Below are 243,793 nucleotides of genomic sequence, written 5' to 3' on the forward strand. Positions count from 1 at the left end.
ACCTGATGTGACGTTAGGTATGTGCGTAACTTAAAATAACTCAACATTGACTTTTGGGACACAAGCCCCGTCTCTTTGGTCATACGACAGCCTGCAGCATGTGGGTCACGTGATCACTGTCTCGTTATACACAATTACGTGGGTTGTAGTTGAATTATAGTATATTCCTTTTTGTAGATAAAAGTACAAACAGTGAATGAGAACAGCCTATTTAGATCAAGATATACGTGCAACACATTAAATGCATAAGAATCTCATACTCTCTACATTGTGGTGTTAGAACTTTTACTTTAATAGAGGATCTGTGATTCCTCCACCACTGGTTATATAAACACAAAGAGAGGCAGAAAATAACACTTCCTCTAGATTACATGTTGTGTGTTGCGTGCCAGGTTGACAGTTTATTGTTTGACAGCATGTCTTACAGTGCTGTGCTAATAAGTATATACAGTACCTCAGCAACTAGACAATTAGATTAGCAGAGTAGAGGGAACGTCTAATTTGTATACTTAATTAAGCGCTGAAAAAAATACATAAAACTGAATATTGGTTGTGAGAGGAGGACTTTTTTATTTCTAGTTTTTTATAAAGGACTTAGTGTAACACTAGACAAACCTGGCTTTTCTTATTAAATCACATGCATATCCCCTTTAAAATGTACATGAAACAGTGCTAAATATTATGGTGGGTTTAATGAGAATGACAGGCTGACTGACAGATTGATTGACTGGGAGACTGAAAGGGACTGAAGTGGCTGAGTTAGAAGTCCCTGACTCTACACAGTAACTGCTCACACAGGCAGACACATGCACGCAGCAGCACAATTGCATCTGGCCTCTGATAGATGTGTCAGTACTCTGGTGGGGTGCACCAGCAGCACTGTCTACACTCTTAATAAGCTACAAGCGGGGTCAAGCGCGGAATGCAGAGCTCTGTGCGGTGACATGCGCTCTCCCTCCATTACTGTGGCCCTGGTCTCCTGCCTTTTCCTATGGAGCTTTACGCCAAATGCCAGACGAGCCTTTAATCAACGGCATTTAAGAGAGGCAGTTGTCCCAGAGCGAGTTAAGTGTGGGAGGCAGGAAACAACAACGGGGTTACCGATCGCGCAGGTCACAGCCTCTGTCATCAAGTGGCACTTGGCAGGGCCCTCCCTCCGCGGAGCCGTGGCAGGCAGCTCGATGGCGACTTCAAGGGCCCCACCGATTGTGGTCCTGAATTAGAATCGCCATAAACAGCCTCCTTGAGAAACACCAGCACGTCTTTAAGGAGGCAATAGAAATAACATGTGCAGGAGGGCTGAATCCAATTAGCGAGTTTGCTCTTGAGAGCAAAGCACTGATGGTCTGAAACTTCCCAGGTCGAATTGGTGAGTGGTATGAATTGGCTGATAGGGCTCTTCCTTGCACAAACAAAATGAAAGCGTCCCTGGTTGATGCAGTATAAAGCTCGGCCTCTGTGATGGACATTTCTGACACTATTCAGTGTTTTGATTTGCAGTGGCCAAATGCACTCTCTTTCATTAAGCCATCACTTTGAATGGATAGTTCTGCCAGCTTTAATTAATGTCTAATAATGTTGGAGTGATTTGTTTGGGCTTCTTAAACTAAATTGGCACTCAGAGAAGGTGAGCGCCATCCATACCTAGAGTTTTTTAGCCGTCTATTAAAAAAAAATCCAATATTACTTCTTGTTATGTTGCCTTTAACAAAAGAACCATCTGACAGCTTAAAAGCTGGAGTAATGTGAATACACATGCACCCAGGATCACATGAACATTGATGTTTTTTTTATTCCCTTCGTCTCTTCATTATGCCTCGCATGGCCTCTAAATGCTGTCTCTCCCATGTGTGCTCATTGCTCATTGGACAGCTTGGCTGGGTCAAACACAGGGACACAGCTCTCATGTCTTTTGTGTTGTATTACTCATTGCCTCCTCGTTCCTGTCTGTGTCCTTTTTCCTGTTCACCAGACCATTGTTGACAACAAACTTCTCTGCCAGCAGCGAGAGCAGGGGTTTTTTCTTTGTCTGTGTGTGTGTGTGTCTGTTGTTGAAGGCTGTTGTCAGAGCTCAAACTCCATTACATATTCAGAAAGGCTCCCTGACGTGTCATTTTGGAGCCCTGCACGCTGGGTTGGTGTCGCTTGTCACAGGGCTCTGGTTTCTCCACAGTGGCTGACCACCTTGAGCCGCAGGCTGCCGACAGATCGCTGTTGGCTGACAAATCAGCAGCTCAGCACCACTAATCTGTGCTGTAGGCCCTCTCGCCTAACTGCGTTTTGTGTCACAGTCATTGAGCTCAACAGATGATAGGGGACAGCGTGGAACTGGCCAGGCTGTTTTGTTGTAACCATGGGTTCTTAGATAGGTGTTGTTGCCACTGCAAGTGTGTGTCTCATGTCTGTGCATGCGTGTCATATTAAACTCTGATTCTCTTATTTTCTTCCTTCCTTTTTCCCGCTTTAATTTATCTTTTTGTACAGGAGACCAAAATCGACTGTGTCCGAGTAGCCACCAAAGGTAAGAACGGATCAGACTGTGTGAATGAGGATGTTTGCATCACTTGCGGCTAACAAAATTAACATGAAGGTGATACAAACACACATCTTGACACATTTACTTGTCATTAAAGAGGATCTGTTATGCTTTTTATTATATTCTGTCATAAATATAATGTTACAATGGTGGATGCTCATATTAAACATGGCCAGAGTCTCAAATAATGAGGTAAATGTATGTAAAAGCAATCCCTATGAGCAAAAACCTTAGACTTGGTGCTCAAGGCACGCTACTGTCAGTGTTTACATTACGTAGCTTACACTGCTACATGAAGCTACATGCTAAGGTCAGGGAAATGCAATCTTGGTTGCTGATGTTGTTATGGTTTAGAAGCTTTTGTTGGTCATTTTTAATGCAAGAAAGTGCCTCTTTACAGTCATTCCTCCACTGAAAATACACTGCTACATGTAGTTACATACTATCGTCAGGGAAACATGTACTCTTTTTTGCAGATGTTGTTAAATTCTCCCTCATGTTGGATCATATTCCTCCTGGATCATGTCCTGTTCTGTTTAGAAGCTTTTATTGGTGATTTTTAACACGAGAAGGCCGCTTTACATAGTCATTCCTCCGCTGCAAGTACACTGCTACATGTAGCAACATGCTAACGTCAGGGAAACATGTACTCTTGTGTGCAGATGTTGTTAATTTCTCCCCCATTTTTGATTATATTCTTCATGGAGCATGTCTTGTTGTGTTTAGAAGCTTTAATTGGTGATTTGTAACATTGGGAAGTATCGCTTTACACAGTCATTCCTCTGCTGCAGATACACTGCTCCATGTAGCTACATGCTAACGTCAGGGAAACATGTACTCTTGTGTGCAGATGTTGTTAATTTCTCCCCCATTTTTGATTATATTCTTCATGGAGCATGTCTTGTTATGTTTAGAAGCTTTAATTGGTGATTTGTAACATTGGGAAGTATCGCTTTACACAGTCATTCCTCTGCTGCAGATACACTGCTACATGTAGCTACATGCTAACGTCAGGGAAACATGTACTCTTGTGTGCAGAAGTTGTTAATTTCTTCTGATTATATTCTTCATGGAGCATGTCTTGTTGTGTTTAGAAGCTTTAATTGGTGATTTTTCACTGTAGAAAGCGCCACTATTCACTGTTACAGTTGTTCTTTGGCCTTAATGATGTTACAGAGAGGCTGCTGACCAATCAGAGTTGACTAGGCCTTATTAGGTGGAGGGCTTAAGGGACAAGAGCTAAATACAGGTTTTCCAGCACAGACAGTATGAGAAAGATAAAGTGTTTTTTATGATGTGAACTAGAACAAGTATGAACCTAAAAATGAGCAGAACAGATTCTCTTTAAGTTAGATTTAATGTGTTTCCCTTTGTGTTTTAAAAAGACAAAAATGTGCGATATGCTCCTCACATCAATACATTGATCAAGAACATGTGTTTTTCCATGAGTTGGAGGCAGCCTGTGTGCCCATTGAGGTCTGTAGGTACTTAGCTATGCTGCCCGTACGTCCTGCTCCCCACATTAAAGGTGATGAAGTCTAAGCACCATTGATCTGGGAGCAGAATTGATAAGGCCGGAGGGAGCCTTAGTCACACTCCGCTCTGGGCCATGGGAGGTCCTGTCACATGCCCCGACAATCTTGTATATTTTGTAGCACCACTATGGATTCCATGTGGAGTTTCAGATATCTCCATCTACATAGCTCAATGGGCTGAAGTAAAACAGCGCGTATTAGAAGTAGAGGGATCATATAAGCAATTTCTCACCTGAAGGGACACATTTAAATGTTTGGCTCGCAAAGATATGAACTTGTGTGAAATGATTGCTGTTGCTAACTTTGCAAAACAAACTGTGAAATGCTCTCTAATACTGTACTGGGTGTCTTTCTCTGCTGCGGTGTTGCATGATGATGGGAACTGTTGATGTGGCTGTTTTCAGCTTCAGTGTGGCCTGTCTCTCTCTCTGTCTCTCTCGACTGCATGCAATCCTGGATCCACTGACTCTACTCAGCCGCCATACTCGTGACTCAGCTCACAACCCCCTACATCCGCATCGCCCCAGCGGCCGGTGACAACCAACTAACAGGTCAGACTTGTAGCTCTCTGCTCATTCTCTGACCGCAACTTTTTACCTACCAGGGGTTTAATGTACTGATGCAATGCTGATGATTTCACTCAACAGGAAAACAAACAAGTGGCATATTGCACGTGTGTGGTTTTGTTTATTGTCCTGCTATTTGCATAGAGTCAGTGTGATTAAATCAAAGACTTGCGGACATTGTCTCTTACCTTCATCTTCTCAGCATTACTGGACATGAAAGACCTGTTTGAGGTGCAATCGTCATTAGATGTGTGAGTGTTGGAGATTTTTGACAGGAGTTAATCCCCTTTCATGAATATTTCTCATTATTTTGGGGGGAGATTAAGTGTTGGTAGGTGTTGCTTGCTGAATTCGAGACAACTGTAAACACACAAAAGGAGGCTGAGGTGCTCATCGTAAAGATCTGGCAAGTTTTCAAAAGTGTTGCGTCTAACTATTAAAATTCTGCTCAGTTCCTACCAGTTGTGTGTGTGAATCTCAGATTCTCTCAGGCTAGAATGGAGGAATATGGACTTGTAGCAGCGATCATAAAGCACTCACTGCTCAAATGGGGATTTGTCACTGACAGCATTTCTGTAAGATTAGCCTGTAACATTATATTGGGACAAAATCTGCACCACCCATCCAGACGTGATTGTTAATATGTCACCAGTCTTGAAATCCTCCACAGCTCCGCTTTAAAAAGTTATATCTAAATAAATGCCTGGCTGTTGATAACAACACACTGGAGCAAGAACAATATGTCACAAGCAGCGCAGGATAGATATTTACCTTTTTGATAGGGAGGGAAAATGGCAACGCAGAAGAGAGTAGGAAGCCCGCTCTAACAGATTGGCCTGACATAACAATTTATCATTCTAAATTTACCCCTGGTGACAAGGAGTAATGGTGTTGTTCAGGTGGACAGTTGTCATTCCAGGAGTGTTGCTTTCCTCAGAGTGCTTCTTATCACTTCCCAGGGAGCAGATGCTGTTAAAACAAGATGCACCCCCCCCCCCGCCTCTCTTTGTGTCTCTCGTTGTTGGCTATCTCCTCTCTGAGCTGATATTTAATGTTTTGGTTCTTTCAGGCTTTTTTATCTTCTTGGGTATTATCTTTCCCGCCCTGCATCCTACATTTTTTACAGCCCAGCAACCATTTGCCCCAAACATGATTAACCAAGGGTAAAGATGGTGCGCACTTATCTCTCCCCATGCAGCTTGATACACAGAGCGCTGATGTCCACTAAGGACGGAGCTAAAGGTGGAGTCTCCAGGACAATAGGGAGTCACTTACTTTCAGCACAAACATTACTCTGAGCCAATAAATGTGTATTGATATTTACGGTCCGCAGAATGCCACAGAATATCAGCGTATTGATTAATCAACCCTCAGTCCTCCACACAGTCAAATCAATGAAAGGAAATACTAAAAGTATGGATGTGCACTCTGCTGTGGTTCATGTAGAACAATAGCAAACAGTCATTAGATTTGTTTCACACTGCCAGATTAATTGCTCTTTCTTTGTTTGATCTCCATGCATTGTGTTGTCTTTCAGGAGCAGCCACTCACAAACCTGACGCAGTGGAGCCAGAGAAGCAAACGGACCACACAGTGAAGATTGCCGGGGTCATCGCCGGCATCCTCCTCTTCGTCATCATCTTCTTAGGAGTGGTACTCCTCATGAAGAAAAGGTAAGCTTTTTTTTCTTACTCGTTGAAATACTACTTGAGATTTGTGGAAGAGGTTGAACTCACTTGCCGAAGTGCTCACAAATAAGTAGTTTCTGTTTCATCATTTTGTATATTTCTCCCTCAAACGGTGGTATTGTCAGCGTTGTTGTAAATAATTAATTTGATTATGTTGATACGCCCCATTAAGGCTGTTTACAGCCATGAGATACAGTGTGCCATGAAAAATTAATCCGTTTCCACGGTACCCTCAAACAAATGCGCAGCGCTTCAGTGACATTGGAATGGGAATAGGAAAAAAATGTTTTTGAGGCCTGTGGTATGGAGAGAGGCGGGGAGGAGATAAGAAAGAAAATATGATGAAAGGCTCAAAAGGAAAGAGGATGGCCACATAGCTGAAGGCTAAGTTTACATTAGCCCCGGACCCCATACTGGAGAGAGGTCTTCTGTACATATCCCAGCTATCAGGGGAGCTAAAGCTCAACAAATATCAACCCCCTTTTGTCCACAGCGAGGCTTGAAATAACACAATGTCAGAGATTTCTTTGGCGGACACAAGTTGTTTTCCTTTAATAGCGTGATTGTAAAAAGAATACACTCCCCAGTAAAACTTAAAATATCTTAGCTGTACTTCATCGTACATTCTCCCTGAGAGGGTCAGTACACCCCAAAATCAAAAATACATATTTCTCTTCTTACCTGTAGTGCTGCTTATCCATCTAGATTGTTTTGGTGTGCAGTGCCAAGTGTCACCCATAGAGCTGCCTTCTTTCTAATATAATGGAACTAGATGCCATGCAGGTTGTGTGTTGAAAGCACCAAAAAAATACCATTGATAAACTTCACAATGTCTCTGTCCAGATATCATGACCAGGGGTCTCATTTCTAAACGTTGTGTGCGCACAAAAACGAGGCCTGCAAGAGGCATACACCACCTCCCACGGAAAAGTTGTGATCTAGAAAAATAGCCTTGATGGGAGAAATTTTGACCCATGCTTACACATACTTTGGAACTGGTAAACTGGCAATTCAGATGGTTCAATTCAATTCAATTTTATTTATAAAGCCCAGTATCACAAATCACAGTTTGCCTCAGAGGGCTTTGCAGCACATGCCATCCCTCTGTCCTTGGACCCTCACAGCGGATAAGGAAAAACTCAAAATTTTGGTAGCATATGTGTTATACGTAAATATTAGTATATGATAGTATATGTATTTAACAATAATAATCATATGTGTATGATAATAGTAGAAGTATGGCAATAATAATGGAAGTAGTAGTTGGCATCAGGCAGCAATGGCAGTGTAACCGCGACCCATGATCCAGGCGTAGCCACAATTCGAGGGAACCTGCGACACAGTGGAGCAGAAGGCTCAGGAGACAAAGCCAAGTTAGGGACAAGGTGGTGGAAGCCTGATTGTAGATATTGTCTGATATTTTTTGTTGCACGCCATGTTTGGCTTTTGTCCATACGTACATTTGTAGTATGAACCCTACGCACCGTTCTATAAATGAGATCCCTAGTTACTACAAACCAAACTACACCCACCAACTGTATCACCAAGCAGAAGGAAATGTGTATCTACTGCTAGCTCACCTAGCACCACTGAGCGAGCTAATGTCACAGCTCAGCGGAGGAGGACGCCATTAATGTTTACATCTCATGCCGTCATGAGCACGAGCCTCTTGTCCATGAGTAGATGAACGCTTCCTTCTGCTTGGTGATATGGTTGGGGGTGGAGTCTGTGGATTATCTTGGGTAACTGGTTCATGATTTCTGGAAAGAGACATTGCCGTTGACTTTTTGAAAAAAAAAAAAAAAGGCGCTTTGAGCACCACAAACCGAGTGCCATCTAGTTCCATTATATTGGAGAGAAGGCAGACATCTCTACAGCCGATATCTTTAACATACTGCAACTCACGCCAAAACTATCTAGATTGATAAATAGCACTACAGGTGAGAGGGAAAATATATATTTATAATTTGCAGATATACTGTTCCTTTAATGTTAGATATCTCATATTAAATTAAAGAGTAAAGTTCAGTACAGTAGATGAAGCTGAGTGGGGAGGCGTAGTTGTGTACTAATATAATCACTGTGTTCCATGTTTATTTTTCACAGTAATATAAGATTTTTCATTTTCTACAGCAGGCCCTGTCTGTGTAGCACAGCGATCAGTGGATGTGAAAATCAGCACTCAGTAATGGAATTGTTTTCAATTAGCCTTAATCAAACCAGAGATGGAGATGACTTCATTGGTTGAATTCTGTGTAATTTACTATTGCCAACAGGGAATCTGAGTTGTGTTTAGACATTCAAAGCACTCATTACGTTCCAACCTTGGAGGTCAGATATGGTAATTTTTATAGGTGTATAAAATTATGTGTTCATCAAAGGGGGGTTTTAGTGACAGCGCGGTTGCCTCTGCTTTGCCGTTGAAGCCACCGACCATATAAATATCTATATAATTAGAGAGTTTCTACAGTACTGTACTGAGCCCCCCCCCCTTCCCCCTTTGCAAAGCATGACATGACTCCAAGCGATCACCTTTGCCCTCATGATCACTAGTTTACCTCCACGTATGCCACCATATCTGATTTTGTTCATTTCTACTCTTTTTTCAAACATTAATATATTTTTACTTTTTCTTTCCTTTTCATTCCATCCCTCCCCTCCTCCACTGCTTAAATCCTACCACCACCCCACTCGGCAGAAGAACCTATCACTCCTACACTTACTACCTGTAAGTAACCACTTTGTGTAATGTTAGTGCCATGCTTTCTCACCCACACATGTTTCCCATGCATGCAAAAAGCCATGTCATCCTCCTCCTGCTCAGAGCCATTACAGAGGCCCAACTGTAATCTCTGCTGGAGGAACGGAGGACGCCACTCCAGTGCATCTCCACGTGACGAGCACATCACACTGTATGTCACATTGGCACGACTTCTGACGAAAGCACGCAGACGCAGCTGCAACCCCCATGACATAAACCTGCCGCTGAAATGTTTTTGCAAATATAATTTCTCCCAGACCTTTAAGGAGTTTGTTTATCAAATGATAAACTAAACTGCCTTAATGATTGTACGGCTGCCAAACTCATCATGTGAGAGAAAAAGAAATCAATGCAGGAGCTATCCTGCATTTTTACTGAGTGTGAATTTTTCATTTGCCTCCGATGATTTCACCTCTGTTGACTTGTCAAAGTTGGATTTATTGAAGTGCCTATCACAGTGCTTTAGTTGTGCCCAGAACCTCAATGAGCTAGTCCGACTATTTCACATTTTGTACACTTGTGTATACGCTCTGCAAACACCAAAAATGCAGCCAATTACTCTATGTTGGATTGAGCATATTTGTAGGTATTACTGAAAATGTAAGCATGAGCTAACATGTTGATCTTAACGATTTGGCTCCATATGCATGTGATAATTTCTTTTTCTTTTTTTTTTCTTTTTTTTTTTTTTTACCCCTACTCCATCCTCTCATCAAACCATCTCATGCTTTTTCCTCCCTTTTTTTCCTCAAGCATGTATTTTGGGTTATTGCAAGTCCATCCCATTGATTCTATGGTGATGGTGGAGTTGTGTCTTTAGCTGACAAGATGTTTGCATCACGACTGAGCGAGCTGATGTGATCACAGAATAACCTCCTTTCTATTTAGATGTCTCCCGAATCATAAAACAATAGCCGTAGCGCTGCTTTATTCGCTCTTAATAGAACAGATGATTCCACATCGCACCTCTGAATGGTAAAGAAGCTTATTCTGCAGCTCTGCCTTCACTGCTGTAGCTCATAGGCTCCCTCTGTATGCTCTTTGTGATGGATGCCGACTAATCTGTCTTGAGATGGCTGTGATCAGAGGAGAGAATGGAGGCTGCCTCACATCAAAGAACATCTCAGAATACACCTGGAGATAATACTACTCTGAATACTCTGCGTGTCACTCATATTAGATCACAGCTGTCTTGGCTGGAAAGCCCCAGTGACTTTGGAGGAGTGGTGTCATCAAAGCTGAGCACACACATTGACCGAGCTGAGCAGGAAGAGATGAGGCTGTCAGTGAAACAATCACAATATCAGTTGTGTGTTTTTGTTATGTTAAGTGGTACATGCAAAAAGTGTTTTCTCTGATAGTTGCCTTTGGCATAAAGAGGAGTTGATAGTGTCTGCAATTACAAATCAATACATTATTTTCCACAAGAATTTAATTTAATTTTTTTTTTATTATTTTTTTTTACTTCTTTTCAGATGTGTGGTTTGGTGGTGATTTTTAAATGTATTCTGCCATTTGAAGGACAGCAGGGCCAGGGCTGTACTTAATAGTTCGGAGCTTTGACGCTTCATAATGTTGACATTGGAATTCGAAATCACATTATTATTATGCAGGGTATATATTTTTTTGAATGCCTTTCCAATGATGACAGCCATGGCCAGAGGCAGTAAGGTTTTCAGGCTGTTCATCCGTCCCACTCTCAGGAACGCACTTGAGGGAATTTCTTCAAATTTCGCACAAACGTCCACTTGGACTCAACAATGAACTAATTAGTTTTTTGTGATCAAAGTCACTGTGACCTCACATGTTAACTTAAGACAGAATTTCACATACATGTCTGATAACATGATGCAGTGATGACATTTTATATCCAAAAGGTCAAAGGTCAGCTTCACTGTGACATCATAATGTTCTGCAAAAACACTTGTTCTAGCCATTACTCATTGCTATAAATCAGGAACAGAAAGGGAGACATTTGTTCAGGTACTGAATTGGTGACACTAATCTTGGGTGTCTCTCTTAAAAACTGCGCTGATTGTACAGATCGCCTGTGTTGCCGGGTTGTATCTGTGAAGCATGCATGTTTTAGAACAGGGGTCAGCAACCTTTAGGAGCCATTTTCGGTCCAAAAAAATTAGTTAAATCTGTCTAGAGCCACAAAATATATTTGAGCCTTATAGTAAAGGTAACACAGCCATATTATGTTTGATTTAGCTTATTAACGTTACTAATAGGTCTAATACCATTAATATGTTTTACCATAGGGTGGCTACTCTGCAGTATTTATAAGTATTTGGTACCCTACAGCAAAAGTAAACAAATATGTCTTTAAATTCAGTGTTTTCCTCCAAAATCTTTCCTTTCTGGATTTTGATTCCACAGCTAGCATTGCTAAGGAGACTCAAGACAAGACACCGCTCTCGATGTTCGGCAAAATGTAGAGAAAAGGTGCCAGGCTGTAGACATAGCTAATACTTAGATTTAGTTGACAAAACTAAACTTTGCAGAGACATCCATATTTGAAACATTGTCGACTGTCATGGCTACATATGAGTCTTTACAGACATGGATGTAAACTGTAACTGCAACTTTAGTGGTTCACGGAGAAAAACAACTGCAAGGCGATACTTCTATTTTTTTTTTTTTTTTTTTTTTTTTTTTTGCGTGTCTACTCAATTGGATGGCGATGACCATCTGCACAATTGCAGATAGACATTAGGCTACATTGATTTTATTAGTACTATAACCTACTGTTTGTAGAATTAGATTCCACTGGTGACTGCATAGGATCGTTTCCAATGCATGTGATCCAAACATTTTCACTCCAGAGCGTTGTAAAGTACAAAAGTCCAAATTTATTGAAACAAAAAGATAGATGTAATCATTTCCAAAATTGACAACATCTTTTTTACATAACCAAATTATATAATATATAATATTCTACTTCAGTCCACATTTGTTGGCATTTAGGGTTTTAGGAACATTTCTACTGCAGTGAGGTCAAAAAACAGTTTGCTCTCCCACTTGCTGCACACAAAGGGACGCATGCTCCTGTGTTAACATGATGGTCTAGTAGTAATCAAACAACACCATAAATTACACTTAGTTATGAAAGACCATTGATTCAGTAAAAAATAGACACATTTAAGTTGATATAACTCTTTGCTTTACTAATTGAGGATTTAAATTTTTGTATTTTGAGGGGGTGGTGACGTCAAATATGACGACATGCATCTTAAGCTTTATTCAAAAACCCCATTTGAAGCTTTGTATGTTTAAAAAAAAAAAGGGGGTTGGTTCAGAGGCCTGTTTGCTTTGATTAACAGGTTTTAGGTTAGACAAAATAGATATTATGGTGCTGAACACTCAACAGGATGTGTTTGGGCAGTTAAGTCAAATCATGTTTCTTTAAAAATGAATGTATGTGTGATGTCAGTAACACCATGTCCACCTTTTTCTGCAGTCTTCTGTCAAAATCTATTGGTGGGTTTTACTGTTAAGATTTAAAAGAAGGGAAAGAGTGGGCTGCGAATGTTGTGACTCCTCTTTAAAGCTTACAAGATAACAGCATAATATACAGTTAGATAAGCTGAAGGAGTAATGATCCCCATTGGGGAATGTGCCAAGACAGCAGCAAATACTAATAGATGATAAAACACACTGCGAGAATGTGTAAATAAATAAATAAGCAGAGCACCTCAGATTTCAGAAATCTAAACTGCAACACCTTTACATGCAAGATGCCTATTTAAACAATTTATTTATGAATTGCTAGAAGGTGTAATACATTATTTCAAAGGGTGGAATTCACTTGACAACAAATTCAGTGAAGATTTGATTGAATTTTATTCACCTACTCTACTGTTGCTGTTCATTGTACATGTGCGGATCCATGGCGCACTAACTTTTTCAGTTAAGCACATCAGGATGTTTAAGACCAGCCCTGCATCACCAAATAAAACAAAAAGATTTCTCCATGAGGCCTTTAACAGGTGATACATTCAAAATTAGGCTGGAGTGAGGAAAGATGGCCCATTCAACACTACAGCCCCCCCCCATCCTCTCCTTATATTTGTCTCTTGTGTCACTCATTGGTAGGCACAGGGAAGCAATGCGAGTGAGAGGAATGCAGAAACATGTTAGCTAATTGGATAGACGATTTGCACCTTGAGGTGTTAAGGCAGGAGCTGGAAATATTGCACCTCACCACAGAGTTGCTCTGTAGGATAGGTGTTTAGCCCCTTTACCCCTGCTGGTATTACTCTCGGGGTGTCTGAGCTCAGTTCATAAACAAATCTAACTAATATGTTGCATAAACCCAAAGTTAAGTCTATTAATAAATCAATTATAGACTGCTTTCTTAAGATGCTCTCCTGTGGAGCGTTCTCTGAAGCGCTCATCTGCAGTTCTGATGACAGCCTTGTTGCCAGCCATGAGATTACAACACCTCTATGATTGATGAACCCCATTAATGCTCTCATGTATTCATCAAAGTCTTTAAAGGCATGCGAACATCCTGCAGTCGCCAAAATATGCACTTTGGGTACACTGCCAGAGGTGGCTGTGGGGGCTAGCTCGCAACACAACATCAGTCAGAGCGCTCATTAGGGATGCAGTTACATATGTGATCAAATATATGACCGTTCTTTAATCAGGTGGCCATACCGGCCGCTGCGCCTGCTGCCGCTGCTGGGGACAAGAACAAGATCAATGGCATAGGGCAAGGGTTGCGATTGGGTCTGGATTCCCGTGAGAGTTAGATTCCCATCAAGCGGCAGGAATGTTAAATACAAGCACGCTTACTGTATCACTTTGTGACTGATTTGTCAGTTGTGACTAGTGCGCCTCAAAGCTCAGGTATGTGATCTGACTGTGTAGATGTCTCATATATAGTTAACCAATATATGTTCTTCATCTTGTAAGATGAATTGAATCTAGACACGTATCTGAATTCATGTAGTATCAAATAAACGTTGACCTTTTACTACAGGCCATCAGCCGGTAATAAAACATATAAGATGCTGAGGTTTCCTTTAAAGCAACAGCTCCATAAAAGCTGCACAACTTGCACTTCAGTTTTATTTGCTCTGCAGTTCTTCTCGTTTGCACCGAGGACTTGAGAGTCTTTCAAGTCATTGTTTTGGTTTTCCATTCACAACTTCAGTGTTTTGGTTCCCTCTCAGCATATTATCAAGTAACAGCAGGCAACTGTTTTCAGCATAAAAACTTTAAACCTACAATAATAGATTTTGTTGGCCACTTGGGGGCAGCATAAACAAGTTATGCACTGAACATACCATCATTGCATAGGCCAGTGCAAGCGTTCCTCGTTGTCACTGCATGGCATGTAAACACATTTATTTCTGCTATAAAGTTGAGCATTTTAACATGGAGATCTATAGAAATTGTCAGCCTCAAGTGGCCATCCAAGGAACTGCAGTTTTTGGCACTTCCGCACTGGCCTCAGTTTTCAGCCCCACAGATTGCCGCTTGGTTGTGCCTTTATCTTCTGCAGGTTATTATTCGCATAACAGTGGTGGATTGATAAGCAGATAAATTTTGCAGTTACTTTTGCCAATTGTCTGAAAATAAGGTTAACGTTGTGCCACATTTGGAAGGAAGCCTGACAATGAGCATATCATTGCCTTTTTAGTTGATACAGCGAACTTAAATATTTTCTTATTCAGACATCCAGCAGTTACAGAGCAACATTATCATTTATTTGTAGTTGTGTTTCAGTCAGGACCACTTTAGTCAAAGAAAACTTTATTTCCATTTGCAGTATTGTATTTGGCAGTATGGCTCTGTTCTGGGGCCTCTCTGCCTTTCTTAGGCCTATGCAAAAGGCCTAAGTGCCTACATGGAAAGCTTAAAGCAGAGAGAGCACACCTCCCCACCCTTCAATGTGCCTACATGGAAAGCCATATGGCAGAATGAGCAAATCTCCCTGCCGTTCCACGCGGAAATGAGGAAAGCCTGAGGCAGATAGAGCAAACCTCCCTGCCCTTCCATGCGCCCACTTGGAAAACCTGAGGCAGGGAGAGCAGCATCAATAACAAACAGAAATGACATTGATAAGTCAGACACAACATGAAAAGGAGGAGCTGAGGTGGAGGCAGGTTGCAAAGCAGCTTGCAGAGGAAGCAGTAACAGTAGGCAGGCCAGAGCAGTTTAAATAGAAACTGGCATAGAAAGGAATTATGTGATCAGCTGCTCCATCAGTTTATTGGGTTGTTTGAGATCAGCTGATGTAGCCAGGATGTGAGCTGAGCTTGAAAACACTATGCTCAATTTTTGGCAACCTGGTGACTTTAACTCCAATATTCATTCTCTTTTAGCTCTGTTTTTGGTCTCTACCAACTCCTGAGAGCAGTGTCTGGCTTTTACGCTGCTAAATGCTCCACTATGTTCACCAGCTAGTTGCTGATTTTGTCGGCCTGCTGTTTGTATCTAAAAAGGTAGTTTACAGTAGGGTTTTAAAGCATATTTCCGAAAAATATTTGTCCACTTTGAGAGCGGTGAGAGTGAATCAGTAAAGAGCAACAATGAGCTGAAACTAAATAAAGCTCCGTAAAGCCGAAGAGACACATATTAGAATACCATTTATCAAGTTACCAGAAACATACCCCCCAGAAGAATAATAATGTTTCACTAAATCTGCAGGATGTGAAAACAGGCAAGTGTGTACTAACATTTTTTTTGTTTTCAATTTTTTCCACTGACCCCAATCAACCAAAAAACACCTCTTTAAATATATTTGTTTATTTTGTAATCATTAAGTGAGAGATCATAATGTTTCTAAAAGTTACCTGTTATATTTAATAGGTCCTGATGTTAATATTCCGCGATGGCCTGTTTGACAGTTTATTTAACCCTGATAAATCTGATTATTATGAAATTAAATAATAAACATTTGAAGACATGTTTCCACAAAATATCTCCTCATGAATCTAGTCTATAAATATTTGTGTTATGCTTGATGTTTCTGCCTGATGTTTTATTATATCAGCTCATAAAAAAACAATTTCATTCAGGAGAGCCCACTTCCATTTCCATCTGGCAGGTGGTCACTTATATCATAAATCCCCGATGATATGATGAGTGCTTAAGTTTTATTGAGTGGCCCTGATGGTAAACAAACCTGTATGCCACTTTCCGTACCGTAATTGACCAAACTCTTGCGTGTGCTGTATCAAGAAAAGAAACAGAAAATTTTGAATCAGAGTATTTGTAATTTACTTTTAATATGTCAGTAGCTTCCCTTTACTGAAAACACACACACAGGCATATAAAGCTTCATTCTTTATAAATCCTACTTTCCATTATAATCTCCATTGCACTCAGTGTCAAAATGGGAGGCCTACTAAATGTACCATGTATAACACAATGTGCTCCGGGCAAACACCTTCATTAAACCTTACAAGCCGAACATGCAGCAAGAATCACATTAATTGGTACAAGCCTTGCAGATTTTTGCACCTATGAGCTCTGAATGCTGATGAGGAAGGGGAAAGAGGAAGAGCAGCTCCAGTCAGGCGATGCATGGAATGATGAAGTTTCAGCGCATAAATTTTAAAATGATGTGTCATTTACAAAACATCTGTCGTTCACACTTTGGCACTTTACATAGTTGCTCTCAACGGCTTCTTATTTAACTACATATAACATATATTGGCATAATACAGACAGTGTCATTGCAATAGCTGAAAAAATCATAAATGCAAATATATACTGTGCAAATATGTGGTTTTACAAGCAAAGTTTTGAAATAGAGCACATTTTCTTACTTGATTCAAACCTTAATAGAGTAGTTACTGGTCACAGTGATAAAAAAAACAAATACAATAGACTTTTATTAAAGGGCCAGTGTGTAAAATGGGTTGAAAACAGTGACATCAGTGGTCAAATTCTAGATTGCAGGGCTCACTTGCTCACCCCTCCCGTCGGGTAAATGACGGTGGCCTCGTAGGGACAAAAAGCCTTGCGCACGAGTTTTTCAGGAGTAGGTCTATCTAGCGACGAGGTGAATGTATATTTAGAAATCTAAACCATGTTACGATATTGTAATGAATCCCTCACGAGCAGGAGACCAGAGGAGCGTTCGGGAAAAAGGCCAGTTTATTTGAGCACTCCAGAAACTCCGGTAACACTCCAGGGGGTAAAAGACTCCGTCCCAAACTCTGACTTTTCTAGCGTAACAGACACACTTCATACACACATACTCGTTTACCATACCGAGTGGGGACCCCCTCCCCTCTCTGCTCCGCCAATCTCCAGCCCGCACACTGACTGACAGCGTAGCCGGTAAACAGAGCTCAGCTGTTTATTTAGCCTAGCAATATCTCCGGACTATAGTAGCTGCAATGGACGGCTTTGAACGCGATTTTGAAGAGTTTCTTGTAGCGGACACAGACCCAGAGCCATACCTGTTTGAGCCGGAGCACACAGATGAGGAACTCCATGTGTTTGATGTTGAGCGGGTGAGAAGAGAGGCTGAATGCACAGAATGGGATTCGGTGCTACTGCTACCATCGTTGGGGAGATACATCATCAGGAGGAAAAGCGCCACAGAGAGTGCATCACAAGGAGTGAAGGTGCGTCTTCTTTTCCTCGCAGATGACGGTTCGGGTTCATTCTCTCCTGTTGCGTGGTAAGTGTGGTCCATTCGCAAACTTTATAACTAAAAAAACTTTTCACTACTCTCTATCGACGAACTACTAACACTCTCTGCTGTTTCCTCCTCCTTCTTCCTTCCTTCCGCTGTCTTCGTTGGTTTATTTATACACGCGAAATGCGTTCTCTGGCTGGCTGGATTGTCCGCTCGGTCTCCCGTACATACATGGCGGCGCAAGATGGCGACCTCTCTAAAGCAAGGCCCTTGCTATATATATATATATAAAAGCATAATTATAAGGCTACGAAAACCAAACGAATTTTATTTTATAGCGATCATACACTTATATAAACATATTAATGGGTAGAATATTCAGATTCAGATTCAGATTGACAATAAACCATGCCAAATATTACACACTGGCCCTTTAACCAAGTCACAGTGAGATTCATGTAAGTACTTCTAACACTGTCAAAATATTCATTTTAAATGTATAACAACCAACAAACATATTAAATGAAACAAACATGTTTTAGCATAACAATAATACTTAATGTTATTTACAGTATTACTGGTCTAGGCTTTATATTTAACAACATACCACATTTTTTAAAATGAAATGACTATCACTTGATCCTAAGTAATTTAAACCTCCTACACTGTGCCACCTCATGTATTTCATACTTCACAGCTTCAAACGTGTACATGTATTAGATGCTGATGAGGCAATCAAGTGAGCAGATAAACAGTGTTGTGCTTCAACATTGTTAAAATCCATTGGCTATTGATCTAGTGATGTTTATTTTGGGTGATCCAGTTGGTCTAATCTCTGTTAACCATGCTCCCAGGAACTGTGCTGGGCTCTGAAGCTAAATCTTTGTAGTGGTGAACATCCATCACCTGATGCCATGTGGCCAAAAAGACTTTTTACTATAGACTTACATTGCAAAAGAGATATCTACAAGTCAGTGGATCCATTGCTAAGCAACCTTAACAAGCATCGTATTAGAGCCTATTTACCTAAAATCCTGAGTGTAGAGCTGATCTTCTTCCAGGCGCTGTTTTTAAGTGTGTGGGCCTATCGTCCATGGGACAGATGTAAAGCTCTGGGCAGCCCTGCACCATAATGATAAACTTTTCCATATTTATCATAGACTGATATTTATGGAAGAAGGGAAAGATATCATCAATTATACGGCTACATGGCCGTATAATTGATGACGTCTACACTTTGGCTATGGTTAGACGTCTACCAGATTTTCACTGACAGCCCAAATTCAGCTGTGATTTAGCCTAGACGTCAGGTCTTCATGTAGACGGCTATTAGATGTTTTTTAAACCAAAAAATGCTTGCTGGGTTGTGACTGCTGCCGTCCCACCCTGAAAAATGGACACTTGGGAACATGTGAGCGATACTCTGGCGCACCTGCTGTACGTTTACATTAAAACAATGAATTTATAGAGCAGTTGAACATTTTTGGCTTCATGCAGCATTGAGTAACTTTCATAGGAATGAACAGGGCTGCGCCTCCAACACTTTATCCTATGATCTTTATACATCCGTGCTTGTAATAAATACCTGCATATGAATACAGATAAATATTTCTTAAATAAAAAAAAGCTAATATAAATCAGCATACAAAGCTAAATCATCTTTAGAAGATAGCCAGGAGGTTTCCAGATTGCATTTCAGCCAATGCGTCCCGCCTCTCTGCATGGACTGCTGCTCAGACTTGATTGGTCAGAAACAAGAACAAAAATCTTGTCCCGTTACAAGACCCTGCGTACATCTGCAGATATATGTAGAGAGATGAGTTTTCACTGAATACAGTCTGCACACAGGAATATTTTCTATCTGTGTCTCAGCTGTTTCTGCTACCAAGGTAAATGAATAGACAGATGAATGGACAACCTCATGTAAGCATGTATCAAAGATAGAGAGAAGTTTAAAATGAGACACAGCGCAAACAACTACTGAAATGGCCCCACTGTGCGAATCAAAGCCGCTTCTGTTGCCCCTCCCAGCTGCGTGTCAGTCATCTAACACGTACACTCCCACACACACACCCATGCGCTGCGGATGTGTGTGGATCGTCTAATGAAGCCCTCTTTGTCCCAGTGTCACAAGGTTTAGGCTGCTCCAGCGCCGAAATGAGGCCCACCATGCTGAGCTTGAGGTTTTGAAGCTCTTGTTTTAGAAGTCGCAGCAGCATCACCTCCCACAGAACAGAGATTCTGGCAAAACACACACAGACATACAATTCATGCGGCTTCCTTTTTGTTGTAGCTGAACTCATGGAGTTAGGAGCTCTGCTCACTTAGATCCTAGATACGCCACGCCTGTCATGTACAGAACTGCAGACAATCCCTCTAATGAGACTTGCCTAATATAGTCACCTGGAGTGTTTGCTCAGTCTTTACTTCTACAAACACCTCTGCCATCTGTCTGTCTCTTCTCCCTCATATTCACATTCACTGCTGTTCAAAGAAATTTGTGATTTTATTGTCGGGCATGCCTGCAGGCAATCAGTCCTATAAATTTATTTTTTTTTGTTGTCGAGATCATTCCACATGCAGCTTTATGCTAACTATCAGGGGATATGATAAATGGTCACATTCATCAAGATGCACAAACACTCTACTGTACACTTCCTCATACTCTCTCTGTCAGCACATCAGACTCTGTAATATAGTCATCTATCATTAAATTTTCCCCTCTTACAAATGAGGAGAGAATAGCATGCCAATTAATCTTCATCTAACACCCACGGTGCCTTGCAAACATCCCAGTATTGCTGGTGCTTTCCTCATTTTGGCACTGGTGTCTGTGCAGCCTCGTTTATCTCCAACGCTCGTTCTTCAGCTGTTACACAGGCCAAGAAAGCGGAAATCCAAGTCCTAGCAGACACAGAAATAAGAACAGTGATACAGTATTAAAACCTGGATTATGGTGGTTCTTAATAGTCTTCTCCATGAGTGCACACAGTGCCGAATCAGTCTTAATATTGCCTGGGGTACACGCAGCTCCCCCTCCCCACTCCTCCCCATTACAATATAAAGCCATAATGTTAAAAAAAAAAAGACAAGATTGCCATTTTGTTCCCGACTCTAATTGCAGATTAAAGACAAAAACTGAGTCCGGCAGATGAAAATGTCACTACTTTGTCACTTTGCTTTCTGAAGAACGGATCCACTATTAGTCTCACGTCGCGGCCTTCAGAGCAAATGACTGTTTGAAGGCAGCGGGGGCCTGTTGCCATATGGCACCAGACAGCGACAAAATTGAATAAACAGAGGAGATTTGCGAAAACAAAGCAGCAGGAGTGCATCATTAGACCGCAGTTGTCCGTGAGAGAGACTGCAATTCAAATAGGCAGAGGGGTCACACAGAGAGTAACAAAGTGCGAGGATCAGTGTGAGGGCTGCCATAGTTAATTCTTACACTGCTCGCTCCCCTCCAGCTACAGAGCAGCGGCAGGCATCGGATATGGCTATAGTTTACAGTACGCTCCGGCTCAAGCTGTTTGCCTTTTGTCTTTTGTGAAACTTCTGTGGAAATATAGTAGGGTTAACTCCTCAGAGTGGTAATGTGATGCATTATTTATCGCCATGGGGAAATATTCTTATGCAAGTGGCTCCTATCTCTGGGAGGTCAGAGATCAGGGTCAGCCTCAGAGTGGCAGCCCTCCAGGGATTCAGATTCTTACTTAGGACACTTGAGCTGGGTCAGAGGTTGGTATAATTGAGGGAAACTGTTTTGAAATCAAAAGTCATAAAAACTTTACAAATCTTTGAGGGTTCTCATTTGTAGGAAATATATTCAGTAAGAATACAGAAGTTGAACAAACCATTGTTCTAGCTAATGCTCTCTGCAGTAGTTTTTACTGTGAGGCGTTTTTCAAAATAATATAATCGGGGGAAATAATTAAAACTTTTTCGAAACTGTCGTGGAAATGTTGCACATAGAGCAGATTTTAAAGGAAAATAGACTTATGTGTATCACAGTGTTACCTGTCAATAACAATAATAGTATCACAAATGAAAATAAAATAAATTTCATGGCTTGGTTCTGGGCGATCTACATCAGTAAAGTTGTTTCTTAGTATAGACACATGCCTACAATTAAAGCAGGATTTATATGTGCGTGTGTCAGCTCTCTGTAAAGCTGTTCTGGACATTTATACTTGTGCATTGGTGTGTCTGTGTCACTCTGCAGTTATACCTCCAAAACACTAGTTCGCGGCAGGGTTTCTGTGAAGTGCTGTAATTAGTTGATTGTAAATGCACCCAAAACACACATTCATTAATTGAGACAATTTCAAACACAAGTACACAAATCAGCGTCACTGTAACTCGCAGCATTCACAGACAAAACACTTCTCTTTTGCTGTACACATTTTCCCACAAATACAACATGCTAATGTTATTAGCGTGGGCCTATGGCATTTTACATTGTATAAATTAGCCTTGCAGCTAGCAGACTTTTCCTCCACACTTAGGAAACCAGGGACAACAGTGACATTTAACAAAGGTAACATTACAAAATTCTGCTCTATTACAACTCACAGGTTTACCAACAAAACAGCTGTCTCATACTAAATATGTTTTCCAAAAAAATACAACATGCTAACGTTTTTAGCAAAAGCCTATGGCATTTTACACTGTATAAATTAGCCTAGCAATTAGCGGAGATTTCCTCTGTTCATATGAAGCCAGGATAAATCACATACAAGACTAAAAATGATATTTTGTGAAGGCTTTATTGTCTCCACAATGTATTGTTTATTATCTGTGAAATAAAAGTAAATAAAAGGTTTGTTTCCAACAAGGGAAATGGCTTTAGCTTACAAAAAAGACAGGAGGTCTGCCCTGCCACGACGTGTAGTTACATTTTTAGGGAGTTACATTTCTGCATGTCAGGCTACAGCATAGGGTATGGCGTTGATACAACAATCCTAGAATAAATCCTACCTATAGGAATGTTTAGATTAGTTAAAACTATTGATTCAACTTAATGGTCATTTTGGCTTCGGCTTTTAGGCTGCAGCTTGTGGTGCTGTTGACCTGTTTCAAGTTATACTGTATACTTAGCCCCTGCCCCCCCATTTACATCAATGAGAGGGGACTAAACAGTATATACTAGGAACATACATACAGGAGACATACACACACACATGGTCAATTGAAATATTTGATGTATATGATTTTTTTTTTTTTTTTTTTTTCTCAAACATTGACTGAAGCAGTTCACAGTGTGTGCTGCAGAGTCTAGGGCCACAACAACAGAAGCTCATGACCCTTGGATGGGTGTTTTCACCAGGGACAAACATAAGCCCTATTTTTCAACCTGGACCCCTAATGGGAGCAACAATTTTTGAAATTGGTCCAGTATTGACTGAGAGGGCTGCAGCTGGCAACCACAAAACAGGCTGCTATGTAATCACATGGGAGATGTGTGCACCGTCAATTTACGTCCACTGAAAGTGCTTGTTTTTGCCACTGACAGGCTCAAGTGTCTGACAACATGATGCAAAGAATTCCTACATCCTAACCAGAGACAGCTCTGAAACTGCCATCTCCACCCCCACCAGACTCCATTTAAATTAACAGTAATTCTAGCGTGTATGCAGCATATTTATTGTCACGTCTAACTGTGTGAATTAAGGGTTTATTCAATCCAGAGGAGTTGGTGATTGTTGGAACTGTGGGAAAACTAATGAAGATAGCTTTTGGGGGCTGTATTTTGTTTCTGTTGGCGTTGAAAGAAGTGTGTTTCATGATGATAAAATTACTGTTTATTTAAATGGAGTCTGGTGGGTTTGGCAATAGTAATTTCAGGGCTGTTTCTGGTTAAACAAAAAGGGTCTTGCTCTTCAACAAAAAAAGGTCTATCACTGTAGGAATCTTCTCTAAAACCACTAGAGAATGCAACTCACAAAAGCCACCTCTGTTCCAACAGTCACCAACTCATCCAGTTAGACGTGAAGACAAATCCGCTATATACACGCTAAAATTACTGTTAATTTAAATGGAGTCTGGTGGGTGTGGCGGTGGCAATTTGAAGAGCTGTTTCTGGTTGAACAAAGAGGCTCTATCTCTTTAACAAAATTTCTATCTGTGTTGGGATTCTTTGCATCATGTTGTCAGACACTTAGAGTAACAATCTGAGCCTGTCAGTAGCAACAACAAACACTTTTAGTGGACATAAGTCCAAGTGGTACATTGCAGCCTTTTTTACGGCTGCCGGCTGCAGCTCTCTCACTCAACACTGGATCACCTTTAAAAGTTGTTGTTCCCATTAGCAACTTATACACAAAAACATACGGAAAATAGAGGCTAGATTGAAGTTACCCTTTAAAGTCTCACCTGAGGTATAAAGAGTTCATGAATATGTATATACATCGGCCAGATTGTGGATAGCTTTATTGGTGATGGGTAAAATCTGGAATCAGTCAGCAAAGTGAAGCCAAGACAGGTGACATGTGAGCTCAGCAGCTGCTTTTACATAAGGAGCATCAGTCTGTAATGCGCGTGTGCATACATGTGGATTAGTGCATGTGTATGTGTGTGTTCCTCTCCGTGTTCACTGCGTACACAGGGCCTTAATGGTGTTTGATCAGGAACAGATTGCTTGTAGGCTCCAGCACATCAACGCAAAGTAGGTCAATAAAAGCAGGTTGACTGTTTCAGTTCACCGTTCACAACTCTAATCCTTCCAGCCCCCCCAAATACTATAGCTAATTTTAAATCATCAGGGCCCCTGATGTATTTGGGTTAGGGTGTCACACCTTTCCACGTTCTCAAGGATTTATATTGCACTGCTTGAAAAAGCATCTGGAGCCTAATAAAACCTAATGTGACCACAACCCAGGGCACATTAGCTCAGCCATCTCATTACATCTATGAGTCATCGCTTACCAGCATCATATCAGATTCATTCGAGCGCATAGTTATTGTTGCTTTTGTCTGATAGTTTGTTTTTATTTCTCCCCCCTCCTGTAAAGGAAATTGGCCAAGAAGCGTAAGGAGACACTGAACAGCACCCGCCAGGAGATGACAGTGATGGTCAACTCCATGGACAAGAGCTACACGGAGCAGGGTACCAACTGTGACGAGGCGCTATCCTTCATGGACACACACAACCACACGCTGAACACCCGCAGCGAGTGTGCGCTCACACTCAACGGCCGCAGCGAGTGCGCGCTCACACTCAACGGCCGCAGCGAGTGTGCGCTCACTCTCAACGGCCGCAGCGAGTGCGCCCTCACTCTCAACGGCAGAGGTAAGATGGCCTTGAATCAGCCTACCTGCCTTTTGCAGTCTCACACACACACACACACGCACACACACACACACCGAACATGGGGGAAGTAATTTATTTGGTTTGGTCAGGTGAGAAAGAAATCAGAGTTGGCTGCACAGGAAATATTCACACTGGGACAACCTTAAGAAATGTGAGTCTTGGTCGTCTTCCAAGTGAACTCTGGGACATTCAGGAGAAAAAAACTAAATCTGGGTATTAAATCCTCATTTTTAGTGTGAAATATCTGTCATTGCTTTTAAGTGAAGACTGGAATCATATTTGTTTTGACTCCACATACAAAAGAATCTCTGAATTTGTGGAACAATGGCTATCAAAACTCAGTGTGAGACCATATGGCTTTCTCTTATTACCATGATAAAGGTATTTTCTTTCTCCGTTATGTCATTTACCACATCCAGTGTCATAAATTAACGTTGAAAATGGATTTTTAATGAAGAACTGTCTCAATGTCTCTTTGTTTTTCTACTTTTGCCTTGTTCAAACTGAGACTTTATTCAGCCAGTGCAAATTATTTGACAGTAAATCTGTAGCGTTTGAAAAGCTACCCGTCGTTACCGATGTCTGTGGTAGCCAATGGGGAACCGGCTTCTTCAGAAACAGTTTAACAGAATTTTACTTTCATTTGATGGAAAAAGACTTTGATATGATTTGGGGAAAGATTTTGATCTTGTTTGATTTTTTTTTCGTCAACGGGAGATTCATTCTTCTTTACAGGCCCTCAAGGGTTTGTTGTACCCTTTTTACATATTCCCTTTTTAAATTTCTTTGGTTTCTCTAATTAATCTTTGTTAAATTAACTAAAAGTAAACTTAAGTCAGCAGTATTAATAATTCACTATTAGGATGCTGCTGATGCCAGCACTATAGATATACGATAGCTGTGTTAATAGTTGCACTTGTTAATAACTTTAGGGAGTCTTGTACTGTGATCAATAATCAAGAGGGCTTGAAATCTAAACCTGACCTCAAATCTTACCGGTAAACACGAACACTCTGAGAAGTCTGTTGTGAGGCCCTAAACTCAGCAGCCTTCTGTCTTCAATCCAAGGGGGAAACACGCAACACATACTAGATGCGCTCTGGTGCGATAACCTATTAATGTTCTCCGTCCCAGGTTAAAGTTAATACCTTTGTTGATGGACAGCTCAGCTAAATCTGCACCCAGGGCTTGACCTGGTATAATCCCAGTCAAAACCATCAGATTAAAACTCCACAGCAGCTTCTGTCTCCACACCCCTGCAGGGGATGAGCCCCAAAGATGCTCTGACCTTGATTAACTGTCTGTTAGTGTGGATGTTCAAATCTGGCCCTCTGTCTGCCAGCGCAAATGATTTAAATGCATTACTTTTTTACTCTGCCTATCAGTGTAATTCCTTCAATACTGTACCTAAGCCCTCTCATGCTCTCCGTGACCTTACATGACTGTCAATAGTGTCATTTGGGCTCAAACATCATGGCTGACGGATTATAGTCCTGAACATACTGCACTCAACTCAAAACCTGTTAGCATGGCAGGCTCTGGTGATGTTGCGTGAGTCCTTATTCTGTTAAAGGGAATACTTCACTGCCAAAATTATAGTTTGTACAGTAAAACTTCAGTTAATAGCCCTATTATTTGCTTAAAGCACTGAACTCAACGGGCCTATATTTAGGACAGGCCTTTAATTCCTTTCACACAAAACTGTTGCTCAGTAAACATGGGGAAATACAATCAAATTGTTTATTTAAACCAGTATGAATATTAGTGCATTTGAGAGATTGTGCTACAGTTCTCGTGGATTATGGCACCCAGCATACCGACACAACACCACTAACTTGGATTAATTTTTTATGAAAAACCCTTTTGATTCTTTTGATCTTAGGACCCTTATGGACTAACGGAATATGAATAACTTACAGGGTAATTGAGAAATGGACATATAATTTGACTTTATGACCGCTTCTACCGTCTCTCTTGTTTTTCCATGCCGATAAATCTGAGTGCATTATTCTTTGGTGCTTATGGTTGTAGTAAAATGAACGTAACGATTGAATTATAGAGAATCTAACCGAGCTAACAATACATAGTACCTCCATGCTGACCAAAGTTAAAACATTTATGCACAGACTAAACAGCTAGCTAATGTTAGCTCAAGTGGGTAGCCAGCAACCTGGTATTATACATCCAAACAACTTCTATGCTTGGCAGCCAGACCAGGCTTCTAATTGAGACAGGCCTTTATTTGTCAGAATGTAGTAAAATGGACTGGGCGTATGATTGGGACTAAGCTTTAATTGAAGTTTTACAGCATATCAATTACTTAACCCATGTTGAATTGAATATGTGAGGAAATTTTTTTTTTTTTTTTAATTCCTCTACGGTGAACGAGGAATCAAAAAACTGAGAAAATTCTTAATGTATTGAAGTTATAGTGGTCCGCATTAAACAACAGCAAAACAATATCAAAATTTTGGTTTACAAATGCTTACACAACTATTGTAGTATAATCCAAATCTCATTTATCCAGTCATATGCAGTACTTCCAAATCAGACAGCCCTTCCTGACGGGAAACAGAACGGAAAGTGAAACTTATCTATGCGTTCTTCAAAGCCTACCTCACTAAGCACTGTCTGCTTGGAAAGTACTGAATACAGCTGGATAAATTAGATTTGGATTGTACTACAGGAGTTGTGTAAACGTTTGTAAACAGACCTTTTGATATAGTTTTGCTGTTGTTAAACGTGGACCTCTACGACTTCAATTCATCAAGAATTTTCTCAGTTTTTGGATTCTTCGTTCACTATAAGCATGCAAGAAAAGTCACGTTTTACTTTTTTCACAAATGTAACGATGGCCAAGTTATTGATATACAAATGATCATTTTAGGGGTGAAGTATTCCTTTAAGAGACGAATGTGACTCTACTCTGCTACAATCATTAATGACAGGTTACTTTGTACATTTACTGAAGTATTTAGTCTTGATATACTTCATCTGTATTTGAGCATTTACATTCTGTGCAACTTTATACTACTTTAGGGGCCGCAGTAGCTCAGTCTGTAGGGACTTGGGTTGGGAACTGGACCAAATACGGAGCATGGACTGGTAGCTGGAGAGGTGCCAATTCACCTCCTGGGCACTGCCAATGTGCCCTTGAGCAAATCACCAAACCCCCAACTGCTCGGGGCGCCGACGTCTCTCCATTTAATGCATGTTTAGGTCCTGTTTGTGCATGTGTGAATTTAGGGCCTCTGTGTGTGTGTGTATGACAACAGAGTGAGAGAATGTAGTTTCCCCTCTGTGATATACAGTACAGGCCAAAAGTTTGGACACACCTTCTCATTCAATGCGTTTTCTTTATTTTCATGACTATTTACATTGTAGATTCTCACTGAAGGCATCAAAACTATGAATGAACACATGTGGAGTTATGTACTTAACAAAAAAAGGTGAAATAACTGAAAACATGTTTTATATTCTAGTTTCTTCAAAATAGCCACCCTTTGCTCTGATTACTGCTTTGCACACTCTTGGCATTCTCTCCATGAGCTTCAAGAGGTAGTCACCTGAAATGGTTTTCCAACAGTCTTGAAGGAGTTCCCAGAGGTGTTTAGCACTTGTTGGCCCCTTTGCCTTCACTCTGCGGTCCAGCTCACCCCAAACCATCTGGATTGGGTTCAGGTCCGGTGACTGTGGAGGCCAGGTCATCTGCCGCAGCACTCCATCACTCTCCTTCTTGGTCAAATAGCCCTTACACAGCCTGGAGGTGTGTTTGGGGTCATTGTCCTGTTGAAAAATAAATGATCGTCCAACTAAACGCAAACCGGATGGGATGGCATGTCGCTGCAGGATGCTGTGGTAGCCATGCTGGTTCAGTGTGCCTTCAATTTTGAATAAATCCCCAACAGTGTCACCAGCAAAACACCCCCACACCATCACACCTCCTCCTCCATGCTTCACAGTGGGAACCAGGCATGTGGAATCCATCCGTTCACCTTTTCTGCGTCTCACAAAGACACGGCGGTTGGAACCAAAGATCTCAAATTTGGACTCATCAGACCAAAGCACAGATTTCCACTGGTCTAATGTCCATTCCTTGTGTTTCTTGGCCCAAACAAATCTCTTCTGCTTGTTGCCTCTCCTTAGCAGTGGTTTCCTAGCAGCTATTTGACCATGAAGGCCTGATTGGCGCAGTCTCCTCTTAACAGTTGTTCTAGAGATGGGTCTGCTGCTAGAACTCTGTGTGGCATTCATCTGGTCTCTGATCTGAGCTGCTGTTGACTTGCGATTTCTGAGGCTGGTGACTCGGATGAACTTATCCTCAGAAGCAGAGGTGACTCTTGGTCTTCCTTTCCTGGGTCGGTCCTCATGTGTGCCAGTTTCGTTGTAGCGCTTGATGGTTTTTGCGACTCCACTTGGGGACACATTTAAAGTTTTTGCAATTTTCCGGACTGACTGACCTTCATTTCTTAAAGTAATGATGGCCACTCGTTTTTCTTTAGTTAGCTGATTGGTTCTTGCCATAATATGAATTTTAACAGTTGTCCAATAGGGCTGTCGGCTGTGTATTAACCTGACTTCTGCACAACACAACTGATGGTCCCAACCCCATTGATAAAGCAAGAAATTCCACTAATTAACCCTGATAAGGCACACCTGTGAAGTGGAAACCATTTCAGGTGACTACCTCTTGAAGCTCATGGAGAGAATGCCAAGAGTGTGCAAAGCAGTAATCAGAGCAAAGGGTGGCTATTTTGAAGAAACTAGAATATAAAACATGTTTTCAGTTATTTCACCTTTTTTTGTTAAGTACATAACTCCACATGTGTTCATTCATAGTTTTGATGCCTTCAGTGAGAATCTACAATGTAAGTAGTCATGAAAATAAAGAAAACGCATTGAATGAGAAGGTGTGTCCAAACTTTTGGCCTGTACTGTATATAGTATATAGGATATAATATAGTATGTCTTCCTCTTCTTCGTCTTCTCCTTCTTCTATATTTACATTACACTTCCAAAGTAGATACTTTTCTTCTTTTGCTCCACTGCATTCGTGTTAGCTAAAGTTGCTTGTTACTTTGCATATAAAGAGTGCACATACAAAACATATAATCATCTTGTAAATATGTTGCATATATGTTCCTACTGTGTATCCAGTTGTGCACACGGTACCGTATTAGTTTAGTTTGCTCAGGTCTCTGAGATTTCTGCAGCCAGTACCGCACAGTGAGGGTCAGTGGAACTTTGTGATGTATCTTGGCATTGCTACTTTTCCTTAAGTAAAACTTTTGAATGCTATCTCCACCACCAAACAATGCCAGACTATTACTGATCGCCTGGTGTTGTGTTCTTTTTCTCCATCTCTAGCTGGATCATCACCCTCTTCCTTCACGCTGCCTAAAGCCAACACACTCAGCTCTTCCATCCCCACCAACTCCTACTACCCAGGTAAACATACACTGTATCTCCTCATGCTAATCCTGTGTGTCAACAGACAAGTGTTTACTATGGAAGCAGTGATGTTGAGTGAAAGCAGAAGGTGTGAAATTCAGTCATCAGGAAACCTGCAGAAGTGTCAGGATAAATTAATAAGAGACAGCATTTCCAAACAAGTGTTAATTAGTTTTATGTTCTTGGTAGGGGCTCCTTTTATGTAAATGACATACTAATAAAGTAAAGTGTGGTATGAGTGAATGTAAGTGCTTTAAAAATTAGAAAACGATTTCACAAATGAGATGGTGGATAAATTGACTTTAGATGGGTTTACACCCTGCTACATCTCTGGTTATAGCAGAAAAGAGTTTTATGTCACTTTGCCAAGATGGAATTTAGCTGTTCAATCATGACTTCAATTTCTCCATATAATATGCATAATTGTGTGTCTTATGTAATCAGATCACAGCTCATTGATTAGATGGAGTAAAGGGCAGCTCGACTGATAATCAACTAAACTTATTGTGTAATTAGCTTTTCTGGAAAATATGATAAGTTTCTTGTTATGCTGCTTGGCAAGAGACCAACAAACTGCCCATTATTTTTTTGTTATTGTTGTTTTTCTGTGGATTTATCTTGGCTTCTTTTATTTACTGCAACTCTCTTTCCTCCTCCAACTTCTGCACTTGTTATGGGGGTATGAGCAGATCCCTTTGTGCCAACTGCTATCTTAGGTGAGACACATTTTCTTTTCCCATTGCTGTTGATTATTTCTTCTTATTTCTCCGCTGAAGAAAATTACATTCATAAGATGGCTGTTTGAAGACTTAACTGTGAGGACAAACAAAAAAAAAAAAGCACAGATTTTGTTTTTTCCCATTTTTGGTTTGGTTGGCTCTTTGACTAAAGATGGCTTCCTCACCTTCATACCTGCCTGCTGCTTCTCCCCCTCCTCCTCCTCCTCCTCCTCTTCCCTCCCCTCCTCCTTCTCCTTCCTCCCCTCTTCCTCTCCCCTTCCCCGTCAAACGAGGGGCTCTCCTGGGCTGAGGCTGGCTTCACTCCATCCCATCCGCATTGCGTGTCGTGCGTGTGATGTCACATACGTGTTTGACCTCTCATATGCATGGACAGACATGTGGACTGGATGTGGGGGAGTGTCTAAGGGGGGCAACGGGGGGGCAGTTCGCCCCAGCGCCACGGCTACAGCGTGCTGAAGCCATAGCAGCTGCACTGAGACACAAACAGAAATTAAACAGTGTGAGAGGGAGACACAAAATCGCTCTCTCTTAGCCCCCCTCAACAAAAAAAAATAATCCAAAAAACGGGATGCGTTCGGTCTGAACATCTAAAGTCTTGCATTAGCAGTGCTGCCCTCCCTTCCCTCCCCTCTCTCCTCACTACGCATTTAACTCCCCTCCCTCCCTCCAAAACAACAACCTTTTCTATTATTCTTTTTAATGTCGCTCCCCCTGCCTTTGGCTAACTGCTAGTGACCTACTTGTTTTTGTTTTGGTTTTGCCAGTGTTTATTCATCCTGTTCAGTGATAAAATAGAATTATAAAAAAGCATTTTGTTCGCCTGTTAATTATTACTGGCCTTTGTTGAATATGCACAGCAGCCCAAAGTGCAGCGTCTTAAACAAGCAGATGCTTTTTATACCAGCAGAGCACATAATGTAGCTACTAAGTGGGGCACTACAACTGCAATAATTTAATACTCAAGGCCAAGAAGGAAGATGCAATAAGCAACTCTACTCCAGCTTCACCACAAGCACCATAACTGCGTTTATGAGTACACAACCTACAGTTAGGGCTGATGATGTTGTTTTGTTTTTTCCCTCCTCCCCTACAAAAGTGCAACTTTAGGCAGCGTCTTTCATCATCACTGTTGTGACAGCTGCTTATGTTAGTTCCACGTTTAATGAAGCATGAAACAATTAACATGAAATTGCGGCAGCCAGAAAAGGTTACATGCTTTCAGTTGTGACACATTCAGTCACAGCATTGTCTCATCAGTTGAGGTTAATGATCAAAACTGATTAGATCATAGTGGATTGGTAATGTTTTTAAATTCAATCGCACATTCTATTTTAACTTTTTAAAAATTGGTATAAATACAGGTGTCGCCACTAGCACATGCAAATATAATTATAGCAATTACAGCAAGAAATCTGAAATGTCAGAGTACTCCAAAAAAAAAAAAAAAAAAAAAAAAAAAATCATTAAAATTTGCAAGTCACAGATTTGAAACAATTACAGCTAGTTCCAAAGCAGGGTGTCTGCAGGTCCTTAAAAAGTCTTAAAATGTAATAATAAAAAAATAATAATAATAATAATAATTAAAGTAATAATAGTCATTAAATAGTATTAAACAAGAACATTGGAACATTTTATCTAATACAATATATCCATATTTTAATTTCTTTTCATCAAAATGAGTCAAGCTCTTTTGCATGAAAGTCCACATTTCGGATGTTCTTTAAACCCTACCACTAAACCACTTACCTGCTGGCAAAATGCACATTAACCTAACTCACTCTAATCTTCCTACATTAAACCTACCTCTGCACAGGACCACATACTTTCCTTTATACTTATCTGCAATGCTTGAATAATAAAAAAAGATGATATGTCCAAACATTAGTCTTAAACTTGTTAAAAATAATCTTAAAAAGGTTTTATAAAAAGCTTTAAATTTAAGTGTCTAATTCCTGTAGACACCCTGCAAAGACGACCAGTATTTCACCATTATTTTCTCCCTTGAGATTCATGACTTCCTTGTTTTGTTCTTTTACTTTTGTCTTGCACTGTTGAAATTGCCCCATCCATCCACTCAACATCCCCCCTTGACTAGGCTTTCTACCTATAGGCAGTTTGGACTGAGGAGGCATGTGATCTTGCCCTATAGCGTAGCTCTAAAACACTCTACTGTGACAGGTTCTCATGCTGTATTGTTGCTTATCCCCTCTCTCCTCTCTCTTCTCCTCTTTCTCTTTACATACGTAACCTCTTATGTATCTGCTATCTAAAAAGTGCCCATTAATGGTAAGTTTTCCCAAGTGGGCCCTGGGTTGGGGGAAGGAGGTGGTGTTTACTCAGAAAGCAAGCCGAAAGTGAGAGGCTGCTTCTGACATGGACATTACGACATTTATTGCATGACCAGTGGACATGTTAGCATCTCACCACCCTCTGCCGTACCGTGCCACCAAGCCACCATTAGCCTAGCATGGTCAAAGTACGTACAACGCCCCATGGCAGCATCACCCCATGCATTCTCCTCCCATCTCCGCTTCCCTCCTGTTTATTTATTTATTTACTTTTCTTTTTAGGTTTGGTTTTTTCTTTTTTCATTTTTCGGGGAAAAGAACGGGTGGCAGGGGTTGAATCCACGCTGTGTCTGTGTGATGCTTCTGACGGTGCCTGCTGCAACATGCTCACTGTGGCCCACCGCACCCCCTCACATCCTCCTCCTCCATGTTTCTGGACACCCTCCATCGTCCGCTGGCTCCCCACAGCATCTGTGCCTCATGTCTGCCACTGACTGGATTACAGTATGAAAGAGCTGGAATGGACTCTGACTCTCAATATGAGCTGCAGCCCAAGCCAGCATACTGCACTGCCAGTTGTAAAAAAAACAAAACAAAAAACAAAAAGTAAACTTGTTGTTTTACAGCATCTTCATGTGGATTTTTATGACCTCTCTATACTGTTTCTTGCATTCGAGGGCCGCTGACTCCTTTTATTCTGACAGTAGCCATATTAAATGCTAATAGTGTAAGTGTTATACTTTAAGGGCCTCGTATTTGAATGGCTTTCGGCTGTCCTACAGTACAGTGGGCCTGTAATATTAAATATCTTCCAGCCACACACTGAGACAGATGGACCTGAACCTTCCCACCACATGACTCATCCTATTACTCAATGATGTTGTGTTGTTGTGACCATCCATAACAAACAGATTACTAGTTGAGAGTTGTTTGTCAATCTGGAGGGTGGTGACATAATGCTTAACAGTAAATGAGATAATGTGCCATCTGTTAATGGGAACAGTTGTAACTGAGATATGTGCTGGGAGAAGAGGGACCACACCTAGGCAACCAAATTCCACTTTAATATGACAGTTAACTCTTAAAACACGCCCGCCATTTACTGCTTCGAGCATTATGTCACCTGTATGTATCTGATAACCACAGACTGATAACTCATGCGGCTCTGTAGCTCCTACCTCTCGGTCCTCACCTGCTCTGGCCTGTCCCTGTTTTTATGTCCCCCAGATGAGAGCCAGAACATGGGCAGCGACACCAGCAGCCTGGTGCAGTCGCACACTCACTCCCTGAGGAAGCGGGAGACGGTTGATGTGCCGTACCAGACGGGTCAGCTGCACCCCGCGATCCGCGTGGCAGACCTCCTCCAGCACATCACTCAGATGAAGTGCGCTGAGGGCTACGGCTTCAAGGAGGAGTACGAGGTAGGACGCAACCCAGCCGTCTTCCTCCCTCCCCACCCTCCGCTGTAAACACAAATAAAGCCTGGTGATGGGCTTGTAACATCTCCACGGAGATTCTTAAGTGGAGATGTTTATCAGTCTAATATGAGGCTTCATCTGTGTCGTGGTGTACAGTCCCGTGTATCTGTCTCCCTCTTCTTCTATCTGTCTCTCTCACTGTTTTGCACCGCACAGCAGAACTGTTTTGTTTCTCCCCAGATGCACTTTTATGATAAATTGTTAATGTACCCCGTCTCAGTGTGTTTACGGTGTGATTCGTTTTGTTGTTCATCTGTTCCTTGTTGTTTGCAGCGACTGTGCACTGCGCGTGTGTGTGTGTGTGTCAAATGCTGCTGTCCCAGTTCCCCTCAGAGACTCAGCTGTAGACCACCTTGAAATGCAACCCCCTCCCCAAACAATGCACACACACACACACACACACACACACACACACACACACACAAAGAGTGAGGAACAGCCACCTGTGTGTTAGCCACATCCCCTCCTTTACCTGAATCAGGTCCGATTAGGCTCCCGCAGCCTGCCGCTCTCTTAAGACTGTTGTCACACAACAGCATTGGTAATCTGACACCGTGCCTCTCGCTGACACCAAAACAAAAGATTTTGCCCCAGAAGATCATCACTCTCATTTCCTCTCATTAGTGCGGGAGGCTGGCAGGGTTTGGCGGCACTCCAGCCTTCCTCGCCGTCCCTCAGCACCACACCAGCCAGCCTCATCTCACCCTGATGCCATGTTGTAACAGACTGGCTTCAAGCTATACTTTCTAAATCCTCCTTTTGAAATATCTCATCTCTATCACTCTGCTCTCTCCACCTGACATCACATTGGCCCTCTTCGCTGATAGTATTTCCACTTTTTTTCTTACATCTTGTGTTTTTCTTTATCACTCCCCCCCCCTCCCCCCATGCTCACTTCCTCTTCTTTAACTCACGTCACATCTTTTTTTCCACCCTCTGAACATACTCCCTTCATCTCTTTTCCTGTACTTATCTACACCTCCTGCGTTCTTTCCATGCTTCCCTCTTCCTCTCCTTCCTCATCTCCCTTCCCTGCTTAGTTCTTCTATGTGTGGGCCAGATTTATCAGTAATTAACTCCCCACTTCCCCCTCATGACTGCGGAATTAAATAATGCAGCCTCCCGTTGCTACCTGCAGCATCAGATCATTGAGGGGCTGAAGTGCTTTGAGCTGCCCTCCGGGCCTAATCCATTATGGATAAAGGTGTTTTGGGTTCACGCAGCCGGCATTGCATGGACGCGTAACAGTCAATCAAAAGGAAGCATCGCCACAACAAGCGAACGGACCCCCATCCCCCTTACCCAGTTGTCATCTACCTGTCCCCAGCCTGCTTGCAAACAAAAAAAAAGGGCCTGTGGGATGCTTAACTTGTGTAACGGAGCTCATTCTCACTTGGCTAGAGCGATTCATTTGTATGTTGTGTTCCGCTGCTGTCTTCTCTATATCAATCTGTCTTAAGGTCAATGCCCTTTTTAACCGTTTATTATTGATGATGAGATTGGAGCCCAGTGCACCTCTAAACCTGTTGACTTACACTGTACTATATCTCTCTCTGACCCATGCTTCTTGTTATTCTGTACGTTAACTTTGGATCAGATAAACGAGGTAAGCTAATACTTTTGGTTATTTGTGAGTTTTCTTTTAAACTTGTAGATGATATCACGAACCTGACAGATTGACGGTGCTTGTTGGCTATTTTTTTTTTTAAAAAAAAGGCCCTGTGGGATGACATCATCTCACATGTATGATCTAGTCTGAAAAGGGCATTTACCAACAGAAGCTATGCAAAGTTACCAAAGCAGTCAGATGATGTGTGATATAGTGACATTTTTGAAAAGCTTTTGTCATGTAAAGTCTTAATAATGTCACTGTGATTTTTTTTTTTTTTCCTGTAATCAGAAACTGTGAGATTCATAAATACTCCACAACTTAAGTCTGATGTTTCTTTATAAAGCTTTTCAAAATCATACGTACGACCACACCGGTACAACAAAAAGAGCCAGAATATTTTTAAAAATAAATTAATTGTAAAAAATTAATTTGCTGACTCATACCAGCAATTTCTGACACTGGACTAGACTAAAAATAAATAATAATAAATAAAATAAATGTAAGTCTGTTTCATTTTCTCATAGCCAAACACCAAATCCCACATTTACAATTTGGACACCACACGTCACACTCTGCAGACTATTGTATTGTATTGTATACTTTGCAAAAGCTTTATAAAGCCATGTTTGATAGAAAGAAAGTACTTGCATGTCCAAATTCTTCTGCACGTTGACGCACAATTTGAGTAAACGAAACCAGTAGCAGAAAACAAGTTTCAAGTGCTCTGTAAATGTTATGTTGTCATTGTATTTCACCTGCTTTCAGCTTGTTTCATGTGAAGGGAGATGTGTTGCATCTAGCCTTCTGTGAGAATCTCGACTTTCTATAGGCTCCAACCACAAATGAACACTCGTCAGTCTGAATGAGTCTCCTCTTCTCACACAGTAAATGATTTATTCAGAAGCAACTCACTGAACAATTCTGCTTCTTTATGTTGCCATCCTTTATTTTATTTCATTTTTTTTTATTTTGCTACGGTGTGCATTGTATGTCAAGTGCTCTGTTGTCGCTTTACTGTATGTACAGTAGGTTTTCCCATGTATGATTGTATGTAGAGAACAAACTGCGCTTTTCCACTTTTACTTTTAAGTGGTTGCGGACAGGAAAACATAACTGTGCTGGGACCGGAGTACAGCAGGTAGCCTGTAATTAAAAACATACCAAGTTGGATGTGGGCCAATGTGAATAATTTGAGGATGGTGAAAAAACTACCTGCAGATGCACTGGAGTAAAGTACAGCACCGACCTTTACTACAAAACAATTTTTACAGATGGAGCCAGCCGTTGTTTTTCCATCACTGTCTAATGAATGTTAGGCAGCCAATTATTCCCAGTGTGGGTATATAGCCTTTAAATTGAAAGCCTTCATATAATCTCTACCTCTTGGGACACTAACTACTTTATCGCCATAATTTATTTTTCTGGATTCAGGCTCTAAACAGCCTGAGGAATGAGACCATCGCATCGGAGACAGGCAGGGTCACTCGGTTTAAGAGAGAACTATTATAAAGTTGCCAGGTAACGCCTTTCGGCTTGAAGATGATTTGTCTTCGGATACTTGATATTAGACTTGTATCCTTCAGAGTGACAGGGGGAGCGACATTGGCCCGTGCACTTACTCAAGACATACTGCCGCAGGAGAAGAGGCCTGTATAATCCATCTCTGAGACATGCTTCCATCTTCACTGGAAGGATGGGACATATTTTTAGCATATTAAAGCTGTTTCTCAGTGAAATCACTAATCCTCGGGACTTAATACAGGAATATGTCCTTGTGTGGTGTCTGAAAACGCCTTTATTTGCTAGACAAACGGCTCGCTGCCTGCCACAGCACTGAGATGAATGAAACCATCAAGTCCTAGACCACAGATGATTGAAGACAATGCGCTCCCAGACTGGCTAACCACACTTAAAGGAGCTCTCCAAACAATCTGTCTAACGTCCGATAAATGCTCCCGGATCTTTACTTGCAGATGCTCTGCATTCTAATGTATTAGCTGAGTTTTTTAAATGTGCATTAGCCAGACTATCAAAAAGCCAGAACAATAACATGTTCTTGTCTGGGCTAGTCTGCTCGGAGCCGAACCCCACCCGCCCCTGCTGAACAGCGGTGGACTGGCAGTGGAGATGTATTTTCATAATTTGGCTTAATTGTGCCTGGTGTGCCATCAGAATGGAAATCTCCCCAGCGAGAGATGATAAATATTTCATGAGGGTAATCTGAGCAGAGCAGTTTTGATCTGCAGACGATGAGCTGGCTTTATTTTTCCCCGCGACGAGCTGATTGAGTCCTTCAGATGAGGCAGACAGACAGCCGCTGCGGTGGCTCCGCCCGGCAGAGCGGCGCAGGGGGAGAGGTTTGAGCGTGACACCCGCCGCTTCTGCCCTAATGGCACTTGCTGTTTGACACAGCTCCCCAGGATCCACCACCCTCTCTGTGTTTCATGTCTAATAATGATGTGAATATATCTCTCCCCGTGTCTTCCTTTCTATTGCCAATGTTCCCTTCCTTTTTTTGTGGAACTGAAAGAGGAAGACTGTGTTCTTTAGCCTGGTTATCATTTAGAGTGCTCACACATGACACCATATTTCATCTCCCCCCTCTCTGTTCTCTGTTTTCTGTCTTTTTCAGAGCTTTTTTGAAGGACAGTCTGCGCCATGGGACTCTGCCAAGAAGGATGAGAACCGCATGAAGAACCGATATGGGAATATTATTGCATGTGTGTACAAAGCACCTCCTGAGCGCTCATGAATTTTTGTGTGTGCCGTTCCCATTCTTCTGGCTGATTTATTGGCCAGGCTTGTGACTCTGGATAACTATAAGCTGCTCAAACAGAGTTTTATTATCAGCCAACGAGAGCAGCTTTGACCTTTCCAATCTACTTTTATATTCATCTTCCTGCAGTGTCTTTTCAGTTATGAGAAATAAGCCACGCGGCATATGGCACATAACATGTAGCCTTGGTAATGTTTATAAAATCTTCAGTTTGATTTCACAATTAATTCATATTGCCTATCCAAACTTGAGCTGAACTGTGATGCAAAGTGGCTGATTGATGCTGATTGGACAGTTCATTTTAACCCTCTTTCATCACAGATGTCACGGCAACACCTTGAAGATATAAAGAAATAAAATGCACCGCAAATTACGACAAATTCAACTTTTATGAATATGAGCATAATCCAGAGTCAAGGCTGCATTATTTTCATTTCACAGATGTATCTGATCATAAATGCATGTCCTTATTTAAAGTATTACATAGTGTCTCCATTCTGTGCTCACCCCATTCTCACTGCTGACCTTATTAACCATTAACTGAAAGGTTTATAAGGTCTTCTGTCAAACAAGTCTTATGCAACTCAGGTCAATGAGTTCTGAAAATATGACTTTAATCATAAGTTTTTGCTCTTAATGTCATATTATCAAGGTTTTTAACCAAGGCCACCGCTGGCCATTGGAGTGCCCTCAGCATAATTGCTTTGTGGTTGTAATAAAACCTTCGGCCCTGATTCTACAGAGAGACAGAGAGAGCTGCACAGCAAGACATCTGCATACACACATATATATATATATATATATATATATATATATATATGTGTGTGTGTGTGTGTGTGTAAAATTCAATTTATTACTTGGTGCCATTATTAGTATCATTGCCAGTAATGGTCTAATGGTGCCTGTTGTAGTTGTGCTTCATCTTAAATGTAAAAAGTTCATCGTTATGATTATGATCAGCGATCATTAGCTGTTTTGGTGCCACCTCCACCACTTGACGCCCTACACACAGTGGGTCTCATCCACGAGATGTTAGTAAATCTGTGCGTAGATCTGCACATACTAAAAACCTACTTGGGATTTGATCGTGGGCACGTGTGTATGTTCACGAATGCCAATCAATCGTAAATTGGCAGTGCACTCCCTCATGTCAGCAATGAGCATACATCCTCGCCCATGTATAGCCAGTGACCACCATATATGGAGGTGGTAATTACTATGGATAGATGCATCCTGACCACTGAGCAAACAAACAGAGAAAGAAGAAAAGAAAAACTTTTCTGACACTGAGACTGAGGGTATTTTAGGTGAAATGGGGGTTGAGAAAAACATTTTATTTTCTTCTGTTAATTGTAATGTGACAGGGACAGGTAAATTGAAGGCCTGGAAGGAGGTAACAGGTGCCGTTAACTCTGTGTCCTCTGTTGTAAGAGCCATTCAAAAAGTTACATGAAAATGGTTAGACATGAAACTTGCTGCAAAAAACACACAGTACACACAGAAAAAACAACTACTAAAACATGTTAATACAGGCAATCTAATGTTGGCAATGACCCACCGTTAAGTTTAACAACAAGTATGATAGTTTAGCGTAAAATCACATCTCCAACTTTCTGGCAGATTCGGGTTCACCAACTGCCAGGTGTGAGCGGAGACAGAAGACAAATTGCTTTCCCACATCCGCAAGTCTTTTTAAACCAAAACTCAATTTGAAATAATATTTACATGTCCCACGTTGCGTCTCTGATCATTAAATTAAACAAAAATGACATGCAGTTTTGGGCTGCAGTGCGTAAAGAGGGTAGAGGAGGAGTGCATTGGTTTTATTTATTCAGAGAACAGTGTTTTCCAGTTTTGTATTAAGTCATGGGGTCCAGATTTCTTCTTAGTCATTAGTTCAAGGGCCACAAAGTTTATTATACTCAGCATCATACTTGCATTTGGCCATGTCATCAAGCTAGTCTGCGGTCTCTGTTAAGTAGCTGTCTGTAATTCACTCACTTTACAACAGGAAATGGCACTTCAAAATAGAAGCTTGTGCCGGAAATTCACAGAACTTCAAAAATAAAGTGTGTTTTTAACAACCTTGACACTTTCGCAAGTCCTTTGCAGTCCATTCAGAATAGCCCGTGACCCACTTTTGGACTGCTATCCACTAGTTGGAAACCACTGTATTAAATAACTATGACAATGAAAACACCTCATCAATTATAGTCATGTTTAAAGTTAGTATTAGTTGAAATATTCAGCTATAAAAACTGAGTGTCTCAGTCTTAGCTTATAATAAAGTATATGAGATGTCCATATTTAAATATCACAGATTTTGTTTTCATTGTTTGTTATTGACTTGGCCTGTAATGATCAGCTACTCCCACTCAGCTTCAGCGCCATGAAACTGGCCTATATAAAGGGTATATGAAGGATTCTGATTTACCTCCAAGCAGGTGTTAAGATATCTAACCTTGCAGGAAGATAAGATACTGCAGCCCACGCCTTCAGGAGAGAGTGTATCTTTAGAGAGTCATATAACATGTTTGAAGAGAGTGACAAATGACTTATCAGCTGTTTCCAACTGCTAAGACATTCACCAATGTGTGCCTTGAAACAGCTTCACCACTGTCTCCATGATACACCTCGAGGCAAATGTATAAATGTATTTCCTTATCCAGCCTCCTGAGACCCTGCGTCCTCATATGAAGACATCACATTCTGGGTTTGCTGCACCTTAAACGTCAATCTGTTTAGCTTAGACCTGTTGTCCTCATTCGTGGACACTTTTTTGTGCCATCTAGTGGCAGTGAGAGCACAATACACTAATTTGTGTAAAAACAAGGTGGCCGCCATCTCTGCTAAGTCAGTCTGCAGCCGATCCCCACACAAATGTGGACAAGGTTCAAAACCTGATCACATTTTATGGTTGAAACTTGTTTATTTATGATAAATAGAGTTTGTAGTTTGCTATGGCAACAAATTTGACCAATTTAGCAACAATATCAAACAAAGACGCTGTTAATTAGGAAGTACTTGTTTGAGGACGTTGGGACTTTATTATCGTCTCTTCGCATGAATAGTTTTATACTTAATTACACACTTGTGAATATTAAAAGTAAACCTGTCGTCCCCATATGAGTACATCATTAAAAAAAAACTACTTCCTGTTTGAGGACAACGTGCAGTTTCTATACTCATCAGGTCCAACTGACATCAAATAGTTTGTAGAAATAAAAGCCGGGGTCTCAGGAGGATGTAGAAATAGAGGCGTGGCAAAATGCTGAATGATAGCGGTCTTTCACTCGAAAATTTAGAATGACTGATTCACCAACATGCACACGGTAGTGAGAGCAAATTTGGCTGGTGAATCCGACGGTAATTTTGCATACCCATTCCTTTTCTGCACCAACTACAAACATTTCTACGCACAATGTCAGTGAATGAAGCCCATTGTGTTTGTCATCTTGGTTTAGTCACATGACAACAGCCATTAATCAGCCATGTTGCATTTCTACAACTCTAATTTTATTTGTGCCACAGCATGATGCCAGTCTGATCACTCCTCCATCACCACTCTCTGTTCTTCTGTTGTACTGTCTGTCCCTCTGTCCCACTCGCACTTTTCTTCTCCTGATGCCCTCGTTAATATGATTAATTCAACACTGGTTTCTTCCTCTCCGCCTCTCTTCCAGATGATCACTCCCGTGTCAGGCTGCAGGCCCTGGAGGGGGAACAGAGCTCCGATTACATTAATGCAAATTACGTTGATGTAAGTACACACACCAGCCAGCGCCACCAACGCAAAGGTCACTGCGCTTCCTCTCGGGAAGAGAGAGGGCGCTGGTCCCGCCGTTGCAGGGGGGCCTGAGGGACAAAGCAGCCCCTACTGCCTGCCCATCACATGCACACAGACACATACAGACGGAAACAGTCACACACACACATACACACACATTGCCTTTATATTCAACTTTAGAGGGCTGCTGTATCACTCCATTCATTGGATATATTAAGAGGAATGAAGATCAGAGGCTGACAGCACTGGGAGAGAAAAAAGGCAAACTGGCACACAGGGGAAACTGAGGTTATAGTTTTGGACTTGCTTTGAACAACAGCACGAACACGTTGTGAAAACCAAAAATGAGAAGAAAAAGGCGAGGAGTTTCATGGATGATTAGTTAGCCAAGTTAAAACAATGGATCAAACTGGAGAAAAGAATACAAGTTACACAAAGAGAGAGCACAATGTGGTGCCTTGAACATCACAAATAGAAGCAGATATACAGAAATGAGCATTAAATACGTCAGAATTATAAGTATGGCTGCTGTAACTCTTCTGTTCCTTTATTTACAAAGTGATAATCATACATTCAATAATTTTTTTATACCTAAATGACAAGTAGGTCATTTGTCTTTGTTTTCTATAACAGGCAATAATGCTGTCACAAGACATTTTCTAGATTTGCTCCCACTATATAGTCAAAGTTTGGTTAAGTAGAGGCAACCATCCACATCGATGTACTACCCAAAGCCCCAGATACACCAAACCAGCATCACAGAACTAGCAGCGACTGTTGCACCACCTCATGTCGCTTGTGTTTAAGCCAAAAAATTGTACTTGAACACACCGCAAAGACTGCAACGGACGGCAAACTAGCATGTACATTCAGCACCCGCATGAGAGGAAATGACTCCCCATACCAGCAGGTGGCGGTAGTATGTATTTGTCACTGAAATAAGGAAACTGGAATACGTAGGACTGCAGATATACGAACCATTGTTATGAAACATACATGAAACACAGCAGCGTTTGCTTACCATTTTCACACCACTCTCGCTCATCTCTCGGTCTTCAGTTGCTTCATTCTAGATTCCTACATCATAAAATTATTAATGTGTTGGGATGATGAAATGAAAAACAAGGACAAGGTGTCTGCTGTTCCTAAAAGACGTCATAAATTTAGTTCTGTTAGACCTTAAAAGTCATTAAATAGTCTTAAATTTAAGGTCTTAGTTGATGCAAACATTTCATCCAATCTTTTTTATCCCTCTTTAAAGTTCTTTTTTTTCAAATAAGTTAAGTTTTTCTGAGTGTTAGTCCACATTTCTGATCTCTTTCTCTTTCTCTTTCTGATATGCTGATCATTACACCTTTCACTGAACCCAGTACTTTCCTTAATACTTGCCCTTACCTGTTGGTAAAATGTAGATTAACCTAACTCTTACTAATATCCCTGTTACTACATAAGTCCTACCTCTGCATGGACCCTATACATACATATGTATATACCGCTTACCTTTATACTTACCTGCAGTTCTTAAATATTAATAATGATAATGATCTCTCTGAAAAAACGGTCTTAAATTTAACTAAAAACATCTTCAAATGGTCTTTAAAAGTATTAAAAGTGAAGGGTCTGATACCTGTAGACACCCTGAAGATGAGTCTTATATGTAAATGGTATATGGACTGCATTTGTATAGCGCTTTTACACTACATGTCAGATTCACCCATTCACACACACAGTCAAACACTGGTGGCCGAGGCTGCCATATAAGTTGCCACCTGCTACTCAGTAACCATTCACACGCTCTCACACACTGATGGAACAGCCATCAAGAGTAATATCTTGCCCAAGGATATTTCGACATTCGGACTGAAGTAGCCCAGGTTTGAACCGCCAATCTCCTGATTGGTGGACGACACGCTCTACCTCTGAGCCACAACCTCACCAAAATATGAATATATAAATACTAGTCCATACCCATTGAGTGCACAGTTGCCCATGCACAGTTTCACATGGTGTGTGTTTTGGATACAGGTCATAGGAAATTGCAGATTAAATAGTCAGCTGAACCCATTAAGAAGAGCAGTGTATTCAGACAGAGTTTATGTGAATTTGATAGTATGATTGCTTTATTGAAAGTACAGTAGTACCATTGCCAATAGTGGGATAGTTAGTGGGCTAAAACTGTACATTAGTAGTTGAGGTAAAAACATTGAAAAGCAGAAAGTGTTTGTATGTTGTATTGACTTAAAAGTGGGGCGCACTGGTAGTTCACATGGGAAAGGTGCGGGTAGCCCTTGTTGCAGCAGCATACCATACCATGAGTTAGTCATACCAAAAATTTGAAAAAAAAACCCCAACACTGGGCCACAGGGGGAGCCACAGTGATCGGTCGCATTTTAGCCATTTTTAAGCATTTTTCTGTTGTTATAGCGCCACCCAGTTGCCAATTAGAGTTAAATTTCTCCAGTCACCTTGAGGCGTCTTGTTCTACATATCTACCAAGTTTTGTAAAAATCCATATGGCGGTTAGGCCTAGATAAGAAATTAGCTCTCTAGCGCCCCCATTTTGTTTGATGGGGTCAATAATGGAGGGGTCCCCTCAGATTATGTGTGGTCATATGCCTACAAAGTTGCGTGGTGATCGGTGAAACCCTTGAGATGTTATACACCTTTATGTGATGAGCCACGCCCTCCGCAATATTCATTGCCTTATAGAAGCTCAGTTTTAGTAAGTTTTCCAACTTTTACCAAGAGGGAACTTTAGATATTGGTCCCTAGATTATGTTCACCGAGTTTCATGCAGATCGGTCAAACTTCCTAGGAAGAGGTTGATTTTAAGTGTTTTTCAAAAAAATCAAAAAGGCGGAAAATCTTTATCACCGGAAGTTATGGGTCCGTGAGGCAAATTTGTTCTTCATGAGGAGAGGCATCTCTGTGCAAAGTTTCATGTCTCTTTGTCATACGGGGCATGAGATATGTCCATTCAAAGTTTGCAATTTCAGTCAGTTGCTATAGCGCCCCCCTTTGGCCAATTGATGTAATATTGCTTCATTCACATCCTCCCATGACCCTCTACCACTGTGCCAAATTTCACATGGATTGACCAAGTCAGTGAGGAGAAAAACGTGGAACAGACATGCAGACAGAGTTTTCGTCATTATGTAGTAAGATAAGATTAAATGCAAACCGTAAAGCCATATGTGTACCCTTTTGACTTAAGTCGTTTGCTTGCTTTCCTCACTTGCGTTTGTCTTCCCGTGCACTGATTCACATAAACTGAACAGCCAATCAGAGCGATTTCTCTCAGCAGTGGGCTCAGCGGCCAAGAAGCTGCGGATAAAGGCCAACTGGTGCTAAACTAGGGCCACAGATTCTCACCAACGGCCCAGCACTGTCCTTTGATGTCAGCGCCTTCAGATGTTTTGTGGCATAATAACAAAGTCACACAACAGCGAGGGGGCAATCATTATTTGCACAATCATGTCATTGTCACGTCATTTTAAGCAATCGAACAAGCAACTGATGTCATTTTCTGGTGAGGCCAGTTTTGAGAAATTGCAGAGCTGTTTTTAACCTTCTCTTCTGCTCGACACTGAAAAACCCTCGCACACAGACTAGTGAATCAAAGTAGACACGGCAGTTATCTACAGAGGTTTTCTTATACATCTTACCACAGGAGAGCACTTGCAGCACTGCACTTACATGCACTTGGGTGACTAAGCATACCTTTACAGTGAGTAAAAGTCATTAAAAAGTGGCGTGAGACATGCCTGCCGTTGGAAACAGATCTAACCCACTTAGCGCACACAGTATAGAACCTGATCCGATCTGACCTGATTTGCTGTTGATGGCCGTGTTAGTATCAGGATGTGTCCAATCACAGCAGCTCATCGGCTTTTTTTCTGAGCAGGTGCTTCCGCTCCATGTGTAATGGCCTGGTGATGTACCTGACTCTCTAAGTGCTTCTCGGCTCAGGAGAGAACTCTCACTCCGTCTCCCATCCCATCTTCCCCTGCCCCCCCTAATGTGGTAATTTGTAATCTCTTGTTACGCCTTCAAACATAAATTCATAATGCAAGGTGTGCCACGGCAAATGCAGGGGGCTTAAATTATTTACCTTTCCCACTATTCAGTTTATGGCCCATTATGCTGCAAAAAGGGGCGCTGCGGAGAAGACTCTCACAATAGAGAGGGCCCCATTATAAGATAAGAATACACGCATATTAAAGAGGGCTCTGAATGAAAAGGATTTCCACTGCTCTGCCAGCTTCATTGAAAAAGTACTTAGTAGAAATGTAGGCAGATGGGTAATGATGTTTTTGCTCTTCAGAAAGCTTTTTAACCCATCTAGAAGCCTGTCCTGCCCAATAAACTCTTATGTGTAGAACATTTCCCACAGTGTTTGTTATTGTACTCTATTATACTGCCGATTATTTCCAGTCATGTACGAGTAAGCAGAGCCAGTGGGGTATGTTTCTTTTCTCTGCAGCTGATTGAGTATTTTCATAAGCATTTAGGAGGCAAGGAAACATAGTGTAATGGTCTTTTGTCTGCAGAGTTGAGTTTGTGTGCACACAGGGAGCAGAGATGTTGAGCACTGTGTATTAAAATAAAGCAGTGATGTACTACGGAGCTGATCATGTACACAGAGATCAGGTCACTCAGGTGCCCCCAGCCTCCTCTGCTAATGATTGCATTAATATATACAACTAATGTGTATTAGCAAGACTCCAATTTCATCAACAAAGTGTTACCTCTCAGTGAGTTTACCCGCTCTGAACTGTAGTTGGGTACATGCTGGTAACTAGCTTCAGGCAGTGTGGACCACTCTGCAGAAGGACGGCGAGGTGTTCAGGTGCCTTTAACTAACAATGGCTTTATTGCAGTCTTTATCACAAGACAGCAAACAAGGCCTTCTCATGAGGTTTAGCAGTAGCCCTGAGCTCATCTAGACACTTATTTCTGCTGACTATCATCACTCTTTGCTGCCTGCCGTCTCACACCATGACACCGAGAGAGCTGCTTCCCTCCATGTACACAATAAGGTACATGTCACACCCTCACAGGTTACCCACAAGGCCACCGCCCTTAAAGGGGAAAAAGGGTGAGCTGGTATCAATAGGAAAATCATTTACCTACCCCAACACAATTTTACTTAAAAAACCCAACTTTTTTTGGTTTCTGCCTCTTTAAACAAATCACTTTCTACTTGCACCCAAGTGTTGCCATGAGCTGTGAGGATTTATTTTTTTACTCAGGTTGTTTAAATTGAGCCCGGACAGGTTAAAGTTAAAACAAAAGTAGAAAGAAAAGTAGAAGAAGTACATTGTGAATACATTCATCCATAGCTTGAGATGTCTTAAGAAAAATAAGTGCATTAATAAGAGGTCAGAGTTTTTCCACATTCAGTCTATTACTCACTGTTACTACTACCTGGTCTTTGTACGCCCGCCATCCTTCCCTACCACCTCTTTACGAAGCCTATGCTGTATATCAATGTAATGTAATGTACTCACTGTTTAAAGGGGAACTACTTCCATTGTCAAAATTCATACATGTTATTCCTACGGTCTACGACAGTCCAAAATCATTAGTAAACATAAACAACTCTCCCCATGATCCAAAAAGTAGAGTGTTAAAACTCAAATTTGTGATGTCATCAAGTAGTCCTTGTTCACAAATGTTGAGTGAAGTTTCCGAGGCCATGGAAATAACATATTAGGATATTTAATTTAGGTGTGCCCCTTTAACTGGCTTCTGAAACCTGGCACCTCTTAACCTCTTAACTACTGCAAGGTCATACAAGGACCCTTGAGCCCCAGGGATGGACCCTTAACAATTACACTGGAAAGGGAATAAGATAAAAATGTTTAATAAATAAATTATAGATAAAAATAAATACGAATACAAACACTATTACTACTTATAATAATAATAATAATAATAATAATAATAATATCATTATTAATAATATTAATATTTTTGTCATAATTTTCTGAAGAGGAAATAATAACTATACAGATTCTAAAACAAAAGATAAAAATGTATAATAAAAAATAAAAAAAATAAATTAAAATACTACTACTACTACTTATGATAATAATAATAATAATAATAATAATATATTTTTGTCATTAATTGTATTATTTTTTAAAGGGGAAATAATACTACTACTTGTAGTAATAATAATAATAATAATAATATTTTTGTCATAATTTTCTGAAGAGGAAACAATAACTATACTGATTCTAAAACAAAAGATAAAAAGGTATAATAAATAAATAAATAAATAAAAATAAAAAAAATAAATAGATAAAAATAAATTAAAATACTACTTCTACTTATGATAATAATAACAATAATAATACATTTTTGTCATTAATTGTATTATTTTTTAAAGAGGAAATAATACTACTACTTGTAATAATAATAATATTTTTGTCATAATTTTCTGAAGAGGAAATAATAACTATACTGATTCTAAAACAAAAGATAAAAAGTTATAATATAAATAAAAATAAAAAATAAATAATAATAAATTCAAATACTACTACTATTTATAATAATAATAATAATAATAATAATATATTTTTTGTTATTCATTTTATTATTTTTTATAAAGAGGAAATAATAGTAACTATACTGATTGTAAACCAAAAGTTTTACCACACACTTTCAACCCAACTACATGTAAATCTAAAAGGAGACACTCTTGTAGCACACTGTAGTCCATGTGATAGAGAAGTCCAGAGAGTAGGACCATAATGACTCATATGGTCCATTATTGGTGCATAATCACAAACCATTGCAATAAATTACCAAAACACTACTCACACCCAAAAAATCTGGGTCTTTCGGGGGCCCCTCAGGGTCTGGGGCCTCAGGGCATATTCTCTCTTTGCCCTTTCAGTTATCCCGCCTTGCTCTTCCCTATGACATAGGGATGTTATTCTTTGCTAGTGAACATAACAGAAGCAGCATTTATTCTTCATGTTTATCTAAATTGTATATGGCAAAGTAAGTAAGTCATATATGGATGTATTTTGTACCCTAGGTGATAGCGCTGGTACCCCAGATTTGCAAAAGTGGGCTATCTAATGATATTCACCCTGAAAATACAAATTCATGCCCCCAGGCAAAAACATCTTATGCTGCATATTTTAGACATTGCACAGCCCATTGTTACTGGAAAGAATGAATGTAAATGATCATTGTAATATAAGCAATGCAGTAAGACACAAAGAGCATAACACATATTTAATTCCCCTTTAGTAATTTACACATCCCTGGAAACAAAAGGCTGTTCAATTAATAATTTCAACATGGACATTTCTTGCATTCATCTCTTTGTTTAGATCGGGAAGAAACACTCTCATGTAGCTAATGTAACATGTGTCTGAAAAGCTGTGAGTCCATTTATAGTAAGCTCTACTCACCTGACAGTCACTGTCAGGGCCCTCCTTTCTTCCTGTCTCTCCCCCTCTAATCCGACAGCGTACTGGGCCTCCACTTTACTTGACAGAACTTACATGAAAGCACAAACAAATCTCCTCCTCAGTCCAGAGATAAAGAAGTCATTAAAAATGGAGGACAGTTGAATGAGCTGAAAGAGCCCTGTGGATGAGAGAGAGTGAGGAAAATATCCTTTGTGTCTTTCTCCCTTCATTGGAGGAGCGTTAATCACAGTCCAAGTTAAATTGAATATGAGTGAGATAAGCAGAGCAGCAGGGGTGGGTGGAGGAGGGGGGGGGTGGAAGGGGGGGGGGACAATCAAGAGGAGGCAGGGCCGGGGAAGAGCCTTTAAGTCCTAATGTTTTGTTTCCTGCCTCATATCTCCAGAGAGGAGACAAGGAATTGGACAAATAAAACTTGAAGGGATTAGAGTAATCCGTGAGACTAGGGGCCTATTGTGAAGATCAGTGCTGTTAGTTGTATCTTGGGGATTATCAACACTTTGGCTGCTTACTCCAGAGGTGTGCTGCATATTGAGTGTGTGATGGAGAGTGTTTATGCATCTTGTATCCGGCAGCATTCATCACTGGCATTGAGGCGCGCATTTGCCTCACTCAGTCAGATGTTGAGACAAAGAGCTGAATGGGTGTACAGTGGCAAACAGCTGGCAGACCGACTATGCGCCGTGTTTTCATGAGAGCAACATTTCTCAAACGAATCCTCTTAAGGTGGAGCAGTGCTGGGGTGAATATTTGCTGCGTCTGAAACAGCAGCAGCAGCTGGTAACCGGGACAGTTTCTGTTAAGTAATGTATGAAAAGTGTATTGCTTGTAAGTTTGTGACGTAGAAATAAACAGAGTTTGCACCTAAAGGTCAAAGACAACACTAAGTATCCAAGACAGTGTGTATTCTGAGAGAGATGGCCTCACAACAGCTGCTCATGTACGAGTAGGAAGAAAGTAAAGTGACTCCCACTTTTTTCTGTTTCAGGGCTACCACAGGCCAAATCACTACATCGCCACTCAAGGTAAGAATAAAACTTTCTAAAAAGAAATAAAAAATGGCGAGGCACTCTGGGTTAGAATGAGTGGGCGGTGAGAATTTAAGGATGTCTGTTTGTTTTGGGGGTGGATGGATGTGTGCAGGTGTTTCTCAAATATCTCTGCGAACATCCCAATCGTTGTTTACATACGCTCTTGTAAACTCCTCTTTGATGCTCAGTCAAGTGTGTGTTCGGGGAATCTGGTACTGCTCAGTGCACACACACACACACACACACACATACACACACACACTTACGGACCTCTGAGCGAGCAGAACAGCACGCTCTCTCTCTCTCTCTTTCTTTCTCTCTGTCTCATCCCTCTTTCCTTCCATTGGTGGTGTGGGAGCGATTAATCAGGCAGTCTGGGAGAAAGCTGAATAAATAAATGGATTAGCCGACATGTACAGGCACATTTTGTCACTGTGTTAATCTGGCCGGCAGATTCGCAGGGCGAGGAGCACTTACCGTGACCCCAGAGGTTAAGTCTGATTGATGGTTAATTGTTATGAATTTTGCGTCAAGAGCCTCACTCCCACACAACGGGACTGCGTGCATGGGGATTTTGCGCACCACTTTAGAGGAGGAGAAAAAAAAAATCAGTGGAGGGAGAGAAAAAAAAGGAAGAGGCGTTTTTGCGAAGAGGCCTTAATGGATTCACAATCTGCTTTGGCGGAGCTGGGAGTTGCATAATTACCTGTTTATTAGTGCATTGCCTCGCTTCCTCAGTGTCTCAATTAAAACAACCCTCTGTTTGCTCTTACTTCAGAAAGAGGTGGCATACCAATCAGGCGGGCGGCCGCTTGGTTTGTCTGTCCGCTTGTATGCTCAGCACCTGCCATACGCTGACCACCGAGTCAAATGCTCAAAACGAAGCCTTCTGCCAAGTGCCAACTCTCTGTTGCGGGGCTCCAGTTCACAAAAACAAGCCACTTTACCAGGCGCATTCACCTCTGAAAGGATTTCAACTGGATTATTATGACTTCTATAATTGTCCTATAGTCATTAAGAGCATTCCGTGTTTCATTTAAAAAAAAAAATATGCATATGGAGATCAGCAGTCAGTGAAGCCTTCTCTAAGATGAAAAGCTCAAGAAGCCAAACGTGTTTCCATTCAAATTAATTAGCCCCTGTTTTCTCATTGAGCTTGCATAATAAGTCCTCATTTTCCATCGACAGCATCGCAAGCACAATGTAGAGCCATCCCATATGGAAGAGGGGAGGTGTGTGTGTGTGTGTGTGTGTGTGTGTGTGTGTGTGTGTGTGCATGGAAACATCTGTATTCTCTGGGAGAGCAGGCCCTTTTATAATTCATCATCAGCTCCGGCAGACTGACAGGAAGGAAGGCTCAGTCAGCTGACACTGAGGCAAAGAGCAGCCCGAGATGATAGGGAAGCCAGACACAGACGTGTCTCTCTCAGACAGACAAACTGCATACTGTAGCACCTGAAAAGAGCACCTGGGCATTGGCACAGTTGCTGAAAATGAGGAAGTAGTCTCTTCTCTCCCCCAGTAAAGTTTTTCAGTGAGTGACACTTCCACTTGAGTCCACTGGGACCAGCGGTGGCTCAGAAAATGATGATACCCGCAATAGTGCTGGATAAGCTAAAAAATCTTTGTCATAAATTGGTTGTGGGGGTGGTTGAGGATGTGCTTAATATGGCAAACGTGTGGGATAAGGTTGTCCCCATTCTCTTATGCTATAAACTACAATGACACTCATTAGTTTGGGCTTTATTGATGAGTCCCTTTGCTCTGTCAAGGTGACAACGGCAGGTAGAACAGCTGTCACTCCATAAAAGCCTCATCACCCGAGCTCTGCTCCTCATTATGTAGGTCATTCTCTCATCCAGGGGCTTTTTTTTTTTTTTTTGCTGCAGCAATACAACAACTGACTCTCAGTAACGCCAACTGCAGCTCACCTACTTAGCAGAATGAGCGCGTGCATGCGGCTCAGCCCTCCCAGTTCGCCACCGCCTCGTCTCTGTCCATTTTTATGTCCTGCGGATCGTTTAAATACCGATCAGACATGAGCTTCCTCCTGGTGGAAACTGAATTACACCGAAGCCGGGGTGCAAACAGCTCTGATAAGTCCCTGCATCCTCGTGGTGATGTGGAAAATATTCATGACGCGGGAAAGGGTTCAATTTCATCAAGCTTTCCCCCCTCTGGTTGTCTCTGCTCTCCCCTCCCCTCCTTCACGAGCACCAAATGTCACCAGCAGCGCAAAAGTTTTATTATTTACAGGTTAACATCTCAAAGCCCAACGGGAGGTGCGGGGGTGGGAGATAGAAAGAGAGAGAGAGCAAATCAATGATAAGTGAGTGTACATTATGCCAAAATCTGCCGCATGTAATATTAATGGGCAAGAGGGGAACGCAGCATGCGTGTTTGTCTGCGAGTGTCTATGCGCACACGTTCTAACAGGAGTTTTGCGGCGTACCTGGCTGGGGGATTTCTACAGCTGTCACACTCCTCGCTTCTGAGGAGGAACAGGCCTATAGTCCCAAAACACAGCGTCGGCTGCAGCAGTATTAGCTCTCTGACAGCTGGAAGTGAGGCTTCTGCTGGTGTTCTTCCTCTGTGAAGTGCCTCTTCCAAACTTTTCCAACTAGGCACTGCATACGCCGTACTAGAAACACTGCTCTCACCTTGTAGTTCCTCAAGTGAGCTCTCAAACCAATTTCTCTCCTAACCTGTGGCTAAAACCTTTAAGAGCGAGGTGGGGGAAAAAAAATTTGCAAGCTGTTTCATCTTATCTTCACTTACCAGCGATTACCCTGACAATCACACAGAGGCGCACATGAGAAGCCTACAGTTTGGGGAGATACATGATCACCAATTTTGTGGAGTGTAACGGAAAAGTAAAGCACATTTCAAAACAAAGATACAAAGTGCTAGTGCAAACACATGATTGATCCGGAATTTAAAACAATGCAGAGTTCTAGCAAATAAAATGAGGCAATTTTAAGAAATTACAAAGTGACTGACTGATTCAGCGAGCCTCAGATCCTCAGGCAGGGAGCTCCACAGCTGAGGGGACTTGACTGCAAAAGCCCGGTCACCTTCAGTTTTGAGTCGGGACTGAGGAACAGCCAACAGAGCCCTGCCCGAGGATCTGAGGCTGCGACCTGTATATGCATATAAATTCCTAAATGTGCTCTAGTGATGATGATGAAGCTACCTTTGACGTGGAATTCAATTAAATTCAATTCAGTTTAATTCAGTACAGCTCCATCTCGTTTAGTTTGATTCGTTTCAATGCAATACATCCATCCATCCATCCATTTTCATAACTGCTTATCCTCTTGAGGGTCACAGGGGGGCTGGAGTAGAGCTTGGATCGGGCCCAAAAAATCCAACCCGACCCCACCCGAGCCCGGGCATGTTCTGTCCCCGTCCCTTTAACTGTAATTATGAGCCCGAGCCTGGTTTAAACCTGATATTTTTTTAAGGATACGAACGTGGACACTGAAGGCTGACTCTCGTCTTTCTTTCCATGGCAAGCCTTTGTCATGTGCCTCTTAAGTGTCGAGGTCCCCCTCTTTTTTCTGTCATATACCAGCAACGTACTGCACTTGGTACACTAGACGAAGCCGACACACACGTTGTCACTGTCAGCAACTTCACATGTGTGCGGCCAGTGGCGCTGTCAAGGGGGCCCCCCTCCAGGTGTGATACGTAGTTGGTTCCATAGCCTAGGTCTATTATGAGGAGCCCAACCCGTCTGAGCCCGAGGATAGTGGCGGGAAATTACGGGTCCGGGTCAGGCTCGGGCAGAGAATCTACGCTCTAGGCTGGAGCCTATCCCAGCTGACACTGGGTGAGAGGCGGGGTACACACTGGACAGGTCACCAGACTATCACAGGGCTGAGACATAGAGACAGACAACCATTCACACTCACATTCACACCTACAGGTAATTTAGAGTCAACAATTAACCTGCATGTCTTTGGACTGTGGGAGGAAGCTGGAGTACCCGGAGAAAACCCACGCCGACACGGGGAGAACATGCAAACTGCACACAGAAGGGCTCCCTCCTGGGATCAAACTAGGAACCCTCTTGCTGTGAGGCGACGGTGCTAACCACCACACCACCGTGCCGTGCTCAATGCAATACAGTTCGATTCAATTCAATTAAACACTCCAATATCACAATTTACAATTTGCCTCAGAGGGCTTTACAACATAAGACGTCCCTCTGTCCTTGGACCCTCAGAGCAAATGAGGAAAAACTCCACCCAAAAAAACCCCTGACAGACAGCAGTCATTATTCATATGACCACAAGAGGTTGATTGTCAGTGTTGGAACCAGCAACCAGTGTGGTTTTCGGTACTTGTTAACCGCAGTGACTGATCACTTGCAGCAGAAAATACTACAACTTTTGGAAACTGATTTAAAATCAAGCTATTTTTCAGTGACGCCTGGAAGAAACACAATGAGCCTTGGAAACTTTCTTCTGTCTCATCAAAATTCTCGAATCTTTCCACCACTTTGACGCGAAAGCTGTCAGATTGTTGTGTGTGAGATCTGTTTGTTCGTTTACACCTATTCATCAAGAGTCGTACCCACTTCCTTATGACTGTCATCAAGTTCAGCATCCTTTCCTCACCTATCCTTCGTCTCTTCATGTATATGGAAACATAAATTGGCTTGCTGAAGCTTGGCAGGAGCCTCCCATCGGATGATTTACCATATAATGCCAAGTGTTATTGTGTTACTGAAGTCCTACACACCAGCTGTCCTGCTTCTCAGTCTCCCTCTCCGAAACTTCTCAGCAGTGTGTATCCTCCCTCGGGGACGAGTGTAGGAGGTAGAAGAGTGGGTGGTTCAATCAGGTTGGGTAGTTATTGGAGAGACTGGAAGTGACTGGAATTGGAGATTGAGGTCCTACAGTTACAATTGAGACCGACCATCTCATGCATAGCAGAGGAAATGTGGGAAAAAAAATGGAAGCAACTGAGGAGCTTTGTTCCAAATTTCTAGAAATCCAATTGGGATGGAAATAAGTCAGCAGAAGTTCAATTCTCAATTTTTCAAAAAATATGACTATTATACTCCTCAAAATGTTCTTGTTTTCCAAAAAGAGACACATGAACAGGCTGGCAGCAGAGGCATGATCATGGAGACAATGGTTCATTTTGAATCATTTATCTTTTTTCAGCAAAAAGTCTCCTGAATTTTATTGCAGTTTGTGAAAAATTGAAGTGATTTAAACTATGCCACACGAAGCTGTGCTTGAGTACAGTTGATGGGTAGGCAGTCAGGAACTGTTTAGGCACCACGGAAAGCAAATCAAACATGGCTTGATCAATCAAGTGATTAAAATGGTGATGGCACTTTGCTGATGCCCTGAGGGAAATTAGGTTGTTGCAGAAGAAGGTGTAAGCCGATAAGGAACACAAACACTACAATAATGGAAAATGATGCTGGAGCTGCTGCAACTGGTGTCTAATAGCTTCTCCTGTTCGTTTTTAAGCATGCAGTTTATATGCAATAAAACTTTTATTTATTTTTGGGGGCATTTTTTGTAATTTGATAGTTTGATCTGTTACAGATACAGACAGGAAATGAAGCGGGGGAGACAAGCAACCAAAGTCCCCAGTAGTGTTGGACTCGTTACTCTAAAAAAGTAATATATGACTCATTACTCGTTACTCTTTTCAAAAGTAATAACAGTACTTTACTTATTCCTCCCTGCCAACAGTAATTCATTTCACTACTCATTATATTGCTTTTCCGTTACACCCCACAAAATTGGTAATTGTGTATCTCCTCAAAACGTAGGCTTCTCATGTGTGCCTCTATGTGAATGTCAGGGTGATCACCGATAAGTGTAACCAAGACAGCTTGGAAAGGTTATTTTTATCTATTTATTCATTTATTTATTTAGTTTACTTAGTGTCTGGTATTTTCCAAAAGATCTTTCTGAAAGACAGAGAGTCACTCAAAGAGCAACATTTCATCCACCGCATACCCAGCCACAAGTTTTGTTGGTTCTTCGTAGCTTGCAGCTGTCCACAATTAAAATCCAGTTTTGGTTGTTTAGCCAGTGCAGGGCTACATTTAACCTCTGCAGCCAAGGAGGGATCGCCTTTGGTGGGGTGTATTTACTGGAGCTTCATGTTGCTGTCGGTCATAGTAACCGAGGTGTTTCAGACCGGATGTTCGAGGGTGTGTTTTTTGCGGTGGAAAGAGTTTTAGTATCGTTACCTGCAGCACAAGTATTCTTATCTTCTTTCCCTCTGACAAATTAAAATAATGGGAATATGTCCAGCTGCTAAAGCTATGTGTTTTCATCTTCCACACTAGCTTGCTGCTTTGTGATGTGCGTGCGCAGTGCAACCCTTTTGAAAATGAATCCAGTGATTTAATTGTTGTATTTCAAGTCAGTAGTGGGGCGATAAGAAAAGTGACGTAATTTGTTTTTTGGGGGTAGTTGTAATATTATTACTGAAAATGTGTAAGTAATTAGTTACACTACTCGCTGGGTGACATTACATATATTAAGTGCAATAACAACATCTACCTCTTATTATTCATTTATTTTCTGTTACTGCTTATACTGTTAGGGGTCGCGGGGAGCTGGAGCCTATCCCAGCTGACATTGGGCTAGAGGCAGGGTACACCCTGGACAGGTCGCCAGACTATCACAGGGCTGACACATAGAGACAGACAACCACTCACACTCAAAATTACACGCACGGGCAAGTTAGAGTCACCAGTTAACTTAACCTTAACCGTCTTTGGAATGCGGGAGGAAGCTGGAGAACCTGCAGAAAACCCACACTGACACAGTGGGGAACATGCAGACTCCACACAGAAGGGGTCCCCCACCCTGGGGTTTGAGCCCCCTACCCTGGGTTGGAACCAGGAACGCTCTTGCTGTGAGGCAACAATGCTAACCACTGCACCACCATGCATGCCATTCATATTAATCGGTGATGTGATTAAGATATTTTTTCAGCTTAACTTGCACTGTGTACAGTGGTAGTTTTTAAAATATCATTGTACTGGTACAATGACAATAAAGGGCTAATGTTCATTACTGGAAAAAGTAATATTATTACTGTAACGCATTAGTAGTTACTAGTAACGCACTACTGCCCAGCACTGTTCCCCAGCCTGCATGTGTTTTAACCACTCTGCTACCAGACGCCCCTAAAACCTTTAAGAGGACCTATTATACTCATTTTCAGGTTCATACCTGTATAATGGGTTTCTACTACATGTTTAAACACTTTAATGTTCAAAAAAACCCACTTGATTCTCCTCATACTGTCTGTGCTGGAACACCTGTATTCACTCTCTGTCTGAGACATTCTGTTTAAGGGCCTGTCTCTTTAAGCCCCCTTCCCGAGAAAGCCCAGTCTGCTCTGATTGGTCAGGGTTTTCAGGTCTTCCATATCTCAGCATCCCTACAGTAGCATTACAGCCATGGAATGGCTGTAATGGAGAATACTGGCACTTTCTATCGTGAAAAATCACCAATAAAAGCTTCTACACACAAATCTTAACAACTGGACATGTTCCAGTAGGAATATGACTCGAAATTTGGGAAATTAACAACATCAGCAACCAAAAACACTTGCAGTAGCGTGCCTGGAGCAATTGACCTTGTCAAGACATCCATCTAGTAAATAATATAAACAAAATATTCAGAACAGGAAGCTTTTGCTCACAGGGATTACTTTGACATACTTTGACATTGTAACATTATATTACATAATTATAAATAAGGGGTCACCTTTAATTTGAAGAACAAACGCAAATATGTTTCTTCAGCCATGCAAGCAGTGTAATTCTGTCAGTGTGTGAACAGGTGAAGACACTGAGACATGCTTTGTCCTGCTCCAGTAGTAAAGCGGTCCATAATATTCCACAGTGAGGTTTTGGTTACCACGGGTGCATCCTTGTGACTTGGTAGTTAAGATGCTGCAACGATCCTGGTGCAAGTCTGTCCACACAGAAGCAGAAAGGCTAAAAAAAATACTTGGAAAAAAAAGTGTAAATATGTAAATCTTTTGTCACTGACAAATCTTTTAACAAGCTCAGTGTTGAATTTCACATCAAAACTTGGAGACTGACCAAATGTTGTCAGCCAAAAACCAACAAAATTAACTCAGCTGTTTTACGTGACTTGTTTTCTAACAGCTTTCAGGGGCCTAAAGGTTATTTAATTTATTTTCCACATAAATGACAAGGAAGAAAACCCCCTAATAGTTTGTGTCTGTGCCATGTCTTAGCCTGTGTCTCTCTCTGTGTGTCTGCATAATTTGTCATGTCTCCAGGTAATTTAGGCCAGCACAGGAGAATGCACAACTGCAGAGATTTGCATTCACTAATTAATTTGTCAGAAGTAATTTTTTTTTCCACTTGGTGCTTGATTAAAACTAATATTAATAATTTTAATTAACCAGAATAATAATTAAAATCCTATCAATCCACAATTATTGCTCAGTGAAGTTTTAAATATTGGAGGCAGTCAATGGCTCGCTGCTCATTTATTTTGATGTTCACCAGATGCGTTAGGGTCCGGTTCGGGCGAAAGGTTGGTGTTGAACAGATGAGGTGTAGTGGTAATTACTTGAGCTTCACGCACACAAGCACACACACACACACACACACACAGACACAGACAGACAGACACACAGACACACAGACACACTCACAGGCTGTAGCCTCGTCTTTAAATTTGTGATTTATTTGTACTCTCTTGTTTTCATCTGTATTTAAGCCCTCTGCTGTGGAGTAAGCACTTTGCTATGAATCCGTTGTTGGAAGCACTATAAATAAATCTGGTTTGACATGTTTTTCAATGCTCGATCCAAGCAGTGAAAATGGAGGGAAAATGCTCCATAAACTGCATTGTTGCTGTAGCACTGTAATACCTCCAAATCCCCTGTGTGTATATTGTGTGTAAGTTGATCTGCTTCTCTGTCTGCCGCTGAAGACAGAGGCAGCAGCGTTATTGGGGTGAGGTTGGGATAAAAAAAAAGTCACCTCAGCATATACATAAATAAAGTAAATAATGCAAACAATTTTTAAAAGAAGTGAAGAATAGTGCATTGAATTATACAAGAGGGTACTAATAATAATGAATATAGGAAGGGATTATTGATATTTTACCACTCACTGTTCTGCCTGACACTGTGTAGAACTTTTACAGACTGATGGTACTATGAGGTTGCATGAATATGAGCAGAAGATGAGAAAAGTATGTGTATATCCCATCCTGGATTATTGAAATCTTAATACTCCATCATACTGCGATATTTTAAATGAAAGTTTGCTTCTAACTGTGTCGTTTTCACACGGAGATGGAGCTATAGGGCCACTATGAAGTCCCATCTTTATGCTACCTTTGTATTTTTACACAGAACTAAATAATGGCAACCTAATGCCTCTATCGTGACATATAACATGTATCGACACTGTTTTCTAATCAATAACAATGACTATAACATGTTATATGGCAGCTGATCTCGTCCTCTGTACGGAGGGTAAGGAGCGCCTAGATCTCATTATCTCTTGTTAAAGAGTTAATGATTATTGACATTTACACCCACTGTTCTTCCTCTTTGAGTTAGCTGCTAACTGTTACAAGGCTATTAAATCTCCTGCTCATGAGTCACACGCATAACACGTCGCCACATATCATACCCGTGCCGCCCATTATCCTGTGTGACATGGATCTAATAAACTTGGGTATGACATCAAGATTGATGTATGCAGACTGTACAATGATAGCGCCTACTGAATCGCAGGCTATGATGTATGATGCAATGGCTTCCCATACCGTGCGCAAGGATGCTGGATGCCTCTCCAACTGTGAAGCACAACATAGAGGGTCACCTTACCTAAAGTTTTGTGGGCACTCTATTCTGCAGTGTGTCTCTGTTTGTGTTAGCTAGCTGCTAGGTTGCTCACCTGGCAGCAGCAACTGCACTGCTACTTCCTTCATGCTTCGTCCTTCTTTACGCAATCACAGTAAGAGCTGGAGGACACATCATCCAGGCAAGGCTTCTGCTGTCAGAACTTGACAAGGTTTTCCTCTTTGCTGGAATCCCAAACATTTCTTTTAGCGCGTTTTGCCTCCATGGCGAGCTGCTATACATCTGTTTGTTTGGGTTTAGCGCCAGTGGATCATTTCATGCTACATTTCTATTGGTTGGTTAGTAGACGAAGGTGATAACAGCAGTCACACATTGAGACGGTCAACCTAAATTTCTGACACTGTCTGAATTCATTCCAGGCTGTCTTTGATCACAAGACCATGACAATGACCATCCTAGAACCTCTCTCATTGTGCGACATGGGACCACCATTTTAGAGCCACGACCAAAGTTATCGGCATGTTTCTTCCACGCTGATCATCTTTTGTCTGGGGCAGCCCAAAATTGCACAGTGTGTAGTAGGCTTTAAACAGAAGTTGTATCAGTGCTGCAACTACCTCAGTAAAGGCGCGACAACTCTGTCCCCCCATTCTGCGATTGTACCTCTTATACAGTAGGTGGAATGACAGCATGAAATTACTGCTTTGAAGAGGCAGTGTAAAAGGGGCTTTTGTGACAAAGCAATGGTCAGCAAAATCACTGTTGGCCTCAAGGGGCTTTTACAGTCTGTGCAGCATACACACCCTCTGTCCTTAGACCCTTCCTTAGATAAGGAAAAACTCCTCCCTGGAAGAAACCCCAGGAAGAGCAACCTAGGAGGGATCCCTCTCCCAGGATGAACAGACATGCAGTAGATGCCGTGTGTACAAAATAGACCAATGTACAAACAAATCCAAATGATTCACATCATTCACACAGACAGGAGAATGAAACAAACGTGAAAGGATGGAATAAAGCTCCACAGAGATGTGGTTTTCTCGAATTGTTGCGGAGAAACTTAACTGCTCTGCGCAGAGCCCTGACCTCAACCCCATCCAATACTTCTGGGATGAACTGAAACACCAACGGTGAGCCAGGCTTAATCATCCAACATCAGTGGTGACCTCATTAATGCTTTTATGGCTGAATGGGAGCAAATCCTTGCAGCCAGGTTTCAAATTGTGGCGGAGAGTCGTTCTAGTAGAATAGAGGCTGCTATATTGTTTTGGAATTGACCTTTTGCTAAGCCCCGCCTTTTTGTGAGGGCCTGACAAGCTGTCCGAGTAATCATGGAGCCCACACTGTAACTAACTGCACTCCCTGAAGAAATATTATCATATTTTTGGGGAAATGAAAGAGTGATTCCAGAGAGAGGCAGACAGAGGGGTCTACAGTCTGTGTTTGAAGGATATATGCGGGATGTCAAACTGACTCAGCAGCAACAACAGGTTAAAAAGTTAGTTTAACTAACTAAAAAGTTAGTAAAGAGGACAGAAAATGAAAATAGCTTCTGTTGCAATGAGCAGTATAAAATGGGACCAGAATGAATTGGTCGTGTAATAAAGTGACCGTACGTGTAGTTCACTAATTCTGAAATTATACAATAAACTCCAAAAACTAATTTCCTCCCTTTTTCTCTCTAAGGGCCCATGCAGGAGACGGTCTTCGACTTCTGGAGGATGGTCTGGCAGGAGAACACGGCAGCTATCGTCATGGTGACCAACCTGGTGGAAGTGGGCAGGGTGGGTATTAATTAGATGTTCACTTTAACCGCAGATCTCATATGAGATTACCTTGCCCCCAGTCGACTGACAGCCTGATTGCATCTGAAGGCGAACGGAGCCATCTTTTTTAAGTGCCTTTGTGTGTTTGGACATCGGCGTCCAGATGTTTCTGTGTGTGTGTGTGTGCGTGCGCTGGCTTAGTGAGGCATGGGGTCTCGCGTGCCGCCAGCTCTTTTTCCATCTATCTGATCAGTGAGAAGTGAGAAGAAACTGATTGATGGCCTTCATTACCAGAGAGGCATCCAGGCAACTGAGTACTGTTTCATCTGAGTGGCTCTATAACAGGAGATTATACTCCACTGTAGCCGCCAGCTCCTACCAGGCTCCTTTAAGCATAAACATCTTTCAGTGTTGTCCCTATTGGACAAAAGGGGACTGTTATTGAGTGCTGAGGATGGTTCATAATGTTCAAACTAATGATAGAGCCTTTTTTTTGTTCACTATAGCATGTGGTCTGCCTCGGAAAAAAAAGAAAAAAAAACCCAGAGCCCTACTTCAGTCCTAATTTGTTCCACTTAACTCGCACTGTAGTTCCTCCTGGTTAGGTTATAATCAAGAGAAAATGAAGGTCTTAACGTACAGTGTAATGCTTTGACTGCCAGGGGATTTTCTCCAAGAATTTTAAACACATTCACACTGAAAGCCCCTTAAACACAGGCACACCTTGATTTTGCTGATGTGCATTTTTGGTGGGGCTTAAATGTAGCAGAGCTGATAATGATTCATGGGCCCATCTCTAGGTACCTCATTAGGCCGTTCCTCTACAGTCGCTGAGCCCAGCCCGCCCCGCCCCACACCTTCTCCACACCTGCTTAGCTGCGGTGCCGTCCTCAGCGGGCCCCGGCCCCCAAACCGTCTGTTATATGATCCTTGTCCAATGGCGGGCGGTAGGCACAGTTGGTCACAGTGACGGTGGCTCCACAGAGGGCCCCATAAAACCACTCCGCCATATCACAGTGGGCCATCTGCTCAGCACAGTTGCTGATGAACTCTGGGAAATCCTGGCACACACAGCCTCTGTGTCCCGCTGATTTCACACACAGGGGCGGCGCTCAGCGCACTTTGATGTATTTGCTTTGGAAGGTGGTGTGCTGAAGTGTGTGATGAGGTGATGCTATGTGAGCTTCTTTTCCATACACTTTATCCATAAGAGCGAATGAGTGGGGTACACACTAAGTCGCACACTCATAAGCGTACCCAGGCAACAGAACATCTGTGTGTATGCTGGCATAATTTAGCCCAAAGGCTAATTCCCCCCAAACCAGGCGCCTGATTCAGAGTGATCTAATAAGGTAATGGCTTTTGCCTAATTCAATCTGGCTGGAAGCGGACGGCAGATTTGTGATTGTCATCGGGGATTAGTCATTAGGGGTGTCAGAGAGAGGGACCTGAAAGTCCCCCCTCTGTCTATGTCACTCCACAAACCAAAATCTCATTTCATTCCTAATCAGCGCATAGACTCCAGAAATGAAAATTGAATCTAGTTGTGGCTGATGTCGCATTTATCCCTCATCAAAAATTATCATTCTCTGATATACCTCCATGATCTCAATCTCTATTACCAGCCGCACTCCCTCTGTATCAACAGTTTAATTGAACAGGGGGGGGAGAAGGGGGGTTGGAGGGGGTGGGGTAATTTTGCACTCTTATGATACCTAATACAAGTAATATTTCCAGTGGGGTGTTTTAGGTTTCTATTGGGAAATCTGTTTTAAACAGCTGAGGGTTTATTATTTCATAGCATTATTGGATTGTCATTATATCTCCCTTATCCAATTGTAATACAGTTTTTTTTAATGTTTTGTCCTATTTCTCTCCACTGGTAGTCAAAAACTTAAGGTGGACAAATCTCACACCCCCTCGGTGTCGATTACGCTCTGTTCCAGGGTGTGCACGGTCTACCTTTAGACTCATTTTCACATTATCGATGTGAGAATGAAAAAAGCAATAATGAGAGAATGAGCTCTCCATCGATACGTAAGATTCCCATTTACAGCAGATCCTTGACCAGGGGTTGAAACTAATAAGAAGCAAATCTCATTTTGACTTCAAAGAAATGCTCCTGACACTGAAATATAAGGTGGCAAATGTGGGGTGACAATTATCTTTATGGCCTGCACACTCGCAGAGATTCGGATAATTTGTGAGTGTGTGTGAAGTAAAAGAAAGCATTGTGTGTGTGTGTGTGTGTGTGTGTGTGTGTGTGCAGATGTAAAAGCATTGCAGTTGGCTTACAGTATTGTGTGCATGTGCTTATGAAACACTTGCTTTTGTCACTCTCAGGTGAAGTGCTGTAAGTACTGGCCTGATGACACTGAGATCTACAGAGACATCAAGGTGACGCTGATAGAAACTGAGCTGCTGTCAGAGTACGTCATCAGGACCTTTGCTGTAGAGAAGGTACGCTTTTTAACCTCCATTGTCTGCTGAGAAATTTGAAACAGTGTTCATACTTGTGCTCAGCACTCGACTTGAACCTTTGGCTGAAGACGTTATGGGTTTTGTGCATAGCATCAGAAGCACCACTCGAAAGTTTCTTTGCTACTGTGACTTAATTGTAACTGACTTAGTTGTGTTTAAAAAGTATCTGTCATGAAAACCACTCACCAAGGCCATAGCAATATGACTTGTGCTTACCAAAGTTTTTATTGGGCAGCAATGCATGCATCTCCCAACTCCCCATACCACAGATCACACTGACATGAACAGGCTAAAAGTAACACATTAATTTTACCAATATTCACTGGGATTGTTCAAACAAAAAAAGCATACTACCAGAATACTATGAAAGATGATATAATCAATTAAAATTCCACACAAACAGTGGTAACTTTGAACAGTAAGTAACTGTAAGAAGACATGAACAAAGAGAGACCATGTAATCAGAGTAATCTAGTGCAGTGGTTCCCAACTGGTCCAGCCACGTGGGTCAGATTTCCCCTTAGTCATTTGCTCAAGGTCCACAAAGTTTAATTTATTCAGCATCATACTTATGTTTGGACATGTCGGCAAGCTAGTTTGCTGTCTCTGTTAAAGGGATAGTGCACCCAAAAATGAAAATTCAGCCATTATCTACTCACCCATATGCCGATGGAGGCTCAGGTCAAGTTTTAGAGTCCTCACAACACTTGCGGAGATCCCAGGGGAGAGTGGGTAGCAACACAACTCCACCTAATGGAGGCTTACGGCGCCCCAGATTCAGACGTCCAAAAACACATAATTGAAACCACAAAATATCTCCATACTGCTCGTCTGTAGTGATCCAAGTGTCCTGAAGCCCCAACATAAAAACGTTCATGTGTGTTCACGTGCTTTCGCTGGTGAAAGCATGCACTTTATCTATTTAAAGTCTTCCCAGTGGGGCCCTTAGAGACCAGTAGATTCTTTCTGTTTAACTTTAAATACTAATTAATTAACGTTGAAGAACAAACAGGACTTGAGGTTACAGCCACATTATAATTGTTGAAGTGTGACAATGAGTCCACCTATGAAGTAAACTTTAAGGCGCAGTGTGTAAGATTTAGTGAGATTTAGTTTTATCAAGTTGTTAGGACCGCAGATTTCAACCAGGTGAAATTTCTCCCAGTCTTCATTCCAACATTGTTCAGAGGGTTTTTACCAGGAGCCGAAGTATCCACAGAAGTCTCTTCCTCTCTAAATTAAACAGACCCACTGGTTTAAACTGGTAAAATCACTGAATAAAGCAGTTTTACATTTAAAAAGATGGTGTTTTTTTGATGCTGTTCATCACGGAGGTGCTGCTAACTACATTAGACGTATGGTTTTATCTAGAGCCAGTGTTTGGTTTGTCCGCTCTAGGCTACTGTAGGAACATGGTGGTGCAACATGGTGATATCTGTAGCAGAGGATCTGCTCTTTATATAGATATAAATGGCTCATTCTAAGGTGACAAAAACACAATGATTCCTATTTCCATGTGATTATACACTAAAGAAATCATGAGCTTACTTATATTATATTCCAATTCTACCAATATATCATCCTTAATCCTACAAACTGGACCTTTAAATTCAATCCAAACTGAAAAAACTGTTCTTAATACGTTAAACCAACTGATTGAGAAGTTCTTTAGTATGTAAAGAAATACATCTACAATGGCCTTGAACATCCTGTTTGCTGTTAAATAATGGAAACTTTGCTCAGCCCCTCCTCGACTTTGCCCATGAAGTGTGTGTTTGTATTCAATCCCACTCTGTATTTGCTTTAGAAGGACCTCTCACATCGTCTGTACACTGTATGCTCTTTCTTCTCGCCACATCCCCGCCGTCTTCTGCTGCGCTTTGTGTGTTTAACACGATGGCTCTGTTCCTCAGAGAGGGGCTCACGAGATCCGGGAGATCCGACAGTTTCACTTCACGGGCTGGCCGGACCACGGGGTGCCCTATCACGCCACGGGCCTGCTGGGGTTTATTAGGAGAGTCAAGTCCAAGACTCTGACCAATGCTGGGCCCATGGTGGTTCACTGCAGGTCGGTGCGCACCGGAGCTGACCGCTCTGTTTTATGTTTTTGATTCTACTGTCAGACCAGTCAGGATATTCTTCTGTATACAAGCTTCCTGTCCTACCAGGTAGCTGATGAAACTTTCCAAAAAATGTTGTTGTCAGAGTTGTGGGAAATGGATATGTGTACAGCTGTAGATTATAGCCAATATTTTGGAGACACACTGGAATGTAAAAAGATTTAAAGAATATAAAGAACAACACTATTTTCTCCGATGCAAGTGACATTTATTTGTCAGTGTTATTTTGTCTGTCAAACTCCCTTTGCGCTTGCAGGGATTTAAAGGGTGTTTAAGGCATGCAGATCCGTGTCTGAGAACAGTTTTCATTAGAAAGTTTTACAAATAGAGTACTGACTGCAAAGATATGCACATTATTCCAAGTACAAGGACACCGTTTTTGAAAAGACATGTTTGATTTCTTTTCATATAATTTGTCAGTGTTATTAACACCAAGACAAAATCCCATTCACCTTTTACTGTATTTAGGCAGAGGCAGAAAAACTACAGACAAATAACTTAAAGTGAGATACTTGTGCTGAATAGCAGCCACAAGTAACTACAGGATAAGGGTGAATGCCAGAACATACAGAAGTAGCTGTACCACAAGTAGAATAGAATTTTGAACTTTAGTGATGTTAATTGTATATTACATTAGCCACCATATGCTAGTGGTCACACCAGACCAAACCACGCTGCAGCTGTGAAAGCACTGCGTGAATAGGAATGCTCATGAGCTCAGCTATTCCTTTATAAGAGGAATAGTATGTTAATTCCTCTTTCAAATATGACACTTTGAATTCTGGGCCATGAAAAAAAAACTATCATCACAGTCAGATATCAGTGGAGATAAATTAGGAATTGTTTTTGTGAACCAATTTTTTCAGATATTGCTATTAAAAGCAAACAAAAGGAAAAAAGCCAAACTTATCACAACCATCTGAATAACCCTGTGGAAAACCTAACCATTGCATTCATATTTTAATTACGCTGTGCTTTGAATGTCAAACTCTTATCCACTGCTTTCTATTGCACATCTGAGGTTTCCAATCTGTTTTCCCGCAGTGCCGGGGCGGGACGCACGGGCTGCTTCATCGTCATTGACATCATGCTGGACATGGCGGAGAGAGAGGGCGTGGTGGACATTTACAACTGTGTGCGGGAGCTGCGCTCACGGAGGGTCAACATGGTCCAGACTGAGGTACGGTAAATCTGGTCCCACGGTGTCCCCCTTGGCAGAGCTTGGCCTGCCCGCAGAGACTCATGAGTGATAGGAAGTGTGAGGATGCAGCTCGACAGGCTGTTGCCATCAAATGTGGATTATCTGGTATCTGCAAGTAATTCTTAGCATAAGCCACACTTCTCTGGCGCTTCAGAACAAATGCTTCGAATTAGCAGCAAAGAAAGGAGCTTTTTTTTTTTTAAATGAAAAACATGTATTATTTCAGGAAAAATTCATCATCATACCTGACATTTATTAGTCAATATTTCTGCAGCATAAGCGATCCAGTCTGTAAAGATTTCCAGCCATTTGCCAATGACTGATGATGCCCATTATCTTTTAAAATGCAGCATAATTAGTTTTAATTTCTAGCTGTCAGTCATTTTCAAGTGCCAGTTCAAGTGTCGCATTTTTCAAACAGTAGGAATATATTTCACTGTGTAACTAACCTGTCTAAATTGACCTCTGTGTGACGGCTGTAGGGCGAGGGCTCTTCTGTGATTCAGAAATGTCAAATGAATAGTGTTTATATTTACAGCTTTACATGTTTATGATCACTTCTCAAAAAAAAAAAACATTTATTGGAGTGCACACTAACTATTTCCCTGGATGCTAAGCATGAGTGCTTGGCAATGCATGTTATAATAAAAGGGTTTAGAGGCTTGTAACTGAGAGCATTTAGCTCATATTGATGGCTGAAAACATCCCTGGCTCATCCTCCAGTTTTATGCCAGTGTGGGGCTACCGAAGGACTTTGCGCTTTCCTGAACACTGGCCATCTGGAGGTGTCCATAGTCTCGTTGGATGCATCATTTCACCGTAATTCCCTTTAAATCACAGGCGTCATTGGACTTAATGGGCAAATGTTTCATCATTGACGTCCGAATAGGGATTTGAGTAACTGGAGACCAAATGTTGTTCACCCTGAGTCATTCTCCGCAAGTTCAGTGACCTTCAAAGACTGTGTATGTGTGTGTTTTCCCTCGCAGGTGTTCAGGCTCGTTGGCATAGCTCCTGAGCCTGCGGCCAGACACTAACTCTCCAACGAGGTTTAATCTGTCCGCAGAAATGAAAAGCCTTGTTGTTGTTTATAGTTTATAAGCAGAGATAAGATCTGTCAATCTGCCGGTGCTGGTTTGAGCGCCGTGTCGCCGCTGACCCCGGCCCGAGCTAGTCAAACTCTCAGGTCAGCAGTTCACATCCTGCACTAGACTTAACAAATAGCAACACATGTTTCTCTGTAAATCTGTAAATCAGTGACCCCTGTGCACGTGTGCGGATTTTGGTCCGAAGTGACAAGGGAGTGTCAGCTGAAAATGTCACTTCAGAATAGATTTGCATCAAGCCTCAAGCTGTGTCACCATGTCGACTGCTTGACTGACTGATGTGAGGAGGAGGAAATGTGTCGTGATTTCCAGTTTTGCTCTGCATGGAGCAAAGGACAGTGGTGGGCTGTTTATGTTGTTAAGATGTCAGCCTTGTCATTGCCCTGATCATGACAATAATGACAATGAAGTCTCAAGGGACGGCGAAGGCGACCCAGGTTGAACAGGGTCATGATGAACCTGAAAAGGCCATGGAATTCAAGAAAATATCTTCTTCCAGGCCTCTAAATATTTCAAGGTTTTTAAAATGTCACACAGTTCTGAGTTTTATAAGATAATTAAATCATCTATTACAAAAAAAATGCAGAAATATGTAATGTAACCTTTGAACATAGACAATAACAAATATTAGTCATAGAAACTGCCTCAGGGGTAAAGAATAATTATGGTGAGGTCGTGGAAAGGTCATTGAATTCTTATAGCGAAAATACAGAGAAACACAGGCTCATGCATTTCTGCGGCTGCTGCTGGTAAAAATATAATAATATGTTGTCCATTGTCATGAGTCTTAGAAGTCTGATGGATCCGCAATGAGGATGCTGTTTTTTGCAGGAGCAGTATGTCTTCATCCACGATGCCATCTTGGAGGCATGTCTCTGCGGCGACACTACCATTCCTGCCAGTCAGCTCCGCTCAGTGTACTACGACATGAACCGCCTGGACCCGCAGACCAACTCCAGCCCCATTAAAGAGGAGTTTAGGGTGAGTATATTTTAAAGGGGGCCTTTTATGCACATGTTCAGGTTCACACTTGTATTTAAGGTTCCTACTAGAACATGTTTACATGCTTTAATGGTCAGACATCATTATTTTCCAAATATTGTCTGTGCTGAAACACCTGTGTTTACCCTCTGTCTGAGACTCAGTTTTGCACCTGTTTCTTGATGCCCCTCTCCCAATAAAGCACAGTCTGCTTTGACTGGTCAGTGTTTCCAGGTCTTCAGTATCTTGGTGTCTCTGCACTGTCATAGATTGCCACAGGGGTGATGTTTTTCTGTAGGCCGATGCAGAAGTTAGCGTTGCCTGTCCTTGTTAAAAAGCCAGTGGGATTTTTCCATTGGATTTTGGATTATTGCAGAAAATTAGCTCAGTGTTACACAAACATTTATGATACTTACACATTTTGTTCAGCTATTTTGCTGTCTATCTATCTCCACAAATGAAGACCACGTTTATGACTTTTGAAACCTAAATGCAATCACCAGAAGTAAAAAAGCTAACGGCTATAAATCAGGGGCGTCAAACTCATTTTAATTCACGGGCCACATTCAGGCAGATTTGATCGCAGGTAGGCCAGACCAGTAAAACCACTGCATAATGTCCTATAAAGAATAAACACCTCCAAATCTACTTTAGTTTACAATACTCAGTTTTTCAGTCAGTCTACTTCTAATTGTAATTACATGTGCATTTCCACTCCTGTGTAGTGATTCTGACCACACCAAACTTAAGTGAAATACAAGAACTGTATTCTGGTCAGGGTGGAAAAGCCTCTGAGGCAGCATTTTACATGAAGAAAGCTACTCACTGTGTAACTTGCTTCCGAAACCTGGTACCTCTTAGCCTTCACAAGTGCATCACTAGTAGGTGTGCAAGTCATCCAGTGGGCCAACTTGGACCCTTTGGCAGGCTTTTTCAGACCCCCAGGCCGTGTGTTTGACACCCTTGCTATTAACAAACTACACTATGGTTACATGACTTCACTATGACCACCACAACAACGCTGTCAAGCCATGTTTGCGGTGATGACGTTCTGTAGTCTCATTGAGCCACTTGTAAGCAATCGTCTTCTTTAGACACATAAAAGCTTCAAAATTCACAAGTGGGGTATTTACTGGTGTAATTTATGTCGTAGAATTAAAAATGAAAGTCTCTAAAGTTTGTGTTAAACACAGACCTTATTTCAGGCATCTAACCAAAACCCCATTCAAAACACCCATTGACTTCGAGACGAGGAACCAGTAGTGCTAAAATGCTAACTAATTTTCTAGTTTTAGGACTCAATCCTGGAGCACTCTGTTGCAGACTAACTACTTTTTACTGGGAAAAAATCACCAATAAAAGCTTTTAAACACAATCAGACATGTTCCAGCAGGAATCTGATCTGAAATTGGGGAGATATAAACATCAGCAACCTAGATTACATGTATTCCAGACACATTAGCTACATGTACATTAGCAGTGTACATTTAGCCAGGGAATGTAGGGCATGTAGCGTGCCTAGAGCATATGTACATATAAAGAAATCCGTCACACTACGATGTCGCACTGTAGCCAGAGTAGGAAAAAATGGAAATATAAGGGTCTGGTGCCTGAGGTTTTTGCTCACATGGATTTCCTCTACCTATGTCTATCTTATTGTTTAAAATCTTTGTCCACATTTAATATGAACGTCCTTATTAATATTATATATAACTCACAAAATATGGAAATGCATAACAGGTCCCCTTTAACATGATGAAGCAAATAAGGCACTGTATGCAAATACCTAATAAAGCATAATCTGAAGTGCAGGATAAGTTCAAAACAACCGTAAACATGTTGTCCCCTGATGAATGGCGCAGTCCCCCTCTGAGCCAATCAGTGGCAAATATATCACCTTGCTTTAATCTGTAATAGTAGCACCCCTCCTTGGACCAATCAGTGTTACATGAGATGCATTGCCCCCCTTAAGTTTCATCACAGTCGCATCAGGGGAGTAAGAGCTATCGCTAATGTAACTGATTAAAGAATTGCATTGTTAATTACCATATTGGGAGATAATTAGCACGCTCAAGACCCAAGTGCCTACCTTCCAGCGTCAGTATGACAGTGTGTAATTCTGCTTCAACCCTGACAGACTCTGAATATGGTGACTCCCACACTGCGGGTGGAGGACTGCAGCATCGCCCTGCTGCCCAGGAACCATGAGAAGAACCGCTGCATGGACGTCCTCCCTCCAGACCGCTGCCTCCCCTTCCTGATCACCATCGATGGCGAGAGTTCCAATTACATCAACGCTGCGCTCATGGATGTAAGAGTCAAACAAAAGACATATTCATCAGCATTTCTTTACAGGGTCACTTAAAGGAGCATTACTGGAGTTCTTGCTAACTGAACCCCTGTGATTTTAAAGTACTAAACTGACACTGAGTCACAAGGCAGGAAGTTGCAGCTGCCCCTCTCTGTGTGAGCTGAAACATTCCTACATGTTGCTTTTCTAGTCAATCGCTCATCACATGTAATGTCAAAGCAGGTATTTTTCCTTTGACATGTTAAAGAAGACATCCTGATCTATTAAGGCTAATTAGAGTGGTGACATCTGTTTCAGCCTACTATACTATACAAACGACTTCCCTTTGTGTGATTACTTAACCTTGCTAATTGTACACGAAGAATAGATTCCTGTTTTTAAAATCAATCATGGCCATGCCTGAAATATCTTAAGGCAGAACTATAATCTTGATACTTGAACCCTACTTCAAGGATTCAAGGACTTCTAGTTCTCGCACGCACATCACCACACCACAAAATGTAGAGTGAGGTGTAAAGGGACAACTGAATGTGTAATATTAATAGGAATACCACCCACCCATAAAAGAGAAGGCATTAGAAAACAAAGGACTATTATACTGAAAGTGGTCTTATGCAAGATTGGACTTAAAAATAAATATATGGAGAGAACATCTAGAAATGAGCAAGTGGATTCAGATTAATGTCACAAAACCAAAGACTCAAGTCAGATTTTAACCTGGTTTAAGTCATTGCACCTGTACACGAATCAGGGAACTGATTTGTATGTTCCATCATCTTGTGGGGCCACTGTTACAGCAATGGCAAGTTATCGTCTGCAGCTGACAGCGACAGCAGAAAAGGTTTTTGATTTTCTATATTAACGCAGCTAATGGATGACAAACTTTGGCATAAAATGTAGACATTATAGTTAAAAAAACAACAAAAACAATCACTCCTACTAAAAATGAGCTACTGGTGTTCCTGTTTAACAAGAGTTGACTTTTGGACCAGTGCATCCGTAGATACTCGTAGTAACTTATGTAACTGGTTGATGTAGGTAATTAACACAAATAAGTCTGTATTTAAAATGATTAAAGTAAAACTGAAACCTTTCACAAGGACACCCGCAGGTTCTGTTCGTGTTTGTGGTTCTGTTCGTGTCAAAGGTAACGTTACTTAGAAAATATTGGTAAAGGTAGAAAACTGCTGTTCTTATGACAGATTTCATTAAAACACGAGATGTCACTGCACTAATGGCAACTCAAACAGGTATATTACTGAGACTATTAACAGTTGAGTTAAGGGTCCAAAATTTCAAGGCTTGACCTTGGAAACAGTGCTTGACAAAATAGACTTAGGCCCATTTCCTTCGCTGTTTTGGATGTTGTAATCATATCACATGATCTTCATGATGGAGCTTGCTAGTTGTCATAGAATTGTAAACTCTGTTTCCCAACTGAACCGTATCGTACTGCTCAGTGGAAACTGGGCTAAAGCTAGGTTAAAATTTCCATCAATTCAGGGTTCCCGCAGTCATGGAAAACCAGGAAAAGCCATGGAATTTGACAGTCATGTTTTCAAGGCCTGGAAAAGTCATGGAGTTAGTAATCCAAACCATTAAAAGTTTTGGAAAAGTCATGGAATTCTGTTACGTGTTATGAAATTGTTGCCGTAATTCTACGTGGATGATGTCCATGTAACGTTGTGTGTATGATGTTTTCTTTACCGTTACATACATGGCTTCAGTTTCTCCCCACGTTCCATCTCTCCCTTCAGGTAGCACAATCCATGTTTAAATTGAGTTTGAATCTGATGTATTTGAAAAGCGTGGCAAGCGGGGCAAGAAAAAATAATTATCGGAAGTCATGGAAAAGGTTAAAAATTTTGGGCCTAAAAGTTAAGGTTCAACGTAAATTTTTTGACTTTGGAATGATGAATGATGAATTTTGAATGATGTCGATTTCATGACAATAGGCTAACATCGTCTGCATAGGCAAACATCATTGACAAAAATTATGTGGTATGATGAAACCGCTAATAAACAGACCTTGAAATGGGAGCGTTTTGTCATGGCATGGTTTTGAAAGAAAAATATTCAAATGCTTATAAAATGCCATCCCATTTGAATCTAGCGTAGCGTGGATGTGGTCTTAAATGAACAGCTTTGTCATCTGTCACAGTAACTCAAATGCACCACAGGACAACACAAACCTTGAATACAATGTATAGCAATTTTCAAGTGTTAACTGTATCCGGGGCGGACCTAACAAAGAACACCTTGACAAAGCTTGTGTCCAGTGATGGACTTTTTGGCTCTTATCTGGATTGAGCAGGTGACCTCTCAGGTACAGGATCCTCTCAGTCACCACTGGGCTACCTTTGGGAGCCAGAAACCACATTAAAGCAGCGTCCTCATATAATCTCCCCAGACATGGATTCTCCATTAGAAAGCAGCACTCAGTGCGAGGCAGGTCAAAGGATGGAGGTCATTTTAAAATGGTTATAGGTTTATTCTTGTCAGCTTACATACTATGTCATAGGCATAAGTGACAGTTTTTTAAACATTTCTTTTGCTTCTTTTTTCTTTATTTTCCTCCAGAGTTACAAACAGCCTTCTGCTTTCATAGTAACCCAGCATCCATTGCCAAACACAGTGAAGGACTTCTGGAGACTGGTGTTGGATTACCACTGCACATCCATAGTAATGCTCAACGACGTCGACCCAGCCCAGGTAAACCCGACCTGATATGTGTGCATTAACAGACGCACACACAATACAAAATATAATCCTCAGGAGATATTGCAAAAAGCATGCTGACAAACAGATGAAGCAGTTCCTTTCATCAGAAGTCTGTATCTAATAAAGTCACACCAAAGGACAGCGTGGGAACTGGATTCAGAGAGATTGCTTTTTTTGTTTGTTTTCTTCCAGTATGAACCCAGGGAAAAAACAGGGATGTGTCTGTGCTGGCAAACACATATATATGCCTATAACAGTATATGTTTGAAATGAGGTGGATGCTGCGGAGTGGAAGAGGACTTGCCATGAAAGCACGGGTAGATGGAGAGACAGGCCTGTGGAGGAGACTATCCAGATTTCTCAGCCTGAGGCTCTGTCATAACACCCGGGGATCAAAGCCTGAAGCCAGGCTTGCTCTCCCCATCCAAATCCCCTTTCCCTTGGTGACTGACTGACTGGCTGACTGGCTGAATAGAAAAGGCCTTTCATTCAATATTCTCACTGTAGCCAGCCAGTCAGCCAGCCAAGGAAACAGCACAGGTGGGAAGGGAGAAAGGGGGGCCGGGCGTGGATGGAGACGAGGGAGGTGGTGGATTACTATCTTCTCCATCAGCATCTTTGTTTCTGCATCTGTTGAATTTGTCAAATTTTGACAGGCTCTCAAAGGAAGCTAGAAAGTGGTGCTCTCTCTGCCACACAGACTCTAAATGTGTTTGTGTTTTTTGGGTGTTAGAGAAACAATGCGAGCGAATATTTGTATGTCCATTTATATGCGTGTACTCGGGCCTGTTATTTGCATTCGTCTCAGGTAGTCTCTTTTTCCCTTGTTTGTCCCTGACTCTGCATGTAGGCATGTCTGTCTGTGCAGGATCTATCCATCTGTGCGTGTACGCTTCCACTCGTCTGATTTAGTGCTGTGAGGCCGGCGGTTGGCTCTGCAGGTGCATGTTCTTAACTGGGCTTTCTCTCCTGAGGAGTGGAAATAGGGGAGATTTTTCCTCTCTTATGATGCTGTCCCAGGGGTTTATTTCTCCTGTTGCACTTTTCAACAAGACCGTCAGAACAGTCGATAACACTATCAGTGAAGGCTTTTAATGCTTTTTAACTGGGGCTACAACTATGGAATATTTTTTTTCTTTTACATTAAGCTATTGAGTCCTTTTTGAATATACTTTGAAATGTTGATAGAGAAAAAATACCCATGGGTTACCCATAGTCACCTGGGGCTTTACCTAAAGCCCAAAGTGGCATCCTCAAGTAACTTCTTTTATCTGTCAAACACTTTAAAAGCCAAAAGTATTGTATTTACAATGACACCTTTACACCTTAAATTTGAATGTGTTTTAGGTGATTGGTCTGGAATCAGAGAGTGCTTGACCCATTGATCACAAATCGGCTAAAAATGCTAGATAATGTCATCATGTGCACCCTATAAAATTGTAATTCTTTCAAAACAAGAAATCTTTTTTTTTTTTTTTTTCCCATCATGATAGTGGTTGACAGGCAGAGGCAGTGTCCATTTAGACTGCATTCAGTTGTTTGAGCTGGACAGAACAATATGATCTCAATTGGATATCAGTGTGGACACTGATGACATATAAACTCCAGATCATGTAATCAGATTACATGACTCTTTAATGCAAGGTGTAAAGGGGTATCCCAGGATTTTGGTACCTCAGAGGATACTTCTGTAGTTGTCATGGAAAGATGGTAGAGTTGCTCAACAAATTTGAAAACAACCAGAAATGAATTAAAAATTAAGCTTGCATGGAAGGGCCAAAAACTGCAGTTCCTCTAATGGCCTCTTGAGGCTGGCACCAAAGGCCAGTCAGTTGTCACAGGTTTTGGTCTCCAAAATGATTGCCCTGAACTCGGATCAACCCGGGAAATTAATTCCGAGTTACGATTTGAACCAGCTTATTTAAGAATATATGTAAGCTGGCCTGTTTGTGCCTGAGACATAACCCTAATATTGACCTAGGATTGAACTTCAGCCTATTTTATTAACCGGACAGATCTGGAAATTAAAACCACTACCAAACATAAGAAAAAGTGATGACTAGCTACTCTTGGAGCTGTCGTGAGAGGGTTTTTCATAAAATTAATCAAAGTTGTGAACATTGTGGGGCTCACTATTCATCTTGCTCGGCGCTGCCTCCATTTTGCGCCAGTGCGTTTCTCTCTTGATCAGGGCTGATCATTGGTTTTCTTGGCTCCACACTGGTATCACACATAATGATAAATAGACCTGGGATCCAGGCTAATAGAATGGAACCTGACCTGCACCCAACTGACCATGTGGACTCCAACCTGTACCTGTCCTGGATCGGGTCTTGAGTCCTAGGGTTCAGGTAGACCCATGAAGACTTCTCCTCCACAACTCCACCCTCTCATTCAAATAGGGCCACAGGGAGTTGCTTCTGGATCCAAAAATCCAAGATCGCGAACGACAAATTGGCAAACTTGAGCCTTCAGAATGGGAGTCCACAAACAAATCTGAAATGTCATGGTGTCTAAAAGTAATTGGATAATGGGTAAACTGATATCTGCAAAGTCATACGGCTGCTGTGAAACTGCGCCTACTTAGGGCAACAAAAAAGGTTGTCTTCGGTGCATCGGTACAAGAGACAAACAACAAAGGACAGTAGAACAATGAATTGGGCTGGACAGCCACAAAAGGTCCACAAGCTGAGATCAATGCAAGAATGGCCAATTCATTGAAGATTTCTATGCACAAAAGAGGGGTGCTCAAAGTGCCAAAAAGAATAAAGCAGCAAATGTTTGAGTCCTTGACGATCAAAATAGATGTCTAACACTTAAGTAGTTAAAATAGTTATCACTGAAATAATTACCTAAAGTAATGGACAGTGGAAATAGTTAGCAGTTGGATAAAAGGACATTTAGCTAAAAGTGCTCAGTGGTTAAAAAAAAGTCAGATAAATGGTTGAATTAGTTAGCTAAAATGTTTTGGTTAAAACTAATGAATAACCAGTTGCAGTAGATGCAGTTGCAGTTAGCCAAATGAAACAATTCAAATAAGGTGATGGATGAATATTATCTGTTTTTTCAGTTTTCTATTAATCAGCCATCTTTTAATCTTTTGATTACACTTTTTCATTTACCGGGCGGATTCTCAGAATATTTCTCAGCATGAAAAATAAGTAGAAAAACAGCTTTTAAGAAAGAGTGTATTTTTATTTATTTATTTATTTTCGCCGTGGAGATATGAACAATTCTTCAAGGTTTTTCAGGAACTTGTGTTAGATGAGTTGGACAAAGGGTCAGTTGATTAGGAGAGCGCTCTCATACTTAGTGCATCTGTGTTTAGTGTTTAGTCTATCAAAAATATATTTCAGCTTTTGTCTGAATTTTCTCCTGTGAGGAAGAAATTCATCATATATTTAAAAAGAAGGCACTTCACATTAAATTAATTCACCTTCTTCTTTGCCTCTTGTTTGTTATGGTTCGTGTCCTCAAACTTTGTAATCGTGCATAACCCTCTTACATCTGTGTGTAACGAGTTTAAATTAATGTCACTTCAATTAGTATGGTTTGGCTTCTGAAACTAATGAATCATCTTCCATTTTCTTCGTTTTTCTTGTGTGTTTCTCTGTGTTTTGTCTGCGTGTGTGTGTGTGTGTGTGTGTGTGTGTGTGTGTGTGTGTGTGTGCTGGTCTCTGTGTGTGAATGTATATGTGTGTACGTGCCTATTTTGTTTAGTTGTGCCCACAGTACTGGCCAGAAAACGGGGTCCACCGCCACGGACCCATCCAGGTGGAGTTTGTCTCTGCTGACTTGGAGGAGGACATCATCAGCAGAATATTTCGGATCTACAACGCAGCACGGGTACGGTGACACAGGAGGGTCACGCTTCAAAGGAAAAAAATCATTTGTTTAGGGGAAAACAACAACCGATACATTTATCATTTCTGCTCTGCCGCCCATTTTTTGTAACTTTTCTAACTTGTTTGTCTTCTCTGTCGTGATCACAACAGCCAATTTATTCTGTGACTGCACACCTCACACGTCCCACTCATACGCCGGCCTGTCCATTCAAGCTGTGCAGCGGCAGAGTCATTCTGTTCTTTAACTATGCCACTGCACCAGTGTTTGGACCGAGGTGTGATCGCCTCGAGTCACATGTCTCTTAGACAGCTTGAGAAATCTTCACACATAGTAAAAGAGGTAGAAGTTGAACCGACTGTTCCTTCAATCAACACTAATCCAGTGTTGGAAATAGTTTTGGTTTTATTAGAGCAGCGTTTGAGATACTGCCTCCTGAGATTTTCTTCTCCACCACAACACAATGCACAAAAGACAACCTCCCTTTTCAAAAACAATCTATCTATTACCCTAGATCAGTGGTTTTCAGCCTGGGGGTCGGGACCCCAAAGGGTTTCACAAGATGAATCTGACAGTTCACAAGATAATTACTGAGATAGGAGAAATAAAAAATATATTTCCTCTACACAAAATTAGATTTATTTTTATCTGATAATTTCTCTTTCTTGTTAAAGGTATGCTATAAAGGATTGACAGTTACTTTGTTAACATGTTCACCTGCGAAAGTGAAACTAAAGCCCTGTTTCAACCAAACACTTTGGGTATGGTACCTTTGGAACCAGAAGTAACCCTTCAGACATGGTACCTAGACCCTAGTGTTTCCACCACAGACAGTACTCTTAAATGTGGGCCAGGTTGTTGTCACTCACTGCTCCATCCAGCACTCACTGTGTTTCGTCCTCCATCAGTCTGCACCTTGTTTATCGTCCACAGAACGCGGTTACACACCGACACTTTCAGAACAAAATAAAACAGGCTACAGTGAGAGTCTCTCTCTCCACGGGGTATTCAAAAATAGCGAGATTGTGCATTTAGTCCTTCTCAGGCAAGCTCAGGGGTTTAGTGTTGCTGGAGTGACTCTACTCATTACAAGTAAACGTTCCACCTTAAAAGTCACCGGCACTCGGCCCAGTGAATTAAGTTATTTTTTCCTCTGACTCCAGCTGCTGCAAGAGGCAGCAAAACATCCTTTCATTTTATAGTTACAGTTTACTAATAAAACTTTCCACGTATTAACAGTGTTTACATAAGTCTCAAAACCAGCCACAACTCAGCCCTGAGCAGAGTGACTGTCCAATCAACGGATTGCAGTGTTCACAGATCTGTGTGCTAGGTACCCCAACAGAGGGGTGACCAAAAATAGGGACAGTACTGAACAGTTCCATGGGTACCATCCACAACTCTTACAGTTGAAACGGGAAAAAAAGCTGCCAAACTGAACTTTATCATCCCTTTTTTTTCCATCGTCACTTTTTGTTCACGGTGGAGGTATGCAAGAAAAAGTTTCTTTACAAATTCAGCATAACATTGGGTGAGTAACTGATATGCTAATGATCATTTGGGGTTAAAGTATTCCTTTAAACAAGTTTTTAAGTCCCATGTTTCAATTATGTGAGCACCATGAACCAAAGTCAATTAACTCTAATTGGAGATGATGAAGAAATCTCAGAGACAGATACCTCACAAGTTTGCCAAATAAAACCGCAGACAGTCACACTATGTATTTTTTGTTTGAGTGAACTGACCCTTTAATTTTGATCTAGCAGACATCACTGCACAGAAGGGGTCCTGACCTGCGCCTGCGTCACCTGCAGTCACCTGCATAAGCTCCTTACCCCTACAGTCTGCCTGCGGCTGTCACAACAGTCACTCCTCATATGAACGTGTTATAACAGCATCTGTCCGGCAGAGGCATACTACAATCTAATCACACATGATCACTGACAAGTGTTATTGATTGCTATGTCTGAGTGTGATTTAGAATGTCTGCAGCTCAGATCTTAACTATCAGTCTCCAGCTGGAGCTGTGATAATCTATCAGCCCGTCTATCTGCGCATTCATCTCTCCAGTGACTCCTCACGCCCTTATCCATTTCTTGTCCAACTTGTCGCCATCAAATTTAGCTTAGCTGCATCTTTACAGTCTGATTGCATCTTTGCACAGCAGCGATTAACCCTCCTCCCCTACTGTGTGTTAACCCGGGATAACCGTGTGTCCTCCCCCCCAGCCTCAGGATGGCTACCGGATGGTGCAGCAGTTCCAGTTCCTGGGCTGGCCCATGTACAGAGACACGCCCATGTCCAAACGCTCCTTCCTCAAGCTAATTCGACAGGTGGATAAGTGGCAGGAAGAGTACGACGGAGGCGAGGGACGCACTGTGGTCCACTGTCTGTAAGTCATCACCACTCTCAGTGCAGAGGGAAGTTCATTCTGTGCTGCTATTAAAAATGAAACATCTCCACCTACTGACTGAACAGTGTCACTGCATCTCAAAGCTCTGAAACTCCTCACCACTATCAGCTTCATTGTCACTATTAACCGTTCTGTATTAAACTTGTCTTCATTATATTTAATTTTCCTAACACTTGACTGCTTTGTGACAATTTCAGGAACGGGGGCGGCCGAAGCGGAACATTCTGCGCCATCAGCATTGTGTGTGAGATGCTTCAGCACCAGCGCTCTGTGGATGTTTTCCACGCTGTCAAAACACTAAGGAACAATAAACCCAACATGGTGGACCTACTGGTGAGAAGACGTTTTTTAGAGTTTATTATAACCTCACAAAGTACCAGATGGTAATCAAAGAGAGTACTCCAGCAATTTATTGTACTTCGGTGAATTAGGGGGACGATGGGAGAGCATGATAACCTGACTTATAGTCCATGGTATCAATGGGTCAAGCTCCAAAGATGCTAAATCTCGTTCTTTCCTATAATGCAACCAATAGCATCTTTTCATTAGACCCACATCTGTCAAACTCCTCTTCATCAGTTTCTAACAGAAATGTGCCAGAGCCAAGATAACCCTGATGTCTATTTAATTTACTGTTATTTGTAAAATCAGTGGATTGTCTCTTTAAGAGTCACTAAATTCTACTTTCTTGTGTCATACAAGTTCAACGAACTTGCATTTAGATATTGTACATCTAAACTATTGGGTGATAACGGTAGAGAAATCAGTTAATAGAAATATTATTTGAAAGGTTTTTTAAAAAAAAAATAATAATAATTGCATGTTTTATGTGTTTTAGATTATTTAACTTTTTTATAAGGAAAAAAATGTCCACAATTAAAGTGAAAATATCAGTAAAAGCTAATTGCTTGTTTTAAAAATGAACGTAATGTTTATCAGTATTATTATTATTACTATGACTATCTATTACTATTATTTTTATGTCTGTACATCCATTTTTAGATGGTCTAGATTGCATCCCATGGTCCCCAGGGGCCATGAAACCCCCTGCTTTACTCATGTAACAGCTTTACACATACATAGATATACGTAAATATCATAGCACAATTTTATTTACCGTAATATCTCCTATTACTTTAAAAGAGCCCTGTTATGATGAGGGGTTCTTTGTCAAACTGTAGTTTTAAATCTTAATTTTTTAAGATGATTTTGTGTTTACATGGTGCATATTACTAAATTACTCCAGCCAGTTCATATGGATGACTTGTTTGTTTGCTAGTTTCCATAATGCCACCAACAAGTTAAGGAAATACCCATCATCTTTCATAAGTTAGTTAACCATACTGTATATGGACTACACTGTATCAAACATGGCTCCCACTTTGGGGTGTTTATCAGCCAGTGGGCATTTATTTTGCCACTCCCAGCTCTGTAACTTTATCCTACTAGCCTACTGTAGTCTGTAGATGTTACTTTAGCTTTGTATCACACATAGTTAGAGACAAAGTTGAAGTTTCACAGTGCAGTACAAGATAAGTTGACTAGTTTACAGGCTAGTTCATATGGATCTTTTTTGCTGCTCTGATGCAAAGAGGCATGACGGTACACCTCTGCAAGCTTTGAGGATGAAGTATGACCTGCAGCTTCTACTACAGTAATACACCTTCATCCCTTTTTAGCAGCAATTTTCTTCTTTTAACTTTGAGAACAAAATTAAGTAATTTGAGTAAAAAAAAAAAAGGCAAACAACATTGTCAGGAAATGACTCAGACACTGCCAAACTACACTGGAGGGGCTGTCAATAAGTATTCCAGCAATATAAAGTACATTAGTACTCAGGTGGTGGACAGGAGAGAAGGTGGAGGTTAAATCACTCCATCAGAACTGCTTTCCAAACGGTCAAATTGCTTCGGACCCTAATCGGGGCCCAACTGCTCTTTTTTTGGCCCCGGGGCCCCCTAGCAGGTTGATCCGGCTGTGCACATCCCTCTAATGTTTTTGTTTGTTTGCTCTTGTCTCCCAGGACCAGTACAAGTTTTGCTATGAAGTGGCGCTGGAGTACTTGAACTCTGGGTAACTCGGAGTCCCTGAACCCACCAGAGACTTTAAAGTTTGGAACATTACAGAGGACTGCAGCTCACATGTGTGCATTGTGCTCGGAGTGTGTGAGTGTGTGTGTGTGTTACCAACCCGACAGGAGCTAAGGTACACACACACAACCGTACATGCGGCTCCTTTGACCAGCTCTCATTGGTCTAGATGGGGGGAAAGGTAACAGAGATGTACAGTGTTAAATATCGCAGCCTGTTTTTGTCAGCACCGGCTAAGGAAGCCAGCAGGAGCACAATGAGGTTTTTTTTTTTTTTTCCCTCGCTGCAGTGAGTCGCGCCTCCTCTCTGGATCCCTCTTTCTGTCTGCCTCTATCTCTCTCAGCCGCCTGTAGTCCCGTGGTTGTTGCCTTGATCCTCATTGGATGATGAGCGTTAAATACTCTCCAGTTTTCTGTTGGAATGCGATACACTGTACATAATGTTAATGTGTTCATTTATTTCTCTCAGATTTCTGATTTTTTTTTTTTTTTTTTTTTTTTATAAATTTGCTCAGCTCATTATTATAAGTCATTAAACGCAGGAGCTCGAAGCCTAAATGTTACTAAATGTCCTGTAAACTTATGACTTCTAGATGATTTTTGCTTCACGCTGTATGTTGGGGACAGCCGGCTCCGTCTACATCTGCTTACCTTATTTCCTGTACAGGGATCCAAAGCTTTATTTGCACTTCCATTTGAATTCTTGTTGTGCATATTGTACATATTTCTGTAGATTATTTATTCACAGTATGTACTTTTTTTGTGATTCGCAGTAAGTGACAATCATATGTTCTATAGGTTTGGTTTATTGATTGTACTGTGTGCTTTTTTTTGGTCATCTTGTGTGACAGATCAATTCCACTGTAAAGAAAAAAAGATATTATATAAATGTATCTACAATATAAAACATTGGATTATTTATTTCTGCCTCTTTTCTGAGTGGAGCTGCAAAAGATGACATCAGGGGGACATCTGCTGGAGAGATGAGGAATGACAATCACCTCCATGATATCAACTTGTAAAGGTGCCACAGTGTTGATCAGTTTACATGTTATACTACGATTATACTGTTATATTGACTTCCTAAAAACATGAAGGACACAGCAGTGTACACTGTGGCAAGCTCTGTGACCATCCCCATTGCTCTGGATGCACATTTATACTTTAGATGATAACCTGTGCAAGCCTTTGTGAGAACGTAGAACAAAAATCCTGAATTATTTTGGTGGTTAACTTGTCACCTCACAGCAAGAGGGTGATGTTCTCCCTGTGTCAGCGTGGGTTTTCTCCAGGTACTCCGGCTTCCTCCCACAGTCCAAAGACATACAGGTTAATTGGTGACTCTAAATTGTCCGTAGGTGTGAATGTGAGTGTGAATGGTTGTCTGTCTCTATGTGTCAGCCCTGTGATAGTCTGGTGACCTGTCCAGGGTGTACCCTGCCTCTCGCCCAGTGTCAGCTGGGATAGGCTCCAGCCCCCTACGACCCAGTAGTTACAGAAAATGAATACATGAATGAATGCATGAATGAAGGCACACAGAACATATGTTCATGTTTTCCTATAATTTGTATATTTAGTTTCACAGCTGTGTATGTGGAAATGATAATCTGCCTTGTTGGGCATCCCATGTTGTAAGATCCTACATTGATCGGAGCAGATTTCTGTTGTTAGACATAATTAAGTAAACTAACTAAATATTAGGATATTCTTATGATAACATTATGATGGTCATTTTGAGAATTTATCGGATAAAAGCCATTTGAAAATCCGCAGGGAGGTGTAACGTTAGACGTGGTTGCAGCAGTAAAAATAACAAAACTCAAAGTGTATCTTAAAATCATCTCTGTTTGAAGAAACAACTAGGCTTGAAGTCTCCTGCAGGTGTATATTGGGGTTAAGAAGACAAAGATTAGGTTAATATGCAAGTTTTTAGTTTATGATTTTGTTAGCTTATCCCAAAATGGACAAGATGACTCAATGCGAGTTCACACAATGCAGGCATCACATACACTGTGTGACGCAGGATGTAAGGCACCGCTCCTGGGTGAAATACCAAGCTTTTAGGGATCATCATTGCACTCACACTACATGCAGAGGGATTGTATAGTACAGTTACAGCTACACTTTTTAACCATTTACAACAATAAAATTAAACCAAACTTATGATAAAGATATAAATAGAACTCAGTGTCTTCTGTGTAACCTTTGCAGTGACAATGTTAGAGAAATTGAGAAACTGGAGTCCCAGGGCGCCCACTAGTTCACCTGGTAGAGCATGCACCCCATGTACAAAGGCTGCATCCCTGCTGGAGCGGCCGCAGGCTCGATTCCAACCCATGAGCCTTGCACGCCATCCCCACTCTCTCCTCCCTCTCTCCCCCCTTCCACATTGTATCTGTCCTATCAAATAAAGGCAAACAGTCCCTAAATATATCCTAAAAAAAATACACGAGTTCAGCAAAGCAGTACCTGTTAACATTAGTTTAGCTAACTCAAAGGTGACATTGCCGTAAGCTGAAAAGACTTATAAGAAAAAATAAGTGCACATACCTCAGCCACAGCCGTGCCTCTCTCCAGGGTGCCAGCTGGTGCAGGATAAACCACGTGAACCAAAAAGGAAATCAACTTTCTAGCACACAGTGGGGTGCTCAGGTTGACTTATTTTATTGACGGCATACATTAAAAACATAAAGACCTTAAAAACCTTTTTACATTAAACGCTCACATTAAAGACCTTCTTTGTTTTTGATGTAAGCTGCCAATAAAAGAAGTGTCGAAGTGAGAGTCCTGGTGTGTGCTGGAACTTTGATTTCCTTTTTGGTTCATGGACTTCAAAGAAAGAGTTAGGAGTGAAACCCACATTTGACTGCAGCAAAGTTATCATCATCTTTTTTCTCTCTTGAGTGCTTTTGCCACAGAATTGACTCCATACACACAGCAACATAGCAAAGGCTAATGATAGCATCCAACGAGTTAGCTCACAGTAGGGTTAGTCACAGTGGTGTAAGGTGATTGTGACGGGCCCCAGTGCACGCTGTTATGGAGGGCCTGCTCTCTCAATGGGCCCTTCACCTCATGGGCCCCAGTGCAACCGCGCTGCCTTCACTGTCTGTATTTACACCCCTGGTTAGTTGCACACAAACTAGCAAAGTAGCTACTTAGGTCTGCCTCCAAAACTCAGGACATGTTAAGTGTTTGAGTAAACCTTGACTTCTGTTTTATTCATCTGCAAGTAACACATGGTGTATTTTAATGGTAAATACTGTACTTTTTACTCCACTATGCTACATGTATTTTACAGTGTGAATTAAACATATACCTTGCAGATTTAGATTTGCAGGTTTAACATATAATGAGCTCATAATGAACTGTTAAGGATTATGTACGTCAAAGAGGTTGGACCACTGCAGTTTAATCTTTAACATTAGTGTATTTTATAAGCTTGTCATGTGTTGCTTTATGTACATAATATGAAAAGCTGCAAGATAGTGGAGCAAAAGGTGCAATAATATTTCCCTCTAGTGGAGTAGAGGTAGAAGTAGAAAATGTGCTCAAACTCTCGTATTCACTATTCTATCCTACAACTTTATGGTCAAATAATATTTGTTGCCTACTTCACTGTATGACTAAATGTTGAGATTAGTTTTTTCCTTTTTACAAAATCAAATGTTTTACAGGTTTTGTCAGAAAATACTTAGTTTTGTCAGCTTTAACTAAACAAGAGAAAAATGATTCCTCTATTAAAAAAGCTTCTTCTGTGTCTGGATGTTTGTCAGCAGGCCCGTTGTCAGGGGGGTGAAAAGGTACAGATGACCCCAGCACAAGGCAAAGGAAGGCTCATGAGCAGGTCTATGGTTGACACTTAAACGGGGTCATTTACTGAGTGAATACATTCACTGATAATACAAGTTATATATATTTAAAGGGATAGTGCACCCCAAAGTGAAAATTGCAGAAATCCCAGGGGAGAGGGGGTCACAACACAACTTCACCTAATGGCTGACGGCGACCCAGATTCAAACATCCAAGAACACATAATTGAAATCACAAAATATCTCCATAGCTTGTCCGTAGTGATCCAAGTGTCCTGAAGCCCCGACATAAAAAGTTGTTTGGAAAAACATCATTTGAACTCTGTTTTTAGCCTCATTGTAGCCTGTTGTGTTGCTACCCACTCTCCCCTGTGATCTCCGCAAGTGTTGTGAGGACTCTGAAACTTCACCTGAGCCTCCCTCAGCATATGGGTGAGTTGATAATGGCTGAATATTCATTTTTGGGTGCGCTATCCCTTTAAATGATTAATTAATGTCATTTTATTATTAAAACACATTTCAACCTGCCATCTGATGCTCCCACCCCATTTGAATATGTCTGCATACTGTGGTCTCTAAACAGTCTTGTTGTTCACTCCTGATTTGACCCTTTGATTTAATACCTTGCAGTAATTTCTTCAGTTAGTGTTTGATTTCACTTTTCTCTAATCATTCATTGGAGGACATTTTTTCAGCCCAGGACACATGTCACTACTTCTGCCTTTCAAAATAAGAAAACAAGGTCCTAACAGTAGCTACAAGTACAAGTAGATACAAAATACACATGGAGATATGATTAATTGATTTACATTTGCAGGGAGTATAAATATATATGAGGGCCCCTGCCTGTATTTCCTAAAGGCTGGCCTGTTTGTCAGGAATACATTCTAACATGTAACAGCAGATACAGTGTGATAATGGACAGTAAAGAGACAATGCACTCCACATGGACTTTTATTTAAACCAAATTACTTTACATCAAAACACAAAGTGAACTGCTGCTGCTGTTGGTATAAAAAACAAGGCTGTCTGGCTCCATCTTGTGGCTGCATTATGAAGCACTTGGAACATCAGATCATAAGCAGATATTTGTAAGCACAGGGTATCTCTAAAGACCTGAATCTTTTAATTTAGCTGATACATTTATTTAACTGATATGAAGTCTGTGTCACTAGGAAACACTGCATGTTTACAGAAGATTATTTGTTCTGCAAATGTACCTCATCTAACAAAGCAATAGTTACAGGAGAAGATTGACGATTGACACCACCGTCTTCTCTGTGGTAAATAAAAAGCTACAACCAGCAGAGAGTTAGCTTAGGGTGGAAACAGCTATAGCCTCACTCTGTACAAAGGTAAGAAACAAAATCCACCTACGGTACCAACACCTCTGAAGCTCACTAATTAACACAGTGTATCTCGTTTGATCAGTCTGTGTAAACATGCCAATTTGTCATTAAAGCGGAGACTCCACAGTGGTGATGCTCTCAGCCAAACCTCCCCCATGAAACTGTTGCTTTTACACTTTTTAAAATGTATCTACAGATGAAACAAAGGAGATATCAAGTGTTAGGGAGCAGGGCTGGTGACTCAGAGAAGATACCTTAATATTGTAAGTGTATGTGTCATGATCTGCTTATGATTTCGAAACAGGCAACTCATTGAGGTTAGATAAGATCAGCAAGAAGAGAACGAATTACAAGGTTGTGGGGGGAAAAGTAGATTACTATACTTTTACATCCAAAATAGAAAACATACGCAACAATTATGAACCAATAAGCAGATAGTATCATTTTCTGTGATGAGATCTGTTCTTGGGGTGATTTTTAGTTGGTTGTCAAGTGGGAACACGGTGTCGGTGTATTGCTCCAGTATACCATCAAGACACTACTGGTCCTGGAGAGAGAGAGAGAGAGAGACACACACACACACACACACAGTGTAACTTCTGCAATTTACATAAAGGGAAGCTATTGCAAACACCAGCCCCCCTTGAGGTTCATTGTGGTTAATTTCTGCAGACTTTCAATTAAAGTGTGTCTTATTGCATAAAACTCTTTATCCCACATGCATGACACTAACTCAGCTGTAAGTGTCACGTTTTACTTTGTCTATTTGACAAAGAATACAGCTGCCCTAAGACACAAGAGCATTTGGCACATTTTCTTCAGCGATAATCACTGTAGAACGTCCAAGGTTGACGAAAAGTATCATCTCACTTTTTATACACACAGATGCAGCTAAGAAAATGTAGGAAATAAAACTTGTATCCTTTTGTGTCTTTTGTTGAAAGTCTATGTTTGCATGTAAATCACATCTCTCTCAGCTCATCTCTACATGAAGCACAAATAAAGTTATGTTGGAAAGGAAAATACACTCAGAGTCAAACAAGTTTACCGGGAAGCCACATGCCCCTGGTTTCCCGTGACATCCTCCATGTTTGGGCTTTTTCTTCTTTGATTTGTATTTTCTTGTCCAAATCTTCACCTACAGTGAGACAAAATGAGCATTATAGTGACAAAGTGCATTACTTCACACAGAACATCACCTTGACGGTTCCATTATGCATTTTAAATTGTAATCTTTGTGGATAGAAATGATTGCAAATCCAAACAGAGCTACTTTTCATACTGTATCTCTCTTTCTCAGCAACATGTTTGACATTCACACCCAAAAAGTCCAACAAGGAAACACCATGTGAATCAGTCGATACAGTCAGTGACCAGCATTGAATCTTCTTACCCCAACAACAGCCTGTTGCTGAAGATCATTTCTCTCCAGAGTGGTTGGATCAGTAGAATTGAAGGCTGTGATGAGCAGAAGAGCCTGCAGACACAGCAGGACCAGCAGCACACTTTTGTCCATGGCTGATGAACTGAAGCCCAAACAAAGCCCACATTTATGCTTGCTAACTATAACCAATGTGTACAAAGAGGAAGCTGTAAGAGAATGTCAGCCATGTTGCATTACTATCAGCAAGATGCAAGTCATTATCAGTAAGACACTTGCTGATTGTAAGTGTTGATAAGCAGTGATGGGCGGTGTACTTTTTCTTAGCTTCACCAAAAGTGAAGGGGAGAATATGGAAGTAAGTAAGTAAGTAAGTAAATTTATTTATATAGCACTTCTCACAGAGAGGACTCACAAAGTGCTTCACAAGATAAAATACAAAAAATACAATAACAGAAACAATGCAAAATACACAAAAAAAAAAAAAAAGTAAAGTGCAGCGAAATACAGAGATGATACAATGGACAATTAATGGAACGCAAGCCTAAACAGATGTGTTTTTAACTGCTTTTTAAAAATGTCCACGGAAGAGGCCGCTCTCAGCTCATGAGGTAGTGCATTCCACCATTTCGGTGCAACAGCCTTAAAGGCTCTATCACCTTTCGTCTTTAATCTTGTATGAGGGACAGTAAGTAGGTGGCCTTCAGCGGACCGCAGTGACCTGACAGGACAGTGAAAGGACACCAGATCCGTCAAGTATGCAGGTGCTTGACCATGGAGGGCTCTGTAAGTGATGGTTAGAATCTTTTGCTGGATCCTGAAATTAACAGGGAGCCAGTGCAGGGATGCCAGGACTGGAGTGATGTGAGTGAACTTATGAGATCTGGACAGAAGCCTGGCGGCAGCGTTCTGGACCAGCTGGAGGTGGTCTAATGAAGTTTTATTTAGACAGTGAAAAGAGAATTACAGTAATCTAGACGTAAGGAAATAAAAGCATGCATGATCATTTCTAGCTCGAAATAAGTTAACATGGATCTGAGTTCGGAAATGTTTTTGAGGTGGAAAAAGCAGGAGCAAGTGACAGTTTTGTCATCGAAGTGCATGGCCTGATCAAATGTGACCCCAAGGTTTCTCAACTTGGGGCGCACATTTGCACTGAGGGACCCTAAGCAGCTGGCCACTTTAGATGCTGAGGCATCAGGTGCAATAATTAAAATCTCAGTTTTAGCTGCGTTCAACTGAAGGGAGTTAGAAGACATCCAGTCCTTAATTACATTCATACAACCTTACAGTGAGTCAATTCCATCGGTCCTATCAGGGTTAAAAGAAAAATATAACTGGAGGTCATCCGCATACATATGGTATGAGATACCTTCAAAATTGCTGATGACATCTCTGAGAGGGAGCATGTATAGCGTAAAGAGGATAGGCCCAAGCACTGAACCTTGGGGCACCCCGCAAGAAAGGGGGGCAAACTCTGATTTATGAGGGCCAACAGCCACAGAAAAGGATCGATCAGACAGATAGGATTTAAACCAATGAAGAGCGGTCCCTGAGATTCCTACCCTGTCCCTCAGCCTGTCTAAAAGGATGTGGTGATCAACAGTGTCAAAGGCTGCACTGAGATCAAGCAGAACCAGGATAGTGGATTTACCAGCATCGGAGGCCATCATGATGTCACTGGAGACCCTGAGAAGAGCAGTTTCTGTGGAATGTAACTGACGATAACCGGACTGAAATTTATCTAAGATATTGTAACTGTTCAATGCTGTCACTAACTGGTTTGCAACTACTTTTTCTAGAATCTTAGATACAAAGGGCAGCTTGGAAATGGGCCGGTAGTTACTAAGAACATCGGGGTCCAGATTGGGCGTTTTGAGAAGCGGCTGAACAACCGCTTGCTTGAAATGGGACGGGACACGACCAGAAACCAGTGAGCTATTGATTATGGAGAGCAGAGATGGACCAATAGTGCTGAAAACATTTTTCAGCAAAGTTGTGGGCAGGATATCCAGTGGACTAGAAGAGATCTTCATAGTGCACACAAGATCTGTTGTCTTGTAAGGAGACAGGTGAAAAATTGTCAATAATTGACTGTTGTTTGGGAGGATCAGGAAAGGAGGAGGAGGAGGGTGTTATACTGGCCATGACACTGGCAACCTTATTCACAAAATACATTAAAAAATTGCTACAGTCCTCATCAGAGGACACAGGTAGAGCAGGTGGTTGCGCAACAGTAATGCTACTTATAGTGTCAAAAATGACCCTGGGATTTCTCTTGTTGGAGATGATGAGATTTTTAAAGTAAGAGGCTCTGGCTACCCGAACAACAGAATTGAATTCAGCTAACAGTTCTTTAAAATAAAGATGATGTACATGAAGCTTGCTTGATTTCCACAAACGCTCAGCTCTCTGACATTTACGACGAAGGCAGCAGATGTCGTCGTTCAGCCAGGGAGTGGGATTAGCTGTGGGGATAGTTCGAGGCTTTAAAGGAGCAATCTTATCAAGAATAGCAGAGCAGTGTGAGTTAAAAGTTAAAACTTGGGAGTCAACGTCAACATTAATATTAACAGGCTGTGCCACACTGTTAAAAGTGAATGAGAATTTCTCAGCAGAGAGATTATCTAACATACAGGTGAGTTTTGTACGCTTGCTGGTTGAACAATCAGAAATAATAGACAAATTAAACAGGATGCAGTTGTGATCAGTGACGGGCAGCTCCTCAATATGCTCATTTGCTTTCTTGGGAAAAATGCCCACCAACACCTGAAACTCAGTAATTAACACTTTGGTTTATGTACATGTTAAATAAAACAGATATAATGTGCTCATTCAACACATTCTCACTCACAACTCGTCAAACACCTACACTTGGTCGGTGACCCCAGACGATGACACTTCAGGAACCCTCTGTCAGTGTTGGATGGTCAGAGACTGGGTGTCAGTCTCATTCCAAAGTCGTCAAAATCCGGCGCTTGGGCAGTGACCTGCAGCGTCAGACACAGACAAAAAAGCTGTTCTTTAACATCGGCATAATACGTGGCCAGTCGCTGTTATAGTTACAGTGGGAAACATGGCGGGATAAGAACGAAAGTTACCTAACCCTAACCCAGCGCTGCCGATGGGAGAGAGTAACACAAATACAAGGAAGCATCACAGAAATCAAGCAATACAGTTTAAAGAAGGAAATACAAGATATAGAGCTTTATTGCCATTTACTCAAATATGTCACAGCTCAAGTTTTCATATATTCATGTTGTTTGTGTGCTTGTGTGTGTTCACTTCATTACCTCACGGCTGAATCTTCTGTGTGAATGCAGCAGTCACACAAACAGCCCAGCCGCTAAAAATCATTCAAACTCAAAGAATTTTGGACCAATTTTAGTGCAGTTTGGATTGTTACAATTTACAGAAGTGTGTTTACGAAAGAGAACACCTCATTCTCATACCATTTTGTATCTTTTGTAAATGGAAACTGTAATTTAAACAATGAAGCTCCAAGTATATTTTTCCTGCATTTAAAGTCGTTGCCATGATGTGATTTTGTTTATAATCGTTTACATAAATAAAGACTTGATTAAAAAAATGACATAATTAGAGCAAACACAAACACAAAATCAAGTCTCTCTGGTTGTTTGTTTTACACTGACAGCAAAACAAATAAATCTGCTTCTTTGAGAAAATTAAATCCAATTAGGCATATATTATCTTTAATTCAGTAAACAGGTGTTGCCTCTCTCTTGCTACTGTAAATAACCAGCATGGTGTGTGTAGCAGAGATAACATGAGTGACACTTATTGAATGACCACATAAATATGTGATGTTAAGATAAATTCAAACTGAAACTATCTTCGCCATGATTTTCAGTCTTTATAATAAAAAAACGACACCCATATTTGATGTACATTGCCACTTACTAGTCATTCTTGGTAATGCAGGTTGAGCATATCAAAAACCTATATATCGGGGCAACTGTATTGATAAAGGATGCTGTTCTAAATATTACTATCTTACTATATAATGACGAAAACTCTGTCTGTGTGTCTGTTCCACGTTTTTCTCCTCACTGACTTGGTCAATCCATGTGAAATTTGGCACAGTGGTAGAGGGTCATGGGAGGATGTGAATGAAGCAATATTACATCAATTGGCCAAAGGGGGGCGCTATAGCAACTGATTGAAATTGCAAACTTTGAATGGGCATATCTCATGCCCCGTATGACAAAGAGACATGAAACTTTGCACAGAGGTGCCTCTCCTCATGAGGAACAAATTTGCCTCAAGAACCCATAACTTCCAGTTATATAGATTTTCCGCCATTTTGAATTTTTTCAAAAACACTTAAAATCGATCTCTTCCTAGGAAGTTTGACCGATCTGCATCAAACTCGGTGAACATAATCTAGGGACCAATATCTAAAGTTCCCTCTTGGCAAAAGTTGGAAAACTTACTAAAACTGAGCTTCTATAAGGCAATGAATATTGCGGAGGGCGTGGCTCATCACATAAAGGTGTATAACATCTCAAGGGTTTCACCGATCACCACGCAACTTTGTAGGCATATGACCACACATAATCTGAGGGGACCCCTCCATTATTGACCCCATCAAACAAAATGGGGGCGCTAGAGAGCTAATTTCTTATCTAGGCCTAACCGTCATATCGATTTTTACTAAACTTGGTAGATATGTAGAACAGGACGCCTCAAGGTGACTGGAGAAATTTAACTCTAATTGGCAACTGGGTGGCGCTATAACAACAGAAAAATGCTTAAAAATGGCTAAAATGTGACCAATCGCTGTGGCTCCCCCTGTGGCCAAATGTTGTTGGGTTTTTTCTAATTTTTGGTATGACTAAGTCATGGTATGGTATGCTGTACATAATCACGGAAACTGTCAGTGTGTCATTCTGTCAGTCAGTCATTCTGTCTGTCCCACGTTTTTCTTCTCACTGACGTGGTCAGTCTAAGTGAAACTGCACATAGGCACTGAGGATTGGCATAGGTGACAAAGCTACCAATGGGTATGGAGTAGTTACCTTTAATATAATTATTACATACATTTGACCATGCCGGTTTGACTTATGTGTTAAAACAGTAAATTTGACTTCAACTTTGTTGGTCCCCCCCAAAAATTGCTCTTGAGCACAGTCGTCGGCCGCTATTTCCAGTTTGAAAAGGGGTCCCTCCCTTTCCGCTACGTAGCCAAGGGGGTGACCATTGAGTGCGACAAGTGTCCATAGTTCCACACTCAATTTTCTGACCGTTTTGAGTGCACCATCCAGGTACTCATAGTGCACTGCATTTTTGAACGCACTTATGCACTCAAAATAGTAAGTGTAAGTACAGAAGTACGCGATTTGAGACACAGCACTAGTTTCAGATCACTTCACTTCCTGCCTCTGTTTTCCCTCCCTTTTGATGACTTCACCTGTGTCTAATTGTCTGTCCCGCCCTGATTAGCCTCACCTGTGTCTCCTTCCCTTCCCCTCACCTGAGTATTTAGTGTGTGTGTGTGTGTGTGTGTGTGTGTGTCTCTTTGTTTTCTCCCAGTGCCAGTTTGTCTTAGCTTCTTGTGTGTCTAGTGCTCCAGCCTTTCAGTTTCCATGTGTTGTTTTTTTTTTAATTTAGCTTGTTGACTGCCTCTGTCTCATCCCTGTCCCTATTGTTTGCCCCCACTGATAGTCCCTCTGTGAGCCAAACCAACCTTTTCACCAGAGAAGAATGTGATATTTTACCAAAACTGTATCCAGAATTGTGAGTCCACTCTCACCTGGTTTGCCAGTTGTTACAAAATGATGAAACACTGTGATCATCCTCCTTATGCCCATAAATGCCTAAAGTTAGATCTTTAAGTTATATCATTGCAGTTTTATATGTTTAAAGATTTGCCTGAATGTTTGCCATTTGATTTGTCCACTGCTCAGAGACCAGCTGGGAAAAACAAGAGACCAAGAAACACAAAACTTTGTGCTTTTGATTGTTTTTAATCAGGAAGACATTTTATTGTGACTGTGACATGTATAGATCTTGTAGTGGAACACATGCTGTCAAACAATGTGAGCTCTTTATTCAGCACAGCAGTGAGTGATTCTCTGTCACTCACTGTTGACTCTAGTACATGTAGCTGCTGGCAGCAAAACTATGGAGCATAATACCAATACATTTTGTTTGAAGTCATTCACTAACAGTGCTGTTTTCTTAAACACAAGATAAAATCAGAGCAGTGTGTGTGTGTGTGTGTGTGCGTGTGCGTGTGTGTGTGTGTGATGCAGCAGATACATGATCACATGGAAGTAGTTCAGTAAGCTCAATATCGATCACTTATCAATATTATCACATCCACTCCTTGGTCCATGAGGCTGGTCTTTAATCTCTCAGGCATGTGTGTCTGGTCTGGGGACAGAGAGAAACACAAAGAAAAGAAAGAGTTACACAACATGGCTTCTCAACAGTCATTTGTTGAGCCCCAAGACTGACTGTCTTTGTTATTTTAATGTACATTATGTCTGTTAATCAAACATGTGGAATAATCTCTTACTTGGGGGGAGGAGGCCTTGGTATATCTTGGGGCTGTAACAGAAACAGTTGATGACTTTTACAACAGCAGATCAATTAAAATAAATATATTTCTGACTAACAAATAACCAAACATTAAGAACTATTATTGATACAACTTGCTTAATAATGAGCTAATTAAAATATTGAAATCTGACAGTAAGGATCTTTAGCAACTGTTTATTGAGACACATTCTGGAAGATTCTGTTATGTAATTATAATATGGAAAGGAATAAACTCTGCATTAAAGTTTATACTTACCCCCTAACATGCCAGTCCACATCCTCCTGGGTAATAGCCACTGTAGTAATAATCGTCATGTCTGTTTTCATTTCAAACAAAAACACAAATAGAAAAACAGATGCTTACAAACTGTTTATTCACAAAACATTTACTTTTAGAACAAAACCTCATCAGAAAAAAGAGTTTTCATCTTCCTTCTTTACTAATCAAGTTTTATTTTCGTCATCCAAACTATATAAACTAAATACATATACTTTTACTATGGTCATTACTTTCATGTATATTATGTCTTTAAATCCAACATGTTGGACATATTTCTGTTTACATGAGGAATAATCTCTTACCTGGGGGGAGGAGGAGGAGGAGGAAGGCCGGGCAAGCTCTGAGGGCCCTGAAACGGAGACAGTTGACAAACTTTACAACAGCAGATCAGTTCAAATAAATATATTTCTGAGTAACAAATAACCAAACATTAAGAACTATGATTGATACAACTTGCTTAATAATGAGCTAATTAAAATATTGAAATCTGACAGTAAGGATCTTTATCAACTGTTTATTCAGACACATTCTGGAAGATTCTGTTATGTAATTATAATATGGAAAGGAATAAACTCTGCATTGAAAGTTTGGTCTTACCTTCTTTAATGCCCGTCCACTTCCTCTTGCTTTATAGCCATCCTGAGAATATCTTTTACGTCTGTTTCCATTTCTTCTCTCCTATAACAAATTACAGGTGTCAGCTCCCAACAAATTCATGGATCCAAACTGCAAATTAAAACAGAAGAAACTCTTTGAATATCGCTTTAGATTACAGCCAGCACAGTGTGAATATTTAGCTTATACAGGGTATCAAGCAGATAAGCCAGGGGAAAAGTTCTACTTCTACAGCTTTAGCCCCCCAAAAAATGTAAATGTTTAGAATAATAGAAAATAAAATACTGGAAAACAATAATGTGATGATTGATGCATCCGGTGATCAAAACTGATTCTAAACTCCTTAGAAAACAATTTAAATCTGCACGTAGTTCGGTGCCTTTTAATGCAACCCTGAGTCATGAGTCAGAGAGCTTTTAATCCAGGGTTGCCAACTCTCATGCATCTGGTGTCACTGTCACTCTTTCACCATCAATGTCACTCTCTCATGCCCGTTTAAGAAATCTCACTCCACCATTGCCAAGTCCTTTTTTTTGTTTTGACGTCCAGCCCATTGTGTTGCTTGACCGGACCGCATACTATTCTCAGAAAGCAAGATTAGGTCCCGTGGGGCTGCCCTGAACTTCATGCTAGCTTGTCCTTCCCCTAGTAGTCTCCTACAATTTTTCTCGTTGTTTTTTCTATAGACAGCATTCTGTGACCTAAGACAACAGAGCTATGGATTGAATAACACCGGAGTATCGCTTTAAGTTCACTCATTGCCCTCTACAGCCATCTAGTGGACAAACATCGGAACAGCATTTTACATTAATTGGTTAATGCTGAGTTATGGCATGACCTTATAGAATTGCATGCAATGCATACACTGGGTTGTTTCAAATGAAAACTCCAGGTAAGTAACTGCTCATGTATAGTAACATGCCATGATCATTCCTGACCTTAAATTACATTCTTTAGCAGAAGAAATAAATGTCAGTTTACAATGGGTTTTCTTACTTAAACATATCTGTACACCTAAGGCCTACAATTTTCTCCTGGGGCTCACAGATGCTAAACATTTAGTATGTTTTATGACAATGTCTCAAAAGGCCACATAAAACATGATAAATCAACAGGGTTCCCATGGATCCTTGAAATCCTTGAAAGTTTGTGAATTTGAAAAAATCATATCAAGGCCCTGGAAAGTTTTTGAAAATATGCATAAAAGTACACAGGTCATTGAAAGTCCTTGAATGTATCTATTTCTGTATGAAATTGCATGAAAACAGGATTTCGCTGCGTGAATTTTCAAAATTTTCTCAGGGGAGACCCCGACAAACGCCCCTTTAAATCTTTCTTTTTGTCTCACCGGGACATATTACTGGATTTTTTTAAGCAGATGACCTTGATCTGCACCGTAAAACAAATATTGAGCGTCTATGGACGTATGTGGGGTTTAGGCCTATAGATGAATATGTAAACGTACACTCATTTCTTCTGTTTATCACATGTGCATATTAACTCTTTTAAGGTGAAAAACAACGTGCCGCTGTGTCCATGTATGTTCATGACCACGCACGCACAAGCATATTACGTCACAAGGTAAAATCCCAGTCCGGCCCTCTGACCAAAGTTTGCAACCCTGTTAAACACAAAATAAGATTTTGCAAAAGCTGAGTATTTTACAGTGTCAGTATTTGCTAGATTATAAGCTTCAAAAAGAAAAAAAAGTGGTCAGACATTGTTGCAGCCCTGAAAATCCCCTGGGAGTATGCTGTAGATAGCTAACCATTTTTCACCATTTCAAACAAGGGTGCTTGTAAACGTTAGCTACTGGAATATTAGCCCACGAGCTAACCATACATTTCAACTGGCGATTTCTTGCTTCAGTCTTAAAAATAATTATACAGTGTCATCTTTGAAGCTAGCAGGCTTCAGCTGAAACATACAGTTAGCACGCAGGCTACTAGCAAACATTCCAGTAGCTAAGTTTTGCTTGCAAGTAGCCCCTACAGTGGTTAGCTTGCTTGCTATAGCATTCACCATACTTACTGGGGATTTCGGAGGCTGCAGCAATTTCATTCTCCACTCTATCATTTGACATGTCCCACACAGATGTACCATGATAGAGTGAAGAAGAAAAAAGTGGACAAAATTTGCTGCAGCGTATGCTATAACTAGCAAGCTAATCACTGTAGAGGCTGTTTGCAAGCTACCTTTAGCTACTGGAATGTTTGCTATTAGCCTACAAGCAAACCATATTTTTAACTAAAGACTACAAGCTTACAAAAATCACATCATGTAACGTATATGAGTGAAGCTATAAATTTTCAGCTGAAATGTACGGTTTCACTGAAGGCTAATATCAAGCATTCAAATAGCTAACGTTTGCTTACAAGTAGGCTATCACTCCCTGCGCTCCAATACCCATACTACCATACTATTTAGTATGCCAGAAAAAGAATTAGTGTGTCCCAATACATAGTATGTCAGATGCAGTATGCCAAAAGTACCAGGATGTTCTACTACATCCGGTCATATTTCGCAGTATGCATGTCAGCATGCTTCTTTGGCCATTCTGACCCACAATCCTTTGCGCAGCAGAAGTTACACTTACTGAGCTGCGTGTACAACCAACGCCCACACTTCCTTTCATACATGGTTTATTTAATTTGAGATACTAAGACACTACATATTAGGACTGCAATGATCTGATTATATACTGTCACATACCATACAGTTCTGCAAGAACACAGTTACAACATTCAAGTTTATTGTGATTATAGTATAATCAATGTTAGGGTTCAACTATGACTACAATATAGAAGATTCTACCAGTATAGGCAGTGGGGTAAGTGTGGTATAAATAATGAGTGAATATGACTAAATATGAATACACTATGGGCCAGGTATGAGCAGTAAAGACTAGTAAATATATAAATAGTAAAAGTCAAATACATATAAAGTAATGTAGTAAGAATGTGCAAGTATGTTACACTACAAATAAAAGTAATGTGAATGTAAGGCTGCTTCACATGCAGACAGAATATAGTGCCAGCAGCTGCATAGCTGCAAATATATTTAACATCAATCATCTGCCAGCAACAGAGAGCTATGTGTGAAGGGGTTAATATGCCTACTGGTGACTAGTTCAATAGACAGGTCACTAATAATAGGCTTGGGACTGTTTACGTGAACACGTCAGTTTATTAGAAACAACAACATAAACCGGTCTCTGCCATTAGCCACAATGCCGAAGAGTGGCTGTGTGCCCTTTTGCACTGCAAATAAACAAAAAAATCACCAATTAAAGTTTTACATTTTACCAAATAATAAAATGGAACCACAAAGGAGGGCTAACGTTATATTTTATAACGTTAGCCCTCTTTTGATAGCTTGAAATGGCTTCAAGCTATCAGAAGAGAGGACGAATTTGGCAGATTATGGGACCCAACAACAAAACATGCGTATGTCTGCAGTCAGGACTTCATTTCAGGTAAGTTTAATGTAATGTTAACCATTTCCAAACAATCGTAGACTATGTCAGGGGTATCAGGAATATTAGATTAATTGTTTAAACGCTAGTGAACTTTGTACTACATTTGTAACTTGTGTAGATTTCCTCGCAACACGTACAAAAGTACACATTCAGTACCTAAGTAGAAGTACAGATACTTGTGTACAAAAGTCTGGTAAAAGTAGAAGTACTGATTAAAGTTCTTTCCTGAGTACGGTATATGTAAAAACAAAGTGCTGGCTCTGAAATGTACTCCAAGCATAAAATAAAATTTAACGTTAGCCCTCTGAAGGACATTGCTATTGCCTGCATCGTGTTTCTGTGCAAAGCTAAAAGCTCTCTTCAGATAGCTTGAAGCCATTTTGTCCTCCTTTGTGGTTCCGTTTTATTATTTGGCAAAATGTAAAACTTTAATTGGTCACACAGCAACTCTTCGGCATTGTGGCTAATGGCAGAGACCGGTTTGTTTTCCCCCTCGGCTCTAACCGGATGTGACGTTTGTGGGCGATCCCGTCATTGCCGACTGTATCTATGGGAACAGTGGTTAGCTAGTTAGCTAGCTTTATCATATTAGCATACTCCCTGGGGATTATGAGGACTGCAACAATGTCTGTCCACTTTTTTCTTTTTCTTTCTGAGGCTAACAATCTTGCAAATAGTAACTGCAAGATCCTTAGTCTGCAAAATCTTATTCTGTAACTAAAAGCTCTGACTCATTTTCTTGTGAGAGAGTATCAGACTTTAGTCTTTTAAGATAATTTTCAAAGTATTCTAGTGTATGATTCTTTATTCAGATCCCCATTAGCTTCCACAAAGTGGTCGCTAGTCTTCCTCGGGTCCACTCACAAAACAACATTAAAAGTACATCAATTTAAAATCCCACAAAATCAGTGAGACAGTAGAATTCAATATCAACCCAAAGTTAGGACAAAAACAGATTAAGAAAAACAAAATTGTCACAAACTGAATGCACCAAGTAAATGAAATGAAATGAAATAAAATTCACAAAAATGTTCCAGAACTGCCATAACAAAATAATATACATGTGATTAATCAATTTAAGTTTTAGTGACTTCTTGAAGGAATATCTATTATGAATCTGTCTAATGCTGGTAGGGAGCATATTCCAAACTGAGACAGCTCTATAAAGAACAGTTCTCATCATAAAATTTGTTTGTGGACTTGGTGCCACTAGAAGACCAGTTCTCACTTGATGTGTCACATACCCATGACAAAAACCACTAGTTTATCACTAAGGAACTGAGGTGTATTTTTCAAGATGACAGTATGCATGAATAACAAAAGACTAGTTTAGCCTCCACAATCAGCCAAGATAGTCGATGATGCATCTCACACACATTGGCACGGAAAACGAAGAACTAATCTCGCTACACTGTTCTGTACAATTTGAAGCTTTTGAAGGTGTTTTTGAGCAGCACTTGACCAGATGACCGGGCAGTACTCCAGGTGTGACAGAACAAGTGACCAAACAACATCATTCATAACAGAAGGTGGAACCATAACCAGAACAATGCCCTTTCCCATCATGGAGACAATGTGATCGATGTGGTCAGACCAAGACAGTAAGCTGTTTAATTCAACACCCAGTAATGTAGTTTTAGTGACCTGCTCAACTAATATCCCATCTATAGACAGATTGAGAGCAGTAGCATTAGCTTTAACAATCCTACTGCCAAACACAATGCATTTAGTTTTTGCAATGTTCAATATTAATTTATTAATTTTCACCCAGTTGGTAATGGTAGGCAGTTCAAGCTGTAAATTCTCACTCAGTTCTGCTAATGTTATGATAGACATTAATAACTTACGATGCCTCATAGGTTCTTTTAGATACATGAAAATGCATCACACTTTACTTAACACCAACATTAAAGCATTCATTAATGAAGCATGCATTATTATAGATGCATCAGTATGTACTTCACTTTACTTAGCACATAGGCCTACAGTGACAACTTAAAATACTGCATGGACTGTTATACTATGAGTCCTTAATAAGGCTGATTGTAGAACTGTGTATGAGTGACTATAGGTATTCATATCCACAAGACAATTATAATTCACTCTAAGTCACATCTATAATGGTTTGACTGTTGATGTAGTGAATCAGGTAGCATCATGTTTCTGAGTGTAGTCATAGAGCATTATAAATGCATGATAATTCACAATGAATAATGAGGAAATGTTAACTTATCTGGTACATTGCAAAAAATGTTGATACTGAACATGGCAGTGAGATGTCCAGTGACCAAAATATCTGCTCATGTAATACAATAGTGACTACAGGATTATTAAACCTATTATATGTCACTGTGTTGTATGTCATTGGATATGTATAAGATACTTTAATTGTAATTTGCAGGCTAAAATCTGGAAGCATTACCAATCATGGTCTAATACAGGTTTCTCTCAGCAACAACATGTTCAATATTCATGTCTGACAGAAAGAGAACACAATGTTAAACCAGCACACTGTGACAATGCGAGAAGCTTCTTACAGTCAGTGGATGTTTTTACCTGATCAGGAGGCAGCTGATCATCTCTCACCACAGCAGCTGCATCAGTAGAAGTGAAGGCTGTGATGAGCAGGAAAACCTGCAGACACAACAGGACCAGCAGCACACTTTTGTCCATGGCTGATGAACAGAGTTTGACACAGCTGTTAAACACACACGTCTTTATATACCTACTGCCAACCAACCACTGTCATGATGATAAAGGGAAAGAAATTCAGAGGGTGTGTGTAGATGTAAATCACCCATCCACACGCACATGTGCAATTTAAAATTGTTTGTTTAAGCACAGGACCAATTTAACTGTAATCTGGACCTCTGGGGTCTTTAACTGATATATCTGCTTCCTTACCCTGCAGTCTGTCCTCCAACATTTCATGATAAAAGTATCCCAGCAGGTTTACAGATAAATTACATTACATAATAAAATAACTTTTGTGCTTGGCGCCACATAAACTCCATAGTGTTCTACAACCTCTCAATCTGATGATGTTGTATTCAAATATGTAACAAAACCCACCTGTTTTGCACAGATGTGTTCATACAGTCTGTCCAGAACCCTCATGAGATCTCTGCTTTGATTTTCTGATGAATTTGGGGGCTTAAAGAAAGAAATCTGTTTGCAGTTAAACCTGAGGTAGGCAGATTTATTTTGACGCCATTTGCCAAAAATCCCATAAACTTGGAGACTGTGAAAACTAGACTTTTGCTCCTCCTCTTGAGTTTTCTGGCTTTAGAAAATCTAGCACATGACTGAAGACTTCCATGACCAATCACAGGTCATTTCAGAGAGAGAGAGCGTTCCTATTGGCTGTCCTACAAATGCACATGCACATCCTTTCAGTGAAAGCCTGAGTCAACGGCTCAGAATGAAACACAGACTCTGACAATGGTGGGATACACTGTTGAAGTTGTGTGTAAATGTCAAACATTCAACACACTAATACATAGTACAGCATATCCCAGATGTGATGATCAGCATCACCTTCTCTGCCCACCCCAGCTATGACATATAACTCACAGACTGTGACTACATGTGTCAAGTTCTTAGTTGCTGCTTGAGTGACAAAATGGAAGCCAACCCCAGGTTCACGATATTCACCATGCAAAAGTGAATGAGCTGCTCAAATGAAAATGTAAGTCTTCAGTTTAGGAAAACACAGTTGTGATCCTTGTCACTGCTCAGAGACCAGCTGGGAAAAAAACAAGAGACCAAGAAACACAAAACTTTGTGCTTTTGATTGTTTTTAATCAGGAAGACATTTTATTGTGACTGTGACATGTATAGATCTTGTAGTGGAACACATGCTGTCAAACAATGTGAGCTCTTTATTCAGCACAGCAGTGAGTGATTCTCTGTCACTCACTGTTGACTCTAGTACATGTAGCTGCTGGCAGCAAAACTATGGAGCATAATACCAACTAGTCAATACCCATTGAGTGCACAGTTGCCCACGCACAATTTCACATGGTGTGTGTTTGGGATACAGGTCATAGGAAACTATGTCTGAATACATTGCTCTTCTTAATGGGTTCAGTTAGAGTTTATGTGAATTTGATGGTGCGATTGCTTTATTGAAAGTACAGTAGTACCATTGCCAATAGTGGGATAGTTAGTGGGCTGAAACTGTACATTAGTAGTTGAGGTAAAAACATTGGGCCACAGGGGGAGCCACAGCGATCAGTCGCATTTTAGCCATTTTTAAGCTTTTTTTCTGTTGTTATAGCGCCACCCAGTTGCCAACTAGAGTTAAATTTCTCCAGTCACCTTGAGGCGTCCTGTTCTACATATCTACCAAGTTTAGTAAAAATCGATAAGGCGGTTAGGCCTAGATAAGAAATTAGCTCTCTAGCACCCCCATTTTGTTTGATCAGATCAATAATGGAGGGGTCCCCTCAGATTATGTGTGGTCATATGTCTACAAAGTTGCGTGGTGATCGGTGAAACCCTTGAGATGTTATACACCTTTATGTGATGAACCACGCCCTCCACAATATTCATTGCCTTATAGAAGCTCAGTTTTAGTAAGTTTTCCAACTTTTGCCAAGAGGGAACTTTAGTTTTTGGTCCCTAGATTATGTTCACCGAGTTTCATGCAGATCGGTCAAACTTCCTAGGAAGAGATCGATTTTAAGTGTTTTTGAAAAAATTCAAAATGGCGGAAAATCTATATAACTGGAAGTTATGGGTTCTTGGGGCAAATTTGTTCCTCATGAGGAGAGGCATCTCTGTGCAAAGTTTCATGTCTCTACGACATACGGGGCATGAGATATGCCCATTCAAAGTTTGCAATTTCAATCGGTTGCTTTAGCGCCCCCCTTTGGCCAATTGAGCCAATATTGTTTCATTCGCATCCTCCCATGACCCTCTACCACTGTGCCAAATTTCACATGGATTGACCAAGTCAGTGAGGAGAAAAACGTGGAACAGACATGCAGACAGAGTTTTCATTGTAAGATACATTTTGTTTGAAGTCATTCACTAACAGTGCTGTTTTCTTAAATAGAGGATAAAATCAGAACTGTGTGTGTGTGTGTGTGTGTTAGCCTGAGTGTCAGACTGAAGCTCCCAGAACCTTCAGTCTGACATGGCTTCCATTGAAGGTGATTTACAAGGGGGAGGGAATTTGATTTTTCCCTAACCAATCAGTAGAGATCAACGACTCACCCAGAATCTGACGTCATTAGTATCCATGCACCGGGGTTGCCGAAAACAAGCGAGCATTGCCCGTTTAAAATGTCTCCATCGTCGTGCATGCCCAGCTGCATCGCCGTTAAATCCAGTTTAGGAGCTTCCTTAATTTGGTCCTCCATTACCGCGAGTAGTGGCGAAATATCTCGATAGCATCATTAATGTGGTCTGTAGGATCTGTAGCGGTCGCCATTGTTGCTATCTTCACCAGTTACCCACTGGCGTACAGCTTGACATCAGCGTGGCGCTGATTGGCTAATCGCTAGACCCCCGGCGTTCATTGGTCCGTCCAGCGTTTGGACGAGATAAATCGCAAATTCACTGAAGTATGCCAGACCAGAGATGCAAGCCTTCTCAGTTGAGTGGGCGGGGTCTATGGTCTGGAACCAGGCTATGTGTGTGTGTGTGTGTGTGTGTGTGTGTGTGATGCAGCAGATACATGATCACATGGAATTAGCTCAGTAAGCTCAATATCAGTCACTTATCAATATTATCACAGCCACTCCTTGGTCCATGAGGCTGGTCTTTAATCTCTCAGGCCTGTGTGTCTGGTCTGGGGACAGAGAGAAACACAAAGAAAAGAAAGAGTTACACAACATGGCTTCTCAACAGTCATTTGTTGAGCCCTAAGACTGACTGTCTTTGTTATTTCAATGTACATTATGTCTGTTAATCAAACATGTTGGACACATGTGTGTCCACATGAGAGATAATCTCGTACCTGGGATGAGGAGGAGGGGTTGGCTTGCCCTGAAACGGAGACAGTTGACAAACTTTACAACAGCAGATCAGTTAAAATAAATATATGTCTGACTAACAAATAACCAAGCATTAAGAACTATTATTGATACAACTTGCTTAATAATGAGCTAATTAGAATATTGAAATCTGACAGTAAGGATCTTTAGCAACTGTTTATTGAGACACATTCTGGAAGATTCTATTATGTAATTATAATATGGGAAGGAATAAACTCTGCATTGAAAGTTTGGTCTCACCGGTTCACTTGCCAGTTGAGTTCCTCCTGGGTAAGAGCCTCCCAGAAAATATTCTTTACCTCTGTTTTCATTTTTCCTCTCCTCCTATAACAAATTACAGGTGTCAGCTCTCAACAAATGAATGAAAATCAAACTGCAAATTAAAACAGAACAAACTCTGATTCTGTTATGTAATTATAATATGGAAAGGAATAAACTCTGCATTGAAAGTTTGGTCTTACAGTCTTTACCGCCAGTCCAGTTCCTCCTGGGTAATGGCCACCCTGGAAATATCTCTTTCGTCTGTTTCCAATTCTTATCTCCACCTATAACAAATTACAGGTGTCAGCTCTCAAACAATTAATGAAATCCAGACTGCAAATTAAAACAGAACAAACTCTTTGAATAACGCTTTAGATTACAGCCAGCACAGTGTGAATATTTAGTTCATATCTGATGTCAGTAAAATTCTGGAGACATACAGTGGGCCAAAAATGTAAATACTGGGAAGAGTTTAGGGAATAAGAAGGTAACAGGTTGAGTTTAACAGGGACTGAGAAACAGCCTAAATTATGGTGGTTTCATCTGTACTTGTTAAAAAGAAATACTTTGTAAAAATAAGTTCATACATACACAGTACTTATACTTATTTAAAAAAGATGCGTGTTAAACCAGGGAAAATGTTCTTTTATAGGTTTAACCATAGAAAATTAAATGTTTAAAATGATAGAAAATAAAATGCTAGAAAACAATAATATGATGATTGATCCATCTGGTGATCAAAACTGAGTCTAAACTCCTCTTAGAAAACAACTTAATTCTTCATGTACGTAGTTTGGCTCCTTTTAATGCAACCCTGTCTCACAGACATTATGTTTGAACACTTTTTTAGTAACAATAAATAGTTGAGAAGAACAAATAATGTCAGCCAGATGACATTTCCTTTTAACATAACGAGGACATGTTGATACTGAACATAGCAGTGAAACATTCGATGACTTTAAAGGTGAGAGAAAACAATCTTAAACCAGCACACTGTGACAATACAAGAAGCTTCTTGCAGTCAGTGGATGTTTTTACCTGATCAGGAGGCAGCTGATCATCTCTCACCACAGCGGCTGCATCAGTAGAAGTGAAGGCTGTGATGAGCAGGAAAACCTGCAGACACAACAGGACCAGCAGCACACTTTTGTCCATGGCTGATGAACAGAGTTTGACACAGCTGTTAAACACACACGTCTTTATATACCTACTGCCAACCAACCACTGTCATGATGAGAAAGGGAAAGAAATTCAGAGGATGTGTGTAGATGTAAATCACCCATCCACACGCACATGTGCAATTTAAAATTGTTTGTTTAATCACAAAACCAATTTAACCATAATCTTGAATTCTGGTATGTTTAACTGATATATCTGCCTTCTTACCCTGCAGTCCCTTCTTGGGCATTTCCTGGTAAAAGCATCCCAGCAGGTTTACAGACGGGGGGGGGAGTGTTCAGCTGACCATGGGCGAGAGGCAGGGTACACCCTGTCACAGGGCTGACACATTGAGATAGACAACCATTCATGCACACATTCACACCTACAGCCAATTTAGAGTCACCAATTAGCCTGAATGTCTTTGGGCTGTGGGAGCAAACAGGAGTACCTGGAGAAAACCTACACTGACACAGGGAGAACATGCAAACTCCGCACTGCTAAGTTGGACCACTCAATTTATAGTACAATGTTAATCTGCCGTCAGTTTAGGGAAGCGCAGTTGGGATCTCTACTTAACACCTTGGTATGGTACCTTTGGAACCAACAGTAAGCCTGCAGACATGGTACCTAGACCTTAGGGTTTCCACAGCAAACTCTTTAATGTGGGCGGGGTTGTTGTCACTCACTGCTCCGTCCAGCTCTCATTGTATTTCCTCCTTTATATGTCTGCACCTCATTTATAGTCCACAGAACGAGGTTTCACGCTGACATTTTCAAAACAAAACTAGAAAATCACTCAGAGAGTGCAGACCTCCGCCAAGTAGGTGATATTCCCTCCCCCTCTGCATCAGATTTTGCAGCCTGCATCACAATTAGGTTATTTGCATCACTGTCATTATTAGGTTATATATGCCTTCACCCTGGAGACACTGTGGTGTATGTAGCAATTAGCGTTAGCGATTACCCAACGTTAGCCAACGTTAGCTAACGTTAGCGATTAGCTAACGTTTAGGTAACTTTTGCTAACTGCTAACGTTTGTCAATTGATAACGTTATGCTACCTTTTGTAACGGCAGGATGAATAAACACACCTGTAGGAAAGAAATAGGCAACGTTGCCATTCATGGCTGTTTAAAAATGTGCTGGCTCTAGTACCAGCTGAAGATATCTTCAATGTAATCGGTAACTTTAGCCGCTATTTTGTTTAAGCATGTGCATGACCAAAACATCCAGTTGGGAGGCAGTTTTAATCAACAGCAGCATCTTGTACATACCATGTCACTGAGTCAGTAAAACCCCCATTCAGTCAGTTGAGCTTAAAAGTAAAGGCAGTAAAAATACCCCCAAAAATGCCTAGGGCCCATAGGGTTAATAAACCTGCCTAAGTTAAAGATGCGTTGCTGCTAACGACAGCAGTGGGGATGAGGTCTTAAGGTTTTTTTGGAAGGTCTTAAAAAAGTCTTAAAAGGTATTGAAATTAACCTCAGGATTCCTGCATATACCCTGTAAAAACATTTTGTTCTCAATATTGGAAAAGCATATTATTTAGTGTTTTATGTTATTAAACTTTTATTGTTAAGTTTCAATGAATCTCTTGTTTCTTCAAGCTTCAATCAGGATGCTCCCCGAACTGGCAGAATCAGCAAAAACTACATATCCTGATAAAAATCGAGTATGTCGTATATTGTATTCAAACGGATAGCGCACTCTAGTGCCTCACTGTTTCAAATGCATATTGCAACAACGGTAGCCGCTGTGTACCAAAAAGCTATGATAACATTGATGAAACCATGTCATCTGATACTTCATGGAGTATTCATTCAGGCTTCTACACAGACACACGCAGCGTGAGTTGAAAAACCCCCTCCTCACCATGCTGGCTGTGTTTACAATGTAGGACTGTTGGGGCAGGTGTAAATCGAAACAAACCAATCACATCATGTCTTTTGACAACTGACAAGTGGCTCAGCCTCACACACCTCATCCCTCTCCTCGCAACACTGCGTCGCTAACAACTGTTAGCCACCAGCGCCGCTAACAGCACTAACAGCGGCTAACAACTGTTGATCCTTGTTTTTTGAAATCACCGGTCACGTTGCCTTTTTGCCTTTTTTCAGTTGCACCGGCACTTGTGACTAGCCTGCTTGCTGCTGCTTTTCATCACTCTACCTGCAGACTGAAACCGGAAACCGACAAGTGAAAACGCGAAAGGCGATTCCATATTTCTCAAGTATGTCCCTGTACGTACCTGTATTTTCAAGATGGCGCACGTACATGATGAGACACCGGTCGCAATGTATATGTAAATGAGAATTTCGGAGCTTATGGACATACTTAGATACGCTGATGGAGGTAAGTACACATGTGCTAGGACACACTTTTGACTGCAAAATTTGTTCATCTCAAAGAACAACTGAAATTGTTACACATAGTGCCTTTAAATGTGATAAGATTAAAATACCGGACGAAGCCGATCATCACAAATGCTCATATGTGCAGCGCAAACTTCATATCAGGTTAGGGAAAAAGTATTTCCTGTTGTAAGGATGAATAACGTTATGTGTATTAAGGGTTATCATGTCCACCTCATCAGAAATTTGGGAGGTATTAAGAGGAATATTGGATTTCTCCGTAACACTTAACTTTTTAGCGCATTAGCTAACGTTAGCTTTGATAGCAAAAAAAACTGGAGGAAACCATTTAAGTGTTGTTGTTCTTTGTAAGATTGGCATAGTCAACCACAAAGCCGGCCATCCCACCTTCATCATCCATCCACTGAGTGAGAGCATACGGGTCGGCCAGTCTGGTGACGTTGGTCAGTGTACTTGTTCAAGTAACATTCGTGGTCCCGGAAAGTGAGTGACCTGACATGGTGTGGTCGTAAATTCAGTCTGATGCTCTAAACTAAAATAAGAGCCCTGTTGGTTGAAGAAGCTGAGCCATATATTTCTCTATGGATTAATGAGCAGTTATTCACACATTCACTCCACTCAGCGCTCTGCCACTCTGAGAGTGCGGTGCACTGAATAACTGAACAGTTCATTCAGACAATGCTCCGAATTTACGAACAGTCAAGCTTGTACCAGAGTGCACTCCAGCACATGGAATGAGTATTTCTAAACGCACCACTTGCATCTTTCTCTATTGTCTAAAACAAGCTAAAATAACTGAAGAAATACAAAACTTTGTGCTTTTGATTGTTTTTAATCAGGAAGACATTTTATTGTGACTGTGACATGTATAGATCTTGTAGTGGAACACATGCTGTCAAACAATGTGAGCTCTTTATTCAGCACAGCAGTGAGTGATTCTCTGTCACTCACTGTTGACTCTAGTACATGTAGCTGCTGGCAGCAAAACTATGGAGCATAATACCAATACATTTTGTTTGAAGTCATTCACTAACAGTGCTGTTTTCGTAAACACAAGATACAATCAGAGCTGTGTGTGTGTGTGTGTGTGTGTGTGCGTGCGTGTGTGCGTGTGTGTGTGTGTGTGTGTGTGTGTGTGTGTGATGCAGCAGATACATGATCACATGGAAGTAGCTCAGTAAGCTTAATATTAATCACTTATCAATATTATCACATCCACTCCTTGGTCCATGAGGCTGGTCTTTAATCTCTCAGGCCTGTGTGTCTGGTCTGGGGACAGAGAGAAACACAAAGAAAAGAAAGAGTTACACAACATGGCTTCTCAACAGTCATTTGTTGAGCCCCAAGACTGACTGTCTTTGTTATTTTAATGTACATTATGTCTGTTAATCAAACATGTGGAATAATCTCTTACCTGGGGGGAGGAGGAGATGGAGGAAAAGGAGGGCTTGGAGGGCCTGGAGGGCCCTGTAACAGAGACAGTTGATAAATTCTACAACAGCAGATCAGTTAAAATAAATATGGAGCTTTTTTCCTATCTTTATTCAAGAGAGTGGTATGTCAATTTGAGAGCATTATTCATTGATTTCACATTCAGATTTTGTAATATTGTCCCTCAAAACCCTGCCCTCACACTCAAATAGCCTCTGCTTGCGCTTAGATCTACTGTTTCTGCTCAAACTGTGTGCTCGCACTCAGATACCATGTTGCTTGCACAGATTTCCTGCTCCAGCTTCAGCTCTTCTCCTCGCCCTCAAGCTGCTTCTGTGCACAGTTCAAATAAATATATTTCTGAATATCAAATAACCAAACATTAAGAACTATGATTGATACAACTTGCTTAATAATGAGCTAATTAAAATATTGAAATCTGACAGTAAGGATCTTTAGCAACTGTTTATTGAGACACATTCTGGAAGATTATGTTATGTAGTTATAATATGGAAAGGAATAAACTCTGCATTAAGGTTTGGTCTCACCTGTTCACCTGCTGCTCCACATCCTCCTGCGAAATAGCCACACTGGATATTTCTTTTAAGTCTGTTTCCATTTTTCTCCACCTATAACAAATTACAGGTGTCAGCTCTCAACAAATGAATGAAAATCAAACTGCAAATTAAAACAGAACAAACTCTTTGAATAACGCTTTAGATTACAGCCAGCACAGTGTGACTATTTAGTTCATATAGGGTGTCAGTAAAATACTGGAGACATACAGTGGGCCAAAAATGTAAATACAGGGAAGAGTTTAGGGAATAAGAAGGTAACAGGTTGTGTGGTACAAGTATTTAATAATGACGGGGTACAGTGACATTGTTAATGTGGAACAATGCATGGAAATTTAAAAAAAAAAGTTTAATAGTGTCAATATTGAAAACCCAGAATTAGACTGAAACAGTTAACCTGGCCCAAGAGGTTGGGGGGTCTTGATCTGCCAAACTTGAAAGTATAGTTTTGGGCCGCTCAACTTAGAGCAATGGTAGAATGGTGTTTGCAAAATGAAGAAACAAATTGGCTTGAGCTAGAAAAAGGCTCATGTGCAGCAGTGCCTCTTGAGACACTACCCTTCTTGGATAAGAAAACTCAAAATAAACTTAAGATTAAAAATGATTGAATTAAGTGTACCCAAAGATTTTGGAATGTGATTAGGAAAAATATTGGAGCCCCCATGGAGATTTCAAGGGTAATGAAAATTTCTGGGCTGGTGAATTTTGTACCAAACAAACTGGATGTTGGGTTTAAAGAATGGGGGAATAGGGGCTTACGATGATAAACCAGATGTTTGAAGGGGAAGTCTTGCGGTCTTTTAGACAACTGCAAGATAGATTTGGTCTGACACATAAAGACTTTCATAGGTATTTTCAACTGAGAAGTTACTTGATGTCACACAAAGAATGGGGTATACTTAAGAAACAACCCACTCCCATAGAAGACTTGTTTATAAATATTATAAAAGAAAAGAAAGGTACTAAGGGTGTCTCACAAATTTACAAATGTTTAAATTTGCTGATGTCGGGGAGTGTTCTTGATGTAAAAGAGAAATGGGAGTTAGAAATGAATATTATTACTGAAGATACATGCTGGGAAGATGTGTGTGAAGAGGGGCATAAAATAACCAGTAGTCCAATGTGGAAAGAATTCAACTGGAAATTAAAAATTAGGCATTTTAGAACTCCCTCCATAATTTCCAAATTTGATAGTAGTAAAACGAATTTGTGCTGGAGGGAATGTCATCAGATAGGTGACCACACACACATATTTTGGGACTGCCCAAAGTTAAAAAAATATTGGGAGGGGATTTGGAATGAATTATTCTCTATATTGAACATTGATTTACCTCTGACTCCACAATTTTATATTATTGGAGCACTCCCTAAGGGAAGATTGGAAAAAAGGAAGCTGTATCTATTACATGTCCTACTATTAGTAGCCAGGAAGATGATAACTCTATCATGGCTTAAACCACTTCTACTATACTTCAGTGGCATGAGAGGGTGAAGAAGGTATATGTAATGGAGAAGATAACAGCACACCTTCATCTTAAGATGGACATTTTCAGAACTAGATGGGCTCCCATAAGTGCATACTTAAATTTGCCAATGTGAAACACTGTTAAACTGTGCTGTCTTAGGAGAACTGTCCGAGTGTATTTGTGCAGAGGAATATCAGAAACAATCCAACAAGACTGAGTTGTTTGCCGAACTGTTACTGGTTCAACTGTTTAGTTTATACATTTCTTGTATAACTTCGGTTTTTATGTATGTATGTAACAAAGAAGAATCAGATGTAAGCAAAATATGTGTGTAAGTGCATACGAATGCCAATAAATTCTTGGTTCCAAAAAAGAAAATAGTGTCAATATTAAAGTGAAATTTGTGGTGGTTTCATCTGTACTTGTTAAAAAGAAATACTTTGTAAAAATAAGTTCATACATACACAGTACTTATACTTATTTAAAAAGATGCGTGTTAAACCAGGGAAAAATGTTCTTTTATAGCTTTAACCATAGAAAATTAAATGTTTAAAATGATAGAAAATAAAATGCTAGAAAACAATAATATGATGATTGATCCATCTGGTGATCAAAACTGAGTCTAAACTCCTCTTAGAAAACAACTTAATTCTTCATGTACGTAGTCTGGCTCCTTTTAATGCAACCCTGTCTCACAGACATTATGTTTGAACACTTTTTTAGTAACAATAAATAGTTTAGAATAGGGATGCACCGAATATTCGATAACCGAATATATTCGGCCGAATATTGCAAAAAAACACACATTCGGTATTTGGTGGAATAAGTTAAAAGCAAGATAACGCAATCAAATAGCATGCCGTGACGGGCGGAGTAAAATGTCGGCAGTGTAGCGATCCGTCCGTCAAGCACTCGCATTTGCAACTAAAAATAGTTTTGAGCGAGCAAAATAGGCTTAAATCATTCACGCTGTGCGAGCAGCCTACAGATTTCAACCAGCAGCAGAAACAAAAGGCGAATCCCACCGGTTGTGGGTTGAACGGGGGTCACAGACACAGACAGGAATACCTATTCCTGTCAAATACGGCAGCCATCGGCTTACCACGACGGAGAAATCGGCTCCAATAATATCCTCTTCTTGGTGTGTGGACTGCCCAGAAATACCTGAACAGCCGAGCCAGCTGAACACAGGTATGTGATGTGTCAGAGGAGGAACGAACCGTTCACGGTCCACAAACCTCACCCCACTTTAAAGACTGTTCTTTACTTATGAAGGGGAAGAGGGTGGCTGGTTGATTCTTATTTTATTTATTTATTTTATTTTGATCCCCCCTATGTTCATCACTCATTGATGCTGTCTTTGAAGTATGAATAAGTCAATAAGTAATTTATTCCATTGAAATATCATTGATGTATTGTAGAAAAGTGATTTATCTTTTTATAAATGACAAAAGGCACATCTGCCTCATTTTCGCTGTGGTATTGTGATACTACTCAGAACCATGATATTTTAGCAGAACCATTTATTTTAGGTATCGCACAGTGGGTCCCAGTTTTGGTACCGTGACAACACTAATCTGGAGGGAGTTCATCTGCAACAACTAAACAACGATATTCGGTATTCGGCCAAGCCTTTAATATTACTCGGCTTCGGCTTCGGCTTCGGCCACAAATTTTCATTTCGGTGCATCCCTAGTTTAGAAGAACACATAATGTCAGCCAGATGACGTTTCCTTTTAACATAACGAGGACATGTTGATACTGAACATAGCAGTGAAACATTCAATGACTTTAAAGGTGAGAGAAAACAATGTTAAACCAGCACATTGTGACAATAGGAGAAGCTTCTTACAGTCAGTGGATGTTTTTACCTGATCAGGAGGCAGCTGATCATCTCTCACCACAGCAGCTGCATCAGTAGAAGTGAAGGCTGTGATGAGCAGGAAAACCTGCAGACACAACAGGACCAGCAGCACACTTTTGTCCATGGCTGATGAACAGAGTTTGACACAGCTGTTAAACACACACGTCTTTATATACCTACTGCCAACCAACCACTGTCATGATGAGAAAGGGAAAGAAATTCAGAGGGTGTGTGTAGATGTAAATCACCCATCCACACGCACATGTGCAATTTAAAATTGTTTGTTTAAGCACAGGACCAATTTAACTGTAATCTGGACCTCTGGGGTCTTTAACTGATATATCTGCTTCCTTACCCTGCAGTCTGTCCTCCAACATTTCATGATAAAAGTATCCCAGCAGGTTTACAGATAAATTACATTACATAATAAAATAACTTTTGTGCTTGAGGCCACATAAACTCCATAGTGTACTACAACCTCTCAATCTGACGATGTTGTATTAAAATATGTGACAAAACCCACCTGTTTTGCACAGATGTGTTCATACAGTCTGTCCAGAACCCTCGTGAGATCTCTGCTTTGATTTTCTGATGAATTTGGGGGCTTAAAGAAAGAAATCTGTTTGCAGTTAAACCTGAGGTTGTCAGATTTATTTTGACGTCATTTGGCAAAAATCCCATAATAAACTTGGAGACTATGAAAGCTAGACTTTTGCTTTTCCTCTTGAGTTTTCTGGCTTTAGAAAATCTAGCATGTGACTGAAGACTTCCATGACCAATCACAGCTCATTTCAAAGAGAGAGAGCGTTCCTATTGGCTGTCCTACAAATGCACATGCACATCCTTTCAGTGAAAGCCTGAGTCAACGGCTCAGAATGAAACACAGACTCTGACAATGGTGAGATACACTGTTGAAGTTGTGTGTGAATGTCAAACATTGAACACACTAATACATAGTACAGCATATCCCAGATGTGATGATCAGCATCACCTTCTCTGCCCACCCCAGCTATGACATATAACTCACAGACTGTGACTACATGTGTCAAGTTCTTAGTTGCTGCTTGAGTGACAAAATGGAAGCCAACCCCAGGTTCACGATATTCACCATGCAAAAGTGAATGAGCTGCTCAAATGAAAATGTAAATCTTCAGTTTAGGAAAGCACAGTTGTGACTAGCTGGGAAAAAACAAGAGACCAAGAAACACAAAACTTTGTGCTTTTGATTGTTTTTAATCAGGAAGACATTTTATTGTGACTGTGACATGTATAGATCTTGTAGTGGAACACATGCTGTCAAACAATGTGAGCTCTTTATTCAGCACAGCAGTGAGTGATTCTCTGTCACTCACTGTTGACTCTAGTACATGTAGCTGCTGGCAGCAAAACTATGGAGCATAATACCAACTAGTCAATACCCATTGAGTGCACAGTTGCCCAAGCACAGTTTCACATGGTGTGTGTTTGGGATACAGGTCATAGGAAACTATGTCTGAATACATTGCTCTTCTTAATGGGTTCAGTTAGAGTTTTTGTGAATTTGATGGTGCGATTGCTTTATTGAAAGTACAGTAGTACCATTGCCAATAGTGGGATAGTTAGTGGGCTGAAACTGTACATTAGTAGTTGAGGTAAAAACATTTGGCCACAGGGGGAGCCACAGCGATCGGTCGCATTTTAGCCATTTTTAAGCTTTTTTTCTGTTGTTATAGCGCCACCCAGTTACCAATTAGAGTTAAATTTCTCCAGTCACCTTGAGGCGTCCTGTTCTACATATCTACCAAGTTTAGTAAAAATCAATAAGGCAGTTAGGCCTAGATAAGAAATTAGCTCTCTAGCACCCCCATTTTGTTTGATCAGGTCAATAATGGAGGGCTCCCCTCAGATTATGTGTGGTCATATGCCTACAAAGTTGCGTGGTGATCACTGAAACCCTTGAGATGTTATACACCTTTATGTGATGAGCCACGCCCTCCACAATATTCATTGCCTTATAGAAGCTCAGTTTTAGTAAGTTTTCCAACTTTTGCCAAGAGGGCCTAGATTATGTTCACCGAGTTTTATGCAGATCGGTCAAACTTCCTAGGAAGAGATCGATTTTAAGTGTTTTTCAAAAAATTCAAAATGGCGGAAAATCTATATAACCGGAAGTTATGGGTTCTTGAGGCAAATTTGTTCCTCATGAGGAGAGGCACCTCTGTGCAAAGTTTCATGTTTCTATGACATACGGGGCATGAGATATGCCCATTCAAAGTTTGCAATTTCTATCGGTTGCTATAGCGCCCCCCTTTGGCCAATTGATGTAATATTACTTCATTCACATCCTCCCATGACCCTCTACCACTGTGCCAAATTTCACATGGATTGACCAAGTCAGTGAGGAGAAAAACGTGGAACAGACATGCAGACAGAGTTTTCATTGTAAGATGCATTTTGTTGTAAGTCATTCACTAACAGTGCTGTTTTCTTAAACACAAGATACAATCAGAGCAGTGTGTGTGTGTGTGTGTGTGTGTGTGTGATGCAGCAGATACATGATCACATGGAAGTAGCTCAGTAAGCTTAATATCAATCACTTATCAATATTATCACATCCACTCCTTGGTCCATGAGGCTGGTCTTTAATCTCTCAGGCCTGTGTGTCTGGTCTGGGGACAGAGAGAAACACAAAGAAAAGAAAGAGTTACACAACATGGCTTCTCAACAGTCATTTGTTGAGCCCCAAGACTGACTGTCTTTGTTACTTCAGTGTATATTATGTCTGTTAATCAAACATGTTGGACACATTTGTGTCCACATGAGATAATCTCTTACCTGGGAGGGGGAAGAGGGGTTGGCTTGCCCTGTAACAGAGACAGTTGACAAAATTTACAACAGCAGATCAGTTCAAATAAATATATTTCTGAGTAACAAATAACCAAACATTAAGAACTATCATTGATACAACTTGCTTAATAACAATATGGAAAGGAATAAACTCTGCATTGAAAGTTTGGTCTTACCGCCTGACCAATCACACATCCTCCTGCGAAATGGCCACACATGAAATATCCATCATGTCTGTTTTCATTTCAAAAAAAAAAAAAAAAACACAAATATAATTACAGATGCTTACAAACTGTTTATTCACAAAACATTTACTTTTAGAACAAAACCTCACCAGAAAAAAGAGTTTTCATCTTCTTTCTTTCCTAATCGTTATATTTTTATCATCCAAACTATATAAACTAATTATTTTAACAATGGTCATTACTTTCATGTATATTATGTCTTTAAATCAAACATGTTGGACATATTTCCGTTTACATGAGGAATAATCTCTTACGTGAGGGGATGAGGGCCTGGCAAACCCTGAGGGACCTGTAACAGAGACAGTTGACACATTTTACAACAGCAGATCAGTTTAAATAAATATATTTCTGAGTAACAAATAACCAAACATTAAGAAATATGATTGATACAACTTGCTTAATAATTCATTCATTCATTAATCTTCTAACCGCTTCATCCTCTTGAGGGTCGCGGGGGGGCTGGAGCCTATCCCAGCTGACATTGGGCGAGAGGCAGGGTACACCCTGGACAGGTCGCCAGACTATTGCAGGGCTGACACATAGAGACAAACAACCATTCACACCTACGGACAATTTAGAGTTATCAATTAACCTAGTCCCCAATCTGCATGTCTTTGGACTGTGGGAGGAAGCCGGAGTGCCCGGAGAGAACCCACGCTGACACGGGGAGAACATGCAAACTCTGCACAGAAGGGCTCCCACGCCCGGGATCGAACCGGCAACCCTCTTGCTGTGAGGCAAGAGTGCTAACCACGACACCACCGTGCCGCCCTTTGCTTAATAATGAGTTAATTAAAATATTTAAATCTGACAGTAAGGATCTTTAGCAACTGTTTATTGAGACACATTCTGGAAGATTCCTTTATGTAATTAGAATATGGAAAGAAATAAACTGCATTAAAGTTTGGTCTTACAGTCTTTATTGCCAGTCCAGTTCCTCCTGGGTAAGAGCCACCCTGGAAATATCTCTTTCGTCTGTTTACAATTCTTCTCTCCACCTGTAACAAATTACAGGTGTCAGCTCTCAAACAATTAATGAAATCCAAACTGCAAATTAAAACAGAACAAACTCTTTGAATAACGCTTTAGATTACAGCCAGCACAGTGTGAATATTTAGTTCATATAGGGTGTCAGTAAAATACTGGAGACATACAGTGGGCCAAAAATGTAAATAAAGGATGGAAAGAGTTTAGAGAAAAGGAAGGTAACAGGCTGAGTTTATCAGGGAATGAGAAACAGCCTAAATTATACTTGTACTTTAATGGTTACAAGTATTTAATAAATACAGGGTACAGTGACATTGTTAATGTGGAACAATGTATGAAAAAAAAAAAAAAAAGTTTAATAGTGTCAATATTAAAGTGAAATTTGTGGTGGTTTCATCTGTACTTCATCTTTCATCTTACTTTCATCTGTACTTCTGTAAACTTATTTTAAAAAAAAGTGTGTTAAACCAGGGAAAAATGTTCTTTTATAGGTTTAACTATAGAAAATGAAATATTTAAAATGATAGAAAATAAAATGCTAGAAAACAATAATATGATGATTGATCCATCTGGTGATCAAAACTGAGTCTAAACTCCTCTTAGAAAACAACTTAATTCTTCATGTACGTAGTTTGGCTCCTTTTAATGCAACCCTGTCTCACAGACATTATGTTTGAACACTTTTTTAGTAACAATAAATAGTTGAGAAGAACACATAATGTCAGCCAGATGACATTTCCTTTTAACATAACGAGGACATGTTGATACTGAACATAGCAGTGAAACATTCGATGACTTTAAAGGTGAGAGAAAACAATGTTAAACCAGCACATTGTGACAATAGGAGAAGCTTCTTACAGTCAGTGGATGTTTTTACCTGATCAGGAGGCAGCTGATCATCTCTCACCACAGCGGCTGCATCAGTAGAAGTGAAGGCTGTGATGAGCAGGAAAACCTGCAGACACAACAGGACCAGCAGCACACTTTTGTCCATGGCTGATGAACAGAGTTTGACACAGCTGTTAAGCACACACGTCTTTATATACCTACTGCCAACCAGCCACTGTCATGATGAGAAAGGGAAAGAAATTCAGAGGGTGTGTGTAGTTACATGATCACCCATCCACACGCACATGTGCAATTTAACTGTAATCTGGACCTCTGGGGTCTTTAACTGATATATCTGCTTCCTTACCCTGCAGTCTGTCCTCCAACATTTCATGATAAAAGTATCCCAGCAGGTTTACAGATAAATTACATTACATAATAAAATAACTTTTGTGCTTGAGGCCACATAAACTCCATAGTGTTCTACAACCTCTCAATCTGATGTTGTATTAAAATATGTGACAAAACCAACCTGTTTTGCACATATGGGTTTATAGAGAATATAATACCATATTAGATTTTTTTTTTTTTCCAGCGCTGTATCCACAGTTTTTCTAGCTTCCTTTTGGATGCATACAGCTTACAGTCTGTCACCTGGTCGCTACCTTTTTAGAAAGTCCCGACCTCACCTGCACTCTGTGCTCAGGAACGTCACAAACACAGCAACATTAGAAGAAAATAACAAATTACAGGCAGACGGCAGAGTCTCTGCAGATAAAAACACCTCCACACACTTTAAGTGGCCCATAAGTGATGACTGAGAGGGATCACGTTTGTATTATCCTGCATAGTTTACCTTTAAACACAACTACAGTGTTTGTATTATCTGTATATATTATCATGCATCAGAACTTTATTGTCATTAATTCCAGCTTTCTCTGTATGTCCACTGAATGCCTAAATTAAATGCACGTTTAATGCACTTCTGTATCTTTCCTGAGTTTATTCTTATCTTTTATTTGCAGTTTTATATATTTAACAGTTTGCCTGAATGTTTGGCATTTGCTTTGTACACAGGGCGACCATGTAAAAGTGAATGAGCTGCTCACATGAAAATGTAAGTCTTCAGTTTAGGAAAATACAGTTGTGATCCTTGTCACTGCTCAGAGACCAGCTGGGAAAAACAAGAGACCAAGAAACACAAAACTTTGTGCTTTTGATTGTTTTTAATCAGGAAGACATTTTATTGTGACTGTGACATGTATAGATCTTGTAGTGGAACACATGCTGTCAAACAATGTGAGCTCTTTATTCAGCACAGCAGTGAGTGATTCTCTGTCACTCACTGTTGACTCTAGTACATGTAGCTGCTGGCAGCAAAACTATGGAGCATAATACCAATACATTTTGTTTGAAGTCATTCACTAACAGTGCTGTTTTCTTAAACACAAGATACAATCAGAGCAGCGTGTGTGTGTGTGTGTGTGTGTGTGTGTGTGTGTGTGTGTGTGTGATGCAGCAGATACATGTTCACATGGAAGTAGCTCAGTAAGCTTAATATCAATCACTTATCAATATTATCACATCCACTCCTTGGTCCATGAGGCTGGTCTTTAATCTCTCAGGCCTGTGTGTCTGGTCTGGGGACAGAGAGAAACACAAAGAAGAGAGAGAGTTACACAACATGGCTTCTCAGCAGTCATTTGTTGAGCCCCAAGACTGACTGTCTTTGTTATTTTAATGTATATTATGTCTGTTAATCAAACATGTGGAATAATCTCTTACCTGGGGGGAGGAGGAGACGTAGGAAAAGGAGGCCCTGAACGCCCTGTAACAGAGACAGTTGATAAATTCTACAACAGCAGATCAGTTAAAATAAATATGGAGCTTTTTTCCTATCTTTATTCAAGAGAGTGGTTTGTCAATTTGAGAGCATTATTTATTGATTTCACATTCAGATTTTGTAATATTGTCCCTCAAAACCCTGCCCTCACACTCAAATAGCCTCTGCTTGTGCTTAGATCTACTGTTTCTGCTCAAACTGTGTGCTCGCACTCAGATACCATGTTGCTTGCACAGATTTCCTGCTCCAGCTTCAGCTCTTCTCCTCGCCCTCAAGCTGCTTCTGTGCGCTCGTGGAATTTCTGCTCTCAGATTTCTGCCCTGCTCTTGGATTTTTTTGTGTAACAACCCTGTCAAAATCCCCCAACCAATAGAACGCCAGGTTTATTGTTGACCAATGAAATGATCCCTCCCTCCTTGCGGGCGAACTTGCTTTAGTTTTAGAGTGTCCCGCCCGGGCGGGTACTCTTTAACTGCGTTGTGCGTTGGCTGCGGGGGTGGGCGCCACAGCGAGAAGGTTGAACCATAATCGACTTTTGGAGAAACGCAATCTGTAACACTTTCCAGCCCTGCCATGAGGGAAGAAAAAAACATTATTAGGAAGAAAGAGGACATTTCTCTTTCTTTGAGAACGTTAAAAGTAAAGAGAGAGAGAGAGAGAGAGAGAGAGAGAGAGAGAGAGAGAGAGAGAAACGTGAAATCAATGAATAATGCTCTCAAATTGACATACCACTTTCTTGAATAAAGATAGGAAAAAAGCTCCATAAATAAATATATTTGTAAATAACAAATAACCAAGCATTAAAACGCATTTAAGCCAACCGGCAACAATAGTTGCCAAAGTGTATGCCTGTCATTTTCCACTTATAAATACATTTCTAAATACTATACATGTTATATATCAATGATATGTGAGTAGACACCTTAGAAAATCATATTAAGAAAAAAAATTAAGTTTCCACATACTTCATGTCACATGGCGTTGTTGAGTTCCTGACCCATCTCACTGAGGGCATGGCGACGACAAACCCCCACAAGAAAAGGTGATTTTCATATGATAACAATATGTTTTTTGTTGACACATATATATATCTACTTAATCATGAAAGTTTCTAGAATCATCCAAACAACAAAAATATTACATTGGATGTATAGTTTTTTCTGTATGCAATCATTTGTCCAAGCGGCAACTATTGTTGCCGGTGGGCACATACCTTGTCAGTAGATAATAATGTTAGCTAACATTACCAACATTATAAAGGGCTAATATTTGGTAACAATACAGTTTTTGATAGTGTTAGCTTTAACATTTGGTAACCAACATTACTAGTGTAATGCTGGTGTTGAGTTAGCATTAACTGTATAATACTGTATATGGGGTAGCGTGGGTAATAACAGCATGGGGACAATTTCTCCGGAGGAAAAACATGTGGATACTTTAATGTCCGTTTAGAAAAGTAGGACAACTGACTATTCAATGACACATATCAATCCGCCCAATGTAAACGAAACACTACAAAGCAGCTTATGTATATAGTTCCTCATTCCAACAAATGTAAATAATGTTTTATCAAATAATAAGCCATTAGCTAAATCATGAAATATTCAACTAATACCCAAAACAAAACAACATTCAGACCAACACTAAAACAAAATAAATCTCATCTTACATTCCTCCCCCTCTTTGAATGAAATGTCCTCATTTCACAACAAATCTCATCTGCACCCTGAAAGGTAACATCTACCCTGTCACTGCTAGGTAAGTGGGAAACAGAACAAAACACAGCATATAACAGGTGTATTAAAAGGGAATCAAAAGTCACATAAGCTCATATCAAAATACTTTTCCTTGACCCTAGAAAAACAACATCTGGAAACACACGAATGACAACCAACAATGTCCACCTGAAACAAAGTAATACAGCAGCACAAATGTGCATCTTATATCAGCAACAAAAGAGTCTATATCAGTCATTTGAGTGAAAGGGCCTTGTTCACAGCATCAGCCGCTGTGGCCTGCGAACAGCACGGCCCGAACGAGTCGTGGATGAGCCACATGTCCCACTAGGCACTGCGGGAGCCACACCAGTGTGTTCATTTTGTTGTGGCAGGACTTGAGAGATCTGCCCTGATGGTCTCCGTAGCAGGGGAACAGAAGGGCAGGCAGGGGCAACAGTTTTCTCGGACACAAGGGGAGGGAACCAGATAATGCTGTATACATGGGGAGAGTGCCCATATGCTGTGGAATCACAGGCTGGTTCACATGCGCTGAGGATCGATATGGCTTTAAGCGGTCATAGTGAACAACTTTGGGTCCAGCTTGAGGTTGTCTCAAATCCACTAGCTTGTATAGCAGCCTGTTGTTATCCGACTTGACAACTTTGTAAGGTCCAGTCCAGTTAGGTTCAAGTTTCTTTCTCTGTGTAGTGGGATTATCCATCCACACAAGATCTCCACAGTGATAAGGTTTGAACTTCACATGCTCATTGTAGTAGTACTCACGCTTGAGTCTCTGTTCTTCACGATGAGTGCGAACCACTTGGAAAACTGTGTCAAACCGTCTCACCAGTTCAGTGCCATAGTTCTGCGGTGTTAGTGATAACACAGGTGTGGATAGAGGCACAGCAGCAGGCAGACGAGGCTCCCTGCCATGAGCAAGAAAAAAAGGTGAGTAGGGGAGAGTGGGGTAAGTAGTGCCAATTTTTACTTAAAGTGCCTTTTACGCAAGGGGCTTACAGGAATGCCTCCAACTAAAATATGTACATATAGTTTAGGATGTTGTGCATCCCTGGGAGCAATCACTTTGGATCTTAAATAAACTGTTTGAGAAATATAGCTTTAGAAAAAAAAGTGGTTTTGTGGCACAATTTGCCCCCAGTGCGGGGTAAGTTGTGCCATTAGTCAGAATACACTGGGGTAAATTGTGCCGTTGATAACTGAAGTAAAAAAGATCATTTTAATCTCACAAACGATAATGCTATATAAAAGCAAGACAAATTCAATACAAAAGTACTTGTTTAATGTTTATTTAAAGTTTTAACATCATCAAAGGCCAATTTGCTTCAACAAGGCCTAGCGCCACATGAACACATGCTCAGAACAAAATGAAAATTCCAAAATGAGCACCTAACTGCATCTGCATCTGAATATCTTCACAGATTTGGCCTACTACTGGACATTCCACTTGTCAATGCTGCAGGGGAATGTGAACTTGTGCTCCCTTCTGGCTGTACCACCAAGCTTTTGTGGTGTGGGTAGTTTCTTGAGCACATCACCTCTAGGGATGACTCCTTCATCATTCTCTCTAAATGTGAAGATGGGCTTTCCATCAGACCTCTTACAACTTTGCTTCAGAAACTTTGCACTGATCTCGTCACCTTCAACATTCTCCACCAATCCAACATAGTTATAGGATTTGGATTTTTTACCTGCAAACTTCACAATGACATAGTCACCAGCAGACAGATCCTTGTCACCATCACTTCACTTCACTTCAACTTTATTATGTCCCAATATGGGCAAATTAGGTTGCCGCAGGCACAGGCATTATAAACAAATTGCAGAAAGTACATTTGCAAAAAGTACATTTGCATGAGAAACAAAACACACAGATAAATAAAAATAAAAACCTAAGAGCATACGTCAGTCAGACTGAAACGGGTGTGTTTGTGGACCCAAATGCAGTACCAGGCTCGCAGGAACAGTTGGTAATGACTTTTATTAGCACCACAGCAAACAGGGAATGCAGCAGGCAGAATAAACACAGAATAAAGTTCGTTCTTCGGGCAAGTTGCCCTCACACAGTCTCTGAGGCTCAGATGAGGGAAAGAGATCAAGCTTACGGCAGCCAAAGGTGGCAAGGCAGACGCACCGTAGGCTGAAGCGCCGGCTGATCGTGCTGAGAAGCCGACGAGGAGTGAGCTGAGGCGAGGTCGGGAGCCGGTGGGGGGGGTCGTAGCTAGAAGAGCCGTCAGCGAAGGCAGAAGCACCGTTGAGGAGCAGGCAGGAGGGTAGACGAGGCCGGGCGGAGGAGTCGAGACCAGACGAGCAGGCAGAAACCAGAGACGCTGAAGCAAAGCACGAGGTCGGGGACAGAAGGCAGGTGAGTTTACCGGGAGGCAGACGAGGAGAGCAGGTCGGGGACAGGCAGAGTTGGCGCCGGGAGATCAGGCAGGAGAAGAACGCTGGAGAGTCTCGCATAATGCTAAAGAACAATCTGGCAGTGAGTGAAGGTGCTGGAGAGGCTTATATGCAGGGCTGGTTGATGAGCTGCAGCTGTGTAGGCAGGTGAGCAGAGTTGGGCTGATGAGGTGGGCGCGGCTGGCAGGTAGAGTGAAGCAGAGGGAGGGGGAGTGGAAAAACACTGCAGCAGAGTGGCAGGAGAGGACTGAGAGACAGGGATTGTGACACAGACAAGTATTTTTGCATGGGGGTGGGGGTGGGGGACAGAGTTCGTAAAGTGCAATTCAAAGTGCTATGTGCGATTTGCATACCAGTTAGAGAGAACCCATGGATCAGGCTAGGTCTCTCCGAGATCTAACGAGATCAGGCGTGATCAGTATCAGTATCAAATCACATCTGTCAATCCAAAATAGAAAGAAACCTAGGAGCATACGTCAGTCAGACAAGGTTTTTTTTTTTTTTTTTTTTTCTTTTCATGGGGGAGGGGGGATTGGGGTCAGAGTTCATAAGTGCAATTCAAAGTGCTATGTGCGATTTGCATACCAGTTAAAGGGAACCTGTAGATTAGGCTAGGTCTCTCCGAGATCTAACGAGATCAGGCGTGATCAGTATCAGTATCAAATCACATCTGTCAATCAATTTCCCATTCTTTCAGACCAGAATGGATAATCCATTTACCACACAGGTAATTAACTATGAGAGATTTAGACAATATCTGTCCTTTGTAAATAAAGTCTGCATCAAGTCAGTTCCACATTTTGTCAGTCAGAGCCAACACTCCCACCCCACAGAGTAAATATACAATAATACACATACAATATATACAATCATACACACGATCCAAATCCAATTTGTTTGATTAAATTCACAGACACGCCTTTGCAGTTACCTCCTACAGGAGTCGTTTAAGGCTCTGATGGAGACTGGGATGAAGGAATTTTTATATCTGTTTTTTGTGGCAGTTGGAACTTGCAGCCGTTGGCCAGAAGGTAACAGGTTATATTCTGAGCTGAGAGGATGGTCACTATGGGACTGAATGGACACAGCTTTTTTAAGAACCTGCCTGGTAAAAATATGATTCAGACTGGTGAACTGCACTCCTACAATCTTACTTGCCACCTTAACAATCCTGTCAAGGGCATTTTTCTCTCTGGTCCCTAGATTGCCGTACCAACAAATAATAGAAAAGGATAGAACAGATTCAATAAAAGCAGAATAAAACAGCGACATCAGGGATTTATCAATTTGAAATCTGGCGAGTTTCCTTAAACAGAAAAGACGCTGCTGGCCTTTCTTGCACAGCGCTTCGGTATTACAGTTAAATTTCAGATTATTGTCAATCACAGTGCCTAGATATTTGTAGTTAGATACAATCTCCACAGCCTCACCCTTGACAACGCTGTTCCGGGGAGCAGGGGGGGATCGTCTAAAATCTATGCACATATCTTTTGTTTTTGTGACGTTAAGTTGTTGGAATGCATTTTCACACCACAAGATAAAATCATCAACAACAGGACCGTGGCTAGTTTCACTGTCATCAAGGAGGCTGACAATAACTGAATCGTCAGCAAATTTGATGATATATCTGTTTTTGTGGAAGCTGCGACAGTCATTTGTATATAGGATGTATAATAATGGAGATAAAACACATCCTTGGGGGGAGCCGGTAGAAGATATGCGGGCATTTGACAATTTCCCGTTCACCTTTACTCTCTGAGTCCTGTTGATGAGAAAATCAAGAAGCCAGCCAACAATACTTGGATCTAAACTGAAATTGTGAATCAGTTTCTCAACCAACATATGTGGCTGGATAGTATTGAAGGCTGATGAGAAATCAACAAAAAGCAGCCTAGCGTGGTTCCTGTTTCCCTCTAGATGTTTATATAAGAAGTTCATTAAAGTGATGGTAGCGTCTTGAACACCCCTCCCATTTCTATAAGCGAATTGGAGAGGGTCCAGGAGGTGCTCAGTTTTGTCCAGCAGTTCTGCTTTAATCAATTTTTCAAACGATTTCATGACCAAAGAAGTTAAAGCAACAGGCCTGAAATCATTTAAAACTTTGGGGAGACTGCATTTGGCAACAGGAACCACAGTAGACTGCTTCCATAATGCCGGCACTTTCTGCTGTGTGATAGACAAGTTAAAAATGTAGTTAAAAATAGGGCCAAGTTGCTCTGCACAAACTCTCAGCATCTTACTACATATGTGATCAGGTCCTGAGCTTTTCCTAGGTTTGCATGCTTTAAAGCATCTGATTACACTGCGCTCATCAAGGGAGGGAGAGAAAGAGGATGTAGACTGTAAACTGTTCCTGAGTTGAAAATGTTTGTCGCTAAAATCATATGTGTCGAATCTGACAAAAAACTCATTAAAATCCTGTGCCAGTTGAAAATCCAATCTGTAGCCTTGAAGCTCCAAGTTATTTCTACTATTTTCTCCTAAACCTGTAATAGTTTTCATACTTTCCCATACAGAGCCTAAATTATTCATCCTGAGCTGAGTTTCAATTTTGTCCTTGTATCATCATCATCATCGTCACTCTGGACATCTGAACTCTCATATTCAGTGGCATCGCTAAGTGGAATCAGAAAGTCACTCTCTTCTGAGCTACTGGAGAGCACTTTTTTTTGGGGTTTGGTTGGTTTTGACCCTTTCAGAACCCCCTTCTTATTTCCACTCCTTTTCTTCTTTTCAGCCCGTTCCTTTTCTCTGCTGTGTGTCTTCTCCAGGCCATCTTCTGCCTCATCATCGGTGGTGGAGCTTTCTTCTGAGCTACTGTACACAGCCATTTTCTTCTTGGTTTTGGTTTGATTTGCAGGTTTCAGAGCCCTTTTCTTCTCTCTTTCATTCTTTTTATTTTCCTGTTCAGCCTTTTTATCTTCTTTTTCTTTGTGAGCCTTCTCCAACTCCATCTTCTCAGGTGTGTCAGTCACAATACTTGTTTTCACTTTCTTTCTTACAATTCTGTTCTTTCTTTCTGTGGATTTTGGCAAGGGAAGAATGACTTCTGGAGACACATAACCCAAGTGAGCAGAACAACCAGATTCGTCACTTGATGAGTGCTCGGGATTTGGCAGAGTAGCAGGTGGCTCTCCTGGGTCTGGACCTGCTTCAAGGAAAGGAAAGGAACTTTATTGTCATTGAACGCAGGAAACAACAAGATTGCATGGTCAGATGGAGGGTAAGCCTGAGCCGCGCCACTATGCGCACTGCCACTATTGGCCTACAAGACTTTTTTTAAAATACCTGTGACATGTGTTGGCACATGTGATGGTCCAGGCAGGTGAGCAGCTGCACTGGTGGAGGGCTCTTCTCCAGGAAGGTCAGCAATGGCACTGGGTTCATCTTCTGGATTTGCCCTGTCTGTCACCATTGATGGTGCATAGTCTTCTTCCGGGAAGATGTCCCTGTTGAAAGGGTATATGCCCGTTGCTCTGAAACCTGAGGTTATGTTTGTTGGTGACATTGCAGAGAGGAACGCTCGCTTCACAAGTTCTGGGACCTCGTAGATCGATACTGTTCGCCCAGGATGTGATCGCATCCACCCATCCATCGCTCGGTTATAGTAGGTTTTGAGTGGTCCATAGACAGTTTTGTCTAATGGTTGCAAGCGGTGTGAGGTGGCAGGGTGAGCATAATGACCCCATTCTCTTTAGCAATTGTCACTGAATTGAGTGAGATGTGAGACTCATGGTTGTCCAGAATGAGCAGGACTGGGTGATCGGTGGAGCAGTTGGTGTGGCGGATGAAGTGCTCCAGGAAGATGAGGAAGGCGTCTTCATTCATCCATCCAGACTTTGTACAATGACCAATGGAACCTGCTGGTGATCCATTCATGAGGCTTTCCTTGAAGCGGACACGCGGGAAAATGAACATGGGTGGTACTGCATTTCCAGTGGCGTTTACTGCACAGGCCACAGTGACGAGCTCTCCTCTTTCAGCAGATGTTACTGAACCCACTTGTTTCTTCCCTTTTTCTGTGACAACCTGCTTGGGTGTCTGCACTGTCGTCACACCAGTTTCATCCATATTGTACATCATGTGTGGAGGGAAGCTGTACCTGAAATGAAATAAAAGGTAGTGCTGATGATCAGAGAAGTTTAAAGCAGTTTTAACATACTTGGATGTGGTTGTGTGTGTAAATGTCAACTCTGCTGTTGAGGACAGAAGACCCTCTAGAGATGATGTGCCCTCTCTCCTTCCCAGGCTGCCAGGCTACTCAGGCTAGTCAGGGTGTGTGTGTGTGTGTGTGTGTGTGAGAGAGAGAGAGAGAGAGGGCTCGGAGTGTGCAGGTGATCATATCAGCATGTCAAAGCCACGTGATTATTAAGTTACCTGTCCATCACTTTAGAGAGGTTATCAAAGAACTCCCCCACGTTGTGCTTATTAAAGGCAGTAGCTCTTCCAAGAGAGGTTGCTTCAGGAACGCGGCATGCCAAATGGTAGCGTGCTTTAAAGGCGTTGAACCAATCAGGTCCTAGAAAAGGTTAAAAGTTTATCAGCACATTGCAGTTTACATTCAGATTTAGGCTAAGTTGAAGCTATCTGCTCCAAATAACTATCCAATAGCCTATACTTGATCTAACCTGCTTTTTGGTCTCTGGTCCAGCTGGCAGGCATGTCAATGTTATTTCTTTGTGCAAACTCAAAAGCCAGTTCACGGCATTTCATGACACCTAAGCCATGAAACATTGCTGCTAGTGTTTTAATATGGTCAGCTAGCTCTTTCTCCATGTTCTCACTGAAGACTCGTTTGGCGGCTGCTGTTCTTTCATAGCCTGGCTTTGTTACTTCTCCTATTTTTTTCTTATCCATATATCTTTTTATGGTCATCCTGCAGATCTTCATCTCCTTTCCAACCTGACGTATGGTCTTCCCCTGTTGCACCTCTTTCACTGCTCTTTCCAACTCCTCAAGAGGAGTTGAAACCCTGTCTGTCTTCCTTTTGTATCTGCGTGGCATGATGGATTTTGGTCTAAAATTAAGAATGGCACATAGTTTTAGTGATCAAATGTAAGAATACAATGTACAATAACAATAAAATACAATAAAGTAATATATAGTAAATAATCATAAGTTGGGGGAAGTTGTGCCACTGGCACAACTTAACCCAGGTCCTTTGGCACAAATTACCCCAAGCCCACCATTTTGAAAAAAATGCATCCCCCAGCTGTTTTGAGCTAGCATCATGCTAACTGTATAGACTCATGATGTAGCTTACTAAAGCACTAAAACATGTGTGAACTGTTTTCAAAGTTTTCTACAATTGTTCAAACACAGCAATCAAAAAACCTTAATCATAGAAATTTTACTTTGGAGGGCAAAAAAATGTTTTTTGAACTTAAATGTGCTTACCTCTCAAGCCATGTGTCTCCCTTCTTTGCAGGATGAGCGAAATGGATGCCTCTTCAAAAATATGTGGTCACATGACCAACTTCTTCTATGGTTTTCTAAATAACAGGGGTGGCACTACTTGCCCCTTGGCACAAATTACCCCACTCTCCCCTATCCAGTACTAGTGTGTGGGGTTGAGTTATATGAGAGAACTATCGCTGGCAGGTAGTGATCCCATTCACCACCGTTTTGAAAAATGAGTTTAGCCAGCTGTTCTTTAAGAGTCCTGTTAAATCTCTCAACCATCCCATTACCACACGGGTGATATGGTGAGGTTCTCTTCTTTTTGATGTTCAGTCTCTGACATATAGTCTGGATGATTTCAGATTCATACTGTCATCCCTGATCTGAAAACAGTTCCTCCGGGACTCCGTGTTCAGGAATGTAACGGTCACAAAGCAGTTGTGCTACAGTAGATGCCTTCTGATCTGACATAGGGAATGCACTGACGTACTTTGTAAAGTGGTCTTCTACTACAAGTACATACCTATGGCCCTGTGAAGTAACAGGCAGCTCAGTGATATCTGTGCACACAAACTGGAACGGTGTCTCTGCCTGTATGGACTGTAGGGGAGCTCTGTGTTTTGGTACAGGTTTTCTAAAAGCCTCACATGTGTGACACAAATCACAAAATTCATCAAGATCAGACCTCATGCTAGGCCAATAGCACATAGTTAGAGCTTTCTTGAATGCGCGATCCGCACTGTAATGACCAGAGCAGGGATCACCATGTAAAATGTTCATAGTCTCTGTGATCAGTGTTTTGGGAATCAGCACTTGAAACACCACTGGCTGCCCTGGTGCAGTGTGTGCTTTTCGACAGAGCAAGTCATTACACAGTACAAGTTTTGGAAACTGCCACCACAATTTTCTTAGCATTTTCCCTTTAACATGTCTGAGATAAGGTCTTTTGTTTTGCTGTACCCATGTGTACACTTCTGAGAGCACAGGATCAGAAAGTTGTTCAGCCAAAACGTCATTTCCCTGATTAGACAATGTGCATTTCAACATGTCCATATCTGTGTTGGGTGTCTGAACAACAGAATTGTCTTTGTCTAATGCACAAACTTGAGCTGTTGTGCTGGCCACAGAAGAAAGCTGCGCCGGCATGTCCTGCAGCGCTGGAAGTGGAGAAGGAGTTTCCAGGATAACAGGAGAAGCACAGTCGTCCTGTGGAGAGGTTTTTGTGTCCTCTAGGACCACTGGGTCCTGTTGTGAGAGAGGAATACGCGACATAGCATCTGCATTTGTGTGTTTCTTTCCATCTTTGTGTATTATTGTCCACTGATACAGATCTAGCTCCAAAGCCCAACAACCTCGACATCCTGTGGGGTCATGTGTGACATCCAGTTTCCTTAAACTGAGAAGTGGGCGGTGGTCAGTGATGATTGTGAATGGATTACAACTCAGGTAGTGTCTGAAATGCCTGACTGACCAGACAATGGTCCAAAGTTCATTATCATATGTGGACCATTTTCTCTCTGTGCGGGTCAGAACATGACTTGCATACACTATAACTCGTTTTTGTCCATTTTGAACCTGAGAGAGCACAGCGCCAACTGCATAGTTAGATGCATCTGTACCCAGGGTGAATGGTTGCTGAAAGTTGGGAAAAGCCATTATAGGAGGAGAAGTGAGTGCGTCCTTTAATGTCTGAAATGCAGTCGAGCACTTGTCTGTCCATTCAAATGACACATATCACTCCGCCCAATGTAAACGAAACACTACAAAGCAGCTTATGTATATAGTTCCTCATTCCAACAAATGTAAATAATGTTTTATCAAATAATGAGCCATTAGCTAAATCATGAAATATTCAACTAATACCCAAAACAAAACAACATTCAGACCAACACTAAAACAAAATAAATCTCATCTTACACTAGTGTTTGGTAGCTAGCGCTAGCTAACTACCTAGCTAACTAACTAGCTAGCTATTAGCGCTGCCAATGTTCGCGCTGACTGTGTTGCACTGTGTGGTAGATTAGAAGGACTGAATGATGTCAAAAACAGGGAGAACATCTTTACCACTATTGTACATGAACAGGGATATAGAATTGGAATTGTTTGGTAAAAAATATCCATTTCAAATTGCGTTCATTTCACAAAATGGTGGCCCCCAGTGGCCATGGGAGCAAACTCTTTGGTGTTTTCCACAGAGATAAACCATGAGGATTAGAGAGGTATACTTTGGCAGAGGTTTTGGACATCCTTGATGCAGATGATCCCTCTGCAAAAATCACAGGCATTTCAGTTGTGCCAGAGTCTGAGAATAATGCCCACGAAACAGACTGACAGCGATTTTTCTGATGATGATGTGACCTGTGATCCCAAACGCCTACCGTCTAGGCTGCTCAAAAGAGACTGCTTTGTGTCTGATGGTGACATGCAACTACCCATCACTGATGATGGACAAGAACCTGAGTAGCTATGTTTCCATCCAAAAGTGATTCGAATCATTGGGAAATGTGCATTAAAAGAAATACGAATCCTGTGTGTTTCAATTAAATGTACGGACTTTGGTGAAAACTATGAACTTGCGCGAGTTTTCCGCAGAACCGGAAACAAAACAAGTCTCACATTCTTCTCCTTCTATGTTTTCTGCTGGTTGGCAACCAGCTTGTAAATGCATTACCGCCTTATAGAGGCTAGAAATGTTCTTATTTCGTCCTCCGTCCACACAAGTCTTGTGTTGTTGTTTTCCGCCATGTTGTTGCCTTGTGAGTGAACCGGAAACACCGGAAGTGGTTGGGGTAAAAGTGTGCTATGTATGACTTAATTCGAACATAACTTTTTCCATCCCCCGTTTTGTGAATCAACATTTTTTCGAATCAACCAAAACCCGGCTAAAGCGAGCATATTTTGCAAATCGGGATTTTAATTCGAATTTTGGCGTTTCCATCATAATTTTCCGATATGATACTTCTAGATGCGCATCTAAACAGGCTGATGGAAACCAGGCTCACTGTTCTACCTCAGAAAGTTTGTCTGGAGAGACAAGCAACATCAGTGCCAGTAGTGAGAAGGATAACAATGTGGTGAAAAATGTGGTGTTGCACTGCACGTAAAGTGCTTCAAGATGTATCACAAATCATAAAACCCAAAAGAAAAGTAAAGTAAAGTAAAGGTGGGAGAGGAGAAAGGAAAGTAGCAATTTTTGGAGATGTGTTTATGGGTTGTTGGTGGGTTGGTCATTCATGATGTTGAAGTTTGTTAGTTTTTAAAAAATATTTAAGTTTTTTGATGACAAAATTCATGAATTAAATTGTTCTCACACTTGTTTTAAATAATAATTACATGTTGTTTTTTGTGCTCTAATTCACTTTTCACCATTAGAGGGGTAGATACAAGGTATGTGCCCACTGGCAACTATAGCTGCCGAATATTCAAATGGGATTTTCTAGAACAGAGAGCACAAAATGGAGGAAATAACTTCAGAACATGTTCATATGGGACTCAGTTAACATGATTATATGCATAAAAACATTGAGAAAAATTGGGGCACAACTGGGTTAAGAATTATTATTGATACAACTTGCTTAATAATGAGTTATTTAAAATATTGAAATCTGACAGTAAGGATCTTTAGCAACTGTTTATTGAGACACATTCTAGAAGATTCTGTTATGTAATTATAATATGGGAAGGAATAAACTCTACATTGAAAGTTTGGTCCCACCAGTGGATGTACCAGTCCAGTTCCTCCTGGATAAGAGCCTCCCAGAGAATTTTCTTTATGTCTGTATCCATTTTTACTCTCCACCTATAACAAATTACAGGTGTCAGCTCTCAACAAATGAATGAAAATCAAACTGCAAATTAAAACAGAACAAACTCTTTGAATAACGCTTTAGATTACAGCCAGCACAGTGTGAATATTTAGTTCATATAGGGTGTCAGTAAAATACTGGAGACATACAGTGGGCCAAAAATGTAAATACAGGGAAGAGTTTAGGGAATAAGAAGGTAACAAGTTGTGTGGTACAAGTATTTAATAATGACGGGGTACATATTAAAGTGAAATTTGTGGTGGTTTCATCTGTACTTGTTAAAAAGAAATACTTTGTAAAAATAAGTTCATACATACACAGTACTTGTACTTATTTAAAAAGATGTGTGTTAGACCAGGGAAAAATGTTCTTTTATAGGTTTAACCATAGAAAATTAAATATTTGAAATGATAGAAAATAAAATGCTAGAAAACAATAATATGATGATTGATCCATCTGGTGATCAAAACTGAGTCTAAACTCGTCTTAGAAAACAACTTAATTCTTCACGTACATAGTCTGGCTTCTTTTAATGCAACCCTGTCTCACAGACATTATGTTTGAACACTTTTTTTAATAACAATAAATAGTTGAGAAGAACACATAATGTCAGCCAGATGACATTTCCTTTTAACATAACAAGGACATGTTGATACTGAACATAGCAGTGAAACATTCGATGACTTTAAAGGTGAAGAGAACACAATGTTAAACCAGCACATTGTGACAATACGAGAAGCTTCTTACAGTCAGTGGATGTTTTTACCTGATCAGGAGGCAGCTGATCATCTCTCACCACAGCGGCTGCATCAGTAGAAGTGAAGGCTGTGATGAGCAGGAAAACCTGCAGACACAACAGGACCAGCAGCACACTTTTGTCCATGGCTGATGAACAGAGTTTGACACAGCTGTTAAGCACACACGTCTTTATATACCTACTGCCAACCAACCACTGTCATGATGAGAAAGGGAAAGCAGTTCAGAGGGTGTATGCAGATGTAAATCACCCATCCACACGCACATGTGCAATTTAACTGTGATCTGGACCTCTGGGGTCTTTAACTGATATATCTGCTTCCTTACCCTGCAGTCTGTCCTCCAACATTTCATGATAAAAGTTTCCCAGCAGGTTTACAGATAAATTACGTTACATAATAAAATAACTTTTGTGCTTGAGGCCACATAAACTCTGGTGTTCTACAACCTCTCAATCTGATGTTGTATTAAAATATGTGACAAAACCAACCTTTTTTGCACATATGGGTTTATAGAGAATATAATACCATATTAGTACTTTTTTTTTTTTTCCAGCGCTGTATCCACAGTTTTTCTAGCTTCCTTTTGGATGCATACAGCTTACAGTCTGTCACCTGGTCGCTACCTTTTTAGAAAGTCCCGACCTCACCTGCACTCTGTGCTCAGGAACGTCACAAACACAGCAACATTAGAAGAAAATAACAAATTACAGGCAGACGGCAGAGTCTCTGCAGATAAAAACACCTCCACACACTTTAAGTGGCTCATAAGTGATGACTGAGAGGGATCACGTTTGTATTATCCTGCATAGTTTACCTTTAAACACAACTACAGTGTTTGTATTATCTGTATATATTATCATGCATCAGAACTTTATTGTCATTAATTCCAGCTTTCTCCGTATGTCCACTGAATGCCTAAATTAAATGCACGTTTAATGCACTTCTGTATCTTTCCTGAGTTTATTCTTATCTTTTATTTGCAGTTTTATATATTTAACAGTTTGCCTGAATGTTTGGCATTTGCTTTGTACACAGGGCGACCATGTAAAAGTGAATGAGCTGCTCACATGAAAATGTAAGTCTTCAGTTTAGGAAAACACAGTTGTGATCCTTGTCACTGCTCAGAGACCAGCTGGGAAAAAACAAGAGACCAAGAAACACAAAACTTTGTGCTTTTGATTGTTTTTAATCAGGAAGACATTTTATTGTGACTGTGACATGTATAGATCTTGTAGTGGAACACATGCTGTCAAACAATGTGAGCTCTTTATTCAGCACAGCAGTGAGTGATTCTCTGTCACTCACTGTTGACTCTAGTACATGTAGCTGCTGGCAGCAAAACTATGGAGCATAATACCAATACATTTTGTTTGAAGTCATTCACTAACAGTGCTGTTTTCTTAAACACAACATACAATCAGAGCAGCGTGTGTGTGTGTGTGTGTGTGTGTGTGTGTGTGTGTGATGCAGCAGATACATGATCACATGGAAGTAGCTCAGTAAGCTTAATATCAATCACTTATCAATATTATCACATCCACTCCTTGGTCCATGAGGCTGGTCTTTAATCTCTCAGGCCTGTGTGTCTGGTCTGGGGACAGAGAGAAACACAAAGAAAAGAAAGAGTTACACAACATGGCTTCTCAACAGTCATTTGTTGAGCCCCAAGACTGACTGTCTTTGTTATTTTAATGTATATTATGTCTGTTAATCAAACATGTGGAAAAATCTCTTACCTGGGGGGAGGAGGAGACGTAGGAAAAGGAGGGCTTGGAGGGCTTGGAGGGCCTGGAGGGCCTGGAGGGCCTGGAAGTCCTGGAGGGCCTGGAGGGCCTGGAGGGCCTGGAGGGCCTGGAAGGCCTGGAAGGCCTGAACGACTTGGAATGCCCTGTAACAGAGACAGTTGATAAATTCTACAACAACAGATCAGTTAAAATAAATATGGAGCTTTTTTCCTATCTTTATTCAAGAGAGTGGTATGTCAATTTGAGACCATTATTCATTGATTTCACGTTCAGATTTTGTAATATTGTCCCTCAAAACCCTGCCCTCACACTCAAATAGCCTCTGCTTGTGCTTAGATCTACTGTTTCTGCTCAAACTGTGTGCTCGCACTCAGATACCATGTTGCTTGCACAGATTTCCTGCTCCAGCTTCAGCTCTTCTCCTCGCCCTCAAGCTGCTTCTGTGCGCTCGTGGAATTTCTGCTCTCAGATTTCTGCCCTGCTCTTGGATTTTTTTGTGTAACAACTGTGTCAAAATCCTCCAACCAATAGAACGCCAGGTTTGTTGTTGACCAATAAAACAATCCCTGCCTCCTTGCGGGTGCGCTCGCTTTAGTCTTAAAGTGTCCTGTCCGGGCAGGTACTCTTTTACCGCGTTTATCCATTCATCCATTCATTATTAAATGTTCTTCCCTTGCTTTCTTTACGACTTTTGAAATAAAGGGACTGTTAATTTACACATGTGGGCCTGTATTTTTTTTTACCATAATAGCTGCATACAGTATAATAGCAGATTGCTGGCCAACATGGGCCGTCAGAGTCAACGACCTCAAGTAAGTTTTTTTTTTCTTTTAATGGTGCTATTACTTCCTTCAGATTGAACTGATGAAGTCATATTTGTGGCACAAGAATACATCCATGATAATATGATTAGCTTTCAAGAGTTGTACGTTACATGAACACTGTTGCTAAGCAACAACTAACAACAGAATGGACGCTGCCGTGTTTATTTATTTCTGTATTTTAGTGTTTGGGAATGGGAAAATTACCAACAGCAAAAGTAAATAACTTATCCAAAACATTAAGACAGTAGAAAACAGAAGTAAATTCAATGAGCTACTACATTTTAAAAACACAACTAACTTATGCTGTGTGTATATACAGTGGAAACCGCTTATAGTGATCACGGGTGCGGAGGTTCGGTTGTGGACGTGTCTATTTGTAACTGCCGTGAAACAATCAGAAATTTATGTTTTATTCCTCTCATTCACCGGCTTTCTCACTACCACTGCTCGCTTTCCTCATCCATTCTCTGGCTCGCTCAACCACTGCTTCTCTCTCTCTCTCTCTCTCTCTCTCTCTCTCTCTCTATCTATCTCTCTCTCTCTCTCCCTCTTCTCCTTTTTAAAATGAGTCTGGAAGCCGTCAGCAAAGCCTAACTTTACTTTTAACGTTCTCAAAGAAAGAGAAATGTCCTCTTTCTTCCTAGTAATGTTTTTGTCTTCCCTCATGGCAGGGCTGGAAAGTGTTACAGATTGCGTTTCTCGATTCTGGTTCAACGCAGTTAAAGAGTACCCGCCCGGACGGGACGCTCTAAAACTAAAGCAAGTTCGCCTGCAAGGAGGCAGGGATCGTTTCATTGGTCAACAATAAACCTGGCGTTCTATTGGTTGGGGGATTTTTACACGGTTGTTACACAAAAAAATCCAAGAGCAGGGCAGAAATCTGAGAGCAGAAATTCCACGAGCGCACAGAAGCAGCTTGAGGGCGAGGAGAAGAGCTGAAGCTGGAGCAGGAAATCTGTGCAAGCAACATGGTATCTGAGTGCGAGCACACAGTTTGAGCAGAAACAGTAGATCTAAGCACAAGCAGAGGCTATTTGAGTGTGAGGGCAGGGTTTTGAGGGACAATATTACAAAATCTGAACGTGAAATCAATGAATCATGCTTTCAAATTGACATACCACTCTCTTGAATAAAGATAGGAAAAAAGCTCCATAAATAAATATATTTGTAAATAACAAATAACCAAACATTAAGAACTATGATTGATACAACTTGCTTAATAATGAGTTAATTAAAATATTGAAATCTGTCAGTAAGGATCTTTAGCAACTGTTTATTGAGACACATTCTGGAAGATTCTGTTATGTAATTATAATATGGAAAGAAATAAACTGCATTAAGGTTTGGTCTTAACTGCCGCTCCAGTTCCTCCTGGGTAATAGCCAGCATGGAAATATCTCTCTTCTGTGTTTCCATTTCTCCTCTCCACCTATAACAAATTACAGGTGTCAGCTCTCAAACAATTAATGAAATCCAAACTGCAAATTAAAACAGAACAAACTCTTTGAATAATGCTTTAGATTACAGCCAGCACAGTGTGAATATTTAGTTCATATAGGATGTCAGTAAAATACTGGAGACATACAGTGGGCCAAAAATGTAAATACAGGGACAAGTTTAGGGAATAAGAAGGTAACAAGTTGAGTTTAACAGGGACTGAGAAACAGCCTAAATTACACTAGTATTTTAATGGTTACAAGTATTTAATAATTACAGGGTACAGTGACATTGTTAATGTGGAACAATGCATGAAAATTTTAAAAAAAAATTTAATCGTGTCAATATTAAAGTGAAATTTGTGGTGGTTTCATCTGTACTTGTTAAAAAGAAATACTTTGTAAAAATAAGTTCATACATACACAGTACTTGTACTTATTTAAAAAGATGTGTGTTAGACCAGGGAAAAAGTTTTACATTTATAACTTTAACCATAGAAAATTAAATGTTTAAAATGATAGAAAATAAAATGCTAGAAAACAATAATATGATGACTGATCCATCTGGTGATCAAAACTGAGTCTAAACTCCTCTTAGAAAACAACTTAATTCTTCATGTACATAGTCTGGCTCCTTTTAATGCAACCCTGTCTCACAGACATTATGTTTGAACACTTTTTTAGTAACAATAAATAGTTTAGAGGAACACATAATGTCAGCCAGATGACGTTTCCTTTTAACATAACGAGGACATGTTGATACTGAACATAGCAGTGAAACATTCGATGACTTTAAAGGTGAGAGAAAACAATGTTAAACCAGCACATTGTGACAATACGAGAAGCTTCTTACAGTCAGTGGATGTTTTTACCTGATCAGGAGGCAGCTGATCATCTCTCACCACAGCGGCTGCATCAGTAGAAGTGAAGGCTGTGATGAGCAGGAAAACCTGCAGACACAACAGGACCAGCAGCACACTTTTGTCCATGGCTGATGAACAGAATTTGAAACAGCTGTTAAGCACACACGTCTTTATATACCTACTGCCAACCAACCACTGTCATGATGAGAAAGGGAAAGAAATTCAGAGGATGTATGCAGATGCAAATCACCCATCCACACGCACATGTGCAGTTTAAAATGGTTTGTTTAAACACAGGACCAATTTAACTGTAATCTGGACCTCTGGGGTCTTTAACTGATATATCTGCTTCCTTACCCTGCAGTCTGTCCTCCAACATTTCATGATAAAAGTATCCCAGCAGGTTTACAGATAAATTACATTACATAATAAAATAACTTTTGTGCTTGAGGCCACATAAACTCCATAGTGTTCTACAACCTCTCAATCTGATGTTGTATTAAAATATGTGACAAAACCAACCTGTTTTGCACATACAGGTTTATAGAGAATATAATACCATATTAGTATTTTTTTTTTTTTTTTTCCAGCGCTGTATCCACAGTTTTTCTAGCTTCCTTTTGGATGCATACAGCTTACAGTCTGTCACCTGGTCCCTAACTTTTTAGAAAGTCCCGACCTCACCTGCACTCTGTGCTCAGGAACGTCACAAACACAGCAACATTAGAAGAAAATAACAAATTACAGGCAGACGGCAGAGTCTCTGCAGATAAAAACACCTCCACACACTTTAAGTGGCCCATAAGTGATGACTGAGAGGGATCACGTTTGTATTATCCTGCATAGTTTACCTTTAAACACAACTACAGTGTTTGTATTATCTGTATATATTATCATGCATCAGAACTTTATTGTCATTAATTCCAGCTTTCTCCGTATGTCCACTGAATGCCTAAATTAAATGCACGTTTAATGCACTTCTGTATCTTTCCTGAGTTTATTCTTATCTTTTATTTTATTTATATATTTAACAGTTTGCCTGAATGTTTGGCATTTGCTTTGTACACAGGGCGACCATGTAAAAGTGAATGAGCTGCTCAAATGAAAATGTAAGTCTTCAGTTTAGGAAAACACAGTTGTGATCCTTGTCACTGCTCAGAGACCAGCTGGGAAAAAACAAGAGACCAAGAAACACAAAACTTTGTGCTTTTGATTGTTTTTAATCAGGAAGACATTTTATTGTGACTGTGACATGTATAGATCTTGTAGTGGAACACATGCTGTCAAACAATGTGAGCTCTTTATTCAGCACAGCAGTGAGTGATTCTCTGTCACTCACTGTTGACTCTAGTACATGTAGCTGCTGGCAGCAAAACTATGGAGCATAATACCAATACATTTTGTTTGAAGTCATTCACTAACAGTGCTGTTTTCTTAAACACAAGATAAAATCAGAGCACTGTGTGTGTGTGTGTGTGTGTGTGTGTGTGATGCAGCAGATACATGATCACATGGAAGTAGCTCAGTAAGCTTAATATCGATCACTTATCAATATTATCACATCCACTCCTTGGTCCATGAGGCTGGTCTTTAATCTCTCAGGCATGTGTGTCTGGTCTGGGGACAGAGAGAAACACAAAGAAAAGAAAGAGTTACACAACATGGCTTCTCAACAGTCATTTGTTGAGCCCCAAGACTGACTGTCTTTGTTATTTTAATGTATATTATGTCTGTTAATCAAACGTGGAATAATCTCTTACCTGGGGGGAGGAGGAAACGTAGGAAAAGGAGGGCTTGGAGGGCCTGGAGGGCCTGGAGGGCCTGGAGGGCCTGGAAGTCCTGGAGGGCCTGGAGGGCCTGGAGGGCCTGGAAGGCCTGGAAGGCCTGAACGACTTTGAACACCCTGTAACAGAGACAGTTGATAAATTCTACAACAGCAGATCAGTTAAAATAAATATGGAGCTTTTTTCCTATCTTTATTCAAGAGAGTGGTATGTCAATTTGAAAGCATTATTCATTGATTTCACATTCAGATTTTGTAATACTGTCCCTCAAAACCCTGCCCTCACACTCAAATAGCCTCTGCTTGTGCTTAGATCTACTGTTTCTGCTCAAACTGTGTGCTCGCACTCAGATACCATGTTGCTTGCACAGATTTCCTGCTCCAGCTTCAGCTCTTCTCCTCGCCCTCAAGCTGCTTCTGTGCGCTCGTGGAATTTCTGCTCTCAGATTTCTGCCCTGCTCTTGGATTTTTTTGTGTAACAACTGTGTCAAAATCCTCCAACCAATAGAACGCCAGGTTTGTTGTTGACCAATAAAACAATCCCTGCCTCCTTGCGGGCGCGCTCACTTTAGTCTTAGAGTGTCCTGTCCGGGCGGGTACTCTTTTACCGCGTTTATCCATTCATCCATTCATTATTAAATGTTCTTCCCTTGCTTTCTTTACGACTTTTGGAATAAAGGGACTGTTAATTTACACATGTGGGCCTGTATTTTTTTTACTATAATAGCCGCATACAGTATAATAGCAGATTGCTGGCCAACATGGGCCGTCAGAGTCAAGGACCTCAAGTAAGTTTTTTTTTTCTTTTAATGGTGCTATTACTTCCTTCAGATTGAACTGATAAAGTCATATTTGTGGCACAAGAATACATCCATGATAATATGATTACCTTTCAAGAGTTGTATGTTACATGAACACTGTTGCTAAGCAACAACTAACAACAGAATGGACGCTGCCGTGTTTACTCATTTCTGTATTTTAGTGTTTGGGAATAGGAAAAGTACCAACAGCAAAAGTAAATAACTTATCTAAAACATTAAGACAGTAGAAAACAGAAGTAAATTCAATGAGCTACTACATTTTAAAAACACAACTAACTTATGCTGTGTGTATATACAGTGGAAACCGCTTATAGTGATCACGGGTGCGGAGGTTTGGTTGTGGACATGTCTATTTGTAACTGCTGTGAAACAATCAGAAATTTATGTTTTATTCCTCTCATTCACCGGCTTTCTCACTACCACTGCTCGCTTTCCTCATCCATTCTCTGGCTCGCTCAACCACTGCTTCTTTCTCTCTCTCTCTTCTCCTTTTTAAAATGAGTCTGGAAGCCATCAGCGTTCTCAAAGAAAGAGAAATGTCCTCTTTCTTCCTAGTAATGTTTTTGTCTTCCCTCATGGCAGGGCTGGAAAGTGTTACAGATTGCGTTTCTCGATTCTGGTTCAATGCAGTTAAAGAGTACCTGCCCGGACGGGACACTCTAAAACTAAAGTAAGTTCGCCTGCAAGGAGGCAGGGATCATTTCATTGGTCAACAATAAACCTGGCATTCTATTGGTTGGGGGATTTTGACAGGGTTGTTACACAAAAAAATCCAAGAGCAGGGCAGAAATCTGAGAGCAGAAATTCCACGAGTGCACAGAAGCAGCTTGAGGACGAGGAGAAGAGCTGAAGCTGGAGCAGGAAATCTGTGCAAGCAACATGGTATCTGAGTGCGAGCACACAGTTTGAGCAGAAACAGTAGATCTAAGCGCAAGCAGAGGCTATTTGAGTGTAAGGGCAGGGTTTTGAGGGACAATATTACAAAATCTGAATGTGAAATCAATGAATAATGCTTTCAAATTGACATACCACTCTCTTGAATAAAGATAGGAAAAAAGCTCCATAAATAAATATATTTGTAAATAACAAATAACCAAACATTAAGAACTATTACTGATACAACTTGCTTAATAATGAGTTAATTAAAATATTGAAATCTGACAGTAAGGATCTTTAGCAACTGTTTATTGAGACACATTCTGGAAGATTCTGTTATGTAATTATAATATGGAAAGGAATAAACTCTGCATTAAGGTTTGGTCTTAACTGCCGCTCCAGTTCCTCCTGGGTAATAGCCAGCATGGAAATATCTCTCTTCTGTGTTTCCATTTCCCTTCTCCACCTATAACAAATTACAGGTGTCAGCTCTCAAACAATTAATGAAATCCAAACTGCAAATTAAAACAGAACAAACTCTTTGAATAACGCTTTAGATTACAGCCAGCACAGTGTGAATATTTAGTTCATATAGGGTGTCAGTAAAATACTAGAGACATACAGTGGGCCAAAAATGTAAATACAGGGACGAGTTTAGGGAATAAGAAGGTAACAAGTTGTGTTTAACAGGGACTGAGAAACAGCCTAAATTACATTTTGTATTTTAATGGTTACAAGTATTTAATAATTATGGGGTACAGTGACATTGTTAATGTGGAACAATGTATGAAATTTTAAAAAAAAAAGTTTAATAGTGTCAATATTAAAGTGATATTTGTGGTGGTTTCATCTGTACTTGTTAAAAAGAAATACTTTGTAAAAATAAGTTCATACATACACAGTACTTGTACTTATTTAAAAAGATATGTGTTAGACCAGGGAAAAAGTTTTACTTTTATAGCTTTAACCATAGAAAATTAAATGTTTAAAATGATAGAAAATAAAATGCTAGAAAACAATAATATGATGATTGATCCATCTGGTGATCAAAACTGAGTCTAAACTCATCTTAGAAAACAACTTAATTCTTCATGTATGTAGTCTGGCTCCTTTTAATGCAACCCTGTCTCACAGACATTATGTTTGAACACTTTTTTAGTAACAATAAATAGTTGAGAAGAACACATAATGTCAGCCAGATGACATTTCCTTTTAACATAACGAGGACATGTTGATACTGAACATAGCAGTGAAACATTCAATGACTTTAAAGGTGAGAGAACACAATGTTAAACCAGCACATTGTGACAATACGAGAAGCTTCTTACAGTCAGTGGATGTTTTTACCTGATCAGGAGGCAGCTGATCATCTCTCACCACAGCGGCTGCATCAGTAGAAGTGAAGGCTGTGATGAGCAGGAAAACCTGCAGACACAACAGGACCAGCAGCACACTTTTGTCCATGGCTGATGAACAGAGTTTGACACAGCTGTTAAACACACGTCTTTATATACCTACTGCCAACCAACCACTGTCATGATGAGAAAGGGAAAGAAATTCAGAGGATGTGTGTAGATGTAAATCACCCATCCACACGCACATGTGCAATTTAAAATTGTTTGTTTAATCACAAAACCAATTTAACCATAATCTTGGATTCTGGTATGTTTAACTGATATATCTGCCTTCTTACCCTGCAGTCCCTTCTTGGGCATTTCCTGATAAAAGCATCCCAGCAGGTTTACAGAAGGGGCGGGTCGGTGTTCAGCTGACCATGGGCGAGAGGCAGGGTACACCCTGGACAGGTCGTCAGACTATCACAGGGCTGACACATTGAGATAGACAACCATTCATGCACACATTCACACCTACGGCCAATTTAGAGTCACCAATTAGCCTGAATGTCTTTGGGCTGTGGGAGCAAACAGGAGTACCTGGAGAAAACCTACACTGACACAGGGAGAACATGCAAACTCCGCACTGCTAAGTTGGACCACTCAATTTATAGTACAATGTTAATCTGCAGTCAGTTTAGGGAAGCGCAGTTGGGATCTCTACTTAACACCTTGGTATGGTACCTTTGGAACCAACAGTAAGCCTGCAGACATGGTACCTAGACCTTAGGGTTTCCACGGCAAACTCTTCAATGTGGGCGGGGTTGTTGTCACTCACTGCTCCGTCCAGCTCTCATTGTATTTCCTCCTTTATATGTCTGCACCTCATTTATAGTCCACAGAACGAGGTTTCACGCTGACATTTTCAAAACAAAACTAGAAAATCACTCAGAGAGTGCAGACCTCCGCCAAGTAGGTGATATTCCCTCCCCCTCTGCATCAGATTTTGCAGCCTGCATCACAATTAGGTTATTTGCATCACTATCATTATTAGGTTATATATGCCTTCACCCTGGAAACACTGTGGTGTATTTAGCGATTAGCATTAGTGATTACCCAACGTTAGCCAACGTTAGAGATTAGCTAACGTTTAGGTAACTTTTGCTAACTGCTAACGTTTGTCAATTGCTAACGTTATGCTACCTTTTGTAACGGCAGGATGAATAAACACACCTGTAGGAAAGAAATAGGCAACGTTGCCATTCATGGCTGTTTAAAAATGTGCTGGCTCTAATACCAGCTGAAGATATCTTCAACGTAATCGCTAACTTTAGCCGCTATTTTGTTTAAGCATGTGCATGACCAAAACATCAAGTTGGGAGGCAGTTTTAATCAACAGCAGCATCTTGTACATACCATGTCACTGAGTCAGTAAAACCCCCATACAGTCAGACGATAAACTTTATTCCTGACGAGCCCAAGTAGGCCTACTCGCCATTGCCAATCGGTGGCGCACGTCTGGTCATGGAATGAGTCTATTCTAAACTCTGTGAATGCACAGTGCTATTTAGCGCTATTTTATCATTTTATCCACTTTGCTTCAACCGATCACCACCAAAATTTTATCATCTGTTCCTTGTCTCATTATCCACCTTTCCTGAAAATTTAATCAAAATCTGTTTATAACTTTTTGAGTTATTTTGCAGACAAACAAACAGACAACCAAACAAACAGACAAACAGACGGAGGTAATAAAACAGGCTGCAGTGAGAGCCTCTCTCCATTGGATAGTTAAAAATAGTGGGTTTGTGCATTTAGACCTTCTAAGGCAAGCTCAGGGGTTTAATGTTGCCGGAGCCCACAGGAACAACGCTCCATGATATTTTTTTCTCTATGTGAGGATTGGGATATATACAGTTGAAAGTAATATATCATTTTAAACGCTTGAAGATCCACTCATTACTAAGAGTGTATGTGATCCAAGAGAGACAATAAAAACTTAAGTAATGATCAAAATTGTGACACTGAAATTTAAGGTGTACTGACGGATTTGTGTCAGCTAGTAAACATTCCACCTTAAAAGTTGCCGGTAGTCAGCTCAGCGAATTAGGTTATTTTTTCTCAGACTCCAGCTGCTGCAAGAGGCAGCAAAACAATCTTTAATTTTATAGTTACAGTTTACCTGTACGTATATGTTTAACTCTTCATGGTATGAACAGTGGTTACATGAGCCTCAAAACCAGTGTCTACTCGGCCCTGAGCAGAGTGACTGTCTGCTATTGGCCAGTCAATGGACTGCAATGTTCACAGCTCCACCTTTTGAACCTTATCTGTGTGCTAGGTACCCCAACAGAGGGGGGACCAAAATTGGGGATGACCATTCACAGCTTTTCACAGTGGAAACAGAAAAAAAGTGTACCGAACCGAACTGAACTGTACTGTGTTGCTTGATGGAAACAGGGCTTCAGAGCTGGGAAAACAAGACCAAGTAACACAAAACTTTCTGCTTTTTACACATTTTATTGTGATTTGTATAAAACTTATGGTGGAACACATATTGTCAAACAACGTGAGCACTGTCTTCAGCACAGCAGTGAGTCCCTTACTGACACTCACCGTTGACTCTAGCACATGTAGCTGTTGGCAGCAATAGCATTTGAGAGTAAACACCGATTAACTTTGCTTTCACAAGCAGTTCACTGACAGTGCTATTTGCTTTAATAAAGTCAGTGCAGTGTGTATTTATGTGATGTAGCAGTTACGTGATCACCAGCATTAATTCCCTTGGAAATAGCTCAATCAGTATTATAGCATCCAAGCTTCTGTCCACGTATGTGTCTGGTCATTCATCCATCAGAACCGTGCCTCTGGTCTGGGGACAGAGAGAGTGAGACACACAAAAAAGAAAGAGATAAGCTGCACAAAATGGCTTCTCAACAGACATTTGTTCACCTGTTTATCAGAAATACATATTTAGAAGTTTTTTTCTCATGAAGAAATATTTCATGTCTTAAAATGGCTGAAATGTAACTCCCTTCCTTTGCCTCATTTACCATGCAAAGGTCTATGAACATGCAAGTTGGTTCCAGCCTCTATCTTCACCCACCCCTCACCCTATCACCAAAAGAAATGTTGGTATCATATGTTTGCACTGTACGTGGACTGGCTTCCACAAAGTGTGGAAATACTGCAGTGGGCTACTCTTACTTTACATGTAATGTAGTTAGTTAATGAAATGTTCCTTGGCCTCGAAGGTGATGATGGTTTATGATATGACAGTAAACTGTAAGCTGGATGCTAAAGTTCGCAGCTTATGTGCTCTAACATAAGCCACAGGGGTCCAGATTTCTCCTTAGTCATTAGTTCAAGGTCCACAGAGTTAAGTAAATTCAGCGTCATGCTTGCATTTGTCCATGTCGTTGAGCTAGTTTGCTGTCTCTGTTAAGTAGCTGTCTTGTTCATGACTCACTCTACAGCAGGAAACGGCACTTAAAAATAAAAGCTGTGCCGGAAATTGACTCTACTTCAAAATAAGGTGTGTTTTTTGCAAACTTGACACATTTGTGAGTCACTTGAGGTTCAGAATGGACTACAAGTGACTCATTTTTGGAAACAGGAAAAGAATCCAGGCACTCCAAACAAAAATGAGAATGAGGAAGGAAAGATTAGATTAAAAAGCCTTTAATATAATGGCCAACTCATTAAAAAGCCAACATGTTTCGACCACTGTTGGTCTTCATCAGGGCTGGAGAAACAGATGCACCAGGGTGTGGTTTCATCTATAAAGCAGCAGCAGCCAATGAGAAACTGTCACATGACACAGTTAATGACATGACAGGTGAAGCCAATGAACCATGATAATAAATCACAGAGAATGAGAAAACAAGAAAAACACACAAAACATAACCAAAAGAAACATCAATCAAACTTAATAGAATACCCATGAACCAGTATTCAACATATGTTCAAGATATGATAAACATATTAAACATAACAGAAACATTAAAGGACACATGTAAGGTCTATATCTTCATTAAGACCAGGATATTTTAATGCATCCAACTGATGAATCCAAAAAGCTTCCCTTTGGTTAAGTCTCTGTATTCTGTCACCACCCCTAACCATAGGTTTAATGTGCTCAATGCCCTCAATGTGCAGTAAGGAGTCACTGGCATTGTGATATTCACTAAAATGCCTGGCGATGGGGTAGTCATGATTTTTAATTCTAATGGCATATTTATGCTCAGCTAGACGATCTCTCAGGTGTCTTTTGGTGCGGCTTATGTAGAAAAAACCTTCCTCACATGGACAGGACAGGCGGTATATAACAAAAGTAGTGTTACAGTTAATGAAATTACTTTGTTTATAAATCCTGTTTGTATTTACATCAACAAAACTTTTAGTTTGCAGGACATTATCACAGTGAGGGTACCGCATACATTTAAAAGTACCCACCGGCTTGGTCAACCAGGTGCTTTTTTTTATCTGCTGGAAGATATGAATGCATGAGCTTATCCCTGAGAGTGGGGGCATGTCTAAAAGAAATGACAGGTGGTTGAGGAAACACTTGACTCAACAGATTGTCACTCTCAATAATGGCCCAGTTAATTTTAATAATCCGTTTAATTTGTTCAGCATGTGTACTATATGTAGTAACAAAAAAAGAACGAGACTGATGTACAGGTTTGTGTCTATTTTTATGAAGAAGAGTATCCCGCTCAAGTGACTGAGCTCTGTCAAATGCCTGTTTGATCACCCGAGGTTTGTAAGCTCTATCTAAAAACCTACTGGACATGGCCTCTGCTTGTTCACCAAAATCATCCTCTCGATCACAAATGCGCCGTAGGCGTTGGAATTGACCATATGGAATATTTTCTATGAGGTGGTGAGGATGAAAAGAATCTGCTCTAAGAATAGTGTTGACTCACTTTTGGACCATGACCCCCCAATTGGGAAACATTGTGTTAGAGTACACAAACACACAGTTAAATTCTTTCCTTCCATTTGTGCTCTTGTTTTTCAGTTTTGTAAAGGCTACACATATTACATGCTCTTTGAATGCTGAGTGTTGCAAATGATTGGACAATTATTGTCTGGGGGAGGGGTTTATCAGACAATCTGTTTCACATTCAGAAACAGAATAAACACAAATATAATTACAGATTCATATTAACAGTTTATTTACAAAACAGTCACTTTTAGAAGAGAACTGTTTTTCAGTCAGGACCATTTTAGTCAAAACTAACTTTATTTCCATTTGCAGTATTATATTTGGTGGTATGGCTCTGTTCTGGGGCCTCTCTGTCTTTCCTCGGGCCTACGCAGAAAGTGTTTTCCATGCACCTACGTGAAAAGCCTAAGGTGGAGAGAGCACACCTCACTGCCCTTCCATGTGTCTACATGGAAAGCCTAAGGCAGCACAGACCCCCCCAGGAACAGAACAGAGCAGCACCAATGACAAACAGAAATGACATTGATAAGTCAGACACATGCATGAGCATGCTTCCTCTGCAAACAAGCAACAGTAGGCAGGCCAGAGCAGTTTAAATAGGGCACCCTGAATGAGATTTGCCAACTGGTTGCATAGGAAGGAATCATGTGATCTGTCAGCTGACTCCCTTCCATCAATCAGCTGCTCCATCAGTTGATTGGCTGTTTGAGATCAACTGATGTAGCTGGGATGTGAGCTGAGCTTGACATTGTGTTCTGCCCGAACTAACACTATGCTGAATTTATCTTCCTCCTTCCCTAATCAAGTAATATTTTCAATGCGTCCGATTGATAGCACAAATTATTTTCCGACTAGCTTCTGTCTATTTGCTATTTTCCCGTGTATCTCCATTATTTTATGCCTTTTAATCAAACATGTTGGACATATTTATGTTCATATGTGGAATATTCTCTTACCTGCGGGGGGGGGGAGGAGGAGGAGGAGGAGGATAGGGATGGCCTGGAGGGCCTGGGGGGCCTGGAGGTCCTGGGGGGCCCTGTAACAGAGTTGATCAATTTTATAACAGCAGATCAGTTCAAATAAATATTTTTCTGAGTAACAAATAACCAAGCATTAAGAACTATTATTGATACAACTTGCTTAATAATGAGCTAATTAAACCATTGAAATCTGATAGTAAGGATCTTTAGCAACTTCTTTTGGGACACAGATTCCGAAAGTGTAATGTAATGTATGTAATTTTAATATGAAAAGGGATCAACTCTGCATTAAAGTTTGGTCTTACCAGAAGACCATCCCGTCTACATGATGTTGCGTAACAGCCACATTTGTAATATTCACTATTTCTGCGTCCATTTCTCCTCTCCACCTGTAACAAATTACAGGTGTCAGCTCTTAACAAAGTAATGAAATCCAGACTGCAAATTAAACAGAACAAACTCTTTGAATAACACTTTAGATTACAGCCAGCACAGTGTGAATATTTAGTTCATATAGGGTGTCAGTAAAATGCTGGAGACATACAGTGGGCCAAAAATGTAAATACAGAAAAGAGTTTATGGAATAAGAAGGTAACAGGGACTAAGAAACAACCTAAATTACACTAAATACTTCAAAAATTACCTCTAATTAATATTTATTGGGTATAGTAACATTGTTACTGAATAACAAGACAAGAAAATGGGAAAAACATGGTAATTGCTTCAGTATTAAAATTAAATTTGTTGTGGTTTCATTTCATTTGAAATGATGATATACTTGTAAGGGGGTAAAAAAAGGTCAGCAGGCTTGTATTTTATTGGACATGTATAAGATACTTAAACTGTAATTTGCTGGCTGTAATCTGGAAGCATTACCAATTTAGATTTATCTCAGCAACAAGATGTTTGATATTTACATCTGACATTGAGAGAACACAATGTTAAACCAGCACATTGTGACAATACAAGAAGCTTCTTACAGTCAGTGGATGTTTTTACCTGATCAGGAGGCAGCTGATCATCTCTCACCACAGCGGCTGCATCAGTAGAAGTGAAGGCTGTGATGAGCAGGAAAACCTGCAGACACAACAGGACCAGCAGCACACTTTTGTCCATGGCTGATGAACAGAGTTTGACACAGCTGTTAAACACACACGTCTTTATATACCTACTGCCAACCAACCACTGTCATGATGAGAAAGGGAAAGAAATTCAGAGGGTGTGTGTAGTTACATGATCACCCATCCACACGCACATGTGCAATTTAACTGTAATCTGGACCTCTGGGGTCTTTAACTGATATATCTGCTTCCTTACCCTGCAGTCTGTCCTCCAACATTTCATGATAAAAGTATCCCAGCAGGTTTACAGACAAATTACGTTACATAATAAAATAACTTTTGTGCTTGAGGCCACATAAACTCCATAGTGTTCTACAACCTCTCAATCTGATGTTGTATTAAAATATGTGACAAAACCCACGTGTTGCACAATGACGTCAGTTTGTTAGCTGGAGGCAAAACACGACTCTCCACCACAGGGCTGTAGGCTACGTAGGAGTCTTAAGATGTCATCTTGTTGTGTTATTAGGAGCCAGAATAGAAGGAGTTATGGCTCAAAACTTAAATTTTTTATCAAATACTAGCCACCACTGCCCGTCAACAAAAACAAAGACAACTATGGTTAAATTGGCATTGTGTAGGAATTTCTTCCATCTAGTGTTGAGATCGTATATTGTATTCAAACGGATAGCGCACTCTAGTGCCTCACTGTTTCAAATGCGTATTGCAACAACGGTAGCCGCTGTGTACCAAAAAGCTATGATAACATTGATGAAACCATGTCATCTGATACTTCATGGAGTATTCATTCAGGCTTTTACACAGACACACGCAGCGTGAGTTGACAAACCCCCTCCTCACCATGCTGGCTGTGTTTACAATGTAGGACTGTTGGGGCAGGTGTAAATCGAAACAAACCAATCACATCATGTCTTTTGACAACTGACAAGTGGCTCAACCTCACACACCTCATCCCTCTCCTCGCAACACTGTGTCGTTAACAGCTGTTAGCCACCAGCGCCGCTAACAGCACTAACAGCACTAACAGCGGCTAACAGCTGTTGACCCTCGTTTTTTTGAAATCACCGGTCACGTTGCCTTTTTGCCTTTTTTCAGTTGCACCGGCACTTGTGACTAGCCTGCTTGCTGCTGCTTTTCATCACTCTACCTGCAGACTGAAACTGGAAACTGACAAGTGAAAACGCGAAAGGCGATTCCATATTTCTCAAGTATGTCCCTGTACGTACCTGTATTTTCAAGATGGCGCACGTACATGATGAGACACCGGTCGCAATGTATATGTAAATGAGAATTTCGGAGCTTATGGACATACTTAGATATGCTGATGGAGGTAAATACACATGTGCCAGGACACACTTTTGACTGCAAAATTTGTTCATCTCAAAGAACAACTGAAATTGTTACACATAGTGCCTTTAAATGTGATAAGATTAAAATACCGGACGAAGCCGATCATCACAAATGCTCATATGTGCAGCGCAAACTTCATATCAGGTTAGGGAAAAAGTATTTCCTGTTGTAAGGATGAATAACGTTATGTGTATTAAGGGTTATCATGTCCACCTCATCAGAAATTTGGGAGGTATTAAGAGGAATATTGGATTTCTCCGTAACACTTAACTTTTTAGCGCATTAGCTAACGTTAGCTTTGATAGCAAAAAAAACTGGAGGAAACCATTTAAGTGTTGTTGTTCTTTGTAAGATTGGCATAGTCAACCACAAAGCCGGCCATCCCACCTTCATCATCCATCCACTGAGTGAGAGCATACGGGTCGGCCAGTCTGGTGACGTTGGTCAGTGTACTTGTTCAAGTAACATTCGTGGTCCCGGAAAGTGAGTGACCTGACATGGTGTGGTCGTAAATTCAGTCTGATGCTCTAAACTAAAATAAGAGCCCTGTTGGTTGAAGAAGCTGAGCCATATATTTCTCTATGGATTAATGAGCAGTTATTCACACATTCACTCCACTCGGCGCTCTGCCACTCTGAGAGTGCGGTGTTCTGAATAACTGAACAGTACATTCAGACAATGCTCCGAATTTACGAACAGTCAAGCTTGTACCAGAGTGCACTCCAGCACTTAGAATGAGTATTTCTAAACGCACCATTTGCATCTTTCTCTATTGTCTAAAACAAGCTAAAATAACTGAAGAAATACAAAACTTTGTGCTTTTGATTGTTTTTAATCAGGAAGACATTTTATTGTGACTGTGACATGTATAGATCTTGTAGTGGAACACATGCTGTCAAACAATGTGAGCTCTTTATTCAGCACAGCAGTGAGTGATTCTCTGTCACTCACTGTTGACTCTAGTACATGTAGCTGCTGGCAGCAAAACTATGGAGCATAATACCAATACATTTTGTTTGAAGTCATTCACTAACAGTGCTGTTTTCTTAAACACAACATACAATCAGAGCAGTGTGTGTGTGTGTGTGTGTGTGTGTGTGTGTGTGAGATGCAGCAGATACATGATCACATGGAAGTAGCTCAGTAAGCTTAATATCAATCACTTATCAATATTATCACATCCACTCCTTGGTCCATGAGGCTGGTCTTTAATCTCTCAGGCATGTGTGTCTGGTCTGGGGACAGAGAGAAACACAAAGAAAAGAAAGAGTTACACAACATGGCTTCTCAACAGTCATTTGTTGAGCCCCAAGACTGACTGTCTTTGTTATTTTAATGTACATTATGTCTGTTAATCAAACATGTGGAATAATCTCTTACCTGGGGGGAGGAGGAGATGGAGGAAAAGGAGGGCTTGGAGGGCCTGGAGGGCCCTGTAACAGAGACAGTTGATAAATTCTACAACAGCAGATCAGTTAAAATAAATATGGAGCTTTTTTCCTATCTTTATTCAAGAGAGTGGTATGTCAATTTGATTTCACATTCAGATTTTGTAATATTGTCCCTCAAAACCCTGCCCTCACACTCAAATAGCCTCTGCTTGTGCTTAGATCTACTGTTTCTGCTCAAACTGTGTGCTCGCACTCAGATACCATGTTGCTTGCACAGATTTCCTGCTCCAGCTTCAGCTCTTCTCCTCGCCCTCAAGCTGCTTCTGTGCGCTCGTGAAATTTCTGCTCTCAGATTTCTGCCCTGCTCTTGGATTTTTTTGTGTAACAACCGTGTCAAAATCCTCCAACCAATAGAACGCCAGGTTTATTGTTGACCAATAAAACGATCCCTGCCTCCTTGCGGGCGCGCTCACTTTAGTCTTAAAGTGTCCTGTCCAGGCGGGTACTCTTTAACCGCGTTTATCCATTCATCCATTCATTATTAAATGTTCTTCCCTTGCTTTCTTTACGACTTTTGGAATAAAGGGACTGTTAATTTACACATGTGGGCCTGTATTTTTTTTACTATAATAGCCGCATACAGTATAATAGCAGATTGCTGGCCAACATGGGCCGTCAGAGTCAACGACCTCAAGTAAGTAGTTTTTTTTTTCTTTTAATGGTGCTATTACTTCCTTCAGATTGAATTGATAAAGTCATATTTGTGGCACAAGAATACATCCATGATAATATGATTACCTTTCAAGAGTTGTATGTTACATGAACACTGTTGCTAAGCAACAACTAACAACAGAATGGACGCCACCGTGTTTACTTATTTCTGTATTTTAGTGTTTGGGAATAGGAAAAGTACCAACAGCAAAAGTAAATAACTTATCTAAAACATTAAGACAGTAGAAAACAGAAGTAAATTCAATGAGCTACTACATTTTAAAAACACAACTAACTTATGCTGTGTGTATATACAGTGGAAACCGCTTATAGTGATCACGGGTGCGGAGGTTTGGTTGTGGACATGTCTATTTGTAACTGCCGTGAAACAATCAGAAATTTATGTTTTATTCCTCTCATTCACCGGCTTTCTCACTACCACTGCTCGCTTTCCTCATCCATTCTCTGGCTCGCTCAACCACTGCTTCTCTCTCTCTCTCTCTCTTCTCCTTTTTAAAATGAGTCTGGAAGCCATCAGCAAAGCCTAACTTTACTTTTAACGTTCTCAAAGAAAGAGAAATGTCCTCTTTCTTCCTAATAATGTTTTTGTCTTCCCTCATGGCAGGGCTGGAAAGTGTTACAGATTGCGTTTCTCCAAAAGTTGATTCTGGTTCAACCTTCTCGCTGTGGCGCCCACCCCCGCAGCCAACGCACAACGCAGTTAAAGAGTACCCGCCCGTACGGGACGCTCTAAACCTAAAGCAAGTTCACCTGCAAGGAGGGAGGGATCATTTCAATGGTCAACAATAAACCTGGCGTTCTATTGGTTGGGGGATTTTTACAGGGTTGTTACACAAAAAAATCCAAGAGCAGGGCAGAAATCTGAGAGCAGAAATTCCACGAGCGCACAGAAGCAGCTTGAGGGCGAGGAGAAGAGCTGAAGCTGGAGCAGGAAATCTGTGCAAGCAACATGGTATCTGAGTGCGAGCACACAGTTTGAGCAGAAACAGTAGATCTAAGCGCAAGCAGAGGCTATTTGAGTGTAAGGGCAGGGTTTTGAGGGACAATATTACAAAATCTGAATGTGAAATCAATGAATAATGGTCTCAAATTGACATACCACTCTCTTGAATAAAGATAGGAAAAAAGCTCCATAAATAAATATATTTGTAAATAACAAATAACCAAACATTAAGAACTATTATTGATACAACTTGCTTAATAATGAGTTAATTAAAATATTGAAATCTGACAGTAAGGATCTTTAGCAACTGTTTATTGAGACACATTCTGGAAGATTCTGTTATGTAATTATAATATGGAAAGGAATAAACTCTGCATTAAGGTTTGGTCTTAACTGCCGCTCCAGTTCCTCCTGGGTAATAGCCAGCATGGAAATATCTCTCTTCTGTGTTTCCATTTCTCCTCTCCACCTATAACAAATTACAGGTGTCAGCTCTTAACAAATGAATGAAAATCAAACTGCAAATTAAAACAGAACAAACTCTTTGAATAACGCTTTAGATTACAGCCAGCACAGTGTGAATATTTAGTTCATATAGGGTGTCAGTAAAATACTGGAGACATACAGTGGGCCAAAAATGTAAATACAGGGAAGAGTTTAGGGAATAAGAAGGTAACAAGTTGTGTTTAACAGGGACTGAGAAACAGCCTAAATTACATTTTGTATTTTAATGGTTACAAGTATTTAATAATTACAGGGTACAGTGACATTGTTAATGTGGAACAATGTATCAAAATTTAAAAAAAAAAGTTTAATCGTGTCAATATTAAAGTGGAATTTGTGGTGGTTTCATCTGTACTTGTTAAAAAGAAATATTTGTAAAAATAAGTTCATACATACACAGTACTTGTACTTATTTAAAAAGATGCGTGTTAAACCAGGGAAAAATGTTCTTTTATAGGTTTAACCATAGAAAATTAAATGTTTAAAATGATAGAAAATAAAATGCTAGAAAATAATAATATGATGACTGATCCATCTGGTGATCAAAACTGAGTCTAAACTCGTCTTAGAAAACAACTTAATTCTTCATGTACGTAGTCTGGCTCCTTTTAATGCAACCCTGTCTCACAGACATTGTGTTTGAACACTTTTTTAGTAACAAAAAATAGTTTAGAAGAACACATAATGTCAGCCAGATGACATTTCCTTTTAACATAACGAGGACATGTTGATACTGAACATAGCAGTGAAACATTCGATGACTTTAAAGGTGAGAGAAAACAATGTTAAACCAGCACATTGTGACAATAGGAGAAGCTTCTTACAGTCAGTGGATGTTTTTACCTGATCAGGAGGCAGCTGATCATCTCTCTCCACAGCGGCTGCATCAGTAGAAGTGAAGGCTGTGATGAGCAGGAAAACCTGCAGACACAACAGGACCAGCAGCACACTTTTGTCCATGGCTGATGAACAGAGTTTGATACAGCTGTTAAGCACACACGTCTTTATAAACCTACTGCCAACCAACCACTGTCATGATGAGAAAGGGAAAGCAGTTCAGAGGGTGTATGCAGATGTAAATCACCCATCCACACGCACATGTGCAATTTAAAATTGTTTGTTTAATCACAAAACTAACTGAACCATAACCTTGAGTTCTGGTATGTTTAACTGATATATCTGCTTCCTTTCCCTGCAGTCCCTCCTTTGACATTTTTCGGACAATACCAAGGAAGATATGTCAGCAATATAACCTATGTTTAGTATACTCTTATGTATAAACTGAGAAATAAGTGTGTTTTAGTGGTATCATTTATTTTAGCAGATAATGCTAAACTAGCTAACATACATTTATTCTTATGTAGCCCAAATGGTGGCATTGTACATTTCTGCAGACCACAAATAGGTTACGTTTGCACATTATTATCTGGTGGATACATTGAAACTTAACGTTTCAAGAATGCTGTGGTTATTGTTTGGTTAGGTTTTGGCACCAAAACCACTTGGTTATGGTTAGAAACATGTAATGTTTTGACCTTAAATACCTCATTTTGTTGGTGTTGTCCTTTATGGAAATGCAACAATGTCACGGTAAGAAAAAATAGCAAAAAATTTTTTTGTGGCAGCGATGTCTTGCAAAAAGTGAACACTTTTTGTGTGCACAACGCACAATGTCAGGGTAAAACATAAAAAGCTATTTGTGGCACGAATCGCAGAGAAAACTAAGCAGTGTCTTGGTAAAGACAACTGTTTTTGTGGTACTATACCGGCTGGAAAAGCAGCGATGTCTTAATAAGTAACAACCACTTTTCATGGTAGGCTACTATCTCCAGTGGACACACAGCCATTTTTGGTAATTAAAAAGCCACTTAAAACAAAGCCATGTCATGCCATCTAAAATCCCCTCAACCTCCTAATATATACTAGCCCATATACTACATCTCTTTAGTTCTAAAGTTGATATGATACTGTAGGTCAATAGTGTACAAATTCAGTTATTTCAGTCAGGAACACTTTAGTCAAAGAAAACGTTATTTCCATTTGCAGTATTATATTTGGTGGTATGGCTCCGTTCTGGAGCCTCTCTGTCTTTCCTCGGGCCTACGCAGAAAGCCTCTTCCATGTGTCTATCTGGAAGGCCTAAGGTGGAGAGAGCACACCTCTCTGCCCTTCCACGTTCAAATGAGGAAAGCCTGAGGCAGAGAGAGCAAACCTCCCTGCCCTTCCATGCGCCTACATGGAAAGCCTAAGGCAGCAAAGATCCCCGGGAACAGAACAGAGCAGCATCACTGACAAACAGAAATGACATTGATAAGTCAGACACAGCATGAAAAGGAGGAGCTGGGGTGGAGGCGGGTTGTAGAGCAGCTAGCAGAGGAAGCAGCAACAGTAGGCAGGCCAGAGCAGTTCAAATAGGGCACCCTGAATAAGATTCGCCAATTGGTTGCATAGGAAGGAATCATGTGATCTATCAGCTGACTCCCTTCCATAAATCAGCTGCTCCATCAGTTGATTGGCTGTTTGAGATCAGCTGATGTAGCTGGGATGTGAGCTGAGCTTGACATTGTGTCCTGCCTGAACTAATGCTGTGCTCAATTTGTGGTGTGCAGAAATGTACAATGCCAACATTTTCTAATGGCAGCTGGGCTGCCTAATGTCACTGGCTTGTAATTTGACTGTTATTACTAATAAGCATTTTGATAGTATCAGGTCAGATGTGTTGACTGGATACCATATCTTTCACTCTTCCAGCCTAGATTCGTCAAATAGCAAGCATGCTAATGTTAGCCATGACGGTTGGTGCAGTTAGCTGCACAACAGTTTAAGTTGGTGTATGCATTTAGTAACAACTAATGTCAAGCCTCTGAAACAACTGTGCAACAACAACTAATGTCTAAGAACTAATTTGTATAGCGACCCCGTTTTCATGTGGTGATTCATAAGTATCCACTTCAAACACTTTCAGTGTAATATATATATATATATATGTATATGTTATATGCTCGGTTTGAATCTACGAACAAATGGCCTCTATATGAAACTGGCTGTGGCCTGACCTCAAAAAGTAGAACTTTTTTAGTAGTTAAGGTAAAAGTAAAGTGTGGTGTTAAGTACAGTAGAGTATTCTTTAAGCTGTAGCAAAAACTGTGATCATATCAACCAAAATAAATTAAAAGGTGAGAGGTCCGCTCTTGAAGATTTTGTTTCCAAACAAAAGCTTTGGGCCAAGCAGAGAAAACACAACATATCAGTTTGAAATCTTTTATTTGTAAATAAACAATTTGTACTGTGAGCTTAATTTGTTATTGCTGATTTCATAAATACAGTATGCTCATTTCCACCTCTCAAAGTAGCACGGTAGCTCTGGAAAAGTTTGTTTGGAACTTCTGTTGTTTGAGTGAGGTGAAATTGGCCACTTCGTCATGTTTGTGAGCTCTTCGTTTCCTCAGGATGATCTAGTCTTGTGTTTATCGGGTAAATGGACAGATGACTGAACAGTATGAGAGAGACAGAGAGAGAGATGGACAGTAATTTAATAAACTAATGCACCAACTGTCATCTATCAAAATCTCCTAAGAATTATTTTCTGCATTTTTTTTGAAAAATGTATCGTTCCTACCATATTGTAAGACAGACAGAGAGAAGAAAATAAATGCATGGTTAAAGCAAGCTTACGTTTCCTACAGGGCTACATGCTCCCGGTCTTTTGGGACAGCCACTTCCATGGGTCCGAGGTCTCAACTTTGAGAATATGAGAATAAACAAATCATTATTATACACAGCAAACCACCTTTGTCCACTCTTTAAGCATACTTGTTTCAGTTCTTTCATTTACTCTGTCTTTACTCTTTTCATTTTTATGCTGATGATACACAGATGTACCTGCCCGTTAGAGCCACAGACCCTGAAATGATGCGTTCACTCACTGATGTTAAAAGCTGGATGTCAAAACATTTTCTTCAGCTGAACTCAGGCAAAACAGAGATGGTGTCATAGGGCCCCAGCATATTACTCGACAGATTTTGCCTTTGGATGAACCCCTATTGGATAATATCAAAACTGTTGCGAGAAATCTTGGAGTCTCGTCTGACAGTAATTTCAGTTTTGAGCAGCATGTCACAAAGCCTGTGCAATCATGTCTTCAATCAATCATCTCAGAAATATTTCAAAAACACGATCCATTTTAACTTTTAAAGTCACAGAGACGATTTTACACACATTTATCTCCTCACACCTGGATTACTGCAACAGCCTCTTTTCTTGCCTGAATCAAAAATCCAATTTTAACCAGAACCAAAAGACATGATCACATGACTCCAGTTTAATCCTCTTTACACTGGCTCCCAGTATGTTTTAGAATATATTTAAAGATTTTACTGATTACTTTTAAGGCTCTTCATGGTCGGTGATGTCTTTTAAATCCCTTCTTAAAACATGCTTTTATCAGAGTCTTTCCTGTTTTTACTTGAGTTTTAAGTTCATTTAGACTGTCCTTTATTTCCTCTGTTTTTATATACTGAAGTGTTTTTATCAGTTCTTTTAAAAGTTGTTTTCATGTCTCGTCTGTTTTAATTATTGACATGTAAAGCACTTTGTCACTCTGTTTTGAAAACAGGCTTTATTAATAGAGATTATCATAATTATCATATTATTCTTGTTGAATTTGTAATCGCCTAATTAATAATAACATTACTGCAAATTTAAACAGAATCAAAAACCTTTGTTTTGCATCTCTTTTTTTCTCTCAACAATATGTTTGAAATTTAAACCTTAAGAGTCCAATAACAAAACATCATGTGAATTAATAAGGACCTCCTTACAACAGTTTTTCAACAAAGAAAAGCGTCTTGCAGTCAGCAGACTTTACCCGTTTAACAGGCAGCTGTTGAGGATCATCCCTCTCCACAATGGCTGCATCAGTGGAGGTGAAGGCTGTGATGAGCAGGAAAACCTGCAGACACAACAGGACCAGCAGCACACTTTTGTCCATGGCTGATGAACTGAAGAGTTCGAAACATGAAGGTATTAATATACCTACAGCTGACCAATCACTTGCATGTGGACAAAGAGGAAGTAACAACAATGAGTCAAATGTTCACAGCAAGACATTACGTGTTTGTGGTGTTTTATAGAAGAGGAAACAATAAATTTCCGTAATTACGTTAACTCTGGAGGATGGAGCTGCTGACAGTTGGTACAGTGCAGAAATATAATTTAGTTTTGAGCAGAAAACTGATGACATGCAACACCCTGCATCAATTTAAAATTGAATCAAAAATACAAATATTAAATCATTTTTATTCAGGTTCAATGTGAATGTTTAAACATACAAATTAAATCATAAATACTCAGTGTTACACTTGGCGGCTTCCACTTGTACTTGAAGGTGATTTGTTTGTGTTGTTGGCCAATAATAGACAAATAATAGATGTTGTAACAAAGCAGTGAACGGAGTGTGTGGTCTGATGGAGATCATTATATGATTGGTCTGCACATTGGTAGTGATTTGACCTCATGTTCAATAACAAAGCAGTTCATAGAAAGGCAATGGGGGAGAAGCATCACACACACTGACAAGACAACTGAAAGAAAACACACACCAAACACATCAAGACATCCTGCTGGTTTACCTCTTTGTCACAGAATAATATTTGCATGGGAAACCATCTTTTACTGCTTCAACATTTTTTTTAAATTTCCTGAGAAGTTTACTGCTTTAAATGTACAGTTCTTTTGACTGTAAGCAAGGGCGTAAATATAGACAGTGCAGGCAGCGCGGTTGCACTGGGGCCTGTGGGGTGGGGGGCCCATAGAGAGGATGGTTAGATGGCCTGCTCTCTAGAGCAGAGAACAAGTCCTGCGGCCTCTGCCTGTCTTCCTGGCCAGAAGGTTAGTTACTGAGAAAGATATTACTCATAGAGTGACTCTCACTGTCTAGACTTGTCAGCTCAGACAAACATGTCAATCTGGAGAATACGAACTCTGTCGTCAAAAAGAAGTGGAGACAGAAAAACACTTCCTGCTACACTGCAGTCTGTGTAAAGACAAAATAACAAGCTTCTTTACCAAAACTAAAATACCAGGAACTTGACTCACTCTCAGTTAAAAACATTGTCAGTACATTCTTGAAAAAAGTGGGAACATTTTGCAGTGGACATGACATTATTAGATTGTTGATACTGATACATCAATGTGTAAGCGGCATTTTATGAAGCTGCGCCTCGTTTTCAAACTGTATGGTTTGACTAAAATGAACAATATCAACAAGCAATATAGTCCACGATGAGCAGCGCTAAAATCAACCTGCGTAGTTGTCCCTCCATTGTGACATTAGACAGTGTCACATTTATCTTGCAAGTGTACTCTTCTTCAACATTTTGTTTACTTCCTGGATTTTTTTTACTGCATGGAAATTCTGACCAATCAAGAGCAGCTTTCACGCACAGCATTTGATCTGGTCCACTTGTAAATGCTGCCGTGAAAACACGAACCAACTCTAGGCAATTATACAACTTTGTCACAAAATTAGTCCCTGATTCAGACCAAAGCAAGACAACTCTAGGTCTGAAAGCACCCTAAGATAAAGGTATCTCAGAAAGTAAATGGATCTAGTTATATTCCACCACCAGTTGGGTAGTGTGTTACTAGTAACACATTAGTACTACCCAACACTACAATAACAAGTAGTATAACTAATTGCTGAATAAATTTCAGTATTAATATCACAGTTACTCCAAAACCAAACAACTCGTTACAACATTACTTTTGTTATCACATCACTACTGACTTGAAATTCGACAGTCACATCAGCTGACACATTTTTATAATCGTGCTGCACAGGCACGCCACAAAGCAGCAAGCTAGATGGAAATGATTACCTTAGCGGCTGGAAATATTCCCATTACTGTGATTATGTCAGTAAGAAAGATGACAAGAACACTGTTGCTGCAAGTAGACGGACTAAAACTCTTTCCACTGTGGAAAACACATCCCACAACCTTCAGTCTGAAACACCTACTACAACCGATAGCACAACAACTTGAAACTCCAGGAAATACATCCCACCAAAGGTGAGTCGGCTGCAGCCCTGCACTGGCTAAACAACCAAATCTTGATCTTGGATATGTGGTGGATGAAATGTTGCTCCATGAGTGACTGTCACAGGCAACAGAAAGCCCCCAGGTAAATAGAAACTATCTAGCATTAGCTACACATTCTGTTGATTACCCTGCCATTCACACAGAGGTATACGTTTGAATTTTGGGACGATACGCAATCAGCAGTTATATGGGGTGTAACGGAAAAGTAATATAACGAGTAGTGTAACAAATTACTGTTGGTGGAGAGTAATAAGTAAAGTAATGTGTAATGAGTAATCTTACTATATAATGATGAAAACTCTGTCTGTGTGTCTGTTCCACATTTTTCTCCTCACTGACTTGGTCAAGCCATGTGAAATTTGGCACAGTGGTAGAGGGTCATGGGAGGATGTGAATGAAGCAATATTACATCAATTGGCCAAAGGGGGGCGCTATAGCAACAGACTGAAATTGCAAACTTTGAATGGACATATCTCATGCCCCGTATGTTGTAGAGACATGAAACTTTGCACAGAGATGCCTCTCCTCATGAAGAACAAATTTGCCTCAAGAACCAATAACTTCCATTTTTTTTTTTTGAAAAACACTTAAAATCGATCTCTTCCTAGGAAGTTTGACCGATCTGCATGAAATTTGGTGAACATAATCTAGGGACCAATATCTAAAGTTCCCTCTTGGCAAAAATTGGAAAACTTACTAAAACTGAGCTTCTATAAGGCAATGAATATTGCGGAGGGCGTGGCTCATCACATAAAAGTGTATAATACCTCAAGGGTTTCAGCGATCACCACGCAACTTTGTAGGCATATGACCACACATAATCTGAGGGGAGCCCTCCATTATTGACCCAATCAAACAAAATGGAGTTGCTAATTTCTTATCTAGGCCTAACTGCCATATCGATTTTTACTAAACTTGGTAGATATGTAGAACAGGACGCCTCAAGGTGACTGGAGAGATTTAACTCTAATTGGCAACTGGGTGGCGCTATAACAACAGAAAAACGCTTAAAAATGGCTAAAATGCGACCGATCGCTGTGGCTCCCCCTGTGGCCAAATGTTGTTTTTTCTTTCTAATTTTTGGTATGACTAAGTCATGGTATGGTATGCTGTACATAATCACGGAAACTGTCAGTGTGTCATTCTGTCAGTCAGTCATTCTGTCTGTCCCACGTTTTTCTTCTCACTGAGGTGGTCAGTCTAAGTGAAACTGCACATAGGCACTGAGGATTGGCATAGGTAGAAGGTGACAAAGCTACCAATGGTTATGGACTAGTATATTTAATTTTTAGAGTAACGAACCAAACACTGTCCACCACTGTATTTCTATTACTGACATCCCTCTTGGAATGCCAGGCTGTAATTCAGGCTGTAATTCTCCACCTGTCCACTAGTTGCCCTCAGCGAGTTTTCCGCCTCTGTAAGTTACCTGCTGTCTTCACCTGCACACCTGCTCCTCATTATCCAATCAGACTCCAGCTTCCTGCACACACCGCTACCAATGCAGCATTTGTCCTGTTTCATACAGCAGGTATAATAGTATCTTTAATAAGTCTACTTGGAGTGTGAGCAGTTGTTTATAGAAGTTATTGTGATACAGTGACGGCTGGAAATGGAGATGTGTAATTATTCCGTAGCTTTAACAAACGTCCCCACGAAATTCAAGGTATGTTTACCCTCAGAAATCTCTCTGAAAGCTATAATCCTTTTTTCTCTCACTTGTTTACACACTCTTTCATCACTTCCATGTCGCCTAATTCTTTGCTCCAGCAGGGAAACACTGGAAGTAGACCCCCCCATCCGGATCAGGCTTTATCCTGATTTTCTCTCAGAAACCGGGACAGGCTGCACTGCTCACATCCACAGCGGTGAAACTTCTCTTCAATCTTTTATACTGATAGAGAGGGGGTTTTAAAAAGACTTGCGACTTTGTCATTTTTATAGTTTTTCGGCGACATCTCATATAAAACACGCGAGGAGTCAACGGGCTGAGAAGGTGTGTTTTCCCTTTGTGTTGCCTGTAAGGGTGCACCAGTCAGATTCAACAGAGAGGACAACACACTGGGAGATAGGTGAGTTTTTATTAAAGTTGTGTGACTCTTTTAAAGCAAGATGTAGGCTAAAAAATGTGCAAAAGCTCTTTTAAAAAATGATATTTACACTTGTAAGCAGCCTGCTCAAAAATCATTAATATCACTAAAATGTTGTCTTATATATTGAGTGGGTGATAACTCATGAGGAAAGTCGCCTTTAATTTTGGTATTTACTTCAGTATGGATACTTTGATATTTGTTTAACATCATAGTTCACAAGATCTAATGCCTTAAAAAGTGCAAAAAGTAAACAGTATTGCTTGAACTATTAAACAGCTCTACTCCTCAGCTGAGCTCCACATTCACAGGGATCCACTGCTGACACCCTGATCTGCTGTCATGTTGGCTTCAATCATAGAGAAAAAAGTTGGCCTCAACTTTATGTCTGACAGAGAGAGATTTCCTCCTCAGGAATGCTAATGCAGAAAACCCAAATCCTGCTTGGTGTTAAAACCCCAGATTTACTTGTGTAAGTGGCTTGTAGGACATCAAAATGAGTTTAAGTTGCTTATGGACACAGTGCTGTTCTCTATATGTCAACCAGCAGGGTACATATGTGGAACTGCAAGGTTAAATGCAAATAATACAGTTAAAAGTGATGTGAGAAACAGCTGAGAAGCAGAAACACCTCTCTGTGTAATGCAAACACTTATTGTTTGTATTTATTTATTTATTCATGATTTGTTGCAGGACTGTTGTATCAGACTGCATTAGTTTTGGTTCGGTGTACCTAATAAACTGGCTACAGAGGGTATACAGTCATAAATGCTATTAGTTAGAGTAAATCTTTATTGTTCCAGACGGCCAACTTTGCTTACAGACAACAGTCAGTAATAGTCAATACAGATAATAAAAACAGCAATCAGTACAAAATCATGCACGGGTACGCAGGTTAATGTCACCAAATGTATCCGTCATGAAACATTCTGGAGAGAACAGTAAACAGGGGGAGAAACTAGAAACCAACACGTTACTGACAATCAGTAACATCCACAGCTGGCAACAGGTCAAGTCACATTTTGTTATGAAGCCAATAACTGATTGGATAACATACGTCATGTATATGCTAATAACACCTCTATGGTACTGATAGATTATTGTGCTTTAATTTATGGAAGCCCATTTCTGCCAGTGTTATGGGGAAAAAAAGATCCTGTAGTAAGTTATGATAATGTGAAACTTTATCGAAATAATGTGAAACTTTATCAGAATAATGACTTAATACCTCAAAATAATGAATTACTGTCACAAAATAATGTGAAAACTTTCTCAAATAATGCAAAACTTACTTAAATAATTTGAAAGTTTCTCAAAATAAGGGCTAAGTATCTCAAAATAAGGTCAAACTTTATTAAAATAATGTGAAACTTTGGCAAAATAATGGCATAGTATATCATAATAATGAGAATTTCTCAAAATAATGACTTAGTATCTCAACATAATGAGAAACTTTATTAAAATAATGTGAAGCTTTCACAAAATAATGACTTAGTGTCTCATAATAATGAGAAAATTTCTCAAAATAACGAAAAACTTTCACAAAATAATGACTTAGTACCTCAAAGTAATGAGTTAGGGTCTAAAAATTATGTGAAAACTTTCTCAAATAATGCAAAACCTACTTAAATAATGTGAAAGTTTTTCAAAATAAGGGCTAAGTATCTCAAAATAAGGTCTACTTTATTAAAATAATATGAAACTTTTTCTCAAAATAATAAGAAACTCTCAAAATAATGAGTATATCAAAATAATGACTCATTATCTCAAAAAGAAGAGTCTGTATCATTTCACATATTTATTTGAGATATTAAGTCAATATTTTGAGAACATTTCTCACAATAATTACTTACAGGATGTTTTTTCATCACACTGGCTGAAATGATTTATCATAGTAATTTTATGTTTTGATTGGGTTTTTTTTTAACTTAATGTATATATTTCTTCTTCAGATGTTAATAAGGAGCTGACTGATTGGTCCGAGGGGTTGAGTGACAGCCACAGGTGTGTCAGTGATGGGCAGGAAGTTAGATCTGTCGGGGCTGACGGACAACGAGGCGGAGCATGTGCTGCAGGTGGTGCAGAGGGACATGAGGCTACGCAAGAAGGAGGAGGAGCGCCTCAGGTTAGTTCTGACCTGGTCAGGTAGCAACACCGCAGCCTGGAAATACTCTGGTACAAATCAAAGCCCTGCATTCAAACGTTTACCTTATTAAAAGTACAAAAGCGAGATAAATGAGTCAAATATTGAAAGTTGTATGATATAATACATTGCCCAAGAAGTAAACATTAACAGTGTGTGGGGCTCAGTGTGCATTCGAGGCATTTTAGACGTCTGTGGGTGTTCCCCATCCTGCTTCTCGACACTGGACAGGAAGTGACCTCCCTTTCCTGTTGCACTCAGACTACTTTCCTCATAACTCCTATCCAGCCTTCAGAGTTCAAAAACAATGTGCGTGATCACAAAGACAAAATAATATGCTAATTGGGTGGCTTTGAGCTGAGCCTGAGACACAGAGAGGTACATAATAGTGGGAAATGATTTGTCTCTTTGTCAGAGGTTAAGAATAACATGCTTATGTCATTTGCTTGTGACTCTTTTCCTTGCTCCTTGTGCTTCATTCCCTCCCACAACATTATTCCACTGCACAGCTCAACCAAAAAGGCTCTCAATGATCAGGGAAGCCAATCACAAGATAACAAATTGGACCACACCTACTAGATAAACTTAATGGCTGTAATTTCCTTAAGATTTCCAACAGAGGAATGCTTAATGTTTCCCTATCTGTCCTTAGAGTGCAAGTTCTTATTAGGTGGCATTTGTTGTCATGACAAATGCTCTCAATAATACTGATGAACTCTGTGATAAAATAATATCAGTCGTATTTTAACGGTATTCTGTGGAGCTGTGGGCCTCTAGTGCTATGAGGCTGTTTTCCTATGAGTTGGTCCTTGTTTTGCTCAGCAGGTGCACGCCCACGTGGGTTATGTGGTACACAGCCCTGCCAGTGGTCTCATGTGACTCCACTGACCCATGGGTGGCAGCAAAGAGTCAGTAAATATGGTAATATGCCAACAAAAGCAGGACAGAAGAAGACTGCAAGGTAGTAAACAAACACAAGTTAACAAATTACCGTTGGGTAGGTTTGTCCAGTGGTGCATCTGAAAGGTCACAAGAAAGATTTTGGATACATTTTCCCTCCTTGGTCCACAAATATTTACCTCTGTTATGATTTTGGTTCAGTTACTGAAAACTTTTGGCCTGATCTCAATGACACGCGTTTATCCTTTGCCAACGAAGAACCAGTTAATTTTGGAGTACCAGTTATCCAGACGGCCAATCTTAGGGTTAGTCAAGCCAGATAACGAAAAGATATCCTGGGTAAGTTGAAGTGGCTTCGCAGTAACAGCCTCAGAGGCCATAACCAGAACCTGCTTTTTTTGTTAAAGGCCACAGCACAAAACTTCAAGAACCACTGGTTTAATCTTGAAGATTTGTATGCAGGATTTTCCTAAAAAAAAATGTACAGTCTCATACAAGTAAGTAAGAAGTAATCCCTCCCAGTCATCACCTGTGTTTGGGGTGTTTATGGGAGCATACGCCCATAGCATTTAGGTGAGGTCTGGGCTTTATAAAAGGTTGCAACCAGGTGCCAGACTGAACGCAGCAGGCATCCAAGAGACACAGTACAGAAAAACGCAAATATCTTCCTGAGACCCTGTGCCCTCATATGAGGACATCACATTTTTGGTTTACATGACCTTATATTTCTTTCTGCTTAACTTAGTTGTCCTCTTTCGTGGACACTTTGTTGTGCCATCTAGTGGTAGTAAGAGCACATGTAAAAACAAGATGGCAGCCATCTCTGCCAAGTAAGTCTGCAGCTGGTCCTGACACAAAAGTGGACAAGGTCCAAAACCTGATCACATTTTATGGTTGAAACTTGTTTATTTATGATTAATAATGTTTGTAGTTTGATATGGCAACAAATTTGACCAATTTTAGCAACACTAACAAGCAAAGACACTGTTCATTTGGAGGTACTCATTTGAAGACATTAGGACTTTATTATCATCTCCTTTTAAGACATTGGCACTTTATTATTGTCTTGTTTGAGGACACTGGGACTTAATTAGACACAAGGCATCACTGCTGCACTGTTGCATTTTTCCAGTTTCCAGATATCTTAGTGTTGTGATCATGTTGTTTCTGGTGTTAGCTAAACGTTAGCATTAGGTGGGAAATGTGTGTGTATCCCTAATGAGATCAATAACGCATATTATCCCTGCACAATCTCATCTGTTGCATTTCATCTACTCACTGTCATCCAGTGTTTGGAGAATATTTCTCCGACCTCTTTGAGTTTCCGCCATTTTCTCCTCTGCTAAATTAACTCTTAAGCCTCTTAAAAGTCCTCCTCCCTGCTCCCAATGGTTTTTCACCTTAGGAGCTCTTTTAAGGTCTAAGATGCTCCGTGAATAACTTTTATCTTCACGAGGACCTAGTCTTAACATTAAGGGGAAATTCTAAGAAAATGTCTCAATTGTAAGAATTTTCTAAGAATTTTGGGTGTGTTTTGAATTAACTAAACTTTACAGCACTTGACAGAAACCTCCGCCACAGACTAGTGTAGCCGTGTTGCCTTCTTAAATGGGGGTTTATACATTACTTTTCACGTTCAATGGTGAGTATATTTACAGACGGTAACTAACAATCTTGCACAGTACACCTTTTGTAGTGTGTTGTATGTTACAAGCTCATCCTATGTTTTTTTAAATGTGAAATCTTGAACAGCACCTGTCAAATAAAATAGTGGAATTAAAAATACAACTTGTACTTTTTAAATGTAGTGGAGTAAAGTACAAATACTGAAGTACAGTATCTTTACTGTCCTCCACTGTGTAACTTCAGCTCTAAATGAGTTTGGGTCACTGGAAGATTTCTGGGTAAATTTCCATGTGACATAACCCAAAGTGATTAAGCGGTGAGCTTTCTATTTCCTCTAACTTCAAGTGTGGCGAGCAAGGTGCTTACTTACAGCTAATCTTGTTTACTGTTTACAAGATATGCCTAGACTTGTGCTGTATTTGTGAAGGCGGCCAAGACAGCACATTTTTTTATTGAACCTTGAAATCACATCCCTTCTTCAGCAGAGGTACACTGACACATGAGACCACGTACCATTTTCAGATATTGCATCTAAGAGGTAAATCCCCCATGTCGAGCAGCTTGTGCACAGCTTCCTCTCATCGTTAAGAGGACTGTGACTTCATGCATCCTGCTTTCCAATTTCTTTTGTCTGACACCCTGCGATATGAAATCCAGGAGCCTCTGTGAATGTCAAGCAGCGATGAGTGATAGATGGGGGAATTAAAGATTAGAAGGGAATACAGATGAGTGACGAACACACTGTTGAATTGTACTTGTCCTGTGGTTCCAGTTGCACATGAGGCGGCCTCTCTTCTTCTCCTCATGCGGAGAGAAAGTGTCACTGTAGACTCAGAGCTCATCTGGGCTGAATCTTGCATCACTGGACACAATCTTGTAAAGGTGGCTGTGAAAGATAAGGGAAATATAACGCACCCATCTGTAACTGAACTGATATAGATAAAATCTGCCCTGCCTTGTTCCCCAGGCTGCTGTTAATGGTAGATGGTAATACTGTCTCTAAAGAAAAGAAGACATAGTTTAGGACGTGATTCATGAACTTGCCAACAGGGGGAGTGTTGGGCAGGGAAAAGGCTTTTAAACTCTGCAGTAAACATGAGATCTAATGATTTAATGGGGTTATTTTAACTAATGACAATATGAATCACTGCATATACACATTTATAATAATCTGTTTTCATGGTTTCAAGTAATCCATTTTAATCCTGTTTAAAATTGTGAAGAGAGAACAGTAATTAGTTCTTATAATCTCTGAAATGAGGCAAAGATTAGTAATTCCATGCATGTATTTACAAAGATTTTACTCGCGCACACATGTTGGATCCAGTTTGTGATGAACCAACTGTGAGATACACACACACACACACACACACACACACACACACACACACACACACACACACACACAGTCTCCACTTTATCATGTACACTGAGCCAAAGCTAATGCAGTCTAATACAACAGTCCTGCAGTAAATTCTGCCTTTGTGAAGATTATAATGTTCAGTTCTTGTGGAAACTGTTTTAGAGAGGTGTTGCTTGTGTAGATTGTGGCGCTGTTAAACTGCTGTGTGTTACCCAGAGAGTTGTTTCTTTTAATGTTTTGTCCACCCTGTTTTCATCAATGAGATCAGACTGAATTCAAGAATAGGGCTGCATGATAGAAGATTTTGCCAGTATCCAACATTGTTAGCCGACATTTTGGCCAGTTGCAGAGAGCATCAAGACTCCTCAGATCTGAGACTCATCAGACCAGGCAACATTTTTCCAATCTTCTATTGTCCAGTTTTGGTGAGTCTGTGTGAACTGTAGCCTCAGTTTCCTGTTGTTAGCTGACAGGAGTGGCACCTGGTGTGGTCTTCTGCTGCTGTAGCCCATCTGCTTCAAGGTTGGACGTGTTGTTGGTTCAGAGATGGTCTTCTGCAGACCTTGGTTGTAACCAGTGGTTATTTGAGTTACTGTTGCCTTTCTATCATCTTGAACCAGTCTGGCCATTCTTCTCTGACCTCTGGCATCAACAAGGCATTTTCACCCAGAGAACTGCTGCTCACTGGATAGTTTCTCTTTCTCGGCCCATCCTCTGTAAACCCTAGAGATGGTTGTGCATGAAGATCCCAGTAGATCGGCAGTTTCTGAAATACTCAGACCAACAACCATGCCCTGCTCAAAGTCACTTAAATTCTCTTTCTTCCCCATTCTGATGCTCGGTTTGAACTTCACCAGGTCATCTTGACCATGTCTACATTCCTAAATACATTGAGCTGCTGCCACATGATTGGCTGATTAGCTATTTGCTTTAATGAGCAGTTGAATAGGTGTACTTAATGAAGTGGCCGGTGAGTGTATATGTGTGTATATTCAGTATTAATTATTATATAATTATTATCAGAATCAGAAAAACTTTGTCAAGTGCAACACGGTTATACATAGCAACAAACAAACAAATACACGCATAGAGCATAAAAACATTTATATTCTTTGACGCTTTACTCTTTATTTTTATTCTTAATTTTATTGTTTTTTATTCTTGTGACAAGAAACGTATTGAATATACTCAGTTTAACACAGTTCAATTTAACAGCACAACAGTCTACAGAATTTAAAACCTCTCTAAAACCTTGTCAACACAATCTGAACTTTACAAGCTTCACAAAGGTGGGGTTTATTGTTGTATTAGACTGTGTTAGTTGCAGATAGGTGTTCCTAATGAAGTGGCAACTCGGTACACAGTATATACAGTATAAGTTTTATAATATTCCTGAAAGCATCAACTGGATGTAGGCGCAGACCGGCTGTGTTGTGAGTATGAGTTAGTTATAAAATGTTGGAGATAGTGACGTGGCACAAATGTCAGACTGTGTTTATCTTGTTAAGTCTTTGAGCAGAATAACAAGTTCTCAGGAAAAAGCCACGGGAGCCGGTTCACTGCCACCGCACCTGATGATCTGGGGATTGTTGGCATTCGTTTCTCTGTAGCGCCACCCGCCCACACACAGCATACACAGCACAAACACTCACACCGCTTGGCACTCTGAACCTCCGCAGTGCGCACTCACTCACACTCACACACACACACACACACACACACACACACACATGCAGAGCCTTGGCGTGGATGTTAATCCTGGCTGATTGAGGGAGGAAGTCTGTGGAAGTGAAGTTGTGCTCAGTGTTACAGGAAGGTGAAAGCATCAGCGAAACACTGAAAACAAATGAGGAGACAGAAAAAGATGTGGTTTAGTGTGTTTCCTGAATCCTCTGCAATTTTTTTTTTAATCTCTATTACTCATCAGTTAATACTCTGTGGAAATCCAAAATGACCAGTCTTAAATAAAGTAATTAATCTTAGTAATTTAGCTTATCTTAGTTATTTATATGCAAATGAGGATGTGAATAAAAACAGCAGGATAAACCAGCCTCATTTCATCTTTTTTTTTCACAGTGAGTTTTATTGGATTTCAGTTTCTGTGTAGGATTTAGAGGCATCTAGAAACGGTAGACTATATAATATTCAGAACATGTTTTCGTTCCCTTAGAATGAGCCGTTTATATCTACACAGGGAGCGTGTCCTCATCTGCGGAGTCTTCCATGTTGCACAGCCATGTTTCTACAGTAACCCAGAATGGACAAACCAAACACTGACTCTAGATAGAGTTGTTCACGTTTTCCCATCAGCCACAGTAAGTAGCAGAATCTGTGATGAGCTGAACAGTGTTGAAAAACTTTTACTGCTTTAAATTGCCAGTTCTGTTTATTTTGGAGAGGAAGAGACCTCTGCGGATAGTTTGGCTCCTGCTCAAACCTCCTAAACGTCTGGGGCCAGCTGCACAAAGGACCTTATGTTGAGGTTTCCCTTAAAGGCTGAGTTAAGGTTTTCTTGAGATAAAATCGGCTGCACACAAGTCTTCCCTTTAGGGTTACCCCAGGGTGACTGTGGCTCACAAGGTAGAGCAGGTTGTCCACTAATCAGAAGATTGGCGGCTCGATTCGTGGCTCCTCCAGTCCTTTAGGTTTCCTTAGGGCAGCTGTGGCTCCCTAAGTAGAGCGGGTCGTCCACTAACTGGAAGATTGGCAGCTCAGTCCGCGTCTCCCTCAGTCGATATATCCTTGAGCAAGATAATGAACCCTAAATTGCTCCCGATGGCTGTTCCATCAGTGCGTAAGTGTGTTAAAAACTGAGTAGCGGGTGGCACCTTGTATGGTAGCCTCGGCCACGAGTGTATAAATGTGTGTGTGAATGTGACTTGTAGTGTAAAAAGCGCTTCGAGTGGACAGAAGACTAGAAAGGCGCTATACAAGTGCAATCCACTTAAAATGTTTACTTCATGATTTAAGTTTTTTTTCATTATCTTGGTCTTGGACTTAAGGAATTGCTTAAAGTTTGTTGAAGTCCCTGTGACTCCATCTTAACTGCAGTACGCAAGCCAGCATGCTTCTCTGGCTTTTCTGACCCACAATCCTCTGCACAGCAGACGATATGTCACATCGACTGTCATAAGCTGAAGTGATAGATGGTTGGTAATAAAAGGAATGTTAATTATCTAATTGAATAAATCAATCATAAATATAACCAACAACAGAAGTGTTAAATGACAATGACAGAGAAATGTATATCCTCTGTAATTTTACTGTCACAAATATAATATGTTAGACTCTACAATGTATGCAGCCATTACTTATTGCAAATTAACAATATCAGCGCTGTCTGGTTTGGTCTCCGTCTCTAGCGAGCTTGGCATTTTGTTTTTATCTCCATGGTAACAGATATATGAATAAGAGAGTCAAAGTTCAGGGTGTAATGTTACGAGACAGTAGTATGTCCCGATTGTGTGCATATGTACATATGTTTAAGGGCAGCTGCTGTACCTACTGAAAGTAAAAAGAAAAAGTATGCGATTCAGAACGCACCCTAAATCCTACACACTGCTCCTTTAAAGCATTTTTATTCCAGATTTTACCTGTCAAAAGTATTTTTACTGTCATTGTCTCATTTTTATGACCGTCACCGCTCCAATCCAACCAATAATGATAATAGATTTTTTTTAATGAGTAGTTCAGTAACTTCCCAGTGGATTGGTTCTGTATTTTATTCTTATGCATATTTTACAGGGTCATATTTATTTCACATATTATTTATCATATTTTACACATAATCCTGCCTTAACACTTTAACTGCATGGAAAATACATTAATGTTATGTATTTGTGCATCATTCAAATGAATCCTTGAAAGACTAGGAGAAAAACACTTCCTTGCAAGGGTCAACACCTGACGTAATTTTAATAGGATCCCACTTAATAACAAAACAATACAAAGGGTGGATGTCTGGCCCAAAGCTAATTTTAGCCACTAGTCATCGAAATAATCTAATTCCAGCTCACTTATCCTCTGCAAGTGATTTATTTTATTATAGCAAAGTTCATGTTGTGACTCAAACTATACTTACCAGTAGCTATTATTAAGTGTGAGCATTAAACTTTGGACCCAGGTTACAACACAGTCTCAAGTTTAACTGGTTTTACTGCTAAAAAGCAGCACTTCTATTTTCTTTATGTATAATAATCAAGATAACTATCTCCCTTCTAAAAGAGGGAGAAACAGATCCCTGTTAAAATCTGTAAACACAAGAAAAATAAACAGTCATACGACTGCAAGCGCACATTAGCAGACGTCACATCATCTTATCGCCAAGAAACAGACTTTTTGTGAGGATTATTGCAGCTGACAGAGCTCAAGCGTCTCCTCGTTTGTTCTCGTTTCATGCCTGAAGCTAGAAAGCAGCTTTAGACGTGAGTGCGTGAGGACAGAGCCGCACTACAGATACTGTACAGAGCGAGCTGCTCAACATATATGTTCCATGTCTCTGAGGTATTCAGATGAAAGACAGAGATGTGACAGATGTCTGTTTGCTTCTTAGCTGCAGTTTTGTCCCGCTGAGGCGTGTTTACACATGTGAGGGATACTGTTGTGTTCACGTATATTCCTGCATGCTACTCTACTGTCTTGCATCTTGCTGAGAGTATCTTTGTGTAACTGTGTGTGGCCTGCCTCGCGGGTTATTTATACCGTCCATTGAGCTTCAGTAATGGAGTGTGCTGCTGTGGTGAGAGGGCCGCCGTCTCTCTTGTCAGACGGGCATCTGAGGGACACTGTTAAATTTTTATAGTTTGGAAAATGTGACCTAAATGTTAGTGTCAGTGTTGAAGAAACGTGGCTTTCAAAAGGAACTTAATCTGGGACAGTTTTGATAACAAATCGGTTGTGCAAATCATGTTGTTAACCAAATACGTCCAAAGTGCACAGATAAACCTCTCATAGTGATTATTTCTGGAGGTATCTTTTTTGTCCAAATATCTTTGGATTTTAAACCAGTTTTGGACAAATTGGGACATTTTAAGATGTTGACTTGGGCTTTAGGAAGTTGTAAGGAAAATGATTCACCACTTTCTGACATTTTATAGACAATTGATAAACAATTAATTTGATTGATGGAGAAAATCTGCAGGTTCATGAAAATCATAATGAAGACAACAGCCCATACAGTGTTATTTATAGGGGTGGGAATCACCGGAGGACTCACGATACAATATTATCACAATGCTTAGGTCACGATATGATATAATTGTGATATTGCAATATGCTGAGTATTGTGATATATGGCAGTATATTGCGATTCATTACCTTTTTCCCAACTGCAAATTTCCCCAAAGGAAAACTTTATCAATGTCAATTTTACCTCATAAGACAAAGTTTTCAGTCTGTTCATTTGATTTTAATCATTTTTATTGAAGCAAAATGTGATGCAAAGCAGACAGACTAACCAACACCATCATAATACCTGTCATACATGCTGTATGCACCTGACAAACTGAACTGTTGGCAGATTTAACACCCTGTGTGAGCCCAGATTAAGCAAGTGTGTGAAACACTTCACACACAGGTATCCTGCTAACTGAATGGCAACACCCATGTTAGATGTGCTGTCTGTTACAAACACAATCCCCCATTCTTGTGCTGCGTTTTACAGGAGGTCTGCAGTGTTTGCTATGGTGTGACTTTCATCTTCTGCTCTAGTTAGGAGAATGTGAGACAGCAGTCATCAGTCCTCTGTGATATAATGTGCTGTTATAGTCACATCTAAATCCACTGACCTTGAAGTCCAGGAGTCACAAGTTAATGCTACCCTTCCTGCTGCACTCAAAGATTCCTCAACTAAATGCTTCACTTCCCTGTAGAGCTTGGGTATAGCTGGGATGGTGAAAGAATGTCAGGACAGAGTCACATACCTGAGTTCCAGTGTTTTTAGCATGTTCGTTTTCAACAACACTGTATGGACGCAGATCTTTGCACATGAAGTGGGTGATGGGCTTTGTTATTTTCTTCACTCTCTCAGAGTTGGATGGAAGTTTTGTCAAGCTAAGTGTGTCCAGTTTTGGTTGATTTTTCGGCAGAGCAGGTTTAGCGTTAGATGGCCGTCAGCGGCTAATGTTATCTCTGAATGGTGTTGTGTGAGGTGAGGCCTCATGTTCGTAGTATTGCCAGAGTATTCTCACATGACACTGCCTCCAAATCGCATGTGGCATATCAAGTCCTTCGCTCCTGTTGTGTTGAAAAAAATTCAAAATAAGTCCAGACGTTTGATTTAAACGGCGACAGTGCATTTCTTATTTCTTTCTCCGTTGCTCCCAGCTTTGTTTTGATGAGCTTCCTGCCAAATGCTGTTGACTGAGACCTCTGCTGACCTCACCAGGAAAAACACAATCAGCCCCATCTAGTGGACAGAAAAGGCAACTGATTTTATGATTCTTGTACCAAAAGTTGGATTAAAATGTGTATTTGCAAAAATGAATGTATATATAATATATAATAACAGATCGATACTTGGCGTCCGCGCATCGATTCAATATTGCTATGCAAAATATCACGTTAGCTTTATCAGTTTTTCCCCCACCCCTAGTGATGTAGTTGTTCTCTCTATGTATCATTCTCTGTCTACATATCAAGCATCTTTTTTTTTTCTTAAATCACATTCAGTTCTCACCAGTTCACTTCGAGACAACCTTACGTAGAAGTAGATTCCCTCAAGTAAATACAGTCGATACAAAGGTTCGGTAAAACGGGATTGAGGAGCTGAATTTTGGCTTTACATTTTGAGTTGTGGACATTTTAAAACTGAAATGAAATGAACGTTGAAACCCACAGTGACTCGTCTTTCCCCCTGCCTCTGTCCTCGTGTTGTCAGACTCCATCAGTCTCTAGCAGTAATCACCTATAAATGATTCAGTCATGGCCGATGCTCCTGCAGCCCTAATGTGAAAATAATGGATTTTTTGTGACCCTTTCCTTCTTGTGCTACTTAACACCAGTTTCCATTTGTCTCTCTTCTGCCTCTGTCTGTCTTGTTTTCCCTCTGTAATTTATTTTTCCATCCTTTTTGGCTGCTATCTGATGTGTTTGCATCTGTTTGATATGTGCTGTGTGTGTGACAGTGATGGACAACGTACTCAGATCTCTCTTTTAAGTAAAAGTAGCAGTATTACAGTGTAGAAATAATGTGTTACAAGTAAAAGTACAAACATATTGGCATTAAAATTGACTTTAAGAACAAAAAGTAAAAGAACACATTATGCAGAATGAGCCATTTCAGAAGCATACATTATTGCATTATAATAAGTGATGAATTAATGTGTTCATCACTGTAATGTTGCAGCTGGCAAAGCTGGAGTTGATTATGTTTTGTATTAAACAAACTCAATCTGTACTTAAAGATGTTGAATAAATATAGTTGAGTAAAAAGTCCAAATTCCCAGTGATGTAGGGTAGTTGCGACGGGCCCCAGTGCACACTATCATGGCCCTTGTGCATGCTGTTGTGCACATATCGTCTTATCACATGATCAGAGACTTGACATTGGATAACATCAGCATTCATCTTACCCAACTATCATCATTGCATATGTGTATATAACAAAAAGTACCAAAGAAAATAAGAAATGATTGATTTAATTTAACAACTTTAATAGTGTATTATAGTTTATTCAACCCAGGGTGAGGGAGCCCTTCTGTGCGCAGTTTGCATGTTCTCCCCATGTCAGCGTGGGTTTTCTCCGGGTACTCCAGCTTCCTCCCACAGTTCAAAGACGTGCAGGTTAACTGGTGACTCTAAACTTGCCGTAGGTGTGAATGTGAGTGTGAATGGTTGTCTGTCTCTATGTGTCAGCCCTGTGATAGTTTTGTGACCTGTCCAGGGTGTACCCCGCCTCTCACCCAATGTCAACTGGGATAGGCTCCAGCCCCCCCACAACTCCCAAGTGGTTATGGAAAATTAATGAATGAAGGAGTATCATACTAGTAAAATGTGTCAATATCTGTGCTCGTGATTAAGGAAAATCCTCATTTTGGTTACTCTTGTGATTCAAAAAATGATCTGAAGCTTAATTTAGCGACTGTTATTTAAACACTTTTTTCATAGGTAATAAATATTTCAACCTCTGATCAATCCATATAAATTTCAGGGTTAAAATAACAACCTCTGATTAGGCCAAACCCACTTTTAATTTAAACCACACCCACATCTGGCATAAACTCCACCCACTTCATGTACAGATATAGATAATTTAGTTGGTTGAACAGATATAGAAAATGATGTACTCGCTTATCCCTGTTTATAACTTTTAGTATTAGTCTAGTTTTACTTTTTTAATTTTAGATTTACTCAAGTAAAAGTAATAAGAGATAATAATGTAAATAATGATAAACTTTATTCATATAGCACCTTTTATACAGGAAATGCAGGACAAAGTGCTTTACAAGAAGCACTGAGTGTTTCAGAATAACAGAATGAACATAAAACAGAACTGATTCATAAAATTGTTGCAGTTGTAAAACTAAAAATCATAAAATAACGTAAGATTTTAAAAGAGCTGCAGCAGCGTGAAAGGAGAGTAAAAGCGTGAAAAGAAACAGTGTCAGACCTGTATTAGGAAGTTAGAGCTACTTAAAGGCTAAAGTGAACAGACATGTTATTAGCTTTCTTTCTTCTATGATATCTATAGGTAGTGTGTTCCATAGCTCAGGCTGCATCCCCGATCTTCTTCCAGCTGTTGTTGTACCGCAGTGAACAAATAGTAAGTAAAGTAGTAAGTTAAAGTCCTGCGTTCAACATTTTACAAATGAAATAGGATACAAGTCTTAGGGCCTTTATATCCTGTAGACTGTTTATTGATGCACCACACAAATCGTCTCCCAAAACAATTATTTTCTGACATTTCCAACAAAAAGCCCCCAGAAACGTGCATTGCATCCATTCCAGCATGATTAAGCGCACCTCATCAAACAGCGCTGAAGTGCAGTCTGTGAAATGCTTAAAACAAAAAAGGAAATTTAATCCTCTATAATTCCATTTATCTGGGCAAACACTCATATAAAGCTCCAGATCAGCTCATAAACGGACCATGTGGGTGAGACTGTTTTCTCCAGCAGTAATAAATGTTTAGAATACTCTGCATATAGGCAGAAATGCTGCTGCTGCTGCTGCTGCTGCTGCTGTCGAGGAAAACACGCTGATGTATTATTCAGCACAGCCTTCTGCTTTAACCTTTATGTGAGCACAGCAGCGGACCTTTAAATGAATGTGAAATGATACATACTCTGTTTAAATATTCAATCAAGATATTTATATAAGGGAGAATTCCACCTTTAGTAAGAGCTCTGATGGCATTTCACCACCGTGACTGTATAATGTACATTAAGGGAGATATTAGTGCTTTAGCCTTTTTTTAGAATGATGTTTAGAGAATTATTAAAATGACCGACTTTATGAAACCACTTTAATTTGTGCTCCATTTTCATTAAAGTGAGGCACAGGATCAGTGTGTGACCAGCTGTGTGTATATGTCATGTCCTCATTGTGATAATCATCCTACTTGACTCAGAGAGAGAACTGTATCTCCTGTCTCACACACACACACACACACACACACACACACACACACACACAGAAATGTTCTGTTTTTTCCCCCCCCGTTTTGTAAACACACATGCTCTCTCTCTGTCTCTCCTGGTATCACTGTCTTCCTCCCTCCAACATCCCCCTCTCTCTCCCCTCCTCCTCCTCCTCCTCTTCCCTACAGTGAACTGAAGCAGGAGCTGGACGAGGAGGGCAGTCGCTGCCTCCTGCTGTCACGGCAGAGCTGCTTCAACCAGCGCTGCTGCATCCGCTGCTGCTCGCCCTTCACCTTCCTGCTCAACCCCAAGCGCCAGTGCCGTGACTGCCACTACAACGTCTGCAAGGCCTGCCGGGTCTATAACAAGCGGGACAAAGCCTGGCTCTGCTCTGCCTGCCAGAAGAGCAGGTAAGGTCGGGCAGCAATGGAAGTGACTCAGATGGTGTGTTGTGTGTGTGTGTGTGTGTGTGTGTGTGTGTGTGTGTGTGTGTGTGTGTGTTCATGAGTCTAAGTTAAGGATGAGAGGCTGACGGTGACGTCAAAGGTTATTAAGGTCTTACTCTGCTGCTGGAGAGATGGATTTAGAACTTATTACTCACAGCATAGTCACTAAGATACAGAACAGGATAAAGTCTTCCACTGGCTGAAATACTTGAAACAACATGACAGCGAGAAAGAGACTCACTAGTCTACAGCGTTGGAAGATGTGAAGCGACAAAAATGTATGTACAAGGACAATTTTCTCTTTTTTGTTCATCAAAATGTTCTTCTTAGCGTTGACGTGTTAAAAGCAGCCTGTTTCAGTTTACACAAAGACTTTGATGCACCATTCAGAGGTTCAGATTTCAAACGGTTCCCTGTATTTCCATATTGCCGTGGTGTGTCATGTCGAAATTTGATGACATGTTTGCTTTGTGGATTTAGAATATTGTCTAGTTTCCTTAGTTGGTGAGCATGACACAACCTATTGGATGAATTGGAAAATGTGTAGTGATGTAAGATTTTTTATGCTCATGAAAAGTTGACATTTCGAGAGCTGACATTTGAGTTTAAAGGGTAACATTAATGTTATTCTATATGTTTCGTAAGCCTCGGGTATGATCAGGTGACTTACACCGATCAGCCAAAGCATTAAAAATAATGACAGGTGAAGTGGATAACACTGATCATCTTGTTAGAGCATGATGTTCTGCTGGGTCCTGGCATGCATGTTGATGCCATTTGACAGGCATCATCTACCACAACATTATTGCAGACCAAATACCCCGCTTCATGACAACAGCACTCCTCAGGAACAGCCCGAGGAACGTTACAAAGAGCTCAAGGCATCAACCTTGCCTCGAAATTACCCAGATCCCAACCTGATTGAGCATCTGTGAAATGTGCTGGTATGACAGAGGTCACAGATGCCCAGATTGGGATTTTGGGGAATTTGGAGGCCACGTTCCTTGGGTCATTCTTGAGCAGTTTTACGGTGTCGCATGCTGCATTCTCCTGCAGGGGGGGGGGCTACTGCCATCAGAGAGTGCTGTTGGCATTTGAGGGTGTACTTGGTCTGAGCGATAATTGTATGGGTGGTGTGTCAGTGGCATCCACGTGAATACCATAAGTTATGCAGGTTTCCAAGCAGAACAGTGCATTGTAATGAGATGATCAATGATGATGTCGTTCACTTCATCTGTCAGTGGTTTTTATACCCCAGTTGATCGATGTACAGTTGTCATAAACAGGAGGATTAGCTATAGAGACCAAAACAGTTTATTGTATCAGGCTGTAAACATGTTTACTTTTGCTGTGAAGTAGGCACTTTAACATTGGGATTTGTGGGACTTGACTTGCTTCTGGAGCCAGCCTCAAGTGGCCATTTAAGGAATAGCAGTTTAGGCAGTTCTGCGTTGGCTTCATTTTTCAGCCCTAGAGGTTGCCACTTGGGTACAATAGTAAAGATCTAGTTTGCACAATGTGTTGTCCAACCACGTCCGAGGGCAGTTTGTCATTGAGAGGGGGAGACGCTGTAATTATTCAAATAGTAGTGCTCACTTTAATAAGTGTTGCATTCATTTATGCATCTGAAAGTAATAGAAGCAATTGCAAAGAATAAAGACAAGAGCTTGATGGAGAAGTTCAGCTGCTGTTGGATTGTTGGTTTCGGAAAGTTACGGAAATTGTCTATGGATTAATACGTGTTTGGTTATTAGATAGTGAGTAGCAGCAGCAGGACGATGTATATCTGACTGAATCGGAATAAATTACAGTGCCCACGTTCATGGTAATTAAGGAACATGTCGCCCAGTCCAGAGGTGTGATTTGTTTTAATAATTGGGGTCTATGGCACATGATCAAGCTGTATCAGGGTTTGGCTACAAAGGCAATACTTACTTTTTCTTAAGATAAATTACTTGATAGTTACATCTGATTTGTTGACAATAAAAAAAATGTAGCACCACAGACGCTTCTGTTGAAATCTGCAGGTCTGTTAGCAGTCTTTTGGGGCGGTTAGAAATCCTGAACTTGATCTGCAATTGGAGCATTGACTGTGTTCCTGTGGCTCCATGTCATTGGTCCGACATCCCATTGTTCCGATATACTAGGCTATACTGTATTTGTGTACCATAGAGGATCAGCAAATGCAACAAAAGTAGGCTACTGGTCGAGATACAAGTGTCATAGAGAGGAGAGAATGAAACACCATAACCTCCTGTTATTAACTCTGGGTTCTGGGTTGTGTGGGGAGCTCTCCGCGGTGCTGAATGGCTCCCGCCGGGCGTATTTCTGCCTTGATGGTGCGCCGCAACCGGTTCTGGGTCTGCTGGGAAAGGCTTGAGGCGAAGCAGGCTCACAGCTTATGTGTTTGCCACTTTCTTTTTCATTTTAACCCACACCATGATCTTTTCCTAACCCTAACCCTAACCAAGTGGTTTTTGTGCCTAAACCTAACCAGACCTTAACCACAGGGCATCATGATGATGTCGGAACAATGGGATGTCTGACCAATGGGTTGTCAGAGTAATGGGCTGTCGGACCAATGGGCAGACCCCGTTCCTCTGGGAAACAAAATGGTGCAAACAGTGCTGACACAAGCTTCATGCTGCCGCCATTTTCTTCTGGGTATTGGTTCAGTGGAATGGGGATGAGTTCTGACTCAGGCAGCATCTTCCCTCAACCAAGTGGACCCAATTCAATGTCCCACAAAGCTACTGATCGTCCTCCTGCTCGACATGATACCATTTCCAGTGCTGGGGCTGGCAGATACAGCAGCATCAACATGGCTGCAGGTAATTGATTTGATGGTGGCTATGGTAGTGTTCGGGAGGAACGGTATGGGTGTGACAGCAGTGCTCCAAGTGGCGGCTATGGTGGTTAAGCTACTGCTTGTGTAGGGGACAGCTGGAGCTCTGGATCTGCTAACAGCTATGATGGTGGTAATGAAGACTCTGATCTGGAACCAGTCTACTCCTTCAGCTCTCGTTCAAGCTACCAGAGAGGAAGAGCAGTATTTGGTCAAACCTGCTACACCCCAGGAGAGCCTGTTCCCTAAATCTTGCCAGGATCCAGATGCATCAGCAAAACTTCTGAGCCAAGCAGTCCTCCTAAGGCTCTAACCAAGGTTGGCTTCTTAAGGCCTTCTGGTCTTAAGTTCCAGTTGACTGCTCATTCTGCTGAATGACCCAATGACAGCTGGCAATGAATGGCTTTTCTTAAAAACATGTAAAGATGTTACAATTTATACTTTTAAAAACTTCATTATATGCATTGTACACTACTGTACATTACAAATACTGTATACTGTCAGTCCATTTTCCATACCCACTTAGTTTATTCTGGATCATGGCTGGCTGCAATTATCCCAGCAGGCATTGGACATGAAGGCAGACAGAATATGGGCAATTAAAACTTTCAAATTCACCCGAGACCACTGAAGCTCAGACAAACATTTCATAACTTAAACTTCATGGTTTAGTACTTAAACAATAATCACTTTCTTGGAAATGTTTAAAGCTGTCAAGTAACTTCTTGGAGAAAATTCCTCCAAAATTGTTTACTTCCACCTCAGTTGTCATCTTAATGATAAGGACATCAGGTTTTCTTAATTAGACAGTGTTGACAGGAGTGCTGGTAGATAAATCACACTGACAGTTTTTCTCCACCTGGCTGTCTGAATGAGGAGACACCACGAACTGCAACAGTCACTTAAAGATGGTTCACACTTGAAGACTTTCTGTCGCCTCCTGTCCACACACTTACTGTCCACACACTTACTGTCCACACACTCGCTGTCCACACACTCGCTCAGCTCCCGTCACACAGCAACTGAACCGCACAGTGAACAGATGGTAACTCATTAAACATGCTGACATGGATATCTCTGCATTAGCCCACAGCTGTCAGTCCTAAACATTCAATTATATCTCAGTTCATTTTCAATCTTAAATATTGAGTCTTGAAGATGAGAAGGACAGAAATTAGATCTACATCAAAAGCCTCTTTTACATGTTTGTACACTGACACCAACACGTACAGACATATCTAACATGAAGTAGCTGTTCAAACTTTGACAGAAAAAAGCTGTTTTTATGTAGGACCCCACCACTGTTAGTAAGATGCTGGGATGATGACATAAAAAGTATATTTAGGACGTTAAATATATTGGAAAGCTAATTTTCTACTGAGGCCATAAGAGGCAAGTGAGAAAAATTCTGGTCATCCATTTTCTTAGTCTGATGTAGCTTATTCTCTGTCCTGTATTTATGACTTAAGGATAAATGAAAATTGGGTTGCCAAGATAATCTTAAAAACTTCCTTAATTTTTTTTATCTGTGAAAACAAGTGGGAAAAAAAGTTTTGACAGGTAAAAACAAACTTGTTGTCAGGATTGTATTTATTGTAATACTAATTTTGGCCACAAGAGGCTGAAGTGCATCGCTGCCCAATGCTCTAAACAGGACTAAAAGCATTCATGTTTTCTTCCAGGTGAGTTTTGATTTCCCTGTTAGTCTAGTTTCCTGTCGACAGGCTTTACAAAGCAGCTCCAATGTGTCCGTTAGCCTCAGAGTGGACGTGAACCAACTGTGCAGAGGGCAGCTTTGTAACCATGTTTCAGTCCATGCAGCATCCAGAGGAATATGCAGACCTTGACTATGGATCAATTTGTCAATGTGCACTGCATTTACCTTTGATTGGTTATAGATGCACATGTGGTAGATATTATCTGATAAGTCATACAGTGCTCAGTATGTGTGAGCATTTGGAAACTTTTCATTTTCCTTTTCATCCATCCATCTATCTATTTTCATCCGCTTATCCGGGGCTGGGTCGCAGGGTCAGCAGTACAAGCAAAGCACCCCGGACGTCCCTCTCCATAGCAATGCTTTCCAGCTCCACCTGGGGGACTCCAAGGTGTTCCCAGGCCAGATGAGATATGTAATCCCTCCAACATGTTCTGGGTCTGCCCTGGGGCTCCTACCAGTGGGACATGCCCATAACACCTCTAACAGGAGGCGCCCAGGAGGCATCCTGATCAGATGCCCGAACCACCTTTACTGGCCCCTTTCGACGCAAAGGATCAGCAGCTCTACTCTGAGCTCCCTCCAGATGTCCGAGCTCCTTACCCTATCTCTAAGGCTGAGCCCAGCCACCTTTCTGAGGAAACCCATTTCGGCCGCTTGTATCTGCGATCTCATTCTTTTGGTTGCTGTCCAAAGCTCATGACCATAGGTGAAGGTTGGGACATAGATGAATCATTAAATTGAAAGGTTCGCCTTCCAGCTGAGCTCTCTCTTCACCACAACGGTCTGGCGCAGCACCCGCATCACTGCAGATGCTGTGCCAAACTGCTGATCCATCTCACACTACATTCTACTCTCACATTTATTTCCTTTATTCAAGCGGGTAAAGTCATTGTGAGTAAAATCTCTTTTTCAACAGGACAGAATAAAAACATTGTCCCAGCAATAAATACAGACAACATAATCAGACTATAGGACAACTTTCCACTCTTTAACTGTGCCAGTTAAATGCAGTAAAAAGTAGAAACAAAATCCAGTTAAAATGCATCAACAAAGCTTAAAAAATAAAGTATGAACAATCAGTTTAAAAGCAGTCACAATGGATATTTTTCACATCTTTGAGAGCTGACTTTAAGCGGTACAAAATCTAATTGATGTTGAGCGGCGTTTCTTTGTAAACATATTTAATGCTGTACATTAGTAGTATATAATGTATATTTAGGAGACAGGGTTGTAGTTTGTCAGGGTGTGGGACATTAACTGTATTTTATTACTTCTGTTTTACTACTCTCTCCCAGCCAAACTTTTTTATATAGTTAACACTGACTTATGCTGCATATCCTGCATTATGTATTACTGATATTATCATCCATATAGTAACTCTAAAGTCCTATTCCCACAGGCCTAGTATTACCTTGGGACATCTAGTAAATTCTAATAATTGCAGAGGCCGTCTGTGATCTTAATCCCATGCAAATCTGCCATGTCTGTAATTTATCAAGTAAAAAGCTGTCAAACACTTGAGGTCATGTGATAATATTAGTCTTGTACGAATAGACATCTCTGTGATTTGGGGTCAAAGGTTTTTTGTTTTCTCCACGCCTGGTTTCTGTTACATTCCCAGGTCAGAAATATAGAGGCTACATTGGTTCTTATAAATAAAAGTTCTGACAGCATTTATTGGTGCAGGAGAATCATCTGGCTACACAGCATAGAGATGTGTATGCTGAAAAAAGAGGCTCAAATCCATCAGAGAAAAATCTCAAAAGATATGATGGATGATGTAACAGTGTGTGGCAGAATCAATTGTTTGTTTTACCCATATGTTGTTGTTTTTTAAAGAATGGTTACACTGTCCATCACTGGCATCACTGGTCTAATCCTATGTGAATGTGCCGCATGAAATTCAGATGTGAGGGGAATAATTTCTAAATCAGATGAGGTTTCCAGGTAATACTAGTCCTGTATGAATGTGGCATAAGGAAATATTCCTGCACTGTTTATCATCTGGTATTAGCCTTACGAATGGTAGTTGGAAAAGAATTGGAGACCAGTTATAGCAGTTAATACCCATAACGGTATCATCAGCATATAATATCACTAATAAATGTCAGTTTAATTCATTCAGTGTGCTGTAATCAAACATATTGACAAGTGATCAGAATGGGATGCATGTTGATGATGTTTTAAACAGCAGCTCTGTTTGTGTGTCTCTCTCAGGCTGTTGAAGACGCAGTCCCTGGAGTGGTTCTACACTAATGTGAAGACGCGCTTCAAGAGGTTCGGCAGTGCCAAAGTGCTGAAGACTCTTTACAGGAAGCACTTGGTGGAGCACAGCGCGCTTTCAGAGCTTACTGGTAAACCACCTGTTCATTGGTGTTGTGGATCACACCTGTATTTTTGATGATCAATTGACATTTACAGATAACCTGCACTGGGAAGAAACTAATTTATTACAATCAGCCCAGGGGCGCAAAGAATACACTAAATGCAGAAATCCAGTCCAGACCCCCTCCCAGAGATCTCCCAATAAATTCACCAAAATTGGCTGACTGCCTATTGGCTTATTACCAGTATACATTTCAGCCAGTAAGTACCAAGACATTGCAAAACCGAATATTTTATCTTAGACAATTTTAAGGGATACTTATTCAAAAAGCGTTTATGCTCATGTGAAAAAAACTATATATATCAACTGATTGGTATCATTATCAGATTTTTTAAATTCTCAAAAACTAAAATCAGTATTTGGTTCAAAAATACCCTACTAATCAGGCCCTAAAGCAAACAAACAACAAACTTTTCTTATGTGACACCTTTTGGGTAAATATAACATTTGAAAAGGTCTAAATCCTGAACATGACTGACGATCTTTTTATACAAACCTAATCCCGTACTGAAAGCAGTAAACAAATTACCGCAGAGAGAATCTATTTTGCTGTGCTTCTATAAGGAGATATGTTTGGATGTAAACACACACACATTATTTGCCAGTTTTTTATTTTGTGCGTATATTTCTGTGCATTTAATATCTGAAAGCAGTGGGGAACAGCAAGTTGGGAAGAGAGTGAAACAGGATTAGGCTCTTGCTTGGCTTTCATCTCACATAACTTCAGCAGATTACTGTTGCTGCCAGACTCCAAGTTTTTTTCTTTTTTTTTTAATGTTTGTTTGCTTCCTCCATATCATTATTCAGCAGGGCATCAGGGACTCAGTGCTGTTGTATGTGGGTTTTATTAGACAGTATATAAAGGTTAGTGTGTGTACAAGTGGTCGATGCTTATGTAAACTGCACTGGTGCCGTTACAAAAACTTTTTTTATGCTTTCCTGCCAGCGACAGCCGTGGCCAGAGGCATTTTTTTTTAGGGCTGTCCATCCATATATTGCATTTTCATGAGCGCAATATCTCAGGCACAACAGGAGGAAACACATTTGGCACAAGTGGAATCAGTGATGAAATGATTGTTTAGTTGGTCAAAGGACAAGGTCACTGATCTCACAAAACACATTTTTAGCCATAACTCGTGTTAGTTACGGCATAATTTCACAAAAATGGACACATACCGTGTCTTTAACCCCCTGGAAAACATGAGAGTGGGCTCTGGGTGCTACTCTTGTGCTTTTTTTGTGCCAGTTTTTAAGAGCACCACGGCAGGGTGCGTCTGAGGTTGCTTAGCAGCCTTCACAAACACTGTATAGCCTATTTACCTGAAATCCTGAGTGCAGAGCTGACCATCTTCCAGGTGCTGTTTATAAGTGTGTAGGCCTGCTGTCACAGTGGGACAGATGTAAAGCTCTGGGTAGCCCTGCACTAACATGATCAACTTTTCCATGTTTATCAGACTGATATTTACAGAAGATGGGAAAGATATCTGTCAGCTGTGATTGGTTTGTAACGTGACTCCTGCCTGACTGCTGAGCATGGCCTCTTCCTGTGTCTGTCCTTTCAAATTAAAGTCCCACAAGCTCCAGTCGTATAGGTTTTGATTTGTTTAGACAAGACACAGCTCCTAATAGATTTTTTTTTTTTCTGAGACTAAGTAACCAATGAAATCTTGCCGACAAATGACCTCTGTGGTAGACTAACGTTTGTTCGACTATTAGGGGACAGCCCCACTAAAGTTATTCTTTTCCCTTGGAAATAATCTTTTAGCAATATAATAATTTCGATTTACTTCCATTTACTTACAGATTTTTATTTTTATTTTTTTCCCCTCTGGAGCTTTCAGTTTAAACCTGTTTGTATTTTAACAGTGACAGTAAGAATAGGTTTTAGTATTTTGATTAATGAAAAACATACAGCTGATTTCTTGCTCTGTTATTTCAGTCAGTATTAAAATGTTTTCTTACGATACCAACACCTTATCACCTCAGAGCATGGATAGATTACTAAACAGGCACAGCGCCTGTCATGGGCAGCCCACTCTGACATCTCTCCCCTTAGTGCATGTATAGGTCCAGTTTGTGCGTGTGTTCGGACCTGTGTGTAATTGGCAAACAGTGAAAAATTGAATTTCCCCTTGGGGATTAATAAAGTGTGTGTGTGTGTGTGTGTGTGTGTGTGTATATGGATATATGGATATATATATATATATATATAAAAACCCAGGTGCCCAAAGTGTCAGGGGATCTCTGACCTTATCTTGCAAAATGTCAGATGTTAAATTAACTAGTACCAACCTGGAAGAAACTTAAAATGATCATAAAGAGACACAAAAACATAAAGAGATGCAAAGGAACTGCAAAAATACGAAAAAGTGACACAAAATTACCTCAAAAACACATAATTACCCTTAAATTGACCCAAATGACTACAAAAAGACACAAAACCACCACAGTCTGTGTGTATTGCCCCTGTGTAGGAGAGGTACATGGGCCCTTTGCATATTTGTCCTCAGGGGCCTCTTGTCTCATAATTCGCCCATGCTTTAGAGTGGTGTATTTCCTTAAGCAGTCCTGCACATCTTCATGTGAAACATGTAGCACACACAGGGAGGTAAGAAGCTTTACTGGAGCCAGCCATGCTGTGTTGAAAATGTATGTATAGTACTATACAGTGCTTTGAATAGGACTGTTCATCCAGCAGCATATGCTACAGCATGTACGGCACAGAGTGGTACAAGCGGAGGAGTGCATCTCTGGACCATTACTCCAGAGTCTCTGATCTGATTTAACAGACAAGGGATTTAGAGAATTATGAGTGTTTTGTGGAGGAGAGGTCACTGGCTGCAGATGATGCAGAGCTGTGACCCCTGTGGGAGGAGGACTGATGTGGGCTGGCATCGGGCCACCGCTCAGCGTCTCGTTCTGGCTTACTGTTTTCATTCTGCGCACACACACACCGTATCATACATTTTAATTTGTTTATGACTGACCTGCACTGGAAATTCAACAGTGTTTACTCAGCTGCCAAATCTGCATCTGCATAGTCTGACTCATGGAAAGCTCTGCTGATGTTACTTTGCATAAGAAACAATGCAACCTGCATGAATAGCATCAGAATTAATAGAGCTGACATTTGGGGACTAATAGTTGTGGGTCGAGGCATCATCTTGTGAGAGCTTTGTGTCGCAGTGAAACATTTCCCCCTCAAGACACACTGCCACAACCCAGCAACAGTGCTCAGAGATGTCTTCCTCTAAAGAGTAAAGCTAAATAACAAAGTGACCCTGAGGAGGAGAACACAGTACAGTCAGCATTACTTGATGCCTATTGTACATGCAGTGTAGAAATACAGGCATTTGACGACAAAATTGCAAAAATGATAAACATACAACCAGTGAGGATGCAGAAGCAGCAGCAAAAGTTCAGTGAAGATGCAGTGTGACAGAAACAGAGTGATGTGTTTTGGGGTGTTAAATGATGTGTGGTTGAAATAGAAATACTGCCAATCATCAGTAGCTCTGGGTGACATGAAAGTAAATATTGCGTGTACTTCATTGATGACAACTCATCAGTCTTGTCAGACTGGAGATGTCTGAATTCAGTAGTGCCACAGTTTTTGGAAAGAAGCTAAATATATAAATAAATATTTTGTTTGGTATTAATGAAAGTCTCAGTGAACTTGTTCTTTAACCATTTCCTCCTTTATTTTTTATTAAGATAAAATAAACTTGCATCAACAGCACAGAGAGACGGAGAAACACAAGCCCAGATGTCTACAAACATGCTAGCAGCTCTGTGAAGCTGTACTCAAACTCAGCGAAACTCTGCAAACTGAGCAAAATGGTAACATCTGCATGCCAACATGTTCACAATGGCAACATTAACATGCTGATGTTTGGCAGACATAATACTGACCATGTTCACCTTATTAGTTTGTGTAACAGCATGCTAACATTTGGTAATTTGCACAAAACAGTAGGCTACAATGCCCCTGAGGCTGATGGGAACGTCATTAGTTTTTGGTCATTAGCTGTAGTACAGAGCTCCTAAATTCCTCAAAGTTATTTTATTTTTTTTATTTTTTTTTTGCACAAGTTCATTATTTTGTGATGACAAGTTATTTTCTTGTCTGCAAAAGATAAAAATCTGTTCCCACAAGATAATAACTTGTTCCTGCAAGATTATTATCTTGTCACACAAAATAAAAAATTTAGGGGCTTCGCACTGAGACGAAGTTGGCCCCAATCACACAGAAATTGTTTTAGCAGCTGGTGGAGCCTCGCGTTTCTGCGCTCTAGGCACCTGGCGTTGTTGCCAGAGTGCTTTGAACTCCAAAACAAGCAAAAAACTTCAACTCAAAGAGGAAAAGTGGCCCATATCATCTCTGCTTTTTTCCCGTTGTCCAATTGGGTGATTTGAGAAGCGGACTTCTGTGGTGGTCACGACAACAGGTTTACAGTTGGTAAACAATGGAGGAGAAACTGGTGGTAGCGGTTGCTGGATACCCAGAGCTATACGGCCCAACGATAGACAGGCAGGTTGTCAGACTGCCCCAAAGTCATCCTAAAATATGCCTGGGGAAAAACCATCATGGAGGCGAAGCTCCTGGACCAACTGGTGGTACTCCCCATGATCGACCCTCTTTTTTAGGGTCTAATGTAGCCACACAGATCTCTGTTTCCCTGTGCCCAACAAACTATTTGCTGACGGTACCCTCTGCCTGAACATTTTAGTAGCTAGATACTAATTACTGTGATAAAAGGTAGATTGATTACATGAGAGGGTTACTCTACTGAGTTTATGTTTTACTGTACAATTTAGTGTAAGTCCAGCAGAGATTGTTGCACATTAGGTGTTACAAAGATTTACAATTTAGAGTGTGTTGTAGGGCTGACATTGTGACGTTAGACATCACATGTTGTCATGCTCTTGATGATCTCCGTGAGATTGTGTTTGTAGTTTTAAAAATATGTGAATCATTTTCAAAAATCAACCTAGAAAGTGTACATTCTTGATGTACATCATATTAGTATTGTGTTTATTATGTATTAAGATAATGCAGTGACATACACTCATATATATATACATATATATATAGCAGTGAACTGTCAGTTCACCCTCCTGAGGGTCTTGTGGTGCCTCCAGGGTCACTGTGACCTTTTAGCTGCTGTTATGGAGGAAACTGTGTGGGTCATGAGTCTTTTTCATGTCCCTGCTGCAGCCAAATGTGTCCTGACTCATTAGATGTTACAACACAGATGTCTGCGTGCACTCACACACACACACACACACACACACACACACACACAAATGCTGGGGGAAACAGAAACAAAGTCCATGCTGCAGTCCCTAACATACGTCATTTTGTCCGAATTTACAGGATATCTGTCATCAGTGATTCTCATGCTTGCCTGTCAGACTAGTGAGGACTAGTCAGACTGATGCATTGAGAACTGATGAAGCCGCTTGGATAAGAGGCGAAACGTCTTCTAGACAAAATCTAAGTCCAGTTGCCTACAATTTAATTGTTGCCAGAATGGAATTGACCTGGATAAATGAGAATATCCACAGACTTATGCTTGCCTGAAGTTTTTTTTTAGCAATAAAGAGCAGAGTGCTCTCTGCATTTACAAAATAATCTACACTTCATACCACTCGGTGTAAGTCCTCTCTTTGTCCCTTAAAATGATTGGAAGTGACCTCGTGTACTCTACTGTACCTCTGAACTGGCGCCACAGATCAGGTCGCCTGGTAATACCACACGCGAGGCCACTCTAATACACTTATATAACCACAAATGGCTGCATTGTTGCATGAATGTTTACATGATGTGAAAAGAGCTCAGGGCTCAGAGTTGGAAGGAGAAACTATCTGCAGGGTGACTGAACTCTCCGCTGCTCCGTCACCAACTCTCTAAAATCAAGTCATGTAGTTAAAATCTCAAACTCTTATATTTTAAAAGGTGAGGATCTTTTTTATGAAGTTTTCAGTTATTCACAGCACAGATATGTCTTCAGCTTGGGCATTTTCATAATTTGTTAATTCCATTTTTAATTGTTGTTTGGGGGTGAATTTGCAGACGAGGCAGCTTGATTTACAGTATGTGTCACACAACACAGAAGCCTTTCAAAGTTTTTTAAATGGCAAAGAAATGCATTAGCATTGTGGTTAAAAACAATAAAATTGATGAATTAGATGAAATGAAATAAAATACAAATGGAATCGACCAGAAATACCCAAAAGCAACAAAGGAAACAAAAGTGTGGGGGAGAAATGTCTCATATTTGTCAATCAATTAGTTCACTTTTGCTAAAACTAAACTAAAACATTACAAAAATCCACCTACAAACTACATGCAAGATTTTAAAGGAGTGAAAATATTGTATTCAAGTATCATAAACCCAAAGGTGCCCAGCCCTCATGGGCTTACAGGACACTACTTGCATTAAAAGTAATAATGCATTTTATTAATAGGTGCCTTTCAAAGCACTCAAGTTCACCGTCACAGTAAAAAAGAAAAAAGCAAGGTCAAACAACTCAGTAATAATATAGGCATTGCTAATTTTCAAAACTTAGCATACATCTGAACTTTTTTAGATGGTTCATTTCTTCTTTATTTTTATCTTTAATCAGACCGATAGAAAGCATAGATCAATAATTATATAAGTACACATAAGTATAACAATGTATTATCCAGCATGAGTGATGAATGGCTGCCAGGTCTTCCATTCATCCAATTTCATCCGCTTATCTGGGGCCGGGTACCAGGGGACAGCAGGCTAAGCAGGGTATTCCAGACGTCCCTCTACCCAGTGACACTTTCCAGTTCCTCCTAGGGGATCCTGAGTCGTTTCCAGGCCAGATGAGATATATAATCCCTCCAGCATGTCCTGGGTCTGCCCCGGGGCCTCCTACCAGTTGAATGTGCAGAAAAAAAAACTCTAACAAGATGCATCCTGATCAGATGCCTGAACAATCTCAACTGGCCCCTTGTGACGCAAGGGAGCAGTGGCTCTACTCCAAGCTCCCTCCAGGTTTCTGAGCACCTCACCTTATCTCTAAGGCTGAACCCAGCCACCCTACGGAGGAAACTCACTTCAGAAGCTTGTATCTGCAATCTCATTCTTTCGGTCGCTACCCAGAGCTCATGACCATAGGTGAGGGTTGGGATGTATATGAACCAGTAAATGGAGAGCTTTGATTTATGGCTCAGCTCTGTCTTCACCACAATGATCCAGTGCAACACCTGCATCAGTACTGACACTTCACTTAACAGCTGATCCATCTCACACATGAGCAAGACCCCGAGATATTTGAACTCCTTCACTTGAGGCAGCAACTCTTGCCCAACCCAGAAGGTGCAATCCAGCATTTTCCAGCAGGGACCCATGGTCTCAGACTTGGAGGTGCTGACTCTCACCCTGGCCGCTTCACACTTGGCTTCAAATCACTTGAGGCCATGGTGGAGGTCATGGTGTGATGGCGCCAACAGAACCACATCATCTGCAAAGAGCAGAGATGAAATTCTGAGTTCACCAAACTGGATGCCCCCCCCCCGCCGCAGCTGTGCCTTGAGATCTTTTCCTTAATTATCACAAACAGAATCACTGACATGGGACAGCCCTGATAGAGGCCAACACTCACTGAAAACATGTTTGACTTTGTGCAGAGTATGCAGTATGCCAGGCTGTATTAAACTAAGATCCTCTTCGAGTAAACCTAACATTCTCTAACTGCACAAACTCCACTCAGTGCAGATGGGAAGTGTTTAATCCTTCCTCTTAAGAAGACTCAGTTGTCCAAAAATCAGAGACAGAAAGGCGTTTAATGTATGATTCAGAAGATTACCTTCTGTAACAACTAATCCAAATATTGTCATCAGTGGGAATCATCTCTCCAGCACTTACAAAATCCATAAAATGTAGATTAGAGAGCCTGTTAGAATTCTGTACCCAACACAGGGGATAAGTCGGCTAATTTCTCCTAAGTAGAGTGAAGGCAATTGAGGAATAAATCCCATGGCTCTTCCACCCCAATTTATGTAAAAATAGATATATTGCAGTGTTGAAGAGAAAACACATAAAACACTTGGGCTCTAATGAGAGAAAAATAAAATTCTCATTAGGGGCAATTCATTTCAGATTTCTGCATGAATGACTTATGCAAAGTAGTTATCTTTACTGGCATTTTTCTGTTATTAGAGACAACATAATGTTGATGGTTGAGATATTAAATTGATGCTATATGCTACATCCATGACACTAAAAATGAATGACCAAATAAAACAGAAGAAGCATAATTAGCTTTTTGTATTTATTAATTCATCTTTTTTACATAATGTCCCATGTGATTAAAACAACACTGATCTAGATCCCATGTGAATCTACTGTGTCTGTCTTTTTATGAACATTTAAACATCTTTCTCTGTCGGTGTGTGTTTGTGTGTGCAGAGGGCAGCGCCTACGAGGATAGTATCTGCAATGAGGGCAGCGTCTGTGGGAGCGACTCAACCTTCTACAGACAAACTGAAGGTGCAGACATGTTTTAATAATGGTTTTGTACGCTAATTCATGTGAAGCATTTTGTACATTTGTTTTTGTAATTAATACAATTTTGCAATTTTCATTCCTGCAAGACATCTTGTAACATGTAACCAAAACCAGAAGAACCTCAGGTTTAACACAATCCTATATACCTCTGCATATTCAGATAACATGTATAGATCCAACATTTAAATTAAATTGTGCATCAAATAGCAGAACAAAGAACTTTATCCTTGTCTAACAGGCTTTATCTGCATGTGAAACTCAGGTTTTGTGCGTTACATACACTATATCACATGTAAGTGGTACTGTACCAGTGATGGCAGCAATTGTGACAGCAGTGCTTGAGCCCATTAAAGTACCTTGTAGTAATAATACTGTAGCAAGAGAGGTAATCATACTTGTAGCTCCACTCAGAAGCTGGTGTGCAGAAGCAGTACCCTGGTAGCATTTTATATACTGTATCACTAAAAGCAGTAGTTGTAGCTCTATCAGTGGTACTAGTTATAGTTGTAGTAGGCCTATTTGTGTACTGAAGTGGTACAGCTAATACTCTTAAGTACAACAGCCAGATTAACTCTTGAAGGGACCCCAGGTCAAATAAAGAGCTGTGCATAGAGTGGCGCAGGAATGAGTCCTAAAACCTGGAAATGAGTTAGCATTTTAGCACTACCAGTTCCCTTGTCTTGACGTTTTTTGAATAGGTTTTTTGTTAGATGCCTGAAACTAGGTCTGTGGTTACCACAAGCTTAAGAGACATTCATGTTTTGTTCTATGACATAAAATAAGTCAGTAAATACCCCAACTGTGAATTTTAAAGATTCAAGGTGTCTTAAAAAGGCGGTTGCTAACATGAGGCTAAATGAGACAACAGAACATCCTCGATCTGAACCAGCTGTAGTCACATTACGCATTGTTTGTGTTAAACATGAGCATGTTACAGTCCTGGAGGATTATTAATGTGCATCTCCTCCTGTACTGCCTTAATATGCACATTCAGCACATCCAGTGCATCAAAATATTGTTTTCTAGTTGGAGCCGCGCCTCGTTTTCAAACTGTATGGTTTGACTAAAATGAACAATGACAGCAATATAGTCCACGATGACCAGCGCTAAAATCAACCTGCGTAGTTGTCCCTCCTTTGTGACATTAGACAGTGTCGCATTTATCTTGCAAGTGTACTCTTCTTCAGTGTTTTGTTTACTTCCTGGATTTTTCCCACATGGAAATTCTGACCAATCAAGAGCAGCTTTCTCGCACAGGCATTTGGTCTGGTCTGCTTGTAAATGCTGCCGTGAGAACACGAACCAACTCTAGGCAATTATATAACTTTGTAACAAAATTAGTCCCTGATTCGGACCAAAGCAAGTGAACTCAAAGGGTAAGGGCTAGAAGGGGTGAGGGTATTTCCCAATATGTTAAACTGGTCTGTTAAAACTCGATTTTGACACAGGGCTTCAAAATTGAGGTATAAATTCAGAAGTTGTCATGGGTCAGTTTATTTAATCTAATATCATTGAACCTGTCATCTTTAGGGCCCTGGGGAAGTTGCCCTAGTTGCCCAGTTGGTAATTCAGCCTCGTAACAGTGAGTGCTTAATTCAATCTCCATAAGAAAGTCGCAGCAACTGGCCCTCTGTGGCCACATTATCCAGTTCAAGGTTATTTTTGCATCATTGTAATCCCCTCATAAATCCATAAACTCATATTTGTTCCCAGCTGCCATGAATCTAATGCTTTACAGCAGATAAAACAGTGCAGAGATGGATTTTGATCTCCATTCTTGTTGCGGTCTTTTGGCATCTCAAACAGCCATGTTTTCAGTCATCTCTGCTCTCGTTCGCTGTCCTGCCCTGCCCTCACTTCTCCTCACTCTCTCAGTTCACTGCACTAACAGGATAAGTGACTGCAAACATGAATGAGAGGCTGCGGCAGCCTGATGGTCACGTCTCTGTCTGTAGTGAAAACAGATTAGTAACACACGGCTTGAAAACAGAATTAAACTGAAAAGGATGTAATTACTCCCCCTTGTGTTTCTGCTTTGATTTTGATTCTGTTGCATGGGTCATTCAAGTGACGACAATACAAGTCATTATTGTGTTTCTTTGTGTTCAGAGCACAGCATGGCAGAGACACTCTCTGTGGCCTTGCGGGTGGCAGAGGAGGCCATAGACGAGGCCATTTCCAAGGCTGAGTTTGACACTACCAATCAGGTTATTTATGCTCCTCATTTCTTATGAATACTCTGTCATCATACATGTATTATTGGATTGCTTATCTACACTCTGTCTTTACATTTCTGTCCCCAAAAATACTCTACATTTTGTTTTCTTTGACATTTAATTCACACCTTTTCCTGCAAATGATATTCAGACAGTTATGTCATGTATGTTACTTTTCATTGGTCTTCAATCAATACTTTGATCCTCCACAGTCCTTTTTATCAAGTTCCTCCTTAATCTGACTTCTCTGCTTTTTCTCTTTTGAGTCAGTTTGAGTCAGATTATGGAAAGCCATCGGGATTATGCTGCAATCCAAATGTCAGTTTAATACTACAGTGTAAGACAAACGTCTGGGTTATTGTTAGGCCAACATATAAAAAGCAAAATAATGCAGATCATTGGCTTTACATAAAACTGTTACTTTTCCTACACAAAAACTCTGCCAAAAACTCTCCCAACTGAACTCCTGTTTTCAGGATAATTAAAATGCTCGCTAAACTTTGTCTTTACCCAGTGCCATTTTCTCGCAAGTGCTTTATCCGTACTGCACATGTGCAGCTCTCATCAGAGATGACAAGGAAGCAAGATGGCTCATGTCGTAGCTACTTCCATCATCAGCTGCAGAAAAAAAATTGGTGTTAAATTCTTTTTTACCACTTTCCTGATACGGCAAGTGTGTTGCTAGATTTATTAGGCCAACGTGGTATTTTACTTGCCCTTGACAATTTCGCAATCCTTATTGTTGAGTCCTGTTAAATGTAGAGGGTTTGTACACGAACATCCCACTTGAAGGAGAGATCACGCTATAGGGCCGCTTAGAAGTCACTTCATCATGCCGCTTTTGCGTTTTTACACGGAACCAAACAACAGTGGCATCATGCTGCTCCTGTGTGTGATTTTCGACATCATGCCAGAATCAGAAGAGGCATCACGGGTATGACATGTAACCACAACAGAGTCTGCCTCTGGTGTGACATATAACCTACATGTTGGCAGCATTTTCTAAACAATGACAGTGGCATAACATGGTACTAACAATAATTTCCATTATATGGCGGCTGATCTTGTCCTCTGTTTGGAGGGTAAGGAGCTCCTGGACCCCAGTTTTCCCAATTTGCAGCTGTTCGTCTTCTCTGAGTTAGCTGCTAACTCCTAATAGCTACGTTTAAAATCTCCCGCACTGAGTTGCCAGCATAACACGCTATCAAAACATCACACCCGTGCTGCCCATGGATAGAGCTACAAATCTGAAAGTTGCTCATAACTGCTATTTAAAAGCATTACTGTCGGCAGTAGAACTTCTTTGGTTTTGATTGACAGTGGAAGATCACTGAATTAACCAACCAATAACCATCAGTAAAAATACACACACATATTCATACATGCCCACTCATTACTGTATCAGCTTCACTACTTCACATTCCGTTTTGTCTGAAGGAATAACTCGGAGCAGCTGCTCAGAACAGGCAGCTATTGGAGATCGGAGCAAAGCAAATTAGCAGTAAGGTCGCTGTTTGAATTGAAATGTATTATGTATGTGTGTATTGGTAGTATATTTTTTCCTGTAGGCGAGCACATGTCCATTACTATAAAGAGTCACAGAACAACTACAAACAAGATGGCCCATATTGCAAATAATCTCTGCACTTTGGTGTATTTCTCATAAGATTTTCAAGGTGGCTAAAGAAGTGTAATGCCTGTCTTCAACTGGGCATCCACAACTTCAAAAATTCTTTAATTATTTATAACCCCGAAACTATAGCTTAAATCCCAAAGTACGTTTCTTCCTGAAACACTGCTGTATGTAAGATGAGATTTACTTCTCACTAATCTGTTAAAGTATCCTAAAGCTTTTGAACTGAGTACAGAAAATATGTATATTTAGAATGTATGTTCAGAGGAGTAATCAGCTTATACAGTGTGTGTGTGTGTGTGTGTGTGTGTGTGTGTGTGTGTGTGTGTGTGGTGCTGACTAGCTTTTTTATTCGTGTGTTTGTTAACCAGGAGAAGCAGAATGAGGCGCACTATCTGCGGGAGCACAGAAGAGAGCTCATCGAGGAACTGGCCAAAACTATCGTGCAAAAAGTAAATAATAAAAAATAAAGATTTTGCTCTCTGAGCTGCGAACACTCACTTTGTACAGTAACAGATGGTTTGTACTGCAGTGTGTGACTAGGTTGATTTACTGTGAGTGGAAAGCCATTTCTTCATACTCAAATGTCAGTCAGCCAGGGGGATTTCTACCTTCTGCACATATTAAACCAAAACCATTAAAACCAGCAGATGTGATCTGTGATCACAGCCATGTACAGTACTAATCATGTCTCTGTCTCTCTTAGATTATTAGCAGGAGGAAGACTTTGGCTGAGATGAGGGCTGAGTATGATCAGGACTGGCCACTTGAGCACAACACTGACCCTCATCATCATCATCATCATCATCAGTCCGGCTGTGATCAAGCCTCCGGCTCCCTTAAACACGAGTCAGGCCTCTGGGTAAAAACGTCACAACCACTTAAGTTTTACGGGACAATAGATGTACGAGAAAGAGACAGTGGTGACAAGTACATTTACTCAACTACTGTACTTTTATTTATTATTAAAAATTAAACCAGTGGTTGCCAATCCTTTTAGCACAAGACCATTTACAAAAAAAAAAAGAATATGGCAATGAGTTCAGATGTTTTTGAGTTGTTAGCAGAAAAAAGATGATTCAGATAACTGTTACAAGCCCAAACAGGTAATAGATGCTAATAGATCACATGATTCCTTTCTATGCAACCAATTGGTGAATCTCATTCAGGGCGCCCTATTTAAACTGCTGTGACCTGCCTACTGTTGCTGCTTCCTCTGCAAGTCGCTTTGCAACCCGCCTCGACCCCAGCTCCTCCTTTTCATGCTGTGTCTGACTTATCAATGTCATTTCTGTTTGTCATTGATGCTGCCTCTGTTCTATACCTGGGGGGGTCTTTGCTGCTGCTCTCCCTGCCTTAGGCTTTCCATGTAGGCGCATGGAAGGGCAGGGAGGCCACAGAACAGAGCCACACCGCCAAATATCAAATTGCAATGGAAATAAAGTTTTGTTTGACTAAAATGCTCCTGAACTATGCCCATGCCATTCACCATGTTCATACTCAGCTTCACCCTCTCACTTTCAACCTTAATCTCACATTTTATTCACTTTTTTTTAAAATCTGCAGTGTGTAGATTTTCTGGCCTGTCAGTTGTGTTAGGTGTCTGAATTTTTGTTTTCTCTAATCTGTGAAGGCTTTGAGTGAATGTTCACTGAACTGGCAGTCAGTCAGAAACCCTTTTTTCCCACTTTCAAAACTCCTGTCTTGCATATGGGAATTTATGAAAAAATAATGACACTACAAACATTTCCTCTTTCTCGAAGAAATGTGTAAGCAAGTGTCACTGTAAACATAAGGTGTTCAAATTTAAACTGCAGTTTTTTTAAAATTTAAAAGACATTTGTTTAGCCTAGAACAATATGTCCCAACCGACTCTACCCACTGAGGACAATGCGCTCCTTTTACTTTTAACAACATTGTTCCTTTGATGTTTGGGTTGAGCTCTAAAAAAACTTGATGAATTGTAGTAGACACCTGATGAGGGACCAAATTATTATCAATACTGTTAAAGTAGTCTGAGTAATGGAAGGTTATTTCATGTCAATGTAAGCATGTCCCAACCAACCCAGCTCTCCCCTATGTTATTTAAACAGCAAAGATTGGAAAAAAAGTCCAACAAATTTGTGCAACAGAATTTATTTTTTTCTTTTTTTGTGTTCCATCAGTTCTCTTACAGCCCCACAGATTATCTAATGACCCTTAAGAGGAACTCCGACTCATAGGTTAAAAACCACTGGACTAAACTAATGTCAAGCAGCTACTGTACAGCTGTAAAATGCTTTACACATTAATGCATCATAAACAATCTTACGTCAGATATAAGCCCATATATCAGTCACAGCAGCCATTTTTCTGCAGACTGAGAACTTTTACTGAAGTACATTTTGCTGATTACACATATACTGAAGTCTGACTTAAGATGAAGAGTCTTTACATTCTGTGGTTGTTGCTTTTACTTAAGTGACAGATGATTTGATTTTCTTCCACCACTGAGAAGACAGACTGATGTGTCTGCTGCACTACAAATCTCATCTGTATGTGGTGCTGACCTCTGCTGGTCAAACTGCTCAACATGCTCTGTCGACTTGATCTTACTGCTGACATCCAGTGTGACTGTGACACAACCATCAGTCCCTTTTAATTTGTCATCTGTCTCCTCTCAGAGGTCACACTCTGCCTTCTCACTGTTGGATAACGACCCTCCAGGTCTGATGCAAGATTCCTCACAGGCGTTAAAGAAAGACGGAGGTGGGTCGGCTATGTCAACCTGGAAGAGTGTAGACCGGCTGGACAACTCTGGTAAGATCTTGTTGCTCTTCAACTTTTTAAACCCACCAGTCATTTGATTGATAATATTTTTGTAGTCAAAATATTCAATTTAGTCTCAATAAAACAAGCAGAATATTCAGTTTTTGCTTAAAAATGTATTTAATTAATTATCAAAGCTTTTTTAGCATCAATATAGAGCTACATGCCATATGTATATATGATAATGGAAATTACAGAGTGAAACACAAGCTTGTGTAATATGAGTAAGTTGTAATTGATAAGATAATCAATGTCAGCTAAAACCTGCCTCCACTGTGTTTGTTTTTATTGCTGCATGTATGATTTAACTTTGTGTGGTATGCGTGTTTGGCATATGGTCTCCGTTGGTCTGCACAATATCTGTATTTGTGTGTGTGTGTGTGTGTGTGTGTGTGTGTGTGTGTGTGTCTGTGTGTGTGTGTGTGTCTGTGTGTGCGTGCTCACATGCGGAGGTGTGTCCTCAGTGCTGAAGAGCCCAGACGGGAACTGGATCGCCCTGCAGAGTGCCCAGCTGTCTCGTCCCAGCCTGCTGACCAGAAGGAAGAGCCTGGTCTTCAGTGCCTTGGAGAGGGAGTCTGAGGTGGTGTCCGCCTACGAAGGCATGGGCTCTGACAACGAAACCAAACCAGAGGCCGACAGCTCCTGGGGCGCCGTCCTCCAGGAGATCCATAAGAAGATGACAGACTCTAACTTCAACCTGCAGGACGCCCCTGACAGGATACCATCACCAGTGATGCCGGGCAGCAGAGACGATCTGTTTTCAGACTCTGAGGGGAACTGGGAGCCTAACAAACCTCTGCTGGCTGTTTTTAAGAGGAAGGTACCTGCAGAGATCAGGCGACCATCCTCCCGCAGGACCAGCATCACCGATGTGAACTTTAATGTGGAAGGAGCAGGAGAGGAAGAGGAGAGCAATGTGGCTACAGAGCCAGAGATGGGCAGAAGATCACGCAAGAAAAGGAGAAGTAAAAAACAGTCCTCCTCTCCTTCTCTGCTGGTAAGAAACAAAAACTGCAAACTGATTAGATGAAATGAGATGAACAGATCTGTGTTTCACAGCAGAAAATAATTTAAATAATCTAAATAATTGTAGCCAAGTAGGCTTTACATAATCAAATGAAACTGCCAAGTCAGGCCCTAGAACGCTGTAAATGTCCTGCAAATGTTCACACATTTAAAGGTTTATAATGCAGGATTCCTGGTTCTGGTGGGGGAGCCCTTCTGTGCAGAGTTTGCATATTCTCCCCGTGTCAGCGTGGGTTTTCTCCGGCTTCCTCCCTCAGTCCAAAGACATGCCTGTATGCCTGTAGGTGTGAATGTGAGTGTGAATGGTTGTCTGTCTCTATGTGTCAGCCCTGTGATAGTTTTGCGACCTGTCCAGGGTGTACCCTGCCTCTTGCCCAGTGTCAACTGGGATAGGCTCCAGCCCCCCGTGACCCCTAACAGGATAAGTGGTTACAAAAAATGAATGAATGAATGAATATGCAGGATTGTCGGTTCCTGTTTATAAATGTGATCACCAGCTGAAGTGCAAGTAAAAGCTAATCCCAGATTAATTATTTCTGTATGAGTTATTAAAACCTTTGAACCCTGAGCAAATTTCTTTCAAAAACATGGGGGAAAAAGGCAATGAGCAATTTAGTAAGTAATGTCCCACACATTGCAAAAAAAAAAAAAGATTTAGAAAATTATTAAAAAAATAAAGCTATGGAAAATGTTATTTATAATTATTATCATTACATATATAAATTTATGATTTTTGAATGAGATCAAGGTCAGGTTTCAAATGTTTAACCAAGCAAAAACAGCAAATATTCTCTGACTCTGGTTCCAAAGTATTAACAATATGTGAATCTTAATTATCTTTGTTAAATAAACCTGCCCACTTGTTTTATTAATGGGATGGACAAAATACTAGGAACACTTCTAAGTGTAACATAATACAGTTCAACAGCACCACAACTACAGCCTTAAAAAAACATAAAATTGTTTGTATAGCTTGTGAGGACATCTTGTTTTTATCTGCCTTTGTACCGTAGAAATTCTGCCTGAATTTCAAAGATATGAATGTAACTACGTCCAATTGGATCCAACTGCTGAATTTAGTGATGAGTGAAAATGTCAGATGCCCAAATGTAAATGTTATAAACATTAGAAGAAGTCATCCTTCATAGATTCTTAAATCTATTATCTCTCACATTCACAGGATAACAGCGAGAACGACGACCACTCCCAAAATCTATCTGATGCTGCAACCCCTGACACTTTGACCTCTGGAGCCATGACTCCCAAACCTTCTGACTTTGAGAGTGACATCACAGGACATGGAGCCAATCACATGGAGCAGGAGCTCACGTCAAAACTACAACAGCTGGCAGGCCGAGTTTCTGACTCCTCAGAAGAAGTTAATGGCAGAGTGAGAGATGGTGGTAATGATGAAGAGAGGGAGGAACAGAGACGAGGAAGTGAAGACAGAGATGAAGAAGAGGAGAGGCTGTGGAGGATGGAGATCGACTGGGATGAAGGAAGAACAGAGGAAGATGAGGAAGTGGATGATGAAGAGATGAGGAGCAGATTATACAGGCTCATCGCACAGTCCAGACTCACCTACCTCTCGTCTACTGATGACGAGTTAGTCAAAGTTGGCCAGAGTGAAGGAGAATGGGAGGGAGACAGGGATGAAGATGTGGAGGAGGTAACGACAGACAGACTCGCTTCTAAACTCTGTCAGCTGGAAAAAGAAGTCCGGGCCAACCAGTTCTCCTCCACAGAGGATGAGCTGGACAGAGTTGGCGTCGTGGAAGAAGAGAAGGAGGTGGAGCTGGCGGTGAAAGTGTGCAGATTAGCTAACGAAGCCAACGCCACACAATTTTCCTCCACGGAGGACGAGTTGGACCGAGCAGGCAGAGGTGAGGAGGGGGAGGAAGCGATAGACGAAGAGAAGCTGTGGGAACTGCAGGCGGAAAAAGACGCCCAGGCTGCTCAACTGCGCGATTTGGCCAGCCTAGTTAGTGCTTCTCAGTTTTCCTCCACTGAGGATGAGCTGGATAGAGTTGGAGAGAATGATGGAGAGATGGAGCAGGAAGAAAATGAAGGACGAGTTAAGAGGGAGGCGGCAGTGGGAGAGAAACAGGAGAGGAGAGAATCATTTGGAGACTTGGATGTGAAAGTGTTTGATTTAAGGGATGAAACTGAGGAGAGTGAGACGGACATCAGTGATGAAAAAGTTGAAGATTCCCAACCAGATAAAACAGAGATGGAGGAAAAGAGAGATGGCACAGAGGAGAGAGTACCAGACGAGGATGAAAGGATAGTAAAGGGGCATATATGTGAAGAAAGAGAAGAACCTTTGAAAGAGGACAGACAAGAGATGGAGTTAGAAACAGTGTTGCAAGCAGAGAGAACGGAGGAGATAAAATCCTTACTTGAGACAAAAGTCCAACAAGAGAATCAGCCAGAGGCGAGTTGGCCAGACAGAGAGGAAGGAGAAGAGAGACAGGAAGAGGAAGAGAGTCAAGAGACAGCAGCAGACAGTGAGGAGGAAGCTGTAGAGTTTGACAGAATAATCAGCAGCATGTTGATGATGACTTTGGAGGACATGCAGGTAGAGGCATTAAAGGATGAAGCTGCAGAACATGGGAGCATAAACAGAGAGCCAGAGGAAGCACAGACACATGAGAATGTAACATCTGCAGGAGAAGGTGGATTTGAGGACAACACTGTCGATACACAAAGCACAAATGCATCAGAGGAGACAGGAAGTGTTAAAGAGTGTCAGAGTCAAGGCGACAGTGTGATGCCAGAGTCACCTGTGACGGAAGGACCAGGAGAAAATGTAAGTGAGCAAAGTGGAGGAGATGTTAAGGAGAGTGAAGATGCTACACACGGACATGAAGATGGGCATCAGGGAAACGATGCAGTTGCACAAGAAAAAAGAAATTTAGGAATCGAAGAGATGCTTGAGGCCAAACAGACGTTTAAAAGAACAGAAGTGGATGATGACGAACAAGAGGACAGAAGAGAAAAAGTTACGACTGAGGGGCAAATGATAGAGACACAGGGTGGTGCTGCAGAGGGAGGCTGTAAAAGCAGAGGCACAGATGAAAGACTCGAGGAAACCGAGGAAGAAAATACAGACGACATGGAGCTGAGCAGCACGTCTTCTCCTTACGAGGGTTTACTGTCACCTGAGGAGATTCAGAATGTAAGAACTATATTTTTATCTCCCTCTGGACATAATACTTTTAACATTAGTGCAGGTGGCTAACACACCCTGCAAAACATAAGTCAGGTGCAATGTCAGAAGCCTGTTTCTACCCTTTATTCTCCACTAACAGTCTGGTGTGATTTTAGCATTGAAGTGAGTCTATGCAACTTTTAAAGGAGGACTTTATTCTTCCTGTAACATATGTCAAATTCATTAGCAATAAAACACACTGTGGCACATTTTAGTACACTCAGATTTTTTGGTGCTGCGGCCTCACTATTTCTTCCAGTGTATTCTGCTCTAATTTGTCTATTGACTCTTTGCTAAGTCTCTAAGTCCTGCCCTTCGACACAGACTGGCCAATCATAACATAGCATCGGACCAGCTCAGACTAGGACCCTACAATACCAGAGTGACGACACTCCCATTGACTCCTGTGGTATGCTGAAGCTAAGCCTTACACGCCCTCTAGTGGTGCATGAGCGCATAACCTTTCCGACCAGAAAACCCATTCACTTACAGTATGTCTGACATGCACTTGCTTGTAAGTTCATGAAAACGGCCTTATTTTTACTTTTAGGTGTCTTGGTCATATTAAGTCATGCTTATAATTTGTTCATTTCAAAATGTAGAGAGTAACATTATGGTAGACAACGTTTTTTTTTTTTTTTACCTTTACGAGTCACCAATGCTCCTATTACGGTAGATTATGGTAGATTATGCTTTTCAGGTTGCTTGACTTTGGAAACACACAAGAATTCCTGGTTGGCAGCAATACTGAAGTTCAGTCAGTTCTTGGTCAGATATGCAACACGCTATCCCGCCACTAGAGGGCTTGTGATATTCAACCAGCTCTGTGTCATCGCACTGTGCGCAAATGAACGGTGTTTGACTTCCCCTGGAGATCCCTGCCTGTCCAGTGGCAGATGTCCAGGTGCTGGCAGCGGCACAGGGGTGAAGCCAAACACCATTCATCTGCACACGCTTGGTCTCATTCATGAAACGTGAGCAGAAGGAATTTGTGTGTAAACTGTTCGTAGACGGAAATTTACATGCACGTCCGCATTCATCAATATTTTAGTAGCTCCGATCTTTTCGTAGCTACTAACAAAATCTACTCCTGCTCCTGACCACTCGTAGTGTTTGTGTAAATTTAGTAAAGCACATAAATATTGCTTTTCACTATTGGAAATTACAAATTTAATTCGTATTGCGCTCTGTTATGTACACAATACACAGATGCCTTTGAAACACGTAATCTAAACATGACAAAATATTAAAAATATAACACAATTCGTTAAATTAGTTGGCAATTAGCAGGTTTAAGATCCAGATTAGGTTCATGATTGTGAATTATCTATGCAGGCCTAAATCAACTGGGTTTGATGACGTTGACTCCAGTGGAAGCATGTCGCTGTCTCCATCAGGAATTTGGTCTCCCCAGTTATGCCAGCGATGCGCTCGTCTGCAGCAGATAGTTGTGACTGTGAGCCTCCTCCTCCACAGGCTGCTGTAGTTTTTTGTGTGTGCTTATGCGTTTTTTTGCCTTAGGCCTGCGCTTCACCTCTGACATGGTTCTTTGTACCACGGAGACAAAATTAACAGCATCTTCCAGACCTTCGCTTCGCCTGTCCCTGTCGCACCACTACTAACTGAAGAAAATAAAATGTTTTTTCTTAAGTCCACTTCACCCAGAATTATTTCGATCTCTGCTTTAGAAAAATTCTTTTTTCTTTCTCTCTCTTTCTTTCTTTGCGCCATGACTGACAGGTCGACAGGATGCACCTACACCTCCTTATATGGTGGTCATTGACTATTCGTGGGTGGGGATTTATGCTAATTGCTGATTATCGGGAGTGCGTTGTCATTTTACGATAGATTGACATTTATGACCATACACACGTGTTTACGATCAAATCTGAGTTTCCCGCGGCGTTCCTGAATCCGGAGTAGGTTTTTAGTAGCGTAGGCTTTTATGTGCAAATCCACACACAGATTTACTCACTTTTCATGAATGAGACCCACTGCTTTTTGAGTCGTACTACCCTTCAGAAGCTGAAAATTACTTAATAACTTTTGAGAACGAAAATTCATTTTTGATCAGATACGATTTTGCTCAGTTGTGGTTGGAAGCTCAGGAGAAACCTAGTTAGTGGGGGGTGAGTTAGGATAAGTTGTATCTGCTGAATGTGTGACCTTCCTTCTATTTATTTTATCATCATACATCATTTTAAAATCACTCATTATCTTGTGATGGCCAACAAGCTCAATAAAAGTTACATAGGCTCACTTTAAAGAAAGCATTACATGTCAGAGTAACTCTCTTTATTAATTATTGTCTACAATGTAACTAACTACTGAACAACTCTGCTTGACCTGATGTTCTTATCCCCGTCTGTCCTCTGTTTTCTTCTTCTGTGCCTCTCTCTGTGTGCTGTAGGGTAGTAACATGGAGCTTTACAAAACAATACAGTTTATATCAACTCTGCTGGAGCAGGTGAGAACTTGTTTTGGTGATCATCGCAGATTAAGGGTGATTTCAAATCTGTGCTTTTTAGTGCGTTTAAATCAGACTGTGGTTTGTTTTCTCCCAGTATTGTGATTTGTTTGGGCAGGTGTGAAAGCAGTAATCACACTTAGGTATGGACCAAAATAACCACACCATAACCCTTAAGAGGAGGTGGTCTCAGTCGGCTCTCAGAGGAACTCTGAAGCGGTTTGTTTGTGATGAGAACATGATCCGAACTCGATCAGCTGTTGGTGTGATGCAGGTTAGGCCTGTCACAATAACTACTGATGTTGAACAGTAATAACAGAAATAATTGTGATAAACAATATTATTGTCATTTCAAGGCCATTGTATGCTGCTGATACAGTGATAATACAATAGCATAATAATGCAAGTACATTTTAAAGAGCAGTGACCTTTATTTCTTAACAATATTCTGACATCTGACAGCAGCAGTGCAGTGACTCCAGGTCCGAACCCACCAGCCGCCTGGGAGCCCTTCTGTGCAGAGTTTGCATGTTCTCCCCGCTTCAGTCTGGGTGTTCTCTGGGTTCTCCACTGATAACTGTTCGTTCAGCTTAGGTGCAGTAAAAAACACTGAGGTACTCTGCCCAAGTCTTCCAATGGTTGGGTAATCCCTGTTGTTTATTCTAACATCATGTTGGCTAGAATGTTATCATTCCTATTTTAACAAATGTGCATGTAAACACAAGGGCAGCATCATACAATATATGGACATGACCTTGATCATTTTTGCTGACCTCTAAGTTTATATTGTAATTATTGTGATAGGCCTATTCTTCATTTGCACTTTGACACATCCTCTTTCTTCTCCAAGTAATTTCATGCATGCATCTAATTTAACAAATTTAACTCTGTTTCCAATATGCTGTTTTGTTGGTCACACTGATGTTTTCCAGAACACCAGGCCTGTGTTGGCCACCTGTTATGTGGATATGATAGAGACCCTACCTCCACAAAAAATTCTTTTGAAAATGAATTATTTTGCTCATTACTTTTGAATTTAAAAATCCAATGTTTTTGCTTAGGCTTTGGAGATTTCATTAGATCTTTTGTATGATAAAAACAAAAGGTTAGGAACAGCAACATCCCATATGTTATATATTATACGTTACATTATCCCATACGTTATATATATATATATATATATATATATATATATATATATATATATATATATATATATATATATATATATATATATATATATATACACACACACACACAGTACAGGCCAAAAGTTTGGACACACCTTCTCATTCAATGCGTTTTCTTTATTTTCATGACTATTTACATTGTAGATTCTCACTGAAGGCATCAAAACTATGAATGAACACATGTGGAGTTATGTACTTAACAAAAAAAGGTGAAATAACTGAAAACACGTTTTATATTCTAGTTTCTTCAAAATAGCCACCCTTTGCTCTGATTACTGCTTTGCACACTCTTGGCATTCTCTCCATGAGCTTCAAGAGGTAGTCACCTGAAATGGTTTTCCAACAGTCTTGAAGGAGTTCCCAGAGGTGTTTAGCACTTGTTGGCCTCTTTGCCTTCACTCTGCGGTCCAGCTCACCCCAAACCATCTCGATTGGGTTCAGGTCCGGTGACTGTGGAGGCCAGGTCATCTGCCGCAGCACTCCATCACTCTCCTTCTTGGTCAAATAGCCCTTACACAGCCTGGAGGTGTGTTTGGGGTCATTGTCCTGTTGAAAAATAAATGATCGTCCAACTAAACGCAAACCGGATGGGATGGCATGTCGCTGCAGGATGCTGTGGTAGCCATGCTGGTTCAGTGTGCCTTCAATTTTGAATAAATCCCCAACAGTGTCACCAGCAAAACACCCCCACACCATCACACCTCCTCCTCCATGCTTCACAGTGGGAACCAGGCATGTGGAATCCATCCGTTCACCTTTTCTGCGTCTCACAAAGACACGGCAGTTGGAACCAAAGATGTCAAATTTGGACTCATCAGACCAAAGCACAGATTTCCACTGGTCTAATGTCCATTCCTTGTGTTTCTTGGCCCAAACAAATCTCTTCTGCTTGTTGCCTCTCCTTAGCAGTGGTTTCCTAGCAGCTATTTGACCATGAAGGCCTGATTGGCGCAGTCTCCTCTTAACAGTTGTTCTAGAGATGGGTGTGCTGCTAGAACTCTGTGTGGCATTCATCTGGTCTCTGATCTGAGCTGCTGTTAACTTGCGATTTCTGAGGCTGGTGACTCGGATGAACTTATCCTCAGAAGCAGAGGTGACTCTTGGTCTTCCTTTCCTGGGTCGGTCCTCATGTGTGCCAGTTTCGTTGTAGCGCTTGATGGTTTTTGCGACTCCACTTGGGGACACATTTAAAGTTTTTGCAATTTTCTGGACTGACTGACCTTCATTTCTTAAAGTAATGATGGCCACTCGTTTTTCTTTAGTTAGCTGATTGGTTCTTGCCATAATATGAATTTTAACAGTTGTCCAATAGGGCTGTCGGCTGTGTATTAACCTGACTTCTGCACAACACAACTGATGGTCCCAACCCCACTGATAAAGCAAGAAATTCCACTAATTAACCCTGATAAGGCACACCTGTGAAGTGGAAACCATTTCAGGTGACTACCTCTTGAAGCTCATGGAGAGAATGCCAAGAGTGTGCAAAGCAGTAATCAGAGCAAAGGGTGGCTATTTTGAAGAAACTAGAATATAAAACATGTTTTCAGTTATTTCACCTTTTTTTGTTAAGTACATAACTCCACATGTGTTCATTCATAGTTTTGATGCCTTCAGTGAGAATCTACAATGTAAATAGTCATGAAAATAAAGAAAACGCATTGAATGAGAAGGTGTGTCCAAACTTTTGGCCTGTACTGTGTGTATATATATATATTATGGATAGCAGGTGTTTGTGCAGCTGTATGTTATTTGTATAGAACCACTAGCCAGGTTACTTATTCCAACAAATATATTCATTTTGTCCATTTTCAATGTATCATTCCTGATCTTGGTTGGAAAGTTGGTCGTTCCATCTCAATAAATGTCCTTGATGATTTGTCTACTTTGTGTTGTAGAGGTACTCGGCGGTGTCTCTGCGCAGCATCACCACTGAGGTCCTGAAGGTGCTGAATGCCACTGAGGAGCTGCTACTGCAGGGGATAGAGGGAGGGGAAGGCCCCCGACTCTCCAACACCTCATTGCCCCCCAACACAGACCCCAAGAAACTGGATCAACAGTTCTCCAGACTGGAGGAGAACGTAAGTTCAGCTTTTTATTATTTATATTTATTTTATTCACCGCACATGGTGTTTGATGAGGCCGTTTAACTACTGACTTTTCTATTACATGCTATTGTATGCTTTACTATGACTTTTTATGGCATACTGTACTATGAAATTTTGTGACACACTAAACCATGACTTTATGACAATTTAAAGAGTCATAGTATAGCATGTGGTCTAAAACCATGACAAAAGTCATAGTATAGTATGTCATCAAAAACCATGGAAAAAAGTCATAGTATAGTATGTCATCAAAAACCATGAAAAAACAGTCATAGTATAGTATGTGGTCATGAACCATGGAAAAAAGTCATAGTATAGTATGTGGTCATGAACCATGGAAAAAAGTCATAGTATAGTATGTGGTCATGAACCATGGAAAAAATTGTCATAGCATAGTATGTGGTCATGAACCATGGAAAAAAGTCATAGTATAGTATGTGGTCATGAACCATGGAAAAAAGTCATAGTATAGTATGTGGTCATGAGCCATGAAAAAAATTGTCATAGCATAGTATGTCGTCAAAAACCATGAAAGAAAGTCATAGTATAGTATGTCGTCAAAAAAACATGGAAAAAAGTCATAGTATAGTATAGGTTAATTTTCACTTGCAAACATTAACGGTGGACTCACCTTAACAGTATGGCATAAATACAGGTGAAAGTAAAGGTGGTACAAAGATTTTAATTGATGGTACAAAGATTTTAAGTTGATTTCGTTTGGAACTGGACATGCTGCAGGTGTACGTGGCAGCTGGAGAGGTTTACAGTCTGGAGGCTGAGCTGAGTGACCTGGAGGAGTGTGCCAGGGGCATCTGTAGCGCCACGTCGGACATGGAGCTGTCCTTCCTGGAGGAGCAGGTAGCATCTGCAGCTGCTGCTGTCCAACAGTCTGAGCTGCAGGTGGGTTGAAGCTGAATAGGCCTCCATTTTACAGCTTAAAGTGGCATATTGAGAAAGAGTTCTGCTGCTTTTTATTAGACCTGACTACTAAAAACACAGATTGATTTGACAGAGGTGCTTCAATCAAAGTTCAAAGACTGAAAAGAAAACATACAACTATTAGAACAGTGATTTCAAACATGTACTGTATTACATGGTTGTTTTTTCTTCAGGTTTGTGATATCTCAGCCAGAATTGCAGCATTGAAGAGTGCAGGCCTCAACGTAGAAACACCACAGTCGCGCTTCACTAAGACCAAGACCATTCCAGTCACGGTACGTGTTTACATTAAGAGAAATAACCACCATTATGTCAAACACCTTGTGGAAGAATTGGGGGGGAAAAAAAATCCTCGTTTTACATCTTGCAGCCTGTCACTGTGGACTCTACAAGACAGCTGAGGCGACGACTCCCTGCACCACCAGTGAAAGGTAAGAAACACAGTGTCCTAATTCCATACACAATACCTGAATACAGTGCATTACTTTACATACATAACTGTGACAGTCCATCTACAGCACCCTCAGAAGTCAAGATATTTTTTAGTTTGCATACTAAGTGTTTTCAATATAACTGTGTTTTTTTCAGTGAAAACACACTACACACTCATAACCTACTGTAAAACTTTATTTAACAGTCTAGTCCCAATTAAATGCCCCAGTCTCTTTTACCAGCCTGGTCTGGTTGCCAAGCAGGTCATTTTTTGTAATGTATATATATCATATATCACATGTATAACACCTACCTACCTCAAATGATGTGTCCATTCCTTAATTACCCTGTATATTCCTTTAGCCCGTAAGGGACCTCAGATCAAAAGGGTTTCTCATAAAAATTAATCCAAGTTGTGATTATTGTTTTGAAAGGATACATTTTATTTATTCTATTGATATTTTATCTGAAGCCTCATTTTTATACAAGTAATACTCATACAAATTGACTGTATTTCCTGCTCTTTGCTGATTAATAAAGGCCTGTCCCAAATATAGGCCTGTTGAGTTCAGTAATTTAAGCAAATAATAGCCCAGGCTATTAATTATTTAATTAAAGTTTTACGGCACTTAGATATAACATGTTGTATTAAAGTGTTTGGACTAACATGTGGTATGAAAGTATTTGGACAAAGCTTAAGTCTCATTATTTGTATTTCACTTGGTAATCTTTGGAGACACAAACCAAATACCAGGAAGTATATGTCAGGTAAATGGAAATTACTGCCACATATACACCACGTATTTTTCTGATACCATTAAATATCCACCATGAGAAGTGCTATTTGACTCTTACAGTAACTATAATGTAAAACTATGTAATTACAGTAACTCTAATCACTTTGTGATTGGAACACAAATAAATGTATCTTTTTTTTTCTCCATTTTGTTTGGTTCTCTCTCAGAAGACAAGGAGGAAACCTGAGCGTCCGAGTCAGGACCTTTGCAGTACCTCCAACACAGCAGTGCCTTGACCCTGACAGCTTCCAGGCCAGTCTTAAGCGATCCATTGAGATACCATTTGCCTTAATTTCATTTTTAGACTAAACATGCCTCAAATAATACACGACACTAGTCCTGTATGCCAGTAATAGTGCAGGAAACTGTTGATTCTCGTGTCATCGTATCAAAATGTACAGTAGATACAATTACTTTGACAGTTTTGAAAATGTTATCAGCATTTATTAAACTGCTTAAGAGAAAGAGTGGGTTGAACCCTCAGCTCATTGGACAATTGCTAACATTTGAGGGTTTTTTAGATTTCCAAAAACTGGTGAAATTATTACATTATGCAGCATGTGTACGAAACAATCCTTGTTTTAATTAGAACACTTCTTAAAGCTATACAAGTACTGTACAGTGACTGAAGAGACACTAACATGATCAGCGACAGACTAAAACCTGCAATTTACCATTTTAAATATACAGATTACATGTGTTGGAACAATTACAGCATGTTAGAAAAATGTTGCGAGACTGTATCAAGTCTAAAACAAATACAGATCTGTATTTTTTCATGGTTGTGAATGTTTGTAATGTTGTAGTGTACATATTTGTACAGCAAACTAATCAGAAAATAAAAGTAGAAATTGAAAAGGGTGCAGACATTTTCTTCTTCGAGGTAAACAGCAGTGAAAACACTGTGCAGCCTGTTTGCCCCTCAGATGAAGGTGGGTGTAATGGTGAGGAATTTAGTCTGTATTTTTGAGATGAGGAAATGACACCCGAATATGACATTCCTCCTTGTGAAGAAGGTGTGGGAACGACACATAACAGCTCTGGAAAATATCATCTGTCTTTGAGAGAAATGGGTTCAAAACAAACATTCAGTGGCGTCACCTCTCGCTCTGTGTGATGCCTCAGTGAACACAGACGAGTGACCTGAGCAAAGTAAATCTTTTTTACATTATGCTTTGAAACAGTCTACTGGCTTACCAAGCTAATGCTAACATGAAACCAAACTGTAAATAAATTACTCTGTAGCGACATTTTCCTCATAGAGGTTTTGGGCCTTTTCCTCTCTGAATGCTCAGTGTCTGTCCTTTTAAAATGAACTTGAGCAACAGCTTTAATGGAAAATAAAAAGTCTCCCTCACGTGGAGATCCAGCTCTCTCCCAAAGCCTTCTGGGATTTGTAGTTTTTGGTCAGCTCTCTGAGACCAGGAAGCGCTCCCTCTGATCAGGAACTATGAATCCTTCTTTCTGTTCGCTCTCTCTTCTGTCTGACATGACAAAGGACTGTTTGGGGTCGATGACCACCATGGTGTCTTTGTCCTGACCGGGAGTCTCCACCTCAGCATAGGAAGGGCAACCAGAGCCCCGCCTGAACTTCATGATTGGCCAGCGGGTTGGCCGCCGCTGGGGGGGAATTGAATATTGAGAGAACATATGCACATATGCATAAAAGTACACAGCACTTTATTTATTGTCTGTCTGATATTTTTCTGCTCTCCTACATATACTTTTTAATTGCACCACTGGTAATGAATAAATATTACTTAATGCCACTAAAACCTCACTGTTGCTTTAAATTCTATAATAAAATATTAGTCCCCAGCTTCCAAAAATGCCAAATGTTTCCATCTACATAACAGAAAGGTGTTTACAATGTTGGAAAGCAGAATTGTACAAATGGATGAAGATTCACAACTGGTTTTGTAAACGTTTGTATATTAAAAAAATAAAATAAAAATAAAAATAAACATGCTTTATTTTTAGGTACAGTGAATTTCCGGCACAGAGCATCTATTTTGAAGTGCCCTTTCCTGCTGTAGACTGAATGATTAACTGACAGAGACATCAAAGTAGCTCAATGACGTGGCCAAACACAAGTATTGACACTTAATGTAATAAACCGTGTGGACCTTGAACTAATGACTGAGTTGAAATCTGGACCAGTTGGGAACCACTTTTGCAGAAGTTTATTCATTAGGATAAACCCTTTGTAATGAATCATCTTGTTTCCTAGGGGGTCCTACAGACCTGGATGAAAAATGTGCAGAATATGGTGGAACATGGGAATTTCTTTTATTTTTTATTATTGTTGCCGTATAAACGGTCAAGTACTCACCAAACCACCTGGGTACAATTTTTAAAATTGGACTGGACTAGGGCATGTTGATTAAAGTAATACTTCACCCCGTGTTACACTGAATTACGGAGAAAAGTGTTTATGAATTAAAGTATGCTGGGTCTGCATTTAACAACAGCAAAACTATAGTAGAACACCAAGTTACAGACCCTCACACAACTTGTGCAGTATGAATGCAAGTTGCATCTATCCAGTCATATGCTTAGTACTTCCAAACAGAAGGCCCTTTCCAATGGGGTGACTGAACTGAAAGTGAATGTTGTCTATGATCTCTTCAAAGCCAGACAGAACTGACTAAAACAGTCATTTAGTTGGGAAAACTTTATTTCCATAGGCAGTATTATATTTGGCGGTATGGCTTTCTTCTCTACTTTTCCTAGTCCTACACAGAAAGCATAAGGTGGAGAGAGCACACCTCTCTGCCCTTCCAGGCGCCTACATGGAACCTTAAGGCAGAGCGAACACAGCTCTCTGCCCTTCCACATGCAAACAAGGAAAGCCTGAGGCAGAGAGAGCACACCTCCCTGCCCTTCCATGTGTCTACATGGAATGCCTAAAGCAGGGAGAGCAGCAGCAAAGACCCCCGGGAACAGAACAGAGCAGCATCAATGACAAACAGAAATGACACTGATTAGCTGGGGTGGAGGTTGCATAGAAAGGTATCATGTGATCTATCAGCTGACTCCCTTCCATCAGTCAGCTGCTCCATCAGTTGATAGGGCTGTTTGAGATCAGCTGATGTAGTTGGGGTGTGAGCTGAACTTGACATCATGTTCCTCTTGAACTAATGCCATGCTCAGTTTTTAACTCACTGATCACTAGATCTGTCCCGAAATTACTGATTTGTCAATGGAGTCTGGCTTTGAGGAGAGCATGGGTAAGTTTCAGTCTTTCATTGGAAAGGGCTGAGAAGTACTGAGCATATGACTGGATAAATGAAACTTGGATTATGCTGCACGAGTTGTATGAGAGTTTGTTAATGGATGTTTTTGATATAAAGTTTTCTTCATGAATTCAGGATAACGCAAGGTGAGTAATTACTATATGAATCGTCATTTGGAAGTTTTTGTATTCCTTTGAGAGGAAATTTTGACCTAACATTGGTGCTAGACACCAAAATGTATAAGGTATCATTCACTGGGACGATGAGTATCCATGCTCTATTTCCACATTGTCTTGCTCTACCTGAAGTGTTGGAGGGACCAAGTTTTTATCTTGAAGCCACACTGCTTGCAAGGCAAAAAAAAAAGTGACAGTTGCTGACTTGGATGGATTACTTATCCTTATTAATTTTCAAGTCACTGCATTGTTACTTAAATTGCAAAGGTAAATTCACAAATCAGGCAGATGGGGAAATCCAAATTAAAAAAAACGCAATACGCTTTGGAAAATGGCAAATAGGCAAAATGTGCTAAAAACTAGCAGCGTTACTTGTTCAGGGGATCATGGGGAGTTTAATATGGATCATGGTGTCACTGACCTCCATGAAGAAGAGGCTGGCGCTGGAGGTCGGATTGTTATACATGTAGACAGACAGAAGGACGGCTGCTCCCATGATGATCATAACCATGACGATGCCCGCCAGTAGACCCGTCTGCGGCCACCCATCACTAGCTCCTGTTGTCTCCTCATTTCCTGCTGCACAAAGGTGATGATGAGACTGAGTCAAACTACCTATAGTTATAGACTTAAAGCCAACATGTGCAGAACCCTCGAGATGACTGGGCTAAAAAGCAGCTCAGATATTTCCACTTATTTGACTCCAGCAATCAGAGTAAACAGCTGTAATCACAAACATTTTACACATGGTGACCCAAACTATCAGATCAAATATAAATATGTAAGTTTAGACAACAAGTTGTCTTGACAACTGCTGAAAATATCATGTACCAATAATGACATCACAATCAGACACAGTAGGTGGATATGATTGACTTACGTGTTTCATTGTTGTGCAAAGAGATCTTTGTGTCATCTAGAAAAAGAAAGAATGACATAAGACATACACTTTGTCATGCTGTACTTTTTAAAATCTTTTTTTTTTTTTTTTTTAGAATTGTTGGTCCTTTTAATTTAACTTCTGCAAGTTTTTAATGATATACAGTAGTGAGCTTGAGTACAAGTGAAATCTGAAATCTTGAAGAAATTTACACAGTGTGGGGCTATTTTCAGTGAACACTGGCCTCCTAAAAAAACACCACTGAGAGATTCATTAAACACTCTGCAGCTCAGCTATTAACCAGAAATAAGAGGAGCGAGCACATCAGGCCAGTCTGAGCTGCTCTGCGCTGGCTTCCTGTTACATGTAGAATTGATTTTAAGGTCCTCCTTGTATACCGAGCTACATTGCTAGCTCCCTTGTCAACCATTTGCTTCCAAGAACACTGCGATCATCTGCTGCTGGTTTATTGGAGGTTCCCAGCAACAGCCGGAAGAGGATCGGGCATGCAGCCTTTGTCAGTTACGCCCCGAAGCTTTGGATCACGCTACCTATAGATATCGGGGAAGCTAGCTCGCTAAATATTTTAAGAATAAAGCTAAAACGTGTCTGTTCACTTTAGCCTTTAACTAGCTCTGACTTTCCAATACAGGTCTGAAACTCCTTCTTTTTAGGCTTTTACTTTCTATTTACGCTTCACGCTGCTGCAACTCTTTTAAAATCTTACTTGATTTTATGATTTATAGTTTTACAACTCTATGATTTTATGAATCGGCTCTGTTTTATGTTCATTCTGTCTGTTTTAATTGTGCTTATACTGCCCTTATTATAAAGCACTTTGTGCTGCATTTCTTGTATGAAAGGTGCTATATAATAATTATCATTATTATCATTATTATTATTATTATTATTATTATTATTATTATTGTTAACAGTTAGACAAAAAAAATGTGCAATTTATAATACAGCTCTGTTTTTCCACTTAATCTATCCAATTCAAAGACTCTCCTCTTTGCTGTTTGAAGTTAAAAATATTCAAAACACCTCAAATTGTTCTAGTTCATGATTAACTTTCAGACTTTAGGGATTCCTTGTACATATTTAATAAAAGTACTTTATATTTAATTAAACTACTTTACAGTCTACTTAAGTAATATCATTAAAATAGCAGTACTTCTTTTTGAATGCTGTATTCTTACAAATAATGGCCACTACAACCAAAAATAACAGCCCCCCTATATTCTGACTCACGCAGAGTGACACACACATACATTGAGTCATCCCTCAGCAGCTGAGGACACTATGTAGTATTTAACATGGCGCTGTATACACTCAGCTATGAGCTCACAGAGGGCTGGGAAATAGCTGACCACTTGACCCTCACACTGTCAGACTTTGCACAACACACACTGGGCGTGGACACCGTGCAACGACAACAAGTATTAATTCATGAGAGGGTTTTGTCACCTGCCCTGAGCTGTGATCTGGCAAAGACTATTACGGAAATTCATTGACTTTAAGCAATCAAATAAGAAAGTTCGATGAAAGGTAGTAGGATAAAATTCAAAGTCTGCAGTTTGAGACATATAAAATGCAAGTTTTGTTTACTGCAGATGTTTGAGAGCATCTTGTCAGCTTACCTTCTGCAGGTTTACTGGTGGGAAGCTGTGAAGTGGATTTTATTCTGCTTGTGTTGCTGCGTGTTGAGGGGTTGGTGACAGCGGATGTCCTGCTCAGGGGGGTGGAGGTCATACTGGAGGTCCTCTGCTGCACTGTGGTCGTGACAGGAGTGGTCGTATGTGTGAGGTGGTGAGATGTGGTGTTTGCGATGTCTGTCATTTTGAGACATCTGGGATCTTTTCTCTGGAAAAATAACAGGTGAAAACAAAAACAAATGTCAGGAAACAGTTGTGTGCAGACAAACACAAGCGGTGCTGAGTTCTAACTGAGTCAAACTTTCTGTAGTTTACTGAAATGCAAAAATAATGAGAACCTCCTCCGGGCAGCCGAGGTCGACCCAGTCCTGCCGGTTACGATCAAAGCCACTGGAGCATCTAAGAAAGGTAGTAAATATTAATGTATGGGGACTATAGTTGAGCTTTATTTACAGGTTTATCTTCACAAACATATCAGATAGTGTTTTGACAACGTGCTTGAGGGACAAGTCTGACTCAAGTCTTTTTCACTACCAAATTTGTTATTTCTTGGACTTTAGCCTTTTTAAAATTTATTTATCAGATGGATCATTAACTGATCAGAAAGAAGGCGTGGGTGGTTACCATGTATACTTACTTACACTTTATACTCCCCTACAATAAGACAGCATTTCATAAAGCAATAGGGGGAAACAAATCTTTTATAAATTGGTTTAGTTTTAAAGGATATGTTCATATTTTTGTCAAGTCTTAATACTGTACTCACCTGCCCCACACTGGAAAGACCAGCAGCCACTTTAATTATTTCTCCTCCGTCTTTACTGGCTGCAAAGAGATCCTTTCCTAAAGTGGTGTCAGTGAAAGTGATGTGTAACAAAACCCCAAAATGCCCTCACTTTAGGAAGGAACCTGCAGCCAGGACAGACAGGATGAACACTGACAATAGACCCTTTTACTGTTAGTGACGGTATGCCGTTTTTTGGTGGGTGGGGCTTAGCTGGAGGCAAAACAATTCTTCACAGACATTCGCTAACGCTGGCTACCAAAGTTCTGGTGACTTGCTTTAGACAGTGGCGGAAGATGATGCAAGTGGTGCATTCAGAAATACTCATTCCAAGTGTCGAAGCACACTCACAAACTGGACCGCTCATAAATTTGGAGCACTGTCTGAATGTAACGTTCAGTTATTCAGAGCACCACACTCTCGGAGTTAGTTGTTCTATAACGTTATTCATCCCTACAACAGGAAATACATTTTTGATGATCGCCTCCATCCACTCCTTTGGTCTTACCGTATTTAACCATAGTTGTCTTTGTTTTTGTTGACGGGCAGTAGAGGCTGGTATGCTATAAAATATAAGTTTTGAGTCATGACTCCTTCTATTCTGGCTCCCAATAACACAACAGGATGACATTTCAAGACTCCTGTATAACCTGCAGCCCTGTGGTGGAGAGTCCTGTTTCACCTCCAGCTAATAAAATGACATCATCATGACATTGGCCCTAAAAGGGTCTCTAGACTTGACAAAACATGAACCCATTCTTTAATGAGTAAACCATAAAATCCATGACTTCAGCTCAATTAAATTTATAAAGCTCAATATCACAAATCACAATCTGCCTCAGAAGGCGTTACAACACAACATCCCCCTGTACTGGAATCTCATCATACAGTAAACGTGAGATACAGGACATGTTGATATCATAATCATGTGATCGAATAATTTTTCTTATACAGTGCAATAATCTCTACTGTTCCCCAAAATGGTATTATATAATATATACCATTTTCCTTTCATTTGTTGGAGAATTTTTTATCATTTCAAATAAAACATTACAATTCTTGAACACTCTGCAATTGCAGCCAAATGTAGATGATAGCACATAAACATAAAGTATTTCTTTTTTTTAAAAAAAAAAAGTCACTTTTATGGAGACAACGTGGTGAATTAAAATTGCCACAACTCAGTGGCCATGAATCTGACTCACTATGAGTTTTACAAAAAAAGATTTTTCGTATGTCTGCCATCAGCCACAATTGTTTATCTCTGTGTATTATAATGCAGCTCTGGACTCAAATAAAGATCAGACATTCCCAACATATTCTTTCATTCAAATAAATGCAGTGGGAATGTGCAGCCTTGTCAATGGTATGCGCTCTCCAAGTGCTTTCCAGTTTACCTTTGTAGCCGACTGCACCAGCTGCAGTTGAAGCCAATCTGAGAAGTGACACATGGACCACAGCTGGAGAACTGCAGACACGCTGAGAATAAAGAAAACACTGGAGAGTGAGGAGGAAGAGACGACTCTGACTCATGTGAGTTAAAGCTGGATGCATTTCTATAGGCTATTCAACAGCTGCTATGTATATCAGTCAAAAGATACTCATTGTTTGACAAAAGTGTAATATAAATGTTCAGATGTGGTTATTTAATGATGCCATTTTAGCAGCACATCTCTTTGTATACTTTAATCAGGGTTAACTTACTGGGGAGAGGTAGCATCTCTACAGCTGTAGAATTTGAGATTTTGGACTTTAGGATGTCGACTTTGTGATACTCATAAATGGTTCTCCGACGAACATCTGAAGCATATCAGAAAGGAGAAGATGTTGTTAAAGGTGCCATATGTGACTCTGGAGAAAGTTGATTGCCCAGGTCTTCGAATACCAATTCTTTGGGTTGGTGATTCAGGCCACCTACCAACCCAAAGCGTCTGTATTTGTCAACAATCAGCTATCTTTCTCCAGAGTTACAAACAGCACCTTTAACTGAGATCCAGTATTTTGTTTAATAAATCAGCAGGTAAAAATCATGGTAACAAAATGTCGTTTTTATACAGCAAATGTGTCACTCACTGGGGATCTGCTCTATCTCATGAAGAACCACAAAAGCGTCCGACAAGCCCACTTTGACAGGATGATTCTCCATGCTGATGTCGTTGATGTCTAAAGGAATCTACAAAAACAATGGCTGTATTATTAACCAAATTTCACATTAACAGGAGAACATAAAGAGGAGAGGAATGTCACCTCTTTGTATGCAAAGACAATACGCCCATCGCTGTGCAGAACAGCCTGGAAGGTGAAAGTCCCCAGACTGATATTGTCCTGGAGGTGAATCCGGTTCCACTGAACCACCAGTGCAGTGCCTTCACAGTAAACACACAACAACTGACACACATGTAGTAGAAATATTCTACAGCAGAAACGCCCAAAGTGATGACAGCTGAGTAAAATGATCTCTCTTACCGTTATCAAAGTAAAACACAGTGGAGTTTTTGGACAGACTTGGGTCAAAATTGGCCATCAGAGGGGCGATGTACTGAGTAGCTGTGAGCATCTGGTGGATTATATCTCCAGTGTAAATGAAACCTGTTAGAGGAAAACATACAGAGGCTGCTCACAGTTGAGTTGTTAAAATTCTGCTGTTGCCTAAAATCTGAGTCCTTGAAGATATACTATGCATGATTTTCCCCAAAACAATGTAAAGAGCCATACAAAGTAATCCCTCTCAATCATCACTTACGACCCTCTAGAAGTTCTATCCACATGGACTCTGCCCTCCGCCTGTATTTTCTTAATTGATTCATATTTGCTGTGTTTGGAACGTTCCTGGGCACAGCGTACAGCTGAGGTCGGGACTATATAAAAGGCAGCAACCAGCTGTCAGACCATAAGCAGCATCCATCCAAGAGAAAGCAACAAAAATCGCAGACATAGTGCTGAAAGAAAAGAGGCGAGACGCCCAGCTGACAAAGCTTGTTCCAAAACGAGGAAGGAGAGAGGGGGATGAAGAGCAACCACAGACTGTAAAGATAATGGCTATAGCTACCATGACGTCACCCATTGGTTTGTGGACTCACATTCTGAAGCATTTCGGCCATCGCCATCTTAGTTTTTTGGAGCCAGAAGTGAGCATAGTTGGGCGAGAGGCTGGTGCAGTGGAGGAGTAAGAGGTGGATGTGACTAAGAAGCCAAGGACACTATCAGCAGACAGCCTGTCACTCAAAGCAGCCCACCCTTAATCATGCGTAAATTTGAGTGTCAAAAAAATGTAACAGGTGAGTTAAATATATTTTTTTTACCTCCCTGTACAGTTGTCATAAATTAGCTATAAGACCCAAACTGTTTTTGTTACAGGCTGTAAACAGGTTTAGTTTTGCTGTAAAGCTGGACATTTTAAAGGTCTTTGCAAACGGAGTCTGTTGTTTTCCTCCGAAATTGTTGCACATCTAAAAATAAATAGAGCCTCATGTTGTGTCAATCACGTTTGCACATTGAGTCTGAAACTTTCGTCCGCCATAATCAGAGCCTTTTGAGACGTCTGACCGAGAATCAGTGAAGAAAATGTGGCGGCGGGACACAGCCAAGATAATAGCCTTTCAACAGGTCAGATAGTAATATTCGGCACCCATTACCTCGTTCCAGGCGTTTGATTTACCTGTCCCTGTCACACCACTACTAACAGACGAAAATACAATGTTTTTCCAACCCTACTTCACCTAAAATAACTTTAATTATCACCTTCATATATGGCAGTCACTGGATATTCATGGGCAGGATGAATACTGATTGCTGACTAGCAGGAGCACGCTGTCAGTTTACTTGGAATTCATGAACATACACACATGCCTATGCTAAAATCCGAGTTTCCTGCGGTGTTCATGGATATCCGGTGTAGGTTTTTAGTATTAAGGTTTTTTATGTGTAAATCTACTCACAGATTCACTAACATTTCATGAATGAGACCCACTGTGTGTGTGTAGTTAAAGACTCACCTCCAGTTGCCACTGTGATTTCTTTCAATATATGACCATAGAAGGGGAAGTCGAAGGACAAATTCACTCTCTGGAAACAAAGTAAGACAAAGTGTATTATCAACTGTATGTTAAAGATGGTCAACATCTACTTTTATTTACACCAACAACACAAGTGAATCTTTTTGTCAAGAGGATCTTTAAATACGTAAAATAGCTTATAATTAACTTTAATGCAGTTATGTTGAAAGTAAACTGTTATATTTTAATCAACACTTCATTGATGTCTCAATAATTTTGATAACAAAATCAAAATATTTATTTCCTCAGTCAGGAAAGTCAAAGAAAATAAACAAAAATTGGATCGCTTATTAAATTTAAACACGAGATATTTAACTGGCATAAAACACAGATTGTCCCATTTTATTCCCGCGGACAGATTTCATACCTCAGCTTGTCTGTGGGTGCTGGACAGGAAGCCAGAGACCTTCCACTCATCCTCTTCCATCTCATCGACGTTCACCCACAGCTCTTTACCGGCTGCGTCTCCAGACCCATGGATTTTAGATGTATAGTAGGCGTGATCAATGTCCTGTCCAAAAATGTAGAGACTGATTGATGCTTTGAAACACACATTAACAAAAAAATGTGCAGAGGAACTGAATTTGAATAATAGGGTTCACGTTGAAGCGTTTGATCATGCAGGTGAGGCGATCAGGTTTTAGCTTCGCTTTGATTATGACTTGTGTTCCCAAGTTTTCCTCCACCTGCTGAGGAGAGCTTAGCTGTAAATAACCTTACTACAATCTGTGTAGCATTGTCGTGTCCCTCCTCCATCAGCAGGTCTGCGTCTGACTCCTCTGGTTGGTGCTGGTTTCTGTAGTGGCCCCTCCTATCTGCAATCCAGCCAGGGGCCCCAGACCTGGGGCTCCTCTCCCAGGGCTTGTTGCTTCCCGCGACTGCTGACCTTCCCTCTGTAGGAGACGGCCCCTGTGTGCCTGTAGGGTAGACTCCTGAGGATGAGAGAGTGATAAGTTATTAATTGATCACTTTGTTACTCTTGTCATCATTATAGTATTAACAATAAAATCAAAATGCCTCTGAGCACTCTTTGTATAAATGTGAGAACAATCCTTTGGGAGAGTGTTTGCAGATTAAATATCCAGTACACTTCTCCTCTACTAAGTACTTCTTCAATAAATAAATAGGGGGAAACTGTACAGGGACTGTTAGATGTGGACGAAGCCTCCTGGAACATCTCAAACATAAGCAACAAACTCCTGCATCTCCTCCTCACATGCAGCAGGACATAAACAATCCCCCAGTGTGTGCCATGTGGCAGCCATGCGTGGTCACGCCGTCGCTCTGCCCCCTCTCAGTGACAACAGTGCGTCTTAATTTCTCTTTTCGCAGCAGAGGGTGAAAGCATGCTTCACATTCTTCACACCAGCAGGTCCAGGAGCAGGGATGTGAGGCCGGGCAGCCGTGGATGTTGCGTCTATATTTCTGTCACATGGTGGCCCTGTGGCTGCAGAGGCCACCAGCCTGATGCGGGCAGTGATGCTACATAAACTACAGTAGTTTCTGTATAAATACTGTAGCCACTGAGAGGCTGAAGAGCAAACAGAGACTGATTTATCATGTAGTTAAAGTCAGATCACTGCTGCAGTGTAGTCCAGCCTCCTAAAGAAAATACTCCACAGAAAATAGTAAAAACAGAAACACACCTGAGCCTGATCACACCTTCATGTGTCAGTTACCTCTAAATAAAGATCCTCCCCCTGGTGGTCGAAGGTGTAAACACAAATAAACACAGGTACACACACACAGAGGTTAAATGGCTCTTAGAATCAGTAAAATATGAGGTATATCCTGTGGTATTTGAGGTTATAGCTCACTAAAATTATACTTATTAGTGTCCCTATGTGATCTAAATGCTGTCACTCAGCTAAGAAAAAAATACAAGGGAAAACACTGAATAACTTTCTTAATTATGGATTACGATATCTAAAATTAAAAAATATTTTTTTAAAAAAGTATAAATTAAAATATATCTTTTAAGCCAATACTTGATTATGCATTAAAAAAAACTTAACACTAAAGCCCCACATTAACACAGGAACGTACCAAAATGACAGGCGGTAACTGGTTAGCTGTATTGACTTGCATTAATATGCCAATACAGAAATATTAAAGAAGTTTAAGTGATAAAATAAATGTGTTGCTATAGTTGTATGTATTAAATGACTTACCATGTACAGGTTTAAGCTTGATGACGCTTATCTGTAACTGGAAAACAATGACCAGTCCTGTGAGCAGATAAACTGTCTTGGTCAGGGTCATCGTCATCCTTCCTCTCAGCTCGTAACGCATTTCCAAAGCGCAGAGAAAGTTTGGCGCAATGATACTTGTCAAGTTAAAAAGTGCCGCTCGTCTGAATAAAAACGCGAACTTAATTCCTAATGTGGCCTAGTTTAAAGACTGTCGTCACACTGAAGTCCATGTTGGACTCTCAGACTGTCCGTAGCCCGTCTGCACCTCAGTCAGTGTGCTCCTGAATGAAACGCTGCTCGGTGATGAGAGGAACCTGTGGAGGGAGGCGCTGCCTTCACGTGCTGTCGGAATTGTCACATCATCAGCCCGAAGCAGCGGTGGGGGAACTTTTTGGATCTGATCCTGTAGAGTCTTTCAATACAACACGTGTGTGGGGGTGAACGGGGAGAAATTTAACAACAATATTGCGGTGACCCGTTTATTTCCACACGTGCTCACCTCACACAGGTAAATAATTCATCTCAGGTAGGTCTCCACTGAACTGTTTCAGAGTCCATCACAGTTCACTGTCCAAGTTTCCATCCAGCAGTTTTATTTCCCACGCTACAAACTCTTCATGCTGCCACACTACACGGTCAAATAACTGTTAGTTTACCCCGTCACACACCTGCTGCTCATCACCTGAACCTTACCTGCATTACCTGCGGTTTCCTGCTCTAGTGCGCCACCCCGTGTACAAACAACAAACTGCATCTATTTACATCAAGTCACTACTAGTTAAACATGGATCAATTAAATTCAAGGAACGTTACTGTGGCTCCAACAGATGCTTTACTACTACTGTAGATTCCTTATTTGAAATAATAATAATGATAATAATAAAATAACTACTACTGTAGATTCCTTATTTAAAATAATAATGAACAATAATAAAATAAATAATTAAAAAAACTACTATTGTAGATCCCTTTTTTAAAATAATAAAAAAAGCGCTACTGTAGATTCTTTATTAAAAAAAGATTATTAATAATAATAATAATAATAAAATAGCTACTACTGTAGATTCCTTATTATTAGATAATAATAATAATAATAATAATAAAACAACTACTACTGTGTATCCCTTATTGAAAATATTAATAATAATGATAATAATAATAATAAAATAACTACTACTGTAGATCCCTTATTTAAAACAATAATGATAAATAATTTTAAAAAACTACTATTGTAGATCCCTTATTTAAAATAAAAAAAACTGCTACTGTAGATTCCTTATTATTAGATAATAATAATAATAATAATAATAATAATAATAATAATGACAATAATAATACTGGAAAATAAAACACCTTATAAAAGTAAATGTACTGCATTGAAAACAAGTGGTGTAGTGGAGGGTATATTCAGGTATACGGGGTATACCCACTTCTTTTTCTATCCAGTTACAGTATACCCCCCTATCAGCTAAAAAGCTGTTGTAATATATAGGAGAGTATGCCTACTTCCTCATTGGTAACCTACCTATCTACCTAGTAGTACATCCACCTCATCAACTACCACTACACCACTGGCAAAACACATGTAATGTTAATCAGGAAAATGTAGTTAAAGTAATAAAAAGTACTCATTATGCAGAAAATGGCCCCTGTGACGACAAATTATAGAAATAGATTATTACTGATGCATTAATGTAAAACCAAGAGTTTACGTTTATAATTGGCCGAGATGGAGACATAGACCCTTGGGGGGAGCCTTTTTTAAACATATTTATTTATTTATTATTATCATTATCATTATTATTGTATTGCAAAATTAACCCAGTGGTGACTTTGCAGGTATAAAACAAACAAAGAAAAAATTGTATATACACAAACACAAGGACAGAAAAAGAAAATAGGGTGACATACAGTGCTTGCGTGGTATATATGTATAAAAAAAAAAATAAGAATAAGAATAATTCTAAAGAAATAATAGAAATACTAATAATACATTTATCGAAAAATAAATATGTGATGAAAAGGGAGTAGTGAAAAAATGAAAAAAATAAAGTCTATAAATAAATCTTCAGCTGTCGTAGTATGGGGTTGCGGACTGGCTAGGTGAGGTGTGTGTAGGTGGGGGCATCGGATCCACCAGTAGTAGGAGGAGTTGGTTAACAAGGTCAGAGCGTGTATGTTACAAGGGTAGATAGGTGGTGTTACTGAATGGAGCCCAACATCTGTGTCATGTATCTATTTGTTTGTTTTTGAAGTTATTTGTCTTTCTATGGAAATGTACTAAGAGAGTAGATGATGCCACTGGGATGTTGGAAGGTTGTTTCTGTCTTTCCAGTTAAGTAAAATTGTCTTTTTAGTGATTGTTTGGGCAACCACGTGTTTCTGTATGGGTTGTTCACATTTTGTTTTTTTAGACCTTTTTTTTTTTCTCCAGCTACTCCAGCTTCCTCCCACAGACCAAAGACATACAGGTTAATTGGTGACTCTAAATTGGCCATAAGAGTGAATGTGTGCGTGAACGGTTGTCTGTCTCTATGTGTCAGCCCCGACCTGTCCAGGGTGTACCCTGCCTCTCGCCCAGTGTCAGCTGGGATAGGTTCCATCCCCCTGTGACCTCCAAACAGGATAAGCGGTTACGGAAAATAAAGGAATGAATGCAGCTCATTAGAATTTTCATTGTGGATTAACCTCTATGTTGTTTTGCGTTACACTACAGTATTGCTACTCTTGTATAATTTAAAGTTCCAGGTGTTTCCTCCATCACTGATTAATGCGTGTGTTTGTGTGCAGTCATTTTCTTGTCACATATTTCTACACCTGAATGTGTGAAAAAAAGATTGCTAGGAGCAAGTGAAGGCAGCAGAGGTTGTGTCCCTAATGTAATTCCAACTTTTCCTCACTAGATGGCCACCATCACAACAAACATGTAAAACCAGGCACATGTAGGCCTCTACATAGGCCTGACTTTTATTTGAACATAAAGTTGATGATGGTGAGACGTGATCTTAGTGGGCCAGTTCAGCTCAATCTTTATACACGAGGTAATACACTGAATTAAGTGTTTTAAATGAACTACTTCATCTTGTCTTCATATATATAGTGTTTATTACATTATATTTCTGTACACAGATTGTCTGCTTTTATGTGGTACTCTATGGACCTTTCTCTGTGTCCTTAATAAAGTAATTATGGTTTGACAACAGGGTATTTGTATTTTAATACACCGTGGGCAATACGAGTGGTGTCAGTACAGAAACAACAATACATGTAAATGCAGCTCTCCTCAAAGTTAATATTTAGATCTATTAATTCTCCACTTTAATGAGTAACTCTTAACTCTAACATTCAGGTATCTGCTTTTATTTACAGGAATTCTATTTCAAATTTTTTTCTTATCAGTGTTTGACATTCTACTACACTAAGTGCTTTTGCTTAATATTTTAGGTGCATTTTCCTGATATATGCTTTTAGTTTTGGATACAGGCGTTTGCTTGTCATGATGTATTTTTACATTCTGATACTTTGTGAAGGGTCTGAGTACTTCTTCCACCACTGTGAGCACTGATAAATCTGTAGCACTGACTGGAAACAAAATAGTTATGTTAAATTTCCCGAGCATGATTCCCGTCGAGAAATTTTTCACAGGGTAAAAGTAAATGAGTCACAATCACGTCAATAACAATGAGTGACACGTTAATATTGTAGACTTTGTTTTTAATGAAAGAATGCATTGCCTACGGAAAAGACCATTTCTAATGGACGACACAATAAAGAATTACAACATTACCAAAAATTATGTTAAGCGTGATGACATAACACAATGACACTTGAAGCCTTTAACCCAAGAGTATGGTAAAAGGGTCGGGATTCAAAATCTAATATGATGAAAGGCAACACAAGTAGGGATGAAAAGTGAAATCGTAAGCCGTTATTGTTTCTGGGTGGTTTTTTTTTTCTTTCTTCTTTTTTAAAATTGTGTCAAAGTTTCAAGCTGGAAACTCAATGCAAGTGTTTGAGAGATACAGTTATGCAAGAATAAAAAACAAATAAGCTATTCATTAAAGGCTGTTTCATGAGCAATTGTAACATCAATAATCATTTCCATACTATGTTTGAGATGCTGGAATAACCACGTATAAAGTAACATGATTTTTTTTGTTCAGATTTAGTGCCACTGATTCTGTCCGATTGTTTTATGGCACACACACAAAAAAAGAGGAAACTGCAAAAATGTATCAGACAAAAGTAATAACTGAGGCCACATAAATCCAGGAAGAAATCAGAATATTCCCCAAAATGTCGTTTTTGGTTCCAGGTGTAATTTTGCACCGACAACACCAGCATCAGTCTAATTTGTCTCAGTCATACCAAGATATCAGAATTCTTTCAAAAATGACTTATTCATGTTTAGAAATGCCACTGACAGCACCTTTAACTCAAGTTATTTGTGTCAGAGATGTTGGTGGAATGAGAAACTCTGATGAGCGACCTTTAACCTCAACAACTCAGCAGCTCCACATCAAAAATGAGGGTGGCATTTGGTGGGATGACAGGTGGGTATCCACGGGCGCCATACGCAAAGTCAGGCGTGCAGGTCAACCTGGCCCTCTGTCCAACGCTCATCTGGGGAGGAGGTGAAGAGCAAGTTACATAAAAGGTAATAATGTGGTTTTATACTTATGACTGATTTGTTTTTTGACATTTCCATTGAAGAGGTGCTCCAGAGATTCTGTAATGCACTTCCATGAAGTTGGGGGACTAACAGGAGTCAAAAATGAATAAATAAAGCCAATATCAATACAACAGAAGTCAAGATATTTTCCCAGCTTTTTGTTTCCAGTATGGGTCAAGTTAAAAAAAAAAAAAAAAAAAAAAAAAAAGCACTGGCTCCTGCATTATCCACAATGCAAATGAATAGTATAATTTGTTGGCCCCCCCACTTGGCTGGTTGATGATTACATCTGTTAAACTCACACCCCCATTTTTTTTTAAAAATTGTGCTATCTGTAAAGCTGAGATAACCCTGTGACATCTGGGGATACTTTTTTCAGACTCTGGAAAACTCCCACAGACATTATGCAACAGTGCTCTCAGTAGGACTGGGCCATGTATCAAAAATAGTTCAAATTCGTGTTTGTGCATGTTGCGTAAAATGTCTACACTGTGAGAAACCCGTTATTGCAGGATGCACAGAAGGGTTACCATCAGTGAAAAGGATATATATATATATATATACATATATGTGTATGTATGTATGTATGTATGTATGTATATGTATATATATATATATATAATGTGTAGCTATATCAGCTGTTGCGAGGCGTATCTATCCTAAACAGTGATACACAGACTGTAACCCTATATGTGCACCTGCTGCAGCTTCCAGGACTGTCTCGTCTCCATGCAGGGCGAATTAGTATTTTATGGCTCTAAGTTGCAAATGCAGACCCACAAAATATGGCGCTTCAGTAATGTTGTATGAACTAAATTGTCCCAGCTTGGAGGAAACACAGATTTTTGGTCATATTGCCCAGCTCTGTTTCACAAATCGAGCAGGGATCCCCAAGAAGAGAAAGCTCATCTTGACATGTAAAGTCGGTGGACTGCCCCTTTAAAGCTCCTCTCCTTACTGTACCTTAGCTACACCTTCATCCCAAGCACGGATGACTTCACCCTTTCCAATGTTGAACTGGAAGGGCTTTCCTCGGTCCCTGGATGAGTCAAACTTGCTCCCATCTGTCAGCGTGCCTTTTCAATGTAGAAAAAAACAACTTGTTAGCACGCTACATCATTTCTCCACATGTTCAGACTTCTCTCACGTGTTGTTGTAACATTGGCACTTTAAACACAATGTGACTGAGTGTTGAACACGAGACAAACCACATAATGGAGGCATATTTCCGACAGGTACCGTTAAAAGGAGTTACGTTAGTTTTTAGGTGGGTGAGAGCGCCTATGTAGTCACTAGTCAGTATGAAGCTAGCGTTAGTGTTCCATTACCCATTCTTGGCTTCTCACGCATGCTAGTAAGAAGAAACCGCTAACTTGTTTTGGTATTTCGGGTTTACGTACCGAAAACAAACAGCAGCATAATAAAGAATGAATCTGAAATATGATAAGAATCTGTGGGGTGATGTGGGCAGAGTTAACTTTGGGCAGAGACAGGCTAGCCGTTAGACCCCGTTTCCTATCTCTCCTATAAGCTAAGCTAGGCTAAACTAGGCTAGGCTATGCTGAGCGGCTTCACATTCGATCAGTCGGTAAAATGAATAGACTATTTCCCAGATACGGAATTACACTATATTTTAAGATTCCATTTAAACCCGACCTTAAGTGTATATGTGAGCGGGCAATATTTGGTTTTTAAAATGAACATGGCTGAACTAAATAACCTTTGACCAGTCAGCGATTAAATGGATCTTACCAACGTAGTGCACAGTAACAACGTGTCCTGCCTTCGGGAAACTTCGTCCTGAAAGGGGAAAACGTGGGTTAAAATAAAGATAACATTTTAAGAGGAAAAATACAAAGTTACCGAGTTAATGGAATTAAAATAAACCCTTACCGTCCCCTGGTGTTATGGTCTCAATGTCTACTCCCATTGTTCTTTCCTTTCCTTGTTCTCTCCTTCTTCGTTCGTGCTCCCGCTACACGAGCTCTCAGCTCTCGCTCCTTCTCTGTGCGTGGTTGCGTGCGCAGTATTACGCAACGTGATTGGTTCCTTCAGTGAAGCCATTGGACTGGTTCACATGATGGAGAGGGTTTGCAAGGTGTCGTGGGTGAATGGGTGTCTTTTTCAGCTCGTGGGGGTGTATGTGTGTGGGTGCGTGTGTAAAAGACAGAAACGTTAGGCAGGGAGGAAACTCTATGGCATTAAAGCATACAAATAACACAGGTTTTAAAGTAGTCGGTGCCTGGGCGTTGTCTGCGGGGAATAACGGAAGTAAGTTAACAGGGCGCCAAAGTGGGGAGGGGGCTCTCATCAGAATGTGGGATTAAATGTTTGTTTTTATAGCCAATTTTAAAATGTTACATTATTAGCATTGCAAGTTGAATATATCTATCAGCTGTAAAATTGTCCATCGACGTTTTCTTGTTTCGTAAACAATAATAAAGCATTCAAGCCCCCCCCCCCCTCTAAAAGGTTAAAATGGTTTAGTCCACTACTATAGGCAGTGGTGAAACCATAGACATATATACATAGACGCCGCATCGAGTGCCTGAGCGCGTCCTCGCCGGCCGCCATCTTGGATGGGTCTCGCTTCGCCTCCACAGTGCATTCACTTCTATTGAGGATGGAGCTGTATGCACAAGTAAAATAGAATAACTCACTGAATTTTCAACTGATTTTCACGCGGTTTGGTTTGTTACAAACAGCACACATGTAGTTATGATACAGGATGCTTTTGTACATTAAAAATGCGGGATTTCATGCTTTAATACTTTCTGCAGATAGCAACAGCATGTTATTTAGATCACAACACAGTTCTTTTATTCACCTCAACCCCAGAGTGCGATGGATATATATATATATATATCCATCGTACTATATATATACTATATATATAGATAGATAGATAGATAGATAGATATAGATACACACACACACACACACACACACACACACATATATGTATATATAGGCTATACTGTATAAACACAATATATACAATACAAAACATAGTATAGCATATTAATAATATAGCATATTAATAAATTTATTAATATATTTTAATAAAGAAAAAGCTTGATTGTTGATTGAGTTTATTTCTCACACACACTCACTCTCTTTTATACCCACAGCCATCAGACTTAATAATTCTTTGTTAAATAGATGATCTTACAGACTTCTTTGAAATTTCCTTTGGGGATTAGTAAAGTTCTTATTCTTATTACACTGACTGCTGTGATCCCTCAAAAGTAGTAAAAAAAAACATTTTCAATATTTACATAAACACTGAAATTAATTTTGGTATTGTTATTATAACTATGAAAATGGGACTGTGGTCAAGATAATTTGAAAAAAGATACAGAAGGATGAGAAGGATGGATATTTGCAACACAGCTGGTGGAAAAGTGAATATGTGCACAAAGGCGCGCTATACATAATATGCTATACTATGTTTTGTATTGTGTATATTGTGTTTATACAGTATGTTTATACAGTATATAAATACTGTGTATGTATATATATATATATATATATATATATATATATATATATATACATATAACCTATATATATGTGTGTGTGTGTGTGTGTGTGTGTGCATATACAGTCAGGTCCATAAATATTTGGACACTGACACAATTTTCAGCATTCCAGCTCTGTACAACACCACACTGGATTTGAAATGAAACAATCAAGATGTGCTTTAAGTGCAGACTCTGAGCTTTAATTTGAGGGTATTTACATCCAAATCAGGTGAACGGAGTATGAATTACAACACATTTTATATGTGCCTTCCACCTTTTTAAGGGACCAAAAGTAATTGGACAATTGGCTACTCAGCTGTTCCATGGCCAGGTGTGCGTTATTCCCTCGTTATTTCACTTACAAGGAGCAGATAAAAGGCCTAGAGTTCATTTCAAGTGTGGTATATTCATTTGGAATCTGGTGAGGTCATCTCTCAATATGAAGTCCAAAGAGCTGTCACTATCAATGAAGCAAGCCATCATTAGGCTGAAAAATCAAAACAAACCCATCAGAGAGATAGCAAAAACATTAGGTGTGGCCAAATCAACTGTTTGGTACATTCTTAAAAAGAGAGAACGCACTGGTGAGCTCAGCAACACCAAAAGACCTGGAAGACCACGGAAAACAAGTGTGGTGGATGACAGACGAATCCTTTCCCTCGTCAAGAAAAACCCCTTCACAACAGTTGGCCAGATCAGGAAAACTCTCCAGGAGGGTGTATCTGTGTCCAAGTCAACAATTAAGAGACGACTTCACCAGAGGAAATACAGAGGTTTCACCACAAGGTGTAAACCATTGGTTAGCCTCAAAAACAGGAAGGCCAGATTAGAGTTTGCCAAGAAACATCTAAAAGAGCCTGTACAGTTCTGGAACAACATCTTATGGACAGATGAGACAAAGATCAACTTGTACCAGAATGATGGAAAGAGAAAAGTATGGAAAAGGGAAGGAACTGCTCAAGATCCAAAGCATACCACCTCATCAGTGAAGCATGGTGGTGGTAGTGTAATGGCGTGGGCATGTATGGCTGCCAGTGGAATTGGATCTCTTATATTTATTGATGATGTGACTGCTGACAAAAGCAGCAGAATGAATTCTGAAGTGTTTCGGGCAATATTATCTGCTCATATTCAGACAAATGCTTCAAAATTCATTGGACGGTGCTTCACAATGCAGATGGACAATGACCCGAAGCATACTGCGAAAGCAACCAAAGAGTTTTTAAAGGCAAAGAAGTGGAATGTTCTGCAATGGCCAAGTCAATCACCTGACCTGAATCCAATTGAACATGCATTTCACTTGCTGAAGACAAAACTGAAAGGAAAATGCCCAAAGAACAAGCAGGAACTGAAGACAGCTGCAGCAGAGGCCTGGCAGAGCATCACCAGAGACGAAACCTAGCGTCTGGTGATGTCCATGGGTTTGAGACTTCAGGCTGTCATTGACTGCAAAGGATTTGCAACAAAGTATTAAGAAGTGACAATTTGATTTATGATTATGTTAGTTTGTCCAATTACTTTTGGTCCCTTAAAAAGGTGGAAGGCACATATAAAATGTGTTGTAATTCCTACACCGTTCACCTGATTTGGATGTAAATACCCTCAAATTAAAGCTCAGAGTCTGCACTTAAAGCACATCTTGATTGTTTCATTTCAAATTCATTGTGGTGTTGTACAGAGCTGGAATACTGAAAATTGTATCAATGTCCAAATATTTATGGACCTGACTGTATATATACATACAGTACAAGCCAAAAGTTTGGACACACCTTCTCATTCAATGCGTTTTCTTTATTTTCATGACTATTTACATTGTAGATTCTCACTGAAGGCATCAAAACTATGAATGAACACATGTGGAGTTATGTACTTAACAAAAAAAGGTGAAATAACTGAAAACATGTTTTATATTCTAGTTTCTTCAAAATAGCCACCCTTTGCTCTGATTACTGCTTTGCACACTCTTGGCATTCTCTCGGTGAGCTTCAAGAGGTAGTCACCTGAAATGGTTTTCCAACAGTCTTGAAGGAGTTCCCAGAGGTGTTTAGCACTTGTTGGCCCCTTTGCCTTCACTCTGCGGTCCAGCTCACCCCAAACCATCTCGATTGGGTTCAGGTCCGGTGACTGTGGAGGCCAGGTCATCTGCCGCAGCACTCCATCACTCTCCTTCTTGGTCAAATAGCCCTTACACAGCCTGGAGGTGTGTTTGGGGTCATTGTCCTGTTGAAAAATAAATGATGGTCCAACTAAACGCAAACCGGATGGGATGGCATGTCGCTGCAGGATGCTGTGGTAGCCATGCTGGTTCAGTGTGCCTTCAATTTTGAATAAATCCCCAACAGTGTCACCAGCAAAACACCCCCACACCATCACACCTCCTCCTCCATGCTTCACAGTGGGAACCAGGCATGTGGAATCCATCCGTTCACCTTTTCTGCGTCTCACAAAGACACGGCGGTTGGAACCAAAGATCACAAATTTGGACTCATCAGACCAAAGCACAGATTTCCACTGGTCTAATGTCCATTCCTTGTGTTTCTTGGCCCAAACAAATCTCTTCTGCTTGTTGCCTCTCCTTAGCAGTGGTTTCCTAGCAGCTATTTGACCATGAAGGCCTGATTGGCGCAGTCTCCTCTTAACAGTTGTTCTAGAGATGGGTCTGCTGCTAGAACTCTGTGTGGCATTCATCTGGTCTCTGATCTGAGCTGCTGTTAACTTGCGATTTCTGAGGCTGGTGACTCGGATGAACTTATCCTCAGAAGCAGAGGTGACTCTTGGTCTTCCTTTCCTGGGTCGGTCCTCATGTGTGCCAGTTTGGTTGTAGCGCTTGATGGTTTTTGCGACTCCACTTGGGGACACATTTAAAGTTTTTGCAATTTTCCGGACTGACTGACCTTCATTTCTTAAAGTAATGATGGCCACTCGTTTTTCTTTAGTTAGCTGATTGGTTCTTGCCATAATATGAATTTTAACAGTTGTCCAATAGGGCTGTCGGCTGTGTATTAACCTGACTTCTGCACAACACAACTGATGGTCCCAACCCCATTGATAAAGCAAGAAATTCCACTAATTAACCCTGATAAGGCACACCTGTGAAGTGGAAACCATTTCAGGTGACTACCTCTTGAAGCTCATGGAGAGAATGCCAAGAGTGTGCAAAGCAGTAATCAGAGCAAAGGGTGGCTATTTTGAAGAAACTAGAATATAAAACATGTTTTCAGTTATTTCACCTTTTTTTGTTAAGTACATAACTCCACATGTGTTCATTCATAGTTTTGATGCCTTCAGTGAGAATCTACAATGTAAATAGTCATGAAAATAAAGAAAACGCATTGAATGAGAAGGTGTGTCCAAACTTTTGGCCTGTACTGTATATATATATATGTATATATATATATATATTATTTTATACAGTCTATGATATATATATATCCCACTCTGGGGTTGAGGTGAATAAAAGAACTGTGTTGTGATCTAAATAACATGCTGTTGCTATCTGCAGAAA

The 243,793-nt window shown here is 40.5% G+C and overlaps 6 protein-coding genes and 4 long non-coding RNA genes across 25 annotated transcripts in view; 2 read left to right on the forward strand and 8 right to left on the reverse strand.

The window, feature by feature from the left end:
• The window catches only part of LOC117271944 (receptor-type tyrosine-protein phosphatase mu), a 231,636-nt gene extending 146,226 nt beyond the window's left edge, over positions 1–85,410 (forward strand). The window contains exons 13-34 of one of the 7 annotated variants that reach the window (XM_033650517.2): positions 2,485–2,521; positions 4,548–4,622; positions 6,175–6,310; positions 9,024–9,053; positions 24,705–24,982; positions 30,371–30,451; positions 31,144–31,170; positions 34,710–34,903; positions 39,205–39,292; positions 43,032–43,108; positions 51,572–51,608; positions 63,144–63,241; positions 65,567–65,683; positions 67,618–67,772; positions 68,869–69,004; positions 70,963–71,112; positions 73,250–73,423; positions 76,004–76,135; positions 79,865–79,990; positions 82,216–82,379; positions 82,598–82,733; positions 84,424–85,410. In XM_033650517.2, coding sequence (XP_033506408.1) covers positions 2,485–2,521; positions 4,548–4,622; positions 6,175–6,310; positions 9,024–9,053; positions 24,705–24,982; positions 30,371–30,451; positions 31,144–31,170; positions 34,710–34,903; positions 39,205–39,292; positions 43,032–43,108; positions 51,572–51,608; positions 63,144–63,241; positions 65,567–65,683; positions 67,618–67,772; positions 68,869–69,004; positions 70,963–71,112; positions 73,250–73,423; positions 76,004–76,135; positions 79,865–79,990; positions 82,216–82,379; positions 82,598–82,733; positions 84,424–84,477 — 2,502 coding nt within the window. In that variant the 3' untranslated portion in view covers positions 84,478–85,410. The remainder of the gene's footprint in view (positions 1–2,484; positions 2,522–4,547; positions 4,623–6,174; positions 6,311–9,023; positions 9,054–24,704; positions 24,983–30,370; positions 30,452–31,143; positions 31,171–34,709; positions 34,904–39,204; positions 39,293–43,031; positions 43,109–51,571; positions 51,609–63,143; positions 63,242–65,566; positions 65,684–67,617; positions 67,773–68,868; positions 69,005–70,962; positions 71,113–73,249; positions 73,424–76,003; positions 76,136–79,864; positions 79,991–82,215; positions 82,380–82,597; positions 82,734–84,423) is intronic. The other 6 variants (XM_078173094.1, XM_078173092.1, XM_078173093.1 and 3 more) reach the window with 6 other exon arrangements.
• Positions 85,411–89,239: 3,829 nt separating this feature from the next.
• LOC117272468 (uncharacterized) lies at positions 89,240–91,265 on the reverse strand. The gene is made up of 3 exons (XR_004502937.2): positions 91,044–91,265; positions 90,699–90,788; positions 89,240–90,197 (listed from the first exon to the last, which is right to left on the reverse strand). It is a non-coding gene; the product is annotated as an uncharacterized LOC117272468 (long non-coding RNA).
• A 27,048-nt stretch (positions 91,266–118,313) lies between these two features.
• Positions 118,314–122,160, reverse strand: LOC144464994 (uncharacterized). Its single transcript, XM_078172822.1, has 6 exons — positions 122,036–122,160; positions 121,086–121,169; positions 120,426–120,460; positions 120,103–120,160; positions 119,915–119,943; positions 118,314–119,748 (listed from the first exon to the last, which is right to left on the reverse strand). The coding sequence occupies exons 1-6, from the start codon at positions 122,150–122,152 to the stop codon at positions 119,730–119,732; spliced, it is 342 nt and encodes a 113-aa protein (XP_078028948.1). The 5' UTR covers positions 122,153–122,160; the 3' UTR covers positions 118,314–119,729.
• Positions 122,161–139,104: 16,944 nt separating this feature from the next.
• On the reverse strand, positions 139,105–142,971 carry LOC144464995 (uncharacterized). The gene is made up of 4 exons (XM_078172823.1): positions 142,810–142,971; positions 141,856–141,930; positions 139,669–139,820; positions 139,105–139,523 (listed from the first exon to the last, which is right to left on the reverse strand). The coding sequence occupies exons 1-4, from the start codon at positions 142,924–142,926 to the stop codon at positions 139,505–139,507; spliced, it is 363 nt and encodes a 120-aa protein (XP_078028949.1). The 5' UTR covers positions 142,927–142,971; the 3' UTR covers positions 139,105–139,504.
• Positions 142,972–153,528: 10,557 nt separating this feature from the next.
• LOC144464996 (uncharacterized) lies at positions 153,529–154,666 on the reverse strand. The gene is made up of 3 exons (XR_013492398.1): positions 154,545–154,666; positions 153,851–153,934; positions 153,529–153,601 (listed from the first exon to the last, which is right to left on the reverse strand). It is a non-coding gene; the product is annotated as an uncharacterized LOC144464996 (long non-coding RNA).
• Positions 154,667–156,817: 2,151 nt separating this feature from the next.
• On the reverse strand, positions 156,818–160,506 carry LOC144464997 (uncharacterized). The gene is made up of 4 exons (XR_013492399.1): positions 160,391–160,506; positions 159,438–159,512; positions 157,358–157,410; positions 156,818–157,212 (listed from the first exon to the last, which is right to left on the reverse strand). It is a non-coding gene; the product is annotated as an uncharacterized LOC144464997 (long non-coding RNA).
• Positions 160,507–162,843: 2,337 nt separating this feature from the next.
• LOC117271735 (uncharacterized) lies at positions 162,844–164,534 on the reverse strand. The gene is made up of 3 exons (XR_004502910.2): positions 164,415–164,534; positions 163,223–163,288; positions 162,844–163,037 (listed from the first exon to the last, which is right to left on the reverse strand). It is a non-coding gene; the product is annotated as an uncharacterized LOC117271735 (long non-coding RNA).
• A 3,599-nt stretch (positions 164,535–168,133) lies between these two features.
• Positions 168,134–219,972, forward strand: myripa (myosin VIIA and Rab interacting protein a). 8 transcript variants are annotated; one of them, XM_033650751.2, is made up of 18 exons: positions 168,135–168,313; positions 168,418–168,719; positions 170,690–170,862; positions 184,536–184,757; positions 191,576–191,712; positions 200,192–200,272; positions 202,400–202,497; positions 204,511–204,591; positions 204,846–205,001; positions 206,803–206,938; positions 207,400–207,944; positions 209,154–211,151; positions 213,595–213,651; positions 216,737–216,919; positions 217,685–217,846; positions 218,059–218,160; positions 218,256–218,316; positions 219,282–219,972. In XM_033650751.2, the coding sequence occupies exons 3-18, from the start codon at positions 170,753–170,755 to the stop codon at positions 219,299–219,301; spliced, it is 4,149 nt and encodes a 1,382-aa protein (XP_033506642.2). In that variant the 5' UTR covers positions 168,135–168,313; positions 168,418–168,719; positions 170,690–170,752; the 3' UTR covers positions 219,302–219,972. The 8 variants fall into 8 exon arrangements, 6 of the variants coding, with proteins under 6 accessions (XP_033506647.2, XP_033506642.2, XP_033506644.2 ...); XM_033650753.2 differs by having other exon boundaries at positions 219,285–219,972; XM_033650754.2 differs by having other exon boundaries at positions 207,412–207,944.
• Positions 219,280–232,790, reverse strand: plxdc2a (plexin domain containing 2a). Of its 3 annotated transcripts, none has more exons than XM_033650760.2 (14): positions 232,592–232,790; positions 230,621–230,832; positions 230,268–230,411; positions 229,841–229,910; positions 228,312–228,434; positions 228,093–228,211; positions 227,919–228,018; positions 227,550–227,645; positions 227,243–227,324; positions 225,400–225,460; positions 225,047–225,269; positions 223,407–223,442; positions 222,948–223,105; positions 219,280–220,734 (listed from the first exon to the last, which is right to left on the reverse strand). In XM_033650760.2, exons 2-14 carry the CDS (start codon positions 230,654–230,656, stop codon positions 220,522–220,524), a joined length of 1,461 nt encoding a protein of 486 aa, XP_033506651.2. In that variant the 5' UTR covers positions 230,657–230,832; positions 232,592–232,790; the 3' UTR covers positions 219,280–220,521. The 3 variants fall into 3 exon arrangements, with proteins under 3 accessions (XP_033506651.2, XP_033506649.2, XP_033506648.2); XM_033650758.2 differs by having other exon boundaries at positions 222,948–223,102; positions 232,072–232,790; XM_033650757.2 differs by having other exon boundaries at positions 232,072–232,790.
• Positions 232,791–235,789: 2,999 nt separating this feature from the next.
• Positions 235,790–238,814, reverse strand: LOC117272536 (peptidyl-prolyl cis-trans isomerase FKBP1A-like). Its single transcript, XM_033651511.2, has 4 exons — positions 238,658–238,814; positions 238,517–238,564; positions 237,728–237,840; positions 235,790–236,715 (listed from the first exon to the last, which is right to left on the reverse strand). Exons 1-4 carry the CDS (start codon positions 238,692–238,694, stop codon positions 236,590–236,592), a joined length of 324 nt encoding a protein of 107 aa, XP_033507402.1. The 5' UTR covers positions 238,695–238,814; the 3' UTR covers positions 235,790–236,589.
• Positions 238,815–243,793: the final 4,979 nt, after the last annotated feature.

The sequence above is a fragment of the Epinephelus lanceolatus genome, chromosome 12 (assembly GCF_041903045.1).
Source record: "Epinephelus lanceolatus isolate andai-2023 chromosome 12, ASM4190304v1, whole genome shotgun sequence".
Taxonomy (NCBI): domain Eukaryota; kingdom Metazoa; phylum Chordata; class Actinopteri; order Perciformes; family Serranidae; genus Epinephelus; species Epinephelus lanceolatus.

Coding starts and splice junctions, on each gene's coding strand:
- myripa (XM_033650751.2), top strand. CDS start 170,753: ATGGGCAGGAAGTTAGATCTGTCGGGGCTGACGGACAACGAGGCGGAG. Junction 202,498..204,510: donor AGTTTGACACTACCAATCAG/GTTATTTATGCT, acceptor TTTGTTAACCAG/GAGAAGCAGAATGAGGCGCA. Junction 218,161..218,255: donor CCAAGACCATTCCAGTCACG/GTACGTGTTTAC, acceptor TACATCTTGCAG/CCTGTCACTGTGGACTCTAC.
- LOC144464994 (XM_078172822.1), bottom strand. CDS start 122,152: ATGGACAAAAGTGTGCTGCTGGTCCTGTTGTGTCTGCAGGTTTTCCTG. Junction 121,170..122,035: donor ATCAGCTGCCTCCTGATCAG/GTAAAAACATCC, acceptor AATTTGTTACAG/GTGGAGAGAAGAATTGTAAA. Junction 120,161..120,425: donor CCAGGCCCTCATCCCCTCAC/GTAAGAGATTAT, acceptor AAATGAAAACAG/ACATGATGGATATTTCATGT.
- plxdc2a (XM_033650757.2), bottom strand. CDS start 232,192: ATGCGTTACGAGCTGAGAGGAAGGATGACGATGACCCTGACCAAGACA. Junction 225,270..225,399: donor ACCTCGGCTGCCCGGAGGAG/GTTCTCATTATT, acceptor TTATTTTTCCAG/AGAAAAGATCCCAGATGTCT. Junction 223,443..225,046: donor CACCAGTAAACCTGCAGAAG/GTAAGCTGACAA, acceptor TTCTTTTTCTAG/ATGACACAAAGATCTCTTTG.
- LOC144464995 (XM_078172823.1), bottom strand. CDS start 142,926: ATGGACAAAAGTGTGCTGCTGGTCCTGTTGTGTCTGCAGGTTTTCCTG. Junction 141,931..142,809: donor ATCAGCTGCCTCCTGATCAG/GTAAAAACATCC, acceptor AATTTGTTATAG/GTGGAGAGGAGAAATGGAAA. Junction 139,821..141,855: donor CAGGAGGAACTGGAGCGGCA/GTTAAGACCAAA, acceptor TCTCTGTTACAG/GGCATTCCAAGTCGTTCAGG.
- LOC117272536 (XM_033651511.2), bottom strand. CDS start 238,694: ATGGGAGTAGACATTGAGACCATAACACCAGGGGACG. Junction 237,841..238,516: donor TGTTACTGTGCACTACGTTG/GTAAGATCCATT, acceptor TACATTGAAAAG/GCACGCTGACAGATGGGAGC. Junction 236,716..237,727: donor GGGATGAAGGTGTAGCTAAG/GTACAGTAAGGA, acceptor CCTCCTCCCCAG/ATGAGCGTTGGACAGAGGGC.